The sequence below is a fragment of the Mixophyes fleayi genome, chromosome 2, assembly GCF_038048845.1.
Source record: "Mixophyes fleayi isolate aMixFle1 chromosome 2, aMixFle1.hap1, whole genome shotgun sequence".
NCBI lineage: Eukaryota > Metazoa > Chordata > Amphibia > Anura > Limnodynastidae > Mixophyes > Mixophyes fleayi.
In genome coordinates this window covers 291,712,009-292,000,366 of record NC_134403.1, presented here as the reverse complement: position 1 = coordinate 292,000,366, position 288,358 = coordinate 291,712,009, and the positions used below count along the sequence as shown (strand labels likewise).

The window sequence follows — 288,358 nt, the reverse complement described above, 5'->3', positions numbered from 1 at the left end:
TAAGCATCGGGTTAAATGTATCAAGCTGAGAGTTTTCCAGCAGGTTTGAAAAGTGGAGATGTTGCCTGTAGCAACCAATCAGATTCTAGCTGTCATTTTGTAGAATGTACTAAATAAATGACAGCTAGAATCTGACTGTTCTTTCAAACCCGCTGGAAAACTCTCAGCTTGATACATTTACCCCATATTGTGTTTTCACCATGAGGTGTATATGGAAATTTCAGTGTAACCACTACGATAAGGAGAAACGCATAATGGTTAAGCTAATCATGATCCAGAAATGTTCCTAGGTTGTTACTCCAGATATTTGTGTCCTCCCAGCTTAACTAGGTGTGAACTTACTGCCCATTACAGTGCCCTTGACCTGTTTGTAATAATGTCCATTAAACCAAAAATAATTTTGGCTAAGAACCAATCTGATGGAATCTGTGATGAAGTTTCTTTGTAATGTAGGTATATCAGACTGTTCCATAATTATTATATCTACATGCTTACATTCTGACTCATGGTCTATGACCATGTATAGGGATGACACACCGCATGTAAATAAAGTGTATGTCACGGGTAAGGATATTTTATGGATCCCTTTTGCCACTACTTGGATGATATTAGCAGTGGATGGTGGAGGTTGAATAAAACACACAAGATGATAGTAGCGTTGCAATATAGTATATTGGTAGACGGTATAACAGCAACAGTGAAAGATAAGTACAACTCAGCAAGCCGAGTACACGACAGTTCACAAAATACAATGAAATCACGAAAGAAGTTCAGTTGGTAACCAATAGCAACGGCATGAAGAATGAATGCACACAACTTGAATAACGGAACTGGCAACTAGCTTGGCAATATATTCTTAATAACAGTCCAGCAACTAATCAGCAGAGTAATAATAATAGCTGTGCCAAACATGGAATCACAGATGACAAGGTAACTTGATTGTAGTTCAGTAAAGAATACAGGAAGCCGAGCAGAGAGGTAGTTGAGCCAATCAATATGAGTGCAGGTGTAATAGGCAACTCACGAGACAGTTCAGTGTGCAGATTTAGAAGTCTAGTACACAGGTAACAGCCGTAGGAGATTCAGTTAGCAGTGTGGAACTACAAGTACCAGGTATGGAGGTTGTAGATGTAGAAGTCCAGCACACAGGTAACAGCAGTAGGAGATTCAGTAAGCAGTGTGGAACTACAAGTACCAGGCATGGTGGTTGTAGATGTAGAAGTCCAGCACACAGGTAACAGCAGTAGGAGATTCAGTAAGCAGTGTGGAACTACAAGTACCAGGTATGGTGGTTGTAGATGTAGAAGTCCAGCACACAGGAAACAGCAGCAGGAGATTTAGCCTAGACCAAGGTAGACTGAGTAACACGAAGATCAGGCAATGAGTCCATAACCTTGGGAGGTTCATATAGTGCTCCAGGACCAATGAGGTTTAGGGAGTGGTCCAGATCACAGTAGCTAGGAACACCTGTGAAAGTAATGTCTCAAAAAGAGAAGCAAGCAGAATCATGGTTCTTAAAGGGAAAGTCACAGAGCCGGGACCTGACTATAGGACCAGCGTGTGACAGTGTAGTTCTCATCCCAGGTGAAGTTTTTCGTTCTTCTTGAAGTTCCTATGTACCCTTCCCAAACGTGGGAATATGAACGTACCCAAAAGATAAAAGCGGAATGCAATCATATCGTCAATCATACATGCAGATGATGTATTATTTAGGGTTTTATATCTAATATCAATCAGACCCGATTTTAACATGGTATGCAAAGGTGACATTATTACTCACCTTTGCATACTATGTTCTTCTAGAAGAACGGAATGAATAGCTGTTGTCCGCTTGTAAGAAACAATAACGTTATTATGCTCCAAGCCTCATTATGAAAACAAAGCAGGAAATTGGAGAAGGGGATTCGTGAAGGGAGGACCAATGAGGATCGCTGAAAATTGGCACCGTCTTTGATTGTGGACTATATATAGATTTGTATTTTGTTATGATATGACCTTGATAAAGACCCTCGCTTTAAGGGTTGAAACACGTTGGTACAGTGACGGTATCTGGAAGATCATCCAAGGTGACATATGGTGTGGATTCGTTGTATTTACACTGTACAAAGAACTTGCTATGTGAATATCAAAGATGTATCTCCGGTAAGAGTTTTATCTTTAAGTACAGCTCCACCAAGGAAGATCAGTACTTTTTATTGTTGTTGCAATAAATCTTTTAATTGTATTACACAAGGTTTTTTTCTTTGGTTTTTACTCCTCAATATATGTGCTGAGAGGAATATTCATGGTGTCTGACACCCGCGGGAGGAGACGTACTGCACAAGAATTATTGTTACGAGGCGCATGATAAACGGCTTTTTCGTAAGCTCATACCCTAAGGGGGTTTTCCTTGAAGAAGTATCACAGTTGTGGATTCATATTAGGAGATTTATGTCACTACCTTTTATATACTGATATGTATTAGTGGTGGTGGAATATCTCTTTTGTGATGTTAACGAATTACCACTGCTCCGTCTCCCCATGCAGAGGATCGGAAGGAACATTCTTCCAGTTAACAACAGGATGGACTAATATCATTAACCTACGAACTGTGAGTTACCCCTTTGAGTTTATTTACACCGTTGGAATTGACGATACACCGTTTGAGATGTGTCTCTACATATTATAGACATCCTTGGTAGATACTTTTATCAAGACCAGGAGATCTCGGTTTTTCTTTCCAACTTATCGATAGTGTGAGATTGGACTCTCTGGTATATGTTTTTATTATTCATATTTTTCCGTGAGTTGCACCTAAGCTTGTGTAACATTTGTTCACTTATTGTCAATATTTACGTGTGTTATGCTGTCAGACTCTGGCCAGAGCATTATCCGTTTATTTTATCTGCCATATAAAGTTTGTTATTTCCACCATAAGAGATTTTTTCCTTCACTTTGGTGGAGCGCCAGGGAATTAATTTCATATTATCTATCTTTGAATGGAAGGGAGACCATTCACATCCCTAAAGGCAGCACCCCATTTTATCACCTCTTTACATCATTAGAGATAGACAGCAGTTGGTATTCATCCTGCATATTAAAAATATATAGTGTGCATGGTCTTTGACCATTTTTCTTCTGGGTGCAGCTGACCTTTATATATCTACTTGTCTAAAATTACCATGCTTTTAGCCAGTGCTCTGGCTCAATGTTTCATAGTGATTGTAGCATGCTTTGTACTCAAAACTGTGTCATCCTCCTCCTATTCCTTATTGTTTCAGCATAGTAGTGCTAACACACAATGCCAAGTCATTCACAGGCAAGCTACTCTTTGTATTGCTGCTTTCCCTAACATACATCCCAGTGTCAGTCTGTTGGAAAAACTCAGGAATGTCACTTTTAGCATTCAACGACTGCATGTAGACACTTTATGCACGATGCTGTGCCACTTTATTTCATAAGCATTGTATCTTTTATGTCAAAACAATGTCATCTTTTTTGTTGCTGCAATTTTAACAACAGTTAAAACCAACAGTCATGAGAGACTCATAAAACCAGAGCACAACAGATTTGCTGTTATTATTGATACATGGGGAATCGCATACTTGCATTGTGGGAGGTTAATTGCAGACCTTGTGGTTGGAAAATGCTAAAAAATAAAATAAGATATACGATAACAATTACTTTTTTTTATTTTTTTTCCGCCAGGTTGCAGAAATTGAAAAAGGATTAAAAAACAACAACAGCAATGAATTAGCCACAGAATATTCAATTCAAGCAAACCCCTGCAGAGAACTGCTGAAAAAAGAAATGTTGAAAATAAACTATGAACAGAATAGTATATGCCATGCAGTATGTGAGTCCCATATTCCTGGGAGAAATTTACGGTATTTCCGTACAAATTTTCGTGGATTTGTGGCATTCAGATTTGCAACCCTAAAGGTATTTCATGATTGATTCATATTATCTGACAGTTTTAAGCATAGCAATGTTTTATTTATTTTTGCTTAGCTTATTGTTATTATATTAGTATTTGTTTTAACACTTTGATGAGCTATGAAAATATCCCCTATACAACCTAATAATCTAAACAATTTACTTATATATTCCTAAAGTCAATTAAGGTTTGTGCACATAGATTAATTTTTTTAACAGAGTTCTGTTAGCTAAAGACAGAACCACAAACCTCACTCTACAGAGATTCTAAACTGAATACATAAATAATTGGCTGAAGAGGAATAATTAAAGAAGGCTATTTATGACAGATCAAAGAGCAAATTTGTATTTGTATTTCTTGTTTAATGGCATTGGACCTCATTTAGATACTGGTGCAGGGCAAAATCTCATTTGATGGTGCTGTGTAACTGAATTTGTGCAGCTAGGTCTAAATTTCTGCCAAGACACATGGCTTTGTGGAGTAAAATGATAGCATTTGCGGAGGAGCAGAAGTTTACACCAGCCAATGGGAGATGTCACTGGAGTGAGGAGATTCCTTGTTAAGCACGGAGTAGCGGCACCTAGTCTTGCGAGCAGTGCAAGCACAGATTATCTAAATTATATAAAGGGGTGGATAAGAGTATATTTTTGTTGTGTGGAAGGGTACACAGCCTTTTCCACTCTTAAAAACAATTTGAATATTGGACCAGCTCTGCGCTGGCAGAGGTGTCATACTTCCAGTTGCAGGAAAAAGAGCATTTCTAGGGTCCCTTTGTCCAAAGTAAATTAAATAAAACTTGGACTGCTTCATCTAGAAGCTCCACTCAGCATACTTCATGGTCTATGCCTACTCTCTGTCCATGGAAGACTCCTCTGCAAGCTAGAAGTGCAAAGTTTCAGGGGGTGTGTAAATATCACAAAAGGTGCAGATGTCAACTCAATCCTAACCTAATACCACTTTAGAACCACCTTTTACATTAAATAAATCTTTTCAAGTTTTTTTCTAATATACTGATTGGCATCCTTTAATCATGAGGTGGAGAGATTGTTTATATTACATGACCCTTGTGTGTGTTTGAAGTTTGCTTTCATGCTGGGAAAAATCCACTTAGAAATGAACTTTTCTGCCACATGCAATTGGGAGGCACAAAATGCATCTCATTAAAGTATAGTAGAAGACCTGATCCGTGCCATTGCGTCAGTTAAAGGCATACAAAGAAAAGGAAAGAATACTAGAACTCCATTGGTGCACTCTTCAATCTCACAAAATGTATTTATGTGTTTAAACTTGTAAACCATTGCCTATCATATTAAGAAATAGCTTTTATTAATTACATCAATAAAATTCTATTTAAAAGCAACAAATATATAAGTGAAAGTTAAAATAAAACATGATTTAAAATTGCTGAATGTGACTCTCAATCTCTTTATTTCAATCTCTTGATGGATTTATAATTATCTTGTGGGTTCAGTTGCAGAAGAAAGAAATAATACACTCCACTATTAGAAATAGATTCACAAAATTGTGATAATCTAGAAAGGTATACCTAAAATATGACCTCAGTGTTCGGTCTTTGAGATTTTTATAAATGAATTAGGTATTAAACCATTCCTAGTAACTAGATTAAGCTAATACCAGATTTCTAGTTCTGTTTCTTGAACGGTAAGCTTCTAACTACTTCTACCTTTGAAGCCCTATAAAAAAATATGTATAAAATTCTTTGAATAGCTACTAAATATTGTATATGAGCTGCCAAGCTAATCGAGATGGCTCACTTTGAATCTTCCATCCCAGCTGTTGCTTGGCAGCCGGAATACTGTTCTTTTGGCTTCCACTTTAGATCCCAGCTGGTTGCCTAGAAGCCGGGGTGCATATCGATGCAGAGGGGCTTATCTCTGTGAAACTCTTAGGATTGGCCAACAGTACCTTAAATAGCAGAGAGCCCTGCAAATTTGTGAAGCCTGTTGTTTACTATATCCAATACTTTATGTTGCCTGACCTGGCTTTTTCTTGTATATTCCTTGCCTGCTGCCTGTCTCGACCCTTTGCTTTGTTATTGGACTTTGGCTGCTTGCTGCCAGCCCTGACCTTCTAGCTTGACCTTTGCATTCCAGTTTGCTGTCTGTCCTCTACTATTTGCTTCAGTGCTGATTTTCCTTTATGTACAGTCAGAGGTACTATTACTACCTTCAGTTACTCCTAGTCTATACACCTCAAGGCTACCTGGCACCAGAGATTAAATATTTACTTCTATTTACATCTCAGTATCTGTAAGAATATCACTGTCTACTGAAAATGTGGCTGCTATAGGTGAAAACCTAGTTTTAAATATTGACCAGTGGGAGCCAATACAAATGTAATACTGAATGTAGTGTAGTATTATACATCTTTTAGCATACTAGTAACTCCCTCTCTTCACTCAAGTAGGATTGCAATAAGTATCATACAGACATATGTCCACTTTCCAATGGGTTTAAAACTTCTCTTTTCCTTCCTTACAGGCATCAGACATTTATCTGTGTTTGATGCCTGTAAGTTAACACAACCGCTCTGCCTTTCAATGTCTCTGTCAATGCTATTCAACAGTTATTCTTCTCAGTATAAATGTCTTACCTATTTGTATTTCCCAATCAACTGTCAGTAGTAATTTTGACACATATAACCTTGTTTCATTTGACACAGATGGATGTCTTCTATAGAGAATCAACTGGGCTATTGGCAGAATGATCTTTAGTATAGTCTCTCATACAGAATCCTCAGTCCCATCCAAAATTACCATTATTTTCCAAATGCCTACGTCTCCAAGCAGCCACTTAAATAACTCACTTCCATCTCTTCTCTTTTCACTCACTGACTTCCCCAACTGTCAACAACCATCTGTCCACTCCATTGTGAGATCCTTCTAGAAGTGCCATTATGCAGTGTATACCTATCCGTATGCACATCTGTCATATCTCACAATGTCTGCTCCACTAGCACCATCAAAGGAGAAAGCAACTGCTTTAATGACAAGATATGCCAGGCACTACATATAAAATGTGTGTTGGATGGTGCAAAAGACATTTTACAGTATAAACAGACAGCCAGTCTCTGTCATGTCAGAGGATGTGCAAAAATAATGATTAATGAATATTTGTTTTCACTAAAACTTGTATTAGTACGTGTATGAGTATGTTTCTGGTATAACTGATAATCAGCAATCCTGCATTTAGATACAGGACTCAGTATACAACTGATGCATATTTTCTGAGTAGCAATCAGGTGATTACTGAAATCACAGAGATAGGGAGCTGAACTTCCAAATAGTATATAAATGCAAAAACAAACTAAAGGGCGCTAATGACCAATCAAACACTGTAGGAATTCGGACCACAGCTCAAACCAATAGCGGGTCTGCACCTACAAAAGCTAACAAATATACACAAGAAATGGTAGAGCGCTGATAAAAACAGAAACAGATAAAAATATACAAATCCTTTATTAAAAATATCAATAAAAATTGCAAGTTGAAAGGGCTCACTATAATAATGTGATTTAACTTATGGCATCACAGACAAACTAGATATATATATGGCATAGGCTACATCCGATGTATCATATTATTGGATATAGATGATAAATTCCTAAAACAACTTCTACATAAATATAAACAGGATAAATAGGTGTCACGGCTCTCAGGTGTATTCCACAATATAATTGCACAGCAACAGTAATGATGGTTAACTTAAATATTTATTGTGAATACAGGCAGGGGTGGATCTCAGTGGCTAAAGGGCCAGGCAAGGGATGAAACAAAATGTCCAGAAATAATATGCAAAACAAAAGTCTTTTAAACTTGCCAGGCTCCAGAGATGCAGAGTGAAGTCAGAGTGAAATCAGAGTCCAAAGTCCAGGTAATTATAAATAGCAAAATCCAGAGTTGTAACATAAACAGGGTTCTAGAGCTGAAACACATACAGATATCCTGAGCTGTAACACAAACAATGAACCAGCAGGGAATGATTGCCACGGGTCAGTCTTTATGGTCTGGTGATCAAGATAACACTGAGCAGCTGAGTGAAGACACAGAATCCACATAGCGGCCACTAGTGGGTAAAACTCAGAACTGCACCTGTAGGGACTTAGGGCAGAAAAGCATCAGGCCCTAACAATAGGACTCATATGATAAAAACAATGTCAGTCTGTTTATAATATAAGCTGTGCAGAAAGAACCCTACCGAAGTATGAGAACAATTCACAGCAATAGTCTTAAAAAGATGTTGAATTTACTTATCCTTTGTGTGTTATCAAGTCCTTCAATCCTTTAGGAGATTTAGAGGGAATTAGATAACCATAAACGCTAGTGTGTTAACAAATCCCGGGTGTTCCGAGTCTTTGATGAATTAAATAGAGTCTGATGTCATGTCACCTGACGCGTTTCTCAGCCGTAATAGGCTTTTCATCAGAGGCAAGTATTCACGTCTCATATCCAGCATTGTTTATACACAAGAAGATGCAGTCATGTGACTCGAATGTGTCCAATCGAACGAATACAAAAGAGATTGCGATCATGTGATTCCGATGTGTCCAATCAGATGGGTAGAAAAAAAACAATTGTGTCGTAATGTTTAGCCCAATAGAGCGGAAATTGAGAACATCAATATCCAGAGCGCTCATGTGACCATCATATGTCCAATCGGACAGTGTTCAAACTTCTGTCAGAATCAAAGAGTCCATTAACATGGCGATAAGGAAATACATGATAATCTGAGTGATAAATATTTAACTATTTATATCTCATAAAGGGTTAGGCATATAGAAATTATTATACCAAAATAAACTTCTATCAGTAATATAAAAATCAATCAATAGCCTGTATCTAACAATATCCTCATCCATCACATACATTTCCTAGTGATCACAAGTCACAAGTCTCGCATCTAACATAGATAATAATAGGTCTCCATTGTAAAACATAACTCCCTACAAGTGGAGTTATTAAGAATATGAATCTATTCAGATTACATAAATCTCTCTGCAACACGTAAATATACCAAAAATATAAATATGAAATAAATTACGATCCCCTTCAAGGTGAACCGCAATAAAAAAAAAGTCTTATATTATTAAATACTTAATATAAATTAAAAAAATAACTGAAAATAATACTAATCTAAAGATAATAACATAGCTAAGTATAAAAACATATAACCTAGAGGTGTGGCAGACAGTAAAAATTGACACAAAAAAATGTATCCGACTTCAGAATACACATATAACTAGTTGCTCAAATATTATTAAGTTCTATCATATCATTAAGACCATTAGGCAACAGTATTTTTAATTTGAAGATCCAGCATGCTTCTCGTCTATATCTATCACTATCTTTTGGTGATTTTCATTTGTTCAATTGCTCTTATCTTTACATTCTTCAAATTACCCAACGGACATATATTAATGTGATGTGAAAGGCTATGTGTATTGACCGTTTTTAGAATATTCCTACTGTGTTCTAAGAATCAGATTTCTTATTGTGCGGCTGATATATTGAATTCACTCACAATTAAATAAATAGATTACATAATAGGACTGACAATCCATATTCACATCAATGGAGAACTACTCCCTTGTTACAAATGAGGTAAAAGATGTACATCTATGTTCCACATAGTTACATGTGATACACCTTAACCTCCCACAGCAGGAAAAAACACAAGGTTTATTACTCAGCCAACTCCCAATTTTGGATGATGGAGGGATTATGGGTCTTGAAACAACACTATTAAAGAGACTAGGTGCTAGCTTTTCCTTTAAATTGTGTGATCTCCTAAAGAAGTATTACTCCATTTCTGTATCACAGGGCACAAAAATAAATCCAACTCTAATAAGACAGAGTTTTTCTTAATAATTTTCAATATCTGAAGCATAACTGTTAAATTGTGTAACAAACACTGTAGATCTATCCATCCTATCACTCCTAGAAGATCTATCCAAAACGTGGGCTCTATCCATACGTTCAATATCATAGAGGGCCTTGTTTAAAATATAATCGGATAACTTTGATCTCGAAAATCTCTAATTAATAGTTGTCCCTTCGGGATATTGTTAGAATAGGTTTCCATACATATATTCAAATCTTCTGTTATCTTAAGCGTGCTGTTCAGATAGTTAATAGTGAACGGGTGAAAAGTGCTGGTGAAGCGTAAACCAAAATCATTGGAATTGAGGTGATCAACATAGGTGGTGATGGTGCTGGAATCCCCATCCCAAATGAAAAACAAATCATCAATTGCAAACGTTAATAGTATGAGAAACGACATCCGGGGGGATATTTTCTAAACCGCGTGTTTGAAAAAAAGGAGAAGTTGCCTATAGCAACCAATCAGATTCTAGCTGTCATTTTGTAGAATGTAAAAAATAAATGCTAACTAGAATCTGATTGGTTGCTATAGGCAACATCTCCACTTTTTCAAACCCACAGTTTAGCAAATATACCATCTGGTGTGTAATGAGTGATGAATGTCAAGTGGCAGTTCCTCTCCCAAAAACATAAATGACCATCACTGTTTCCCTCCTCAAATATGTATTACTTCCCCTATCATTTCCAGATCTTCCAAAACATTAGAAAAGTCTTGCCAAACATATCCTGAGCGCTGCTAATCGCCTCAGAGACAGCTCCTGGAAAAGCTCTCACTCCCATTCCCCCAACAATGGCTGAGCTCTGGAGAAAGATTTTATAGTGCTTTGAGATGGAACTAATGACAGGCATTTTAAGGAACTCATCTAAATCATTCTACAAAACTTGGTGTCCTTGGACCAATTTCAATAATGTTTCAGGTCCCTTATTTTAATTGCTCTACCCTAAGCTTGGCTAACCTGTGGCACTCCAGGTGTTGTGAAACTACAATTCCCAGCATAACTTTCCAGCAATAAACTGCTATATATCTGCAAAGCATGCTGGGGCTTGTAGTTTCACAACACCTGGAGTGCAACAGGTTTGCCAAGCCTGCTACCCCCTGCTGCAGGAAAACCTACAATCGCCTTTAGCCTTTCCTCATGCCCTCAACTTACTCTGCCTTCTCCCCCTATTCCTATATTAAAGCAAAAATTAAGCATCATATTGCTTACTCCTTTGCTACAGATTATATTTTTAGTTTCCTTTATACTGGTTTCAATTCCTCATGGAAGGATGTGAATTCAGCTTTGCTTATCAAGGGCCTGAATCATTGAGACATGCAAAAAGAACGCAAATTTGCGTTATTTTAAAAGCGTACATAAATCTGGCACTCGCACATCCCTTTATATTTATATTTAATTTATATTGGAATGGACCTGAAGAAACGCCTCATATTAGATACAGTTCCAGGTATGCTCTGCTATAACAGGCAATACACTACAGGAAACATCCAATACATATGTGAAATATAAAGCACCAAAAAAATGCACAGAAAAAATAAAAGTATTCTTTGATTGCCACCTGTTAATAATGGGGTCATTAATGAGAAAAATGTTCAAAAGAAGTGGGGGGTTTTCATTTTTATTTTCACTCCAAAACATTTATCGTGATGTTATTAATCTCAGGATAAATGTTTAGCATGCATACACAGCCATCATCACTAGCAATCGGCACTTACCTGTAGCTGGTGCAAGTGATACGACAGAAAAAAATATGTGTTTGAGACACTCAAAGCTTGAACTGGATGCTGCTGCGTGCGCTCGAGCTTGGCCTGCCCTTACTGTACATTGACTAAGGGCATGCACCCAGTTGCACACCACAACATTTCCATCTTGCACATGCCCAGCACTGCTCTGCTGGTTCTTGCTCACCATCTCTGACAGGCTGTTGTAGAGTACAGTTTACAGTGAAATTATTCTTTACATTAAAATCAGCAACTTTTATAACCTCAAAAAGTTTACAAATATTATAATATGTTGCTATTGTGATCAATACTTAGAAAGTGAAACCCCTTCAATGTTAATATATCAATTCTATGGTTATATAGAATATATAACAAAATACATAATTTATTCTTCTGTAAAAAAATGGTAATGCATTCTCTATAATGTGCTTGCACAAATCAAAAAGGTTAGTGTTGGTATCTTGAAGTGTATCTCAGATTAATTTCCAGCTGTTCACATATTCAGAAGAATCTCTATTTCACAGTTCATGTGTAAATGCTTTCCCATGTGGTTTACAGCAACCATTTAATGAAGCTAGCATAAAACCTCTGAAAAATCAAAGATTCACATCTAAATTTCCCTCAATAGAAAAGAACTGCTTTAGTGCAGAAAGATCCATCCAGAATGAATCAGTAATAAGATTAATTTAAACCTATGGCATACATAGAAGTAACACAGTCTCTTTGCACTTTATTATACAGGCCGAAAATGAATCAAACAATTGAATTATTTTCAGATATACACTTGTGGGAACATTAATACCACGGTGTGTTCTACTTTAACTACGTGAACTTCAGATCCTCAACTTAACCCTCCTAGAAAACCATCCTTTTTTTCACAAAAATATTTTTTGAAAAAAAATATTTTTTAAATAATAATAATACATTTCTTTGTCAAAAATAAACTACTCATATATTATAAAAGATAATTGTAAAAATTAGTTGTGAAATGTAAGGATTATAGAGTTCATCTTATAGGTCCATGACCTGTATAAAAGTACTGTACTTGGGAATGTTCTTTTATAAGGTTATGGAAATACTCGGTGACATCTAATCTTTAGATTTATATTTCTTTATATGTTTAATACTTAGGGGGAGCATTATTTTATACGTATGTTACAGACACTATTCCGGGGACCTGAAAAGAATTGGACACTTGGCAGGTATGTAAATATGTTTGCTTGTGTTATATCTGTGCTTGTTACGCTATGCGTTCCTTTGTTGGAACGCATGGTGAGAGACAATAAATCACAGTAAGTCAGTAACCGGACTTCCGCTATATATGTGTTGCAAGCTGGCAAGGCAGGGCGGTCTTTTGACCAGACATTTATAACCAGACATTCATTATAATCCACCTGTGAAACCCGAACCACAACTGAATTCCTTTGACTACCCTGTATAGCTCAAGGTTAGCACTACATTATTTTTAATGTGTTTATCTTTCTACTGGTTTCACTATGAGTCTTGACAAAATACCTGGTAGCAGACTGAAATGTCAACACTAAAGTATGTAAATATATGTCATGAAGGCTGTATAGAATTGAACAACATTAATAATAACAATCACCAACAAAATATTAGTTATTACGTGTCCCAGGAGAAGTTTTTTGGTACTTGATAAATAAGTACTGTCACGAACACCTAGCATGTCCCAGATCCACAAACTGAACAGCTGGCCATGACTGGTGTCACCTCAGTTACTTAACAATGAATACACCTTTTCTGTCACCACAAATGATTTATTATGGTGTCCTTACGTTCACCAGAACCACTTAATATTTCGCACTTAAATCACATACATATGTAGCATGAGCCTCCCTGGGCGTCGTAAGTTCACAAAGAATCATGGAGAGTAAGTTAGATAAAATATGGTTTAATCTGAAAAATGTTTCCAAGGCTTATTTACAAAAAGGGAATAAACAGACATACAATAATTTGCACAAATGAGTTTCAGAAAATAAAATAGGAAATAAACCAATACACATAGAATAATGGCACATTTCAGTCTTGACAGACTCTGCTCAAGAAATGGACACTGTCCTATTGGTACAAGGGATTTTTAAACCATTTACTTGCTGGCTCCTTAACCCCCACCTTAGGAATTTTCACTTTAAATTAGGTCAAATTGATTTCCAAAAGGGACACAGAGTGTTCGGAGTAAATTATCTATCACTAAGATATATGTTTGGACATCTCAGAGGATCTCTCATCTCTGTTCTGCTTGAGTGGACACAGGGTTTACAACTTTGGGCCTCAAACTTCCCCTGAGACCCTTATCTATCTGGCTAGTTTCAAAAGACTCTTAAGTGCACAGGTCACCTAGGTCAGTCAACAGAACATACTTTGAGAAGTTACATAAACCATACATTGTCATACATGAATTCAACAGAATATAACAATCAGTCCTTAGATATTCTACATAATCATCACAAGTAAAATTATAATTATAATCTCTTTTAGGATAATAGGTATTCTTATTAACAATAGGTATGGTTTCACGATGGATTAGTGGTTAGCACTTCTGCCTCTCAGCACTGGGGTCATGAGTTTGAGTCCCGACCATGGTCTTATCTGTGTGGAGTTTGTATGTTCTCCCTGTGCTTGTGTGGGTTTCCTCTGGATACTCCGGTTTCCTCCCACAAGCGTGTGTGTTATATGGAGGATAGACTACATGGCATAACAAGATGGTAGACAAAGACAACTTTACAAAATGGAGGCCGGACCGCATGGCCCTGGCTTTAGTGGCCATCTTTAATAAAGCCTCATGTCTTTTACAGTAATAATAACAATGACACTTAACTTCTCATTCAAGAGTCTTTTCTGTCTTAAGCTACCAAGTCAACAACACACATGTCTTTGCCTAGCAGCCATTACATTTTGTCCTTCTTAAACATGCCTCATAACCTCCCTTGGGGGCAGGGGAATGTCTACAACAAAAATCCATTTTCTAACAATTTCCAAACAATATTACTTAATATTTAACAATAATTTTCTAAAGTCATTTTCCAAAAAATCTTATTACTTTTCAATACTTTACAAACTATGTAAGAACCCTATCTCACCAGTGTTTCCCAAACCTAGTCCTCAAATACCCCTAATAGTGCTTATTTTCCATATCTATTTGCTGGAGCACAGGTGTATTCATTACTAGAGATGCTCAGGCTCGGTTCTTCAAAGTCTTCAGTGACATTCTCCTGAGTTATAGCTCAAACAGAAACAGGAGACCTCCATTGCTAATTGCTAATTGTCATTGCTGAAATAGAAATAATAGAGCTGGCAGTCTTGTTCTAAATCTGCAGTCACATTGTACAGTGTTATATAGCTAGCACACAAACAGGAGAGCTCCATTGCTCATTGTCATTGCTGAAATAGAAATAATAAGTCTGGCAGTTTTGTTCTAAATCTGCAGTCACACTGTACTGTGTTATATAGCTAACACACAAACTGGAGAGCTCCATTGCTAATTGTCATTGCTGAAATAGAAATAATAGGGCTGGCAGTATTCTTCAAAATCTGTAGTCACATTGTACTGTGCTATAGCTCACCCAGAAATAGGAGAGGTGGCAGTGTTCAGTGCTGAAACAGAAATTGTTATAATAGGGCTGTCTGTGTTCTTAAAAGTATCCAGTAACAATCTACTGTGCCATAACTCATACAGAAACAGGAAGGCTGGCAGTCTCCTTGTCACTCTCCAGCCTTCAGTCACATTGTTCTTGTCATTCTCCCATCTCAGTCATGATTATACTAATCCATCTACCTGATGCGCTAAAGCCTATGTTCAAGTACATAGCGGTTTTAAGTCAGGGAAAAAATTTTTTAAATAAAAAGCTTGTACCTTTTTAAAGAAAAAAACACCTCTCTAATAAAGATGAAAGTTTACTGTAGAAAAACATAAAATTGGCAACATGCCATTCTACCCAAAATATTACCAAGCATACCAGCATCACCTAGCTCCCTTCTCTCCGCTAATTCTCAGCACCTGCAAACTACACTGTCATCATATTCACTCTCATCGGTGTGTACATCCTCCTCAAACAATACTAATTCATCCCCGCTGTAATCCACCATCACCAGTCTGTGTACTTTGTTCTAATTGCTGGTAATGGCCTTCCTCATGGAATTTGTAGTTAATTTTACGGCACACCTGTCACGATTTTTGGTCAATGCTTTTAGACCAGACCAAATGCCAAAATGTTGTGCTCATCTGCATCACCACTGGGTTTCTTGTAAAAGCTAAGTTTTTTCCTAGAAGCAGTTGCCAGAGAACTTAAGGAGGAGACGTCGTTGTGTCATGTACCACTTGAGCTGTCAGCTTGCTGACCAGGAGCTCATTGCATCTCTTGAGATCTGGGACAGTTGGAAAGAAAGAGAAGACATAGCTCTTAAACCTAGAATCAAGCACAGTTGCTAAAATGTAGTGATTCAAATCCAATTGATAACTCTTGGATCCTGGTGAAGCAGATAAAGTACTTACTCTACAAGTCCAACATAGTTAGCGGAATTGCTTTGTTTCATTTTCTCCTTAAATTTCTCTAGCTGGTTTTCAAAAAGTCTAATTAGGGAAATCACTTGACTCAAGCTAACAGTGTCTTCAATCTCTTCTCATGTGACTACTTTGAGTGGTTTCAGGGCCTTGCAAAACACGGAAAGTATTCTCCACTGCGCTGGACTAAAGTACATTCCCATTCTTCTTGCAGTTGCTGCATTCTCCTACATACTGTTGCAGAATGCCGAAAAATGGCTCGAAATATTTTTGGACACAGACAGCCTCTCCTGTATGTCACTGTCCTTTTTTAAAAAGTTCTGTACCACCAAGTTGATTGTGTGAGCAAAACAGGGAATGTGATGGAATTCCCCATGCTATAATGCTCTAACAATATTGGTGGCATTATCTGAAATCACATATACTCAGGAGAGTCCAAGCAGGATAAGCCATGTTGCAATGACATCCCTTCATTTTTCAAACATGTTGTCAGCGGTATGCCTCTTAGTGAAACAGATGATACACAGAGTTGCCTGCCTCTGAATGATCGGGCATTGCTTGTTAGATGCTGCTGCTGTTCCTGCTGCTTAAGGTGATTTACCAACCCAGTGGGCTGTCAGTCATATAATGTTTAGTTTTTCCCAGTTTCGCTTGTCAACATATCTGTGGTTAAGTGTACAGTGGGTAGAATGGCATTTTGGTGGAATTTAGTAATGGGGACACAGGACCTCAATTAACTGTCTTATTCCTGCTGCATTAATGGTGGATATTGGACGCAGATCTAATACTTGTATAGTCACCATGGTGCCTGTCATCCGCTGTACGACTGGGTGACAGCTACCATACTTGCTTCCTCTTGCAAAGGATTGTTTAACAGTCAATTGTTGTAAACTACTAGATGTCTTCTTCTGGGTCTGCTTCTAGGTTGAAGATCCACCCCCAGCAGCAGGAGCAGCAACAGTGGGCCTAACACTCAAGAATTTTTCTGAGGAGTCCTGGATAGGGTCCTGCATACAAATTGCCTTAGCAATTTGGATGCAGGACTAACTCCGATTATTTGTGAGGATATTGATTATGATGGTGTTGGGGGTTTAGATTGCAGGTGCTGGGATCTAGCTGAGAGAAGGGAGGTAGCTGCTGCTGGACTGCTTGTTGTTATATTTTTAGCATAAGTTTCTGATTTCCATGAACTCGCTTCTAATGGTGTAACATAGATTAGATTCCTAGATGATTAAGGTCCCTACCTCTGCTGACTGTGGTTTCACAATGCTACAAATGGCTACACAACTGTTGTCAGGATTTGGGTAAAAATAATTTCACACGTAAGAGCTGGATTTTTTGGTCTTATGCCCAGGCATGACAATGGCTTTCTTCTTATCACTGGCAAGAACTGCTTCCACTGGTGCATGACTTTCCAGTAGAGTTCATTAAGAGCACTGTTTGCTTAGGTGCCTTATGCCCATTGTTAGCTTGTTTTGTGATGGCCCTAACAAACAAGCACTTCAGCCACAAAAATTGCACTGGATCACTTGCTTTTTGCTAAACTGTACATGTCTTTTTCAATATCTTACATAAAGGTGGGTAGGAGGGCCCAAGGACAATTTCATCTTGCACCACTTTTCTTTTCTGCCACTGCTGTGTGGCAGTTTCCTAGATGTGCTATGAACTTCTGTGTGTTTGTGTCGTTGCTCTTTCACTTAGCATCCAGCCAGCTCTCTGGAGTCTTTGTCTGAAAGTGGATGAAAATAATTTTGTGACCTGTGAGGTGTTCAAAATTGTCTGGAAATGACTGGAAATTAGTGTTATTGAGGTTAATAATAAGGTATGTACAAAAAAAAGAGCAAATTTATGTGATTTTAGCATATTTTAGCTACTTTTTCTAAAAAATACAGATCCAAAATCAAAACCAAAACCAAAACACGCAAGGGCAGTTTTACCAAAACCAAAACACAAACTTAGTCGAGATCCAAAACCAAAACCAAAACACGGGAGTCAGTGAACATTTCTATTCATTACTGACTGACACATTTTGAAAGATCCACAGGTGGTGTAATTATTTCACTTGTGACCGGGAAAATCTGCACTGTTAGGGGACCCTGAGGACTGGGTTTAGGAAATAAAATACTGCTATAGTACAAAGTAACAGGGAAGTATGTGTTAACTTCAAATACCTAAACTGCAATACTCTATTTAAAGTAAATAAGTAATACATTCAAAGTCAGTATATTTACCAACTAAGTGACAATTGCCACAATCTTCACTCCAGGCTTTACAAGTACCATGTAACACCACACATTCTACTAACTTCCATTACAAGAAAAATATCACAAAGAAGTAAAAAAACTATCACAATTACCTATTTAAAGAATTATATTAGCTCATACTCATGTTTTGGAGGAGGAGACGACATTACTGTGAAAGAGACTGGATGTGAGTAGTGAAGCTTAGGGTGGAGTCAAGGATGACACCAAGGCAGTTTGCATGGGTAATAGAGCTAAGAGATTTTGAGATTTTGTAACATTACATGGGTAAGCAGGGAAATTTTACAATTGATAAAATACCCGATAAGCAAGCAGGTTAAGACTGCAAGAGGTAACCTGTCACTTGGCCTGTTGACACTCTGAGAGCTGAGTCTTGTTGGTAAAGAAGGAATTGTGAATCGTCCCCTGGAGGTGATGCAGGGGAAATATTTGTCTAGGTAGCCCGGCTTAGGAGGTTTAGACATGGGAAAGGAATAGAGGGTGTGAGCTGAGATATGGGCACATTCACCTCCACCTGTTTCCAAGAGAACAAACAGAGATAACAACAGCCCACATCTGACACATTCAAAGAGGCATTTGCACTGTAGATGCAGCACATTGTGGTAGATGAATGTGACATCTATTAGTGGTGCACTTGTCTGTCGAAAATGAACTTTGACTGGGGACAGGCAATGCAGCAGACGTTCATGGGGAAAAGGGAGTTGTCTTATAATGTAAACTCAAAGCGATTAGTCAAGGTGCCTCCTGATGCTTCCATTGATATTAGCTTGAAGACTTTTGTGTGCTTAGCTCAGACACTGGGTTTGCATTTAACAACAGTAATAAAATAATGAATTTGGAGGTGAGGGTATATAGACATTGTCATGTTACTCCAATTGCACATACGAAAACTTAGAGATAAAAGCAAAGCAAAAAAGAATAAACAAACGTGCTCCTGGATAAATCATATTGCAATGCAATGGCTGCAAAGGCATTTATTTATATTTCTACTTGCATGGAATTTACTGAATGCTTTTGCATATAGCACACAAATACTGGCAAGCTTTATCTTTACACTAGAGCAAGGACATGCCCACTCCAAACTTTAAATATGTCCACATTTTTTAAACTTGTCAATCCCCCCCCCCCCAAATGGAAAATAGTTTTCCAAGTTGCAAATTTGCACCGCTTTTTGCTTTGCTCATAACTATGAATGTGTCCATTAGCAAAATCGGACAAGAGCAGTGAACATAAGGGTAGGAGGAGTGAGGGCGGAGGGGAATGGGTCAGGAATTAAGTGCCAAAATCAATTTGGAAATGGCTACATGCATTTGCAATAAAGACCAGTATTATTGGGGGGTGGGGAACAACATGAATGTAATCATTCTTATGTAAGTATATAAACACTATTTATATATATATATATATATATATATATTATTCCAGAGGCATGCAGAAATTAGGGGGGTTGGCTTGATGGTTTTATGATGAGACATTCTATCAGTGAAAGGTGGTACACTCAGTTATGGCTGTGGGGTTGCAATGCCCTAAATGTCGGAAATGCCTGCTCCCCTTATGTGCAGTAGCCAGAGGCTTTCAAGACACCAAGTCATCACTCCAGAAAAAGATTTCAGTTGGGCGATTAAGGAGGATTAGTGCAGGAGAGGAGCTGTGTGTCTGAATGAGTTGTCTACATTGAGTGCTTCTCCTCCATGCAATAGATGTTTTAAGAGAAATAGAATAGCAGTACTGGTAGAAAGGATGGTGCCATGGCTAGAACATTATATTAGTAAGCTTCTTAGAGAGGATTTGTTCAGGGTTTTATTGTCTCAGCTGGGTACCTCTAGTGGAGAGAGAATCTAGCAATCAACATTAGAACACAGAGAAGTGGTACAATAGAAATTAGCCAAATAGATGGCATTAGGAAGGTTGGCAGGACCTCTTTACGGTCCTCCAATACAGGGCTTCAGGGTTCCTTGGGATTAGTTCATAAAAAAGGGCATGGTTAGCCTATGATGCCATTTACCCTGAGTTAAATAAGGCAGCATCCATCTCTTTCAATGATGCAGTACAAAAATTAACAAAAAGGGGAAAAGGAGCATTTTATAACCAGGAATAACATAGAGGAGGCCATTAATTTGCTCCCTTTACACCCTTTTTATTTTATTTTTTTGGGATGCAAGTCGAGGGGCACTTTATCCTGCCAGTTATTTGGGGTGTTCAGTTCATAATTAGAATGGGTGGTAAAAGTTGATTGAGGTAACAAAGGAGTGTTCCTTATATTGAGAAGGAGGTTCAAGCAGGTTTAATATACAATGCGGTGCTATTAGAGCTCTTTCTGGTGGAGCTGGGGGAACAAGAGCTAAGGAATAGGCAATTGGTATTCTGGGCTGATGAATCACGAACAGAGGATTGGATTTGGCCACTTGCTGGTATTATCGCAACTGAACAAGGAGGTGTGGAGTCTAGCGCACCCCTGGTATTCACTACCATCAGCAGCATGCAGCTTGCAATCACCCTGGGTAAAGCAACAACTGCACACTACACTTAGGTGAATATTTATCAATGACTGCATATGCCCCCTGTTAAATATCATCCCTTATCGCAATAATAAAGGATAATATTTCGTAGCCATATATTAAAAAATCATCCTGGAACAGGGCACCCAATAGGAGGCTGTTCCGGTGATGACTTTACTGACCTAAATCCCTGGGTCTAGAGACATTTTGTGGTAGTTTACAGAGGGTAGAGCAGGAAGGCTGCAGTGAGGGACCCGAAGATCCCTCTTTTGCAAAGCTTTCCCTATAGAGTAGAATGGGACTGTGGTTTAATATGAAACTTAGCCTAATGCAGAAGATGTCTATGATATCCATGATATCTCCTGCGTTAGACTTTTGATAGATAGAGGTACTACTTAAAAAGACCTAAACCGTGCGGAAAATGCTGTTTTTGCATGGTTTATGGCTTATAAATAGCCCCCTTATTCAATCCAGCTAATGCTGCTTCGCTTAAGCCATCTATATTGCAAAGGTTTAACGTTTGTATGATCTCTTGGAAGACTTTGCAGACGTAAACCAGTAAATGTCCTGTAAATAGCTTATGGACTGGAGACAGATTAAACCACCACAGGTGGAAAGTGATTCTTTGATCACTATCCCACTGGGAGCTAGTAGTAACTGATAACAATTTTACCCTGTGGTGCTTAGACTGCGCTCTCCTGAGCCACTCTATGCTTTATTTCATAGAGGCATGCTCTTCTGACAGTACAACTATACAACTGTCTGAGGAAGCTGTTTAACTCTCTTTGTGTTGTGAGAAGTGAATTTAGTATCAATCTGTGGATCAATCCAAAGTATTCACTATCCTAACGTACCGTTGCCACCTAGTGGTCAGAACTTACACTTGCACCAGTAGACTATAATATACACAACACAACTGTATCATCACCAATGTCCTTAACAGAAAAATATCAGCAGTTTTACTACTGGGAAACCCTGCATTACTTACTGAACTATTCCATGTCTCCCTATTTTTTCTACTATGCAAACACTAAACTTATTATTTATATAGACCATAGTGTAACACACATCCATTGCAATACATTTCATTATTGCTGGATTGTGCATATTTACATTACCACTATAAGCAGTGCTGTTGACATGATTTTTTGGGAATATAGCTGTTTCCATACTGCAGATTGACTTGTTCATTTTGTTATGACATGTTATATACATCTTGTATAATATTTGGTTTGCTATGTCTCTGAAATAGAAAATTCATATGTTATAATTATGGTAGGATGACATATTTCAACTGTGAATTTGTAATTGTGGTGACACACAACAGACTACTTTAACAATTATTGTCATAAAGTTGGGTACAATAAATAAAGTGGTGAATATTGGTTCGTGCTCACATTCCTATCTCTATTTAAGTGCATTTTGTAGTTTGGCATCAATTTATTTTTACGTCTTAACTAGGGTATAATTCTTGCTTTTTTGTTCTTAATTATGTTTTGAGTGGAAAAATGGGTAAAACAAAAGACTCTAACACTAAAGCCCAGCCTCCTGCACAAACGCACCCCCATTACCTGATTCTCCCTCCCTATCTTTGGCTAGCTTTAGCATATTAGCTACTCTCAGTTTCAGATACTGCAAGGGAAATACTGACGGTCAAAATGCCTGTGATAGAGCAAAAGCTAGACATTGTCCAACGTGCCATTGCCGCGGCTGTGACCCAATTAGAGAGTAATGTGAAACGCATCACATCTTTGTAGTCACATGCAAGTGACATGGAGGACTCTACAGCCACAATGCAAAATACGATTGCCTCCCAAAATAAAACCACTTCATACCTGACGGAGAAACGAAGATCTCGAGATTAATCATAGGCGAAACATTTGAAGATTTGCTGGCATATTGGTCCGTTTTGGGCCCAGATTCCCTAACTTTCCTTCAAAAAGATCTTATTATTGCTTTGGGAATGTCAGGTAATGCTACACCAGTATTTATTGCAAGGGCCTACGGACTGGGACCAGTAACAATGAGAGAAGTCCTTGAGCGGTCATTGCTAAATTTTTTAATTACAGGGAAAAATAAACAATATTGTATCCCTACAAATGGGCAGGGAATCTTCAAAGCAGGAGTCACAAAATCCTTATATTCCAGGATTTTTCCTTGAATGTCTCCAGAGGACAATAGCGTATGCCCCTCTATGTAAATATCTTTTTGACAATTACATACGGTTTGCTCTACTATATCCAGCATTCTTATACATTTCTGATAACAGGCAAATTCACATTTTTATTAATCCCAAAAATGCTACAGAATTTATTCACAACATGAGAGTACCTGATGACCTGACACAGAGGTCAATATGGGTATCTTTAGATTATGCTACGGTTTGTCAGTCTCCCACCTTGGCAAAGCAGGTTCATTACCAATAATCTGTAGGAAAAAAAGAAAATTAATTTGAAGGGAAACATATATGCTTTGTCTCAATAAATGTGCATGATTCATCTTGGAATGCATTATGAGCACTACTTGTGTTTAAAAAAATAATAATAATTAAAATTAAAAAAAAAATTGACATGAAATCGGGATGTTATTAATGCATACTGTATATAAAATGCATTTTTATAGTTTCTCTTACTTGCAAACACATGTTCTGGCATGCATACGTATAGTCATTACTATCAGTCAGCACTTACTCCTTACCTGTAACTAGTGCAAGTGATACGGCTACACCCACGCACTTCAGAGTTGCCCAGAGCTCGAATCAGACAAGTGTGCATGCGCTCAACCTCGACACACCCTTACTGTACATTGCTTACATTTGTGCTGCCTTTGCCTCCACCGTTCCACCCTTCAAGTCGTAGGAATTCCAAGTGGGAGGAGACATTTGCATTTGGACATGAATTGCATGCAATTGCATTCACTGGCATAAGGTCCATTTGTGAGCATGACCAGAGCAATTTCACGCAAGATACAGCACACAACAGGACTTAATTTCAAAGATGAATCAGGCCCAATATATTTATGTTTGTTGTACAATGTACACATCTGAACTGTTTTTCCTTTTGATGGTAAATCTGGTTTCCTATGGCTAGAAAGCTTTTTTTGCCTGCTAATTAGTTATTCTAGATACAATTAACTCATTATAGTATATTTAAAATTTATAACCAGACAGGTCTATAAATCTATATATAATTTGGTTATGGTTGATTTATCATGTAAGAATGTGGCTAAGTGTTGCCGATTTATGTGTCCACAACTAAGTGAACATCATCACATTTCTTGGACATGTGTGGGTGCCTATTTTAAGATGTTTACACCCTACAAGATTCACCCTAACCCTACAGATCATAGCTAGTGCTACACAATCAGGCCACCCTGATCTAAAGGTTTCGATTTAAAATCTGAAAAAACATACATTTAATTAAAACACGACATGGTTTATCTGATGCTAAGAGACTGCATAGCCCTTCAGATAAGTCCTATCCTTTACACTCTCAAGTGCATCATACTATGTCTGTATGCATGTATGTTTGTTTTCGTACCCCTCATATGTTTCACATAAGATTTGGATTTTCCCTTCTTATCCCAGTCACTCAGAGGACTTTATCGAGCATTTCAGCATCAATTGGTTGGAATTTGTTGATGACAGCCTGGAGCACTGGGATGACTCTGTCCTATTTTGGAAAACTTCTAAAGTGGTAATGAGCGGCAATATCATAGCCTACCAGACTGAAAAGAAAAGAATTATAAAACAAAATTTAATTTATTACATAATGCTTTGAAACATGCATTCACAAAATACTCTTCTCATCCTTCAGAGCCTACTCTAGACATATATACTTAGAAAATACAACTCAATTCCTATTAGTAAATGCCCAAACGAAAGTTGATTTCACTAGAAATAAATCTTATTTTAGCATGCAAAGAGAAATGCTAAACACAAACATTAGTGAGAGGGAAATAGAAGAGGTCATTAAATTTCTAACCAATAATAAATTGCCCAGACCTGACGGATACATTTGGAAATACTACAAGATGCTAAAGTCAAATCTTGTTCCCATCCTTACAAACCTTTACCAAAAGCTGCACAAGGATCGAATTTACCTTCCCAAAATGTAATGAGGCTCACACTATTTTTTATCTCAAAACCCTGGAAGAGACCAGACCTTGTAGCCTTTTATAGGCCTATCACCTTACTGAACCAGGATGTCCAGATTCTGGTTAAAGTCATGGCAAATAAGTTACAATGCAAATTACCAGATCTGTTAACATTTCATTAACTGGGGTTCACTCATAACAAGCATTCAGTGAAAGGTGTGTGGACTGCTATTACTACCATTTTAGAAGCTACTAAACAGAAAAAAAAAGTTAACAGATATTTTGTTAAGCATTGATGTCGAAAAGTAATTCAAGATAGTCTCCTGGAGGCACCTTCAACTTATCCTAGAATGATCGCACTTTTAATGAATGGCCAATTTAGCTCCCCAGTCACCATGTCTAGAGGCACAAGGCAATGGTGCCCCCTTTCTCCACTCATATTAAAATCAAATCTTTTTTTATTAACATTTTACAAAACAAAAAGAAATACAAACAAAGTAGTATGTAACCCCATGCACTACCGTAATTACAGTCAACAGACAAGTACAGGTACAAAGGAATAGCACTCCAACACAAACAGTCATACAATGGATTGAAAGCAACCATTAATCAGTGCAAAGGTTAGTAATAAAAAACAGAGATAAATAAATGCACCGGGCAGCAAGTAATACACATTGAAGGAAATGATAAGTTGCAGAGAGAATCAAACAAACACAAGGGCTATTACAAAATAGTTCATAAAGACATAAAAAATATCCATAAGCAGGTAGGTCAAGCTAAGCCAGGAGCTGGTCTGAGAACCTATTCCAAATCATCGGACAGTGATTGCACAGCCTATCTTGACTTAGCCCATCTGGACCAAATCTTGCAATACCTCTGTGTGGCATTCTTTGAAGTATAAGTGTACCTCTCATGTCCTACAACATCATTAACCAGGGGAATCCAATCGTGAAAGCTTGGGTTAGCAGTAGCCATCCAGGCTCTGGCACTAACAACTTTAATTAAAGTCAATAGGTTAATCACATATTGTACTGAAGATTTGTTTAATAGGGAATTAAAGAGAGACATAAATGCTTGTTCTTTCTATGACTTCCACAATCGCAACCCAGGACAGGTGAACCCCAGGACATTCCCAAAGGAAATGCCTGAAGGAAACAGAATGCGTCCCACACTTGGAACAATTACAGTTGTTCTTCCGACCCGTTAAGGAAAGTCTTAGGGGGTATTGTAAAGAGGTGTCTTTAGAGCTTCCCAACAGAAAGCTAAACTCAAAGGTCATTTTACCAATTAGTTTTGAGGTTATTCAAATCATTGGGAACAAGAGAAGGAAGGACATTGGCATATAAAATGGATATTGTTTGTTTAGAACCCAATTGTCATAAAAACACCTTAATCCAGGCAGGTTGGAATGTAACAGAAATACCACAAAACTGGTGCAACAGGGAGTGTCTCAACTGTAGGAGTAAACAATTAATTTGGGATAGAGAATTCTCTCTTTAATTGATCAACAGATTTAAAGTAATTATCAATACAACTGACCAAGGGAGTGTATCCCAGAAGCATACCAAGTATTATTGCTGCCCAGTTGGTGGCGCTCCCTATTGTTAGAATTACCCCAGATAGATGAATGTGGTTCAAATCCATACTCTTTTTCCCCCCCAAGACCACAGTGGATAGATATTTATTTATATTTTAAAAAATCATCCTAGGAAGATATAAGTGAGCATGATGGAGAGGATTTTAAAATCTGGGTTGAAAGATCATCTTAATTAGATAGACCCGACCCGACAAGAACAGAGGCAATATCTTTCAGGAACAAATTGTGGTTTGAAGTGAAGGAAGCAGTAACTTGCCTGTTTATACATATTCTGGTGGTGTATGCTGAATATAACAATTACACCCATTCAATAATTTTGGGACCAACACCGAATCTTGCCATGACCTGCCAAAGCAATCTCCACTCCTTGGCTGTAACCAAAGACAGAACCTCTGACTCACTGTCAGGAGTCAATTGCATCTGCAAGTGGGTAAATAAATGCCTGTATTTGATAGAGGTAGCTTTTCACGGCATAAAAACAGCCCAGTCTGGTCTGGCTTAATTATTTGAGTTATAATTATAAGTAATCTGATAGCCAGCACTTTAGCAAGAATTTTTACGTCTGTAGTGAGCAAAGAAATGGGTTGATAAGACTCAGGAAGCAACAGGACCTTGCCCTATTTTGGAATGACCGCAATTAAAGCCTCTGACATAGAGGACGATAGTGAGGCTGATGTCAACAAATTATTAAAGGTTTCAAGTAGCGTGAGGATAAAAAATTCCCCAATGTTTTTGTAGAGCTCTACAGACAACCCATCCACACCAGGGGCCTTATTATTGGGGAAGCACAAGATTGCTGCTTCAAGTTCCTCCATGGTAATGGCATTGAGGAATTAATGCAATTCTGCATATAATTTAAAAAGGCAAACTTGACCAAGATAGTCAGTTGTTGATGTGAATATTGTGCCTGGGAGCCATACAAGCACTTATAGTAACCATAAAAACATCAGCAATTTGGTCACTGTGGAACTACTGGACACCTCGATTATCTGAAATAGCAGATAGTGGTATTTTACAATTCCGTCTTTTCCAAACAAAGCCATAAGACTATCGCTTTGTCCCTCTGAGTATACAGTGTATCTATCAAGAGATCGTTTAACACTATCATTGAGACCCCTCACATCACATTAAAGGAGAGCAGACAAGGTCCCTCATAGTCACCACAAGTCAGAGCCATCAATTACAGCACAAGAAAACAGGCCACACATATAGCACCAGCCCTGCGGAAACAGAAAAAATGGAAACAAAACAGTAAAATAAAACATATAAGCAGCACAGACCCCATATAATACATTTGTGAAACATAACAGTAAATTTCTTAGGGCTACTATTTTCCAACCCACACACAACTGCTGGAAACCACCACTCGTCCATCCAAAGTAACCATATAAAATTACTGCATTTTTCAGTATTACATATTACATACAGTTGAAAATTAAAACAAAATACGTAGATCACTGAAACCTAACAAAACAAACCGTATAACCAACAACCTGCCCTTACAAACTCAAGCTAGTTTAACCGAAAACCATCTACACAAACTACCCCAGATAAACTTTACACAGCTAATAGAGTGATACTTGGAAATAAGGGAAAAAAATGAATGGCTAAACAATTAAAAGCTATATAGTGGAAAAACTCTCCAGTACTTTGTGCTACCTTTGAACAACTTTCAAGAACTGTCAATTAACGATGGCATCAAAAAAACTGACTGATGGATAGAAATAAGAATAGTAGGCCCAATAGTAGGCCGAATAGAGGTAAAACATATCTAAAGAACAAACACTGTCACAAAAGTCGACCAAACGATCTGCCCAACCCTGGGATCTATTATCCAGGAAGCTCTCCGCAGCTCACAGAATGGGGTTCTACCATCCTCCACCACTCAAAGTTGCACTGGGAATAACAAATAATAGGAGATCTGGAAATCACAAAGCTTCCATTTCACTTGAGTGTATTGGACGCTGCTCTTTCGGACTTCTATTGCAAAGAAAAAAACAGCCACTAAATAATTTTCACATTTTAGAGGACCTTTCTGCTGCACCATGTGAAGGACAGCATCACGATTGCGGAAATGCAGAAGTTTGGATAAAAAGTGCATGAATGGACACCAGGCTGTGAAGGCTGAGGATGCAGACAGTGAGCTTTCAGCTGCACATTGTATGGTGAAAGCATACATACCAAACAGAGAGGTGAGTGAAGTTTCCAGGAAAACCTCTGGATTAGTGCCTGCTATCTTTTATGACAAGCCAAACAATGCAGATTATTTCTTATAAGCCGTCTCACCAGATCAGGCAATCTTTGCTTACAGAAATTTACTTAGGAGGTTAGGTTGGAGATTTCCCTTTTCATTGGGGCTCTGGCGTCCTCCAGGGTTGAAATTCTATGCCCAGCTTCTTCTACCATCTCATGTATTTTTTGAAGATTTTGGCAAATTAAAGATCTATTAATTCTATCCATGACTCATTTTTCAAAGTCAGCAATTGCCTGCATGACTTGCTGGAAAGTGGGTAGCCACTGTATCTGCAGTGTCAGGAGTATCAGGCAAAGAGGTCTGCCTCGAGGGTCCAGAGACATCTGTGGCTGTATTTGCGGCTTAACATGCAAGATTATTTTTCAGCCTGACTGCAGCTGCCTGACTTGTTTTTCCTATCGTGACGTGATATACACTTAGATAAAAGTGACACAGCTGGCCACGTTTCAGGTGCCACCCTAGAAAGCAACAAATTATCCCATAATAAATGCAGCAACCCCAAATCCACTGCACTTGCAACAAAACAGTTTGGACAATGCAAAATACTATATTAAATGCACTATATTAAATGCAAAATGCCCCTATATCTAGTAGGTGTAATTTCCAATGGATATCTGATATTAATCTAGAAGTACCTATATACAACCAATTTAATATGGACAAGAACTAAACAAAAAATAATGATCTCATACATTGACTGACTACAAAATATAAACTCAAAGAAATATTACATCAATACTGCCCCAATAGTAATCCTCTGCAGAATGCAGGATAATCCTTTAATAAGCCCTCACTCTTGCTGACTCAACGTGATCCCAAGATTGACTTCAAATCGAAATCCACATTAAGGCCATGTGAAGCAAGGGTTTTTAAGTTATAAATCCAATTGGCCTCCTTGTGATTAATTTTGAACAGGAAATCCCCACCTCTCCAGTTTTTCTCAACATTGTTGATCGCTAAAAATCTTAAACCCTTTGGATCGTTATTATGCACAGTTTGAAAATGTTGTGATACACTAAGTTGCAAGAAACCTTTTTTGATATTCCGCACATGTTCACTAACTCTAGTACGTTATTTTCTAACCGTGTGCCCTATATATTGTAACTGACATGAGCATTCCAGTAAATATATAACATTCATGCTATTACATGTTAAAAATCCTGTATATGGAATACTTGATGTATAGTGTTTGATTTAAAGGTTTTAATGCCTAGTGTACTTTTGCACCCTAGTGCTCTACAATTGATACAATCCCCACAATGATAAAAACCGTTCTTGGCAGCTTTTTCAAAACTTCCAAGTCAAGTGTGACTAGTTGGATTAGTGGGAATATGCTTCCGGATAAGTTTGGAATTCAGATTGGGTGCTTTCTTATGGATCACCTTCAGCCTAGATGATAAAATAGTTCATAAAACAGGATCTTTTAAAAGTATTTGCCAGTGTTTATTTAAGATGTTACTAATTTGATGTGCTTCTGTAGAGTAAGTAGCAATGAAGTATACATTATCTGTTTGTCTCTCCTCATAATCCCTATATTTGTATGTAATGAGGGTATTCCTATCCATATTTTTGATTTATTATGAAATGCTCACGCCTTTGCTCCACTGTCATAGTCCTTTTCTATAAATTGTTGTTGTAAATCTTGCCCCTGAACCGAATAATTGCTTCAGAACAATTCCTCCTCACTCGTGTGAACTGTCCAGGGGGTATATTGGCCAGCCAGCTTGGATGATGATGGCTGCTGTCCAGCATATAACTATTTACGTCAACATTCTTGCTAAAAAAAATTGTCTCAATTTTGTTGTTTTTTATATAAATATCCAAGTCTAAGAACTCAATATTTCCTTGCTGTATTGAGTAGTGAATTTCAAATTCCTATTATTGTTATTCAAATGATGCAATAAGTCAAGCACCGACGTCTGATCACTTCTCCATATAAATATCACATCATCGATATATCTTCTCCACATCACCAGGTTCGCGTTGAGCTCGCAACCATTACAGATGAAATCCTTCTCCCATTGGCTCATGAATATGTTAGCGTAGCTTGGTGCAAACCTGGTTCCCATAGCTGTTTTCTGTTGTTGTAAATAAAATCCACCCTCAAGCCACACAGAATTGTGTTCGAAGATAAATCTGATTTCTTGAAGTATAAAATCAATCTGCTCGGGCTTCAAAATCCCATTTCTGGAGAGAAAATATTCTACACTCTCAATCCCCATCTCATGCTTATTGATTGTATACAGTGAAGTGACATCACAAGAAGAGAGCCACAAATCTGGTGTCCATGTTATATCTTACAATGACTGTAATACCTGTGTGGTGTCTCTCAAATAGGAGGGTTGTTTCTGAACATAATCTTGAAAGAAATGATCCAAATATCTAGAAAGGCTAGATGTCAATGAACCTATGCCCGATATGATGGGTCTACCAAGGGGATGAATGTGCATCTTCAGGAGATAATAAAATACTGGGATAACTGGACAGTTATTATTTATTAGTATTTATCATGTTTTATTATCCATTATGGTAGTTTATATATATTTTTAATGGATTATTTACTTACCTGTTCATGTTTTATCCAACTATTGTGTATTATATATTTTAAGCATAGTTACCAACGCTACCTCAGAATCACAGGTGCAATGATTGATTGTTTAATTCAGAAAGACATCTAAACATACCCCTGCACACAGAGGGTCTCCTTGAAAAAGTCGATGAAACACGTTGCAGATATTCAATAGAATTTATGTAAGTGCATTTTTACTATCACATTAAAGGATCATTTTATAATGTCACAATGATTTCCTTTATTCCCCATTTTATGCTACGCTACCACCTGCATTGAATATATAAGTATTTACATCATTCAATTGGAGGACATTGGGTCAGTTGACTAACCAGCATGGCGAATCAGCTGATTAGCAGGGATACCAGCTGTATGTCAGAGACCGCTTGGTTTGAAATTACAACGTCTCCGTTTCAGTAACCAGATCCATGCGCATCATTCCTGAGACAAGGTAATTAGATCACCACACTGTGTATATGCTGTTGGACAATGGATTGACATTACCGCTGCTGGTAACGTTTCTATTTCACCATTTTACAGTCTTATCTCAGCATTGGGCAGTTTTTCCTTCATTTGTATTATCGCACAGTACAACATCCATTTCATTAAGTTTTCATATGTGTGTGATTCTACAATTTGTTACATATAAACTACTGTTTCTTTCTTTCTCTATGTTGTCCTATATGTTGAGCACCAACTGTTTATATTTTTTGAGCAATTGATATGAATGGTTAGAAACACCTCTTACTTTCATATGTGGGCTGAGACCATTTTTTTAAGATAATAGTGTTCCCTAAACTGCTGTATCCTGTGCAAATGTTACCCATCTTATTATTAGTTAAGGATGAACAGCTACTTAAGAAAGAATTCCGACATTGTATCTGACAATCCAAATGACCCATAATTGGGCTCTTCAAACTTCAGCAGAGCCCGTCAGAAGAGAGCATTATTTTCCTCAATCTAAAACTATATAATAATGCAGGTGTTTTATGCTATTTTAGGGACTGACTTCATTAGGGACACGCATGTCAACCGCAACAATAATTTCTGCCAGACATGTGCGTGTAGACTGGGCTTAGTATTATCTGTATTGTTACCATCTATAAGCAACATCCATACTTGCAGAGATGACACCTAAGTGTAAAGATTCCATGACAAATGCATTCTGTACCTTTGCCTTCATTTTCTTAATGACAGCTGATGTGGTGTTCAGCATATGCTCCAATAAATATTAATCAAGTTTGGGGGCTACAGCAGGTAACTTAGAGTGCTAAGACTGTGTAAAGGTCCAAGAGGATTGAGGTGTCTGTGGTGATGATTTCAAATATTTCCCTTCACAACAACTCAATTGTGTGGCACAACCTGAATACATGTAGGAAGTTGTCCACACCATTACCATGGTGCCTACATGATTTTGAAATGGACAGAAACAATTGGTGTAGTCTGGAAGGTACTAGGTATAGGCAGTGCAGTAGTTAAAATAGTGTTTTTAAATGTATGGTTTATACATATCTAGATCGAGAGTGATTAAGCAACTAAACCGCATAATTTCTCCATTGACAGTGAAGTTCTTAGTTCCTGCTTCTACCTTTTAACCGTTTGAGATTTGGCTGTTGAAATTTGGGCTATCAGGTGGACATATCATGTTGAAATTCTGCCTATAGGTTTATATAAGCAATAGACTGGATTTTGGGCAAGTTTGAGAGCCAATGCCAGATCTCTAGTTATTTGAAAAAGTATAATTTGGGGATTTTGAACTTTTGCTGTAATTAGAGAACCACCATAGAATGTTACCCTGGAGCAAGACTCTTAGCAAGGTTCCAAAGTTAATGTCCGATATCACCACCACACTAAGGCCAAAATGGTGGATGTTCTTAAAATGAAAGGGGGTTGTGGTCTTTATTAGCTTTCTCATAAATGTCAATGGATTGATCTGTGGTAGGGTATAAGGAGTGAAAGTGAGTTCTGACCACTAGAGGGAGCCAAAGTAAGTAAGGTAAGGAGAAAATCTTAGCAGCTCACTGTTACATATCCACCCATCTCTTATTGTCTGCAGGGAAAGACTATGGGCATGATGCTGAGTTGGACGTATATGCATAAAAATGTACTCTAAAAAGAGTATGTACATAAAAATGGTGTATTTATGCCTCTATGTTGAGGCAGACGCTATGCAAGATGCATCCAGCTCTGCACCAGTAGCATTTACCACGTATGCCAAGTTTATGTCAAGCATACATCTAAATTGACCCTGAATGTACAGGTGCATATAGTGTACACTCATTTGCCAATGTAGAGAGCAGAGTATGCAGTATTTCTGAATTAACATTTCTCGCATTTGAGAGAGGACCCCTTACAACATAGCATAAATTCAGTAATGTTAAATTAATACTGAATATTTCTGGTGTACTGGCCATTAGGAACAAAAAACACTTTTTCACCTTAACTATTAAACACCTTATTAGGTATATCTATACTGTACTATCGCTGCAACACTCATAGCCTACATTAATCACACTGCTTACTACTAATACATCTACTTTATTTGAATAAAACTATCCAAATTATGTTCAATGAAACAGACATATGAACATAATGAACATGATGGGAACACAAATAAAATATTTATATAAATATTTTTTTCATTTAATTTTTATATTTTTAAGAAAATATTGAAAACATTTCTAAAAATCTATATAATCAAGCATATGACCCAGGCAATCCTGCATTATTTTTATTTGGTTACATAGGCCATGTAACCATGTTAAAGGAGGGATTTCCTCATCAGTAGAATCTGTGGGCGAGAAAAAGAGAAAACATTAGTGTCACAATAATCATTTATTTTCACTAATTAAACATTACTTAACTACACAGCACATAAATATTTTTTTATGAATTGGGTTGGGTTTTTTTTTAATTAAATTATGTTCTTTTTTTTTTTAAAATTGTCTGTATCATTTGGCATTATGCAATAGTCAATTATAGGCTTAATCATCAAAGCAACAATTATACATAGCTGTACTTTGTAGAGCAGAAGGCACCAAATCTGTTCCTATGCTTAGAATATGCGGAAACCTGTATGAAATACATTATTTGCACACATGTGTTATATATATTTCTTAAAGAATGCCATCATAATGCACTTTACAAAAGCTTACATTTCTCCCAGAATTGATTTGTAAATACAGAGGGAGCAATTCAATTTATCGTAATTTTTTTATTTTACCACCATGGTGTTATTTGCCCACGTATTTAAGCTGAGATTTTTCCACCGTTAGCCTTAAAATCACGTCATTCAATTTGAAAATGATTTCCACCCATATCGGCAGGGCCGGACTGGCCATCTGGCAATTCTGGCATTTTCCAGAAGGGCCGAATGCCAGCTGGGCCGGTCCACCCGTGCGCCTGCCCTGCACTGAAGCGCTGCTCAACAAATCCTGGCAATCAAGCTGTGGGGTGTTTTTTCGGCATCGCGCTGTGCGCGATGACGTCATGAAGTGGCGCCAATGCAATGATTTCACTTACGGCCGTGTAGAGGCTCGGAGGAGCGGTTTCAGCAGTGTTCAGGTTCCACACAGTGACGCGCATTTAATAGCAGCCAGCAAGCAGGTAATTAATTCATAAAATACATTATTATTCCACGCTAAATGAAGGGACTAAAAAAGTCCAATAATCATCATATCAGAAGGAAAGAGCTCATTATAGACCCAAGGTACCCTCTTTCATCTTTCAATCAGACGTGTCAATTTGGTAGTGAAGATTGGGGTTTGCCTTTGAACAGGATATTCCGGGCATAAGACTTATCCTCTTTCCTTCTGATATGACAATTTTGGGACTCTTTTTTCCTGGTGGCAATTGTAATAAATATATAGAGGTATTTTCCTATATTTGAAGAGGACTGCTGTGTTTCATGTTCAGAAATATTTATCCAATGGCTGCTTTTTTTGAGAATGCTCAATGCTGTATGCATCCATTTGCATATATATTTTTTCTGGACTGATTTTTTTATTCTTATTTTTCATTTTCACTTTTGTCTGCAGGCAATATTAACTTTTATTATTGCGTGTGGCTATGTTTTTTACATTTTGTGTGTTAATTTTCTAACTCAGATATTCACAATTATACGTTATTTATTTGTACCCTTTCCTTTTTGGCATTTAGTCCCTTCATTACTTATTTAGAGAGGATTAGGGATCTCCTTTCTTTTTCCCCACATGTGGCAGCTCTTTTAGCACACAACGGAGAATGCTGGTATACTTTTATTTTTTTGAATTCATTAATTCGATTAATGTACCGAAATTGAGGTCGTCTGTGTGTTACATTACAGTGCAATTTTTTTTTATTCTATGTCTGAAAAATGGTTATTCAATAATATTTCCAGTATTGGATGGTATTGTAATTTGGATTTTTTTAGGTGTGGATTTATTTAGCTCTTCAACTGCCATCCATACACATACTATTTGGTGGAGATTAGAAGTGTGTTCCACAGAACTGGATTATATACACATCAATATTCATCAATTATAATTTTATTATTTTAAGAAGTTCCTTTTATGGTTTATGTGTATGTCTTTGAAATATCTAAAAATTGATTTTTTTTATGGTAGATGATTATGGTGTTTTATGTTGTCCATTAATAATTCACATTTTTTTATGTTGTCAATAAATCATTTTGTTTATAGTAAAGCCTGTATCTATAGATTTAGCAACCACTATCAGGGAACGGCAGTAAGGGTTATACAGGTTTCACTTTACCCTAAATTTTTAAATAAATATCTTTTTTTGTGTGCTCTTTTGGTTTGTGTTAGGCCATTTGGAGAGGTCCTATTTTGCAACTGCAGATATATATATATATATATATCTATATTTATTTTTTTTAAAAAAAAACATTATGGTTTTGTGCATTTTCGCGGTGCTCCAGGTGATTTGCACTACAAGAAAATTGATCAGGGTGGGCAGAAGACAGTCATACTTGCCTACTTTTGGCTGGCTCCCTCCGGGAGATCACTGAAAAGGGATGTATGGGGAGGGCGGAAGTGGGCGGGGTTTAGTGAATTGGCTATTCTGGCCCCGCCCACAGTGACATAATGCTTGTTTTCTGTCTTTTTTACACTGGTAAAAAGACCCAAAGCAGGCATTATGTCACTGGGGCGGGGCCAAAATGTGGCGATTCGAGAAGCCCCGCCACCTCCACCCATACACATCTCCATGCCGGCACTGATGCGGGAGAAATGCTAGCTCTACTCGGAATTTGGCAGTCTTATGAACACTCTGGGAAAGTTGTCATGTATGAACAAAGTGTGATACACACGTTTGTGCTGATGCTTCATGTTGGACTGCACCAGCAACGCCACTTCAGCTTGCAACAATATTGTGCACGGAGCCCACAGCAGGTGGGCCTGTGTGCTTTAAATGCCAGGGCTGATTTTTAGTCCCAGTCCGGCCCTGCATATCGGCATTGACCAAAGGAATGGGTGATAGAGGAGAGGTTCTTGAAAGAAAGCCTGACAATTAAAACTGTAATTTTGTTAGAATAACAATGCTGTAATCTATTAAAGTGAATGTGCCTGTTTCATTAAGGAAAGTAAAGCCCAAAAATGTAGTAACTTTGCTCCTGGACAAATATATTACAATGCATGGGGTGCAAATTAGTTTATTATTTGTATATGAGGAAAATACTGGTTGTTTTTTTCATGTAAAACACATATACTATATAATTTTATTTTTACACTAAAATCTAAAGTTGATCTAAGACATGCCCTACATACATCTATAAATCTGTCCTCACATTTTAAATTTCTTTCCCCTCTAATGCAACATGATTTTGCCAAGGTGCAAAGTTACTCCTTTTTAGCTTTACTTTCCTTAATGAATCAGGCCCAATATCTTCATATTTGTATCATATTTCATATTCATTTTTTTTTCATTTAAAATGTATGTAGTGTTAAATAAAGCATTATTTTCTTTATCTAGGAACATTGTCTGCTACCTCTCTGAGTGCAATATCGGCCTAGCCCAGGGACAAGATTGGAAGTAGGCAACAATCTTACATTTACACTAGGTGCATGCAGGATATCTTAGCAAGTGTAAATCATTTAACCTTACTATGGCACAGTCTGCTAAACACACACACACACAATAGCCAAGTGGGGAGCTAACAGGTCACACCAGAACCTGCAGCCATTGTGATAGAAACATATATAACTAATTATTAGAGATGTGCACAGACCATCATACTTTGGTTTTGGCTTGCGAGCAGGGCCTTCTCACCTCTTTGTCCGTTTTACCCAGTTTGTTTATTAGTTTACTATGTTTGTCCCCAATTGGAAAGCGCTACGGAATATGTTGGCGCTATATAAATAAATGATCTTCGTGTTTTTATTTGGCAAGAAAAAAAACTCATGTGTTTTGATTTTATTTTTGGATCTGGATTTCATTACAAATTGTGAAAACAGGTAAAAACATGTAATTTTGTACTGTTTTTGTTCCTACAATAGTATTTATATCAATTGCATTCATTTACAATCACTTACAGTATATTTTCTAATGAACACCTCACAACTGTCAATATTTTCACCTATTTTGGATAAAGGCAGCAAGGTGGCTAGGTAAAAATAGTGAAAGAGCAGTGGCACAAACAAATGGCAGTTTAAAAAATAAAACGGCAGAGGCAGATAGGATATCCGTTTAATAAAGTAATGATCAACTTTAAAACAGAGCACTGGCTGATAGGATGGTTATTTTTAGAAAAGAAGATAGACCAAGGTGGGCTACACCAGAAGTGAAATGGTGGGGGAATGACAATTGACTTATTTGGTATTCTCAATGTTAGGCAGCATGTTTGACACTGTTATGTAAAGGGTTAACAGGATTGAATTGTAAGGGACTCATGCAAGCACCTCAGCTCTGTAGATAACATTCATACAATCATAACTATTAGTGCAAAGACATTTCTATATCTCCAGTAAAAAAAATAGTTTTAAGTAGTCTCAAGGGGGAGAATAGAGGGGTTTGGATTTGTACCCATTCACCAATTTCAGATGAAACACTTCCACATGTTGCTATAGTGATATTCCCAGAATTTTTTTTATTTCAAAACACTGAACTAGCCTGACTGGCTAAATTGGTTAAACCCTGGTATTTGATTTTCTGGGTGGGGAAGTTTGTTTAGTGCTATTCTTTATATTGTCCCATAGATTGTAAGCTTGTCAGTATGTATTACCAAGTATTGTTTTAGTAATATTTGTTCCCAACTGTAAAGCGCTACGGAATTTGCTGGCACTATATAAATAAATGATGATGATGATGATGAAGATGATTCATTGTTTGTTATATGTAGTCATTGTATTAACTGTTATTTATATTATTTTTAAGATTGTAATCAGTTGTTTTACAAAATGTTGTGGGGAAAAAAAAGTTAAGGCTTTGTCTTTAAGGGTAAACTACCAATATTTTGCATAAGCCAGATAGTGGAATGTGATGTAAAGAGTTGACAGGATTGAATTGTATGTGACTCATGCAAGGCCCCCCTGTTCTGCAGATAACATTTATACAATGATCACTGGTAGTACAAAGACATTTCTATATCTCAAATAAAAGAAAACTTGGGGAAAAGAGGGGAGTTGGATTCAAAGTGTTATTAAGCAACACCAACACCCAGATAGCTTTAGCTTCAGTTGTAGAATGCTGTGTCCAACATATCATCCTGATTTCACTGAGTGCTGTCAAAGCAACGGTGCTCCTCAGATCAAGACATTTCTCAACAATGAAACTGTATTAAGCAGCTAAGTATTTATTGCTTTTATATGTATCTTTTATAATAAAGATTTATAGTATCCTTTTTACAATTGTTGTCTGTCAATCATTATAATCTCACACCAGAATATAAGAGTTAATGTCCATCCTCTGACAGACAAATTGTAGAGAGGTAGATCAACTGCAATAATAAAAGATAATTAGACGGATAGCAGCTGCATCAATAGACATTTTAGAAAAGAAGATAGACCAAAATGGGATGCACCCAAAAGTGAAATAGTTTGAAAAAGACAATGGACTTAAAATTTTCAAAGTTAAACAACATTTGTGACACATTGTAGAGAGGTAGATCAGCGACAGTAACAAAAGCTCATTCAACGGCTAACAATGGTATCAACAGACATTTTAGAAAAGAAGATAAACCAAGGAGGGCTGCACCCAGATGTGAAATGTTGGGTGAAAATCAAAGGACTTATTTGTTTTTCTCAATCGTTAGACAGCATATGTGACACAATGTACAGATGTAGATCAGCGGCAGTAATAAAAGCTCATTAGAAGGTTAGCACCTCCATCAATAGACATTTTAGAAAAGAAGATAGAACAAGGAGATCTGTACCTAGAAGTGAAGTAGTGGGAAAAAGTTGATGGACTTATTTGTTATTCTCAATGTTATACAGCATGTATGACATACTGTAGAGAGTTAGATTAGCAGCGGTAATAAAATCTCATTATACAGATAGCAACGGCATCAATAGACATTTTAGAAAAGAGAACTAGATCAAAGAGACCGTAGCCCATGTCAAATCTGGAGTGTTACCAGTGGATTGAAGCTGAGTCCACAAACAGAGGAATCCTTCACCCCTTTCACAGCCGGCTGCAGAGAACAGACACACAACACTCTCTTGGTGTTACAAGAAGCTGTTGTTTATTACAATGGAGAATACACATTGTTATAGCACATTTAAGCATGCAAATGGATACAACACCTGGCATCATATGTCTAAAATAATTGGGGATATAAATCTGCCATTGTATAGTAGCATAAATTCTAAGAGGCCCGTACTATTCATTGGGTGCCTCTTACCTTTCACTCCTAAGCACCGTCTACATATTTCTAGGATCATATCATATACTCCTTATTTTTCTTAAGACTTATACATTATATTTGAAGCAATCTTAAATGCACAATACACATTTTAAAATTACTTCTATAGTCTAATTTCTCACCCATACTGTAAAATAGTACAAGATGGTATAGTCCTTGAGCCCTTCCACCCACCCTTAAGTTGTATATTAAAAATATTAACAAATGCACTTGATTTGTTTGGACCCACACATAAGAAAACATTTTGGTTGTTGCTTACTGAACTGAATTTATTAATGGGGATTAGGCTAACAGCGATCATCTTCCTCAATGTTGACAATGTCATCACCCTTCACATCATCCTTGTCACTGATGTCAATACCCTCATTACACTTTATTAATTCATCCCATTAGAATTCAGCATTAGAGAATCTGTTTGCAATTGGCTGTAACAACAGTATTCCTCATACAATTTGTAGTTGATTTTGATAAACACCAGTTTTTCAACATTTTGGGAATCCTCCTATGACATACGCTCACATTATTCTAGCTGTGCTAAACACTCTCACAGTACACAATGAAGGGTGAGCAGCTTTATTACACCACAATTGCCTTTTTTTCCACTGATGTAAAATGCGGTGCACAAATAGACTTTATTCATGTATATTCTTCTGTGTTTTACATGTAACCCAATACTTTATTAAAATATAACTTTTATTTACAATCACAAATAAAATTACTTAGATTAAGGGGCATATTCAATTGTTTGTTTTCTGCGCCGCGGAAAATCTATTACCGTTAATACGGTAATAGTTAGCTGGATTTCAGCTCGTGGCTCAGGGGAGCTGCGAGCTGAAATCCAGCGAGAAAATTACCGTATTAATGGTTTATACGCGCACTATTACCGTAGTAAAGTAAAAGTCAAATATTTAAGTGATAAATTGAATAAAGTTATTCTAAAATTGCTGTGTGTGTCCCATGATTTCTTTATTAATTCTTGTTTCTCTTTAATTAGGATTAAAGGGTTATTTAATTTTAGTTGTAATTTATTTTTTAAATGTATTTCCCTTTAATCCTTATACTAATCTATATCTCCTGCTAATAGTAAATGGAATACATTATATTATTTAGTATTAACCTGCCTTTTTGATATCCCCATCAAATATAAGTCCCTTCTGATCACTATAAGGGTTATTGCTTGTATGTGAGATCGTCCCTATTTCTTTCCTTAGGTATATCTAGGTCTCCCTATGTGATACACATAATATGATGCAGCGGTTCTCTCCCTATCTTATTAGCAAGGATTGTTGCTGGTTTTGTTACCTGGCTCTCTGCATAGATTTCAGGGTTTGGGCAGGATTATTCTTGCTATTCGTTAAGTGTCTCTACAGAATCATATACACTGTATATATACACACATGCACACACACATACACACACACACACACACACACACACACACACACACACACACATACATACGTACATCTTGCCCTTTTACTTTGTTTTTAATTTCAGGGTGGTAAAAGTCCTTGACAATATAAATATTCCACACAGGTTCTTGTGACACTGAACACTAAATAGCTAGCTTTCTAGTTACCGGCCAGCTTCTCTAGCATAAGTCAAATAAACAGGTTTTTATGTTTGATTTTGCTATAATGTCATTACTTATCTTTAAAAAAATTATCTAAAAATGTTATCTATGTCAAAATGTATTAGTATATAACATAACTTATTAATTACAAACAGCAAAACCAATACATAACAAAATAAAAGTGCTTGCTCTAGTCAATTGTTTGCGCTCCTAATAATAAATATAACATATAATTAAGTTTTATTCTTTTAGAATTGCTATTTATAATTATCTTTTGATTATAATCACATACTTGCAAAATATTCAGCAAATCTGTCCATGACTACCCGGCTACCAAGCTCCAAAACTTCAATGACTGCAGGAAAAAGGTCAAGATTTAAAGAAACATCCAGATCAATCTCAACCTCCAATCAGTTTACAGTACAAATATTGTGCAATGTAGTGCATGCAATAATTATATTGCAAGCTGTTTAAGTTGAGTATAACAACAAAGCACCGGACCTGTCTAAACAGTGAAACCGGCTCTTAAGAGCCCAAAAGGTTTGTTCAAGTACTCCCATGATGGCTATGTGCACTTCTTAAAATAATATATATTATTTAAACTTCGTTATTAATTAAAAAATATTTTTTGTTATTACACAAAAACTCTGTGGGCTGGATTCATCAAGCCACATATCTGTCAATTTTTAGTAAGGGTCTGCCAAACTCAAGAGCATGCAGCCACGTCCGAATCTATCTCTAGGCATTGCAAAGTTACTTGCTTTTCTGATGTATCCCTTACTCCAGCTGCAGAGCTAGCCTAAGTCTTGAGTATTAGTGATGTCAGTCAGACAGCAGGCTAATTCCTAGTTGCACCTGCAAGGTGAAGTTTCTTCCAATTTACTCTTAGACATCTAGCTGCTGTAAGTATATGCCCTGCGAGCTTCCAAATCTGCTTTGGAACCTCCAGGGGAGGTCGTGGGAGAAGATTGAAGGAGAGGTCTGGGGGGAGCTGAATCTGAGTGATAATATTTACTAAATCTCTGACGTCTCTCCAGAAGATCTCAATCTTAGGACAGCTCCACCAAATTTGGGAGAGAGTGTCCGGAGCATCACAATTCCACCAGCAAATGGCTCTTAGTTTGCTGGGCACCAAATATCATTTGAACAGGAGTTTATATAATTTTACTTTGACTCATATACAAATTGGGGATTTGCCAGCCTCTTCTCTAGTGTGAGATCATTCCTCTGGATCGAGTGTCTCGCCCATGTCCTCTTCCCAGCAAAACTCGTGAAGCTCCTTAGTTGGCAACTCATGTGGAGAATTACACAATAAAAAGTGGAGATAAGGCCTCTGGAAGAGAACTTATGTAAACAACATGTGGTTTATTCTTGCTGTTATAAAAATAGTGGTTCTGCAAATATCGGCAGAAAGAGCCAAGAGGGAGAGTTAGGTGATCATGAAGCCCAGATAACTCCAGGAAGACACCCCATGGCACTATATTTGGGAGAAGCTTAACATTGGTTTTTGGTTCAGTTATTGAATTTTCTGGGATCAAGACCTGGAGGGAAGAATGAGTTATGCTACAAAGGTGCCTTTCTCACTGGATTAGAGCAAGGTTATATGCGCGAGTGCAATATATCCAAATTGAAAGAGATTTACCTGACTGAAGTGGGAAATGCACTTCTGAATGTGTTTAAGGATAGCAGATCAGACTCACTGGGAGCATCTGGAACAGGGAAAGTAACCTAAAAAAGTAAGTTCAATTCTACAGCTGCAAATCTGCCTATCCAGGAGATGGACTGTGAGTCACAGAAATGAATGTCTTTTTTTAAAGGTATCGACTAGAGGGGGAAATTATCTAAAATGTTTATCATAATACCTTGTTAGGTAGAACCCGAAATACCACATTTTTTATGGGTTGCCATTTGAAGGTTGTCTTTTAAACACTTCTGAATGTCAACGGGGGAAGGAGGGGAGGTGTTAAGGGCAAAAACCTCTGTCTTATCCGAGTTAATTTTGAAGTTTGAAAATAATGGCCATATTCCTTGATTTCATTCCATCATTCCATAATATTGGGAGGGATCAGTGCGGGTTTGTAAGTGTAAACAGAACATCTTCTGCGCAAAGAGCAAGCTTATGCTCCTGGGGGCCAACCTGAATGTCCCGAAATGTTCAGGTTATTACAGAGTTTCACTGACAGTGGCTCCATGATCAAGGCAATGAGGAGGGGTGAAAATTGACATCCCTATCTCCTACCTTTTTTCATATGGAAGAAAGGGGAGATGCAACCATTTGCTAAAACTGAAGTTGTAGGATTGTAGTATAATGCAGCACTGCCCTTGAGGAAAGGGCCTCTGATACTTGTAGAACTCAGTACTTGTTGCATAAAGGACCACGAAACCTGGCCAAATGCCTTTTCTGCATCAATTGCCCCCACCAGAGAGGTTTTGCAATGTAGATTAAATTGATTAAATTGATGGCTCATCTAGTTTTATTATAAACTGCCTGATGGCCGGGGATGAAACCCACTTGATCCGAATGGACTAAAGTGGATATGACAGAACATCTATTAGTGAAAAGCTTAGAAAATAAGAGATCAACGTTTAACAGGGAGATCTATAGCTTGCGCATAGATTGGAATATCTGCCATCTTTTGCAATTACAACGCTGTTCGCTTAGGTGGTGACCCCTTCAAACTTCTTGCCCAGAATAATGGAAATAAACAGATCTAACAATAGGGGATAAAGAGCTGGGAGTAGTGTCTTATAATACATTGCTGTGAAGCCATCCAGATCTGAAGCAGCAGTATTTGTGAGGGTCTTGATGGTTTGATTGAGATCTTCTGTGAAAATGTCTGCATTAAGGGACACTAGTTGGGCTTCGGAGAGAGCTTGGAGACAACAGTCATCTAGGAAGTTTTTAATTCTATTGTTGAGATCAGTAAGGGTGTGGTCTTTAGATTGAAGATTATATAACTGGGAATAAAATACGCTAAAGCATTTAGCATTTTTTTGTGTGTAATAGATCCTTCAATTAGTTGAGTTTTTTATAGAGATTATTCTGTTCCAGGTTCTTTTGAACCGCAGGTGCCGGGCTAGTAAAGAGTCTGCTTTGTCGCCCCTCTCGTAGTACCTCTGATGGAACAACTGTAGAGTGTTAGCTGACTTATTTGAAAGAATCTTATTATTTGGCCCATAAGAGTAAGAAGTTTTAGGCAAGTATTCCATTTGGGGAAACGCTGGTGCTTTGCGGAGAGCACTGAGATAGATGATTTAAGCTCCGAGATATGTTGTTTTTAGACTTTCATCTATTTTTCAGACCTCCTTATGAACAAGATGCGTATAGCGGCATTGTGAACCCCCCACATTATCAGGGATGTCTGGGGTAGCATTAAGTTCTCTGAACTCTTCAATCACCTGAGAGATTGTCTCTATGTTCCTTTTTTAAAGAGGAGTTTGATGTTGGGTCACCACTGAAAGTGGTGGAGGACAACTGCGCATAGGTCCTCATTTTAAATTACTGTAGAGTCTCTTTCCATGAGATAGGAGAAATGTCAGAAAAGTGCAGTAAATGGGTACTGGAATGGTCGGTTAATATCATAATTATGCACAAATGGGTGTTATGAGGGGCTGAAAAGTATGTGAATGCTTTTGCTGAAGAGTTTAATATTCACCAGGAGTCATAGAGATTGTTTAATTTGAGGAGAGAGGATAAGTTACAAGACTCTTTAGAGGATCTGAGGTTGAAGGGATAGGGGGAGATCTATTACGTCTCACTTCTAATACTGCATTGTAGTGATTCAGCTCTGGCCCTGCCTGGCGTCCCGGCCGTCTCCTTGACGACCGGCACATCACTTCCTGCAGCTGGTCCGACCGTTGCCAAGGCACATATAACGGAGAAGTCTAGGCCTGATTTCTCTCTTTTTGAGAACATAGCAGTTTGAAATCTTTTTTGCCTATGCAATATACTTGATTGAGGCACGATAATGTGTGCAACTGAGATTTCTGCAATTTTAGATACAAACAGAAATAGCAACTCCTTTGCTGGTTATAGCAGTGCGCTGGGGGATTTTTCTCTGTGTCTGTTCCTTTCAGGATAACCCCGCCCGTTCAAGCACCTGCTATGAACCTATAAATTGATTGAGCAACATCCATTTCTGATTTGAGGCAGGATAACTCAGAGAAAATAGAAAAGACAGAGTGGGTCTCAAAAAGAGGACTTTATAATGACAAGTGCAGTCATAAGCTAAACGTCCTTAAACGCAGATGATAGGGCTAACAAATGGTACTTACACCTTAAGGGTTAACTCCTCTCCAGTTTCCAGCCAATGGGATTTGATGGGTGTTGACTTTCTGGAGAGGATTTACTCCTAGATCAGTGTTGACTAACCTGTGACACTCCAGGTGTTGTAAAACTACAAGTCCCAGCATACCCTTCCAGCAATAAGCTACTATAAATTGGCAAAGCATGCTGGGACTTGTAGTTTCACAACACCTGGAGTGTCACAGGTTAGCCAACACTGTCCTAGACAAAGCATGCTGAATCCTTCTTTCTCTGCTGGAAATCCCACACTCCCTTAATGCTTTAATGGTTATTAACCTTTTGCTTTGCGGAACAGGTACGTGGCAGAAGGACAAATTTTGTGAGTCGGCAACTGGTCACACGGTGCTATCACTGATTGGCCAAAGGGCACTACCCTCTTCAAAGCACCTTGGCTCTTGGTACTCTCCCACCCGTTCGGAATCGAAATCGAGGCAAAACGTCATCATGACGTAGTCGGATCTCAGAGCTCGGTTCTCGCAATATTTGAAAAGCATAAAGCATTTGAAAAGCATACACAGCAATCCATCGCCATTTGACAGAGGGAGAGAGCAGGGTTAGGTCACAGGCTGTATTAGAGCAGGGACAGAGCAATAATTATACACCTTATTCTTTGTATTATTATTTCAATTCTAATCTATTCAATTCTATTATTATTACCAATTCTATTAGCAATTGTAAGAGCAGGAAGAGAGGAGGATAGAGGAGGCTTCTTTTTCAATATTTTGCACTACAACTGCTTTGGGGTGTCCCATATTCCCCAGTGTGAAACACTAATTTTTCTGGCTTTTTAAAAGTTATATTTATCAGCAGTATCTATTCAATATTTTGCACTACAAGTGCTTTGGGGTGTCCCATATTCCCCAATGTGAAACAATAATTTTTCTGGCTGCCAAAAGTCATATTTAGCAGTATCTATCTATACAATATTTTGCACTACAATTGCCTTGGGGTGTCCCATATTCCCCAGTGTGAAACATTAATTTTTCTGGCTGCCAAAAGTCATATTTAGGAGTATCTATCTATACAATATTTTGCACTACAAGTGCTTTGGGGTGTCCCATATTCCCCAGTGTGAATCAATAATATTTCTGGCTGCAAAAAGTCATATTTAGCAGCAGTATCTATAGAATATTTTGCACTACAAGTGGTTTGGGCTCATTAAAATGGATTTAAAGCAGTCCACATATGAGCAGAATCAGCAAGCAGGTGCTGGCACCAGTCCTGATGGTAATCTTCCCTGTACGTCATCTGGTAAAGCCTATGTAAAAGTACATAGTCTTTTTAAATCAGGGGAAAAAAACACACCCAATAAAAAATAAGTATACTTATAAGTATAAGTATAAGTGTACGGTGCAATCTACCCCCAAATAGGAAAGGAACTTGGGGCATTTCTATATCGCGTACAGTCTTGAAAGGCTGCTGTCTTGGCAATTTCTCAATAAGGGTAGGGTGTCATACACAGACTGACCCCAAACTGGCTTTGTCCATTTCAATTTATATTGTACAGTCTATAACGGCTGAATTTTTTAGTATTTTCTACAAGTGGAGGGGGGCCTAGAGAGACAGAAACCAAACTGCCTTTGACCATTTCTTTAGATATTTAACTATAAGTGTAGGGTGTAATATACACCCAAAGACGATGGCTGTATTGCTAATATGCATAGATGGAGAGGAAGACAATCTGGTTTGTGTGTAGAATTAATGACGACCTACCAGGAATTAAACTGTTTTTTTCATAATTTTATAGCTTTACAATTACATTACTTATCCAAGAAACAGGTGGAGCACTAAATTCGGTTATTTTATGCCCAAAAACATTGATTTTTACACAAAATTGCAAAACAAAACCAAACAAAACCAAAACACGCAAGGGCGGTTTGGCAAAAGCAAAACCAAAACACGGCGGTAATCCAGATCCAAAACCAAATCCCAGGGGTGAGTGAGCATCTCTAGTATATATAGATTGATGGGTAATGCACTCAGCGCTCCATTCCGACACATATTCAGGAAGGTGGAACGAATAACTAGAATATATAGCTATTATATACAGAAATAATATATATATATATATATATATATATATATATCATACTTACCTACTTTCTTCAGCTCCCTTCCGGGAGCCAGCCAGTGGAGGGGGGCGTGAAGGGGCGGGGTGGCCGAAATCGCGTCATTTCGGCCCCGCCCCCTGTGACGTCATGACGCAAATTGCGTCATTTGACAGCGGGGGCGGGGCCAAACGCCGCGATTCACCGGGAATCGCGGCGTTTGGGATCTAATTCTGCCCACTTCACTAGGAAGTGGGGCACTTCCTAGTGAAGTGGGCAGAATTCGGGAGATTGCCACACTCGCCCGGGAGTCCGGGAGACTCTCACAAAATGCGGGAGTCTCCCGGACATTCCGGGAGAGTTGGCAAGTATGATATATATATATATATACACACACACACACACACACACACACACACACACACACACAAATACAATATATATGCAATATAATATGTGGAATAGTTGTTCCACATTTTACAGATAACACATCTGTATAGCAGAACAGAATACACTATACAGGCAGAGAAAAGTAAGCTAATAAAGCTAACTTCCACTCAATCAGTGCAGTAACGCTGACGAGATTAGACGTCATAGAAGCATTTATTTGGTCACACTATTATGTCAGTGTAGCAAGTTGTTTCTGCTTCAACGCGCTTTTCAGTATAGCTTCAACTAAAGCAACACCGCATTTCTATGCAGGAGACCTTGAACGGTTGGTTCTGAAGTGTAGACGAACTCGCCCATAGACTGTACTTTTCAATGGACAGATCCAGCCAATCGTGGCTGAGAAAGCGGCCTCTGTACAAAGGGTGGCAGTGCTGCTGAAGCTCTGAGAGGGGTTCGACCAATTCAAGCACTGAAGCTGTAGTGTGGGGGAGTGACAGAGGAGGGGTTCTGCCGTCTTGTTTGTATTCTGTCAGTATCTGCTTGCTAGAGATCGCCGTCACGTCCTCTGAGTTGTGCCCATGAACGAAGCCTAGAGAGAGAAGAACCGCAGGCACCATGTACGACGTTATTGTCATCGGAGGAGGAATTTCAGGTTTGATATTCTGTTCTATTGTTTGCTTGATAATTGCCAGCGTTGTTAAAGCCACCGTTGCTAATAGAAAGAAATCACGTATGGTTTCATTATAATTTTGGAATATTGGTAACAGCACACCCTACTTGCTGAAGCATACTGCTGGTGTCATGCAACTATCTACAAACAGCCTGAGAAATGTGCCAGTACATCAGTGACCCTTGTTTGCCTAGCAGTCAAATTTAAGAGAGTGGAGATGTAATATAAAGTCAATACTTCCATTATCAAGCACTCTAGAATGTGACAATGCAGTTTGCAACCTTTAATTGTAGTTGTTAAAAGTAAACTAGTGTATGGCTTCAGTCAAAACAGAACTTGTTCTGTATCACCCATCTGTACTACAACAGAACTGATAGAAACATCTTTGGACAGTATTGAGTGCAATTATTATTTTGTTATTAATGTTTTTTTATATTGCACATTTTATATTATAATATTAACATATTATGCAGCACTTTAAGAAGAATGTTTAATCAAATATATTAGTAGTTTAATTGGCTGCTATCAAATTGAGCCTAGTCTCTCTGTCTGTGTGTGTATGTTAGGGAATGTAGACTGTAAGCTCCAATGGGGTAGGGTTCTCTTTACAGCGCTTCAGAATTAGTGGCGCTATAAAAATAGCTGATGATGATGGTTCACATCAGTACCTGCCACAATGGAGCTTACAGTCTGAATTCTAAAATACACACACAAACACATACTGTACAAATGTGCAATGTTTTTATTACATTTCGAAGAAAAAAATGGTTGCATTATGGGTTTTTGTTTTTGTTCTTATGATTGAAACGTTATATGGTGCTTTCAATAGAACTTATCAGCCTAAATTGTTTTTCCAAGTTATCTGTAATTATGATAATTTGGTGCATATTTAAAATATCTTTTTTTTTCTAATGGGGGAATTCAATTGGCTGCATTACTCGTGAAAGTAACACGGCCTGCGCACTATTACCAATAGTGCGGTAATTTTAATGCAGATATCTGCTCGAGGCTGTCACAGCTGCGAGCAAAAATCAGTGTTGAAATTACCGTACTAACAGTAATAATGAGCACTATTACTGTAGTAACCGTAACAGTGCGCGGGCCGCTTTACTTTCATGAGTATTGAATTCCCACCTAAATTTTAGAATGAAAACATGTGCAACTGTCTTCCTGTCCTGTCTGACACGTCTGGCAAGAAACCAATTTTACTGCCTAATTATGGTATTATGTAATCTAGCCTGTCCTACCCTCTTCAAATTTTGATTAGTTACTTGCTGTACATTTGTTGTTCTAAAACCCATCTAGATTGCTGAACTTAATCTGTTGGACTTCTGTGTATTTCAGTCATTTGTGTCCTACTTTATATTTTCATAATACCTTGCCGCCATTCACAGTTACAGATTTTTTGTACTATATAGCAGCTGATACTAGACATATCCAGGGTCGTTTATGAACATTTTAGGTTTATTTGGTTAAAATTAAGGGTTAGGGGGCAGCAGTTTTCCTTCTCACCCCAGGTGCTACAATTTTAATTTACAACTCTGGGCATATCTCTAACAGAATTGCATATTTTAAACATTATACTTAGCTGATATTGTTGTTCAGAGCTCATTTGATACATCCACCGTTTACCCCAGTAGCAGTACACAAAGAGGCTCATCCTTGCAACTAGACTGTTTCTAAGATTTTGTCCCCAATTTTTTCATTTTGTTGGCAACTGTGCCTGGAGAAGTCTATAGTGGATACATGCCATACGGTTAGATAACTTAATGTGATAGCACCATTATCATGATCCTGGGGAAGTCTATAAAACATATTTTAAATGTAATGAAGACCTAATAACAATATTTGCAATATACATATTTAGTGGCAGGGTGAGGGTGGAGGTTATTCATTTAATGGTGGGTGAGAGCTATTAATTTATTAAATGGGTGATTGTGACCGGATGGGCTTACTTCACCATCCGATCTGTAGGGGTCAAGTAGGAACAGAAGGATGTTCTTCCTGCACAGTTTATCTTAGTTTCCTTCTCACCATCAGTAACTGACTGCTACTGACCACTTCTACTAGTGTCACCTTGCCACCAGACACTCGCCGAATGCCAACTATGCAATAGTTGTAGGAGAACTTGACTGCCACCACTGGACTCCTTTGTGGCATCCAGAACCGCTTACTTCTGGGTAGCTGGTATAGCTGCTGTAATCAGAAAAATTATCCCAAAAGGGATTAGGGCGCACACTGGAGGTAGCTAGGGATAATGTCTAGTATGTGAGAGAGAAATAGGAAAATGGAGGAACCTGCTAATGAGTAGACTACTTCGCTGCTGCAGACCCTCAATGGGTAGCTCACTCCCACATAAGGTATTGAAAAACACAAAACAACAGATGGGGGTCGCGCTGCTTGGAGTCAGACGGTATAAATGAAAAACAATTTACTGTGAGGTTCTCCTGTCAAGTGAGATAAGACAATCCACAGTATATAGAATATAACACTGTATTTAATGAAATTGACAGTAGTCTATGTTCAAAGTGAGCTTAGTTGGCAATCACTAGTAATCCAAATGACCTGTATAGTAAAAATATATATAAAAAACCCCACAATAGATTAAAAACAAAACAAACAGATAACAACCGCGGCTGCAAAAAGCGGTGGTGTACACATAAAAAATAGTTCAGAGACAAATGGAACCTTAATTATGGATCCAAAACATCAAACGTAACCATGTGCACTAATCGATAATGAGGTCTTCACAGTAACTGCTATGAGTATTAGCCCGTTGTTACGACCTCCTCCGTATACAAACAGTGTGTATGGCAAGAAACAAACTCTCAGTCACCTGATTTTGTAGTGATCCACCAAAGGACCTAGTAATCCAATTTACGGACAATATTACTGTCTCCAGATATAGCCAACCTCCAAAGTGCCAGCTCCACTTGCTACCTAGATCCCAGGTATAATGCCGTCTTGTTTTCGGCTGGAAATCACTTGGCACAATCGGGTGGTTTACTTGGAGCCAATTATAATGAAAGCCTTCTATATGGACCGGCAGGAAGTACTTAGATCCCCAGAGGCACTTGATGGATAATGGGAGATATTTGCCAATTAGATATGCCACACATAAGTAATTCAATGAAAAGCACATGCAGATCCGGATATTGAGCACCAAAACCCAGCTAACGCGTTTCGTGCCCTTATAGAGCACTTTTTCAAAGCTCGAAAAAGTTACTTATGTGTGGCATATCTAATTGGCGAAATATCTCCCATTATCCATGACAGCATGTGTGTCAGAATCTGTATAAAAAGGAGCTCTGTTTTACCATCAGTTAATTTAACATCAGCATGTGATTTTTCTCTAGATGTGGAGTTAATGCAATTTAACTTACAAAATGCACATACATTTGTGATTTCCTAAAACTTGTTGTTAGCATTATTCATGCAGTTTGTCTATCTTTTTACCAAGGCAGGATGCAGGTAACTACTTCCTTCCTGTGATTTCAGGCTGAAAAAACCTGTTGGCTACTGAGATGGAAAGGTCTAATTAACATGAGATTGACATGGGGTCCTTTCTTCAGACAGTTGCAAAAAAACATTTCTTTCACACACCTATGCATCATGAATCAGTACATTAGAAATATAACAGTATCAAAAATCAGTACATTTACAATGATATACAGCGGTGCACTGCACCATTAATTAAAATAAATATCTACAGTAAGTTATTTCTATGTGATGTAGTCACACCAATGGTTTGGGCTATTTGTGGGGGCTATTTAACATAATAGTAATGTCATGGTGGTGCCTATTAATTTAAGGTGGTGTGATGCTGGAGAGCTGCCTAGCACTATTTAAAATGATAGCTGCGCCCCCTACATATTGTTCATGCCCATTCTGGTGGCATGGAAATTCTCCTCTAGAAATCCTGTGTTTGCCTTTGATTATGCTGCCAGGAGGCTTTAAGAACATGTTTCAAACACGTTTAACGGGAGGACAAAGTACAAACTACAAAGTCTACACTTTTAACACTGATTGTTTTTCAAGAAACTTGTGTTTTACGATTCTTAAGGCTTTTCTGTGGCCCTAAGCTGGTATGTCACCATTGTGCTTGTTAAATCCACCTATGACAATATATACGAATGTATTTATACTAGGGTACAGTGTTTGGTCATCCTAGTATTATTTGGAATTGTATATTTTGACAGTGTTTGACAATGTTTACATATTAAATTTTTTCCTAGAGCTTGCACTGTGGAATTGCTTATCTTAAGTTGGTTATACACATCTTGCTGAGGGAGTCAAAAATAAAAATATTTAATAGTTTGCATATATAAACACACAGCTGTAGCATGTGCACATTTACTGATGGATGCAGGCATCTTCTCCTGAGGTATCAATAAATAACTTAATAAAATATCTGATTTATAGGCAGTGTTCTCCCTAGAAAATTTTGGCAGCCGGGTGGCATTAAGAAGTAGCCGGGTGGGGGCAGTTGTAATACTTTGCAATAATATTGAAAAATGTGGATTTCATATTAAGGACAAATTTGTTTTTGCCTATCACTTGTTAGCCTGACGTGGAGGACGAGGATGTGCCACGATTATATTAGCCAGGGATGGCCTGAACCCTTACTCAGGCCCTGCCTGTATGTGTGCACCCAGTGTGTCTGTCCCTGTATGAGTGCACCCAGTGTGTCTGTCCCTGTATGAGTGCGCCCACTGTGTCTGTCCCTGTATGAGTGCGCCCAGTGTGTCTGTCCCTGTATGTGTGCGCCCAGTGTGTCTGTCCCTGTATGAGTGCGCCCAGTGTGTCTGTCCCTGTATGAGTGCGCCCAGTGTGTCTGTCCCTATATGAGTGCGCCCAGTGTATCTGTCCCTGTATGAGTGCACCCAGTGTGTCTGTCCTTGTATGAGTGCACCCAGTGTGTCGGTCCCTGTATGTGTGCGCCCAGTGTGTCTGTCCCTGTATGTGTGCGCCCAGCGTGTCTGTCCCTGTATGAGTGCGCCCAGTGTGTCTGTCCTTGTATGAGTGCACCCAGTGTGTCTGTCCCTGTATGAGTGCACCCAGTGTGTCGGTCCCTGTATGTGTGCGCCCAGCGTGTCTGTCCCTGTATGTGTGCGCCCAGCGTGTCTGTCCCTGTATGAGTGCGCCCATTGTGTCTGTCCCTGTATGAGTGCGCCCACTGTGTCTCACCCTGTATGTGTGCGCCCAGTGTGTCTGTCCCTGTATGAGTGCGCCCAGTGTGTCTGTCCCTGTATGAGTGTGCCCACTGTGTCTCACCCTGTATGTGTGCGCCCAGTGTGTCGGTCCCTGTATGTGTGCGCCCAGTGTCTCTGTCCCTGTATGTGTGCGCCCAGCGTGTCTGTCCCTGTATGAGTGCGCCCACTGTGTCTCACCCTGTATGTGTGCGCCCACTGTATCTGTCCCTGTGTGTGTGCGCGCGCCCAGTATGTCTGTCCCTGCCTATACCATACTTGCCAACTCTCCCGGAATGTCCGGGAGATTCCCGCATTTCGCGAGAGTCCCATGGACTCCTGGCAGAGTGTGGCAATCTCCCGCATCTGGAGAATTCTGCCCACTATCTAGTGAAGTGGGCAGAATTAGGTCCAAAACGCTGCAATTCACCGGGAATTGCGGCGTTTGGCCCCGCCCCCTGTTGTCAAATGACGCGGTTGCGTCATTGCGTCATGGGGTGGGGCCAAAATGACGTGAATTTTGGAGCCCCGCCCCCATCACGCCCATCTCCCCTGACAGGCTGCCGGAAGCCAACCTACGTAAGTTGGCAAGTATGGCCTATACTCATTGTACAGAAATTGTAATCATTGTCTGATTCAGTATTGTATATTGTTACATATAAAAGTATTTCTATAGCATAGTCATTACTTAGAAAATATTTTTGCGAAATAGAGGGTAGCAGTATATGATCACATTATCTTCAAAATATAAGCATTCTAAAGAAGTTATTACAAAACAGATTTTTTTATTTTTGCACAAATTTGAAATGTTTCAGTTTTTTTGTTAAAAAAAACAAAAAACATAAAAAAACAAACCTGCGCTTTGTATATCTAGCTATAACTTATAAGCACACATTTCAAATTTTATCTCCACATATGATACATTGAACTTCAAACTCAGCTTATCAACCAAACCTTTTTTGGTATAGGAGACATACTTATTTAATCAAGTCTAGTTAGATTAAAGTCCATGGAAATGAGGTCACAAAAGTTCAAAACTAACACCATGTAGTATACAATAAAAACTAGAATTAAACTATTTTACAATGGTATCTTGTGTAGTTTTATAGCATATATTTTGAAGCAGTGCAATTGCATTGGCTCAGGCAGTGATAAGCATGAAAAAGCAAGTCACATGGTTGACATTTTATTGTCCTCATTTTCAAAAAACAATAAGCAAAAAATTACCAGGAATTCAAAAGCTCCAATAAAAGCTAGAACAGTGAAGCTGGAGGAGAAGAATAGGTAGAGAGACAGGAGGAAAGAGGACCCTCTTCGTAAGAGCTTACATCCTAAAGGGAGCGCAAACAGACAGGAGGCACAATAACATAACATACCATCTGTGTTTGGCTGCTGGACCCTCTGCACCCAACTGTCCTTCTGGACCTTGTCGTGTCAGAACGGCAGAAACTGCCTACTCCATTAACCACAGCCAGGGGGCGGTAACCTCTTCCATTGCCAATTTGGATCAATTGTTCCTTTTTACTCTCTCATTACCTTCCTTAGCTAATACACATTCATTCACATCTCTCCATCATGCACCTATTCAATTTACAGTATCTCCTATTTACTGTCACCATACTTCTCTCCAAACTTCTCTTCTTTCTCCATCATCCTATTTCTCCCTCCCCTATTATGATTTCCTTTTCACTACTTCCGTCTTCGCTATTCTGAACGCATGAACTATTTTGTCTCTTGCACCCACCACACTCACCAGCCTACGTAAACAGAAATATAACTCACACCCACAAATGCTCCTTGCATGTCCTCTTTCTCACCCTGCTCCTTCTTGTGACTGCTGGTGATATCTCACCGAACCCTGGGCCCTGTACACTCCACATTATCTGCTCACGCTCCTCTCTCCTCGCCAAAACCTTTCCATCCATCCTATACTTCCAATCCCGCCAACCTTATCCACATATCTCCACTATCCTCTCTTCCCTTCTCCTGTGCACTATGGAACGCCAGGTCTCAGTAACTGAGTTAGGCTGCACCACTCAGCTAACAATATAAATGTTAAATTGATATTTCCTGAGTATTTCAAATATTAAGAATTAATTAATTTATTAAGGGATGTTCAATTACGTATATACCTAGTGCGGTTGTCATTCACCTCTTGCAGGGTAGAAAGGTGTCAGAACACAAAGTGCATCGCAGCTTGCTGCGTACCACAGACCGGTCAAAGTGCCCTTGCTGACCCCTATCCAGAACTGGACCATGGAGCAATGGAAGAAGGTGGCATTTACTGATGATTCACATTTTCTTTTATATCATGTGGACGGCCGGAAGTGTGTCCGTTGTTTATCTGGGGAAGAGATAGCACCAGGATGCACTATGGGAAGAAGGCACGCCAGCGGATGCAGTGAGATGCTTTAGGCAATTTTCTGCTGGGAAACCTTGGGTCCTGGCATTCATGTGGATGTTACTTTGCTGCATCCCACCTACCTAAACATTGTTGCAGACCAAGTGCACCCCTTCCTGGCAACGGTATTCCTAGACGGCAATGGCCTCTATCAGCAGGTTAATGCGCTTTGCCACACTGCAATAACTGTTCTTGAATGGTTTGAGGGATATGATAAAGAGTTCAAGGTGTTGACTTGGCCTCCAATTTCTCCAGATCTCATTCCAATCGAGCATCCATGGGATGCGCTAGAAAAACAAGTCCAGACCGTGGAGACTACATCTCACAACTTAAAAGATCTGCTGCTAATGTCTTGGTACCAGATACCACAGGACACCTTCAGATGTCTTGTGGAGTCCATGCCTCAATAGCTCAATTTTGGCAGCACAATAGGAACCTACACAATATTAAGAAGGTTGTTTTAATGTTGTGGCTAATCAGTATTTATATATACAAAACACTGTATATAATCACCTGATACAGCTCTCTCTGCATGTTCTACCTATTACATCCCATATCCATTTACAATCCCACTAGCTTCCATTGTGTTAGCATTGCCTTCTCCCTCTGTCACTCACCGGACTGTGAGTGCTACTTCTCGTGTGTTTAGGAACCGTGGCCGTCCACCATCCTGAGGGTCTGCGCCTGTGCATTCCTTTCAACCCTTCAGTACATGTTCCTTTTAGTTAATTGGCTGATCAGGCAACACTCCCTATTTAAAGCACCTGTGGTCAATACCTCGTTGCCTGATCTTGGAGTCTCATTCCCCGTGAGCCTCTGAAGGTGTTCCTGTGTTTTCTCGTGTATTCAGCTCCTGCTGATTCCTGTTGTTCGTTTGTGGTTTCCTAACCACTTCAACTCTCCTGTGTTTCATCGTGACTGCACCAGCTGATTCCTATCTGCTGCCTCCGTGCTTCTACAGTCTCCAAACCACTTCAACTCTCCTGTGTTTCATCGTGACTGCACCAGCTGATTCCTATCCACTGCCTCCGTGCTTCTACAGTCTCCAAACCACTTCAACTCTCCCGTGTTTCATCGTTACTGCACCAGCTTATTCATATCCGCTGCCTCCGTGCTTCTACAGTCTCCCAACCACTTAAACTCTCCTGTGTTTCATCGTGACTGCACCAGCTGATTCCTATCCGCTGCCTCCGTGCTTCTACAGTCTCCCAACCACTTCAACTCTCCTGTGTTTCATCGTGACTGCACCAGCTGATTCCTATCCGCTGCCTCCGTGCTTCTACAGTCTCCAAACCACTTCAACTCTCCTGTGTTTCATCGTGACTGCACCAGCTGATTCCTATCCGCTGCCTCCGTGCTTCTACAGTCTCCAAACCACTTCAACTCTCCCGTGTTTCATCGTTACTGCACCAGCTGATTCATATCCGCTGCTCCGTGCTTCTACAGTATCCTGCTCACCTCAACTCTCCCGTGTTTCATCGTGACTGCACCAGCTGATTCCTATCCGCTGCCTCCGTGCTTCTACAGTATCCTGCTCACCTCAACTCTCCCGTGTTTCATCGTGACTGCACCAGCTGATTCCTCTCCGCTGCCTCCGTGTATCTGCAGTGTCCTGCTCATCGCAACCCTCCAGTACTCATCGTGTCTGCAGCCAGCCTATCCGCTGTCTCCGTGCTTCTACAGCGTTGCTGCTTGTGTCAACTCACCTGTCTGCATCGGATCAACGCTCCGCTGCTTTCATCTCAGCTAGACTGCCTCAACTCTCCCGTGTTCTCCCGGTGTCCAGTTCTATATACTACTGCTTCCTGAGTATTGTTTACATCCTTGCTGGTCTACCTACCGTGCGCTGCACCTACTTGGTTACCGCTTCCACCCTCCTGGGACTTCGCATCCTGCCGGCCTCCAGCCGTACAGGTATCCCTATTGCTATCACTAGACTGTGTTATCATTTAGCCTGGATAGTTCTCATGACTTTGTATATTTGTGCAGTGCTGCTCAGTTATTATTATTGTGTGCATATCATCGTGGGATCAAGTTCAGTGTGCCCGTGTATACTCTGCATTGCATTTATCTCCCCGTGCTCCTCCTCACTTATATATTTCAGTGGTACAACTTGCTAGAGGCAGACCACTGTTCCCTGTTTTCTGACTCACTAGTTTCCAGTATCCTTTCACGTAGCAGTGGTACAACTTGCTAACGCAGACAACTGACTCCCCGGATACCTTCACCTGGATTCCATTCCTTCACCCAGACAGCGGTACAACTTGCTATACGCAGACCGCTGATTCTCATCACCTCCTCGTTACTCCTGGACATTCCTCCTCACTATAGCAGTGGTACAACTTGCTATACGCAGACCACTGACTACCCTCACGTTTCCTTGTCCATCCAGTTCCTCGTGTACAGTTATCTACCTATTACCAGTGCTGCTAGTCATAGACTTTCCTCGAGCATTCTCTTATCATCTGCTGTTTCCTGTTCCATGATCACCCTGCTACCAGAGTACCATATTACCACCTATACTGCTCTGGTAAGTCTATCATCTGGTGATACCTGGGTAAAGACTCCTAGTGCCCGTGACAGTAAGATCAGGCCATGACAGACCCAGATTCGGAACCTACAGCTAAAGAGATGCTGCAGCATCTGGTTACCCGTATGGAGCAACAGGATGCTCGCCAACAGCTGTTACAACAATGTGACCAGGCGTTAGCCTCCCAAGGAACATCTGGGCAAAATATCACAGCTAATGTTGATGCTCCTGTGCTTTGCTCCGTTTCCCCAGTGCCATCCCAGGTGTCTACGGCTACTACGCTTCACCTGCCTACTCCGTTAAAGTATGATGGAGACCCCAAAACATGTAGGGGTTTTCTCAACCAATGCTCAGTTCATTTTGAGCTCCAACCTCAAAATTTCTCTACTCATCGTTCCAGAGTGGCCTATCTTATTTCATTGTTTTCTGGACAAGCTCTCGCATGGGCTTCCCCTCTGTGGGAAAGAAACGATCCATTACTACAAGATAGTGCCAAATTTATTTCCATGTTCCGAAGTGTATTCGATGAACCAGGTCGTGTCATCTCCGCTGCATCCAGCATCCTCCGCCTATGTCAGGGTTCTCGTACAGTAGGCCAGTACGTCATTCAATTTAGGATTCTAGCCTCTGAACTTCAGTGGAACACTGAAGCGTTAATTGCCGCCTTCTGGCAGGGGCTCTCCGATTAAATTAAAGATGCACTGACTACTCAAGAACTACCTACTTCTTTAGAAGATTTGATTTCTCTTTGCCATCGTGTAGACATGAGATTTCGTGAAAGGGAGTCTGAAAAAACAACTTCAGTTAAAGCACCTCTTCGCTCAACTTCTCAATTTCGTCCAGCTTCATCTCCGGTGATACCCATGGAGATAGGACGCTCCAAATTAACCACTGAGGAGAGGAACCGAAGAGTAAAAAATAGACTTTGTATCTATTGTGCTGATTCCACACATTTGCTCAATTCATGCCCTAAAAAATCGGGAAATGCCAGGCCCTAACTAGTTCTGGAGAGGTGAAGTTAGGGTCCCTGGAGTCCTCTCCATGTTCTACGAAATTAAAAGTCTGCGCTTTTGATGTTACAATTTCCTTCGCTACCAAATCCTTTGAGTCCCAAGCACTTATTGATTCTGGAGCTGCGGGAAATTTTATTTCTAAATCCCTCGTGAATCAATGGTCCCTACCAGTGATTACCCTGAAGACACCTATTACTGTGACTGCTATTGATGGATCACGTCTTATCAATGGTCTCATCACCCAGAGTACGTCTCCAGTAACTCTTCAGATTGGTGTGCTTCACCAAGAAGAAATTTCGTTTTTAATTCTTCCTGTTACGACAAGTCCTATTGTTTTAGGCCTTCCATGGCTTCAGTGTCATTCTCCCCAGATTGACTGGCGCACTCCTCAAGTTACGTCTTGGGGAGCTGAAAGTCATCATCGTTGTCTCTCCCAAGTCGTCCCCCTTAAAATACAGCAATCCTCCATTTCACCTTCCTCACCGGGACTCCCTCCTCAGTATGCTTCATTTGCCTATGTATTTGATAAAACTCAGTCTGAGCGTCTTCCTCCTCATCGTTCATGGGATTGTCCGATTGATCTTCTACCTGGCAAGACTCCTCCTAGGGGTCGTGTGTATCCACTTTCGTTACCTGAAACTCAAGCTACATCTGAATACATCCAAGAGAATCTCCAGCGAGGATTTATTCGACCTTCTACTTCCCTCGCTGGAGCCGGGTTCTTCTTTGTAAAAAAGAAGGATGGATCACTACGCCCCTGCATAGACTTTCGTGGTCTTAACGCCATTACTATCAAAAATCGGTATCCCATTCCACTGATTACTGAGCTATTTGATCGGATTAAGGGAGCTCGGATCTTTACCAAGTTGGATCTTCGTGGTGCCTACAATTTAATTAGAATCAGGTCCGGTGACGAATGGAAGACAGCTTTCAACACCAGGGATGGGCATTATGAATACTTAGTAATGCCTTTCGGGTTGTGTAATGCCCCCGCTGTTTTCCAGGGCTTCATTAATGAGATCTTCCGGGACTTGTTATATGTATGTGTTGTCGTTTATCTGGACGACATATTGATCTTCTCACAGGACCTGCCTTCTCATCACCAACATGTGGCAGAAGTTCTTTCCAGACTCCGGAGAAATTCATTATTCTGCAAACTAGAAAAATGTTCATTCGAGTTGCCCCAGATTCCATTTTTCGGTTATATTGTCTCCGGAGTTGGTCTGCAAATGGATCCAGAAAAGGTGAATGCTGTGTTACATTGGCCTCAGCCAACTACTCTTCGTGCCATTCAGCGTTTTTTAGGTTTTGCCAATTACTATAGACGCTTCATTCAAGATTTCTCTTTGATTGCATCCCCCATTGTGGCCCTGACTCGTAATGGGGCCAATACTAAGCAATGGTCATCTGAGGCTCTTCAAGCCTTTCAGTTTCTTAAAGAGTCCTTCTCCTCTGCTCCCATTCTTCGACAGCCTGATGTGACGCTTCCCTTCTTCCTAGAGGTAGATGCCTCTAATGTTGGTTTAAGAGCCATTCTCTCTCAAAGATCGGAACAACAAAAATTCCATCCTTGTGCCTTTTACTCTCGGGGTCTTCTGCCTGCGGAGAAGAATTACACCATCGGGGACAAGGAGTTGCTGGCTATTAAAGTAGCATTAGAGGAATGGAGATACTTGTTGGAGGGAGCTCGTCATCCTGTGACAATTTTCACGGATCATAAGAATTTGTCATATCTACAGTCTGCTCAATGTTTGAATCCTCGTCAAGCAAGATGGTCTCTTTTCTTTTCCCGTTTTGAGTTAATCATAACCTTCAAACCAGCTGCGAAGAATAAAAAAGCAGACGCTCTATCTCGAGCCTTTGTGACGTCCTCAGACGTTGAAGAGGGTCCCAACCACTCTATATTAGACCCCAAATGTGTTTCTCTGGCTGCTTCTTCCACTAAGGTGCTACCAGTTGGGAAAACCCTCGTGCCTCCTGCTCTTAGGAAGAAAATCCTTTCGTGGTTTCACTCTTCTCGTTTTTCTGGACACTCTGGTGAACGTAAGACCTTCGAAATCCTCTCTCGAAGTTACTGGTGGCCTTCTATGAGGAGAGATGTCAAAGATTTTGTAGCCGCATGTGAATTGTGTTCTCAGTTCAAGACCTCCCGCAGAACTCCAGCAGGTTTGCTTCGACCACTACCCATTCCGTCCAAGCCATGGACCCATATTAGTATGGACTTTGTTACTGATCTTCCTCCTAGTAAAAACTGCAATACTATTTGGGTAGTGGTGGACAGATTTTCGAAGATGGCGCATTTCGTTCCCTTGACTGGTTTGCCTTCTTCTACTCTGGCTGACTGTTTCATCAAAGAAATATTTCGTATTCATGGATGTCCGTCCGAGATTGTTTCAGATAGAGGAGTACAATTCGTTTCCAGATTCTGGCGGGCCCTTTGTAAGACCTTGGGCATACGATTATCACTCTCATCTTCCTACCATCCTCAATCAAACGGACAAACTGAAAGGGTCAATCAAGATCTTGAGACGTTTATAAGGATGTTCTCGTCAGCCAACCAAGACAACTGGGTAGAATTGCTTCCATGGGCTGAATTCGCTCATAACAACATGTACCATGAGTCATCTGCTAAAACTCCATTCTTTGTGGTTTACGGTCACCATCCGTCTTTTCCGGAATTTCCTGCCCTCCCTCCCACCCAAGTTCCTGCTGTAGAGACTGTTTGCCAAACCTTCAAAAATATTTGGTCTCAGGTCAAAACCTGTTTAAAGAAGACATCCGCCAAATATAAGTCTTTTGCAGATAAAAAGAGGCGGGCCATTCCACCACTGAAAATTGGAGATCGTGTCTGGTTATCTACCAAAAATATTCGTTTGAAGGTCCCATCTATGAAATTCGCTCCTCGTTTTATTGGTCCGTATAGGATCATTCAAGTGATAAATCCAGTTTGTTTTCAAACTTCTACTTCCTAAGAATCTTCGTATTTCCAACGCCTTCCATGTGTCCTTGCTCAAACCTCTCATCATCAACCGTTTCTCGGTCCCTCCTTCAGCACCGCGGCCAGTTCAAATTCATCAAGAGGAGGACTTTGAGATTACTCACATATTGGATGCAAAAATTTCGCGAGGAGTTCTTCGTTTCCTCGTTCATTGTAAGGGCTTTGGTCCTGAGGAGCGCTCATGGATCAAAGCTGAAGATCTCAATGCTCCAGCTCTTCTTAGGAAGTTTTATTCCAAGTATCCGGACAAACCCGGTTCCAGGTGTTCTGTGCCCACCTTTAAAGGGGGGGTACTGTCACTCACCGGACTGTGAGTGCTACTTCTCGTGTGTTTAGGAACCGTGGCCGTCCACCATCCTGAGGGTCTGCGCCTGTGCAGCCCTTTCAACCCTTCAGTATCTGTTCCTTTTAGTTAATTGGCTGATCAGGCAACACTCCCTATTTAAAGCACCTGTGGTCAATACCTCGTTGCCTGATCTTGGAGTCTCATTCCCCGTGAGCCTCTGAAGGTGTTCCTGTGTTTCCTCCTGTATTCAGCTCCTGCTGATTCCTGTTGTTCGTTTGTGGTTTCCTAACCACTTCAACTCTCCTGTGTTTCATCGTGACTGCACCAGCTGATTCCTATCCGCTGCCTCCGTGCTTCTACAGTCTCCCAACCACTTCAACTCTCCTGTGTTTCATCGTGACTGCACCAGCTGATTCCTATCCGCTGCCTCCGTGCTTCTACAGTCTCCAAACCACTTCAACTCTCCCGTGTTTCATCGTTACTGCACCAGCTGATTCATATCCGCTGCTCCATGCTTCTACAGTATCCTGCTCACCTCAACTCTCCCGTGTTTCATCGTGACTGCACCAGCTGATTCCTATCCGCTGCCTCCGTGCTTCTACAGTATCCTGCTCACCTCAACTCTCCCGTGTTTCATCGTGACTGCACCAGCTGATTCCTCTCCGCTGCCTCCGTGTATCTGCAGTGTCCTGCTCATCGCAACCCTCCAGTACTTATCGTGTCTGCAGCCAGCCGATCCGCTGTCTCCGTGCTTCTACAGCGTTCCTGCTTGTGTCAACTCGCCTGTCTGCATCGGATCAACGCTCCGCTGCTTTCATCTCAGCTAGACTGCCTCAACTCTCCCGTGTTCTCCCGGTGTCCAGTTCTATATACTACTGCTTCCTGAGTATTGTTTACATCCTTGCTGGTCTACCTACCGTGCGCTGCACCTACTTGGTTACAGCTTCCACCCAGCCGTACAGGTATCCCTGCACCTCACCTCTGACTGCCTGCCCTCCTGAACCACGGTATGCATACTTCTCATTGACTGTGCTGGTGTATTGCATATCTAGCTGGACTGAGTTCTTCTCCTCCGGAGTTTCCTATCCACTGAGACTATTGCTATCATTAGACTGTGTTATCGTTTAGCCTGGATAGTTCTCGTGACTTTGTATATTTGTGCAGTGCTGCTCAGTTATTATTATTGTGTGCATATCATCGTGGGATCAAGTTCAGTGTGCCCGTGTATACTCTGCATTGCATTTATCTCCCCGTGCTCCTCCTCACTTATATATTTCAGTGGTACAACTTGCTAGAGGCAGACCACTGTTCCCTGTTTTCTGACTCACTAGTTTCCAGTATCCTTTCACGTAGCAGTGGTACAACTTGCTAACGCAGACCACTGACTCCCCGGATACCTTCACCTGGATTCCATTCCTTCACCCAGACAGCGGTACAACTTGCTATACGCAGACCGCTGACTCTCATCACCTCCTCGTTACTCCTGGACATTCCTCCTCACTATAGCAGTGGTACAACTTGCTATACGCAGACCACTGACTACCCTCACGTTTCCTTGTCCATCCAGTTCCTCGTGTACAGTTATCTACCTATTACCAGTGCTGCTAGTCATAGACTTTCCTCGAGCATTCTCTTATCATCTGCTGTTTCCTGTTCCGTGATCACCCCGCTACCAGAGTACCATATTACCACCTATACTGCTCTGGTAAGTCTATCATCTGGTGATACCTGGGTAAAGACTCCTAGTGCCCGTGACACCCTCTAGTCTCTAAACTCTCGCAAACAAGGGCCTCTTTACACTCTGTTTGCATCTCCTTCATCACCATCATATGTACTTGTTCTGTTTTTATCTGCAATTTTATACGATTTGTAATTCTGACTGTCGAGTTCCGATGTTGATAGCCTATCTGCAGGTAGAAAACAACACTGCATGTAAAGAAATGATTGGGAAACCTCAACAGTGCTATGTGTTTACTGAAAGCGTTATGGCCTATTATATGAATGGCTGCATACAGCACCTGCTGTCAATTTAACACTTATTAGATATTTAGATTATACAATTTGAGGGAATATTTCTGTATTGCACTAATTATAGGAATGTAACTATAGGGAGAATAATAGGACAAACATATTTATTTCCCATGTTTGCCCATTTTTCACAGTAAAATGCCCGTGAGATAAATAGATATTCTTTCCACTAAGCTACAAAACAATCTCTATCTTTCCAAGAAAAAAGCAATATAAAATAATGTTAGACCAAGAAATAAAAATGTTATTACTAGTGAAAGCAATGCAATAAAAAATATGAAAGTTTTTCTAATCGTGAAGGAGTAAAAATATTAAGAGTTAATAATTTATGGTGCAGAGTATATATTATACCTTGTAATACTACACCTGTCATATTCAGTGCTAATGTAATGGCAATCAGAATTCAGCAATTATAAACATTAACATCACAGCTCTCCATTTTACACCTTTTAACACACAGAAATGTATACACATTTTAAAATTACTTGAGTATTACATTTTCATATTTAATATTGCGTATATACAGTAGGTACATTTAACTTGTATATTTACCTCATACTCACCAACTTTAGAACGTTGGTTTCCGGGAGCCTGCCGGGGGAGGTGGGCATGATGGGGGGCGGGGCTCCAAAATGTGCGCGCGTAATTTTGGACCCGCCGCAATGACGCAACTGCGTCATTTGACAGCGGGGGACAGGGCCAAACACCGCGATTCACCGGGAATCGCAGCGTTTGGGACCTCATTCAGATCCGGGAGTTTGCCACACTCTCCCGGGAGTCCGTGAGACTCTCGCAAAGTGCGGGAGTCTCCCGGACATTCCGGGAGAGTTTGCAAGTATGATTTACCTATGAAACTGTGTCAGTGTCCCTGTATTCTGGAATCTTTATGAGATTAATATAAGGCCCATGCCAAAAGCAGATTATTTTCTATCTTTTTTCCATGCAGATTAATAGAGCAGTCGTTAAAGTAGGTTTACATTTCAAATTTTTTGAGAAATCTCAAGAACTCTATTTAGGAGATGAGTAGAAGTAAAATAATTAATTTTATTATAACATAAAAATGCAAACTGTAACATGTAGTAAAGCTTTACAGCAAGCAGAAACCAGAGAAAACAGCAAAAAGCATTATTTAACCTTATGAGGTTCTGAACAGCTTCTCTGATCTTTCAATATTACACAGCTTATTCAATAGGGGACTTCCAAACTGAAGAATTTAACAAGAAGTTTGACATTAATGAATCTGAAACCCTGTGTATTAGTGAGCTGAATAATATACATTAAAATACTGAGTGTTTATATTTTACTAAATATGTCCATCACACTTTCTATCACTCCACTGCAGCAGGTTGCTTCTCTAACTGTGCAGGTAGCGTGTGACTGACATCTTTTTCAGTCTTGCTGTGCAGAAGTGCCCTGTGTGGGTTGGTTGATTCATACAAAGGGGCAAGGCCGGTAATGTGAAAGCATCTGAAATTACTGCAGTTTTTGACTTGTATCAGATCATATTGTACACTGTCCTGAAGATACAGGGGAATATCACATATGAACATTACAATTTTGCCATTTAGTGATATTTTAATAAAACATAATACATTTTTGTCTGTATTTATATCATTTGTTTTCTGTTATATTATTGTATAAGGGATGCCCTCAGTTTTATTAGGTGAACGGTCATTCATGCAAATTTTGCACTTATAAGTTATTAATGGCGATCAACTTTCACTGTTTTTTTTTAGCAGTTTTGTAAACTGCTGCAACCTTGTCAACTCTACAAGACCTCAACACCAGTGATCATGCAGTAGTGTATTTCCACAGTTTGCAGCAGCTACCTCTAAATCTGGTCACTGTTCTTACCTGTTTCCCATGGTTCTCACTCCCTGCATTCACTTGCTGGTCTGAACTGAGCATGCGCAGACCTGGTCTTTTTAAAACTTACTGCATTCTCTTGATTGGCTACTTGGCTATCAGCTCTGTCTATTTCAAGCACCAACTTCTCTACCAAGGTGCCAGATCTTCAGGTCTCCTTACCTGTTAGGACGCTGTCCTCTCTGGTTCCTGTCTGCTCATTGGTATCCTGTGTTACCTGTTCCAGGGTCAGGACCTGTAGTATTATTGCAAGAACCTTGTGCCTCATCATCGGTCCCTTCCTCAAGGTATTCACTTTCCAGGGATCTCAGTGCATCAGTTCTCTGCAGTTCACCACCTCTCAGTTTGTATCCTGTGTTACCTGTTCCATGATCAAGACCTGCAGTATTGTTGCAGGAACCTCATGCCTTATAATCAGTCCTGTTCTCAGCTATTCGCTTTCTAAAGACCTCAGCAATTCGGTTCCCGCTGTTCACCTGAACCTATGCATTTATCATCCAGCAGTCCTGCTCCACTCCACGGTTCCATCTCACCCTGCTCTAAGCCCCTTTATTGGACCACGACCTGCAGCTATAGAGCAGCTAAGTCCATATTCCCTTGCGGAGATCCCTGGTGAATTCCTCTCTACTCTTAGACTCCGCACCTCTCTGGGGGTAAGTCTATCTAGAGCAGGGCTTCGAGGTCTACTCCAAACTTAGGCTCCGTGGCGTCTATTAATGGAGCAACTTGAATACTCTGTGAGTGCACAATAACTTCTTGGGCTTCTGAACTCTATCTATGAACTCTATCTATCCACCCCTATACCGGTCAAGACAGCTAACCATTACCTTTCAGTTGTTTTACTTTCACAACTTTGTCTATCGCATATCTCCCAACTGTCCCGATTTAGGCAGGACAGTCCTGATTTGAGGGATCTGTCATGTCACCCTGATCGGGTCGACTTTGTCTCGTAGGTCAGAATGTTGGGAGGTTTGTCCCGATCACTGTTGCTCTGGTGTGTGCTGCAGTGCATGGGGTGTTAGGAGGAGTATAAGGAGCAGCCTAATGTTTTAAAAGCTCTAGGTCACCTTCGTGCACCGGCCACTTGTCTCTTTGGGCTCCGTTTGAAGGGTAAAGTTAATAAACTGACAAAAATGTACATTTCACAGTTATTGATGTTGGCTAAGGTGTGTATAGCGAGGCTGTGGTTGGCCCCGATGAATCCCACGGTTAAAAATTGGAAGGCACTGGTTAATACCACCATAAGGCACGAGATTTGTCTATACTAGCAGACAGGCTCTAAAGAAATTTGAGAATATATGGTACAGATGGTTAGAATCTCCATTCTATCCTGTGTCATCTAGTTCAGATGCTCCGAGTACTTAAATGTATGGCTCCCGCAGCTCTTATAATAAATATCTGAGTCCATATAGTAAACCCTGCATGTGTAACATACCTATGTATGAGCATTTACGATGTATGATCCTGAATGAGTATAGCACATATACTGTTATTATGCTTTACTGAAATCTTGTAAATTGCGTCATCTAATTCTGATATGTATGCGATTGTTTTTCTTTTCTTTTTGTTGTTTGGTATGTTTGTATCTTGAAAAAATTCCAATAAAAATACTAGATTTAAAAAAAAAAAAGTTTTAGGCCACACTCTCATTGTGACGTGGTCATGCCCTATTCCGATTCCAAACGCTTCAAATTTGGGAGGTATAAAGCTGGTAAAAGTGCCTCCATTGCTTCATATAAAATTGCTACTCTTTATTCATTAAAGTGTTTACATTTTTATCTTGAGTAATTCACTTTGTGGTGTGATAGATTGGACTTTCTTTGTATTCAGCCCATTTTTATACTGAAGAGCTCCTGTCTTGAAATAACTGGCAGTGTCATGTGACCAATTAGTATGCAGTTCTTTGTGCCTCAGCATTCCAGTCTGTTAACAAAATTCTAAACAAATTCTTCCGTGAACTGATTACCATTGAGGCTCATCTTTGGAATACATTGCAAGCTATATAACAGTTTTTAACATTTGACTTATTAACCTCCATGCCAGACTAAGTAACAATGTTTTATGCCTACATGTAATCTGTAAAATGAGAAACTTGTTAATTTAACTCGCCAATATAATTGACTGTGCGTGCTGTGTATATGTATATGCAATTACCCATTATAGTTTGTTTATGCTGCATTCCTTCCAATCTACTATATACATGCCTAGTGGCGAGTGTGAAAAAAAAAACAAGCTGCAGCGCCACCTGCTGGGCAGAGTTATACACTGACCTATATATTTCTTGAAGGAGAAGTGACAGTTGGGAGTGGTTGGTGGTTGCCGGGGGTGACAGTGGGGAGTTTTTAACACCTTAAGTAGCTTGATGAAGGATGTGGCGATGAAGATGAAGGATGAGGTGATGGAGAAAAATGATGAGGTGGTGACATGTGGTCAAAACCACGTTAAAAATGTGCGCTTGCATCGGGAAGTAACGCTCTTCCCCTGAGGAGGCCTGGGCTAGGCCCAAATGCATTACAAGAACCTTTTTAACACCTTAAGTAGCTTGATTTGACTAGAATGCATGAGTATCATGCACGGGTTAACTTGTATTATACATTCAGCTAAATCACTGTTGATTGCAAGCTCCTCTACTGGAAACACTGTTCTTTACTCTTACCCTTTACTTTACCTTTATTATCTTTGAAATGTTAAAGAATATATTTAAAAAGTAAAATAAACCTGTACAAGCTAAAAAGTTGTACTAATGTCTGTCATTTATTGCAAATAGGAATTATAATGGCACATTATAAACAAAATACTACTATTCTCATTTTAGGTCTTACAGCTGCTAAATTGCTTGTGGAATCTGGACTAAATGTTGTGGTTCTGGAAGCAAGAGACAGGGTTGGAGGAAGAACTCATACTATAAGAGTAAGTGTGAGATTAAAATTACTAGTATTTTAGAATGTAATGCTGCATTGATTGGAGTTCCTGATTTATGTTGGTCAACTTTTTTTTGAAAATGGAAGCAACAGTTCTACAATGTGCTAGGTGTCTTTGGGAATTATTGTTTGTTAGCATAATGGAATACATATTTTTCTATTTTATGATCTTTATATTTTCCTCAATTAATTCATTTTCCGCAAGTTTTAGTTACTGTCCCACAATTAATGAAGACTGTGTATTTACCCTAAAATATAATCAACCAATTCTAATGAGTATAATAACACCTAACATGTGTACATTTGCTCATTACCACAGTAGTAACAGCAACCGCAAACATGTATACATTTTTAATAATTTTTACATAATTTCTTTCTCCAAGCTGTACACAATGGGCCTCAGTCATTAAGGAAAGTAAAGAAAAAGAACAGGAATACATTTGATCCTGGACGAACCATTTTACAGTGCAAATTAGTTTATTATTTCGCACGTAAGCACACAAAGAAGTGATAGCTTTATGTTTACACTGACATAAAGTTGATCTAGGTCTAGGACATGCCCTAAGCCAATTATAAATTAGTCCCCATAGTTTAAATTTACCTCCCCCTCCAATGCAACATTGTTTTGCCAAGGTGCAAAGCTTTTTCTTTTGATCTCTTTTATTACTTAGGCCAAATGTCTCCATGATGTAAATTCTCAGAATGGCAGTGAGGTGGTACACAGCCAGACGTGGTGGACAAAAAATTGTGATTTTGAGGGCACATTCATTGGCTGTGTCATTGGCAGCCATGCAGAAAGCATCAGCAAGGTTTATTTATGAACCAGACAAGTTGCTGGCCGGGACTGCCTTGGAGTGCACTTGTTTTGTGCCGAGTTTGTGGCTTTGCAGATACACATGTAATTGTGCTTGAATTAAATAGTGAAATGACAGTTCAGAGTCCAGCTTACTGTGGAACCACTGCATTCATTTCCACATTTCTGTTTTTTTCCTAAAGTTCTCTCAGAGGATGGTGGGCATGGTGGACATGAGGAGTGTATTTATTACATGTGCCACCTTTGTGTGTTTTGAAGGGTTTTAGTACATTGTTTGAAGTGTACCAAGAAATGTGCTTTTGCAAAAAAGTGTAATTGGACTTAGCAAAATGCATCCAACTAAAAGTACAAGATGAGACCTGAGGAATCAGATTCTAGCTAACATTTTGTAGCATGTACTAAATAAATTATAGCTAGAATCTGACAGGTTGCTATAGACAACATCTTTTTCTAACCCGCAGTTTAGTAAATATACCCCTTGATACCCCTTGATCTCCATCACTTCAGAGCTGGTGGAAAAATCAAGTCCTTTTGTTAAAGTGCCCTGCCGCAACAGAGGGAGCTCTTCCCTAAATTATTTCTCTCCATACCTTCTTGTTTCAATCTAAATGCTGCTTCCCGTAGACACATTTACCTTGATCCACAGGACTATGTGCTTATCTGTAAAACCAGATACATTTGCGTAAACACAAGGTTCTGATGTCACAAAAGAGCCTTCCCACTTTTGCACAGCTGTAAATGAATCTTGGGGTAAATTTTAGCAACCAGTCAGATTCTAGCTGTCACTTATTTAGAATGTACTAAATAAACGTTAAGTAGAATTTGTTTAGTTGCTATAGGCAACGTCTTGACTTTTTCAAACCCGCAGCGTAATGAATTTAAAAAACGCCAGTTTTCAGTGAACCACCTGGTTTACTAAAGCACAAATCGCCATTAAAACTGATAGAATTGACATTTTACAAAACCATCACTTTACAAATCTCCATCCCGATTTTAAAAATGAGGAACATACAAACCGCCAGATTTACTAAGCTGAGGTTTGCTAAACCGCTATCCAAATGGCCAAAATAAAAGAGGTGTTGTGAGTGGCGAGATTGCTAAAATGCATGCTGTTTGAGCCATTTTGCCATTCAGAACATAAGAGGAAGCACCATTACATTTAAGTTATTGGGGCAATCATTTTTTATTGATTAAGGGGAAAAGTTAATTTATAATTAACTAATGGGGCAAAAAAATTTCTTTTTATTTTAAGGGAATACTATTATTGTATTATATTATGGGGAATATGAATATATAATAATAATATTAACTGATTGTTAATGGTGGATAAAATTATCTATGTTGCACAATTCGGCATTAGATAATGCCTAAATAATAGAATCATTAAATAATTGTGTCCCCTTGATATAATGAAAATTAAAATTTGCTCCAGAAGTTAATTTTAAAATAATTTTGCCCCTTAATAATTAAATTAACTGCATGGGCCGTGTTGATCTCACGAACAACGTGGTCAATTGAATCCCCCCCTAAATGTCTTGCATAAATTCTTAATAAGACCAAATATTTATTATTTATGGATTTTTCCCCTGCCCATTTATATTTACAATCTAGTTTTGGTACCTGGCACTAAGGGAAATTAGGTGATTTACTCTGACCTACTCCTTCCAATATATCTGTAAATATTAAAGATTGCTCTTTTTCTTGAATGCTACTAGAACCTTATTACCTATTTATGAAAGCTAAAACATCTCTCAGAGGTATGCATTTATATTCTGTGATATGTAAGTAAACCATCCTTAGAACATTTTAAACATATGGAAATTTTTCCATGTCTGATCAGCTGTATCTATGATGGATGCTTACTGGAGCTGAACTGTGCTGTTGGTGAGTTATTATTTGGAAGAAAAACATCATTAATCATCTAAATGAAAACAGAAAAAATATTTTTTCACCAAGAATACTAAGTAGAAAACAGTTTGCATATATACAGTACTAGTTAAAAGCCTGTCAAAATGGCGCAAACAAATCAGAGTGAGATCATGTTGGACCCTTTTATGGTAATGGTTAAATTCCGTACATTATTTTTCCCACGAATGTGGAAACAAATACCGGCTCGAAAATGAAAAGAAAAAAAAAGAATTTAATGCAATTCCTATTTAACAAATATTTCTTTATATACCACATTTTTTTGTGTAAATCTTCTCAGAGTCTTTTACCAATTTCCCCTGTTCCATGCCACCAATAATTTTGATTCAACATTCACAAATACTGTTCATAGAACCACAGTTATGAGCATTAATATTTATTTCATCAAAGTTACTGACATCAAGAATGGGGTGACATCTTGTTCACTGAGTTTGTAGGCATTGGCATGATATTACCTCTGTCCTTTTCGCTCTTCAATTGCTTTCTCTGTGACGGGCAATTTGCTGAGGAGTCAGATTTGCATGGCGATGACGATCACGTTCGTGTTCTCTTTGGTCATCAGTCAGTCATTGTTTGTTGTCGAGCTTTATCGTGTTAATCGTGTTTTTGCTGATTCTTGCTGTGCAGTTATTCCCACAGCAGACATTTCCCTTTTAGGTGGCATCGCAGTTACACTTTGTTGCTTCAATTAATAATTAGTATGTAAATTAATATTTATATACTAATTAATTTAACACTAAGGGGTATATTTACTAAACTGTGGGTTTGAAAAAGTGGAGATGTTGCTTATGGCAACCAATCAGATTCTAGCTGTCATTTTGTAGACTGCAATAAATAAATAAAAGCTAGAATCCATAGGCAACATCTCCAATTTTTCAAACCCACCGTTTAGTAAATCTAGCCCTAAGTGCCAATAAAACAATAGATTGAAAATTGAGTAAATTTGGAATGCAAAGGTCGTTATAAATGGTAACTGCCACACCAAAAACCTAACTGAACCAAACAAAAAAGCCCAAGAAATGAGGAAAATCTATTCGGTAGGAATAGTCAAGTACACAAAAGAGTAATTTGCAGACATTTTACCAAATTTGTTTGTCTGTTTTGTGTGTGTATTTATAAAGGTGAGGAGCAGTGATAGCCTTTTATATATGGATGTGAACAATATTTAACAGGGTTCCTCTAAATCTATCTATTTTAAAAGTAACTTACAACTAAATTGTCTTTTTAAGTGTCTGTTTTAACTATGTGTTCACAGGCTGCATTGGTTAGACATGGACAGCCCTGCTTCATTTTGTTAATGTTCGTTGTTATAACTAATATTAAACACACACAGACCGTTGCAGTCATTGGTGAATTTCGGATATGAATTACAACCAGGTCTCTTCACAAATAATTGCTTACAAGACTGGTATTTGTTTAGGAACATTTGTGAATCTGTTTAACTTCCCTAAAAAACACTCCACACCATTGCCAAGCAAATTGATCTGTAGCAAAGTTTGCTATACACCTGTTGTGCCACAATGCATAGATCTAGTCATTGAGTGGTTGGGACAGATATCCAGATCACAGGGAATGTAATGCGGTCCTTAGATGAACATGGTAATAATTTACTGGGAAAACAGAAAGCCGCAAATCTTTGAAAGGTCATCTACACAAACACTGCCCACCATACTTCCGGGAGATCCCATTGAATTGCATTATCCAGACCCTGCCAAAAAAGAACAGAGACAAAATCTAAGAGAGGGGCCTACTCTGCTTGGGCGTACTCTCCGAAATTCCATCCAATCACCCACACCTAGTAGATGTGGGTGCAACATTTAAAACCTACCCCAGTGGTTAACACTTCTTCTTTACAGCACTGGGGTCATGAGTTCAGCTCCCGACCATGGCCTTATCTGTGTGGAGTTTGTATGTTTGTCACTCATCGGACTGTGAGTGCTACTTCTCGTGTGTTTAGGAACCGTGGCCGTCCACCATCCTGAGGGTCTGCGCATGTGCAGCCCTTTTAAACCTTCAGTATCTGTTCCTTTTAGTTAATTGGCTGATCAGGCAACACTCCCTATTTAGAGCACCTGTGGTCAATACCTCGTTGCCTGATCTTGGAGTCTCATTCCCCATGAGCCTCTGAAGGTGTTCCTGTGTTTCCTCATCTATTCAGCTCCTGCTGATTCCTGTTGTTCGTTTGTGGTTTCCAAACCACTTCAACTCTCCTGTGTTCATCGTGACTGCACCAGCTGATTCCTATCCGCTGCCTCCGTGCTTCTACAGTATCCTGTTCACTTCAACTCTCCTGTGTTCATCGTGACTGCACCAGCTGATTCCTATCCGCTGCCTCCGTGCTTCTACAGTATCCTGCTCACTTCAACTCTCCCGTGTTCATCGTGACTGCACCAGCTGATTCCTATCCGCTGCCTCCGTGCTTCTACAGTATCCTGCTCACTTCAACTCTCCCGTGTTCATCGTGACTGCACCAGCTGATTCCTATCCGCTGCCTCCGTGCTTCTACAGTATCCTGCTCACTTCAACTCTCCCGTGTTCATCGTGACTGCACCAGCTGATTCCTATCCGCTGCCTCCGTGCTTCTACAGTATCCTGCTCACTTCAACTCTCCCGTGTTCATCGTGACTGCACCAGCTGATTCCTATCCGCTGCCTCCGTGTTTCTTCAGAGTCCTGCTCATCGCAACTCTCCAGTGTTCATCGTGTCTGCAGCCAGCCGATCCGCTGTTTCCGTGCTTCCACAGTGTTCCTGCTTATGTCAACTCGCCTGTCTGCATCGGGTCAACGCTCCGCTGCTTTTATCTCAGCTATTGGCTCAGACCGCCTAAACTCTCCTGTGTTCTCCAGGTGCCCAGTTCTATATACTACTGCTTCCTGAGTATTGTTTAATCCTTGCTGGTCTACCTACTGTGCGCTGCACCTACTTGGTTACCGCTTCCACCCTCCGGTGGTTTCTCGCCCTGCCGACCTCCAGCCGTTCAGGTATCCCTGCACGTCTCTCTGACAGCCTGCTCTCCTGAACCACGGTATGCATACTTCTCATTGACTGTGCTCGTGTATTGCATACCTCGCTGGACTGAGTTTGTTCTCCTCCGGAGTTCCCTATCCACTGAGACTATTGCTATCATTTGACTGTGTTTCCTTTTAGCCTGGATAGTTCTTGTGACTTTATATATTTGTGCAGTGCTGCTCAGTTATTACTATATTGTGCATATCATCGTGGGATCAAGTTCAGTGTGCCCGTGTATACTCTGCATTGCATTCATCTCCTCGTGCTCCTCCTCACATATATATTTCAGTGGTACAACTTGCTAGAGGCAGACCACTGACCCCTGTTTCCTGTGTCACCAGTTTCCAGTATCCTTTCACATAGCAGTGGTACAACTTGCTAACGCAGACCACTGACTCCCCTGATACCTTCACCTGGATTCCATTCCTTCACCCAGACAGCGGTACAACTTGCTATACGCAGACCGCTGACTCTCATCACCTCCTCGTTACTTCTGGACATTCCTCCTCACTATAGCAGTGGTACAACTTGCTATACGCAGACCACTGACTACCCTCACGTTTCCTTGTCCATCCAGTTCCTCGTGTACAGTTATCTACCTACTACCAGTGCTGCTAGTCATAGACTTTCCTCGAGCATTCTCTTACCATCTGCTGTCTCCTGTTCCGTGATCACCCCGCTACCAGAGTACCATAATACCAACTATACTGCTCTGGTAAGTCCATCATCTGGTGATACCTGGGTAAAGACTCCTTGTGCCCGTGACAATGTTCTTTCTGTGCATGTGTGTGACTTTCCTCCTGGTGCTCTGGTTTCCTCCCACACTACCAAAAAGGTAGTGTGGGAGGAAACCACACTACGCTAGGTAGTGTGGTAGGTTAATTGTCTTCTGACAAAATTAACAATAGCGTGCGTGTCAGGGAATTTTTATATTATAAGCTCCAATGGGCCAAAGAAAGATATAAGTAACAAGTATTCTCTGTACAGCTCTGCAAAATTGGTGGCACTATATAAATAAATGGTGATTATAATAAAACCCCAACTGTCCCAATGTCATCGGAATAGTCCTAATTTGTGGACCTCAAAAGATGTGGATGTCACGACTGTTAGTGGGTGTATGACTGGTAGGAGGTACCTGCTGTTGTTGGCGCAACTCAGAGGAAGGCGCGGAGTCTAACGTGCCCCTGGTATTCACCAGGAACCCCCGCAAGGAAGTATGGACTCCGCTGCAGGGACACGCAGGTCGCGGTCCTTCCTAGAGTCCACAGCGAGATACAAGGGGGTGTCAGACAGGCCGGTTCAGCAACGTTCAGGTAGAGGAGGTACAAAAGGGAAATCCAGAAGAATGGTGAGGCAAGCCGAGTCGGTAATCTTCAGGGAGCGCAGTACAAAGGCAGAATCCAGATAGGGGTGGTCAAACGGTCCGGGTCAAAAGGGTCACAGGCAGCACGAGGAAGGTCAGGAACAATATAGCAACTGGTACACAGAAACGCTGGAGGCAGGAAGACCTGATACTCTGGCACTGACTAGAGGACAGGAAGGGGTTTAAATAATGTGAGGATCCAATCAGCTTCAGCGCTGAGCGCTGTCATGCCTGCCGCCGGGAATACATAGCGTCCCGTTGCCTAGCAACGGGGCGCGTCATACTGCGGGGGAAATGGATGGCAGGGGGAATCCGGAAATGACGCGTCTGGTTGCCTAGCAACCAGACGCGCGATCACACAGTCAGGCGGCCGTGCGGACGGCGCCTGACAGTATACCCTCCTCTTCCTCCTCCTGTTTGAAGGAACTTTTTAAGAATTCTAGGAGCGTGAAGGTCCTGCTTGTCCACCCATGATCTCTCCTCTGGGCCAAATCCTTTCCAATGGACCAGAAATTGCTGTTTGCCACGAAGAATGCGAGAGGCCAAGATCCGACTGACTTCGAATTCAGTTCCATAAGAGGTTTGTATTGGTGGGGGACGACCGGGAGGTCGATAGAATTTATTGAGTACCAGTGGTCGTAGTAATGAGACATGAAAAGTATTATGACATCTCAGAGAAGGAGGAAGTTTCAATTTGAAGCATACAGGATTAATGACTTGCATGATGGTGTACGGGCCAATAAATCGAGGAGCCATCTTCATAGAAGGAACCTTTAGTCTTAGGTCCCGGGTGGATAGCCATACCTGGTCTCCCACCTTTAAGAGAGGAGTGGCCCTCCGATGACGATCTGCAAAGATCTTGTGATGCTGAGTAGCCTTGAGTAAAGCCGTCTTAGTCTTAGCCCAAATGAGAGAAAATTCCCGATAAAGAGTATCTACGGCTGGAACCGGTGAAGAGGATACTGGAAAAGGATCCGGAAACACAGGGTGACTTCCGTATACAATAAAGAACGGAGAGAATCCGGTAGACTCATGAATGTGTTGATTATGGGAGAACTCCGCCCAAGGAAGGAATTGAGACCATTTATTCTGGTTGTCGGAGGTAAAACAGCGGAGGAATGTCTCGAGATCCTGATTGATTCGCTCCGTCTGTCCGTTGGTTTGCGGATGGTATCCCGAAGAGAATTTCAATTCTATGTTTACTCTTTTACAAAAGGTTCTCCAAAACTGGGATGTAAATTGGACTCCGCGGTCCGAAATGATCTCCTTCGGGCACCCATGTAGTCTGAATATCTCCTTGATAAAGATATCTGCCAGACGACTGGCCGTGGGCAGTCCAGTTAGAGGAATAAAATGTGCCATCTTCGAAAATCGATCAATAACCACCCAGATAGTGGTAAACCCTGCACTGAGGGGTAGGTCTGTGATAAAATCCATGGCCACACTTTCCCAAGGAGCATCGGGGATAGGAAGTGGACGAAGAAGGCCTGCCGGGACTCTTCTACAAGTTTTGTGTTGAGCACAAGTAGTGCAGGAAGCAATAAATCTCTCAATATCGGCACGTACATTAGGCCACCAGAAGCGTCGGCAAAGCAGCGATGTTGTCTTCTTTATTCCAGCATGGCCGGCAATGCGGGATGAATGAGCCCACTGCAGGGTCTTGAACCGGAGATGGGGTTCCACAAATGACCGGCCTGGAGGAGGAGAGGACGTTTTGGTCCTAGTAAGGGCTACGATATTAGAAGGATCAATAATATGCTGCGGAACCAATGGTCTTAAACGATCGGAATCGTCAAATGAGCGAGATAATGCATCGGCACGTCCATTCTTGGCTCCCGGGCAGAATGTGAGTTTCATGTCAAATCGAGCAAAGAAGGATGCCCAGCGGGCTTGCCGAGGATTAAGGCAACGAGCCTCTTGAATGAACACTAGATTCCGATGGTCGGTAAACACAGTAACAGGAAATATAGCCCCCTCCAACAGATGTCGCCACTCCTCCAGAGCCGCCTTGATGGCCAGTAATTCCTTGTCCCCTATTCCATAATTACATTCGCTGGGAAGAAATCGTCTGGAGAAAAACCCACACGGGTTGTGTGAGCCAGCCGGAGACTCTTGAAAAAGCACCGCCCCAATGCCTACTGAGGATGCATCTACCTCTAGGAAGAAAGGTCGTTCTTGATCTGGCTGGGACAGAACTGGGGCTGAAGAGAATGCTTTCTTTAACGTTATGAAGGCAGACATGGCCTCCGAAGACCAGACCCTAGGGTTGGCAGTCTTCCTGGTTAACGCTGTAATGGGGGCTATAATGGTGGAGAATCCCTGAATAAATTGGCGATAATAGTTTGCAAAACCGATGAACCTTTGAATGGCTTTAAGGCCTTGTGGCTGAGGCCAGTCCAGAATAGCTGACACCTTGGTGGGATCCATACAAAGACCTTGACTCGACACGATGAAACCAAGAAAAGATACCTGACTAATCTCAAACACACATTTCTCCAGCTTGCAATAGAGGTGGTGTTTCCGAAGTCTACGTAAGACCTCCTTTACTTGTTCCCGATGAGTCTTCAGATCTTTAGAAAATATTAATATATCGTCTAGATATACTACCACAGAAGTGTATAACAGGTCATGAAAGATATCGTTAACGAAGGTTTGGAAGATGGCTGGGGCGTTGCAGAGGCCGAAGGGCATCACCAGGTACTCGAAATGTCCATCTCTGGTGTTAAAGGCCGTTTTCCATTCGTCTCCTTCCTTGATGCGAATTAAATTATAGGCCCCACGGAGATCTAATTTGGAAAAGATTTGAGATCCACTGAGTTTATCAAAGAGGTCGGAGATGAGAGGTAGTGGATATCGATTTTTGACAGTGATGCGGTTGAGAGGACGATAATCAATACAAGGCCGGAGAGACCCATCCTTCTTCTTAACAAAAAAAAAACCTGCACCCGCTGGGGAAGTAGATTTGCGGATAAATCCCCGTTTCAGGTTTTCTGAAATATATTGAGACATGGCTGACGTCTCTGGACGAGATAAAGGGTAGGTCCGCCCTTTGGGGATGGGTTGGTCAGGAGATAAAACAATAGCGCAATCCCAGGGACGATGAGGAGGCAAGATCTCCGCTTCCACTTTACTGAATACATCCTGGAATTCCATATAGGCCTCAGGAAGGTGGGTTAGCTCGGACTGAGCCATTACTTGACATTTAGGAGGCAAGACTCTAGACAGACATTCAAAGCGACATCCTTCACCCCATGACATAACTTGAGCGTGGTCCCAATCCATCTGAGGAGAATGTCTTCTCAGCCATGGTAGCCCCAAGATGAGGGGATTAATGGACCTCGGCAACACCAAAAGTTGGATCATTTCGCTGTGAAGTACTCCTACCCTCAACCGAACAGGAGAAGTCACGGAGGAGATGGAGCCGTGAGTGACACGACTTCCGTCGACTGCCGTCAGAGATAACGGTTGGGGCAATGGGTTCAGAGGTATTTGGAGCTGCGAAGCTAGATCCGCCGAAATGAAGTTCCCGGAGGAGCCGGAGTCCACAAAGGCCGTGGTGGAAAAGGTACCCTTGGGGGTGCTCAGGATGACAGCCATCTGAAATTCTGGAGAATTTTCTTTAGCATAGGGAGCAACTGTGGATTCTCCTAAAACGGCCTCCCCGCCACCGTTTAGGAGGAAGAGTTTCCCAGTTTCTTGGGACAAACTCTTAGCAGGTGTCCCGGATCTCCACAATACAGACACAGGCGTTGTTTGAAGCGTCTCTCCCTCTCTTCAAGGGATAATTTAGAGCGTCCTACTTGCATTGGTTCATCCACTGGCAGGATGGGATTTTGGAACTGGGGTGCTAGCCGTGGTATGAACCGTTTGCCAGGAGAGCGTTCCTGCGTGCGCTCTTGGTAACGCAAATCCACCTTGATGCACATGGAGATGAGAGAATCTAACTCAGCCGGGAGTTCTCTGGAAATTAACTCATCCTTATTCCGGTCCACCAGACCTTGCCAAAAGGTTGCCACCAGTGCTTCGTTATTCCATTTTAACTCGGAAGCCAGGGTTCGGAATTGAACTGCGTATTGCCCCACGGACAGGTCACCTTGGCGGAGGTTTAACAAGCTGGTAGCTGCAGAAGCAACTCTTCCGGGATCATCGAAGACTTTCCTGAAAGCTTCAATGAAAGAGTTGGAGTTATGAAGAAGTGGACCCCCTTGTTCCCATAAAGGTGAGGCCCAGGCAAGGGCTTGACCACTGAGGAGGGAGATGAGAAAAGCTACTTTGGTGCGTTCTGAAGAAAAGGCCCCTGGGTTGCACTCAAATTGGATGGCACATTGGTTCAGAAAGCCCCTGCACTTCTTGGGATCACCGTCAAACTTTTCGGGTGTCGGGATGCGTACACCGGAGGCCGCTGTAGAGACCGTAACCACACTGGATGCTGTGGATGCCGCAGAGGTTATGGCTGGTGTAGCGGGTGCAGCATTCTGAAATGTATCGAAGCGGGTAGCAATCCCTTGGACACATTGTAGAAGATGCGCTTGGGCTGCTTCTTGTTGCTCCACTCGTTGGGCCAAATGCAGAAGTAGGTCACGAGCAGACGGTTCACCAGACCCCTCCGTTGTCATGGCCAGAGTATACTGTCACGACTGTTAGTGGGTGTATGACTGGTAGGAGGTACCTGCTGTTGTTGGCGCAACTCAGAGGAAGGCGCGGAGTCTAACGTGCCCCTGGTATTCACCAGGAACCCCCGCAAGGAAGTATGGACTCCGCTGCAGGGACACGCAGGTCGCGGTCCTTCCTAGAGTCCACAGCGAGATACAAGGGGGTGTCAGACAGGCCGGTTCAGCAACGTTCAGGTAGAGGAGGTACAAAAGGGAAATCCAGAAGAATGGTGAGGCAAGCCGAGTCGGTAATCTTCAGGGAGCGCAGTACAAAGGCAGAATCCAGATAGGGGTGGTCAAACGGTCCGGGTCAAAAGGGTCACAGGCAGCACGAGGAAGGTCAGGAACAATATAGCAACTGGTACACAGAAACGCTGGAGGCAGGAAGACCTGATACTCTGGCACTGACTAGAGGACAGGAAGGGGTTTAAATAATGTGAGGATCCAATCAGCTTCAGCGCTGAGCGCTGTCATGCCTGCCGCCGGGAATACATAGCGTCCCGTTGCCTAGCAACGGGGCGCGTCATACTGCGGGGGAAATGGATGGCAGGGGGAATCCGGAAATGACGCGTCTGGTTGCCTAGCAACCAGACGCGCGATCACACAGTCAGGCGGCCGTGCGGACGGCGCCTGACAGTGGAGATTGCACTGAAGTGGGTGGATGTTTGCCCCAGAGGCAGGCCTGATTTGTTAGAAAGTGGGTGTGTTTAGTTGGATGAACAGATAGGATTTGGGAGGAACAGGGGTGGGGCTTTTTTTTAACCAAGTTTGCCTTATTGTTTAAAATACAATCTAAATATTAACACTGATTTCAATGAGTAAACTGTCAGATTTAATTGAGAAGCATATACAGTATCTGACAATAAAATTTTAGTCATTTATTGTTTATCCGATGAAGGTGAATGGGTAGGGTGCTGAGAAAATTACTAGATCATTGGACAGGTTGGCTAGTACTGCACTATATATGGAGCTGGTCTTGTTGAAACCTATATCTTATCTCTCTGATTTTTATCAAGTGAAGACAGTTACCAAAATTATGGTACTGTATGTTTAAGGCTTGTTGTTTTGTTCCTCTAATGTCTCTTGATCTGCTTCCTAAATGTGATGGACAGAGAGATGTTGTCACTTCCTGCCTCCATGTTAGTGATGTTACTTTCTTAGTAAAGTTCCAAGCTAAGTAATGAATGTCTGCGTATTCAGTGTCCATATACAGCATGCTTGCCAAGTTTGCCTCCGGGAGATGCAGGTGGGCGTGTGAGGGCGGAGATCACGTTGTTTGGGGCCACATTGACTCCTGATTTGTGTCATAACCCCCGCCCCTGCCATTTAATTAATTAAGTGTGTCCAGGAGGTTGCCCTGCTCTCCCAGAATTTCGGGAGTCTCCCGGACATTGCGGGAGAGTAGGCAACTATGGTATACAAAGTGCACTAGAAAGTCCACTGTGCAGAAAACACTTTCAACAGGTCTCGATGTTCCAGCCCTTAAAACTAGATTGCAAATGCTACTTGAAACCAGGCGCAGCTAATTGTGACAGGTGTTTTTGCTTAGAACATATAACTGACAACAGCTATGTTTTTTACATGTAAATTATAATAATTATTTATATCTATTTTTGCACAGAACAAAGAAGTTCAGTATGTGGATGTTGGTGGCGCATATGTTGGACCAACTCAAAATCGAATATTACGGGTTTCAAAAGAATTGGGTATACAAACATACAAAGTGAATGTGGCAGAACGACTTATCCATCATGTCAGGGTAAGCTTTTAATAAATAAGATGTATTTTGTTTCAGACATTTGGAAAGTAATTTAATTAGAGCATTACAAAGAAGTGAAAAATAATCTACCTTCCGTTCACAGACCTTATTCCATATGCGATAATCGGGCTTCGAAAAACTGTGACACTTAGGTGTTTATTGAATTGTTAGGAAGCTTGGCTAGCCAACACCTAACCCAACACTAAACCATATTTTACTTTTCTTAGATTCTTTACTTATTTAATAGATATTTGACTTTATTTGTTATTAAAATTTCAAAATAGAAAGGTTGTTTTTCAGGATGCAAGCTTGTAAGTGCTTTATGGAAAATTGGAAAGTTAAAATATATTCTTATAATAACTTCTCTCCTTATCTGTTACTCCATGAATTGTATACAGTAATTTTTTTTGCTTGTAGCTGATTTAAATACAAAAGGTGGAAGTGTTAATTTCCTTTGGTGTGTTGACACTGATAATGGATTAAGTTTTTTGTTTTGTTTTTAAACAGAATGTCTAGTTATCTTTGTTTTAAACCAACACATTTTGATTGTATAAACATCTACATATTAAGTGAGAGAAAGCATTCTGGTAAAGTGGATTCTTAACAAAATATACATTTAATACATTAAAGTTTTTTTTTTTACTTATATTACATTTAGGTTAAAATTTATATTAAACCATAGCAGACAGGTCTATTTATTAATACTGTGGGTGAGAATCATTATTCATCGCTGCAAATCGCAGCGATGAATAATAAAGCACCACTGTAATATATCATGCTGGGTCTGCTCTGGGAGCCCCAGCAAACTTCCCCCTAAAGCACAAAGATTTTTTGCTATTGTCAACAGCCTATGTGCATAGCACTTTCACGGATGAGGGATCCAGTGAAGCCAGAAAGGCTTTAGCTGGGTCCCATTCTAAAAAAACGATAATGTCCCCCTGAGATGGCGTTACATTGCTGTGAAAAGCTTGATAAATTGACTAGTGCTTCGGTCCCCATAGAGGTCTATGGGGACAGTGGTAAGCTCCATTAATGGGTTTAAGAAATCAGAGCTTTCACTGTTGACCCTAACCTCAGCTTGAATAGTGACCGTGACCACCACTCTTTGACATTTGTCCTGACATTTCTCTTTTAATTCAGAAACAAACTAAGAGCTCTGCGTCTATGTATTCCCATGGATCTGAAAGATCTAATTTGCATGAACTCTACTGTAGTTGAGAAAAAAATCAGGAAGACCAGTGCCAGATATTCCTGGGCTTTTGTGTCAAAATATGTAGAATCAGTCTTTTGCTGTCAGGATGAAATAAAGAGTCTCCCAATGTAGCTCCAAAAGCAAACAAACTAAACAGTAAATCCATACCTTGAATAAAAGAGAAAAAACAATATGGTGTCTCCAGTCTGATACTCTGAGAAAGAAAATTTTCATTTACCAAACTCTACTACCACCGGTGTTTTCATGACGTGTTAATTTGGATTGCTCAATCCCAATAAATGGTATATTTTCTCAGAAAATAAAAATACAAAAATAGTGCACTCTGTGTGGTTAATCAATATAATAAATAATAGTGATATTTTGCCCACCTTATTCAGGTGAGAGGCAAACTTCTCTTAATAGGTGATGAATCCTTTATTGATCTGAAGTTATTGCTATACGAAAAAGTGCTTGAAAAAGATTAAACCAAAAAAGCTTAGTGTGTAGTATAGCAACATTTGTGAGTGATGTGCATTTTACACTCACTTACAGAGATCTCTTGAGAGCACTTTTGAGACGTTCAATTGGCCGTGTTACTATCGAAAGTAACACGGCCTGCGCACTATTACAGATATTACGGTAATAGTGGACGTAATTACCGTTAATACGATAATCTCAACACCGACTTTTCCCTCGCAGCTCCCAGAGCTGCGAGCAGAAAGCAGGGTTAAAATTACCGTAATAATGGCAGTACCTTTAACGCGGCTCTATTCTGGGGGGAATTGAATTCCCCCTTAATGTATAATTTTTTTTTTAATTCTACAATAGTCAAACAAAAAACACAATAGTGCAGTATGGTCCTATACACAGTCATATGGGTGGGCAATACACTTACATTTAAGTAGAAGCCAGATCACTTTTGAAATTGTATAATGATAATTGTAAAGTCCCAGTGACAACATATACAGAATTTGCTGAGGAAGCAGGCCATTGGCCTGATATTTGACCTTGATTCTATTGACCTCTGCCTAGACCTTCACCACCGTAGTTAGTCATTTATCCTGCCCTCTGCTTTGACTTTGTTGCTGCCAACAGTCCTGACCTTTGCTTGAGTATGGACCACTGTTGTTTCTCTATATATCTATATGGCCTTAGAGCTTCTGTGTCAGATCTTCTCTGCTATGGAAAGAGCTGAACACCGGCAAAGGTTCCCAGCAATGTGTAATTGTCAGGACCATTCTAAATACAGCGAATGTATGAGGCTCCAATAGACTCTCCTGCAATTGGTGTTTCCAATGGAAAACAGCAGGACAATAGCGGGAGGCTGAGAACCTATCACATATGCTTAAAACATGTATTTTGTAAACATATTTCCATGTTATGTTTTACTGCGTCTCTCAAAGCAATACAAGACACATCACTGTAAAGATAGTATTCTGGCACTTAATATTCCTGGTTTAAAAATTGTGCATCAATCCATTCACACCTACTTCATACTTATCTATAAATGTTTTTGTGTGAAAAGGCCTCAGTGTTACAGATAAAAATTGTTTCTAAGTTTTTTGTTTTGTTCCTTTAATTTGTTGGTTAACTTTAAAAGCAAAATATGAAGATGTTTCTATCTTCTAGTTGTGTTATTGAAGTCCAATCTATTTTATAGAAAGGTTGAAAGCGTTCATTTTTTATATTGTCTTCCTTTTATAACCTTTCCTCTAGAGTTCTTTCTGTGAAAGATAAGAAAAATGATTGCTATTTGAAGTATTATAGCAAGCTTTCCAAGATACAGTGATTAATGGATCCAATACACAGCCAACACAACTGGCTAAGGCAGATTATTATGTATGCACTGTTGTATGTCTGCTCCCTCACGTAGACAGTGGATTTATCCAGGCTATAGTCCAATTTTTTTGTCTCCTGCTTTGTTAGTTTTCAATATTCTGTAATAATTGACACTTTCAGATATTCAGAAACAAAATCATGTACTTCTGTTTATATTTTTTAATGGTTAACTTAAAAGGAAAAAGTAATCAACTAACATTCTAGACTAAGTGGTCTCTGTGTCAGTTTGAGGTACTAAAAACACACGATTATACAAGATATTTGCCTACTCTCCTGGAGTGTTTGGGAGACTCCCGAATCTTCGGTACGTCTGCCAGACTCCCGGGAAAGCAGGCCTTTCTCCTGATCAAGTGGGCCGGACGGGGGCATCAATGACACAATTCTTTATGAATCGTATAATTATGGCCACGCCCCTACCGCACAATGTTGCTATTGTGGGAAAGGGGCCAAAATAACGCTATTTTCGGCGCTACACTTTTCACTTGACCTTGACCTTTCACTTGACCTTGAAGATTTTCAAGTAGGCAAATATGCTCATGACCATTATATATCTGGCATATTTCTTGTGCTATGTATTTATTCTGCTATACATTTTTACATTTGAAATCACCACTCAGAAATCCAGCACTTCCATTAGACATCTTTCCAGGCTGCAGACAAGGAATTACAGCGAGACCACTGGAAATTGATAATTGAAAAACTAAATAAGGTGATTCTCATATGTGCCATTTGTTGTTTGATATGTTCAGCTCCATCAGCACTTTTATGCCCGGTGTGTGATTTACAACAGCTATATCATATAATCTGCCCCCTGGAACACGGTTTTATCCACACTAAAAGTCATAATAGGTTAATATAATTACACAGAAGGCGTTGAAATATGAATCTTCTGTATGCTCACCCTCTAGTGTTCCATTATATAATAGAAAGTACCTCGGCGCTAAAACATAAATTGTATAGTGTGTTTATTGGTACACAACAGAAAAACGTGGTCTAGCCAGACCCATAAAACAAATGACAATCAGAGAAAATACATATGATCACATAGTGAACGGAGTCAAAATAATCGCCATAGCAATAAATGGCATAAGTGTCAGTAATGTCAATGACCAGTGTAAACAGCCGGATAGTGCTGTAGGATTTCCAGTTCTGGAAGGAAATCCTCCCTTTGGTGCAGATAAATCCTATAATAGATGCAGGTGTAGTAAGCAGTTTGTGTTTCCACAATCAGTAGATAATGTCCGTTTTGGCAACTAGCTCAATCGGCTGGATTCACGTGTGTAAGGCGACTTGGACTTACTTTTGCGATGAAGCGATCAGCTCCTGATGTTTCCTGTTGATGCAGAGGAGTCCTCTCCGGTATGTAGTTGAACAGTGAAGTGCTGGTAGGCTGGATTACTTCAGTGCGTGCATACGCAGAGCATCACTGGCGTCCCAGCTGTTTGTTGTGGATGTACACTCAGACAGTGTAGTGCAGTGCTGCAAATCCACGAAAGTGCTCAGTGTGGTATTTAGCGGGCAGGGATCTCAGTTCTGGTGTGAGACCAATAATTGCCCAATTATGGCCCAGATTTATGGGTCTGACTAGACCACGTTTTTCTGTTGTGTACCAATAAACACACTATACAATTTATGTTTTAGCGCCAAGGTACTTTCTATTATATCCTATTTTGTCTAGGGATAGGGGTTCCCTATTTCCCTCTGGCTGCTCACATTCCACATCTGTGTTGCCCTATACTTTCTATCTATACAGTGTTCCATTATAGCTTATGTGTGCTGCCATCTGCGCTCAGACTTCCCGCGCAAGGCAACTTAGGGCATGGTTATCATCAGCTCAGAGGTGATTGACATGCAGAATCTTCCTCTCAGCAGGCAGCATGCATCATCACCATTTATTTATATAGCGCCACTGATTCCGCAGCTCTGTACAGAGAACTCATTCACATCTGTCCCTGCCCTATTGGAGCTTACAGTCTAAATTCCCTAATATAGACACACACTCACACACAGACTCATACAGACAGACAGAGAGGGAGACAGACAGGTAGAGACTAGGGTCAATTTTGATAGCAGCCAACTAGTATGTTTTTGGAGTGTGGGAGGAAACCGGAGCACCCGGAGGAAACCCACGCAAACACAGGGAGAACATACAAACTCCACACAGATAAGGCCATGACCCCAGTGCTGTGAGGCAGAAGTGCTACCACTACGCCACCGTGCTGCACATGCATGGACTTCATCATAAATAGGTGATAAGACATAGAGCATACAATACTTATGTACAATATAATATGATACACTGGACTGATAAGTTAAAACAGTACATCATTGTCACATTGTTTAACTTGTCTACTGTGCTAATTTTGAAAACAATATTTCAATTTTTTTAAATCACTGTTACTTAATTACTGTATTCCGTATTGTTAAATGTAATGTGCTAACATTTTCCATAAAAGTATACATAAACATATATATGCATTCAACAATGACTCCTCTAATATGTCACATCAAGTTTGTTTTAACACAAAGTAATTTCAATTATATGAGTTTCATAGTAAATTATTTTAATTTTCATTTTTGTTCTACTCAATCTTTCTTTTCAAGGGAAAAACTTATGGATTTCGTGGGATGTTACCTCCAACATGGAACCCTTTGGTTATTTTGGATTATAACAATCTATGGCGGACGATTGATGAATGGGGTAAAGAGGTATGTTTTCTTGCAACAGTATCTCTTTTTATCTATTTATATGAATATATGTGCAGTGTAACAATTTAGCACAGTAACTATAACATTATTATGCTTGTCCTTAGCGTGCGCACCTATAAAGGCTCTACCAAATCGTGTAATATCTCATAACGTGAAAGCATTTCAGGATGGATTGTATGGCAGTTGTTGAAGTTATAGAACACTAAACATATGCCAGGCACAGTGAAAACATATATACATTATTATTTATTATTATCATTTGTTTATATAGTGCCAGCATAAACCAGAGCTCTTGACAAGGGTGAACAAACACATTAATAAAACAAGACATTTGTTTAGTAAAATACAAAGAGGTTGCTCCCAAGCTTGCAATCTATGGGAAATCTAAAGTATAGGAGTTTGACACATGAGTATAAGTGCCACTTATTCAAAAATAGGGGAGTGGAATTATGGAGCTTCCTATAGGAATAAAAGACTCTCTAATAAAATAAGTGGAACAAATATATCAAATGATAAATACAGTCCTTAAAAACAATTATTTTACTCTGATTACTAGATCATACAATTGGCAATCCTGAATGCTGATCACAGCTGGGCTTCAGAATATATCCCAACAGCCGGAAATCAGAGCTCAGAAGAACACTGAAACATGTATATCCGTAAACAGCGTTGATAGTCTATGCAACGCTGTTTACGGGTATGTAGGCTGTCCATATTCTGAAGCCCAGCGGTGATCAGCATTCAGGATTGCAAATTGAATCATCTAGTATTGAGACACTACATCATTTTTCTACCTGTGAGTATTATCACAGGAATCAGCAAGAAATGTATTTTTGGGATCATTTGAAATAGTTTTTTAAATAATTGTTTTTAAGGACTGTTTTTAAAGACTGTATTTATCATTTGATATATTTGTTCCACTTATTTTATTAAAGAGTCTTTTTTTCTTATAGGAAGCATCATAATTCCACTCCCTTATTTTGGTATATTTATATGGGTTTTTTTGAGGATTTGGTTTACCTCTTGGGTAAGGATAGGGCAGCATCCTTTTGAGGCGCCTGTTTTGATTCTGTTATTATTGTACAGCAAGTGCCACAATTGGTATGTTTGTTCAGTCAGACTGCAATGTAAAAAAGTGCTTAGTGGGGTTATATGATCCAGTCACACAACAGTGTTGGTTTGGGGACAGAGGGTTATTTGAGTAATGGAGAATAAATATATTCATGTAGAATAGTCTAGGAAGGTTAAGAAGATGGCAAGATGGTTCAGGAATTTGATAAACTTGCCTAGAGGTCAGTATTCAGGTAATGCTTGAAGGTTGAGACTAGGGAAAAGTCTTTCTGTAGGAGGGAGTGATTTCCACAGAGTGGGAGCAGGTAATAGGAGTGTGGGTAAGAGGCACAGATTTTGGGCAAAGCGAAGGGGTTGAGTTGAGAGATATTTTGAGACAAGGAAAGAGGTGTATATGTATGTTGGTGCAGTTTTATTAATGGCTTTGTATGTTAATAGAAGTATTGTATTCAGTATAATACATGAAAGCAATGTAGAGACTTAAAGTGGGGCAGCAGTAGAAGAACACTCTGCAAGGAAAATTAATATGGTTGCTGCATTCAAATTAGATTGTAAGAATGTAAGTTTGGTTTACGAGAAGACCAGGAAGAGGAAATTGCTAAATTCAATGAGATTATGGGCCTAATTCATCTTCGAGCACAAGGTGAAAGGGAAAAAAAACTTGCGCGCATGTACGCCCCAATTCAAATACAAGCGGATCTCAAGATCTGTTTCCATTTAAATCTGGGTATAAGTACACCCAGGCTATGCATTACTTGGTGCATGTAGACAGACAGAACAGACTACCGACATTGGTGTAAGCCCTGCTCTGGTGCATGCGCAAAGTTTTTTGATGCAAGATACGGCCTGCAAATGGGCAAAGATAAATCAGGCCCTATGAGTACATGAATGCAAGATTTTGCAGTGTCTTGTGCGTGATATGTGCCTACACAGGAAGTCTTTCTTAGCTGTATATAACCAGATTTGGATACAGGTTGGATGTGGGAAACAAAGGACAGTTCTGCGCCAAGAATGATATCTAGGCAGCAAGTGTTTATTTTAAAGTTGTCAAAAGAAATAGAGATGTCGGTTAAGTAACTTTTGTTCAATGGTGGGAATATTATTAGCGCCATTTTTGAAAGATTGATTTTGAGGTGTAGTGTTCACCCCCAGAAAATTTGCAGCATTAAGAAGTAGCCAGGTGGGGGCAGTGTAATGCTTTGCAATAATAATGAAAAATGTTGGAGGTTATTGCCCACACCGCACTTAGTTTTCCAGGATAAGTTGTTTAGGTAGAGAAGAAAAGTTGACCTAGAAACGAGCCTTGTGGTATGATAACTGATAGAGGAAAGGTAGAGGAGATGGATCCAGAGAAAGAGTGGTTTATTGGATAGGTTATGTACAAGGATAGTACAGGATCCTGAAGGTCTAGGGAATATAGCATTGGTGTGAGTGAGTGGTCAACCATGTAAAAGGCAGCAGAGAGGTCTAAGTGAATTAGAAGGGCACTGACTATACGTGGACAATGATTTTAACTGATTTTATGAGGTCCATGTTTAAACAAATTTTTTAAAACTTTAAATAAAAACCTAAATAATAAATTGATATTGGACAAGACATTTCCATTGGGTCTTTCATAGCAAGTTTGAACAGGGTAATCCCTCATGCTTGCTTATATTACTTTTCCCTGTAATGAGTCTGTCAGTTAGAATAGGATTCCATTGCTTAGACTAGACAAAGCAGACGCTCGCATTTTTAGGAGGATGACAATTCTTTTAACAGTATCAGCCTTTTGTCTTACAATTCTATCTACAAGTCCCCCTTGCTCAACTAAACTAAACCGTACTCTCCTGCTACCAGCCAATACACTAAAGGGGACTGTGCCTAATTTTTTACTTTACTAGAATGTACCCTTTTATCAATGTCCTGAAAATGAGGCTTTGGCTGTACGTACATTTCTGTGCAAAATAGCTTTATATTCTGAGATAATTTACTCCCTGCTGTAACATTGTAATATATAAGGATATTAAAAAGTTACTGAGAAGTTCCATAACCTGCTGTACAGTGCTTTTATACAGTTGTGGCTCTCTGAGATAACTTCTGTAATGCAGTATGACCAATATATTTATTTGTCTTATTACTTACCTAAGTATTGAAAAAACACAATCTTGGTATTATGGGCTCATTCAGATGAACATGCTGCAGAAATTACTTATGCTATTTTCACAACCACTGGAAAATGGTGTAGAATTCTTATAGAGCTTTGCACCCATTATGTTCCAAACAGCTCTAAAGATACTGTAGGCACTATTGTCATGCCTTTGGCTCTGGCTTGCTTGTTACATTGCCGCCAGTGTGTATTGCAGAGGTTTGCAGACCTTGTGGTTAATGATCCTGGAGTCTGTATTATTGAGTTTGCACACTGCACACGGCATGAGTAAATTCTATGGAAACGCTCATCTGAATGAATGGTATAATGGTTAATATTTAAAGTATTGTTTACATTATAAGGCATCCCAAATTTTATGTATTTCTCTTGAACCCCTGGGAGAGTAGGACTTTTTCCCGGATTCCGCCCACTTCACTAGAAAGGCCTTTTTAATGGCTGTTTTTTTCCGCAGGGGGCCAAAATGGCACAATTTGCCCCCCTCCTGCGCTTGATACTTGACCTCCTTTTAATAGTTGGCAAGTATGTTATAAGGATAACTGAAAGTCACCTTGGTTATGATCTGTAGAAAGAAATACATTCATCCTGCGGTTTTGTGTTTTATATATGGTCATGTAACTCCCTAGTGACTACTAATATCCTTATTACACATACACATTAGACCCTATATATTTCTGTATGTTGCATGTTTAGAAATGCCATGTAAGATGATGCTACATGATTACATTACATTATATTATTATCTGTGTTTATATGTGTAGTGAGTTTCCAGTTATGAAAACTCATGAAAACATTGTGTACTCATGAAAACATTTGTTTTAGAGTACACAATATCTTTGCTATTTTGTGTGAGAGTAAGAAAATCATTACAGCTAAAAGGAGTCTGTTACTTATCAGGGGCCTGGAATGGGGCGTCCCACTCATGCAATCTGTACATGGACAGAATTCCATGCTGCACACTGGCAATTCTCATGTAGCAAATACCTTACTCTAACTTAACAGTATAACAATTGAGTAGACTAGAATTAGTTTCTCATGTTTTCTTTTATCTGTTATGTTGAATAAATAGAAAAAAAAAACACATTTTTACTTTTTTTTTTACTTGAGGAAAACACATTTTTATTTAGAAGGTAGAAAAAAATTCTGGATTAGTAAACTGTAATGTAATAATAAATCTTTGTTATTGCTTGTTATTTCTATAATAAATGTTTAGTAGCCCCAGTGCTATTTGTACTGTTTATTCTGACCTGATATTAACAAAATGTGCATTTGATATGCTCAGACCACTCTAGCAAACATCCTCTGGGGGACAAATAGGCTACATGGTATATATGATTTATAGAGCCCTATATATAAACAGCTTACATGATTTTATAAGAGTTTTGAACCCTCAACAGTACAAACAAGGAATCCAATCAGTGGGATTTAGAAATGAGCAGGCAATCTAGGTGTATTCCTTTATTGTAAAATTGTGTAGGTTAGAGCAAGTAAGGTGTGAATAGGATACTAATCTTCACTGAAAAGTAAGACTGTTGGTCCATGGAGGGAGAGCCTATAATTTAGTTGTATAAATAAAGTTATGTATTCAGTCTAGACTAAATATAACTGTAAAAAAATCTAGATTTGTTTTTGTTTGTTATCAAAAGTATACTTTGTTTAAATAAAAAATGTAAAATTAAAACAGCAAGTCCCAGAATTTCTTTTTCACACTAGAGATACTCCAGTATCTTTAAATAAGAAAGTAGTTATAATTACAATATTTCATGCAGGCAACAAGTGAGAAGGTACAACAGCTTATGAAATGGCTCCCAAATTACAATAATGCAGTACCACACCATAATTACAAATCTATGTAGAATGTAGCATTTTATGAATGTCCTATCGGTTTCAAACATTTAAAATCTTACTTTTTTTGGAACATGCTAAACATTCCGTTTTACCTAAATAATCTATACATCAACATGCCTAAACCAAACAACCGCCATCAAGTGTTATCAAAATAGTTTGCAACTTTACACAAGATGTATTCGCTCTAACAACTACCATGGTGCAATAATATGAAAAGGTGCTTGATAAGACAAAATTATTTAGCTCATTAGTCATTTCTGATTGTCTCTTTTGATTTTCAGATTCCGGCTGATGCACCATGGAAAGCTCCTCATGCAGCAGAATGGGACAAAATGACAATGAAGGAGTTTATAGACAAAGTTTGCTGGACAGAGTAAATGTCTTAAAAGTGTTCAATATTCTGTGATAGTTTGGCTGTGTTATATATGTTCATACACCAGTAATGTAAATTATACGGATATTAAAAGTCACCATGGAGTTCCATGATCATATAAAAATAAGGCCGCAGGGTAAACTCTTTTATACAAATCACTGAAATCCAAAGTAACTACTAATATCCATAATAATTTACAATATTGCATTATGCATATTACACGAGGTTTCCAAGTAAACACTGGCGTAAGTACATCAGAAATCGCTTTTTATGTGATGATATCAGAGCCCACAAGTTATACATACAGATATTCTTCCCAGAAGTTTATAAATAACTTTACGTGACCTGTGTATAGCATTATTATATTTGGAGATGAGTGAAATTATTATTATCAACCTAATAATAATAATAATAATAATTATTATTATTATTATTATTATTATTATTATTAATCAGCAGCAAACACTGATCAAACAGAAATATTACAAAGAATGAAATATCTCATACTGTAAAATAGTTTTATATTATAGTAATCTATGAGCCAAGAAATCTTCCATTCAAAGGACCCTAGGGGAGGTATTCAATTGTTGGTTTTAACGCACTAAAACAAAAAAAAACGAGCGTTTGAAAAATATTACCGTTAATACGGTAATTACTCGCAGAAGCTGCGAGCTGAAATTCCGCGAGTAAACTACCGTATTAACTGTTTTCGCGCACAATATTACCGTATAAACTGTAATATTTTTCGAGCGCTCGTTTTTTTTTGTTTTAGCGCATTAAAAGCAACAATTGAATACCCCCCTAGGAGTCTTTTAACTATAGTTACAACCAGTAAACTTGCGAGCAGGGCCCTCTTACCCAGTATTGTTTTATTATTGTTTGTTCCCAATTGTAAAGCATTATGGAATTTATGTATATATATATCTATATATATATATATATTGAAAAATAAGCATCAGCTATTTTATTTTTGCAATTAGAGAGTATCCCAGGGTCAAAATTGTGTAGCGCCCTGCAAAGCCATTATTACAAATACTGGCAATGTAACAATGCAGTTTACCGAAATTTCGTTTAATAAAAGAATAAGGCTTGATTAATACTTGATCTGAAAGTAAAATATGTATTTTTATGTTTTCAACAGAGCTGCTAAAAGGTTCGCCCAACTGTTTGTGAATGTGAATATCACAGCTGAAACTCAGCATGTCTCTACTCTGTGGTTCCTCTGGTACACAAAGCTTTGTGGGGGGACACAGCGTATGTTTTCAGTAGAAAATGGAGGTCAGGTAATACATCTTTTAACTCCTTATTGCACTAAAAGTTTTCATTTGTTTTTTTTATTACATAAAAGTAATCCAGCTAGAAGGTATTTACTGCAGTGGTGCAAATTTAAAATGTGCAGACAAACTTACAATTATCAAATTTGTGGTTTAGAAGGGGACATCACCAAGTGTTTTTCCAAGTATTTGTGTTCTACTTGCAAATGCAGCCAGTATTTTCTCTGTATGGAAAGTCAAAGTAAAATGCATTTGCATCCCGTGCATCACAATATGGTTTCTTTAGTTGTTTTTCTTCCAAACTCTAAATAAGGCTCTTAGGGGTCTATGCATCTGTGGAATCCAAAATTCTGACCCAAGTCAGCCTGTGGTGTCAAGTATATCTGGAAGCGCTTCAATCAGCTGGAGAGAATTGACACAGACCAAGTTCTGTATACAAGGAATATTCTCTAGTTTATTGATACAAAGATACAGGTTTTTATAGGCTACTGAATAAATGAATCCTACGTCATATGCATACAATAGTTTATACCACTAGTTTATGAGAAGCGCTACTGATTAACTTTCTCACGTATTCTTGAGGTGTTTACTTTTCTCCCCCTTCTAAGGACAGATGAGCCTATTATTTCTTATCTCAAGGGGAGTTGGAGATATGCTATGTGCAACACCATGGATACAGCTCCCATACTACCAGCTGGATATGAAGCTCATTATTGTTTTCATAACTGGTTACATTCTTCAGGTGTTCTCTATTAGTTCAACTTCAAGGCCATAGGCTCACATATTGCAAAACTGCAAGTTAACAGAAAAATGAATAATCTCTTCTAGCAAATAATATTTCTATACAAGTTACAATAAAATGGCTGAACAAAGGCCTTATGAGGCCTTAACAAAAAATCATATTTAACATTTCCCATCTTTTATTCAATTTTCGACCCTTTCTCCTCCTACCTACCTAATCCTATCTATAGAACCACATTCTTAATAAGCAGGTACTTATACACATGTAGGAGGCCACATGCATAGAGTTGGTCCCCTTAGGAATCTGTCAACTCATCCCCCACTAATAAGCCTGTGATCCTCCCTGTCCTAACTTGATTTATGAGGAGATGCATTTTGGCAAATGTCCATGTCTAGAAAAGATGGTTTCTTAGAAGATGGTTTCTTAAAAGATGGTTTCTTAGTAGGTAGTTAATGAGTCTATAGTAGTTCTGCAGGCCTTGCATGTCCTTTGTTCAATCTTTAGTAGTTTCTTGTTGCAAACTCTGCAGTTCTTTGGCTTTGCTAGTCCAAATAATTCATGACACTCATAGTCTGGTCAGGTTTCAGAAGTAATTTCTGTGATCATCAGAGGTTCGGGATTTTCAGTGGTTCCCTTTTTGGAGAGACAACAATCAAGTGTCAGTAACTTCTTAATCAGCCATATATTTAGTTTCATTATCACCTATACGATCAACAGGATTGCAAAACCATTTGCTACTAATGCCAATATTTCCAATATCCAACATGAATCATTACTGACAACTTTACCAATGAGGTTATGCATCTGCACAAAGACATTTTCAGAGTTTACTCTACTATGAGTGCAAATTGTTGAGCACTCCTTCCCATATGTTTCTCACAGTGGCATAGGCAATATGTCACTTAACTGTCTGTTTCATACTGGGTTAGGGAGGCCTTAATCCCTACTTCAGTCACAATTATTCTGGCAAGACATATCAATACAATGAGACAGTCATTTCTATTTATCAGAACAAGACTCCCCTGATTTGAAGACTTTGCAGTGTTATGCGTGAATCCAGGTGTCTCTTTCCTGTACTTTCACTGCCATGGGAGTCGTCAACAGGACTTGATAAGGACCCTTGTATCTGGGTTCAAGACTTCTCCTGATGTGCTTTCTCACGACCACCCAGCCCCCCAGGGTGCAGTTTATGGGTACCTGTATCAAAATTAGGGTTTGCAATGGAGGAGAATATTTGACCATGTATTTCAGTTAGTTGTTTCTATAATAAGGCAACATAATTCAACAAATCACTATATACATGGTGTAGTTGCTATGGAAAATAACAGCCTGTTCTGTTTGCTGTGCCAAACAATATCTCATATGGTGTTAAACCTGTGTCTTTCCTAGCAGTATTTTTTACTGAGTGCAGGTAAACATGAGATCCATGGCAGACCTGTTTCAGCCATTATTTTCTGCATTTTCAATTTCAGTGTACCATTAAGGCGCTCCATACATCCTGAACTTTGGGATCTGTAGGGGGTGTGATAGTTTCTGGAATCCTTGCCCCGTAAAGTGTATCCCTCTGTCACTTACAATGACCTCTGGTACACCATATCATCAGATTACCTCATTCGCAATTTTCTTGGCTAATGCTTTAGCATTTGCTTTTCTATACAGCCATGTCTCCAGCCAGTGACTAAAGAAGTTGACACAGACAAGCACATTCTCAAAGCCCGAGCATTTGGGAAGTTATAAAGTCTATCTGTATCCTCTTATAGGGATATTATGTCTGGGGTGTGCTTTTCCATAGGACAGACTTACTCGGGTTACTTTGTGCACAGACTAGGCATTCTGCCACTAACGACTGTGCTGCTTGGGCGAACCCTGGTACTATCCATAAGCTGCTAGTGAGTACAACCATAGCATCTTTTCCCAGATGCACTTTCTCGTGTGCTATATTGGCCATAATGGGATAAACTACTTTTGGCAGACACAAACGCTGACCTTTACACCACTCCTTGCACTTCTAGTGCTCCATGTATTGCCCAAGTCTTTTTCTTATTTTCTGTTGCTTGTCTTTCCATAAGTTGGAGTGTGCTCTGGTCAAACAGGGGTCAGGGGGTCACCATGTAAATAGACTCCCCTTGGGGTACTGGGGCTATGGCGGCTTCTCGTGCGGCCTGGTCTATTTCACTTAGCTTCGGGGGTAGTATCTCTGTGTGTGTCTTCATCTTCATCACTGTTTGGAGGACAGCTGGAATGCAGTGAACAATGCCCTGGTATGTTCATCATATTGACTGGTTTGCTTGCTGAACCCATAAGGTCCCTACTTTTCCATACAGGGCCATAATCATGCGCAATTACAAATGCATAACTTGAATCAGTGTAAATATTTACTCTTTGTCCTTTTGCATATATGCATGCAAGTGTCAGGGCCTTTAGTTCAGCTTCTTGTGCTGACATGTGACTCGGTAGAGTCTGTTCAATCACTATTTCTGTGTGTGTGGTTACAGCACACCCTGTATACGGGACAGGATCTATGTGATAGTGTGAACCATCTACAAAAAGAGTGATGTCTGCATCTGGTAATGGTTTATCTTTAATGTGAGATAAAACCAGAGATTCTTGTTTCATTAGTTCTATGCAATCATGTTCAGAAAAATTTTGTTTGCATTTTTTTTTTTCCTTTCTTTCTGTTCAAGCTGGAATGGAATTCCCCCAAATCCCTAGGGTAACCCCAATATATACAGGTACTTCTCCCATCTTTTGAAACTTGCTGCAATAAGGCAGCAGGATTCAACATTGTGCACTGCTTAAGTGTAACGTTACTGGGAGTAAGCAGTGCTACTTCATTAGGATAGGCTTCAGTAAGGAGCATGTGGAATCCAAGGAAAAGGTTCTTGGTTTCTGAGTTCCACAAAGTTTACACTCATTAGATGGAGTGTACAGTACAACGGTTAAGACAGATGTGGTAACTTTAATTCTTCTGGAAGAGAAACACTTAGCTTAAATAACCTGTTAATAAGCCACATCATCAGTTCTATTAGTGTATATAATAATGTGTTGGGCCACAATACTCACAAACACATTCCTGCATTGGGTGTAAACCCCTGTAGTCATGGGTTGCTCTTTTCTTTATTTGGTTGGGTTAAACTTTCATATTAGAATTTTCTAATTATGTATAATGATCTATACATTACTATGGGCCTGAGTCTGGTTCTTCCAAACTTGGCTTTCCTTTCTAGTCTAGTACACATCTACAGCGCACAGCAAAGGAAAATAACGTGCAATCTATATTCCTCCTGCTAATATCAATGAACTCCCCTCTCTGGTCTCCCTTGGACCTTTAAAAAACTTAAAATACAGTTTACTCAGATTCCCCTTGTCTGAAGGTCTTAACATATATCTGTGAACATGAGAGGCTCTGGGGCCTCTTGTGCTTCCTTTTTTTTTTTTTTTTTTTTTCTTCTAATAAAAAAGGAAAGGGAGGAAGAAAATACACAGTGCGCTCGGCAAGTGTTATATGTCACTCATTTCACAATAGGAGGGAATGTCCTTTGTGCTGTATATCTTCATACTTAGTAAATCTGGCCGGTAACAAATGTTTTGCTTGTGCTTGGTTTCTGTCACAACGTACGATACCGTTAAGGTAACTGGGTGTCCTAGCACAATATCTATACTCTTTTCAAGCACTAAAGCAGAGTAGTATGCAAGTGACCTTAGCTTGCGACCATGTATTTGTGTCAGTACTCCTTGTACATGTGCACTGACTTCATAACAAAATAATGTGAAAGGCTTGTCATAATCTGGCAAAGCCAGTGCTGGCGCTGAAGTTATTTCAGCTTAAAATTGGTTAAACATTTGGTTCTGCTCAGAGGAGAGTATAAATGGCTTGCTATGATCCAGAAGTGCTAATGCAGGAGCACATACAATTGCTCTTAAAGTCTTAAATCTTTTTCATTTCTGTAAAAATATAGAATTCCCATCAATGCATTACCATACCCACAATAAAAAGAATTATTTACAGTATATGACAATTATAGCACAGTAAATAAGGGCAGTAAATGTCTTTACAAACACTGATTTACTCAAAACTGTAATGAGGATACAAATAAAAACCTTTTGCTTTCTGCACATACAGAAAAACCACCTAGTTCATGCATTTGCTATGTGAATAGCACATAAACTCTAATATCTCTTCCAAAACAAGGTAATCATTACTCAGAAGAGTTTACATTATTTAAATCCTTCATTAGTTTATACTTATGTTTGTTGTGGTGCAAAGATGGTGCATTGGAAGTTAAATCAATGCAATCTGGATTGCCTAATGGGTCTTTGCAGCTGGAGACCTGTGAATAAAAAAACTTTTGCATAGAGATTAACATTTATTTACTAGGAATTACTGTAACTGTAACATGCGTGTATACTGTTATCAGGTAACCAGTGAACAGCTGCTAAAAGCTTAACTGTGACGCTATGCGTTCCATGCCTTGATTTCCTCAAAGGGGCAGTCCCTAATTTCACAAATAGAGAATGTCAAAGTGACGAGACCTGGGCGAGTGTTCAAAGCCACTCCTTTCTTATCATCTCTTAGTACAGCCCTTTTAAATGACACTAATTAAATTTCCGGGTTTAGAAACATTCAATCTGGAATCTTGGTTCCAAGTATTCAACCATTTTAAAAGCAGCACTGTCTCATAAATCAGAGTACTCTCGTTAGACACAATACATTGTGTCTGTAAATCATTCAACATTTTCTCAACAAAATCTCTCTCCCGTGACCAAATATTCACACATATTTCTAGATTCTGTGATTTTCGTGTTCAAAGTAAAAATATATTCACTTAAGTCTCGCTCACAGACGACATTTTATCTCGTAACATTTCTTTAAAGGCATAACAAACCCTCCTGATTTCTGAGAACATTCATCAGCGCCATTTTAACACAGATAAAAACAGCATGTAAGCTCACTCCCACAATTCTCAACTTCATTAAAGAGAAAGCTATATTTCTGAACTTCAGAAACAAAATTATTTTGTTCAAATACAGAAACGGCTTGTTGGATCCCAGCCAGCTTTGTTCTGACACTAGTACTTATAGTGATAATGTACATTATTTACAATCTTGTCCGTGCAATCGGACCAAACATTTTAAAACTTCTTTTGTATCTTTTTAAAAGCTTATCATTAAGCAATGAATGTACAACTTTTTCAACCTTGAAACATGTCTCTTGTAAAAAACGGACAAGACAGACAAACATTGTGATTTAAAGTAAATCAAACATCTCCCTTATAGAGCACCAAGACAGAGAACAAACAATGTGAATTATCACGGATCTCTCTCACACGCAGTAAGACGGAGACAAAACTCACATACAGAGAAAGAAAACTTAACTGACATCTTCCAGCCTACTGCTGTGGAACTACAAGTCCCAGCATTACACTAAATACAAGTTAGCTTCAACATGTTATCATCAATCAGCACTCCGGACACATTTTTTCAATTTTACATACATTGTCAAAAAACAAAAAACAGTGTGCTTCTTATCTCAACACACTGAAATCATTTACACAGAATAAGGGAGGGGCACATTTCACTTATTCAGCTGCACAGGATCAAACATACATTTATAATATACAACCTACTTGATTCATTATTCAGCTTCCGATGCATTTAGCATATCCACATATATTTCGACTTTTCAGATCTCTTAACTTTCCTGTGCCACCTCAAACAATCTCTTGGGGTTTGATCTCAATACCCCTTTGTTCTTGTCACATTACCACTTGCAACACCTTTGTTTCTCCATCCACACATATCTTTGGCTATCCCCGCTTTCTTGAAAAATTCCCTGCAGACCTTCTACTCCCCCATTTCCTTAAGTCTTTGTGCATCATATCTATGAGGGAGCTGCTGTCATTTGTTTACTATCTATATTACTCGTATTGACAGTATTCTGTTGAGTCCAAATCGGGACTCTTATCTAGTTTCTGTGGGTTGTCCTTGCACTGGACGTCCCGTTCTGTGGACTCCTTGTACTGGATGTCCGTGCTAAATAGCTTCTTTGACAGTATCTGGGACGAAGGTCTTTTGGAAATCTCTCTTACACAATTTGGGCAGATTACAGAATCTCCCTTCTTTGATATACCTCTGGGGATGGTGTCTAAAATGTTCACTCAATGTTCAAAACAATAACTCTCTAAATCCCTCTATTCCATTACATGCTTCTTTGTTCAATGTCTTATGTGACTTTTATGCTTTATACATCATACATAGGTACAAACACATGCACTCAAAATTCAATCATCTTTCAAAAATCTAATCAACAATACAATTACAGTAAACAAATTGGGTTAATACTGTATTATATTAATCAGATGATACTTGAGACTCACAAATTCGCGTGTCAGGTGCCTCAGACAGACATGAGGTGACCCAGACTAGGAAGACCAACGAGTAGAAATCTACTGACCGCGGATGTTGGGGTTCAATGTGCTGGGAAACCTCCGTTGTCTGTCTTGTAGCCTGCTGGACAGCGAATCTCTGTGGCGACCTCCAAGTTGTGGAATCCAAAATTCTGACCCAAGTCAGCCTGTGGTGTCAAGTATATCTGGAAGCGCTTCAATCAGCTGGAGAGAATTGACACAGACCAAGTTCTGTATACAAGGAATATTCTCTAGTTTATTGATACAAAGATACAGGTTTTTATAGGCTACTGAATAAATGAATCCTACGTCATATGCATACAATAGTTTATACCACTAGTTTATGAGAAGCGCTACTGATTAACTTTCTCACGTATTCTTGAGGTGTTTACTTTTCTCCCCCTTCTAAGGACAGATGAGCCTATTATTTCTTATCTCAAGGGGAGTTGGAGATATGCTATGTGCAACACCATGGATACAGCTCCCATACTACCAGCTGGATATGAAGCTCATTATTGTTTTCATAACTGGTTACATTCTTCAGGTGTTCTCTATTAGTTCAACTTCAAGGCCATAGGCTCACATATTGCAAAACTGCAAGTTAACAGAAAAATGAATAATCTCTTCTAGCAAATAATATTTCTATACAAGTTACAATAAAATGGCTGAACAAAGGCCTTATGAGGCCTTAACAAAAAATCATATTTAACACATCATAAGATGCAACACTGCTAAATATGCATCGCTGCAAATCGCAGTGATGTATATTTATGCACCACTAAGATGCACTATGCCGGGACTACTTGGGGAGCCCCGGCGAAGTGACCCCTTTCCTGCGATCCTATCACCAGCAGCTTAGCGCTGCCGATGACAGGAGGAAGTGTGCATAGCACCTCTACTATATCGGATTCTGCAAAGCCAGAGAGGCTTCAGCAGAATCCCTGTGCAATGCAAAGCGTATCAATGCTTGATGCATTGCAGAACATTGCAGTCCCCATATTAATCTATGGGAACTGCGATGCTGCACGGTGTAAGCCTAAGCAGAATAGATGTCTGGGAAATCTCCGTTAGGCATGTAATAGCAAACATACTTTCCGCATCTTTTAAGTGGAAAATTAGCTTGATGCATAGTCCCCTTAGTGAGAGACAGTTTCACTGGGACTACAAAATACTGCATATGCCGAAGTATCATTGAAACATAAACTAATATAGTACACAAATAACACTTACAGGTAATAGTGCTTTCGAACTGTGTCCTACTTCATTCATGAAAAGGGACCAGAGTGTCCTTTTCAGATAACTCTGAAACTAACTGGTTATGGTGTGAGAGGTATAAGTGGTTATAGTGCAGTAGTGAAAGAAGTAGAAGAGAATAATGCAAAGTCAGGGGAAATAAAAATAAGAGTTATTAAGAGAAAGAAGGCCCAAAGGAGCCAACCCTCTCAGGTCATATTGTAGTAAAATTACTTAGTCATTCGATTATAAGGAGCTGTTAAAATTACTCAGTATGCTATTGTATATCCAGGGATGCCAAGTCTGCAGGAGTTCATCATGAGCATCTGTTTATATGCTTGATAGTTTTTAATTCACCATTAATCAGTACATTCTTATTTTTATTATCATTAGTGAGGTCTATGGTGGTGGATTTTTAAGCAATAGTATTTTTCTGCTTTGCTGTGAAGACATTTATGGCTAGATTTACTAAGCTGCGGGTTTGAAAAAGTGAGGATGTTGCCTATGGCAACCAATCAGATTCTAGCTTTCATTTATTTAGTACCTTCTACAAAATGACAGCTAGAATCTGATTGGTTGCTATAGGCAACATCCCCACTTTTTCAAACCCGCAGCTTAGTAAATCTAGCCCTTAGTCTTAATGTTCCAGGAACATTTATTCATTTTAGGAATAGTTTTGTTTAATAAGCAATCCCATGGGTTCTTCCTGAAGTTAATATTCAAAAATGGAGAAAATAGATCATTGACCAAACCCAATTGGTCATTCTATATCCCCAAATCTGCATCTATCTGAATTTAAAGATTTATATAAAGATGATTCAAGGACAGCTTCCAAGTTGGAGATTTCACTTAAGGAAGACTTAGCTGACCTCAAATTAATTTTCCTGGGGTTTTGCCGACGGGTGCAACCCAGCATTTAACATTGTGTTGGCAGTAATGCAGGTGAAGGGGAGGTGTGGAGAAAGGGGATTATGTGCATATTTAATGAAGTCCCAGTTTGAGATGGAGTGTCTCATGAGGGGTTAGTGGAGTGAGCAGAGGGCATTGTATTGATAACCACAGGTTGATAGTTTGGTGTTTCAAGGAATACCCACAGTGGTGTTTCTACTGTTACGTGCAGTTATTTGCTTTGAGATTTTAGCTGCTCGGCATCATCTTAATAAATTAGGTACACCTAAACCACAGCATCAAACTTTGGTATTTATAGTGGATTTATTGATTCTGAGGTAAATAGGTCCCTAAATAATGGTCAATGTTTGATATGCATTACTGTGAGTTTATGCCTAGGTATAATAATAATAAATAGGGCTCTAAAAGTGAATTATGACTTGGGCAAAAAGTTCATTTTCATATGATGAAGGAATATGCCCTTCACAAGGTTTGGTTCCCACTGAGGATTTTAACAGAATTTTCAATCTAAAAAATAAGGAGATAATATGCTTTCAAGTGTTACAGTTCATTAGGGGTTTTCCCCAATAGCTTAGACACATTTTTCTCCATTGAAAATCAAACTTAACGTGTCCAAAAAAATGGAGGTATTAGGGCTCATTTACAAACATTGCATTTGAGTAAAAAATTTGTACTTGTCCAGAGCAACCAATCAGACACATGCGTTTATTGTCTAACTTGTGCTAGACAGATAAAAGCTAATTGCTGATTGATTGCTGTGGTTCAGTACAAATTTTGCACCTAAAGACAATGTTAGTAACTGAGTACTACTGAGTGTAATTGATTTAGAGTTATTGTCCTGTAACCCTGGTTTTGTAATGTTGTGAGTGAACTAGTGATGTTGTGGATGATCAGTGAAAATGCACTGTTGTGCTGGACCATAGCAACTTCCGGACCTTGCATACTCCAGTAGTCCCTTATTAACATGCCTTTGGCTCAAGAATAGAGAAAGATGACACCCCTTTCTTGTACTGTTGCTGGCTGGAAATTCTGTTGAGAAGAACCGCAATATTTGAGTTTGGCTTTAGGTTTCCCTAGTTCACAAAATATCTAATGGAGAAATGCTTCCCTAAAAGCACATCTTAGCAAAATGAAGAAAAGGTGATCACAAGATATGCAGGTCAAATATCATATGCGGGTCAAAAGATCGCAGCATTACTCTCTTGTTCTTTAGTTAATTGGATCAAGTGGATGTTATGTACATATGGGGACTGTTATGAAAACTAGGGCCCCAGAAAAACTAGCATTTTCCATAGCAACTAATCTGATTCTAGCTATAATTTTTTTTAGTGTTTTAGAAAATAAAAACAAGCTTATTAATATTATTATTATTATTATTATTATTATTATTATTAATTTTTTTATTATTATTATTATTATTATTGCTATTATTTATTTTTTGGCGTCAGATTCCATAGCACCGGACAATCGTGCAAATACAGATAGGACATGATTAATGCAGTAAGCAAAATCACAAATACATGAGGTACTTACATATAAGTAGTGAGTGTGAGTAAAACCGTGGAGACTCACACAGACAGTAGCAAATGACACGCAAAGGACATACGAGGGAGACAGACAGTAGATAGACATGAGCCAGTAGGTAGAGAGGACCCTGCTCATGAGAGCTTACATTCTAGAAGATATTATTGCTTACTATGGGAAAAACCACAGTTTTTTATGTGCACTAGTTTTCACAAATGTCCCCCAGTGTTCCCTGGCTGTCTTTTCAGATCAACCGAATTTGAATCAACCATTTGATACCTGAGTTTGGTCTTTGTGCTTAGTTGCTAGTTTAATATAATATTATATATGTTCAATATAGACATTGGCCTGTGGTTCTCCTATTCCAAGGGTGTATGTGTATGTACACTTACAATGGCTCCCGTCATGTGGTGGGATATATTAGGCAGCAACTGAACAGTCAGTTCTTGAAGTTGATGTGTTGTAAGCAGGAAAAATAGGCAAACTTAAGGATGTGAACAAATTTAAAAAGGGCCAAATTGTGATGGCTAAACAACTGGGTCAGAGCATCTCCAAAATAGCAGGTCTTGTGGAGTGTTCCCAGTATGCAGTGGTTAGTACCTACCAAAAGTGGTCCAAAGAAGGACAACCAGTGAACTGGCGACAGGCTCATGGGAGCCCAAGGCTCATTGATGCATGTGGGGAGCAAAGGCCAGCCCATCTGGGCCAATCCTAGTAAAGAGCTGCTGTAGCACAAATTAAACTAGTCACAGTGCCCATGCTGACCCCTGTCCACCGTGGAAAGCGGCTATAATAAGCATGTGAGCCACAGAACTGGACCATGAAGAAATAGAAGAAGGTGGCCTGGTCTGATGAGTAACATTTTATTTTACGTCATGTGGCTGTTGGTGTGTGCTTCGATTTCTTGACAGGTCAGCAAGCTCTAAAACTAAACATTGCAAAGCACCTCCAAATAGTTTTTAAAGAAACGTTAGCTCCTGCTTCTTTCCACATCATCATCACAAGTTTTCCTGGCAATTTTTGATTCTCTGTTGCAATTTTCTTGAGCAGTCCGTTCTATCTGTGCGTAGTCTTACGACTGCTGTTGCATCGAGAAGGTGATTTAGCCAGGTTGTGCTGCTGTCTGGCGGAACAATATGGCAACAAACTGCCTAAAGGAAACTATTATGTTGTATTATTACATCATAGACTATAAATCAGAACATATTTACTATATATTCATTATTTTGAGATACAAACCTTAAAAAAGAAACTAAAATGTAAAAAAATCCTAATTCATTGTCCAACCACTTTGTATATATACTGTATATTCTCCTGCATTACAATAATTTATATTAAAAATGATCATGTTTTTATGTAATTATTCATTTTATTTTTTATATTGTGTTTATTGTTCTGCTTTCATACAGCAAAGCATAGTACCGTGTTAGCGTTTGACAAAAGCAGGGAAAAGGGGGAATTAAATGAATGCTTTGTTTGTTTGTTTTGTTTCAAGGAGAGAAAGTTTGTTGGAGGTGCTGGCCAGATTAGCGAGAAGCTAATGGAACATCTTCAGGATCGAGTGATATTGCAGCAACCGGTTTTCAGACTTGATCAGTCAGGGGAAAATGTAGTCGTGGAGACTTTAAACCATGAAGTCTATCATGTAAGTAAATTAGTTTAATGAATGAATTGCTATATAAGCAAAGGTGCCTACACACAGACAGATTTTGTAATTAGGTCTGATTGTCAGATGACTGGATCTATGGATAATTTTATTTTAACTGCGGAAGACTAATATAGATATTCAGGCATCAACCAAACTAACTGCATGGTAAAGTACATTTCCTGACAAGGTCTGTCAGTGTGTGCAGCTTCGGGTGCAATATGTGAGATTGTCTTTTTTTTTTTTTTTATATTTTCTATACTTCTATAGTTAATTTTGTTTATTTGTATAGTGCCACCATATTACTTCACCACTTCCCAGAGAATATTAAATCCTTCACATTCACAGACACTGCCCCATTATAGTTTTCAGTCTAAGGGGTAAATGTATCAAGCTGAGAGTTTTCCGGTGGGTTTGAAAAGTGGAGATGTTGCCTATAGCAACCAATCAGATTCTAGCTATCATTTTGTAGAATGTACCAAGTAAATGATAGCTAGAATCTGATTGGCTTCTCAAACCCGCCGGAAAACTCTCAGCTTCATACATTTACCCCTAAATGTGTCACAGCACACACACAGACACACATGGATCAATTTTTATTGTCCAAAGCCAATTAACTTATCATTATATTTTTGGCTTATAAAATGTAAAAATTTATTCCGGTAAAAAAATATTTTCTGGTTTATTGTAGTATAGAGTGTATTATATGTTTTACACTTTCTTGGTTGTCAGTTTTGAATACTTGGTTAACAAATTATTACAATTGATACATTCTTATGCTCATTGGGCTTGATTCATTAAGGAAAGGAAAGCAAAAAAAAAATACTAACTTTGCACTTGTGTAAAACCATGTTACATTGGAGGGGGAGGTAAATTTAAAGTGTGGGGACAGATTTATGGTTGGGGTAAGGCATGTCCTAGATCAACTTTAAATTTCAGTGTATAAATAAAGCTATCAAAGTATTTGTGTGCTACATGAAAAAACAGCCAGTATTTATCTTATGTCTAAAATAATAAACTAATTTGCACCCCTTGCATTGTAACATGACTTTGTCCAGGAGATAACTTACTCATTTTTTTGCTTTACTTTTCTTAATGAATTAGGCACATTGTGTTTTGATATACTTACGAGGAGCATATGTTGTGAGGTTAATTAACATACAGAATAGGTTTTTATATTCAATTAGTTCTAACTTCATAATACATCAATGTATTAAGTTATTGCGCTCAGAAATGTGTGCATATATAATAATAGTAAAATATTATAACACATATCATTCTAATTATGATATTATAATCAAATATATTTTTTTTAGGGAAAGTATGTTATAAGTGCCATTCCACCATGCCTAACTACAAAGATCCATTATAATCCAGAGCTGCCTCCAATTAGAAATCAGTTAATACAACGACTACCAATGGGATCTGTTATAAAGTGCATGATGTATTACAAGGAAGCTTTTTGGAGAAAAATGGGTAAATATATGTTTGTGGTTTACATTATTTTTCTGGTTTTTTTACATTAAACTTAAAACATCTGTTACATAAAACAAATATTGCTGCAAGAAGGGACATGTTGTTAGTTATTTTACATAATTAAAATGTCACTTTCATTTAGTAATGCTAATGTAATAAACGGTTTAATTCCAGTTTTGCACATTTCCATTATGCAGCAATAGAAAAAGATAAAACATCCGTAAATACAATTTATTTTTGTTTTCTATGAATTGAAAATGAAAATTCTAAATGTTTTTTGCTTTACTAGTGACACTTTTCATACTTAATTTTCTCGAAAGATTATTGCGGAGCTATGTTCATTGATGATGAAAATGCCCCAGTTGAGATTACCTTAGATGATACAAAACCTGATGGTTCATCTCCAGCCATCATGGGGTAAGAAAATGCTAATAATATAATAAGAGCTGGTCTATATCATCACTGCATATTTATTTCAATAAGAATGTTTCCAAACTAGTTTAAAAGGAACCCTTTATTTTCTTTTTTATCTCTCTCATTAATGGCACCACGCATATGGCTTCTTGATCAGCTTGTTTATGTTGAACTTAATTGAACACAATAAAAAAAATGCATATTTACATAAAATGTAGAATCTTCTGTGTTAAATGTGAACATATATTTCATGATGACCTGCATTTCACTTTATTTCAGTTTTATTTTATCCAGAAGAGCAACTGCTCTTACAAATCTCTCAAAGGAAGAAAGGTAGGATTATTTAAATATTACCAATTACTGTAGTGGTACTGTACATGTATGTTAGTATTCTCCTGTTATATTGTAGCTCTATTAACTGTCTGAATGGATAGTCCAAGAAAAATGTAGTATTGTTTCTCAGGGCTCCCAGTATTCAGTATGTGGATAGGTGATTGTCTGTATTTGTTTTTATCTTTCACATGCATGGATAGGATTCAAATGGGCAGAGTTAGGGCCATCCCGCAGCCAATTCTATTCTGTTCTGTAAAATGTACTTGTACCTGGTCCCCCGCTTCAAATTAAATTACCATCACTGGCCAAATTAAATTATAATTCCAGCTCTAAATAATTTCTGAAACAACAGCAATATTTGCCCAATAAATGTTTCTCTGTTTTTATTATTGCAAACCAGAAAAAAAAAAACTTTTGTAGGACCTTCTGTAAATCACAGAAGTAGTAGGGGAAGTGCACGTAATACATGCAGTGATTGTGGCAATAAACTACCACTCCCATCAACCATTACATGCATGCATTATATAGCACAATTAAACACTATCTATCCCTCCCTCGTGACATCATAACCAAGCTGCTAGCAATCTGGTTGCATCAGCTAATGTTTGAATCCTGCACCGATCTAAAACAGTTGCAGAGAAGGTAACACAAAATGGAATAAAAAGTGGATAGGGGATAAGGCAGACAGCCCCAAGGCAAAGGCAGCCATTGCTGTGTCTTCTAAACCAGGCCTGTCCAACCTGCGGCCCTCAAGATGTTGTGAAACTACAAGTCCCAGCATGCCCTTCCAGCTATCAACATATTGTCTACTGGCAAAGCATGCTGGGGCTTGTAGTTTCACAACACCTGGAGGGCCGCAGGTTGGACAGGCCTGTTCTAAACTAAAGTGTACAGTGCAATGTTGTGTTTCGTAATATGTAAGTTTGGACCTAATACATTTAATTGTAAACTTCTTTAGAAGACCTATTCTTTAACTAAAGTAATCAAAATATCGCTGTTAAATAATCACACAACTTGTATTTCTGTTCATTGATAGTTACTATATATAACAATAGTTCTGAAACACTTGAAATCGCTAATTCATCTATGTTCAGCACTTAATGAAAATCAATTCCAATACACACAAGAGTAGAATTAAGTATTTCTAATTAATGATATGTTTTTCAATTAAACCAGTTACACATGGCTGTAAATGGCTTAGCACTCTATTGATCTATTCCTAACATACATTTATTGGTGTTGAGCCAATTGGACAAACAATGAATCATAAAGTTGAAATTAGTGTACATAATAGTTATCTCATTTGGCTGAAGGACTTGGCAGCAGCAATCAACTGACCCTCATCAGTCAGGTATGCCAGGTTGCTGCCAACTCCCCTGGCCAATTGCTCTGCTCAGTGGCATTTTTTGCAAAGGGACTTTGTTCTGCTTGAATGGCAGATTGTTGCACATAGTGTTGTTCTTTATTCCCTATAAACTGACAAAATGTCATTTTGTTATGCATAAGATATTTAAATGAGTCCAGGGAGCTAAACAGGGCAATCTTGAAGGGCATTTCGTGGGAGTTCCCTTTGCTCAACACAAGGTGTATTGAGGCGCCACATATATTTGATATGGAGAATGTAGAATTGGGTTCCATGCTCAGGAACAATGTTGGAATCTGAAAACAGATTAATTAATTTTTAATTAAACATAAAAATAATATATCTTAGAATGATGGATAATTTTTAAGTATTAGAATTTTTGATTATTTTTTATTACTGTACATAGGAAAAGAAGAATATGTGAATACTATGCCAAAGCCATGGGCACAGAAAAAGCGCTGCATGTAAGATTTTAATGTTTTTTCTGCTATGTTAAAGCTGTAGGTGATTCTGCTGCCTTCCATCCTTAAAATCATGTGTGTTTGAATAGCAGAGAGCGGACTTAAATTTATCTCCACTGACATCACAGATGCTGCACAGTGTAATTAAAGAAATTAAATAAATTATTTAAAAACAGAAAGCATTCCCATTTCCCACATACCCATCCAAACCAAGCACTAGACAGCCTGGGCAGGTTTCCTCGATATTTATCAAGAGGGGGGGAGGGGGGAACGGTGTGATGCATCTAGTCGTGTCATTTTGGATCTGCTCCCTGCACAATTCTAAGGTCACCATCCCACCCAGTAGGGAGAGGGTGGGATCCAGGAGAAATACCTGCTACTCCAAGGGTCTGGGAGAGTTACCCGAAATTTGGGAGTCTCCAGGACATTCTGGTAGGGTAGACAAGAACATGGAGATCATTAGCGTGGAGACTGCAAAAAGAAAACAAAAAAACGCTTCCTCTCCATTCCCAGAGGCTGCCAACAAGTAGTAATTAACAAGATTGGAACTCCAAATATGCTAAAAATAAATACCAGCAATTTTAAAAATAAACTGTAAGTGAAAATGTAATTAAGTCTTCATCCGATCTAGAAGGAATCTAGTTTTCAAAACAAACAAACTGAAAAATACCCATCAGTGTTGTTTAACTGTGATTTTTCTGTGAGTAAATCACTTGTGGAATCATTCTGAGTTGGACACATAAAATAAGATTTAAAAAGCCACAAGTAAAAATAGTGCTTTTAATTTTAAATGCTGAGTCAGAATCATCTATAGATGCACCCTGCTTTGCACCAGTTGCATATGCACCAAATTTACGTCAGATACTTACACCAGGATACACTTACACCCAACTAGATCATAAGAAAGGTTTTTAACATTTGTATTGAAAAACTGCAATGCAAAAGACACAATTGCTATTAGGTTTGTTTTAAAAAGAACTCAGGAGGAATAATTTTCCTTCTCATGTATGAATGAGAGTAGCAAAAATGTACTGAAAAATATGCTCACAAAATCATATAATATTTGCACGATCAATAAACTAAACACATATCTGCTTTAGAGGTGAATTCGCAATCAGCCAATCTGTAGTAGCCAGCTAATGCGGTCACCATCATCAGCGTGTTTTTGTACAGCTATTGACAGTCTCCGTGCAGGTCTGCCTCAATACACAAATGCCCCAACCTGTCTCTCTAAGCGTAAGCTGGTTAAAGTACCAAACCTACATAGGGTTTAGGCATACACTGTTTTTTGGGGTTTTTTTGTGAGCATATGACCCAAGCATATGACTAAGCAAACAGACCCAACTCAGCATAAGTCTTTTAGTGATGAAACACTTCTGCCCCTCTGCTGACTGTTAAGTCTAAGATATAACAAGGCTCATTTAAAAACATAATTGGTCAGCTTGCCATAGTGTTACAAATTTTCATCACTGATCAACAGTTTAACACTGGTATTAACAGTTGCTGACAAATTGCAGATATGTACATTGAAAAATGAGGTTCAGCTATAGGAGAAGATAATAGTGGTTGTAGGTACGTACATTGAAAAAAATGCACAACGTGGAGTGAGATGGGGCTCAGATATAGGAATATATCTTGTGGTTGTAATATTTTAGTTCTAATTTTCCATGATGTCCTGTTTAATCATTTAATAGCCAGTACACTATGAGGAGAAGAATTGGTGTGAAGAACAGTACTCAGGTGGCTGCTACACTGCCTACTTCCCACCAGGAATCATGACTCAATATGGAAGGTAATGTGAGAATTCATAATACAGAAATCAGTGTTTTGTTTTTGTTTTTTGCTCAGACAATTATGTTATTTGTATATCATTAGAATATGTAAATTGTGATGTTAACAAATGTGTGAGGTTGCCAGTTTTTAGTTATGTGTGTACTAGTGGCAGATTATTATAGGGATAGGTGGGGCCACAATCGTTGCACAGACCTTTACCCAGTGATTCAAGTCAGGGGCGGGCTGGGCAGGGGGGCTCAGTTTGATCCCTATTTGGCCCCCCGCGGATGCAATATTACCTCAATATTGCATCCACGGACACACGATGTGGCCACGTCAGCGCACAGGCGGCTGCATTACATGACACACATCATGTGATGCGGCCACCTGTGCGCCCCCCGGGCTGACATTTGCCAGCCCACGCCTGATTCAAGTATGTTCTTAAATTAATGTTAGGGGTTAACCTGAGATCATCAATTTGTCCAATAACTAGTTCACAACCAATATAGCAAGAACAGAGTCTTATTGGTATTTCTGAAGCAGGTATGAACTTTGTATGTCAAGTAAGAAGGGATTAAAGTAGATTTTAATATTCATGTCACATACACATAGCTGATTCACTAGTGACAGGCTAGAATAATAAAACCCTTCTACAAAGAATGTTCTTCTTTGCGTACTCTAAAAGTTACATGTTACAGACAAGCAAAATTGGCACACTGCCTAGAATAATCTAAGCAAATGATAATAAACATTTGTCCAAGGCCTTTTCTAAGAATCATAAAACGCACACTGACAAATAACTTGGTTAGCACATAAGATGGAGGACACATTAGAAAATGGAGGCACGAGCTTACTGCTTTTTTCCTCGTAACAGCTTATTCAGTCAGCATGACCTGTAAACATGGGTTGCATTCTGAGGTCTGTATTCTATGTCAGCCACAATTCACAGACCCCACTGCAATTTTATAATTATTTATTTTGTTGTTGTTTATTCTGCACCTCTCCTCTACCTGGCACATAGCCTAATGCAGCAGAATACACATTTTTGCATTTCTTATTGTCAACTGGGGAATACCAGTTTATTTCTGGCAAGAATCTTAATCCACCTCTGCACAGTCTCAATGCTGCATTTGAACAAAGCCAAATTTGAACCTCCATTTCTTTATATTGAATAATTAATCCATCTTCATTTCTGTTACATATTACTCAGCTTATTACAAAGCACACTGCATTACCTTTTAATAGACTCAACCATATGTACAGAATACTACACTAGAGTATACTACTATATATGTTTATGGATTTGTAATTATATTCAAACAATGCTTTTAGCAGGAAGACTAGAACATTTTGGGATAAGGCAATGATCTGTATAAATGTTACCTTAAAATTAAATTTACCCAACAGCCAAATACCAATAATATTTTATCATTTTGGTATATGGAAGCAAGAATTACCACTGAGGGACATTACACTGATACTTACAGTGACATTGACCATAACCAGACTGTTAATACTATGTAAATGGACATCTCCAAAATCCACCTTTCTATATGAACTAAAAGCAGAATTACTTGATATATTATATTTCTATAGGAGACCAACGTTGTTGGACATGGAAAGGGGAGTGTCAACATGACAAATGGGGGCTCTACCTTGTTAGTCAGAGACCCAGATTAGTATTATGAAAATATTCGAGTCCACAAATTGGTACCAAGTACAGACAATTGGAATAATTTTGTAGGCAAAAGAAGTTCAGTTCGTAAGGGTAAAACTCTGCCTGCTTTGTCCCTAGACCAAAGCAATTCTGAATACCGTATTTCCCCATGTATGAGACGCACCTTTTTCCCTAAAATATTGGGTCTAAAAACTGCGTGCGTCTTATACAGGGGTAGAAGCACTTAACCTGTCCGATGATTCCTCTGTCCAGTAAAGTCTTCTTTCTTCTGTCCGTCTGATCCTGATGCTGGAAAGCCACTTAAGATCCTCTTCGCGATGACCGGATTTCCTTTCAGGACCTTGACAAGGTCCTGAAAGGACATCCGGTCATCGCGAAGAGGACCTTAAGCGGCTTTCCAGCATCAGGATCAGACGGACAGAAGAAAGAAGACTTTACCGGACAGAGGAATCATCTGACAGGGTAAGGCAGAATTTACTATAGCGTTGTCTCACCTCTGTATATGCTGCACAATTACTCTGTGGAAAAATTGAGGATAGTGTTTATCCTCAATTTTTTCACATGATTTATATAGGTGCGTCTTATACAGTGGAGCGTCGTATACATGGGGAAATACGGTATATATATATATATATATATATATATATATATATATATATACATATATTCTATACATATGCACATGTGTGTGTTAAACAGATTCGGTGTACTTGGATGATTTTGGTTGTACCAGTTTATTGTTTTGTTTTTTGCTTTTTTAAAGTAAAATTAAAAAAATAAATAATAAAAAATGTTTTTATGTGCCATGTATTAAAGACTATTATTTAAAGCTTATGTTGTTGTTTAAAGTGTCATTCGGCAGCCTATTGGGAAGCTTTACTTTGCTGGCACTGAAACGGCAACACAGTGGAGTGGATACATGGAAGGTGCTGTGCAGGCTGGTGAGAGAGCAGCCAGAGAGGTACAAATATTTTCCCTGCTATAATAGTGCATGTGTGTACATGGCTTGTGCCATTGGCCTACCTCCCAACTATCCTGATTTTGGCGGGACATCCAGATTTGTGGGCTACAAAATGGGGTGGGGTTTGAACAGAAGTTTACCCAAATTTTAGCATTTGTGGAAAGAATTTGGATGGGCTTAGTTTGTCCCGATTTTGTGATTCTAAATGTTAGGAGGTATGTATTGGTGGTGTGAAAAGAAAATCCTTCAGATCCATTAAGAATGATGATTAGATTTAAAAATGAATTTGCAGATATGTATTTCTAGTTTTCTAAATCATTTTATATGAGAATATGTATAAAATTAGACTACGTATTTATTTTTCAGTTTAACATCTTAGATGATAATTATTCGCAGTACCTTGAAGCCAACTAGAGGTGGATGTAGCCATAGGACCATTGCCTATTAATTTCCATCAGAAGTTCATTGTGCTGACTTCAGTCAGACATTCAGGGGGAGATTCACTTACAAGCGGTTTTGTGTGCGGTTTGCAAACACCCTTACCTCGGTTATGGTTTTCAGAGCCGAGATTTACTATCCCGCAGTTTGAAGTCTGAAAACTCAAACCGCATCCAATGTGAGGCAGGGCAAACCATATGAGAAACATCCGTTTCTACCCCTTATATTTGTAAGAGCCCTGTGCTACTCAGCCAGTCCTCTAGGGGGGATTATGGGACCCCAAAATTAGAGATTACTGACCCAATGTTGAGCAAACTCTGGATCCCTTCCGATACCCCTGGTCTGGTGGGTACCAGGGGAAAAATGTTAAAATATGTTGCAAGCAATACAGGTAGGTAAAGGTCAAGAAGTCCTGACCGATGTGAAATCCAGCCAGTCACAAACTGCTCATTCCATACCCTGAGCCTGCCTGTTTTAATTATATAAGCCCATACTTGCCCACTCTCCCAGAATGTCTGGGAGACTCCGAATTCCGGGTAGGTCTTCCGGACTCCTGGGAGAGCAGACAATTCACCCGCATCTGCCCACTTTACTAGGAAGTTGTCAGAATGTAAGCCTGCATGATGCATTTTGTGGGGAAATCGCATAATTTTGGACCTGCCCTGAGCAACAAAATGACAATTTTGTTGATGGGTGGGGCCAAAATGACGCGATTGAGGCACTGCCAATCCCCCTTCTGCCACCCCCGCCTCAAGGATAAATGGACTGTTTTGCTCTGTCCCATATTTTAGATGAATGAAGTACATTGTTAACAGTAATTTACGCTGCAAAAAACTTGTATGTTATTTACCTGTTTATATCCTGATTATACTTTTTTGTGTTTTTAAATAGATGAATAGGCAGAAAATGGCAGATAATTTTCAATACCATATGCATTCCAGTTCTCAATAAAGTAGCTCTCAGTCATCAAAGAAAGATCTATAACTTAAGGTTTTATTTTAAGATGATTGTAAAATGTACTGATAAAAGATAGGGTTTACAGCTCAGCCATTTAAAATCAGACACACATGTAATATGCATGCTCCATTGCTGCCTTGCGATTAGTTTACACACAAGTTGCATACATGTATAATAACAAGTTTGTCCAGTTTGCAATACAATGGTTGTTATGGTAACCCTAGATGTGAGCCAGGAGTAATACTCTATTTGTCATCTTCAAAGGCCTAAATAGAAGCCTCCTACATACAGTTTTATGTTTAATATTTTTTTAGATTCTTTGGTTCCACTTATGCTAATTCTTTTAAATACTTCTAATTTAAATCCTTAACCCTAATCAACATTTTGTTGAAGCTCTTTGTTTCAAACTAGTGTGTGCTTTCATACTGTGAAATTATTATACCATAAAATGTGATTCTAATGCTTACAGATAATGTGCAAAATGGGACACATTTCGGAGAATGAAATATGGTTGCCTGAGCCAGAATCTGTGGTAAGTTCCATATTACTGTCGATTCAAATAACTAATGACTGTGCTTAATACGAGAAAAACACAACTGTTTTTTCCTAATACCATTCTGCAGTTCATTATCTACAAGATCCCCTCTAGCTGAACAAAACTAAGCTCTGCAGGGACAACTGCAAATGAAAGCTGTGGGATACAGCTGTAGGAAGATTGTGCTAATGATTTTCATTTGTAAATAACATATGACTTCATCATAAGCACACAAGCCTATTACACACATCTCAGTGATCTGTTTTCTGCTCTATTTTCATACCTACCAATGAGACCCATGTTACCCAGAATGTACTGATTGTTCTTTCCGCTTATGTATTATATTATTCTTACCTGTGCTGAATTGCTTAATTTATGTACTAAAAACACAATTAACAATGATGAATTGAGTCCACATTTGTAAAAAGGAAAAGGATTCACACTGCAAGGTAAATATCCCAGTAATACAGCTGAGTTTGAGCTCCAAATAAATATATATATATATATATATATATATATATATATATATATATATATATATATATATATATATATATATATATATACAGACCACTAATAATGTACAAACATTAGACATTAGCATTTACTGCAACCACAAAACAGGACGATAATATTAATATTATTGTTGAATTCATATTGAATCCTGCATTCACAGTCAACAGTCAGGTGTACTTTATGGTGATTTTTCATAGGGCTCAAAGGTTACCCTTTTAGCTCAGTATATGATCTATACACATAGCGTCATATATGGATGCCATATGTAATTCAAGCTGTAGATCCTGGGGTATGGATCATATTGAGAACACATTCAGAATACATCTTATTTCACATTGTCAAAGGATATTTGTTTAAGTTTGGATTATTGAATTACTAATATTCTTATCATCAATATTTATTATTACATCTTGTTTATATAGTGCATTCATATTGTGCACCGCTTTACAGAGAATATTTAATTATTCACATCAGCCCCTGCACTAGTATTACGTACTATCTATGTTCCCTACCACACATAAACACTAGGGTTCATTTTGTCAGTACCCAATTAACCAAACAGTATGTCTTTGAAGTGTAGAAGGAAACCACAGCACCTGGAGGAATCCCATGCAAACACGGGGAGCACATACAAACACCACAGATTGAAATCCAACCCATGACCCCAGTGCTGCTAACCACTGTTCAGCTGTACTGCCAGGGCCGGTGCTAGGGTCCACGGCGCCCTAGGCATTTTTAAAAAAGCGGTGCCCCCCCCTCTCGCAAAAATCGGCGCCCCCCCGCAAAAATCGCCGCCCTTCTCCCTCCTCCCTCCTTTCCTTACCTTGTCTCACCACCGCCGCCTCTCTGCTCTGTCTCCTCCCCTCCACTCACTGACACTAGTAAGTGGGGGGGAGGAGACGGAGCAGAGAGGCGGCGGTGGTGACAAAATAGCCTCTTCCCCCCTCCCCGTGCATCTGAATGCTGTGCGGCGGCCGTGACAGGTATGGTCAGCGGTCGCCGCACAGTTTTAAAGTCATTTAGTATTCTGTGGCACCCTCCAGAGCCCGGCGCCCTAGGCATGTGCCTAACCTTGCCTAATGGGAGCGCCGGGCCTGTGTACTGCCTATACAATATGTGTAACCATAATCACATACTTATAGCACAGTGGTTAATATATAACATAACATAAAATGAATTGAGCTTACTAAGATATTTGTGCCCAGGTTGCTTCATACAACTTTCAAGTAAAAAAGGTTCCTACTGACACAGCAGAAAGAATGTCTGAGTTAAGCATTTTAAATATAATGTGTTATGAAAGCAGTGTTATTGTGTAATTTTTTTAAAAAGACATGATACTGTCATACAATCTGCTGTTACGCCAAATACAATAGTCAGATATTTTTGTAATGTTAATAAGCTTAACATCTTGATTGAATCATGCATGCAAAGTGCGCCTGTCACCTACATACAGTAGAGGCAACTGATTGGTGGACTGAACCAATATTCAAGTGAATGTAGTCTATTTATTCTGCAGGAACCAGTACTTTGTGAATATTTGTCCAGGAAAGGAATATACTGCCTAGTAAATCTGCATTCTCATAAGTATTGGATATACAACAACTGCCCACACTATGTGTAGATGACATGTGAACAAAAACAAAATTACACCACTTATGTCACATGGCTATTTTATGTGTATTTTCAAACTCATGACCTACACGAGCCATTCATGTCGTATTAAGGAAATTATGATCATATGTCAGACAATTATTCTTACAGGAGTTGTCCATTTTTGGAAACCCCTCCTTAATATTACACTTCACCTGCCACCTGGCAACCCTCATCCTGTGTTACTGAAATATAGAGCTGGCATAAAAGCACTGAAGAGCTAAGGTTTTCCTATAGTTCTCTGTAGAATCTAAAAGTGTACAGCCCCTTTAAGATATAAAAATATTCTCCTCCATATTTAGTACATGTATTTCCCAGACAACAGTTAAGTAAATTCTCAAAAATATTAATTTCCCTTCTAGGATGTTCCAGCACTGCCATTTAATACATCATTTTTGGAAAGAAATCTGCCATCGGCTAAAGGATTCGTTAAGTTCGTTGGCTACTCTACGTTCTTGATCTCGGCAGCTGCTCTTGGGTTTGCTGCATACAAAAAAGGCTTCATCGGTCGAGTTTAATCCATGTTTTGGAGTCCTGTCATGAATCGACTGATTTTACTATGCCGTTTGGAAAAATAAAATGTTCTGCAATTTTAAAAACATAACATCATTTCCATTTTTTTTTCATTGATACCGATAAGAATGAGAGAGAAATATATTGGAGGAAGTTCAATTATAAAACAAAATGTTCCTAAAGCAGATAATAATTTTAAGATTTTAAAACTAATGTAAAGCGTGTCCATAAGTATTCAAGTTAACTTTACACCTGCTAGTCCCGTTGGGAGCTGTGTGGTATTCCTCAGGTTACTAGAATCAGAAATACTGTAAGCGATCCAGGTTTTTAAATAAATTCAGAACTGACCAGGGAACAAGTTCTGATACATCATCAGATCTATAAATTATAAACTGGATTTTTATATTGCTTTACGTTATTAGAGTTAATCCAAGAGGCTATGGAAGCAAATATATAAAGAGCTGATGAGGTTTTGCACACTTGCACCTTGTTAGTAAATAACAACCAGTTTGTTTCCATTATTTCTGAATAATACAGTTTAATTTTATTATAAAACAAATGATATTATTTTACAGTAGGAATTATTTAATTAGTTCTGACCAGGCGCGGGCTGGGAGAGGGAAGCCCGGGGGGGCACACAGGCGGCCGCATCCCATGAAAAGGCCGGCAGGGAAAATGTTGTATATTGCATCCGGGGAGCGGACGGCAGGCCTACCCCCCGGCCCTAATAGCGGTCTGACTGATCGGCCCGGGGGGCCAGCCCGCCCCTGGTTCTGACAGCCATCTAAAGCACTTTTGGAAGGGAATTAATGTAGGGTATAATCCTTTGCTAAAATGTGAAAACTAGTTTGAGAATCATTTGCACTAGCATTGTAAGTTTGATTAATATGTCTTTATACAGTTTAAAACACTTTGGTTTACAAATTATTATTTTTTCAAAATATCAGTCTACAGATATGTAATGTATCAAAATAGAATATTTAGTAACAGAAAAGACAATCTATGCTTCCACTAGGAAGTCACCTGAGACTTGACAATACACAAATTTATGATCATGATTTAATGTTCTTTGGGGGGTATTCAATTGTTCGGCTTGACGGCCGAAAAACTCGCACTCTAAAACTATTACCGTTAATACCAGGGAGCTGCGAGCTGAAATTCAGCGAGTAATTACCGCATTAACGGTAATAGTTTTAGAGCACGAGTATTTCGGCCGTCAAGCCGAACAATTGAATACCCCCCTTTGTGTCAGTAATTGCTATTAGTTGTTATTCTTATGTTTTATTACAGTATGTGTTTTAATAAGATATATAAAGATCACATTTTGTACTATTATATACCACATTGTGTAATCTTACATTTACAATAAAAATAAGCTTCACAGTGTTATCTAATAAAGAAGTATACTTCAAATCAATAAAAAAAATTATTATAACAATGACTTACTTTGATTTCTTCTGAATAATATACAGAAAACAGTCATAGTGGTTCCAGACTGATAAGTATAACGTCACCTAAAGCAATTTGGTGAACAGCAGCATTCACCAAAATAAGTTATTACCCTAGTGCAGTTAATCAATCTAAAGTGGAGTACACACTACAGAAAATGACTGCAGATGCAATTTATGTAGCGATTTTACCAATGACTATGAGTCCCGATAATCATGCAGATTTATGTGTACACATTTTGCCTTCAGATCTGTGCTCTTCATATCTTATAACTAAAAATATTGTGACTCTGCACACTCTCTAGAGATCTGCCTACACTGCTGCTCGTGAGTGTATACACACTTCCACATTTGCCCGACATCGTTCCATCTTTGATCGTGATTTTTAGGAAGTTTAAACCAAATCGAACATTACAATGTACTTTGGTGCAATAAAACATGATCATGGTACTAAGTTATTTTCCAAATTTATCTGGCATTCTAAGAAACCACGTATAGCAAGAAGCAAATTGATTCTAGGGAAAGCACAAGGGGGAATTGGCCTACCAGACATAAATTTATTCACACGTGCGGTTTTGTTTCGCTATATCACAGATTGGCTTTATCAACGCAGCTGTTACACTGACAGAAACCTGGAAAATGCCATGTTCTATCCATACTCCCTGGCTGCACTACTACATCTGCCTAAGTCTGAGCTACCACCATAATTAGCTGAAAATATTATGTTCAGAGATACAAATAGGGCATGGATCCATATTAATAAAAAGTATAATAGAGATTCAAAGCTACCGAGTTCCTTCCGATTTGGGGTAATCCAGCATTTCAGCCTAGTCTGGAAAATATCAACTTTCTGATATGGAGAGACAGAGGAATAATGGCGATAAAAGACATATTCGACCCAGGCGGCACAATTTACACATTCAGTCAACTAAGGGAAAAACTAGGAATACCAAATTCTCAATTTTTTTATGTACCTTCAACTCAGGCATTATGCAAACTCGATATTAGACCCAAGAAAATCTACAGGGGACCCAGATGGTCTAGAAAGTTTACTTGCTTTCTTAAAAACTGCTAAATTTAAAATTAGATATATATATATATATGCAGATCTGACATTCACACAGCTTACAACTCCCTGGAAACGAACGGTGGATGCATGGCAAAAAGATATCCCCAGCATAAGTGATCCAGTTGCTTTAACCAGTCACTTTGAATACATTTGGAAGTCAATATCTACCGCTCGCCTGCAGGAAATACATTTAAAAGTAGTTCACAGGGCGTATATCCCACAAACAAGACGCTACTTTATGGTTGAAGGGGAGTCGGGTCTGTGTCCAAAATGTAAGTCGCCAAGAGCGGATTGGCTACACAACTTCTGGGGCTGCAGGAAGATCAGGAGATTCTGGCATAAGACAGTGAATTATATTAATTACACTTTCAAGACACAGGTAACATTGGCCGCAGAACCTCTTCTGCTGGCTGACTTTGCCAACTGTAAAGACTTCTTACCGTCATCTGATGTCCTAGCAGCTCTGATTGTAATTGTTACGGTAGCAAAAAAATTGATTTTAAGATACTGGACGTCACCAGCGTCTCCGACTCTGGGTATGCTTAAAATGGAGATTCTAGACATTATATATTTGGACAGGAGAGCCACTCTTCCAGATATAGATAAAGGTGGGCTAAGGTTTCAGAAAAAATGGGGCCTATATATCGATTCATTGGATCCCACGATCCAGCAGAATATCTTTAAACTGTTTGCATATACTACCTGGTATTTACTAAGACAATTAAGTTAAGGAAAAATTTAGTTTGAAAAAAAGATGTCAGCTCCAACTGGATTAGATTCCGAAACCCAAAACTCTGGAACCAAAAATCTAAATTTACTTTGACTCTGGGAAAGCCAAGCGAATAAACCCTTGGGCGGACAGCTTGACCCTTCTAACACTCATAAGGACACAGAAAAACGTTAGTTGATTAAAGATCAGACTAATACCCTTTAACTTGAATTTTATTAAAAGACAACTACCCCCCCAACCCTTGTCTTTTTCCCCCATTTCAGTTGTGTTCATCTGTTGATAATAATTCATACTAAGCTGTTACATTCATGAGTGTATGTGCATAAGAATAAGTACAATGTTTTCGTGAATTTTAGGCAACGCAATTTTTCAGTCAATACTTATATTTGATGTTGAACATAAATGCCTAACAGTCATGAATATCTCAATTGTATTTGAAAACATCAGAATGTATAACAGATGTGTCGTGTTTGATTTAATGTATTTGTCACCTGAACCACTTTTTTTTTTTTGTTCAAAATAAAAAAAAAAAAGATTTATAAAAAAAAAACATGATCATGGGAGAGTACCCACTAATGCAGTATCCGACCAAACTGGTCGTTTATCGTGTGATCTTCACGATAATTGCTTGAAATTACTTTGGTGTGTACCAAGCTTATATACCCCTACCACAGTTGTACAGACAGACACAAACCAGGGCCAGTTTATTCAGAACTTAATAATGTGATTGTAAATCATATATTTATAGGCCTTTACCACTGTGGTCGCCCAGCTTGGAAAAGGCATCATATTTGTCACATACTAGCAGGAATATAATATTCCATCATCCAGCCTCATAAAATAATTTGTGGGGGAATGTGAAAGGGCATAGCAATGCCGGTCTATCCTCCAGAGGCATTGGAGGGGACCATAGCATACACAATGAGGACCAATGTGGCCATTTTTTCGGGCAATAGCAAAAGAACACGGCTGTGTGTCTTGGCAGCATCACCTTCTGGGTCCTATAATGGCGGTAGTTCTGCCACTGTACAGCAGATTGTGGTCCAGTACAGGATGGAAATGAGAATATGGGCAAAACTTGCCTTTAAACACATTGCCATTTTAAATTTTGCTGACAAAGTCACTGAATATCATTGAGTTGCTGAAACCAGAGCATCATATATTTATTCCCCGAAGTCTGTTTTTACGGGGTTTTAAATTGCTTTCTCTTTCATTACTTGTTTGTCATTAATGAGCACAAATTCCACATGTCCTTATATTCAAAATCGGCAAACAATCGGAGATTATTGCTTCAACAGATTGTCACAAACCTCTCACTCCCTCCTTGACCCTCTACAACTTCGGCCTCAGCATACCACCGAAACTGTTGACAATTGATTTTCTCACTGTAAAGTCCAGAGGTAAAATTCTGCTTACTCATGCTTCCTGGATCCCTTTTAGAAATTTTTCAGTACTCTCTTCTCTTGCACACCCTTCACTTCATTGGCCTTTGTGACATTGCTCTTTCCTGTCTCACACTACATATTTGACCACTGCTTCAGCGTCTCCAACCCTGGGCAGATCCTCTCTACTCCCATCTCTTGGGTTCCCACAAGGCTTTATTCTTGGATTTTTTTCTCTTCTCACATTATATATCTGCGCTTGGTCAACTCATTTGGTCTCCAGTATCATCGCTACACAGATTACACATAAATCCACATCTTCTCTCTACCTGCTATCGTGTGTTGACCAACTGTATCTCCACATGGATGTTACAATGGTACCTGAAGATCAACATTTCCAAAATGAAACTCATCTTCCCTCCTCTAAGAGTCCCTCTTGCCCCAATTCTTTATCCAACCTTGCTCCTCAGCTACCCCCATCCTTACTAAGTTGTAAGTGAGGTGCACGGACCAGTACACTCCTATTTCACATCGTAACGCTTCTCGTTGCTCTCTTGCATGTCACTATTTTATGTATGCTGTTATCTCACTGACAACAAACCAAACCACTACAGCATGCACTTGATGAAAATTGGCATTAGCTCAAACGCTCATACCAAGTGAGAAAGTGGGATGCTTAAATTAATTCCTTCAGTGTTAAGGACAAGTGGGATTGTGCACACTAGCAAAAAATAATCAAATAAAAAATGCATTATCATTTTCAAGTGCAGATTTTTTTAAATGAAAAACTATGTGAATCCCTGTTTTTTTTTTTTTTTTTTGAAAGGTGGGTTTATGCCAAAGCAAGAACCACAAAGTATTCCTTACTTTTTAGAGAAAAAAAAATATATGCATATTTGCTTTTGGTTAATTTTTTTTGCAATTTCAATAAAAAAAATAAAAAAAAAACATTTGGGGGGCTATTTTGGGTAAAAAAAAATTGCGGTGCAAGGAAGTATAAACAAACTAATGATATTTTCTGATAAATGAAAAATAATGATTTGTGGCTACTGCGCAACAAAATTACTGATATTGATGATGGAATGTGACCAACCCAAAAAGTGCCAAAATAGGCTCAGGGACATAGGGGTTAAAAATAAATAAATAAAGTATCAAGGTATGTACCAACCCATATTGTGCCTCCTTTTCCCACACGAGCAATGTGGGATATTTCTAAACACGATAGTGTTAAATGTCAGCTTTTAAAATAAATCCTGCAACAGAAAGCTTAGTTAGGATTATTACATGGATTTCAACACCTGTTTTACTTTACATACACAGTGTATACTTCCTTAAAACCTTACAAAGACTTCTTTCATGAGTTGTTTTAAAATGCAGCTTTACATTTTCAGGGCTTCTGGTCATGCATTACAAAATTAAAGCGGTGGTGGTATTGTGGTTCAGATGTAATGAACAATATTATAAGAACACAGTCGTGTCCTTATATTAAGGTTACATCTAAAAAACAACATTCTGCCTGGAAATTTGTGAGACGTGGGGGGGGCATGGTGTTTGAGGGTCTACATTTTAGAAAGTATTAAAGCTATTAAGCTATAATTTGGCATGTGAGTGGAGAACTGTCCACAGGTGCCGCATGTCAAATTTCAGAAAAAAAGACAAATTAGGAATAATCTAAAGTTCAATATCTTGCAGTTTTTTTCCACTTCCTGTTTTGCAAAAGTCACTGTTTTTCTGGGGTTTTTTGGGGAGAGCGCAACTCAGTGTACAGGAGGTCTAAAGACTTGGGGTTTGTTTTATAAGAAAGCTATTAGGGCTGAGGAGTGCCTTTAAGGGTTTAAAATTTTGAGAAAGTTTTAGTTTTTTTTACAATTTGGTAAAATATGCCCCATTTTACAGATAGGGGATTTCAAAACATTGCATATGTCAGTTAGAGGTTTGTGCTGGGTGTACTCAGACTGGCTTCACTTGAGAGCACAAAAATGGCTAAGTCTCTGGCTAAGGGATTTTCATCTCTGAGCTGAAGAAATTACCCACATTTTCTAGCAACATGGGGCTGGTTAGTGTTTGGGGGTATGGGAGGGGCACCCTGTAGTACTATTAGCCCAGGCACTGCTCTCAATTGAGAGTTTAATCTCTCCTTGAGACAGTTGTTAGTGAATCCATTGTAAACCTCCCGCCCCTCAGTGACATCAGTTAATTTATTCAAAAGTGCTTTGTGGTGTGCATGAGGTTACAAAGCTGGTGGGCAGTTGGGGATTTGTAAAAAAAAAAAAGACATGCACTGGAAATGGAGGGTACTAGGTTTAGAAAAATTACTTTATCAAAACAGTAGGGGACAGGTGGGATAGGCTCCAACATTTTGTGAGTGACAGCAATCTCACTCCATCATAGTGCTGAATCTGCAGCTAACCACAGGATGTGATGGCAAACCATGTCTGTTTTGCGCAAGGAACACGTCCATTAAGGTTTCTGCCTTAATTATCGTAATTTCATTGCTTTTTGGAGTTTGAGTTGAAGAGTTTCAATCATTTTCTTACATTGTAGATTGTGTATAAGGAACCTTAATTGGACATGTTAAACCGTAAGGTATTTTGTCGATGGAATTTATATTAATCATGGTTATACAAACAATTTACAATTATTCTCCATGTTATGCTGCAGTGCCTTGTTTCCATGACAACTCGTAAGCTAAACCATTTGACATCTTTCATATACTCACTTTTGTTTATCTGCCCATTCACCGCTGCTGGCTCTGCAACTAACCTGATATAAAATTAATAGTATTTACATTTAATAAATAGATCTATTCCCCCCAACTTGCCTTGACATTAAGTGAATTGTATTCACATTTAAAAAATACACATATTTCCACCTACAAATAGCCCCGACATGAAATGATTAGCATTTACATTAAATAAACAACATTACATATTTAGAATTCACATTTGACAAATAACACTCCTTCTGCTAAATAGCAGTTTATTGAGGGGCATTATGGGAAAAGACATGGGACATAATTAAAAATAATCTAGTATATTTTAGGCATGGTGCTCCCAGCTAAAGAAAAAACCCTTATCCAGACAACAGTCAAGCGTTCTGTTAATAGATCCCATACCTCCCGTTCTGAGGAAGTTGATTTATGACAAATATGCAAATCATTTTAGGTGGCTGAGATAGAATGGTCTTTACTTACCAGAGTTGGGGATCTGGCAACATGGGACCTCTTACATTAATAATGACATGCCTGACTGATTTACTGCCCTTGGCTTTTGCAATGCGAATCCTGTTAACAACAATTACAACTACTATCACGATCCTGAACATAGAGCTTTAGGCAATTTACCCAAGACAAGTTACAACTTTGCGTAAAACTGAACACACTGGAATCAGAATTGTCTGTGAACAGCATTTGGATCACATAACTACTGACTTATATTTAGTACCTATTCAGTGAATGAATCACTTGAATCCACATATAAAGAAATTTAAATTTAAATCACACCAATCTGATTATGGATAGGAAAAAAATAAAAAACTGACTGATCGTATTTCTAAATGATTTACTTAGATACACCCACATAAGTAACCATATCCCAATACATTAGGCTACATACACGAAAGCATTTACTGCCCACTTGAGCGTCTCTTATTTGACCTGAGTAGGCTATAATGTAGTGCTGTTACTGTGCTGGAGAGGCAGTCTCCTTTGTCTGCCTGACTCCTAGATCCTGTAAAGAGCAAGAACCTCAAAGCCTACCTTCAATGGGGGCTAACGATCAAGAGCAAGGGCACAATGAAGAAGTTCTTAATGGTCTATCAGAGACAACCACATTGGGGTCAGTCTGGGCATAGTCTCACAGTCACAGGGCTACCTCCTACTAGTACCGGGTCTAGTGCCAAGATTATCTCCAGAAGCCTAGTGCCTGAATTAATTATGTCTACAGGCTAATTCTACATTAACTGTGCCTGCAGGCCAAGCCTGCATACTGCTGGCGCAGGTTTTTCAGCCTGAAACTACTAAATGACTAAGGGCCCTAGCAAAATACACTTAAGCGCTCTGGGACTTGTGTCCAATAATGCTGCATGGGCTTAGTGCCCGAATTTGTGACACGGTTTTGTGCCTGACACAGGTGGCAGTATGGGAACCATACTTACCTGTTACCTTTTTCTTTTTTTCTTCTCTTTTTGATCACACCGCTTCTCATGTCCTCTTTTCCTGGCGTCCTGTACTGGTCTAATCAGACCAGTGCTGGGGGTGGGGCTTAACATCAGAGCGAGTAGCGAATGTCTCTCCGCTGCGCCAAATTCAAACGGCTCACCGTCCACTGATTAGCTGAAAGTGTATCTGTACAGACTCACTGTCGCCAATGATGGGAAGCGCAGATGGAAGGGAGCACTTACCTGTACTGGATTGCTGGTCACGTGAGTGACATCCTCTTCTTCTCTTCACTGGCTCCACATTAGTGGGGCACTATGCTACAGTAACATACCAGCAGCATCTGGTATCCTGTTCCACAGGCACAGATCACACAGGCTCTTCATAATATTTAATCTCACGCAGTGAACATGCAGACGGAAAATGACAGATCCTCTGGACCTCCATGCCACTCTGCAGGGAATCCTCTGCCATGCAGTTTCCACACCAGCTACACTTCCCACTCAGCCATGCTGCACTGTGCAGCGATCCCCCTCACAGTATGGGAGTCTTTCCAAGGGGGCTATCCATGGGGTAACTGGTAAAAGGAGCTCTCAGATTCTCAATGCCTTTCTCCCTCTAGTGCCAATCTGCGTCTGTGACTGTGAGACCATGCCCAGTCTGACCCCAATGTGGTTGTCTCTGATAGACCATTAAGAACTCCTTAATTGTGCCATCTTATGGGGTACCCCTTAAGATGGAGATCCCCTAATTGTTCCTTGCTGTGACTCTTTAACTGCAAGAAGCCAGCGAGCAGTGGAATTCTTGCTTTCTGGTTTAAATTAATAATAAGAGTAACAGAAGTTCAGCACTGTCTTTAACACATGTGCCTACTTTTTGTTTGAAACTTTTTGTCAGGTGTGGATCATGGGCAGTGCAACCGAAGAAAAAGCTCCGGGGCCTCCACACAACAGTGGCTCCCCACAAGCTACCAGTGGTGCAGTGCACATAGGGAGCGGCAGTGGAGAAGCGGCCTGCGCTGCTCTGTAATATTGAGTGAGGAGTTTCCTGCTCAGTTAGGAACCCCTCAGCATTCTCTGCTGTGCTCTATTGGCTAAGTGACATAACATAGTCATAACTCATAACTCATCTGAGCATAGACACACTCTCTACAGGGGCTGGCTGGGCCGGGGGCATCTGCCCACGGGCTGGTCCCATAGTGGGCTACCTTGGGCTGGGTCACTGGGCCGCCTGCCTTTTTTTTACCTTTAAAATAGGCTGCAGAGTTGTGTCTTGCCCCCTGTGTTTGCGTGGGTTTCCTCCGGGTGCTCCGGTTTCCCCCCCACACTCCAAAAACATACTGGTAGGTTAATTGGCTGCTAATAAATTGGTGTGTGTGTGTGTGTTTGTGTGTGTGTGTGTTAGGGAATTTAGACTGTAAGCCCCAACGGGGCAGGGACTCATGTGAGTGAGTTCTCTGTGCAGTACTGTGGAATTAGTGGTGCTATACAAATAAATGGTGATGATGAGTATATATATATAATATATATATATATATATATATACACACACACACACACACATGCAGATGCCTGAGTTACAAGAGAGTGCACTCACAATTTTTTTAGACAACCCTGCTTTTTTGTTCAAAGTGCACCTGAATTTGGTCTTCTCTGTTCATGTGCAAAACCGAGGTGCATAATAGGCCCCACTGAAAGTGTAGCACCAGAAACTGATTGCCAGCTCTAAGCTGATGCACACTTCACGTCTTTTTTTTGGAGGGCAAAAAGTGCCCTGGAAGAGCTGGGGGGGGGGGGGGGGGGGGGGGGTGTCATCTTGATGTCCAGATTGGGAAAACTTGGGAGACACTGACTTAAAATTCAAACCAAGAACTGTACATAGTGAAATTGATGATTCACTCTGCTGCCCTTTATTGTACAGTCAAACATGCTTTCTCTTGTTCCAACTAAAAAATAGCAGTAAAAGCAAGTTTGCAGGTTGAAATACATTTGTCATCCTGATCTGTTATACATGTTTTGGACTTTACTCGAACCCATGTTTAGATGGGCAGTATGCCAAACTGAAGTTCAAAAGGCAACTTGCTGTGCTTTCTGCCATACAGAGAGATTCCAGTGAGAACACAATATCTGGAGTAAAGAGACATCCAGGCATTTACTTGCCCACTGGCAGTAGTTCATTTTTAAATTTAGGTGGACAACACTTTTAAAATAAAGCAAATCTATTTATGCATATTTGGCTTTTCTGGATATTGCTTTAGTATAAGAAAATAAAATCTAATAAAACAATTTAAAGCTGAAGAGAAGGGTAAGTAAAACAAATAGCGCTACATTTTACTTGGAATGCACAGTAGGGGTTAATGGTTATAATGTTACATAACATATATCCACTTTAAAAAAAACGGAGCATTTACATAAAACAAGATGTTGCACCAGATCATATGAATGATATTGTGCAATATTTGCACAGCTTCCAATTCAAGGCTTCCTCCACCCACGCCAGCTGCAGCCAATCTCTGCGCACTCGGGCTTTAAACTGGAAGTTAACAGCGTAGAAAGAACAATAGCGGTAATCACTGGCAGAAGGAGAAGTCACAGGTACATACAGGCTCCTGGGAAGAGGAAGGCAGAACAATGAGAGACACATATGATGTGATTGTCATTGGTGGAGGCATATCAGGTATCAGCTTTTTGTTCTTTGTCAATATAAAATGCACTTCAATCATTGCAATTGATAAAACTAGTAAAAACGAATTTAATTTGTAAAGAAAAAAAACCCCACTACGTTTGCAAAATTTAAGCAAATATGGGTAGTCGTTACGTTTGACAAGTAAGAGGAAACAGATGTTTTAGTTGATCTTGATTTTGTAGGGAAGGTGGGTGTGTCCACTCCAGCTGTTGCAAGAGACATATCACGTATCTAAATAATGTATTTTTTGTTTTGCTTGCGCTTGCAAGTGGTAAGCAGCATTGTTTTTAAATGTACAGATTTGAGATTTGTTTTTTTCCTAGATTTTATATCGTTTCGTGCATACTTGACATGTTCATGTTCACAAGCAAGTGCTGTATTCAGTGGCAGTCTGCTACTGCAATATTTATTGCTTACGTTTTAATCTTTGTACATTGTTGGTATAACGCTGGTAAAGTTTTTACCATACATATATAATATTGAGCACCGACCATATGTAAACAGTTATTGGCAAGTATGTATAACACCATGAATACCGTACAGTTTTATACCATGCATATATAATATTGAGAACATTCCGTATTGTAAACAAGTTTCTTGGCAAGTATCTACAGCACCATGATGACTGTGGAGTATTATCCATATTTGGATAGGATATTGTTGTCTATTTTATTAATAGTAATTCTGAATAAAATACTACTTTTCCAAGTGAGAGTATGCTACATGTCAAAGTAAATAACATTAATAAGTGCACATAGTTTGCTGTTTTGTAAGTGGAAATAATATGAAACTATGAATTAAAATGATAAAGAAATTGAGCACAGCACTGCGTTTAAAAATACAAAAAAAAAAAAAAAAGAAAAGAAAATTTCAGCATACTTTTGTCTGTATTTTTCTTTTACACACCCTCTATGGCAGGGGTGGACAAACCAGTCCTCAAGGGCCATCAACAGTTCATGTTTTTAGGATTTCTTTAATTATGCACAGCTGAGTTAATCTATTTGGCTGGGTCAGTAATTATCCCAACTGTTTCTACAGACAGAAATCCTAAAAACATGAACTGTTGTTGGCCCTTGAGGACTGGTTTGCCCACCCCTACTCTATGGCGTGGGCTATTTTGAACAAGAGGGAGGTCTGTGTGTCATGTGGTGTCATTATGGAGCAAGTTAGGGGGCATTTTGCGATAATCTATGTAGGGGTGCCGAGGTTTTTTTTTGTTTTTTTAAAAACATTCTTGAAATTAATGGTAACGTTTCAACACTATTGAAGATTAGAGGATTGCAAATGTTGCCTGTCACCAGGGCCTGATTAAGGGTTTTGGCCGCCTGGGCTAATACGGCCGCAGCGCCCCCCCCCCCCTCCCCTCCTCCGAATATATAGGTGTATAGGAACACTCCTGAATATGAATGTTCAGGTGTATTCTCCAGCATTCAAATTTAGACAGATTGTGCCATTGTCTCTTACATGTCCTTGCTCTTCTCTCTTGCAACTTTGTTATCCTCTCGCTGGCTTCTGGAAAGTTGGCGTCCTTTTTTGAAAATGCAAAAAATGTATTATAATGCAAACCCTGAATGATTAGGCCCTTTAGTTAAAACAAAACACTCCATTATGGCCAGCTAAAAGTATCCCATTGGACAGGCATATATAAGCAATATCTGAATATTTGTTGTCAATCAAATACAAACCTCTACCAGCCCCATCTCACTATTTAGTATTCTAGTGATTGCTGAGACCACCCATGTGACCACCACACAATCATGAGATTCTGCCCCCCAAAGCTGCTCTATTTTTTAAATACCCCCTGCAGCCATTTTCCTTAACCACAACCCCCCCCCCACAGCCATTTTCCTTAACCCCTGCTGCAGCCATTTTCTTTACCTCCCACCCTGCATCCATCCCCCTTGCAGCTATCTTCCTTACCTCCACTCTGCTAGCTAGCTATCCCCCCCCCCCGTCACATCAAAACTCCCCCAGTCACATATATCAGCCCCCCTCCTCTGCCCTCCTTCATACATATCAACCTCTCTACCTCATATAGATTTTCATGGCAGCCCCTCCTCCCACCCTATAGATTTGTATGACAGTCCCCCTCTCCCTCCCTATAGATATGCAGGGTAGTCCCCCCCTCCCTATAGATATGCAGGGTAGTTACCCCCCCCTCTCTATAGATATGCAGGGTAGTCCCCCCCCCCTCCCTATAGATATGAAGGGTAGTTACCCCCCCCCTCCCTATAGATATGCAGGGTTGTTCCCCCCCTCCCTATAGATATGCAGGGTTGTTCCCCCCCTCCCTATAGATATGCAGGGTAGTTTCCCCCCCCCTTCCTATAGATATGCAGGGTAGTTCCCGCTCCCTATAGATATGCAGGGCAGTTCCCCCCCCCCCTCCCTATATATATGCAGGGCAGTTCCCCCCCCCCTCCCTATATATATGCAGGGCAGTTCCCCCCCTCCCTATAGATATGCAGGGCAGTTCCCCCCCCCTCCCTATAGATATGCAGGGCAGTCCCCCCCCCCCTCCCTATAGATATGCAGGGCAGTTCCCCCCCCCCTCCCTATAGATATGCAGGGCAGTTCCTCCCCTCCCTATAGATATGCAGGGCAGTTCCCCCCCTCCCTATAGATATGCAGGGCAGTTCCCCCCCCCTCCCTATAGATATGCAGGGCAGTTCCCCCCCCTCCCTATAGATATGCAGGGCAGTTCCCCCCCCCTCCCTATAGATATGCAGGGCAGTTCCCCCCCCCCCTCCCTATAGATATGCAGGGCAGTCCCCCCCCTCCCTATAGATATGCAGGGCAGTCCCCCCCCCTCCCTATAGATATGCAGGGCAGTCCCCCCCCCCTCCCTATAGATATGCAGGGCAGTCCCCCCCCCCCCTCCCTATAGATATGCAGGGCAGTCCCCCCCCCTCCCTATAGATATGCAGGGCAGTTCCCCCCCTCCCTATAGATATGCAGGGCAGTTCCCCCCCCCCTCCCTATAGATATGCAGGGCAGTTCCCCCCTTCAATTACCTGTAGTTGTGCCAGCGTCGCTCCTCTCCTCAGATCAGCAGATAGGAAGTGAAGACGTCCTGCTTCCTGTCTGCTGCACAACAACAGGCAGCCTGGCGATTGGCTGTGTGTTGCTAACTACTGACCACCAATGCTTTTGATCGTCGAGCCCTCCACCCCCCCCCCCGCGGTGACCCCCAGCGGTGACCCCCCTCCCCTCCCCCACCCCGAAAAAAAATATGAATGAAGAAAAAAAAAAAAGTTAAAAAAAAAATAAAAAAAAATACCCACAGTGTCGCGCCCCCCGGGACCCAGCGCCCCAGGCTGCAGCCTGGTCAGCCTAGTGGTTGATCAGGCTCTGCCTGTCACTGCTCTATATGAATTAATCCAGCAATGAGTCTGTGCTTCCTCTCCAAGGTGATGATGTTCTGGGAATTGGGTTAGCAAATCAGAGACCGTTTAAGAATTGTTTTAAGCTAAATTGTGTTTCCAATTGTCACGTATTGAGGAAGTGGTCTATGTGCTGCTGTAAAACCGTTGAGTTTTGGTGCTATTGTTGTTGAAGACTGCTTTCAATATCGTCTGGACTTCATTCTGCCAATCTGCTATGGACTTCTTCTGCTTACCTACTTGTACTCATTGCTGCAATATACACTGTTAAGTGTGATAATAGAATTGTCAGTATGTAGTTTTACTATATTTTAATTGAGTTTCTCCTGTCTGTTCTATTTATAATATAAGCAATATCAAGTGCTATCTATTTCTGTCTGTGGACAGCAGTTCTACAAAGTTGTAGCAAAACATTATGGGCCTCATTTAGAGTCGGACGCAAAGTCCATTTCAGGCGCATCCTGCACATTTCCACTGATGGGGCATGCGCAGGAAGCAACAGTTCCCTGCAGTTCCGTCTGCTTTTTAGACAAAAGTGTACACTGCGACAGCTTGCGCCTCAGTACGAGGGAAAGGGTGGAACAAAGAGTTATGTAGGCATGACCGTGAATAATTCAGATACTATGGGCGTCTAACCACAAAAAGTGCCCTAGTTGGATCAAGACGCAGGCGGAACACACATAAAACCAGACTGAAAAAGTGCTGCAGGAATAAGGTGGCGCAAGTAGTTAGCTAGCTGCAGGAACTGCTTGCAGCTTGGTAAGGCATTATGAGTGTGATGGACTGGGGTTTCATGCCACTCGTAATACCCTACCCAGCTGCGGCACACTCCCACTCCTACTCTTTCATATAAGTCTTAGACACATATTGCGTCTGACTCTAAATGAAGCCCTATATTGCTGGGAGAGCTGATACACAGTGGAACTTTTGCTTTCTCCAATGGCTTAAATTAAGTGCTCGTGCAAACATCTGCTCCTCCTTGGAAAACACACTCACACGCAGCTCCAAAGCTGGTTTTGCACTGCACATCAGTTGTTTGGCACTTCCTAGAAGGTTTACTATATCATAACTTGATATGTTTTATATTTGTTTTGACAAAAATGAACAATAAATGTGCAATATGTACTAAATATTGTTGAAGGTGTTGTTCACCTAAAAAAGTGGTTTCCAATTTCAGTCATCAGGCTCTCTCTAACAGTCCAGGTTTTAAGGGTGCCTGAGCACAGTTGGCTGAATAAAAATGAGCACTTCCAAGAAATGGTTAAAGTCATACTACGGAAGAGGGGACATGCATCATTCAAGGGTATAAATGCAACACTATATCCGTGTTCTATAGGCCACCATGGGGTATCCAATATTGGCTTGTATCAGCTCCGTGGCAGCTTCTCCCCTTGCAAAGCCGTGTAGAAGGCTGACACTCCACTTTTGCGGACACTCAGATCCACAAGATCCACAGGATCCACAGGGGTTCCAGAAGATGAAGAGGACTCTCCAATCCTTGCAGACTTTCTGTAGTCCTCCAATATTCTGTCCAGCTGGAGTCATAACCTAATGCCTGCCCTGACACTCAGTTTTTTCAAGATACCGAGTGTGTGTTTGATTCAGCAGCATTTGCTCTTTATATAGTCCCCAATCCAGTCTTCCTTGTCCAGCAGCAGCTCGACACTCTCTGAGTATATTATGTTCACACAATTGGTCTTTCAAGAGGAGCTGAATCATCATCAAAATTAGCAAGGCAATTTTATGAATCTCAGACAAAGGAGGGTAATCATTGTGGATGTGATTAACTCTGGCATTCTCCCTGGATTAAACCTGAAGGCTGGTACATGGCTCAGCTGCTGCCCATCTTTGTGTCAGACCCTGTGCCAGTGGCGGCTCCACATTGTCTACAGATTCCAGGTTCACACAAATCATCACCTGAAAGGAACCTAATCAATAGTGATTTATTTTGTAGGAACATTGTCCTGGATCTCCAACACAGGAGTGTAATCAATGTTGATTTATTTTTTAGGGGTATTGTTCCAGGGTTCACCCCTTCCTTGCTGGTCTGCAGATGTTTACTCTTACCCAGGATGGTTACAGCTCCTTAACAGACATCTTATTGTATTTAATATGAAGACACAGTATATGCACATATTGGTATATAATAATTGTAAGATCTTAAAAATTACATGGGGAGGGGACTACAACAGGACCAAAAAGTACAGTATACTGATCACAGTCCACATTTTGGTCATAAGTGAGATGCAGCAATTGTGGTGTCGAATTAAGCCCTTATTCCCTAAAACCCTAGTTGGACAACATTGACTCAAACCTTAAACTATGTACTATATTATTTGATAGCAGTACATGGTGAAATTGCATGATTTACCTCTACTGCTCTCCAATGTACAGCCACATGGGGGTGCTACTGTTGTGACAACACTTTACTATGCACAGAAGCAATAAAAGTGAGTTGCAGTTTGTAATACAATTTGCCATACCAAGCAGGGGAGGACTGGAAAATTTTAGCCCGGGGGCAAGACTCTACTATAGCAGCCTTTTAAGAACATTTTCAAGGGAAAATAATGCAGGTGGCCCAGTGACCCAGCCCAAGGTAGCACACTTAGGGACCAGCCAGGGGGGGGGGGGAAATGCCCCCATGCCCCCCAGCCCAGATTGCCCCTTATACCAAGTGAAAATGTCCATCAATTACATTATTTCCACTAGTGTTACACCGTTTATTACCTATAGTGTGGTTTCCGTACTGTAGAGAAAACCTTCCCAAGGTGCACCTTCCTTATGCTGAAAAGCTTTGGAGCTCTTTCCACCTCCTTTGTTCTCAGAAACCACCTTAGTTTACAAGATTGGGACTCGTTGTGTAGCAATTTTGCATGTCAGATGAATGAAAAGTATGTAGCACATGAGTACTGTACTTTGTAAACCAAATTACTATGTTCACATCTTGGCTTAAATGATTGGATTGGCAGCACCCGTGGTCTGAGTGGCTGAATAGCTGCAAGTGACAGTCTGCTCAGTTTGACAGCCCAAATTGTATTTGGTCATCTTAAGGTGGCCAATGAAAATCCAGCTGTAATTAAATTTGTAACGCCCCTTTGGTTAAGAAGTGAGTTCACTTCAGCCTTTTCAGGTTCTGCCAGTAACCAAACATTTCTCACAGCCTTGGTACTCACTTGATGTGGTCACGAAGAATGTGTAATGATCAAGGCTGGAACCAACACTTTGGAAGGCTCTTCTTTCACAGCTACTGGGATTTCCATCTTTACCTGTACCCACCCAGAATATGGGTACTTTCTGTCACTTATCCACCCTCCACTTCAAGTCTTCAAGGGATACAGAAGCAGATCAGTCAAATATGTCTTATAAATACTTTTACAGATTAGAGTGACTTCTTATCAATCAACAGTTTGAAATTACCACATTGTACTTTAATAATCACACATGAAGAGGGTCCTGTTAACTGTTCTGGCCACCCAGTGGAGTTTCAGAAGACCTGGGTGCTTCTCTTTTATTTTTTTCCCCTTGTTGTCTGCCAGTTGCCATTGGCTGTCATAAAACCCCAGTTTATTCTCTATTGGACAATATCTTATCTTTCCCTTAAACTTCCAAACACTCGCTGCCATTTCTCTCTGTCACTACAAACTACTAAAAACTGGTGTTCTTTTTAGTAGTCAATTTTCCTAGTATTATAGTTCATTTAAATGCTTGTAGATTATTTTCTACATTTTTAATGTATTGTAATCATACTTTAATAATATGTGATTTGTGTTGCACTTGAACAAATAATTTACTTAAATTGTCATAATAGTCTGACATGTTTGGGGAATTCTACATTCGCTACCCTTGTAATATGTTGTTGGAACCATATATCACTTGATGTTTTTTTACAGCAAGTGTTGATTGACTCCCTTGGTTGCACTTTTGATAGATTAATAGTGATTAGTGTTACAATATATATGGGTGATAGTTGTGAAACAACTCTGACAGGAACCAAACATTGACAGCAACTTCATGTTTACATGTTTTGTCACTTGCTTTTTGTTATCTTTTTGTAGTTATTTGTCTGTATAACTACTTGGAATACAATACAAAGTCTTTAGTTTGCCTGAAATGACAAAATGAGCAGAGAAATTTTTTTGATAACATGATAGTTGGCTCAGCTAACACTATTGCCCATCAGTCATCAATAAGAGGGTCAGGGCAGTCAGTTGAATCACAGTGTTGCAGTGTTCTGCTGTGTAATAATAGCTGCATTTTAATTTAGTTTTTATGTTAAAAAGCATTTGACTTTTACACTGCTGTAAAGCTTCCTTCAAAGAGTCTTGCAGTTCTCTGCATCCGCCCTTGCTCTGGTTTAGGGAACAAAAGGCATTCCATACTGTCAGCTACGTGGCATGGCTGTACAATAATTCATTTAGCTATAATTAGTGTGGGAAAGCTGATTTCCTAGCAGTGGATTTTATTAAAGCCCTTTAATGAAGGGTTTTTTGTTTTAGCACATAGGGGTTAAAAAATATAGCTGTATCAGAAGAAACCGTAATTTGCTTCCCCTGCTCTTCTGCCAGCTCTTCACAAACCTATTCATCAATCTATGAGAATCCTTATGTATTTAACAGTTTGTTTATCTATGTGCCAAGATCTTAGGCATTTGCCATGCACTTTATGTATGTGTGTCTACAGCACATGGCATCCGCGATGCCATCATATAGTCCTATCATTCCACGACATAGCCACTTACTCATATTTGCCATCCGTGGCAAATCCTTTTCCGGGAGGTCTAGGGAGCAGGAGAGTGTGTGGGGGTGGGGCTTGGATAATTGTGTCATTGGTCCCGCCCCCGAACCTGCCATTGCCATTTTCTATGATGGCGTGTGAATCACGTCATTAAGCCCCGCCCCTACATTTAATTTACCGAACGGCCGGCATCCGGGAGATTGTCCTGCTCTCCTGGGAGTCCGGGAGGACTCCCAGAACTTTGGGAGTCTCCCGGAAGTAGACAACTATGCACCTACTGTTACCATATAGCCTTAGGACACTACGGGCCTGAGTCATTAAGGCAAAAAAGGAGTAAATGTTCTCTGGGACAAACCATGTTACAATTTAAGGGGTGCAAATTAGTTTATGATTTTGCACATAAGTTAAATACTGGCTGTTTTTTCAGCTAGCACACAAATACTTAATAGCTTTATTATTACACTGAAATTTAAATTTGATCTAGGACATGTCCTACCCCAAGTATAAATCTGTCCCAACATTTTAAATTTACCTCCCCCTCCAATGCAACATGGTTTTGACCAGGTGCAAATGTTACTCCTTTTTTATGCTTTGCTCTCCTTAATGACTCAGGCCCTACATGTATATTTCCGTATATACTGGTAAGTTAATGTTAGTGTGTGCGAGATTTAGAGTATAAGCTCCACCGGGACAGGGATTGACATGAATGACTACATTCTTTGTAAGGAACTGTGTAATATGTTGGTGCCATTAAAATTAAAAACACGTTGCAATGTGGCCCCATAATGCTACAATGTTGTCTGTAGTGGGTAGTGCCAAGCTGACCGTATTGAATACCACTATTTTTGACACCTAAATCATATTGCATAAGGCGTATTAAAGCATGATAAATCTTTCCTCTTTTTCTCATACGGTATCAGTTGTCCTGTGTTTAACAAAACTGTTGCTGTATAGATGCATGTCTAAGGAAATATTGTTTTAAAGGAATTCTAAGCCATAAATAAAGGCTGTATTTATAATAAAAAAATGAAGCATAATAAATCTTCAGACATAAAAGATCAGTAAATGAACCAGTGATAAAGTCCCAAGGACCCAAAGACAGTCATCATGCAAATATAAGTACTGGTATCTCTCCTTGCTCTCCTCACCAAGTGTTACTAACTGTTTCAGCTTTGGTGACATCTGAGGCTTGAAGACCTAGAGTAACATTTGTTAATAAGAACGTCCGCTCCAGGAAAATTGCTACAAGCTATTGCTCACAAACCTTTTCTATATTGGCAGCTAGCTTGAGTCTAAAACACAGGAAGAGTTAATCTGATGTGTGTCTGATGAACATAATGCTGTGCTCGCCAGATGATTGAGTCTCTCAGTCCAGTATCCAGCAGTCCTGTTACCTGTATCGTGGTCCTGCTTTGTATTGACCACTGCTGCCATTTTGATCCTCTATTGTTGGATTATGATGTATTTATTTTCCTGAAATCTATGTGAATCTGGACATCTTGCTACTACATGCCGCTGTGCTGGTATAGTACCTCTGTATAGCGTTTAAGACTAATTCCTATATTTGTTGAACTGTGCTCTCTTCCGACATTGGCTGTGTCCAGTATCACCTGCTGCTGTCAAGCACTGAACTATTGCTGTTCTGTGTGCCTACATTAGCGGTGTCTGGTTTCACTGGCTGCTATATACCACTATATTATTAAGTGTACTAGGTTCCTGCATTTGCTTAGGAGGGTTATCTACACCTGCTGAACTTTGGGCATTGATGGTATTAAGGAGACATGAGTGCCTTACCTGTCTTCTCTTCATGGTTTTCACAGTGCATCCTATTGCGTTGTCAGTGTCAGAGTTCCCAGTGTGCGAATAACAGAGTTGTTGAAAATGAAAAATGTGATTTTTGCTTTAAAGACAGAACTTCAAGATAAATAACTTGATGCAGATAATGATTAATATAGATGGCATAAGTCCATAGGCCAGGGTTTCCCAAACCCAGTCCTCAGGACTCCCTAACAGTGCAGGTTTACCGGATCACATGTGACATAATTATACCACCTGTGGATCTGTTACAATGTGTCAGTCAGTAATGAATACACCTGTGCTCCAGCAAGGAGATATGGAAAACCTGCAATGTTAGGGAGCCCTGAGGACTGGGTTTGGGAAACCCTGCCATAGGCATCACAGGTAACAGATGCAGAGTTCAATAAAATCAATAATATAATGTCAGTAGTAGCTCACACAATAGGCAGCAGATATTGGCAGAAGAAGTAGTTGCAACAATAAGAAACGGATACTTCACTGAATAAATAGCAGGAACATGGTGCTGGACAAGTAGCAGCTATAGCAGACACTGAATATAGGAAAATATTCAGAGGCACAGTCTATAAGTGAGGAGCTGGAGACTTACACCCAGAAGCTGGATGCTGAAATATCCTCAGGAGATAGCAGGAACTTAATGGTGCACCAATAACAGCAACAGCAGACGCTGGATAATCAGAAACCGGAAGATCCACAATGATACCAAGGAGCAAACAGAAGCAAAGTCAACAACACTGAAGTTGGGGTCTCATTAAAAAGTACGAATTGATAAGCCAAGGACAAGTCTTTTATGAGGAGATCAATCAGGTAGAGATCACAGGAGTACTAAAAGTGAGACCAGGGAAAGCAAACAATTAATTAACTGGCACCAGACTGCTGGAAAAGTCAGACTGTAAAGGCCAGGCACAGCTGGATCCAGGACAAATGATGCAGACGCAACCCTTTGCAGGCAGCATCTGGTACAGTCAAAGCATCCAGAGAGGAGATTATGTACTGCAGACAGAGATATATTGTGATTGTGTCAGGGCTGGACAGCATTTCAGCTCATCAGTTTCTTCCTTGTGTTTGCTGTTCTGGTGCTATGAGACCAGTTATCTATGGGTGTCAGTGCTGAACTTCTCCTAGCCAGTCCACATCGTTGCTGGTAATTGCTGATCTGATTGTGAGCACATCTTTCTGCAAGCCATGGTGCTGGGTTTCAATGCAGCTATCTATTTCATGGCTAATGATTTATATTTTGGGTGACAAAATGGACAAATTCTATTGCAAGTAACAGTTCTGTGCCTTTATGAAACCTTTCAGCTTCCATAGGTATTGGGACTTATGATTAGGGATGTGCACCGGCCACTTTTGGTGTCTCGTGTTTTGGATTCGGATTTCCTTGAGGTTTTGGGTTTGGATTTGTTTCGCAAAACACCTGACGAAAGGTTTTGGTTCGGATTTAAAGGTTTTGGATTCGGATTTATTTTGAAAAAAACATAAAAAGTGTTAAAATCAAGTTTTTTGGTTTATTTTCACTCCTACGCTATTATTAACCTCAATAACATTCAATAACAATCATTTCCACTAATTCCCAGTCTATTCTGAACACCTCACACCTCACAATATTGTTTTTAGTCCAAAACAGGCTCTACTGAGGCAAGATGTCGTCCTCATCCTCAACCTCTGATTCCTCTCCCCCTACAGTGTGTACTTCCTCCTCCTCACACATTATCAATTCGTCCCCGCTGAACTCCACAACCACAGGTCCCTCTGTACTATCTGGAGGGCAGTGCTGTACTTGATTGAGGAATTGATAATTCATTTTTATGAACATCTTTTTTTTTTAAACGTTCTGAGGAAGCAACCTCCTTCGCCGCTCACTGACCAGGTTCCCCGCTGCACTAAAAACTCTTTCCGAGTACACACTGGAGGGGGGACAACTCGGGTAAAATAGAGCCAGTTTGTACAGGGGCTTCCAAACTGCCTTTTTTTTCCTGCCAGTAACAATATGGACTGTCTGACATGTCTATTTGGATGGTGTCAGCAAAATAATCCTCCACCATTTTTTCTATTGTGACAGCATCCAATGCAGCAACAGTAGACATGTCTGCAATGATTGGCAGGTCCTTCAGTCCGGACCAGATGTTATCAGCATGCCCACCAGCGGGTCTTTTAGAAAAACTGAGCTTTTTCCTCGCAGCTTTATCCTCCAAATTTTTGTTTTCCATTATATGTAGCACAAGAGAGCGTACCCCTAAGCCACACACACTCAGCAAAGCCTTTAAAAATTATATGCGGCACAGGAGAGTACCACTGGACTTATACTGCAGAATCAGTGAACTTTGTAATATTGCAGTACCAATGGACTTATACTGCAGGATTGTTTTTGGATATTTTTTTTTAATTTCTTTTTTTTATAATTTTTATAACTTGGGAATAATGGGGAAATAACAATGCCCTTAGAAGGACAGAGCACAGGACACAGCACCACTGGACTGAACAGGACACAGCACAGGACCCAGCAGCACCACTGAACTCAGAAGGACAGAGCACAGGACACAGCACCACTGGACTGAACAGGACACAGCACAGGACCCAGCAGCACCACTGAACTCAGAAGGACAGAGCACAGGACACAGCACCACTGGACACAGCACAGCACAGCACAGGATATAGCAGGGCAGAGGACCACCTAACACAACCTCCCTCTGCCCTGATCAATGCCTGAGTGAAGATGGCGGCGGCCAGCGGGGAATTTATAGAATCCGAGTATCGCGAGATCCGACAACGGGATTATGACTCGGAGCCTCGCTTTCAGTTTTGCAATTGGCGGGAATACCCGGATCTGTCTCGGATCCGGCTCGGATCGGCAAGGTTCGGGTGGGCTCGGATTTCAGATATCCGAGCCCGCTCATCCCTACTTATGATCACCGCTCCATCTGATTCAGTACTGACATAAACTTGTGCCGTGACCTGCATGAACTTGTTTTACTTATGTGCTGCTAGTCACATGAAATCCAAAAACTGATGTTCTTTGAATTATCTGAATTATCAAGAATATGAACTGTGCAAATCTTTATCATTATCTGTATTTCTACCTCTTGGGAATTGTCAAGTTGTTATCTATACATTGGGATTCAAGTTATCTATAAATAGTTGCAGTCCTGTTCTCTATTGTGAAAGGACTTCTGGAGAGGAACTGCATACAGTATGGTGCACCAAAAAACAAGTGTGTCCACAAGCTCCAATCAAGACCAATTGGTTGGAAGTAGGTGTGTGTGTAAAGGAACCAATAAAGAAACTGCAATCTGTTACAACTCTGCCTGTTATTTGTATCTAGCAGCAGTACCTTATACCACCAGAGGTGCTGCTGTTTTGTTCCTGAACTTTTCTACATGCCTAAAGGAGTTAATCACCTTGCATTATGCCTAATTAGAACTGCACATGTCGCACTGCTTTAAATACCTGCCTCAAGCTGTGCTCTGTAAAGTTCATCCTTGTATACCTGGCTGCTGCTTGTGTTCCCCCTGTTCCAGTTTGATTCTGGTGATATTTGATCTCCCGTTGTGACCTTGGCCTGTTTACCGTTTATGCTTGTCTGCTCGTGACCCCGAACCTTGCCTGAATACTGGATACTGCTTGACCTCTAGTTACCTTAGACCTTGGCCTGATTACCGGACTATGCAAGTTTGCTTGTGACATTTACTTTGCCTGGACTCTGTTTGCTTCTTGGACAAGACTTTTGCATCCTGGAATTTGGTAACTCACCCTTCTTATCCCTGCATTCAAACTATATTAGCATTCTGTGGAACCTGTTATTTCTGTGTACCTTCCTGCCACACCTGTTCATGTTTATGTTGGGAGTTATACCTGTTTATGAAAACCTGCATGTTCCTGGAACTGAATCCTTGCTTATATATTTTGCTTATACCTGTTTATGAAAACCTGCATGTTCCTGGAACTGAATCCTTGCTTATATATTTTGCTGGAATAAAGACATTTGTATTATACTTCCTTGGCTGCTTGCTGAGTTTACTAGGAATCGTAACACAATCAAGGTTGTTATAATAGTGCTTTATATAAAGAGAGGTAAGATATAGCCTGCATCTTGCAGTAACACAAACTATATAGACTTCAGGTGAAAAGGATCACAATAACATACTTGCCAACTCCCGAAAATCGTGTCGGACTCCCGGGAGAGCTGGCAAATCTCCCACATCCTGCAATTGCGGGGCTAAAATGACGGGATTTGCGGTGAATCGCGTCATTTTGGCCCTGCGACAAAACGGCATATTTGTCGCGGACGAGGCCAAAATGATGCGTTTTGCAGTGCCCCGCCCCCTCCTGCCCTCTAGACATGCCCATCTCCCGGATACAGCTTGCCAAATGTAGACAAGTATGCACAATAATAGTGTTGTGACCGTGATACAGTTATGAATCTCTAATACTTGCAGAACATACTTGCAGAGGTATTCACCTCTACAAGGTAGTGTAGGTTTGGGTATCATGGAGGTAAGACGTGCCACAGGGAAGCCCACAGAGGACAAGCACCAGTGTCCAGTTAAAGCCCAGAAAGGAGGTCAAAATCCAAATGGAGAACTATAGAGAGAAGTACACACTAGCCCTGAACTACAACAAGCAGAGAAGGCAGGAAAGGAAACTATTAACAACCCCCCCCCCCCCCCCCCCTCTTCCCCCCTGATATCCAGCAGCCTAAAGGAATGGTCGCAAGTTTAAGGATAAACTGTAGAACACTGGAAATGTAAACAATCCAAGATCTATGTGAACCGTTTTAGGGAACAAGGGTATCCATCACAGGTTATATAAATAAAGAACAGTGAGTTATTACAATACTCATGATGATGGAAATTTTGGTCCATTTATCACAATATAACTTGCATCAAATATTAAAAAATGCTTAATAATCATTGGCATCTATTTAAGATGGATCCAGTTCTTTCAGATCATCTTCCTAAAAAAAAAAATGTATATTTTTGTTTATAGGAAAGCTAAAAGTTTAAAAACAAGCCAAGCTGTTTAGAGATAAGTCGGCCATCCATACTAAATTCCTGAATGAAACTAAGGGGCATATTCAATTGACTGCGGGATCGTTGAAAATCCCGCGCTCGAAAAATATTACTGTTAATACAGTAATCCTGCGCGTAAAAACCGTTAATACGGTAATTTACTCGCTGGATTTCAGCTTGCAGCTCAAGGAGCTGCGAGCTGAAATCCAGCAAGATATTACCGTATTAACGGTAAAATTTTTCGAGCGCAGGATTTTCGGCGATCCCACCGTCAATTGAATACGCCCCTAAGTGTGTTTTGTTTTTTTATCCAATGCTTGCAAAGTCTGTAAACATGCTGATAAGGGAGCATAGTCTTTTGTGATATTATTGTTGTAAGAAATATGAGATTCATAACTCGTGTTGCTTCCTTTGCAGCATATATAGCAGAATTCAGTTACAGTGTAAAATATATTGGCAAGTCCAAGTGACCATTAAAGCTACGCATTCTGGAACATATTCTGAACATTAAAAATGTTGTTGATAACCATAGAGACAGTATTAATAAAAAGGACTACATGGTTCATATCTGAGTTTGAAATTTAAAGCTCTTGAATTCATTCAACAAGATTAAAAAAAAGCAGATTAAAGAAGTTATTTAAGTGAGAGACCTTTTGGACATGCTGGGACTTGTAGTTTCGCAACACCTGGAGAGCCACAGGGTGGCAAGGCCTGACCTAGTAAACTTTTTTCCTACTGGGGCTAATACAGCTGTTTGTCCCTTGGCTGTCCTTATAAGAAATGGTATCTGTAGCTAATAGTAGTAATAATTAATAATAATAATAATAATAATATGTTAAGGCCTTTATGGTGGTGATTTATCCAATTGTTATTTATGGCATCAGAAATCAACTTTTTGCCCCTCCTTGCTAAATATTAAAGATACAAAGCAATATTTTATAACTAGACGGTTTTATGTTTAAATTCGAGCAGATGGGGCCAGAGCCATAGGGTAGGGATTGAGTGGTCTCCTCATCAACCCTCACCCCACCATATTTTGCCATAACCTTTCATAGAATATTGAAATCTTAGCAACCTAAAAACATTATATGTACCTTTTCCCATGCAGACTGTATTAATGTTGTTTGCTTCATTTGTCTGCAAAGATAGTGAAAAATTGCAGATAGCAATGACCGATCTTTTCAGTTAAGGGTTGTTTTTTTTTTGTTTTTTTTTAAATATACAGAAACAAATTTTCACATAGATAAGTGTTGCGGTCAGCATTGTTGAGCCCAAGAAGTGCTGTGCTCCTTAACCTGATAACTTACTAATTAGTGGTGTGTACCTGTATCAACTAACATGTACTTATTTAAGTTATTTTTTTCTTATATGTTAGGCCTTTCTGCTGCTAAACTGCTCACTGAGTCAGGACTTAATGTTGTGGTCTTGGAGGCTCAGAACAGAGTTGGTGGACGAACACACACTATACGAGTGAGTACTATTGTTATAAGGCTGTAAACTTTGACTATTTTTTGCCTACTGTAACAACAAGACCTCTGTTTGGTTTTATTGATCTACTAACTCACTGAAAGTGCAAGGGCAGGAATAATACTTTTATGTTTAGTACACCTAACATAGCGACACACCTTACTGCTTGCCATATTATAGTAGCATTACAAATGATTTACTGTGTAATAGTGATTACAATCAAACTGAATCAAACAGTGGCCACCTTAATGGTAAAAAAAAAGAACACCGTATGAAATATTCTAATTTATGGAACACACTTTTTCCCTGAAATTACATCCAGGTGTCTATATTATATTTAGAGAAGCCCTCCTATTTGGGTTATGAAATGCATCGTACAAACACATCAGGGTATATTTACTAAACTGCAGGTTTGAAAAAGTGGAGCTGTTGCCTATAGCAACCAATCAGATTCTAGCTGTCATTTTGTAGAATCTGATTGGTTGCTATAGGCAATATCTCCACTTTTTCAAACTTGCCGTTTAGTAAATATACCCCATTGTATTAGCCATAAGTATAGTCTCTTTGTGAACACTTGTGGAGTTCTCGGCATTGTAGTGTAGAGTAAAGTGGAATAGAGTGCCAGCCACATTTAAATGTTTTTAAAAATTTACTGAAACTTAATGTGGGCAGCATTCTCCAATTTTCCTGCTCCCAGGGTCTTTAGTGGAAGTCTTGCTGGGGTAAGTGCGTAGGCCTGTCAGACTACCCCTTTAAGGACTTCTAACATCTATAGCACCAATGGAGAAGACTTGTCTCTGGGGGGAAACTCTGACTCAGGACACTGTAAAAGCCTGAGTATTGGCCCAAAAAATGTTGCTTTCTGTGCTCTGTATATACCAGCTATAAGAACCCAGTCTTTATTTGCTCCTTACACTGTACATGACAAGTAATACAAAAGCTCGGATCCTGTCACACTACAGAGCATACTCTGCATATGCTGTGGGCAGCGTTCTTTATCTGTAATGCACAGAAAGACCCGTAAAATCTCCCAGTTGCTCCAAAGCCCTGACTCTCTAGCCTTCTGGAAAATTCCTGGGATGAAATTGACATAGCAATGTAAATGTAAATCTAAAAATTGCTAGTATTTTTTTCACATGTATAACAAGCTAAAAGCATAGATGGTCTGTCTCCTTTTTTGTTTAGCCTTATGTTTGTGTCAGTCTGTAGGAATGCCTGTTTACTGATGGGCAACATGTATTAAACATTTGTCTTGACTTTTCCCTCTTTTTCGAAAAGAACAAAGAAGTTCAATATGTCGACGTTGGAGGTGCATATGTGGGACCAACTCAAAATCGCTTATTACGGATGGCAAAAGAATTAGGTGTGCAGACTTATAAGGTGTATTTAGATGGTCATCTTATCCAACGTGCAAAGGTAAGAAAGTTATTGGCGAAGACACACAAGAGTAAAAGTGAGACTTTCTTATTTATAGAGCCAAGTTCAAGCCAGGAATATATCAGACTTCCCCAAGTGGAGTTCATCTATACAGAAAATCTGTGCATATCTTAATGGTGATCTTGGTTCTAGGTATTAATGATTGCATATATCAGTGATATAGTTTAGTGTAGTGGACAGATTCACAAAAATGTCACTCTTTTTGTACTAGCTTCTTACTAACAGGCGACTTTAGAAATATCACATCTAATCAGTGTAAGGTAATACTGGCTAATGGTCAGGTTGGCTACTTGCCAAGTTGTAACATTATTATAGCATGTAAACCTCCACCTACTTGCTCCACAGATCTGCCAACTTCACCAGTAACAGTGGTCAAGTTGCACATTTGAAATGTTCTCCATAGGTTATTGGTATTGATAGGTTTGCAAATACTGTAGGTAAAATACATAATACGGGTTAATTATGAAGTGTTACTGGGGCAGTAATTTCTACTGTGTGTACAAGACTGTTATTATTCGGCCACTGATTAATAATTTCTAGCTCGATTGTATAGTCCCACTGCACTGTGCCTGTCCGTCATCGAAGACCTTCAGTGTATTGTCAAAATTGTATTAATAGTGCTATTGATTTTCTGAAGATAAAAGTAGGCAGACATAATCTATATTTTAATACTGTGTTATAAAAGTCTATGGGGCGTATTCAATCGTCAGCGTTAACGCTGCAAAACGAGCGCTCGAAAAATATTACCGTTTATACGGTAATATTGCACGTGAAAACCGTTAATACGGTAGTTTACTCGCGGAAATTCTGCGAGTAATTGCCGTATTAACGGTAAGATTTTTCGAGCGCTCGTTTTGCAGCATTAACGCTGACAATTGAATACGCCCCTATATGTTATTACATTTTACTGCTATTGGAATAAATGCATGGAAAAAACCTGCAGCTATTGTTTCTAAATTGTATCTACTATCACAGTGCGCTTTTCATGCCACAAAAGCACAACATCCCGAATCTCCAGTAGTGTCTTACAGGAGTGACGGTGAAACTCTTTCTTTACATAAACACTGCTCCCATGTGACTGGGGTACTGATTTTTCCTTCACTCTGGTGTGTCAATATGAGTTTCAGAATGTTGTGATTTACTGACTATCTATGGGGTGATTCAGTTATGTGGGAGTTACCTCGCACATCATAATTTTGTATGTGATAAACCAAATTGAACTACAAGACCCGCAGCATTGATCACCACTGAAAATAGGGCTTGAGTACGTCCATTTTTGCTCACACACAAAATTTAATCTTTGTACCTTTGGTACCAGAGAGCCCACATAGAGTATGTATCCAGTAACCAAGTCCAAGTCAAAAGGTAAACCAGGGAGTAATGAGTTAGTGGAGTCATCCAGAGCCAAAGTTAAACACTTGTCAAAAGAAAGCCACTCAACGGAGTGTCACCAAGATTGATGTAGGTATGAAACTTATATGTTTTATATATGTTTTATATATATATAAAGTAAAAATAGCCTAATGTGAGTAGAGAAAAGCTCTGATGGAAAAAGGGGCTCGTGGATTGGCAAGCAAATTTTTCGTTCTTGAGATTATCAAGGGCACTGACACTATACTTGCTAATAGTTGTGATCTCCCAGAGGGTTAATCCTATTGCTGCGTGCGGGGGCGAGGGTCTTGGCCATGAGAAATAAGTTGCTGTGGCCTCACCCTTAATTACTCAATTTTGCAATTTGCGGCATAATACAGGTAGGGAAGGGTATTTACTTTGAAGTGCATCATTAAGCCCTGCCAAGACCCACTTCACTAGGGAAATGGACAGGATGCGGGAGTGTGCACTGTTCTCCCGGATGCTCAGGAGACCTCTTCAAAATTCGTGAGTCTCCCGGACATTCCGGAAGGAAAGGCAACTATGACACACATACTAAAAAATGTTCATAGCTTAGGAGGAATCGTGTATATTGTGTAGTCTCATGTCCCACTGTACAAAAGTAGCAATGTGTTAGCATTCATCAATAAATAAAAAATAAGAGCCAGGGACTGTTCAATAAAATGTGTATTTCTCTTTCTTACTTTAATGATTCGCCTTGGATGTGCTCTGGCGAGAACAGGTCTGAGGCTTTGCCCTGACTTGTGTACACCACTGATTATTTTAGTACTAAATGAGTAGTTTAATTAGCTGCTGCATGTGCTGTAGAACACTTTTAATGAATATGTTGAACCACATCTTTTATTTTGCAGGGTAAATCAAACAAATTTTATGGAGCATTCCCACCCGCATATAACCCACTTGTTATCCTGGATTATAATAACTTCATGAGAACTATGGACCAGTGGGGTAGTCAGGTATAATATCTTTAATTTTTGTATCTGTTTTGGAATGTCTGAGATTCTAAATAGAAGCAATAGTTTAATGAACATGAACTATTCATGAATCTGTATAATACCTGAATTAATTATACTTACATTTAGTTACTTGAAATATGTCCAGCAAAATTGATTAGAGATTGTTGTATAATGGTAATTCCAAGAGTTCTATTCCATACATGTGATTTCTAGTTAAGAAGTTACAATATAGGTAGAAGTGTTTCTCTACCACCCATGGGAGTCATGTGTGTTCTAGTGCACCAACATATTGTACAGTTGGGGAAAGGGGGTGAAAAACAATAAATGGACATTAAAATAACATGAAACATAAGATAACAATAGCCCTGCACAAAGGAGCGTTCATCTAAGGTACGAGGTACAATTGATACACAAGGTAGTAGAATAACAATAGTAGCTGCTCCCGAGGAAAGTGTGTGTGGCTACTGCAAAGAACATTATCAGCTATCGATAGTAAAGCAGTCATTGGTGAATGGCTTTTTTGTGTGGCTACAGGTGTTGTAGTACTTTTGAAATGAGGAGAGACAGTGGAAGGTGAAGACCTGAATGATGAACTAGTCATTGTGGAAATCTTAAGACAGTCAGCTGCTGGTGCGCATGAAGAAGGATTGCAGTGTACTTGTACCATCACAATCCGTGGCAAATATTATGCTTGGGAAAGCCGGTGGTGACCCTTTGATGTAAAGGGCAAACAGGTGTTTTCGTATATTGGGCTTTTCAACCTTTAATAAATAGACCAGTCCAATCCAGATGATTATGAATTTTAAGAAAAGAATCATTCCAAATTAAAGCAATACAATAGTGCAAACTCTTTTGCCCTGGTGAAAACTGGGGTATAGGAGTTCCAGTCAAGGTTTCTAGGTTCCTGGTGGCATAAGTTCTACACATGATCGAAGAAAAATGTTCTTCCAGTATGACTGATGCATCTTAGAATCACAAACAACAGAGAGCTGGTTACATTCAAATTGACATTCTATTCAATTAACAATGTGCCAACCATGCCATCAGTTGCCAGTTTTTTTTAAAAAAAACAAAGGACTAAAGGAGAGCACATGATGATTACTTCTCCAGTTGTATAATATCTTTAATGGTAATTTTAAGAATCATACTTGCTCTAGTATTAAAGTGTAAACCTATTTTCTTTGGTATTATGGTCAAATTTTCAAAGTGATTTTATTTTCTGAAAAGTATCATAGTAACTGTACATGGAAATGACGTAAATGTTGCTGTTGACAGATTCCGGCAGATGCTCCATGGAAAGCTCCTCGTGCTGTAGACTGGGACAAAATGTCAATGAAAGAATTCATAGACAAAGTGTGCTGGACAAGGTAAGCAGCTATTTTACAAGTACTAACTATAAAGATACATATAATTATAATATAGCTATACAGTAACTGTGCATTAGAACATATTAAGAGACAGTAACATATGTCACAGCAAGACAAAACAAGTATTTTTGTATTAGTGAAAGCAAGATGCGCTTCTATGAATTAATGAAATCTAAATGCAATCATTTGAAAAGTACAGACAGGACCTTTGAGGCCACTGTGTATGTGACAGCAAAAGAAAAGAAAGTCCAGTGCTCTAAAACAAACAATATATAAACGTTATTTGTCAGCATATATATAGGGATGCTAGGGACTCGCCTATAGGAGATGCCTTGACATTAGCAGATGAGCTTATCCAAATATAGCTAAATTATCTAAATCTGTCTGTATGGTACACGTGCATTAGTTTTCTTGTAGAAGCTGGAAGTGCTTAACTATATTCGAACCAAATGATGCTTACCAATGTCCCATTTCCTCCAACTTCTTATTAAACACCCTTTACCTTGGTACCAAAATGAAGCTGCTCATCCAACTTGTGTTTAAAAAAAAAATATTTACTTAATTTACTAGTTATGTGAATATCAAACAATGATTTACTTTTCTCTGTGTGCACGTATGGGAATAATATGATCTGCAATAGCAGTGAGCACAAACAGATGTTCAATAGGAAAATAAGACACAAACTTGGAACTCTTCCATAACCCTGTGGTATTTGGTAACGTATATATTTTATTGTGTCTAAATGTATGTTTTTCAGTGCTGCAAGGAGGTTTGCAGAGCTGTTTGTGAATTTGGTTGTAACTGCGGAGACACAACAGGTTTCTACACTATGGTTTCTCTGGTATGTAAGGATTTGTGGTGGGACAACCAGGATTTTTTCAACCGACAATGGAGGACAGGTGAATAATATATGTATGTTTCTTCTTGAAAGTGCTGTATTTTAAAATCATTGGTAATTAAAGAACTTAAAGAATCAATAACAGGACACCAACTGTGCTACAATTTGGGGCAGTAAAGATACTTCTCTATAAAACAGTGAATAAAATCACAAGACTACTAAATGCATGGATGCAAGTGCAGAATTAGAAATCATCGGGCTCCTTCGTAACTACAGAAGGCCCTTCCACTCCGCACTTCATTATTTTGTACTGGCACATTTGTTTTTGGGGGTCCCTGGTCCACTCTGCAGCCTTGTCCCATGCTATGGCCAGCATAACATAGTAATATGATATTTATTATATATTTTAAATATTGCTAGAAGTGCAAATAAAATGAATAATGTCAGAGCCAAAAACTCCTGCTCCAAAAGAGGTAATAACAAAAAAGTGTAATTGTTACCCAATGAATCCTTACAGACGCTCATTGTTTAACATGCACTTTGGCCTTACAGATTGCGTCCCCTAAATTTATATAATTTATATATGTAAGAAACTGAGATTGATATACAATTCTCTTAAATAATGTAAACCTCTCCAATTTAGTCTAAGCAAAGCAAAATAAGCCATGAAGTTGGCACTGGATGCATACTGCGCTGGTGCTCCTGGATGAACTTCCTAGCGCACATAAAGGTTCACACCTGTTCTCTGCTGCTGGAGGGTGCCCCCTCAATCTAGAAGCACAGCTAGGCATGCGGGGAGAGAAAAAATCTTAAGGTGCACACTGTGCCAAGGTTTAAAGGTCACACAAAAACCTAACTTACTATTTTAGAACCATCCCTTTCATCAAATAAAACTTTTCAGTTTTGCTTCTTAAATGTTGCTCAGGTTAACCTCATTCATGGTTTAAATTAACGATTAGAGTGAGGGGACTTTGGGGCGTTTTTTATTACGCGTCGAACTCTTGTGTATGTGAAGCTTTCTGTTACATTGTCCTGAGTGCGACAAGAAAAGTGTAACATGAAGGTGTAAAATGGGTCTCATTAAAAGTATAGGATGAGACCCAAAACCCTCATTTCAGTAATCTCAATCTGCAAAAGCAAATTTAATTTTTTCTCAACAAAACTGCTCTGTACTTTGCAAAGTATCCAACTCCTCCCCTCTGCCTTTGTATTCATTGACTCCTCTATAAACACCTCCGCTAAATGTACTCTTCAAAATTATTGCCATAGTATTGTAGCAGTGGAATAATCTATTTCTGATCAGACCTGGCAGCCAATGGCTTGCAGTGCTTATCTGTCTTGTGGGCTGTAGAGCATGTTGCAACAAAGGGCATTTTGAAATATATCTGTGTTGTATAAACGTAAAATTATCATAGTAGGCATTAAAGAGAAGCTATTCATTTACCTGTCTTATCTCTGAGACGGCAATAATTGCTGACATTTTTTACATAGTTCTTTTGAATTTGTTCTCATTAAGAAGTATTCTAGAGATATCTAGAAAAGGAACAGTGTGTACAGTATTAAAGTTCAAACTATTAATGGTTGTAGCATGGTCATGGTAGTAATATAAGTGGTGTAACTAGCATTTTATCATAAAAACATACATACAGAATAAATTAATACACTAAGGTGGAGATTCACTAGATGGTGATGTGCCGCGTGGACATCATTGTGATGTCCGGTTGCACACATAGCCAGCTATTATGGTAGGAATTTCCACCCATTTTTCTGCGCACCTCTAAGGGGTACGAGAGGAAAAATTAGCAGAAATTCCTGCCATAACGTCAGTGCGATGTGTCCCCATAGACGTTCCGGGAGCAAATTGCGCTGTATTGAATATCCCCACTAAGAGTAGAAATAAAAATGAAGGTGTCTCTAGACCAGTTGTGGGCAACAGGTGGCCCGCTGAGCTTTCTCGATCTTATTAGAACGGGAGTAGCCGACTTCCGCGCCATGCATCCTCATCTGCAGAGTGTAGGGACATCCTGCGGCATACCTTCTACCGCTTTGCGGACCTTTTGAAGGCGGGAGGGCCGCTCCTCCACTAAATCATGTTGGCCAAAGGCAGCCCCACATTTTAAATATTTGCCCCTTTAGGCCATGTTTGTTGTGCTGAATAAACCCTAGCCACCATTAATGCAGTAGCACCAATCTCCACAAAGTTCTAAATCTATTTGCATAGAAAACATAACTGTTATTAACATTTGTGATAAGTAAAACTATTTATGCAGGTAAACCTTATTAAAGTAATTCTATTGTTTTAAAATAAGCATTGCCCAATCAATTGTATGTGTTTCCAAAGCACATGGTGGTTTATTTTAGCAGATGTAAATAATCAACAATTCAATACATTATTATATTGTGATAAAGTACAGTACAGCACAGCCAATACCAAAAGTTACATACATACATACCGCTGCAATCGCTGCGCTTCCATGGGTCCCAATGGAACAGTGTATCTGTTAGATAACTGTGGTCAGAGTTGACTGACCCTGGTGGGGGATGCAGCTAATATATACAGTCAGTGTTTCATTGTGAACAATAGAGATGACGTAGCTTGCTTCCATAGGTCCAGGCACAGGGTGGCTTCAGGGTAAACAGATCATAGGCTGATATAATCTAAGGAATCCAAAGGAGGGGGTCGTCTCTCCAGGGGGTCTACTCCTTTCATAGCCAGCATCATACAAAGGTTTTACTCTCTAATATCAATAACTAAAGTATGCAATGTGCGATCTCTTCGCCGACTGCACCGGACAGCTGCTGATGATTAGGGCTTCAATATGATATCAGGCATGACACCTTTCCTATAACCTAAACCTTTAATAACACTAAAATGTACATATAATCATATTATATAAACTAATAATAAACCAAATGCTATCTGCTCATAAATTACAGTGTAACGGAACCAATATAAATTGTATAAATAACTAAATGTTGTAATGCTAGTGTGTGCGTGCGTATTTTACTGTGCGATCGCATCATGTTACGTGGCGTACGCTTCGCAATACGCACGGCAAACCAATATTAAACCAATATACTTTCGTTCATCCAATTATACGACTTCAACAGTCCACCCTTTGATAGTATAATAAACTATCACCTTAAAGATGTTATATGCAGGATCTCAGTACCACGTTTCATTGTTATGTAATACAAATCCCCCTTGGTGTATGACCACGCTGTTTGTAGATCTAAACAAGTTCTCATAAGAGAGAGTCTTAATCCTCTAAACAATTTCTTCTTTTACTATAAACCGTACACTTCTGGAGCTTGGAGATAACCTTTTGTATGACCTTCAAGGGTGCAATAAAATACTTAATACATTATTTGGAAAGGTACAAGGTACAGTAGAACATGTATCAGCTATACAGAATTCTCTACTACAGTTCTTCAGGTTTAACAGGTTCTTCTGTCCAACGCATGTCTTTAAGTTCAGAATACATTTAAACACTTCATGTTCATCAATAGCATCATCCTATGTCTATCGATAATGTCATATACAATCTCCTTCAGCTTGCGTTAATATACACTTCTAATAATGTCATCAGTTCTTTTCATCAACACTTGTGGGCGGGCTATTGTCTGTTCGTTCTTCCCAGTCTCCCAATACTCAGATTTAACAGTGATCGGCTTGCAAAGCATTGGGAGACTTCAGACTAAGGGATCTAGGTGTCCTACTTTTTCCCTTAGTGACCTCCTGCCTATAGTTCGGGTACCTCAAGAATATTTAGTGGAAAGAGAACTAATCCTACTTGATATAATCACTGAGGCACATTTGAGCACGCCCAGCACTTTGTTTGGTCTAAAACCTTACCCTCCCAAGAATGATGATCATTCTCAAGGATGTCTGCTCAAGTCCGAATATTACGGGACTGGCATCGCTGGGTGTATCTCTTTTCTAACCATGGGGTCGCCGTACTTACGGACGTAATGCTACTCAGACAATAGCCCCTCGCACTTGCTCCAAGGTTTCTAAATTTTCCTTTACCCCTGAATTGAATAGAGTAATTGGCTGGACTGATTATGCTACTAACTTCTTCCTCCACAATACCTCCTTATCATTACCTGAACCAGTCTCTGTCACCTGCTAATAATCAAAAGAATTAACCGCCCTGAGAAGAGAATAAAATGAGAGAACACAAAACAGGAAAAACTACAACTTCATACTGGATAACTGTCTTAGCCTTTGGCTCAGGTGCTACTAACTGCATTCGAGGCCTTCCAGAACAGACTCATGAGTGCCCTTGGACCCTTCTCTGAGTGTTGGCCCCTCTGCAGTGGGTGGAATAGGCACCAGTGTGTCTCTGCTACCCTTGAAGCCGTGATGCTGGTAGCCTACACCTGGTACCTGTCTGTCAAATAACCTGAGCCTAAGAAATTTCTGCTCCACAACTTACTTTCCCGATCCAACATCCTGACAGTTAGTGTGACCTTTCAGGAAACAGTGTTTTGGACGTTCTTGGTTGCTGTCTCACTATTTACCTTCTCTCAAGGTCTAACCTAGCCTCCCAGTTACAATCTCATCTCACGAGGGGTCAAGAACATTTCAAAAACTGACAGGTTAGGAGTCTGCCCAGGAGTGATCTTTTGTTAGCGGGAAAGGACTAGTGCCCGAAGCTATCAGTCACTTCAATCAAGTTCCAACTCTTAATCTATTCAATTCGTTACTAGCAGCTACTTCAGTTGGTAACTGTGTCACTGTATAAAGTCCTCTATGTAGTGTCCTAATCATGTGCTAGTATTGCTATAAAACGATTTCTCAGTCACCTCAACATCGCCCCCTAGACTAGAAAAATGCTGAAGACCAATGTATATCAATCGATTTTCCCTCTGCCAACTCACATGTCATTCTCAGTACCTCACATTCAGCTACTTGACTAAGTGGGAAAGGCAAAGGGGTCTATTTCTATAACACTTTCTTCAAATATAACAGTATCCAGTACATGCCTGTCTAACAGTGAAAAGAATATAAAACATGAAAATTCTACATTTTCTAGGGTTTCACATTATGTTGTATCTTGTGGTAAAAATCCTACTCCAATGTTCTATACAGAGATGCATATCTGTATGCCTAACCTCCAGCAATCTCCTATCCACCCTTTGTGCCTCCATATAAAGGCACATTTTTGAACAGGAGGCAAAAATCATAAAACAAAAAAAACAACACAGATATGCAATCTATAAAACCTGAATCGTATTTCCACAACAGAACCTCTCTGCTTAAAATCAGCAGTTTCTATACCCATGAAAACAAAACCAGAGAGAGAGAGAGAGCGAGAGAGAGAGACACTAGCGTTTGTGTAAAGAATGAGAAATAGGAAAGCAATGAATGATGGGAATATAAAGATTTGAATGCAAACATACATGCAGAAAGGGAGATTTTTACAACAAAATGACAGCTGGATTGGACTCTGACTCTATGGGGAAATGGCTGTATTCATTCCACTGCTCCCCTTAGCTATTTGCTAACTATGACCCCTCCCCATACTTGACTAGGGGGTCTTAACAGTGCAATCCAGTGTCGTCCGTCATTTGTTCATTAAGAACTCGGTATCTCATTGAATACATACCTTTTCAACGGACTTTCCTAACTTATAATAGAGAAATGTAAAAATTAACTGTTGATGACTCATCTGAGATACATAAATGATATTTTGGAGCAAAGTATGTATATACTTCATTGTTGGATAATGATTCTCAGCTAAACAAATTATCATGAGACACTGCAGCCTAAAACAAAGAGTGTTCCATTTATTGTTAATTAGTCTTTCAAGAGTAATTCTTCTATTTCTCTATCTCACCCCTTTTAAACACTAGTCTATACTTCTTTTGTCTGCCTTTATCTGTGAAGAAAAGACAAGATAGTTATCTTTAAACAACAAACAAACCAAGCATTCTCATTCTTTACCATCGGCCAGCGATTAGAAAAGCAAGCATTTGACAACATAAAACAAACAAACAAAATCAACAAAGATTACTTTTTAAACTCAGTTTCTTCCTAAAAGTACACACTAATACTTACCATAGATTAAACCCCACCTGGTTGTAGGACTGCAATGTCTGACCTGAACTCTAGAGTTGGTTATAGTTCTCCCCCAAAGTATTAATGGCTATGGGGTGTGCAATCAATTGTTGGGGAACCTCTGAAACTTGTGTACGCCTCCTTTGTGGGTGTCTATGTGGTTCCCAACCCAGGTATCCCTTTTTTTTCCTACACAGTTCCTACTCCTGTGTTCCTTCTTAAGGCAGTAAAAACATGTCCTTGTCTTGTCTGCACAATCTTTTGCTAGGTGTCCTATTTTATTGCATTGAAAACACTTCCTCAACTCATGTTGTTTCTCTTCCTTTTTACAATCTCTTGCGAAATGGCCTTCTTCGTTACACTTAAAACACCTGATTTTTCTATGTTTCTTATTATGTGGGTTGTATGCTGGTGGTCGGGTGTGCAGACCCTCTAATGCTGGGATACTTACCATCATTACCCTATCACTTCGTGTCTCTTTCTCTTTATTCATACTTCTATCATGTTCTATAGCTGACTCCCTGAGAGCACTTACAGTGATTCCTTTCCAGTATGGTAATGAAGTTTGCACCCTTCTTTTCAAGTTTTCCCTGAGGCTATCCATTAGAACTTTAACAGCAACCTCTCTGTAGCGTACATTATCTTTTATGTCTGGTACCACAGTATATTTGCCCATTGCTATCAGAGCTCTGCAAAAATAGTCTGTTGTATTTTCACTATCTTTTTGCTGGATAGTAAAAATTTTACTCCAGTCCACTATCACTGGGAAATATATGGCCAACCGTGTGATTATTTGTCTTATATTGTCCTGGTTATCATCCTCGGTTAAGGATTCATCCTCTTCCAACATACAATCCTTAATGAACTTTTGTATATCAGTATTGAGAGGAAGACAGGTTTTCAATAATACTCGCCAATCGTTATTAGTTGGCTCATACATATTACCATAATATCTAATAAACTGCTGACATTTGGTCAAATCTTTCCTAGGATCAGGGAAATCAGACAAAATTGAAAATGTTTCAGACCTAGTGCATGTATCATGCTTTGCTACATGTTTTAAGGGAACGTCACCATCTCTGTCCGCTTTCTGATTGGGAACTGTTGTAGTGCAGACAGGATGTAAGTCTACCAAATGACTATGTTCTGAACTAGTTGCTGAAATTGCTGCTGCAGTACAATGGAGGTCTCCCCCTGTGTTAACCTTTTCATTATTCTCACCACTTTCAGCCGCTGCCCCTGCTGGTGGGACCGTCCCTCTTCTTTGTCCTGAAACATTACTTTTAACATTACTTAAAACAACATACAAGTTACTAGTTACAGTTTTTACATTTTTGGTATTTGCTGTACTTCCCGCCCCGACCGAATTTGTCGGGGGCGTGTTTGCGCTCAGTTCGCCACGCTTTGCAACGCACACTTCCGGAACGCTCATTTCCGGTACTCTGATTTCCGCTGTGCATACGCTGCTCTGCCACGTGCTACCTTCCATTTGCCACCATTTTAAACAATCATCATGTCTAGTTCTCGTTTTCGTTGATTTGATCAACCGCACTTTATCTCTAACATTATTTAACACCTCTGCTTCAAAACTACCTATGTTTGGGAAAGGTTTCACACACTCCCGGGTCATCTTGACCCATTTGTCGCAGTATGCCGTTGCATACGCACCGTGTTACGTGGCGTACGCTTCGCAATACGCACGGCAATCCAATATTAAACCAATATACTTTTGTTCATCCAATTATACGACTTCAACAACCTAGACAAAAACAATATAAAGCTACTGCCTTGGCAATTTTGCTGTTTTTTTCCCAGGGTTCTTAAAGGCATTTCCGCAAATCTAAACATGATCATTGGAGGCACTTGATCAGACCCACTATTAGGCTTCTTAACAATGTGTCTGTATAGGGGGGCTGTAAAAGCCACTATTTCAGGTACACCACACACCACAAATTCATAATTTTCTGTGGTAGAAGCACAGAGTTCAGTTACACAGGAGGTCTTATAATTCCATTTAGTTTGACAAGTGTGAGTGGAAAGGATACAGCCCTAATTATTTTACTGGCGAGCAGCCCTTCTGGTATTAATTATAACTTTATATATACAAAATCTATTTCTGCATAGGACCGCATGTTGCCCATCACTTACCAGTGGTGATTTCTGTATTCTTAAGCAAAGGGTAGAAACATGGACCAGGATTTATTCAGAGCCGATGGTTAGAAATACAATTGGTAAAATTAAAAGTGCTAAAAATAGACTTTGCAACTAGGGCGTTTAAAAATAAGAACTGAAAATATTGTAATGAAAACCACAAGTTATATAAACATTATTTACAAACAGGATACAAGGACTGTGGATATTTAGCAAATTTAAGATGTTCATAAGCTAAGTTAGCTGCTAAGTTAAGCTAAAGTGAATGTGTTTGCATTTCGCCTTTCTGTTTCTTATTAAACAAGCCTGTGTGTCTGTGGACTAGCATAGTCAAGTGGAACAAATATATAAAAACATTTTGTGTTGTAGAAGGTGAACTGTACTTATCGTTATTTGTATGTCAAAATTTAACAAGTCATTGACCTTTATCATTGATGTTCTTTTGGGAGCAATTTACAAAATTACATAATTGTTCAGGTAAAAAAGAGTCACAAGTCCATTAAACTCAGTCTGTACAGTTAACTCATCATTGGCTGATTACTGATCCAGGGGAAACAAAAATATTTTATTGAACCCAATTTTATTTATCCACTCAAATCAGATTTCTTTGGGATCAACATTACTTTGTACATAGATTAAGTGGTCCCAACTTTTTATAGTTCTATAGTACCTGAAAAACAAGTATATTGATGTTTGTTATAATAGTCGTTTTATTCCTCAAGGCCTTGTTATCATATGTCTTTGTCTGTTAATATCTGTATAAACAGCCCCTATATTAAGTACAATGTGTCGGTTATACACACTTATCAATTCCTGAAGTGAAGGGTCACTCAAAGCCCTTCCCTCAGTTTATAGTGACTTTCTGTAGGTCGCATTCCCTGTCTCAATTAGTGTACAGCTTTAAATGTCCCTTTTTATAGTAGTACAGTCATGGCCAAAAGTTTGGAGAATGACACAACTATTGGTTTTCACAAAGTTTGCTGCTTCAGTGTTTTTAGACCTTTTTGTCAGATGTTGCTATGGTATACTGAAGTAAAATTACAAGTATTTCAGTGTCAAAGGCTTTTATTGACCATTACATTAAGTTTATGCAAAGAGTCAATATTTGCAGTGTTGACCCTTCTTTTTGAAGACCTCTGCAATTCGCCCTGGTATGCTGTCAATCAACTTCTGGGCCACATACTGACTGATGGCTGCCCATTCTTGCCTAATTAATGCTTGAATTTTGTCAGAATTTGTGGGTTTTTATTTGTCCACCCACATCTTGAGGATTGACCACAAGTTCTCAATGAGATTAAGGTCTGGGGAGTTTAATGGCCGTGGACCCAAATTTTTGATGTTTTGACCCCTGAGCAACTTTGTTATCACTTTTGCCTTATGGCAAGGTGCTCCATCATGTTGGAAAAGGCATTGTTTGTCACCAAACTGTTTTTTGATGGTTGGGAGAAATTGCTCTTGATGGATGTTTTGGTACCATTCTTTATTCATGGCTGTGTTCTTAGGCAAAATTGTCAGTGAGCCCACTCACTTGGCTGAGAAGCAACCCCACACATGAATGGTCTCAGGATGCTTTACTTTTGGCATGACACCAAAACTGATGGTAGTGCTCACCTTTTCTTCTCCGGACAAGCCTTTTTCCAGATGCCCCAAAACAATCTGAAAGGGGATTCATCAGAAAAAATGTCCTCAGCAGTCCAATCCCTGTACCTTTTGCAGAATATCAGTCTGTACCTGATATTTTTCCTGGAGAGAAGTGACTTCTCTGCTGGCCTTCTTGACACCAGGCCATCCTCCAAAAGTCTTTGTCTCATTGTGCGTGCAGAAGCACTCGCACCTGCCTGCTGTCATTCCTGAGGATGCTCTGCGATGGTGGTGCCCCGATCCCACAGCTGAATCAACTTTAGGAGATGGTCCTGGTGCTTGCTGGACATTCTTGGACGCCCTGAAGCCTTCTTCACAACTATTGAACCTCTCTCCTTGAAATTCTTGGTGATCCGATAAATGGTTCTGCCTCCCCTCTCTGCCTTGCCCTACACTGGCTCCCCTTCCCCTACAGAATTCTTTTCAAACTCCTCACCACCACTTACAAGGCTCTCTCCCACTTTACTGCCCCTTATATCTCTAACCTCCTCTCCATTCACACTCCCACCTGCTCCCTGCGCTCGGCAAATGACCGCCGCCTCTCCTCCACTCTGATCACCTCTTCCCATTCCAGATTTCAGGACTTTTCCCGTGCAGCCCCCCTTCACTGGAATGACCTCCCTCGCTCCATCCGCCTCTCTCCTACTCTGTGCTCCTTCAAACGTGCACTCAAAACTCACCTCTTTCTCAAAGCCTACCAACCATCCACTTAACCCCCATCTCCTCCACTCATTCTCCCCTCTCTCCCATTCCCTCAACTGGCTCCTCTTGTGCCTGGTCTGTTTAACCCTCCCTTAGGATGTAAGCTCGCTTGAGCAGGGCCCTCTTCCCTCCTGTCTCCTTACCCGTTCTTCTGCTTCGTGTCTATTGCATCTGCCTGCCTGGAGTTTCTGAAGTATTGGTATTTTGTTTATTGTTCTGTACTGTTATACCCTGTATAGTCTACTGTTTGTACTATGTGCGGCGCTGCGGAAACCTTGTGGCGCCTAACAAATAAATGATGATAATAATAATAATGGTTGATTTAGGTGCAGTCTTACTAGCAGTAATATCTTTGCCTGTGAAGCCCTTTTTGTGCAAAGAAATGATGAATGCACATGTTTTCTTGCATAACCATGGTTAACAGAGGAAGAACAATGATTTCTAGCACCACTCTCCTTTTTAAAACTTCCAGTCTGTTATTCTAACTCAATCAGCATAACAGAGTGATCTCCAGCCTTGTCCTCGTCAACACTCTCACCTGTGTTAACGAGAGAATCCCTGACCTGGTGCCAGCTGGTCCTTTTGTGGCAGGGCTGAAATGCAGTGGAAATGTTGTTTTTGGGATAAAGTTCATTGTCATGGCAAAAAAGGACTTTGAAATTAATTGCAATTCATCTGATCCCTCTTCATGACATTCTGGAGTATATGCAAATTGTCATCACAAAAACTGAGGCAGCAGACTTTCTGAAAAATATTTGTGTCATTCTCAAAACTTTTGCCCATGACTATACATTCAACCATACATAAAATACCCATGTATTGCTTATCAGATATCTGAGAAGGCATATTTAGCATAAAAGGTTTACAGAGCATTTGCTGTGTGTGCTATAATAAAATAATGTAATAAAAGATGAAGGCAGCCACATTTGCACATTCAAGTTAAGTCAACTGGTTTATTAACCTTTGTACTAAAATTAATGAGTGTTTTATGCTGACATGAAGTAGGTCATAAGCTGCTCTGTAGTAAGATATTTCAGGTTACAACAGTCCATATTTAATTTAAGAATGGTAATCCTGTGAAAACGCAGTTTCTGTCTGTGGAGAACTAGCAGTATATTGCCAGTCTTTATTCTGAGTGTTTCACACATGAACCACTCACTTAACTACCAGGACTCCCTTTTAATATAGCTGTTGTTGTTGAAATATTAAAGCTTCTTTGCCAAACCTGCTACTGTCACAATAGAGTAGTGGTTTAGTGACTGTGCATTTGGGATCAGAGCCGTAACTTAGAATTCTAGCGCCTGGGGCGAGAAAGAGAAACGCCGCCCCCCAGCCCTCAATTTTAACCAAACTAATCTAAAATATTCCTATATTGCGCCCCCCTTCAGGGGGGCGGTCGCCCCTGTCGCACAGCCCTAGTTATGGCCCTGTTTGGGATCTTTCTCGCAAGCCAACAAACAAGCAACCCGGCCAGGGAGCTTTCTCACAGAAGTGGTTAAGTTCTAATTTGTATCCTGACATTTTGAAGAGCTAGATTTTACATTTCAAAGTACTTTATGACTTATTAGTATTCATAAGTTGCTCTTTACTTATTGCCATATTTATCTGAATATTAATCCAGTAACTCTGACAAGGCCACATTAATTACTGATAAAAATTTGTTATGTAACACCCTTGCAGGAGAGGTGCTGGTGTATGTGTCTCTTGCTCACTGTTCTCTAATATAACTGCTTTGCCCAAGTCTTCTCCAATTCTGCGAGACTGTGGAGGGTGACCACCAGGAGCGTCTTGGCTGACCCCTGCTACCTACGCAGACCTGTATACAGAATGCAACACACACAAATATGCTGCAAATATTACCACTGAGTTTTATTATTTGACAGGAGAATATGATCAAAAGTAGTAGCGGCAATTTAAAGTTGATAATACATTAGAAGCAAGATGACTACAACAATTAATTAATATTAAATGCAATATTTGCCACAGGGAAATAGGTAAAATCTCAGAGGCTGCAGATGGGGTTAAACTCCCACTGAGTTTTTCACACAGGTGCACGATATGAGGGTGATTGCTGTGTTGTGTTTGTTGTGAATAAAAGGATTGTGGGATCTGGTGGGCGGGCTTCTGACGCTGAATAGTAGCCAGACGATTGCTACAATTAGCTTAGCTAGTTGTTAAGACTGAATAAGGAATCACTTATTTGAAAACTTCATACACTATATATATATATATATATATATATATATATATATATATATTGCAACAAGAAACAGACAGGGCGCCTCATAGTGTAATATATATAAAATGTATATGGTGACGTAGTAATCTCCATCAATGTGCATCATAACACTCAATCATTACCTAGACGTTATTAGTCTACTTCTACTCAGCATTTATAAGGCCTAGCTGGTGCATATTTGATTTAGGTGTTAATTAAACTATACGCTGATACTTTATAAGAAGAGTCTCTGAAGAAACATATTAAGTGGTTATATTTAATACTTGGTGCCCACTTGTATATAAATAGTTTCCCCTCTTTTTGAGACAATGTTGACAAAGTCTATTTTACACCCAATTGTAATGATACTGGTGGTATTATCTGAAGCCCAATAGCTGAGTAGATATTCAGCAAGTAGGCAGACGTGTGCCGGGATGGTGCACAAGAGGGTAGTCATTCGTTTGCCAGGTCGGTTCATAAGCAGGGTAGTCACGAATGCAAGGAAGTACAGCAAGTGACGAGAGCTGAGCAAGCAGAATACTCATGCACATGTCTGATCCAAAAAGTGCCTATTATAGGCCCAAACATGATTCAAGATGGTTTCTCCTTGATGCCATTCTGGTCATCTTGGATAAGGGCAAATCTGAGGGCAAGTTTACAAATGCAGAGACCTCTAGTGGTCGGAGGTGCAAATAATAATTCCTTACACCCATAGTTTGTCTGTAAGTGTATGCTGTTGGAAAGCCCACTCCAATCGCTCCTTATCACTAGTAAACTTTGAAGGGCAAGTTTTGCCCTTAAAGACATTGCCGTTTTAAATGTAGCTAGCAAACTCGCCGAATATCGGCAAGTTACAGAAATCTGAGCATAATACATTTACCCCCTGGTCTGAGCAGCATTCAACAAGCAGATGAACACCATTCAAAGTTAGTCTACTAGAGGTGCTGCCATGTACTGTGTGTATACAGCCTTATGGGCAAGAGTTTATAAGTCCCATCTGGCAATCTGGTGGGGAATTTATACTGTTTTGAATTTGGAGTTTAACTGAATATTACATTAACAAAAGGTTTTTGCAAGCTGCAGTACATATGGCTCAAATCTTCTTCTTTTTTTTTTTTTGTTTTTGTTTTATGTTTTCAGGAGCGAAAGTTTGTTGGAGGTTCTGGTCAGATAAGTGAAAAGATAATGGAACGTCTGCAGGATCGAGTGAAATTACAAAGACCAGTCATCAGACTTGATCAGTCAGGTGAAAATGTCATTGTGGAGACCTTAAACCGTGAAACCTATCAGGTACACTAATTAAGTGTGTTCATATTTAAACAAATGACCAATGTTCCCATCAACTTAAAAAAAAACCGCTAAAAACATAATCTAGAATCAGTTTCAGTTTGTAATCCCCTCTATAGGTAACATTTAATGCATTAGTATTTTTAGATAATTAAAATCCTATAAATGTAGTCTCTTGACAAATATGGATAGTCTTAGAAACCACAGTTTTGATGGAATATTGAAGTTTAAGTACAGTAGCCACTGCCCTTTTATGTCCCAGAATCCCAAATAATGTCTCCCAGTACAATAATGAAAGAAACATTTTGAAGCCCTCCTACAATAGATGGCATATTCATTTGATGTAGCATCCCTAGGATGATCAATTACTCTAATAAGTGGGCCAATCTAACTACAATAGATGTAATCAGGTCAGTGGGAGCCACAGCAAAGACCTAGTACATTTCTGGCTGCCTGGGCAAAACCCAAGAGGACTGGCAACATTGAGTCTGGTGGTCAAACACAAGTAAGTGGCCCAGACTTTTTGAGTAAAGGCAATTTTAAATCTTTAATTATAACAATACTAACGTATTTTTACCCACAGACATTTATGGCCATTAAAGAAAGTAAGTCAAAAAAAGAAGTAAATGCTATAATGCAAGGGTGCAAATTAGTTTATTTTTTGCACATAGATAAAATACTGGCTGTTTTTTCATGTAGCGCACAAATACTTGTTAGCTTTATTTTTACACTGAAATTTAAAGTTGATCTAGGACATGCCCTATCCCAACTATAAATCTGTTCCCACATTTTAAATTTACCTCCCTCTCCAGTGCAACATGGTTTTGCCCAGGTGCAAAGTTATTCATTTTTTTATGCTTTGCTCTCCTTGGGCCCTAAAAGTACATGTACTGATATACTTATACAACATACCTTACACATTTTGACAAGTTACGTATCACTCACTATCAAAAAAGGAAAATAATTATTGCCACCACATACAGTTAGACATGCTCACCATATACAGGACATACTTCCATATACAGTTCCATGAACAAAGTAACAGCCCCCCGTATACAGACCATACACACCATACTGGTGTTGCTGCTTAAGAACAGAATGTTGTTTTGCGCTGTTATTGTTTCTAGGGGTAAGGTTGCATTCTCTCCCTCATGAGCAGGACTCTTCTTACCCTTTTCTTTAATTAACATGCAATACAATTTTGATTCTTTTCATCTTACTCTTTTAAAATAAAATGAAACGGATGTATTAAAAAATGTCTTTCAGAAGCAAGTTCATTTGCTCAGGTATGATAGTATCCACAAGCTCTGTTTTATATAAGAGCCAATATAATTCTTTAATAAAAAAAAGAAAGCTAGAAATACCTCTTTTAGAGGATCCCAAAATGATCTTGAATTGTTTCAAATGTTTAAATTGTATGAGTAATTTTTCTACTAATGCACATCATATTAAACCATGTATTTATTTGTATCTATTTCAACAAGAGAAAATACAGAGTTTAATTTCAGTTACCTCTGATTTAATATGCTCTTATAGTGGACAATGATGCCAACACAGTTTGGGGTATACTTACTAAACTGCGGGTTTGAAAAAGTGGAGATGTTGCCTATAGCAACCAATCAGATTCTAGTTATCATTTATTTATTACATTCTACAAAATGACAACTAGAATCTAGTTGCTGTAGGCAACGTTTCCACTTTTTCAAACCCGCAGTTTAGTAAATGTACCCCTTTGTGTAATCTATCAATATAAGGCTCCAGGGGGGGTGTGGTTTGGATGCCATTCTGTGTAGACAGAGATTTTGCAAGCTCTCCCTTCTTAGCTCCAAAATCCACCTACATCTGGAGCTACCTGCCCTAAATGAGACCCTGTCACTCGGTTTAAGTGGGGACAACACACCTGCGGACCCATTGGAGCGTTTTCCAGCACAGTGTTCCTGAGTTGGGCCTCATCTGCATCAGCTCCTATCATGAGATGGTTCAGGTGGCATGAATACATCACAGATGGCCCCGGGGCTCTTCAAGATACTCCCGATTTCCCAGCAGCTCATTCTCCAGCGACCCTTATAGAATCTCCCCAGCCCACTGATCAGCTCTTATCCCCTGGTACCCCTCCCATGGTGGAGACATCTCCGGATGGTCAAAATGAAGGCTGATATGTCTTGCTGTATCTTTTTATCTTTAAATGTGCTGATATTGTGTGCCTTATTTTAATTGAGTGACTCCTTTCCCCCTGCGTGGGGATTCCCTATGTGTTTCCCTTTGTTTGTATTTTCTCTTCCCCTTTCTTTTTTTTCTGTACCCCATATACCTTTGAAAAAGTTGAATAAAAATATTGATGCAAAAAAAAAAAATATAAGGCTCCAGGTTAATTAATGATAAAATATTTTTAGGTATGAAAAATAAGACCAACCCTTTTGATATGAGTGTGTGTGCGCTTTCAGATTTGTGTTAAGTAGTTCACAATCACATGTGTTTGATGTGATATACTGTTTTACAACAAGAGCTAAATGGATAGGTGTGCTGTTTTTACTTAAGGATCTTTTTGATGAGTCTGAATGGGTTTGTGTTAAATAAATGAACTTTGTACTTTCAGAGCAAGTATGTGATCAGTGCTATACCACCAGTACTGTCTACAAAGATCCACTTTAATCCAGACCTGCCACCAATCAGAAACCAGCTAATACATCGTCTTCCAATGGGATCTGTTATCAAGTGCATGATGTATTACAAGGAAGCCTTTTGGAGGAAAATGGGTAAGTGATATACTGTAATCATTACTAATTGATTACATCATTATGTCAGAAGCACCCTAAAGGCTCATACATGAGCAATGAAATTAGGGTTTGAAAGTGTGTTTGATGTCCACTTTCAATATGTAGTAAAAAAAAAAATAATCAGAAAAATTAACCAAGGCTTACTGTCAAGTATTAACTTTCAATTACCTGCAGCATTCATAATCATTCAAATTTTGTAAAGTATACTGTTCTGTTAAAGCACTATGTAGAGTACATGGTATACTATGCTGCTGCACAACTTTGAGACGTGTTGTATAAAATCATCTCAAAGCTTACCTGAAGCAAGATCAAATTAACTCTGCTTTAATGGACTTTGTTTTCTGAATGCCCATGTATGCAATATAGTACAGGAAACTCACTGCAAGGAATTAAGCTACAAATATACTCATGCCTCATTCTTCTGAACATTCTACAGTGTTATGTTTTCACCAAAATCTGTTGTCCCATGCAGCTAGTACATACAGTTAGTATTTAGTCTCATTTCTGGCTCTCTCAAATTTAAACCGTAGTAGGCAGGTATCAATCAAGTTTGGAGCTCTCCCTGAATTATACTGAGTCTTCTTTTACTCCTTTCAATTACTGTAGCTCTCTTTCTATTTAAACTTTCCTGTTTAATGCAGTTATTGCTTACTTGCATTTGTTTGTAACTTCCTATAAGAACACCAGTTCCTACATTCTATATGTAGTTCCATGTAATGTACAACTAGCCCTTCTTGCCTTTATTTATATCTGATCACTACTTAGCAAGTGCTGAAAGGGAATTAGAAAAATGGAACCACGGACGCTGCAGCAGTTCTGTGTGTATACAGCGGTACAGTGCCAACAGTACAATCAAGCATTTCTCATCTATGAAATCACTGTTTACATGGTAATATTTTGTAGGTCATTAAAAGTTGGATGTAGTTTAATTTTCATAAGATACAAATTTTCGGACTGCATATGTACTCATACGTCCTTATATAGTTTTTTTTTGTGTACATTTGACTTGCATCTACTTACACTTGGAGAGACATAATTTTAGAGGTGGGCAAGCATAGGTCGAGTACAGTAAGGGCGCGTCCAGATAACTGTGACTCAATTACACATTGACACATATGCAGATACATCTATCAATAGGTTTAACTCTTGCAAATATATAAGATAATGCTACTGAGAGTCATAATAATCTTCTCAATATTGGCTGATCCTGTATTGACCCCTTCAGCTGCACTTAAATCATTAGCAACGTGGCTATATTATATGTTGCAGCCGTCTATTTGCATTAATAATTGCTTACTTAATTTGGCCTATGGCAGAAAAGAAGATTGACGTTGGCTTTTTAAAAGATAAAGTAACTAATGTTTATATTTTTATTTGTATTTTAATTTCATTTGTAGTTAATTATTTTTAATATTGAAATGTGGCTTTTAATAATAACTGTCAAGACACCTCTCTTGTATGTATGTATGTATGTATGTATGTATGTATGTATGTATATATGTATGACACTTGTGTACAAATAGGATATTGTGACGCTAACATTTACTACTGATACTATAGAGACACATCTCTATGCTACCCAGTAATCAACCAAACCACAACTTTGAAACAGCTATTTTACCCAACCTCTCTTTTGCGTTTCATAGATACCGTCACTAAGAAAGTAAATAAGGCTAGAGAAACTGTGACCAGATGGGCTTATTTCGCCACCCGTGTTTTGGGGACAAGAAGAACGAATGAATGTTCTTTCTGCATAGTTTATCAGGGTTTCTCTCAGCGTCGGTAACCGATTATTACTGACCACTCCTACTGGTGTCACCTTGCCACCAGGCACTCGCCGACAACGATTGCCAAAGGTGCAATAATTGCAGGAGGATTCGGCTGCCACCACTAGTCGCCTTCAATGGTATCTAGAACCACTTTCTTCTGAGTAGCTGGTAAAGCTGCTACAGTTCCTCTTTGCTGTGGACTGGCTAGTACATCCTGACCGCTTACTATGGATCAGGACTGCTGGGTAGTGGGCAGGGCATTAACATAGACACTGGGTTGTATGCAGGAGAGCCGGGGAATGGATTAGAGTGTAAGCTTTTATCAGTTGGTCACAGGATACAGCAGTTAATAGGCCTCAGGCAAAATCTTCAAGCAATGATGTTTAGAGTTTTATTCTGGAAGGCACCAAAATTAATGGAGACAGTATTTTACATGAGTGTTCAGTTAAATTATTCTGAGACATTAATTTTATTGTCCAGATATTAATTTCCATACTGTTTTGAGGCATTAGCCAGGGTCTAATAACAGTGATTCTACTATCTGTTATCTCTGTGGTATGATTGTTTGTTTATGGCCTGTCTGTTTTCCTTTTAAATCACACATAAATTTTACTTGACAGATACAAGTACTGTTATACACATATAGTTGTTAAAACCTGAGGCGGAGCATGTCATGTTCATATAAGACGGCTCTCCCTACACAGATTGGTGCTTCATTGGAGCCAGTGCAGGAAAAGTGACAGTTGGAGACAGTTGAAGAACCTCCTGAGCAGTTTTACCTCAGACACTGCTTTAAAAAAAAACCAAAAAAAACCTCTGCCCTTGACCAGGTTCCGGAGGGATGAGACCTTACATCAGTTTTATCTTACACATATCTGTACAAATAGATATTTGTAGAATATTTACATACTTTTAGTAGTTCCTTCACATAGATAGTCTTACTGTTGAGATTCTTTCTATTGTGAAGATTTTTCCATTATGTATATTAACACAAATTGTGTTGGGGAGTACAACTATTGGGTTCATCCCTGTAGAATTAGGAGATATGTATGTGTGTTTATGTAAACACATAGCTATATATATATATATATATATATATATATATATATATATATATATTTAGCTGCATTTATATTTATACTGGAGCTTCTTCTTTATTGTGAAGGGGAAGTCTGTCCTAAAAGGAACAAACACAGATAGATCCCCCAGCACACTGCTATAGCCAGCAACAGATCTGCTATTTCTACTGTAGATAAAAATGCAAAAGTCTTTGTTGCACACATTTGCAAATGTATGTTGAAGCCACCCACCACTCCACGGTGCTTTTGCTAATAGGGTGGTCCGAACTCTAAACAATGAGAGTCCCATATATTTGGGCCATACATATGTGTTTTTAAATTGAGAGCTAACTTACCAAAGAGGCATCCCAGAAGCCTCCAAATAGCAATCCAATGTCAGCACTCCACCTCAGCTACTGACACCAACATGCCTCTCAGACAAATAAAGAAATGGAAGTTGCTCAAATCAATTTATAGGCTATAGCATGTGCATGAAAGGGTGGGGTTATCCTAAAAGGAACAAGCAAACACATATATATGGCCCAAACATACATTTGCAAATGTGGCTTTATACTGGACACCAGACTGTAGAGGGTGTTTCTACCAATCAACAAGGTGCATTTTCTTCAGGTCTACATCCTACTATGTATGAAACTAATAGGTGAGATGGTCTCCACCTTCTAAATGTTTCCGTACGGTTCCACTCTCGCATAGTTCAGTGGGACCTCTTGTTCAACTAGTTGGGATCCCATCTTTGGCTGGCCTCTCAGATGCTCCAGTTGTCTCCCAGAATGCGCCCTTCCCTTGGTTGGAGGTGGGACACTTGATGGTGGGCAGGTCCTTTGTCCTATTTGTCCTGGATAATAGTCACAGGAATGTTGGAGCCGGATAAAGGAGACTCCCCAAATATTGTTCTGGGTGGAAATGTATGTCCCGGCAAATTCTGCAATATATATTTATCCTGGGTGTAGATAATTGGGAGGCCGATTACCCAAGCAGACGCACCGTTGTTGCGGTTCTTTACCTATATTGGCAGAATAACCACCTGTAATTGAATAAGTCAGTCAGCAGTTTGTCAAATATCTATAGGAACGATCGATCGGAGCACAGAATAAGAGACCACACAAGTGTCTGGTTTCCAAACTGAAACTACTTTACTCCAGAAATAAATCATATAATTATACATAACATTTTTTAGGGGTATAGAAGCGTAACAACCAATTAGAAAACAGTAAAATATGAAAACAACAAGCTAATGATACATTATGCGTATTGTGCAATTTGTAAGTTTTAAACAAATCTTTCTTATGTTTTTATCTTCTCAGGCATTCTGCCACCAGTTTTAATGTTACTTTTCATAGAACATTCAGCTGTCCATCCTTGGCTTGTCCATGTTCTCTGAGAACATCTTATTGTAACATTTTTTCAAGGCTTCAATATTTTTCTTTTCTCATTCTGAGTACAATATCTACTAATTTCTTTTAAAGCTATAACATAATGAATACTTATATGGATATGTCATTTTTATTTTGCAAACTCTCACACAGTGTTGCTAGGGGAGTGGTCTCTACTCACGGAGGTGTTTCAACGGTTGGTCCAGAAGTGGGAACCTTCTGATGTGGCCCTCATGGCATCTCTATGAAAGCGCTAGCTGCCCAGGTTCTGCTCAGGACCAGAGACCCTTTGGCGTGCATGGTGGATGTCATGAACATGACATGACATCAGACACTGCGGAGTTTCAGTGATCCTGATTGCACCCGATTGGCCATGTCGAACCTGTTATGCGGACTTAATGCGCATGACAGTTGGTAAAGGGTGACGACTTCTACATCTCATCTGCAGTGAGAGTTTATGGACTTTGGGCTCTCTTGTTGTTCAACTTATTTGGTATTCCATACTGACAGGGCTGTATTTTGCAAGATACCTTCCTTCCAACCAAAAGTGGTTTGGTTTTCATCTTAATCAAGCGATTGTGTTCCCAGTCTTCTGGAGGTGATTGCCTCTTCAGATAAAGGATCCTTAACGTCATTGGATGTGGTCCATGCTCTAAGAATGTTTGTGGACAGGATGTCCACTATGTGGAGGTCGGATTCCCTTTTCTTGTATGATCCTCACAACAGTGACTGGCTGCCTACAAAACAAACTGCTGCTAGGTGGATAATGTTCCCCATCAGGCAGGCTTATATCAGTTCTGATCAGCCTGTACTTTATCGTGTTGCCATGTATTTCCTCAGTTCTATGGAGAACCTCTTGGCCTGCACACAACGATGCATTGGCAGATTAACTCTGCCTTGCGCCAATCAGGTTCTCTGTCCACACTTTACCTGTTTTTACCGTTTTCATGTTTTTGTGTCTCATGACGCAAGTTTTGGCCACAAAGTTTTGCAGGACAGATTGACAGAGCTTTCCCTCCCTCAAAGGGCTACTTTAGAATGTACCCATAGTAGCAGTGTCCCCCCGATTGGATGAAAGAAAAGAGGATTTTTGTACTTACGCTAAATCCTTTTCTCTGATTCCATCTGGGGGACACTGCATTCCCGCCCTTCACTCTTCTGTTGCTTTTGTTGGTTGCATGCTATTCTGTTTCCCTTCTTTGGGGCTTTTTAATTACACTGAGGAGCTTCAAGGGTTGCAGAGGGGAGGAGCTTTTGTCAACAGTTACATTAACAGTTTAACTATTTAAGTGCCAACTCCATGTGCCCTCATACAACCCCATGGTAGCAGTGTCCCCCAGATGGAATCCGAGAAAGGGGTATAACGTAAGTACAAAAATCCTCTTTTCTTCGACCATGGCATATGGCTCCATCTCTAATACAAAAATACAATACACTATTAAAAATAAGTACATTTTGCAATGAAATACAGCACCACACTGTGCCATTACTTGAAATATATTTCTACGACAAGCTATTTCTATGTGATCCAGCTACAGAAACTTTTAAAGCCCCTCAACAATTTCCATATGCAAATACAAATCTTCCTTGCTAGAGTTTTACAACTCTCCCCAACCCTATGTTTTCAGTGAAGGTAGATGTGGTTCTGATCCCTTACTATTTGTTTATGGTTTTCTGCTTGCCCTGTGTTTAGCCTGTGGATATTATTATTATTATTATTATTATTATTATTATTATTATTATTATTATTATTATATTTATTTTGTTTCTAGTCCAGGTTTCCTGTCAACCCTGTGGTGCCGAGTCCTTAACAAATATGACCATATTTGTTGATTCAATTCCTAGAGAAGGCTTATTACATTTGGCGTTTGCATCACTCTTATTCTTTCAAGATTCCTATTAAAGGGCATCTGCCATACTGCAATTTCTTATTTATTCATTTTAGCCATCTAAAACCTTATGTCAACTAACTACCAAAAATGTTTCTGTTAGTGGAAAGTGTATTATTCTAAGCAGAACAGACACATCTGCTTTATAAGTCATACAGGCATATGTTTCATTTGTTAATATATACTCTCCTATATTGCTACATCTATTAAGGTTTCTGTGGATGTATGATGATTGAAGAAGCTGAAACACCAATTGGATTCACTTTGGATGACACTAAACCTGATGGGTCTGCACCTTGCATCATAGGGTAATGCATAATAATAATAAAATAAATTAAATAATGAATATACAAATTCTCACCTTTTCACATTTTATTAAAGTAAGCCTATATATACACACGTGCCTAAAATCCTACATCCTCTGTCTCACATTTGCACCTCCTTTTGTCAACCTTGTAGTTGTTGTTGTTCTGTTTTATGTGTGATTTTGTATTTTTTTTTTATGATGTATAACACTTTGGATTTTTGTGGCACTTTATAAAAATGATGATGTGTCAGTGGGGAAGAACACTCTGCAGTGTATAAGGCAGTTTGGTTGCATTTGAGGCAATGTGATGGAAGGTTAAGCATTATGGTGGTTTTTGTAGCTATATTGTGGCATTAGGCAACTATATTTTAACATTTACGAAGCATATAATGGCATTGACAGTCTGTATGGTTTTCCATGGTGACTTACTGTCACTGTACACCCATCTGAAAGGATAGTAATTTAATTGTTAATTTCCATAATGCTTGTTAATAGAATTCTGCTGCGCTAGTATTAAATCGCACAAATCCTGGCTTTAGTAGATTAATAGAGCTACAGAAATAATGGTATGCAAATTGCTCGATCAATATATAGATAGGAACATGTGCTTGAAAAGGATACATTAAATCCATTTGCATAATAAAACTTTTGTGTTTTTTGCCATTCTAAACAATGAAAGTAACCATAGTGGGTCACATATATAAATGTATTTTAAAATTGAGAGCAAAACCTACCAAGTTATACCCCAAAATATCTAGCAGGAATTGGAAGGACCTGCTCTCAGTTGAAAAATCTTCTATATTTGACTCATGTATGTACTATTATTTGTAACGGTAGCAAGATTCTATTGGGGAACACCTTGAAAGTGGCAAATGGCCAAAGATTTCTGCATTTATTAATACTTTATAAACACTTTTGATTAGTTGTTGTCGCTGGTAGCACCTAATTACTGAGAGATTCTGTTTGTTTCCATTTAGATTAATATGGCTGTTCTAAATGTGACTCTCTTTGTAATATAGGAGCCATAGAAAATTATTACCTTAATTATTGGTCTTCAGAATATACTCTAAATCCGTTCTCTAGATCTCTGTGAATTGTTGCCTATATGTGTCTGGTTATTTGCACTGTTTTGTGTTTATTTTGTAGTTTTGTTGTTACTGTACTCTGTGTCCCATACATTCGATTTTTTTTTTGGACTATTTTATTTTCATGAATTTATGCCTGTAAAACTGCTGCTTTAGGTTTCATGCAGTGGTAAATATTTTGTTGAATGCATTCTGTTTTTCCTATAGATTCATTTTGTCCAGGAAAGCATCTTTAATGGCAAATTTGAGCAAGGAAGAAAGGTATTTTGGTCTTATTATATATCCTTAGACTTATCTCTATATGTCAATAATTTAGTCCTATCTGTAGCTCTAGTCCTATTCAGGGCCTTATAAATAAGGGTCTAAGACTAGTATATCCCCTATTATGGAATCTTTGAGCATAGACAGATAGTTGGTCCTCGCAAGTCTTTATATTTGAACAGTTTCTCTTCACACTGTAAACATAGTGGAATGGGATGTTTGTATTCCACTTGTGCAAATGTCCACCTTTTACAGCTTGTTTAACTGTGTCTACCTATTTAATGTAAGGTACATCCTCATTATACGAGATCAGTTCCAAGTAGGGGACAGCGGCACGCTCCTTGAAACACACTTTGCAGACTTATGGGCACATAAGCTCAAGTAAGCAATGTGGGTCCATAATTGCAGTTTATAAATGAGCCCTACATTGTTGCTTTTTTCAACATACCGAATAATTTGAGTGGAAGAATCAATGAGGAGATGAACAACTCTGTTTATCTCTGTTAGCTAATGTTTTATGCAATAGAAATGTGAAACAACTTACTTTAGACCACACAATAATCACTAAAAGCTCAACTAGTATATACATTTCAGGAAGGCAATGCCGTTTGCTTGTAATTTAATCTGGAAAACTACATTAATTAGACATTTCTCTTTAATGAATAAGAATGGTATATTTATAACCTTTCTTGTAAAGTCTGTATATAGGTTTTTTATGAATTGCTGCTGCAAGTGGCCTCTTTTATTTTTAATAACATTTTTGTATGTTTGTGTCATTTTATCATATTTATTTTAATATATTCTTTGATATAATATTTTACCAATGTGTGGATTTGGTAATGTTTAGTTGTTATTGAAGAAGTATTTTTTTATGGCAGCAAGGCATTTATTTTTCACTTCTCATACTGAATAATTTGTGAAACGCTCTGGACTTGATTCATTAAGGAAAAAAAAAAGAATAAGTTTTCTGCTGCACAAAACCACATCACGATGCAAGGGGTGCAAATTAGTTTATTTTACACATAAGATAAAATACTAGCTGTTTTTTCATGTAGCACACAAACACTTGCTAGCTTTATTTTTACCCTGAAATGTAAAGTTGATCTACCCAAACAAAAAAATCTACCATCATATTTTAAATTTATCTCCCCCTCCAATGCAACAAGGTGCAAAGTTACACATTTTTTTTGCTTTACTTTCCTTAATGAATCAGGGCCTCTATGTGCTGTACAGTTGTACAGCTATTTACATGCAAGTATACATCATTTCTTAAATTATTTCATACTAAGTGTTAATGTTTGATTTCCATTCCCACAACATTAAATGTTTTAAATATACATTGAAGTAGGTTATGTGCAAATAAATTTAATTGATGTTATATACTGTCCAATGTTTACTCTCCAGAAAAAGAGCAATATGCGAATACTATGCCAAAGTCATGGGAAGTGAAAAAGCATTACATGTAAGTAATTGGGTAATATTTAGCAACTTTAAATTACAGTTTAGTAAAGTGTCAGTTATCAAAGCAAAAAACAAAACCGCTATATCAACACTTTTGTAATCAGATCATAGCAAGTCTACCATTTGTGCTCTGTATATGGCCATTGCTAGCTTATATTATTGTAGCATTAAAATGCTTAGTCATGATTATTATTATTATTTATTTATTTATTTATTTATAAGGCGCCACAGATTCCGTAGCGCCAGATACAGAAGCAAGTAACAAATAGATGAGGTAATACATGACAGTAGCTCAGATGAGTGTGAGTAGTGCTATGGGGACTCACACAGAGTGCAGCAAAAGACGTGACAGGACGTACGAAGGACAGGAGTCAGACAAGGAACTATAGGTAGAGAGAACCCTGTCTGATTAAAAAGTGACTCATCAATAAACCAGCTTGCACTAGTCAAGTAATATTTTTTTACTGTCTGTGAACGTTGGCTCAGATTGTTCTTTATACATTAAGTAGAAGAACGTATTTCCTTTAAAACCAGATTGTACAGAATTACCAGTTACCCTCCTTAATGAATCAAGCCCCCTGTGTGTAACATTATAACCATTCTGATCCATCTGTCATTCCATAGGTATTAATTAAATGGCAACATAATAACGTAGGTGATTATTGCTCATTTTAGAGTGGCTTAGTGGTAAGCACTTCTGCCTCACAGCACTGGGGTCATGAGTTCAATTCCCGACCATGGCCTTATCTGTGAGGAGTTTATATGTTCTCCCCGTGTTTGCGTGAGTTTCCTTTGGGTGCTCTCACACTCCAAAAACATACTAGTAGGTTAATTGGGACTGATGTGAGTGAATTCTTTGTAAATAACTCACGCAATTAGTTGCGCTATATAAATAAATAGATGATGATTTTAAATGTTTTTTTCTTGTGTTTTTCCTTATTGGTGAAACACACGATGTTAAACAACTTGTGTTAAAGAGAACTAAATCCTAAAATAAATGTTACCTCTGCCCAACCTCTCATTCTTTAAGTGTTATTTAAATCAAAAACTGTATCCTTGCCATATAATTTGCAATTTCTTTACCACAATTGAAACTGATCCCTTGCTAATTTCTTTATTGTCCTTCTTCTGTATTGTAAATGTTTACCTGTAAATATTGTATTATTCTGCCAATATTGAGAAAAGAAAGTCCAAAATACTTTAGTTGCTTTTATTTTAACACTTATGAATCGTTGTTTAATAGCCGGTGCATTATGAAGAGAAGGACTGGTGTAAAGAACAGTACTCTGGTGGCTGTTACACAGCATATTTTCCTCCAGGAATTATGACTCAATTTGGAAGGTATGTATATACAGAGAGACTGATAATGTAAACAATCTACAGTGAACATACATTCAACATTTTGTAACGTGTCATCTGATAAACGATAATCTCACTCTGCAGTGAATGATATGTGTGGGTTTCAATTTCCACCCAGTCTTCCTAACAGAGTTACTGAAATAAAAAATTAGTCTGTGATACTGTTATTACTGAATGTATATTATACATATGTTATCTTTATTATCTTTACATATGTTAAGATATTTTAATGTGCCTGTGCGCATACCATCTGTCTGTGTAGACAGACCCACTCATCATTTTAAAATATCCATCTGGGCATTGCCATCTGTTAATAGACTTACATAAAGTATAGCACCTGTTGTCTTATATGTCTTATTTTCACCACCTTCTTTGCTAGTTACACAACACAACTAAAGTTATTTTATCTTTCAACAAGCATACAGGAACAATTTGCCTGCTTGGATTCAGTACGTTTCTTTGGGTGCTTTGATTTGATAAAGCTAATCATAATGGAAGTGTATATTTCATCTTATAATTATATATGCAAGCCCTGGCAAAGAATCTTGCCCACACTCCAGTGATTGACGGTCCAAATGCAATCACCTCCAATAGCAAAGGGATATTAATATGACACGATAGGCTGGGCGAGAAATGGTAGTCCATAGCTGTCTGGTCAGTAAGGAGCTATTGCTTCTATAAGCAGTTTTAAATCTATGCTGGTCAGACAAAGTCGTATATTGTCTAATAAAGAGAAACACTAAAAAAACACTTCACAATCACAAAGCATAATTGCACAGCATTTGGAACAAATGTTACTGATTTTAAGCTTTAATAGAACAGTGTACATGTTTTGATTGAATATCTGGATGAGTGCAGATCAAGCATGCACAACAAAGCATATTTTAAATAATTGCCCTAATTCAATTTCAGATGTCTTCACTGTCCATGTAATTTGTTCTTATTGAAATATAACAGTGTGGTCTTCCATTGTCTGACATTGATGTGAATGTCAGTCTTCATGAGAATTCTCTGTAGGGTACATCAAAAAAGGCTTCCATTTATTTATTTTTTTGCAAATAATGCATGCAGCCCAACAAAAAAGAGCACTGCTGACCTATTGCGTGCCTATGCTATTCACTTTTATCTTTGATGGGCCCAATGTTTAATGTACAAAAATCCTGGGTAGATTAGTATTAAAGGGACACTAAACCTAAATGTTATTATTTCATATAAGCTAATAACACTCACAAATAAGCATAGAAAATAATTAATATAGTCACAATATTAAACATTACAATACCAATTTCTTATTTCTTTCTCCAGTTGTTATTAGAGATGTTCAGGCTCGGTTCCCCGAGAACCGAACACAGCCGAACTTAGCAGATCCGAGTACCGAGCACTTTCACACACCCTCGGAATTGAAAACAAGGCAAAACATCATTGTTGCGTCATCTGATCTTGGTTCTCGGATCTTGCGAGTTTTGGATTCTATAAGTACCGCACTTCACGGCGAAGGAGTAGCACAGTTCTTGGCAGTCTCTAGTACAGTTGGGCAGCATCATAGGTAGAAAATAAAGAGGAGGGATAGCAGTGTTCAAAGTTTCCAGTGACTTTCAATATAGCTCCATTGCTAATTGTCATTGCTGAAATAGAAATAATAGGGCTGGCAGGCTTTTCTTAATCTGCAGTCACATTGTACTGTGTTATCAAATTGGATTCACAGCAGTACACAGAAGACCAGGAGCACCAAGCACCTACTGGCACCAGTCATGATGATAATAATCCCTCTACGTCATCTCCTAAAGGCTATGTTAAAGTGCATAGTGTTTTAAGTCAGACAAACAAAAATGTAAAAAAAACTACCTTTTAACTTGGTCAAGAAAAAAAGACCTGTAATCCAGGTAAAGTTATATGCAGAAAAAAATAAAATTGCCAACATGCCATTTTACACAGGCAGTGGCAAGGAAAGAATGAGGCCTTAGCCTTTCTCTGAGTGCTAGTTCAGCAACTGCCACTGAGGCATCTTCTTGTAAAGTCAGTCATGACCAAGCAAGACCTTGTCATTTGGACTCCAAAAGTGGTGTACAAATACTTTAACATGCAATAGCCGAGCTGGAAGAAAACAGTAAGTCATTAGAGGAAAATGTATGTTCAGATTCAGAAATGACACAAATCCCTGAGGAGAGTCGATCCACGATTGCTATGTGCAATACTGACCATTCTGATGGTGTACCCATAAAGAAGGCTCCTTCAGCATTTCTGCAGATGTGTGCATGAACTGCCCAAGTGTAGCCGGTGATACACAAATTGAGGATGCCACTTTGGAGCGCTTGTCGCCATGTATTAGCTGTAGAATTACCACAGTTATCCAAGGAATGGGTGGAGCGATCAAATGAACAATAACTGATTTCATGATCCAAGGACAATTCTACCTTGCACCACTTTTCTTTTCTGCCACTGTATGGCAATGTTTACTAGATGTGCTATGAACTGCCGTGTGTTTGTGTCATTGCTCTGTCGCTTAGCATCAAACTTGGTCGCTGCAGTCTTTGTTTAAAAGTGTATGAAAATTAATATTGAGGTGAGGTGGTCAAAATTGATTGCAAATGACTTGAAATTAGTGTTATTCAGGTTAATAAAAATGTAGGGAGAAAAAAAGCAAAAATATGTGATTTTAGCAAAAAAATAGGGATTTTAGAAAAAGATTGGGATCTAAAACCACAACCAGAACAAGGGGGTCTGTGGACATCTCTAGTTGCTATAGGTATCATAGAGGTTGACAACAAAACAGAAGACCTTCTAGCCTTATTTAGCCCAGTGGCTACCTATTTAAAGTCCCACATTGCAAAACCACTGCAGTAATTATTCACAAGGACAGAACAATGAATCCATAGACCGGTACATAGATTTGAAATTGCTTTCTTTATGTCACCTGGCTTCATTGACATTTTTGCAGTTCAGCTATACATTATGATTGGGGAGAATGATTAGGACTTGTAAGTGAATTTATATTTGTTGCTATATTGTGCCAAGAAAACGGTAACATCTTGATTCAACTCTCCTGAGTTGCGGTTAATGTCACATCTGGAAGAGCCAAAAATGTCAAAATAAGTTTTTATTCTTACAGTGTGATTCGGCAGCCTGTAGGAAAACTTTACTTTGCTGGTACAGAGACAGCTACAGTATGGAGTGGATATATGGAAGGTGCTATAGAAGCTGGAGAAAGAGCAGCCAGAGAGGTAAAGAGAACAACTTGTTATGTGTATTGTATGGATATTGGAATATGTATATTTTTAATTTTTTTGTGTACTGTCAGTAGCATACATATAGGCTTGCTATTGTAAAAACGAATAGACCCTAAAATAGTGCTGGACTCCTGGCAAGGTGCTAAAGGCACCAGCCTAGGACTCTAGTTGCAGAAGCTCACTGCGTGACAAATGGAGGCAACAGACATGTAGGTCAGGATTCAAACCCACTCCTTGATTTACAGGCTGTGAAGTTAGTGCTCAATAAGCAGTGTGCCACCACCAGCGGTGGGGTGTACTTCCCTCTGTAGCCTTCATGTAATGTGTGTGCTACTTGGAGTTTCCAGGTACTATGAGTGGCTCTCTGATTTAAATTATATATTAGAATAAAGTGCATAGCACAGAATTAATTTGGGAATTTCAAGTAGCGTAAATGTTTCTTGGAGATTCTAGGGGAAGTGCAGGATGTTTGTTTAGTGGACTGTGCTCTGTAGTTAATGGGATTGGGAGTACCACCCCTAGAGTTGGATTGACAGTGAGTGTTCGCATCAAAGGATTTATAATGCATCTTAATTTGTTGTGTGTGTGTGTGAGGAGGGGGTGGGATGGTGCGGGTTTGCAGGTACACCTAAAATTATTTATATGTAAATTATTTATCTTAAATTATACCTTTTGCCACAAAGAGATGAATTTTAATAAATGTGCTCAATGCTGCTATAGTTTGCACTCTGTAGTTGTGTCTAGTACACTGAAAACATTGTTACATTGCTAATTATATTGGCACACTACTTTATTTCACTTTAATATTTTATTCTATTATGTAATTACAGATAATGTGTAAGATGGGACTAATCTCGGAGGATCAGATATGGGTACCTGAGCCTGAATCTACGGTATGTTTAATGACTTTAAAGAATCTGTCATATTGTTTATGATATAAAATTGACAAACAAAATTACAAAGTAATCAAATAAAATCAGGACAATGAAGTGTATTTGGAAAATGCATTATATAGGACTTTTTATGGCACTTGTACGTAAAAGGTGTTCCAAGATTACATTTCCCATATGTAATATAGGCAGAGTTGTTTACTTTCATGTCCCTTCTCTGCAGATATTTTCATCTGTGTCCTCCTGCTTGAAGGAAATTAAAATTCCATAATCCCTACATAGCAAATGAAACTAGTAAATACACGATTACTATTACATAATTAATTATTACATTAAGTTCTGTCTACTGAACTACATTTTTTGCATGTCTATGCTGGTTTTATTTCATGTTCATGTGTTGAACACTAATATAGCACAGTGTGTACAACCCAGTTTTGAACATTTAGTAAAATATGTTGCGTGGGAAGTTAAGGTGGAAGGAAGCAATAAATAGAACAGTATTAAGATAACGAATTACAGAAGAAGTCATTCACTAAGTCATTATAACATTATGAATAAAATATGGAACTGCACTGATCAGTACTTTTCCATGGCTGTACATACCATTCATACTTGTACAAAACCTGTACAATTTAGAAAACATAGGCCTATGTGTGACTGTAATTTTAATTGTGCTAGTTCTCACTAGACCATCCACAACTTATATGAAGCTGGAATTTGTCTTCAACATCCATAATGAATTAAGTTTTACGTTTTTCTGGCCTGGAAGAACGATGTCTGGTTAAAACAATGAGCATACTGTTCCATTAAAGCTACAGATATTATACAAGATTGTACACATTGTGAAACCAACATTCTCAAAATCTTGTCTTGGTATTCAGTAAATGAACAATGAACTAATTTGTTTCCATCTAGGATGTTCCAGCTCTTCCGATCACAACCACTTTTTTGGAGAGAAATCTGCCCTCTACTCAAGGCTTATTGAGATTCTTTGGCTACACTGCTTTCTTTACAACAGCTGCTGTTGGAATTCTTGCCTTCAAAAAGGGTTGTTTAACTTTTAAATGCAAATATTTTAGTAATTAGAACCCATAACTTATCAGGTAGAAAATGTGTAGTGTCAATTCTGATTGAGGTACACTAAGAAATCTGTTAATGTTTTCATTCTTAAACTCCTCGATAATTTTGTTCAACTTCGGTCAGTAGTATATTTGCCCACTTCTGTGTCAGAAGCACTAATAATTGTAATTCTAAAATATGGCTAGGACATTCTGTATCCTAAATCTTACTGTTCTGTTTCCCTTTTTAGCAACTGAATTTAAAATACTGGCAAAAATATTGGCCATTAGTTAAATAACATTTTAATCCAGAGATTCCACCCAAACCTGATCCCTGGAAAATCCACATTCATTAATGCGGGACATTTGTTCACACACTTTCAGATGTCACATGACATGGATGATGAGGCAATGGTGGTATCTTTTGATGCTGCCATGACCTTTGTGTCTGTTGAATAGATATATTTGTGTGCGTTCGGCATAGGTCCCATATTAATGCAATGAACAAAAATATTATGTCCAGCTCTTGATGCTAGAGTAGACATTAAAGGTTAAATATCCAGTCCTTTTCTCTTGGGCAGAGGCACTCAACAAGGTTGCCCAATATCCCCTGCGTTATTTTCCTTTGCTGGAGAACTTCTCACTTGTTTAATTAGATTATATATAAGCATACGAGGGCTTTCAACAGGCAACAGTAAAGACAAAATCATGCTTTATGCCAATGATATCTTACTTTTAATGGTGGACCAGATGTCTTCTTGAATAACCTGTTACAAGTTAATGACTTCAGGCAGTTTTCGGGTATTATAATAAACTGGTCTAAATCAAATATATTTCCAACTTGACACGATCTATCAATGATGCAAAGATTTCAACATCCGTAAAATGGACCAAACAGTTTAAATACCTAGGAAGCTGGATTACAAATAACAAGTCAAACTCTGTCTCATTTAACATTGACCCAGTTGTCAAATACCTCAAATCAAAAATTCATACAGATAGGTGAAAAACAAAAATCCCCCTCACTATGTCAAGTAGAGTCAACTTCATTAAGATGATCATTTCGCCTACATTTCTATATGCTTTACAACACTTCACAATATATATTTTGAAAAAATATTTCAGAAGATCAATAAAATATCTCCTCTTTAGTTGCAGGGGAAAGAAGATCAGGGATTAAAATCAGTATTTTGTGTAGAGCTAAAGCACTTCATAAATTGAAACCACATTATTTAGCTGCACAAATTACATATATGAAATAATGGGCCAGTGTCTCACACTTTGAGCAGACTGAATCAACACATACCCATTTACTGACTTTAATAGTCGGTAAAATGCCAAGGCCTACTGCCCTGATTGTTAAACAAACAATAGAAGTTTGAAACAGAGCACTTAAACTCTTGGGCTGAACAGGTTCACCATTATTGAACAGTAGATGTCTTTTTAAATTGGCTGAATTAAGGAAGGACAAAAATTGGTTAAGTTTTGGAGATATCTCAATTCATTTATATGATAACTAAAAATTGTTTGAACAGTTAAAAGCAGAATTTGAGTTACCAAATTGCCTATTCTATAAATACCTACGACTTAAATGAGCCAATGACTCACAACGGCTGAAATTTGACCTCGACCCATTAACAGATGAGAACTGGGACTTTATGTTGGCGGGCACTGTTAGTGCCATATCCTCTGAAGGATGTACAAATGAATTTGCTGAAACTTTACAGAGTATATATTATATCCCTCAGATACTTAAAATGGGGGAAAGAAATAGATCTGATTGTCCCAAATATAATGATAAGGGTTAATTTTGTCATTTGCTCTGGACATGTTCTAAAGTTCATAAATTCTGGTTGTCAGTAGTGGAACCGTATACACAGCACAGTAGTAGAGATTACACTGAAAAAAACATTAATAGATATGTAGTCCAATATGTATTCAACTTATTGATCCTTGCCAAGATTATCATATCAAGGACATGGATAGCAAAGAAAATCTGTCTTTTCGTAAATGGATGACATTGGTTAATGACACTGAGGACCATGAACAGTTGGTAGACATGAGTAGAAATTCAACCCAGGAATGTTATACAATTTGGATAGGTTGCAGGAAGTTTTGATACACTTGGTAGTCATATAAGAGAATATATGAATGAGGATCTCTCAGGGCACCTGGACCATGACCAATAATAATTATCTGTCTTCGTATTTTAAATGACTTATTGTTGATAGTTGTATTTCACATACATTTTTCTAACCAGTTTCAATATATCACTATAACTGAAAAGTAATATCATTTTGCAAAATTTGTAACACTTTAAATTCCTTATAGTTTTAGTTACTTTTAACAAAATATAAACACAATGTAATTGTTAATCTTAATTTTATAACCTATTATTGTACCTCAGAAAGTTCTATTTTGGGAGGTATTTGTTTGTGTAAAATGTTTTAAAAAATCTTAGTCCACAATAAATGCTTTTTTTTTTTAAAATCAAGTTGTTTTTTTTATTAATGAGGCCACCTACTTCATCTGGGTTAATTATAAAAAGTTGACAGTCATAATGTCGACATGTAAATTGTGGACAGGGTTGTAACGTTGACATTCAAAATGGCAAGAAATGTAAAAACAAAAAGAACTGCATACCACACCCCCAAACAACTTAACCAACCCTAGTGCTGCCAGCATGGGCTGATACTAGCAAAATCGGGGGTACAAAAGTATCTGGTCCCTCTGATTTTATTATTACAAGCACTAGGATTTGCCAGCCTAGCACTTACAAAACCACAAGTGCCACATTACCTTCTTTCACCCTCTTTATTGCTCTTCTAGATCCAAGGTCTTCATCTGTAATGAAATCAAGGATTCTTAGCTTTGCAAAATAAAAAACCCTTATTCATGGTGCAATACTAGCTCCTAAGAGGACTTGAGTACAAGTCATGGGAAATCCCCATGTGTTATATATATATATATATATATATATATATAACTGAACCACTGTAAGATCTCATTTGCTCTGGGAGCTCTAAGGAGCTAGTCAGGGTTTTTATTTTTCCAAGCCAAGGATCCCTGGATTTATTACAGATAAGGAGCCAATAGGTGAGCAATAAAGAAGGTAAATGAGGGTAATGTATGTTTGTGGTGGGGGTGGAGTATTTCAATTTAAATAAAACAGACACAAGTGTAAAAATTATTTTAATTTTTCCTTGGTGCACTATAGGTCCCAGCAGGCCCTGGGTGCCAGGACATGTTGGCACTTGTGGTTCCCCAAGTGCCAGCATGCCCAGGCAGCCATGGGTATGCTGGTGCTTGCACCAGCTTGCCCAAACACTTAATAGCAGCTTAGACATGTAGTGCACCAGGGACAAAATGGATTTTATCATTGAAATTATCATTATTACCTCACACCCACCACCCCAGGGGCTCAAGAAAATCTAGGGGGGGGATCCAACTTTTTATTTCTTTTGTGGACCCGATCTCCAGCCCCTTCTGGCCAGGGGGTGGATTGGCATTATGACTGTGGATTGCCACCAGCCCAGGTTGGCAAAGCCTATTGCTGGTAATAGCAAAATTGGGTGGACTCCACACTTTTTAACCACTGGATTTCGCTGGTACCAGCCTAGTCTTTTTTTATATTTCTTGCCCTTGTTCCTTTTTTTTTTTTTCCATGTATTACTGTTTTAACTTGTTGATGTTTGTTTATGTCGACATTTGAATGTCTGCTTAAAGTTAGGTACACACTACAGAGTTTTCAGACCAATCTGTTATCTACAACTATTGTATGGATAGGAAGGGATTAGTACCAAGGTGATGTTTTGTAGAATGTAGCATGTAGTGTCATAGGTGGGCTTTGAGCATCTGTTTGGTAAGGCACAATGTCCTATAGGTAGATGTGTATGGCAGTAATTGAAGGGACCCCTATGTACCACTGACCTGCAGTGCACTCCATGACTGTCAGGTCACTTTGCGCCCCACATTTCCAGCCTGTCATCATGACCTCTTACTGGTTCACAACAGTAAGTGGTCATGATGACCACCTAAAATAACATGTTATTGCTGTTTAGTAGACATGCTGAAAATAACTGACACTCCTTAACAACCATGGAAAGAAACTGTAGACTGCAATGTTTGTTTCCATGGTTACAAATGTTCCTAAGGAGTTCCAGATATGCACAAAATGTTGCCAAATGACAGCAACAGACATGTGTTAGTCTTCCAATTGCCAACGAGCCAGAAGTGCTATTTCAAGTATCATCGCCTGCACATGCCAAAAGATGGCCTGGTTATAGAGGCATGCTGTCATGGTAATAAGATATTAAACTGTTGTCTGAGTCTCTGATGATTGGATCCCTGCGGCTGGGAACAGAGTGGAGCTTGTAGCAAGCAGTCGGAATGTTTATGTGTGGTGCAGAGCTGAATCGGATGTGGATCTTTAGGATATCCAGTGGCATTGTCCTTAATCAAGCTGGGTCGATACACAAGGAAACAAGGCAATAAGTTCCAGAGGTTAGAAAGTCACTTAATACAAATGGTCCAGCTGAGTCAATGCACACAAAAATTATTGCAAATAATGTTCCAAAGGGTTAATCAGAGACAGAAACCAAACATCAAGTCAGGTGAGTACACAGTTAAGACACAAGCAGGGTACCAAGGAAGAAGAGTAATCTCGAAGTCCAGAAGTCAAACCGGGTCAATACCCAAAGGTCAGTAGTTATACAAGAAGCTAGTAAGTGAAAACACAATCAACTGTCAATCTTCATAAGAAGAGGGGTACCTTTTATAGTGCTAGGCAGGTGTAGCTTGATGGCATCACTGGAATCAATAAAAGATAATCTGGACATTCTGCTCATGTGCAGAACTTGTTGCTAGGCAACAAAAACGCAATGTTTCTGTTGGAGTGAGCGGGCCAGGAGGAAGAAGCTACAGGACCCCTACAAGCGGGCAAGCTGAGTGTAGAGGCTTTCCCTGAAAGGTAAGGTGCGACATGTTCCAGGTGAGGATGGAAATGCCGAAATAGGTAGTCTAGCGGGCTGTGACACATGGTTTATTCATGAAGATATGCATATTTATAGACAAATGTAATCATTTTATTCTCATTACTTTTCAAAAAGTGGAACTTGTAATGCATTTTATATCTCAATTATGCTGTCTAACAGTGTTTTCGTCTCATTATGTTTATGCAAGTCCAAGCAGTCTAACACACGTCCATCAGATAGAAGTTTAGAGAAATGCATCAATTTATGCAAAAAAGTATACCTGGCTTTTCAAGGTCAATTGTACTGTAGAGAACACTACTGAACATATTGGACACAAAGATTATTTATATATATATATATATATATATATATATATATGTATATATATTAGTGTCTTTCTCTTGAAGTCATGTACTCTTTAATTAAAATATTGCATTCATAAAAAGTGCCTCACAGCACTTGGGTCATGAGTTCGATTCCCGACCATGGCCTTATCGGTGTGGAATTTGTATGTTCTCCCTGTGTTTGCGTGGGTTTCCTCCGGGTGCTCCGTTTTCCTCTCACACTCCAAAAACATACTAGTATGTTCATTGGCTGCTATCAAATTGACCCTAGTCTGTGTGTGTTTGTGTGTGTTTGTGTGTGTGTGTGTGTGTGTGTGTGTATGTTAGTGATTTTAAAGTTTCATTGGGGCAGGGACTGATGTGAGTTCTCTGTACAGCACTGTGGAAATGATAATGATAAAGAATGGATGCTCTTTGTCTCATATTGTGTAAAAACATTGTTAAGAACTGACATGAATGAGAGTTGTCATATCGAAATATTGCCAATAGCAAAACAAGCAGCCATTGTGTCTTGAGTGAGCACATGCCCACTTCTACAGTACTAAAACCCTGGTGGAGGGGGTGTGACTAGCATGGAGGTCGAACCGGTGGATTTCAGGAGGGAGGCCCACGTCTTCCTGGTGATATATCCTCCCTAAAAGTGGGAGATTGCTTCTCTTGTTTGCCAGTGAACCCCCCCCCATCACTGCTTCACCTGCTCCAACATTGCTATGCTGAATATTGCACCACTTGCCTGGGGACACAGTATGGACCTTAAATCTTCATTCCGTCTATATGAAAGTTTAATGAAATTAGCTGTCAAAATTCATTTCTCTGAATCCATTTGGGGGACATAGCTCAACCATCGGATACAGAAGGGGCACTGGAGTAGGCACTATACTCAACTGCAAACTTATTTGTTCTGTAGCTTTACCTTGCTATACCCATGCAACCAAATTTACTCATTTGTTTTTAATAACAAAGCCCTTAGTATAGGACTGAAATAACCAAATGAAGAACCACAACACTCAATATTAACTGAACAAAGAAAAGGGGTGGAATCGCAGTGTCCCCAAGTGCATTCAGAAAATGGATTTTACAGTAAGTACAAAAATTCTTTTCACCTTCATCACATTTTGGGTAAACTGCTCATTATTAGGACATTCCAAAGATGCCTCTAGGGCAGGGTACACTCAGACACAGCTGTGCGCAAGATGTTTTGTCCAAAACTGACCTGCTTGGATACAATGACACTGAATCTGTAGAACCTGACAAGGTATGGATGTTGGAGCATGGTTCTGGTTAGCCAAAACTCTGCTAGACAGGAGGCGCTCACCCATCTGGTCAAGTGGGCTATATTGTACTTAGTAACCAAAGTTCCCTCTGAGATATAAGTCTGTTGAATATAGCTCTGAGCAATCTTGCCACTGCTTGTTTAGTTGCTGGCCATTCTCTGTTGGGGTATGGAATAATAGCTGCCATTATTCCGACAATACTTACACCGTTGCAGTGACCCCGAGCGGCTATTTCACAACCTGGCTCCAGGACGACTGCTGTGACTGCCGACTACCATGGATCGCGACCAATGAAGAATCCAGCCACTCTGCTTGACGTCACTCCCGACCGCGACGCTCTTCTCCTTGCTGTTAAGGTGAAAATGTAAGTATGCGGCCATAGACAATGAAACAGGAAACATGTCATGTTTAGAATCATTTTAATCCCCTATTCATCCGCAGTTGTCCGTTTCATTTGCCGAAGGGATCGCACATTGCATACTCTAATTAGCGATGTTAGGGAATAAATGTTTAAAATGTTACTGACTGTGTATTGTAAATAGACTAGCTTAAACTGGTTTCTGGGCGGGAGAATCATCTGGAATGTTGACCCCCCACCCTTGGAGGGGGTTGTATGAATTGGCCTATGACCTGCATTACACTGGACCCTCCTGAAGCCTGGACCTATAGAAGCAAGCCACATCATCTGTATTGTTTTCTCTGTAACACTGAGTGTATATAATACAGCTTTGTTGGGACCAGCTGCAGTCATCTCTGACCACAGTTTTCTGGGCTGAAGTACTGTAGCTGGTACCAGCGGAATGCAGCGGGCGCGGCGGTATGTATGTATGTATCTTTGGTATCGGCTGTACTGTATTTATTATAATTATGTATTGAACTGCTAAAACTTTTTTGCTTCTGCTAAATAAATTGTTTGTGCTTTGGAAACACAAGAAATCGCTTAGACAATGATTATTGGAAAACAATATAATTACTTTTAATAATCACCAAAGAGCTCAGTCAAAAGGGAGGGTGGAAAGGGCTCTCTGTCTCAAAGTGAGAAAAAACATACTGGACCACACGCAGCTCCTGAATATTGAGGTCTTATCAAACAAAACCATTGCTTTTCAGCAGCCTGACTACCAGAGGAGTCATCCTTCCATCTAGTTAGGTACTCATAACAGAGCATTACAGAATGTCTCAGCTTCCTTCTGCGAGGATGGTAATGATTCAGAATGTCACAGGAAGTAGACCTGGGTGGATGCTTGGTGCTTCCAAGATTTGATGGAAAACAGTCCCTCCAACCCTGCCTCGAGAAGACACTCGAGCTAAACTGGGTTTTGAAGGTTTTGGATCCAAGGAGGCTCCTGGATCATTGCTATAATTTCTGGAACCCATGGAGGCAGAACTACCTGGGAAAGGAGATCCACTGCTAGAGTCTTTCTAGGTGAAGATTAGAAAGAGTGTGTTCACTTTCCTCCCCAACATGCACTGTATGCCTTGTCAAATCCTCAACAAATTCAGCATCTGTGCCCAGGCACTGCCATCTCGGTTGCTTCTAATGCAGACCCGTGTGGACCCTGGATCCACGGATATCCTTCCCTTCCACAAACCGCATATCTGGCTCTGGTTACAAATTTGCACCCATTTGATACCTTAGCCTGGCATTTGGAATTTGTAGAAAACATAGCAATTTTTCCTCCAGCAGTCTTGGGTCTGGAATTAATCATGTTTTCTGACATGAATAAGAGGGAAGCTAACTGTAGAACAGGCAGGTAAAGGATATACATTATATTCAATATCGCATAATAGCACAATACAATTTTAAGGCACTAATACAGACTATGGACTCAATCATAACTGGGTTAGTGTCAAAAGACTGGCAGAATACAAATGTGGCACCAATCTTTTTTTTTAAAAAAAGGAAATGCCATAGGACTCAGAAAATGATAGACCGATTATTATGAGACTTCTGACATGGGTACTGTCACGAACGCACAGCCTGTTCCAGATACAGCAATCTGAACAGCTGGCCGTGACTAGCATCACCTTAGTCACTTAGCAATGAATACACCTTTTCTGCCACCGCAAAGGATTTATTATGGTGTCCTTACGTTCACCAGAAGCACTTATTAATGTTTCACACTTAAATCATATACACGTGTAGCATGAGCCTCCCTGGGTTCGTAAGTTTGCAAAGAATCACGGAGAACACACTAGATTAAATGTATTTAATTTGAAAAATGTTTCCTGGGCTTAATTACAAAAATTAATAACAAGACATTGAGAATTGACAATTGAAAAAGATAGAACATTTTAGTCTTGATAGACCCCCTCATGAAAATGCACATGTTATTGTCTAAGGCAGAAGATTTTAAACCCTTTTTCTACATAGCTCTCACCCCCCAACTTTGGAGTTTAGCTGTCAATAATCACAGATTGATCTCCCAAATGTCACTAGGCTTTCGAAGTGAGCTAGGGATGTCCTGAGATCGGGAATGTTCACAGGACCTTGAATTCTCACCTCTGCCCGTTCTGCTTAAGTGGGTAGATGGTTTACAACTTTGGGGCTTCAAACTCCTCCAAGATCCTATCTCTCCCTGGTCTGGCTATTTTCAACAGAATAATGACACTTGCATAAGTTTAAACTCATGTCATCTAGCAAAGCACACGTTGAGATTACATTACAAGATTATGTAAAATATTCACATTTTCCTTTATGAATTCAAAAGAAAATATCAATCAGTCATTAGATATTCTACATAATCGTCACAGGTACATTTTTATAAATGGATTCTAAAGAATTAAATTCTGAAGATATTGTGTAGCATAACTTTCCTAGCACCATGTCAACATGGTTTCAAGAAGGGCTGTTCGTGCCTAATAAATATAATATTTATGAGAAGGTAAGTTTCAAACTTAGTGCCATTGATACTTGGATTTTGCTAAAGCATTCAATGTTGTTCCATATAACAATCTGGTACATAAAATGAGAATAGTAGTAGGTTTGGGGGAAAAAGTATGTACATAGAATAGTGATTGAAGGATAAAAAATAAAAATTCGGGCTTACTATATCAATTCATCTGTTGTTTCGCTGCTTACCAGCAACTAGTCTACTAAAGCTGCTAAGCCAAGCCAACCACTCACCAACTATGAGCAAAATGGTGTCCCGATGGTAGGATGATAATTATCATCATAATACTGAGCTTAACATAGGACAGCTAGAGTGTGAACTTTAATCTGTTATTCACATGAACAAGAAGGATTTTTATAGTAATGATATTTGTTTTCTCGAATAGCTCTTATAAGTGTAGTGCCTACACCTACCACATAAATGCAGTCCTCTTATACAGCTCTCAAGCCCGTCTTTTATATTATAAACAACCTGGTCTGGGGGTGGGTGAATAATTGGAGTCAAGCTGGATATCTTTCCATTTATGTTGGTGGCCTATGTTGTGGCATTAGGGCCAATTACTATGTGCTGGAAGAACTAATCTTTAGCTCCCACAGCTTATTATATGAAAGTACATAAAGTCAGGGATGTATCAGTCTGTACAATAAAGTATTTGGTGTTCCGAATACTGAATTACTCACCAGGGTCCTTTTCCATGTTTTGAATGCCAGCTTGCATGGTTAGGTAATTATTTCCTAGTGTGTATTTTCAGGAACTTGGCTACAGTGCTAAAGTAAGGGGCAAACTGAGTAGTACTTTGCAGTCCCTAAGAATGCTAGTGTCTGTGTCATGGACTTGGCAGGGGCGCACGCAGGATTGTCAGGGGGTTCCCCCCTGACCCAAAAAAAAACACAAAAAAAAACACGCAAGAGAGCTGCTGCGCATGCGCGGCAGGTCCGTTTCGGCAGCGCTGTCCTATACAGCAGCCGTGGTGCTGTCAAAGAAGCGTCCACAGCGGTGCTGTATACAATACAGCACTGCCACAGACGCTTCTTTGACATTCATATGTAACACAGATCTGATTTAGGAGACACAGAAGCATACTTTCATATACATGGAACTGCACCACGATCAGAGATGAAAATTGACAGCTTACAGCCTTGTGTAAGAGCACTGTGAGTATGATTGTAAGCTACCGCAGGCAGCTCAAAGTGCATACTATTTATTGAATGAAGTTTAAAAATATTCCTTTATTGGTTTCTACACCTGCAAGTGCCTTTTTCAAAAAGTAATTTTAAACACATATGGCCTTAAAAGCAATGTTACACACCTAGTGCCTCATTTAGAGTTTAATGAATTTTATGCTCTGAACAAATGCGTAAAGATTTTGTAGCAAAAGCACACTTACTTGTGTATGTTTAGTAGCATGTAATTCAGATACATCCAACTCTGCTTCAGGCATAGTTTGGGCATAATTAACCTCTTTGTGCACAGCTAAAGTTATGAAGGGTCAAATACAAAGAAGAGAGTTGTGTCTTGACAGAGTTATTAATAAATAAGAAAGTCACATTTTCCATATAAAATGAAATGAAATATAAACACTCCTACATCCATTGTTTACTGCTTAAAATATGTTTCAAAATCTCTTTATTGGTTTTAAAGAAGAGAAAACAACAATAATAAGGACATTGATCATATAAACGATTTCATAAATTAAGACATCACAGTACAAATGATATCAGCTTAACTTATCTGAATAAAAATAGGTATATCTGTCAATACAGGCATTGCATGTGCATAAGAATGAACAATAACGGTGTTATAATGGAGTACATAATAATCATAAGCATCCATAAATGAGATTAAAGAGTCTAATGGGGTAATAGGGGATAAGGGGATATAAACAGAGGATAGTGAAGGAATGGTAGTTGTTCACGTCAGGGTATGGCCATGTTATATCAATGAGTGGGAGTCCTCCAGGTAGGAGATAAATACATGTACAGGGAAGGGGGAGTGGAGGACCACCACAACAGGGAAAGCAAGCATGTCTGCCAAAGATCAGAGATCACCAGTGGTCAGCAATTGGAAGGACAGGACTCATGTAATCTCATCTCAACTGTCTAAAAAGATACTATGTGGTAAATTCAAACAGTTTGAAAATATTCTGTTGAACAGGAGCTGTCAATGATTCAATGTACAATCCCCACTTTTTATTGAACTGCATCCCCCCTTTTCAATATCAGGGAGCATAGCTTTCCTGTCTAAATAAATAATATTTTAAATCATCATTATCACCATTTATTTATATAGCGCCACTAATTACGCAGTGTTGTAGAGAGAACTCACTCACATCAGTCCCTGCCCCAGTGGGGCTTACAATCTAAATTCCTTAACACACACAGACATACAGAGACAGATACACAGACTAGGGTCAATTTGTTTGCAGCCAATTAACCTACCAGTATGTTTTTGGAGTGTGGGAGGAAAGCGGAGCACCAAGAGGAAACCCACGCAAACACGGGGAGAACATACAAACTCCTCACAGATAAGGCCATAATCGGGAATTGAACTCATGACCCCAGTGCTGTAAGGCAGAAGTGCTAACCAACTTAGCCATCGTGCTGCCCCCAAATTGCTGTGTGAAGTGCGCCTAAGATTAGATAACATTATATATATAAATTGCATATAATGTAATTAGTACTATTTACAGTTACATCTAATATAATATAGCATCCTTCTTTGTCAGTTATCTTATGATGAATGTCAACATGGAGAGCCTTCCATATTAGAACTGCCACACTTGGTATACGATGCAATTACGTTTTTCTTTTAGCAGTTTGTCATGTTCCATATCGGTTAAATATGTTTCCTCGAGTAGAGTAACATTTACTTTTGTTTTATTTAAGTGAGTAAGGATTTTTTTCCATCTAATAAATGAGTAAACCGCTCTAATGTTCCAAGAACAATTTTTTTAAACCATATCAGTTATAAATAACATGATGATGATGATATTTTATCTATTGAATTATAAGGTAGATACATACATACATAACTAATGAAAACATTTTTGTATAGAATTCCATATAATAATATTCAAATATATTGTGCATATTATGTCATCCCTCCTCCCCATCTACTCCATTTATTTAAGGACAATAAGTGACATCTGGTTTCAAGGGTTTTAAGGAATAGTGAGAGCAACTACCAAAGAAAATGACAAACATTAGGGAAATACAAGACATACGGACTAGGGGTAGATTATTATAGTGATTAGGGTTCCCGAGTTTACCCGGGTGGATCAAAACTTTGTGTATATTGGTATAAAACATCGAACAAGGATGAAGAGATAATCCGCTCTCTCTACCTAAGGAAAATTTTAAGTTAATATCCAGTACCCAAAAAAGCAAAATTTAAGAAATTAAAACATTGTCAGATTGGTATAACTACGTGCATTAGGGTCCAGGTGGGACATCATATCAACGGAGGATCAAACAAAGACACAGCCATGAGATATCGGGAACAAATTTAGTTTTGTTGACCCACAGTTTCTGACTCCATATTAATTTCTGAGAGACAGGCTTAGTCATCAGCTGCCGTCATAAAGTCTTTTGATTCTCTGCCATCGAAGATCCTCAGGCGATCTGGGTATAAAAGGGCGAATTTCTTTCCTCCTTTTATCAAAGCAGTGCAGATTTGTGACAATTCTTTTCTTGCTCTATAAAATGATAGAGCCTAGGTTTTTAGATGCAGTCCACAGGGCTGTTTGTCTGGGGTCGGTCTTTCAAATTTTCCCTCTGTGGACCCAAAATGTGCGCTTGTTCAATATCAATTGTGGGCATCTCTTTGGGGACTCCTAGAATTTAAGGAAGATCTTTAGAAAGAAAGGATAACAAGCCTGACCCTTTAACAGTTTTGGTTAGGCCTACCAGGCAGAAGTTATTCCTCTTGGATCTATTTTCCAGGTTGTCTAGTTTGCTTAACATTTGTTTCTGGTTTTTAACTATAGAGGCACTGAGAGTCTTTTGACATTCAATTTCATGCATATTTTCTGCAATATGGAGTGCATTTATCTGGACTTACCCAGTAGTTTGTGAGATCTATTCTTTAAGTTCTTGTATTGCCAAAGTGAATTTGTTCATCTGTGGCTGCATCAATACTTCCATTGTTTTCTTTGATTGTGTCACACCTGAGTATCTGTCTGTAGCCAGACTGGGTTGTGTCTCTGGAGCTGCACTGGTGACTACATGGACAAAGTTGGGTGGCCTGATAATGGTCCTCTGCATGTAGTGAAAGGACTGGTGCAGATGGTGATTACACTAGCAGAGGAGAGCAAACAGGAACTGGATTGCAGGACAGGACTGTAACCGAAATGCTGGATCGGACTGTAACCGGAATGCTGAAAGAGGATTGCTGTAACCGGACCGGAACCGGAATGCTGTAACCAGAATGCTGGAGGAGGATTGCCATAACAGGACTATAAGAGGAATGCTGTAACCGGAATGCAGTAACTAGAATGCTGGAAGTGGATCGCTGTAACCGAAATGCAAAAATAGAATTGCTGTAACTGGAATGCTGGAAGTGGATCACTGTAACTGGACTGAAACCAGAATGCTGTAACCGGAATGCTGGAAGAGGATTGCTGGAATCGGACTGGAGCCGGAATGCACTGTCTGAGCTGAATTAATAGCAAGACTGTTAGCAAGATAGATAGATAGCAAGACTGCAGACTGTTAGGAACTAAGTTGGTGTCTGCAATACAACATTGCACTGGCAACAGGTAAGGGCTCCAGGAAGTCCTCTTATAGTAGTTGTTGTTTTCTTATTGGAGACTACAGTCAGCTGGACTAAAGCAGCACTCTGAGTTGCTGGGATGGATTAGGTGACTAAGTCCAAGATGGCAGCTCCCATGAACTGGTTTTGGAGGGAAACTTGAAATTGGGATTGTTATCACCCAATTGGCTGAGAGAAAACATGTGACCGAATTCAAGATGGCCACGCCCATACACTGAGTCTGGAAGGATCTCTGGAATGAAGACAGACTGGGCAGCATCTTAAAGAGAGGTCTGAAACCAGCAGAGCCTGAGGACCACAGGGACAAGACAACGAAGAGGTAAGTGACAGGACCTGAGGGCCTGGGGTATGACAGTACCCCCCTTTTGAGGGTGGATTCTGGACACCTCTTTGGCTTCAAAGGGAATTTTGCATGGAAGATACGGATCAAGCGTTGAGCATATACATCAGTGGCTTTAATCCAGGCTCGTTCTTCTGGGACGTAACCCCTCCAATCAATAAGATACTGAAGATGACCATGACGAATCCGTGAATCGAGTATCCTTTTCACTTCATACTCGACCCCTCGTTGAGTTTGGATTTTAGGAGTCTTAGGGAGTGCAGAATGAAACCTATTCAAGACCAAAGACTTTAACAAGGACATGTGTAAGGAGCTTGGGATTCGTAGATATGGAGGAAGTTTGAGTTTGTAAGCTACTAAGTTGATAACTCGCTCTATGGGAAATGGAGCAATCTAGCGAGGGGAAAATTTCTTGGAAGGTACCTTAAGCGTCAGGTTGCGAGTGGAGAGCCAGACTTGATCCTTTGATTTGAGACTGGGTATTTCTCGAAATTTGCTCTCAGCAAATTTTTTGTTATTGAAAGAAGCCTTTAACAGAGAAGAACGGACTTCCTTCCATATTTACAGAACTGACATAAGGTGTTATCAGCAGCAGGTACAAGGCAGAAGGAAGAGGCTGGAACTCAGGTATTCTGGGATGAAGACCATAGACTGCAAAAAAGGTGTAGACCCAGAGGTGGAGTGGTACTGATTATTGTGGGAGAATTCTGCCCAGGGTAAGAGTTCTTTCCAGTTGTCTTGTGAAGATAAGATAAATATGCAAAGTTTCTAAGCCCTGATTCACCCTTTCAGTTTGGCCATTTGTTTCGGGGTGATAGACTAAAACTTGAGCTTCACTTGAAGAGCTGAACACGAAGACCACCAGAACTTGGCCACGAACTGGGCCCCATGATCGGAGATTATTTCTGAAGGCAAGCCATAAAGTCTGAAAATCTCCTAAATAAATAATTGAGCGAGTTTGGAGGGAAGGGTAGTCAATTGAAAGAGACAAAATGAGCCATCTTTGAGAACCTGTCAACTCGAGAGACTTGTCTGCAACCGTCTCTCCACCTACCTCTCTGAACACTCCCTCCTTGACCCTCTCCAATCAGGCTTCCGCCCCCTCCATTCCACTGAAACTGCCCTGGCTCAAGTTACGAACGATCTCCTCTCGGCTAAAGCCATGGGCCACTACTCCCTCCTGATTCTCCTCGACCTCTCAGCGGCCTTTGACACCGTTGACCACCCCCTCCTGCTTCACACCCTTCAGTCCATTGGCCTCTCCGGTACCGTCCTCTCCTGGTTCACCTCTTACCTTGCCGACCGTTCCTTCTCTGTTTCCACCTCTGATTCTCTCTCCCCTTCTTCCTCCCTTCCAGTCGGGGTCCCTCAGGGCTCTGTCCTTGGACCCTTACTATTCTCACTATACACCTCTTCTCTGGGTGCACTCATCAGCTCCTTCGGCCTCAAGTACCACCTTTATGCTGATGACACTCAACTCTACCTTTCCTCTCCTGATCTCTCTCCCTCCCTTCTTTACAGGGTATCCGCATGCCTCTCTGCCATCTCCTCCTGGATGTCCTCTAGATTTCTTAAACTCAATCTTGCTAAAACTGAACTCATTGTCTTTCCTCCCTCTTGTACCTCCTTCCCCTCTGACCTCTCCATCACTGTTGACAACTCATCTATCTCCCCTGTTCCCCAACTCCGCTGCCTAGGTGTCATCCTCGACTCCTCTCTCTCCTTTGCCCCTCACATTCACTCTCTCGCCAAATCCTGCCGTTTCCAGCTTCGCAACATTGCCCGCATTCGGCCCTTCCTCTCCCAGGATGCCACCAAATCTCTCGTCCACTCTCTGATTATCTCCTGCTTGGACTACTGCAACCTTCTCCTTATCGGCCTCCCCCTCTCTCATCTCGCTCCCCTTAGATCTGTACTTAACGCCGCTGCTAGGCTTATTTTCCTCTCTCGCCGTTCCACCTCTGTATCCCCACTCTACCATGCCCTTCACTAGCTCCCCTTCCCCTACAGAATCCTTTTCAAGCTCCTCACTCTGACTTACAAGGCCCTCGCCAACTCCACTGCTCCCTACATCTCTAACCTTATCTCTATTCACACTCCCTCCCGCTCACTGCGATCGTCCAACGATCGTCGCCTCTCTTCCCCTCTGATTACCTCCTCTCACGCACGTATCCAAGACTTCTCCCGTGCCGCTCCCCTCCATTGGAACAAGCTCCCCCGCTCCATCAGAACTTCCCCTAATCTGTCCTCTTTCAAACGATCATTAAAAACCCACCTTTTCCTTAAAGCCTTCCAGTCTCATGCCTAAACTCCCACCGGTCGGCTACCTCTCTTTCTCATCCCTTCTTCCCTTCTCCCCCTTCCTCCCATCTCTCCGTCTCATCCATGTGTCTGTCTGTCTTCCCCTCCCTTTAGATTGTTCGCTCCTTTGAGCAGGGCTCTCCTACCTTCTGTTTCCATCACTTTTAACTGCGCTCTCCAGCTACTCAGCTCACCTCCTCTCAGTCCCTCTGCCCTCTGTCTCCTCTCGCTTCTCTCCGCTCCCCTCAGTGACTCTCAACCTGTCATCCGTGCCCACCCTCTTGGGCCATAGTTACCTGCCTGTACTCACTTTTCCCCTCCCTCCCTCTCTTTCATGCTGTGCCTGAGCCCCCAGAGTTTTAGTGCTTACTGTTACTTGTACTGTGCTGTTTCACCTTGTACTGTGCCATTGTTTGTCCTTGTACGGCGCTACGGATACTTTGTGGCGCCCTATAAATAAAAATTAATAATAATAATAATAATAATAATAAAAAACTACAACCCATATGGTGTTGAACCCATTAGAAACTGGCAGATCAGTATGAAGTCCATAGACAGGTTTGGTGAGGAATTGACAATGGTTGAAGTGTCTGGCGAGATATTTTATGCTGGGCATACCTGGAACAGGAAGCTATGAATCTTGGATGTCCTGCTTGAGAGTAGGCCACCAAAACGATCTTTGAAGAAATTTGAGAGTCTTTTGAACTCCAGAATGGCCATAGAATCTGAAGGCATGAGCCCATTGAAGCCATTTCTTGCAAGGTGCTGGAGCCACAAAATTTTTCCCAGGAACAATATTGGTGGTAGAAAATGACATAGGATTGATGATGGGACTTTTTTGGGTTAGGCAAAGATCCTCATCTTGAGCCATTGAACGTGAAAGATCCTGGCCGGTAGATTACCTTGAACTCAAACCTGCAAAATGAACAAGGCCCATCTAGTTTGTCTATGATTGAGACACTGAGCTGTCTTTAGGCACAGAAGGTGTTTATGATCTGCTACGACAGAGATGGGAAATTTGGCACCTTCCAACAAATATCTCTATTCCTCCAAATCCAACTTAATGGCTAATAATTCTTGATCTCCCATAGAGTAATTTTTCTCTGCCGGCAGAAATTTGCTAGAAAAATAGACACAGAGATGAAGATATCCATCTGCAAAATGATAGATAAAACAGCACCTACACCTACTGCAGAGGCATCCACTTCCAGGATAAAAGGTTGGGATAAATCAGGCTCGTGAAGAACTGAAGCAGAAATGAAGTGTTGTTTAATGTAATGGAATGCTGCTTTAGCTTCTTCAGAACAATTGGAGGGATCGGACCCCTTTTTGGTAAGGGCTGTGATAGGAGTATTAAAGTAATTTTATCGTTTTCAAATAAGCATTGGATAGGCGATTGTATTGTGTTTCCAATGCACAAAGTGATTTATTTTAGCAGATGTAAATAGTTAACAATTCAATACATTATTATATTAAGATACAGTACAGTACAGCCAATACCAAAAGATACATACATACCGCTGCGCTTTGCATGCGCTTCGCTGCGCTCCCACGGGTCCCAGTGGACAGTATATCTGTTTAGAATACTGTGGTCAGAGTAGACTGCCGACTGGGAGCACAGCTATGGATAAATATACATTCAGTGTTACAGAGAGAACAATAGAGATGACGTGGCTTGCTTCTATAGGTCCAGACTTTGGGTGGTTCCAGGGTAAACAGGTCATAGGCTAGTTCAAACTAAAGAATCCAAAGGTGGGGGTCATCTCTCCAGGGGATGTGCTCCTTTCTTCCCGCCTGACTCTCCAGTTACAATTAGTCTATTAGCATTTTATGGTCAGTATCATATTAAAGGTTTATTCCCTAACATCAATAACTAGAGTATGCAATGTGCAATCTCTTCGCTGAATGCACCAGACAGCTGCTGATGTAAAGGGGATTAATATGATATCAGACATGACATTTTTCCTTTAACCTGAACCTTAAATAACACTGAGGTGTACATATAATCATAGCATATAAACTAATATTAAACTAAATACTATCTGCTCATAAATTACTGTGTAACGGAACCAATATGAATATGAATTATATATATAACTAAATGTTGTAATGCGAATGTGTACGTGCGTATTTTACCGTGCGATCGCAATACTGAGTGCAATCGACCAATAAAACAATTTCAACCAATATACTTTCGTTCATCCAATTATACGACTTCGACAGGAGCCACATGAGTGGAGAAATTTTTAATGAATTTTCTGTAATAGTTTGCGAAACCCAGAAACCGTTTGCCCGCCTTGAGAGTTGTTGGAAGAGGCCAATTGAGAATCGCCTTGAGCTTCTCTGGTTCCATCTATAAGTCCGTACCAGAAATAATATAACCCAAGAAGGAGATGAATGGGACTTCAAAGGTGCATTTCTCCAATTTACAAAAGAGTTGGTTGGTACAGAGTCGTGAAAGAACCTCCTTGACATGGGTACGATGTGATTCCAGATTAAAATATTATTGTATACGACAACTGTTTTGTAGAGAAGGTCACGGAAAATTACGTTGGCATAATGCTGGAATACCGCTGGGGCATTACTCAATCTGAATGGCATGACTAGGCACTCGTAGTGTCCATCATGAGTGCTAAAAGCAGTATTACATTCGTCCCCCTCACAAGTTCGAATTAAATTGAAAGCCACTCTCAAATCTAATTTGGAAAAGATGGTGGTTCCTCTGACATGATCAAACAATTCCGTGATTAGGGGCAAAGGATAACGATTTTTGATGGTAACATTGTTCAAACCTCTACAGTCAATGCAGGGGCAGAGACCGCAATCTTTTTTCTTCACAAAAAAGAAACCTGTTCCGGCAGTTGCGGAAGATGGACGAAAAAAAAACACTCAAGGTTTTCCTGGATGTATTCAGATAGTGACTTAGTATCAGGAAGAGAGAGCGGGTAGGCGCGCCTCCTAGGGGTGTCTTCCCTGGCATCAAATCGATAGGACAATCCCACTCTCTATGTGATGTAAGGAGTCAGCACCAGCTTTACTGAATACATCGGAGAAGTCCCTGGAAGGTAAGGGTGGAAGCTCTTGACCAGAGGAGACTGTGGCTCGAAGTGGTATGACACTTTGGAGGCAAGAGTCCTTACAAGATACAACCCAGGATGTAATCTGAGACATAGTCCAATCAATCTGGGGGTTATGTAACCGGAGCCAAGGTAAACCTAGAACTAAGGAATGTGAAGCTTTGGGAATGATAAGAAGCTTAAGCAATTCTGAGTGTAGAATCCCAACTCTAATCTTGAGAGGATGAGTCTGGTGGGTGATTATACTATTTGAGATGCGACTTCCATCCACTGCCATGATGTAGAATGATCGTGGTAATGGCTCTGTGGGTAACTGCAATTCTTTGGCAGTAATGAAGTTTCCAGAGGCACAAGAATCAAGAAGAGATGAGAGGTTCTTGGTTGGCTGATCATGTTCAAGAGTGATTGTTAGTACATAATCAGATTTTTGTGGAGAAGAATTGTGGAGAAGAATTGACTACTCCTAATCTAGCTTCTCCATCAACGGTTAGGAGCGGGAGTTTCCCGGACGCTTGGGGCAGAAGTCAAGTGAATGTCCCAGAGCTGCACAGTAAAGGCATAAGTTCGCCAGTCGGCATCTCTGACGCTCCTCTTTGCTTAAATGAGAATGGTTCACCTGCATGGGCTTATCGCTTGGCGGGGATCACTGCCAGGACCAAAGTTGGTGATGCGGCTTAAAACTTTCACCCCTTCCTTTCTCCAGAGCACATTTCAGATAGTTAAATCAACTTTAGTACACAGGGAAATTAGTTCATCAAGTGTACAAGGCAGATCACAAGTAGATAGTTCATTCTTAATCCTCACCTCATCCTTCCACTTCAACTCTGAAGCTAAAATTTGGAACTGAACCAGTTATTGGCCCACAGGATATTTCATCCCTTGTTGAAGGCATGGAATATCTAAGGATGCTGAAGTTTTTCTGCCTGGCTCGTCAAAGATCCAACGAAAAGCTGCTGTGAATCCAGAACATGAGGAAAGCAAGGGATCTGCTCTTTCCCATAATGGAGATTCCAAGCTAATGCCTGTCCCGATAGGAAGCAGATAATGTACACCACTTTTGCTTTCTCTTTGGGGAAATTGCTGGACAGTAGCTCAAACTGGATCTCCCATTGATTCAGGAAACCCCTGCACAGGTTTGGATTGCCATCAAACTTGGCAGGAGTTGGCATATGAAGACAAGAAGCTGTTGCAGGAACTTGAACTGGTGGAGCTTGTACAGAAACAGAAGAGTCACCTGAACTGAGAGTAGTTTGAATGCTATCCAGGCAGGACGACAATTCTTGAAGGAACTGCATGATTTGTCCTTGTGCAGTTTCCTGGATCACAATCCGATTCACCAGGCTTTACATTGGACCCGCTTCTAGGAGCAAATCACCAGTGAGATTCATTAGGAAACTGAAAACTGTCACGCCTGAAGATCTGTCTGTACCCAAACTTTGTTTTGTCTCTGGAGCTCGATTGGTGACTACGTGGACAAAGCTGTGTGGCCTGATAATCTACAAGGCTTTTTACTACGCCTTCTACATTGTAGAGCCTGAGCCTGCTTGTATTGCCCCTTTAACAGCATAATTAGTAGTGCTGCTGTTAAAATTGCCGGGATGTTAAACCGCCGCAATAGTTCCATGTCAGTTTTGTAAACAGTCGCAATCAGGAGTTTATCAGGAAATGATGTTGTCACTCACCAGACTGTGAGTGCCTCTTCCCGTGTATTTAGGAACCGTGGCCGTCCACCATCCTGAGGGTCTGCGCATGCGCAGCCCTTTCAAACCTTCAGTATCTGTTCCTTTTAGTTAATTGGCTGATCAGGCAACACTCCCTATTTAAAACACCTGAGTTCCATACCTCGTGGCCTGATCTTGGAGTCTCATTCCCCATGAGCCTCTGAAGGTGTTCCTGTGTTTCCTCGTGTATTCAGCGCTGCTGATTCCTGTGGTTTCCAGACCACTTCAACTCTCCTGTGGTTTCCAGACCACTCCAACTCTCCTGTGGTTTCAAGACCACTTCAACTCTCCTGTGTTTCATCGTGACTGTATTAGCTGATTCCTATCCGCTGCCTCCGTGCACTACAGTCTTCAGCTCACTTCAACTCTCCTGTGTTTCATCGTGACTGTATTAGCTGATTCCTATCCGCTGCCTCCGTGCACTACAGTCTTCAGCTCACCTCAACTCTCCTGTGTTTCATCGAGACTGCACCAGCTGATTCCTATCTGCTGCTCTCCGTGCTCAACAGTTCCAGTTCAGCTCTACTCTCCCGTGTTTCATCGTTACTGCACCTGCTGATTTCTATACGCTACCTCCGTGTACCTGCAGAGTCCTGCTGGCTGCTTCTCCTCAGTTCTACTCGTGTCTGCAGCAGCTGATCCGCTCTCCGTGCTTCTCATTGTTCCTGCCGGTGTCAACTCGCCAGTCTGCATCGGATCTACGCCTCGCTGCTTTCATCTCGTCTAGACCATCTCTACTCTTCAGGGTCCTCCAGGAGTCCAGTTCTACATACTACTGCTTCCTGAGTATTTGTTGCTATCCCTGCTGGTCTACCTACCTGTGCGCTGCACCTACTTGATTACCGCTTCACCCTCCTGGGACTTCGCATCCTGCCGGCCTCCAGCCGTTCAGGTATCTCTGCACTCCTGTCTGACAGCCTGCTCCTGAACCACGGTATGCATACTTCTCATTGACTGTGCTGGTGTATTGCATATCTTGCTGGACTGAGTTGTTCTCCTCTGGAGCTTACTATCCGCTGAGACTATTGCCATCATTGACTGTGTTATCTTTTGCCCGGATAGTTCCTGTGACTTTGTATTATTGTGCAGTGCTGTTCAGTCATTACTATATTGTGCATGTCATCGTGGATCAAGTTTAGGGTGCCAGTGTATCCTCTGTATTGCAGTCTCTCCCCGTGCTCCTCCTCACATATATATTCAGTGGTACAACTTGCTAGAGGCAGACCACTGATCCCTGTTTCCTGAGTCACCTGTTCCAGTATCCTTTCACATAGCAGTGGTACAACTTGCTAACGCAGACCACTGACTCCCCGGATACCTCCACCTGGATTCCATTCCTTCACCTAGACAGCGGTACAACTTGCTAAACGCAGACCGCTGACTCTCATCATCTCCTCGTTGCTGCTGGACATTCCTCCTCACTATAGCAGTGGTACAACTTGCTACCGCAGACCACTGACTACCCTCACATTTCCTTGTCCATTCAGTTCCTCGTGTACTACTACATATATATTGCCAGTGCTGCGAGTCATAGACTTTCACGAGCATCTCTATCATCTGCTGTCTCCTGTTCCGTGATCACCCCGCTACCAGAGTACCATATTACCATCTATACTGCTCTGGTAAGCCCATCACCTGGTGATCCCTGGGTAAAGACTCCTAGTGCCCGTGACAGTAAGATCAGGCCATGACAGACCCAGATTTGGAACCTACAGCCAAAGAGATGCTGCAGCATCTGGTCACCCGTGTGGAGCAACAGGATGCTCGCCAACAGCTGTTACTTCAATGTTACCAGGCGTTAGCCTCCCAAGGAACATCTGGACAGACCATTACAGCTAATGTTGAAGCTCCTGTGCTTTCCTCCGTTTCCCCAGTGCCATCCCAGGTGTCTACGGCTTCCACGCTTCACCTGCCTACTCCGTCAAAATATGATGGAGACCCCAAAACTTGTAGGGGTTTTCTCAACCAATGCTCAGTTCATTTTGAGCTCCAACCTCAAAATTTTTCTACCCATCGTTCCAGAGTGGCCTATCTTATTTCATTGTTTTCCGGACAAGCTCTGGCTTGGGCTTCCCCTCTGTGGGAAAGGAACGATCCTGTATTACAAGATTGTGCCAAATTTATTTCTATGTTCCGAAGTGTATTCGATGAACCAGGTCGTGTGACCTCCGCTGCTTCCAGCATTCTCCGTTTACGTCAGGGTTCTCGTACAGTAGGCCAGTACGTCATTCAATTTAGGATATTAGCCTCTGAACTTCAGTGGAACACTGAAGCATTAATTGCCGCCTTCTGGCAGGGGCTCTCCGATAAAATTAAAGATGCACTGACTACCCAAGAGCTTCCTACGTCATTAGAAGATTTGATTTCTCTCTGCCATCGTGTAGACATGAGGTTTCGTGAAAGGGAATCTGAAAAGACAACTTCAGTTAAAGCACCTCTTCGCTCAACCCCTCAACTTCGTCCAGCTTCATCTCCTGTGGTCCCCATGGAGATAGGACATTCCAAATTAACTTCTGAGGAGAGGAACCGAAGAGTAAAGAATAGACTTTGTATCTATTGTGCTGATACAACACATATGTTCAATTCTTGCCCTAAGAAATCGGGAAATGCCAGGCCCTAACTAGTTCTGGAGAGGTGAAGTTAGGGTCCCTGGAGTCCTCTCCATCTTCTACGAAATTAAAAGTCTGCGCTTTTGATGTTACGATTTCCTTTGCTACCAAATCCTTTGAGTCTCAAGCACTGATAGATTCTGGAGCAGCAGGAAATTTCATTTCTAAATCCCTAGTGAATCAATGGTCCCTACCAGTGATTACTTTGAAAACACCGATTACTGTGACTGCTATAGATGGATCACGTCTCATCAATGGTCTCATCACCCAGAGTATGTCTCCAGTAACGCTTCAGATTGGTGTGCTACACCATGAAGAGATTTCGTTTTTAATTCTTCCTGTTACGACAAGTCCGATTGTTTTAGGCCTTCCATGGCTTCAATGTCATTCTCCCCAGATTGACTGGCGCACTCCTCAAGTTACGTCTTGGGGAGCTGAATGTCATCATCGTTGTCTTTCTCAAGTCATTCCTCTCAAAATACAGCAATCTTCCATCTCATCTTCCTCACCGGGACTTCCTCCTCAGTATGCTTCATTTGCCGATGTTTTTGATAAAGCTCAGTCTGAACGTCTTCCTCCTCATCGTTCATGGGATTGTCCGATCGATCTTCTACCTGGCAAGACTCCTCCTAGGGGTCGGGTGTATCCACTTTCGTTACCTGAAACTCAAGCTACATCTGATTACATCCAAGAGAATCTCCAGCGAGGGTTTATTCGACCTTCCACCTCTCCCGCTGGAGCCGGGTTCTTCTTCGTAAAAAAGAAGGATGGATCACTACGCCCCTGCATAGATTTTCGTGGACTCAATGCCATTACTATTAAAAATCGGTATCCCATTCCGTTGATCACTGAGTTATTTGATCGCATCAAGGGAGCTCGGATCTTTACCAAGTTGGATCTTCGTGGTGCCTATAATTTAATTAGAATCCGGTCCGGTGACGAATGGAAGACAGCGTTCAACACCAGAGATGGGCATTATGAATATTTAGTAATGCCTTTCGGGTTGTGTAATGCCCCCGCTGTTTTCCAGGGCTTCATTAATGAGATCTTTCGGGACTTGTTATATGTATGTGTCGTTGTCTACCTGGACGACATATTGATCTTTTCACAGGACCTGCCTTCTCATCACCAACATGTGGCAGAGGTCCTTTCCAGACTCCGGAAAAATTCCTTATTCTGCAAACTAGAAAAATGTTCATTCGAGTTGCCCCAGATTCCATTTTTGGGGTATATTGTTTCCGGAGTTGGCCTACAAATGGATCCAGAAAAGGTGAATGCTGTATTACATTGGCCCCAGCCAACTACTCTTCGTGCCATCCAGCGTTTTTTAGGTTTTGCCAATTACTATAGACGCTTCATTCAAGACTTCTCGTCCATTGCATCTCCTATTGTGGCCCTGACTCGTAAAGGGGCCAATACTAAGCAATGGTCATCCGAGGCTCTCCAAGCCTTTCAAATTCTTAAAGAGTCCTTCTCCTCTGCTCCCATTCTTCGACAGCCTGATGTGACACTTCCCTTCTTCCTAGAAGTAGATGCCTCTAATGTTGGCTTAGGAGCCATTCTCTCCCAACGATCGGAGCAACAAAAATTCCATCCTTGTGCCTTTTACTCTCGGGGTCTCCTGCCTGCGGAGAAAAATTACACTATCGGGGACAAGGAGTTGCTGGCTATCAAAGTAACATTAGAGGAGTGGAGATACTTGTTGGAAGGAGCCCGTCACCCTGTGACGATTTTCACGGATCATAAGAACTTGTCATACCTACAGTCTGCCCAATGCTTGAATCCTCGTCAAGCAAGATGGTCTCTTTTCTTTTCTCGTTTCGAATTAATCATAACCTTCAAACCAGCTGCCAAGAACAAGAAAGCTGACGCTCTATCCCGAGCTTTTGTGACGTCCTCTGACGTTGAAGAGGTTCCCAACCACTCTATACTAGACCCCAAATGTATCTCGCTGGCTGCTTCTTCCACTAAAGTGCTACCATTTGGGAAGACCCTCGTGCCTCCTACTCTTAGGAGGAAAATCCTTTCGTGGTTCCATTCTTCTCGTTTTTCTGGACATGCTGGTGAACGCAAGACCTTTGAGATTCTCTCTCGAAGTTACTGGTGGCCCTCGATGAGGAGAGACGTCAAAGAGTTTGTAGCTGCTTGTGAATTGTGTTCTCAGTTTAAATCCTCCCGCAGAACTCCAGCGGGGTTGCTTCAACCACTACCCATTCCGTCCAAGCCCTGGACCCATATTAGTATGGACTTTGTTACTGATCTTCCGCCTAGTAAAAATTGTAATACTATTTGGGTAGTGGTAGACAGATTTTCGAAGATGGCTCATTTTGTCCCTTTGTCTGGTTTGCCTTCCTCGTCTACTCTGGCTGAACATTTCGTTAAGGAAATCTTTCGTATTCATGGATGTCCGTCTGAGATTGTGTCAGATAGAGGAGTACAATTCGTTTCCAGATTCTGGCGGGCCCTTTGTAAAACCTTGGGCATACGATTAGCAATCTCATCTTCCTACCATCCTCAATCAAACGGACAAACTGAAAGGGTCAATCAAGATCTTGAGACCTTTATAAGGATGTTCTCATCAGCCAATCAAGACAACTGGGTAGAATTGCTTCCTTGGGCTGAATTCGCTCATAACAACATGTACCATGAGTCATCTTCCAAAACTCCATTCTTTGTGGTTTACGGTCACCATCCGTCTTTTCCGGAATTTCCTGCCCTCCTTCCCACCCAAGTTCCTGCTGTAGAGACTGTTTGTCAGACCTTCAAAAATATTTGGTCTCAGGTCAAAACCTGTTTAAAGAAGACATCTGCCAAATATAAGTCCTTCGCAGATAAGAAGAGGCGGGCTATTCCACCACTGAAAATTGGAGATCGTGTCTGGTTATCTACCAAAAATATTCGTTTGAAGGTCCCATCTATGAAATTCGCTCCCCGTTTTATTGGTCCATATAGGATCATTGAAGTGATAAATCCAGTTTGTTTCAAACTTCTACTTCCTAAGAACCTTCGTATTTCCAACGCCTTCCATGTGTCCTTGCTCAAACCTCTCATCATCAACCGTTTCTCGGCTCCTCCTTCAGCACCTCAGCCAGTTCAAGTTCAGCAGGAGGAAGATTTCGAGATTACTCATGTATTGGACGCAAAAATTTCGCGAGGAGTTCTTCGTTTCCTCGTTCATTGGAAGGGCTTTGGTCCTGAGGAGCGTTCATGGATCAAAGCTGAAGATCTCAATGCTCCAGCTCTTCTTAAGAAGTTTTATTCCAAAAATCCGGACAAGCCCGGTTCCAGGTGTTCTGTGCCCACCTTTAAAAGGGGGGGTACTGTCACTCACCAGACTGTGAGTGCCTCTTCCCGTGTATTTAGGAACCGTGGCCGTCCACCATCCTGAGGGTCTGCGCATGCGCAGCCCTTTCAAACCTTCAGTACCTGTTCCTTTTAGTTAATTGGCTGATCAGGCAACACTCCCTATTTAAAGCACCTGAGTTCCATACCTCGTGGCCTGATCTTGGAGTCTCATTCCCCATGAGCCTCTGAAGGTGTTCCTGTGTTTCCTCGTGTATTCAGCGCTGCTGATTCCTGTGGTTTCCAGACCACTTCAACTCTCCTGTGGTTTCCAGACCACTCCAACTCTCCTGTGGTTTCCAGACCACTTCAACTCTCCTGTGTTTCATCGTAACTGTATTAGCTGATTCCTATCCGCTGCCTCCGTGCACTACAGTCTTCAGCTCACTTCAACTCTCCTGTGTTTCATCGTGACTGTATTAGCTGATTCCTATCCGCTGCCTCCGTGCACTACAGTCTTCAGCTCACCTCAACTCTCCTGTGTTTCATCGAGACTGCACCAGCTGATTTCTATCCGCTACCTCCGTGTACCTGCAGAGTCCTGCTGGCTGCTTCTCCTCAGTTCTACTCGTGTCTGCAGCAGCTGATCCGCTCTCCGTGCTTCTCAGTGTTCCTGCCGGTGTCAACTCGCCAGTCTGCATCGGATCTACGCCTCGCTGCTTTCATCTCGTCTAGACCATCTCTACTCTTCAGGGTCCTCCAGGAGTCCAGTTCTACATACTACTGCTTCCTGAGTATTTGTTGCTATCCCTGCTGGTCTACCTACCTGTGCGCTGCACCTACTTGATTACCGCTTCATCCTCCTGGGACTTCGCATCCTGCCGGCCTCCAGCCGTTCAGGTATCTCTGCACTCCTGTCTGACAGCCTGCTCCTGAACCACGGTATGCATACTTCTCAATGCATACTTGTGCTGGTGTATTGCATATCTTGCTGGACTGAGTTGTTCTCCTCTGGAGCTTACTATCCGCTGAGACTATTGCCATCATTGACTGTTTTATCTTTTGCCTGGATAGTTCCTGTGACTTTGTATTATTGTGCAGTGCTGTTCAGTCATTACTATATTGTGCATGTCATCGTGGATCAAGTTTAGGGTGCCCGTGTATCCTCTGTATTGCTGTCTCTCCCCGTGCTCCTCCTCACATATATATTCAGTGGTACAACTTGCTAGAGGCAGACCACTGATCCCTGTTTCCTGAGTCACCTGTTCCAGTATCCTTTCACATAGCAGTGGTACAACTTGCTAACGCAGACCACTGACTCCCCGGATACCTCCACCTGGATTCCATTCCTTCACCTAGACAGCGGTACAACTTGCTTAACGCAGACCGCTGACTCTCATCACCTCCTCGTTGCTGCTGGACATTCCTCCTCACTATAGCAGTGGTACAACTTGCTACCGCAGACCACTGACTACCCTCACGTTTCCTTGTCCATTCAGTTCCTCGTGTACTACTACATATATATTGCCAGTGCTGCGAGTCATAGACTTTCACGAGCATCTCTATCATCTGCTGTCTCCTGTTCCGTGATCACCCCGCTACCAGAGTACCATATTACCATCTATACTGCTCTGGTAAGCCCATCACCTGGTGATCCCTGGGTAAAGACTCCTAGTGCCCGTGACAGACGTCTTCAGAATTAAAAGTAAGTAAAAAATGTCAGTTTCGCTATTCCACTGCTGGTGTAAGTAGTGATGAAGTTTAGTTCAACGGGATTACATAACCAATCCACCTGAGGGCCTGATGATGGAACGATTGCTCGTATGAGAAAAGAGGAGGAGGTATTACCGACAGCCCAAAGGTGGATTGGGAAGGGTGGTGAGAGTTAGCGTCTGTAGACATTGAAGAATCAATTAGGTCTTTATCATACTCCCTGCTGGACGGGACAGTAGCGCGTCTACCTTTTAGTCTTTCATTTTCATTACATTGTGGTTTGCAGATGTAGAAGCAATAACAAATGTATCCATTATAGATGAAAGAAGAGGTAAGTTAATGTTTCAAACAAAGCTGGTGAATCTCATCAAGTTCCAGACGAAGATAGTGTTAATCATCAAAAATTCTATTATAGATATTGTCACACCAAGATGAATACATTTTCAGTTGTAATATAACAAATAGGTGTTGTTCTTGATATAAGCAGATAACAAATGAGAGATGAAAAAGAGATTGTTGAGCAGTAAAAATATAATGTCCCATATAAATTCTTTAACCTGTATTAAAAGTTTTTTTTATAGTACTGGTAATTAAATGGTACAGCAATGTAAATATAATTATGATGTAAAAGGCAGAATAGATGTAGAGACTTGAAATGATGTAGTGTAGTGTAATTTAAAGAGTCACGTTAGTGAAATGACTGCAGATGAATACAAGCAATATGCAGTCTTGCATTAATCAAAATACCAGTTTAAGTAGATGGGAATAGATGGTTTGTTGTTGTGTCCGATTGTCTCCCAGATTGTTGTGGTTTTATGGTAATGGGAGTTATTAATATATTATGTGGTCATATATGGAAATGCGATTTCAGGTAATACCTGTATGGGTGTTGAGGGGTAGCATGTTTGACTTGATGATTAGGAATAGGCAGTTTATAATATACCTCCTCACATACCCAGGATCCACTGATGCTGCGGCGTTTATGTTGACACTTCCAGTACCGTATGATACGGGTAGTTGGTGATGCAAACGTCTCAGTGGTGTCAAAGGGGGCTCTAAGGGGAGAGCAGGCTCTAGGAATCAGGGAGTCAATTTAGGGTCCTGTGTATTTCACTCATTGGAGTTTTCAAGTTTTCCAAGGTTTAAACCTGTTCAGCCAAGACTTTAAGGACATTTGTAAAAATTGTGTAAAAGGACTCCTAGAAGATAGATACGGGAGCCAACTGAAGAAACATCCAGACATTTTGGCTTCCAAGTGACTCTCCTATTGCTTAAAAATTAGATGGCAATCTTCTTTCCTGCAGTAGTTCAAATGGAGATGATATATAAGTGACCAGAATACATGGCCTTGACTTGACATAATATAGCTGCAATGTACCTAAACCGAAATATCAAGGATCCCAGCTATTTATAACTAAAGAATCACAGCAGATATCTACAATATCGTATCCCTCACCGCATCTTACCTGCTCTCCCCCGGTCTCCCTTCCGGTTATTATCGCAAAGGTGGCTACTATGCCATATTGACCAGAGAGGAGATAGGTGTTTGCCAGGACAGCAGTTTATTGTGACTGCTGTTCCGGCAGAACACTTTTCATAAATGGTCACGATCTTTCATTCCTTATCAGTGCGATAAAGAATGAAAATGATTGTGTCAAAAATGCAGTTATTGTTAAATATGCCCCATAATATGTTTAAGTATTTTTTTTAACCAAAACATAACAATAGCCATTTACTGCTCCCTATCTGTGTAAAGCGTTCTTCCAGGTGAAATGGGATGCAAACGTATCAATGTATCGTTCTCTGCAGTAGGATTGTGAGATAAGTGTTTTGCAGGTATAGCCAACGCTTTTCATCACTACACAGTTCACACGAGATTAGTTTAAAATAGTTTGTGTTGTAAGGAATATCGTGTGATAATGTTTCACACAGGTGTTGTGCTAATAGTTACAATCATTGTCTTTACCAGTAAATTAATGTACAAATATGAGAAAATCAGTGTGGTGATCTCAATGTTGAAGCAGAAGAAAAGGAGTAGAACTGTTAATGTTTCATTGGAAGAAAATCTTTCAATGAAGGTTTTAATCATAATCAAGTTGATACATATTAGCTTATTTGACTATTAATAGGGAATTGACATCTATAAGTCTAAATAGAGGTTAAGATTAGGTGTCGCAAATGAGTGTCACAAAAATGCACTTACAATATAATTTTAAAGGAATAAGTATAAGCAGTAAAGAAAAGCAGAATGAGTGTCCCTCGCTGGTGATATTAGGACACAGGTTGCTGGTTTGTAGCTGTATAGCGTAAGGGGATTAGATATATGGCTAAAAATGTGAATATGCAGTTCCTTAAATGGAATTTAGTGATGGATCTTTACTATTTAGAAATATAACCAAGTAGGCTGAATGTCAGCACACTAATAAATTGTGGTGGTGGAATTATCACACTCGTGCCATAGGTGGATTGCGGCTGGGTAATGAAAGTTAGGTGGTTATAATTAGTGGTTGAAGTTAGATCATGCTGGTAATAATTCTAACTAGTTCTATCTGGTATCAAGAAAGTATGTTCCATAGATTACAAAGACATACCAATAGTAGGAATTACAGTATGTTTTATTGCTTTGAAAAAAGTAATGATGTAAATAAAAAAGAAAAATTGATAAAAATAAAGAAATGAAATAAAAAATAAAATAAGTTCACATTATACATACCCTATAGTCTAAAGATGGGGCCAAACATCCCATGGACAGCACAGCCCGTTACCCTGTCACATATCAGCTCAGCACAACTGGCCTAAAGTAAATGACTAATAGGTCAATGTGTCACATTCGCCCTATGATTTATGGAGACCAACAGATCTCTAAGCTATACAAAAATCAGTTATCCTCAATCTGATTCTTATCTTAATTTTAATTTAATGGGCCTGATTCAGTAAGGAAAGTTAAGTAAAATTAAGTAAGTAGTCTCCTGGACAAAACCATGCTACAATGCAAAGGGTGCAAATTAGTTTCTATTTTGCACATAAGTTACATACTGTCTGTTTTTCATGTAGCACACAAATATCAACTTTAAATTTTAGTGTACAAATAAGCTAGCATGTATTTGTGTGCTACATGAAAAAACAGACAGTATTTAACTTGTGTGTCGAAGTCGTATAATTGGATGAACGAAAGTATATTGGTTAATATTGTTTTGCCATGCGATTGCGATCAGTATGCCACGTAACACGTTGCATAGCGCGGTAAAATGCGCACGCACGCTAACATTTCGTTATTTATATATTTCATATTTATATTGATTCCATTCCACAGTGATTTATGAGCAGATAGTATTTAGTTTATTATTAGTTTATATATTATGATTATATGTACACTTTAGTGTTATTTGAGGTTCAGGTTGCAGGAATTGTGTCATGTTTGGTTTCATTTTAATCCCCTATTCATCAGCAGTTGTCCGGTTCATTCGCCGAATAGATCGCACATTGCATACTCTAGTTAGCAATGTTAGGGAAAAAAATGTTTAAAGTGATACTGACTGTAATGTGTAAATAGGCTAGCTTAAACTAGTTTCTGGGCGGGAGAGATGTTGACCCTCACTCTTGGAGAAGGTTTTATGAACTAGCCTATGACCTGTTTACACTGGACCCACCTGAAGCCTTGACCTATAGAAGCAAGCCACGTCATCTGCATTGTTTTCTCTGTAACACTGAGTGTATATAATATAGCTGTGCTGCATTCTCTAAACACAGTATTCTGGAGTGAAGTACTGTACGCTGGTACCAGTGGGAGCGCAGCTAGCGCAAGTGAGCGCAGCGGTATGTATGTATCTTTTGGTATTGGCTGTACTGTAATATAATTATGTATTGAACTGCTAAATTTTGCATCTGCTAAAATAAATTACTTTGTGCTTTGGAAACACAAATCGCTTATGTAATGCTTATTTGAAAACGATAGAATTACTTTAAAATGTGCAAAATAGAAAACTAATTTGCACTCCTTGCATTGTAACATGGTTTTGTCCAGGAGACTATTTACTCAATTTTTTTCACTTAACTTTCCTTCAGGCCCAATGTCATTATTTTTATTTTTATAAAATGGCTGAATTAGATAAATTATATGCAAAACAACAAATGTCCTGTTGTAATTTGTCTTTTGAACAACAAAAGATTTGGAATAAATTAAGCTTAACACATTTCTTGTAATCAAATGTGCAGACAAGGTGGACACTATTGTAACACAAGATTCATCTAGTTATGAAACTATTTGTTATTCACAACTATCTAATTAGCAATATATTACATATTGATCCTAGTTCAGAAAAAATATCTCCATTTCTTGCATAACAGGATGGCTCCCAAAAATATTTAAATGGTCTTATTTTCCTATAATGAATTTTTTTCGTATATAAAGGTATACACCCTTCGCCCCCAAAACTTCTTCAGTATTTGACCTATACATCAGCCATGACAGTGTTTATGTCAAATGAGTATTGACAATTTTGCTCTTTTTAGATTCATATTTAAGTGCATGTGTATTCTGGATTGTGTGCTAAATTGCCACCTAGAAATGTGAGAAAACACCTTAAGAATGGTAGGCAATGTTTTGAGTATGAGTACAGAGCAAGCACTATTATACCATCAGGGCTTATACTATATATTATATTCTACTATATACTATTATATGTATGCATTTTCCCAAAAATGTAACATTTGTAGTGTATAATATGTAGTATATTTCCTTAAATCATTATGTACAGTATATTAATTATTCAAATATTTAAGCTACCACACTATCTACAATGTACAACCTAATAAGAAGATTTTAGTTACCCTTTGGAGCAAGTTCAACAAAATCTACAAAATGTGGCTCAAAATTGAAGTCGCACATAAAAATTACATTGAACATTAAAAAAAATCCACAAGTATTAAATTGAATTTTTTATTTCTAAATGAAAATTTGTTCACTTCTCAAAACTATAAATGACTATTTCAACAATACATTACAAATCAGTTTATAACACTGCCATAGAGGCACTTGAAGAAAACACAATCCATTTAAGGCACAAGCTACTGTATTACAAAACAATAACATATAAAGGGTACATGTATTAGGACAAACATACAGAGTTGATCACATTTTGCAAAACATTTATTTTGTTTCTGTTCCAGCTACATGATCCAAAGGTGAATGTATGTATTTTAGAACTGATACAGAATCATTTATATAAAGTTTATCTTAAGGAGGTCCTGTAACATAGCACTTTTATTTATTTCTATAGGCTGAAACAAATGTGTAACAAAAAACATCCCTTTCCACAACCATTCACCTGAGGCAAGGCCTGCCAAGGCATAAAAATACTACTTTACACCTGGGCTGCTGAGATTTCCATTTCATCACCATCACCCCAGCCAGAGGCAGAACTAGCGAGCTGTGGGCCCTTGTGCGGGTAGGCCGGGAGGAGGGAACTGGATCCCCTGATCCTCTGTATCCGCAATGCAGAAGGCCCCATCATCTCCATTGGACCCAGATACACCGCAACTGCTGCACCAATGAAAGCTCTGCAACTGATCCCAGCCCTTACCTCCATCTCATCACCTCCCAGCCTTCATTACTGATTTGAAGATCTGGGTGTTTTAACACAGAGTAGAGGGAAGACGGACAGAGCATAGTCTAGCTCAGGTGCTAGTCATACCCACTAATGTGAGATGTTTCCTCAGAGCAAACCAAGCACTATTACTTTAATGTCATTGTTTCACTAGTTGAGTAATTGTCTTTCCCTCTATAATCCCCTTCTTGTTATCAAATAGAAATATAAAGCTCAATCCTCCCAAGAAAATTATGTTTGTGTTGCAAGATGGGGTATACATATTACATCGTCCTATGATCATTAATAATAAATGAATATTGGTGTGGTATTATATATTATGTTATCTTATCTATTTATCAATAATAAAGGTATGGTGAGTTGGAGGAGGGTACATTTATATCAGCCTAAAGAAATAAAAATCCCACATCCCCCTAGTAACAAATGCTATATAACAGTAAAAGAATTTTGATTTTAAAAAGAGCATGTATTTAGAATGTTTTCCAATTAATAAAAAAGTATAACACATAGCAATAATTTGTGCTGAACAATTATTCAGGTATGATTATTTTTCCATTTCTATGGCATTATAAAAACAGAATAAAAAAACTCTGAAACCAGCATCCAATATTCACACAAGTTGACAATCGTCTTGGCTAATGCAGTCAGTGGAAATAGGAAAATTAAATGTTGAATTAAATATAAATCAGTGAATGCAAACAAATGCTAAGATGTCTAAAGTACTGTAACTCATAGACTTCTTGCTTACTGAGCTTGCGGACATTTTTTGGTATTGGTCTTTTGTGTATAAATTAAATGAAAACATTATGACACATGTTGATATGTTGTATAATTCAAATATAATTAAACTTTGGAAAATACTTCCTCAAACAAATAATTATTTTGATTATTTTTTTCTTATGATTTGCCTGCACTTTTACATTTTTACACCACACATAAAAAGTCACATCCCCAAAATATTTCATATGTTAAAACTTAAATCAAAAATAACTTTAAAAAAAAACACACACACACAAAAAGGCAGACTAGATAGACATGTATAGTCAAATTCTAAATGTCTATGTTCCTATGAGTTAAATTAACCATTTTTTAAAAAAAAATAACTACAGCTTATTTATTAACCATATGCTTATATGATCATTTTAGTAGGCGATATTTAAAGTTTTAAATGCTCTGCAGAAAGTATTTAGCATACAGTAATTTAGCTGTTTTTGTTTACACAAATAAATAAAAAGACCCATGTAATTTTATTAATATTGTGTACTTGTAAAATATTGTTTTTAATACACCTAAGATAAACAGTTGTGCAACCTTTGTTGTATTTCAGTCACAGCAATCAGAAATATGGACATATGTTACACTAACATCCAATACTCTCTCCATCCACATAATATTTTATTTTTTAAAGACTTTGCCACACAATTATATAATACATTTTCTTATTTGCAACACCAGAACATTGTACAATGAATAAACATTACCTATCCAACAATCCATCATTAACAGATTCACCAATATGTCATACAGTTTTCCAAAGCATATTACATTTCTTTATAATGTTCTACATTTCAAGTGTCTAAGCACCATTATGAAAGTCCAGACAAGAAGTACTTTAGTAAAGAATTTGTGAAGATAATTATATTGAGTTACTCTTTTGAATTTTAGTTTGTTGCCATATTTTGTTAGCTTCTTTAGATATTAGATTTTATAAACTCACTTAAAATTCCAACAAGCTATATCGACCACAATCACAATTACTTGTTTAAATGACCACTAACACATTGACCAAAAGATCAATTACATTTTAAAAGTTGAATAAAGATGGAAATAATTTATAATAATATTCAAACACAGCCCTGTTGTTACATTTCTAATATCATGACCCACTGAAGGCAAGCAGCAGTATAATTGTAACTATTGTTACACTAATTAATTAGCTTTCTCTATATTATTAATTTTCTTTTCACTCCTCCCACGAAAATTCAAATTGTGGGGCGAGGTGGTGTTTAATACAATATATTTACAGTTTAATTATATTTACTTATTTCAATTTTGGCCTGTATTTTTAAAGAATAATAAAGTAGTTTAGTACAAAGTATATGTTTAAAAGAAAGAAATTTGCAATGCCATCAGGAACACGCTAATTAATATAATTATTGTCTCATTAGCATACTTCTTTGTCACATAAGCAAAAACTATCTCTGTTGCATCAATTGAGGTAATATAACTGATGGATATTTCAACTTCACAAGGAATCAGCCCAAGTCATATTTTTAGGGGTATGATAAAACACTAAGGGCTAGATTTACTAAACTGTGGGTTTGCAAAAGTGGAAATGTTACCTATAGCAATCAGATTCTAGCTATCATTTATTTAGTGCATTCTACAAAATGATAGCTAGAATGTGATTGGTTGCTATAGGAAACATCTCCACTTTTTCAAACCCGCAGTTTAGTAAATATACCCCTAAAAGCTGGAATGATGATACTACTACAATTTCAATTCAAGTGTGTTCTCAGCTTTTTGAAATCTGCATTGTGTCCACTAAATAAATTAACAACATATGGAATTTGAATTTTCATATCAAAAGTTATCTTATTATGATCTGTTCTTTGTCCTGAGGTAATATGTATAATAATAATATATATAGATATATTATAAATACATATTTGTTTATGGTTTGGTTGTTCAAACTTTCCTAAATACTTTGATGTTGTCATATTACCAAATTTGTCACCAAGTTTACCTTACAAAGTCGGTAATAAAAAAGCAAAAGAAACAGTCTATTATAAAAAAGAAGATTCAAAAGTTCCAAATACAATAAATTTAGAATTCAGTCAATTGTACTTTTTTAATTATTAAAATCAAAATTACATTTTAACTACATGGGAGGTGTTCCAAATTTTAAATTGCACTGTACATTATGCTATTAAATATTATTTGGAGATATTTCACAAACTTTAATTTTTAAATTAGATTGAAATGAAAGGCAAAAAGCAACTTTTACTTCCTATTGAGCAATCCCTTTCTATAAATCATTACACCTAATGCAGCTGTTGATGTGAGCAATGCTGAAAATCCAAGAAGTTTAAGCAAGCCCTCCACTGATGGAAGGTTTCTTTCCCAAAATGTAGTGGTAATTGGCAGTGCTGGAATATCCTAAAATAACATCACAAGCACACAATTAATCTTCAAAAAACTCATGTTTTGATACATAAAAATACATTCTGGCACCTACAGATGAAAGTCTATTCTCATTATGAAGGGGCTTAAGTACAGAAATGATAAGTGCGTTATATCATTTATAATGAATGATTAATAATGCAATTCTAATACAAACTTTTTACCTAATTGACAATGTAGATGACATATTCTAGCACTATTTGTTCTTTGGGAACCTGGTTTTCCAGAAAATGTTCTAAATTTAAATTAATGTATATCTGTATTAAGTTCCATTAATAATGTTTTCTTTCTTATCCATTAATACAATTTCTAATTATACTACCTCCTGCAGTCAAAACATGAATCTCTATTACATTGCTTTATCTATAACTAAAAGAAGGTCATGGAATTGAGAAATATACTGCAAATCTTACCCATGACTGTGGTTCCGGCATCCATATATCACTCTCCGGAATTGTGCCCAAATCGAATAAAATCTTAAAATACAATATACAGACAATATTATAACTTTTGCAAACAAATCAAAATGATTAATCAGTGGTAGATTATGTACATTAAAGCACAATACATACTGTTTCCGTTCAACTTGAGATAAAAAGTTATAGCAATACATCTTACATGTTTACATAATAAACCAGTGGTCAAAGTGGAAATTTTGAAGTGGCGGTATAATAAATGTAATGGGAATGGAATTGATAGTTATACAATGAAGGCAGTATGAGAAGTGGCAGTATAGCACATCACTGTATACACCCCCACTTCGACCACTGATAATAATTATATAGTATCTAATCTCATATAATAAATGTGTGATTATTTTGACTAAATAATAATAATGACTGTTTCATTACATTTAAAAAAACAAACTTTTTTTTATGCAATTATATGTGTGAGCATTGAGCCTTATTTGTGTTTATTTGCATTAAGATGGAAGAAGAAAATTGGAATAGTACGATTATCTGCACCTCAACGTGGAGCAAATGTCTGCTAAAAAAATGTATGGTGCCCCACAAAAACAGATAACCTCAATTACATTCACCTTGCACCCATTCATGATTTCCATAACTTCTCCTGCAAAGAAAAGTTTAGTTGTGGACACATAATCCAGTACATGATGGTGCCTAACCAACAGTATTGGGGGACACCACTCAGCCGCCCATCATCTAGAGTAAAATTTGCTCTCGGCACTTTTGCCATGCAAATTCATATGCATAAGTGTATACTTGGCGATTCTTGCCAGAAGTTTGTAAGTGGCCTCCACTGATACATTGTAACTGAGGAAAACTTTATAAACTTGAAAAATACTGGAACAGTTTAATATACAACCTTGCAACTTAAATTTATTTACATTTATTTTCGCTATAACTTTTTATTGTCAAGGAACATAAAGGGTATAGTGGCATAAAAAGGAAAAGGGAAATTGAGAAAAAGAAAACCTGGGGGAAAAAAAAGCATTCTAAAATGGTTTAGTTACACAAGCACAAATGTATTTATATTGCTACATGTAAATAAGTACATTTAGTGTTGAAATTAAGCATACGAAAGGGATGTTGATACCTCTCTGACAGCTCTTTCTCCTGCCTGGATTGCTCCTTCAAGATATCCACTCCATTCAGTGGCTGTCTCTGTGCCAGCAAAGAAGATCCGACCAAAAGGTTGGCGAAGAACTCTTTAAAACAGCATGAAGACTGATTAATAGGCATAGTTCTAGAATTAACCACACATTAAATACCACTAATTTACGCATTTGTGTAAACACAAATGTAATTTTCCTAATTAATTCCTTTTATTTTGATGCCTTAGACAGCTGCCTTGGGTTGCCTCCTAATAGACATACCATTCTCCTGCAGTTTTACCCTCACTTACTGCAAGGAAAGCAAATAAAATAGTGCACAATACAATAACCTTAATTTCTTTTTAAATAGAATAACACGATAATCATAATATTGTTAACAGTAATTGTGGGCACATGCTACTAAGAACAAGATACAATAGTGAAGACTTCAAAATTGTTAAAAGTATTTGAAGGGGGTTTTTGGAACATTTTTTCTTGCATATCGTAATAACTAGTTATTAATATATTATATCTTACCTTATATCTTATATCTTACCTTCCATATTGAGTCAAGATTCCTGGTGGAAAATAAGCTGTGTAACACCCCCCAGAATACTGCTCATCACACCAGTTCTTTTCTTCATAATGCACTGGCTGTTGAAATCTTTACAGTTATCATCTGAACGATAATCTTACATAAAATCTAATACAACTACTCAATGATATTAATAATATATGAATGTGATTTTTTTTGCTGGAATGATTGGGTCTTATGCTTTAGACACAGATAAAAAAAATGTACAAAATTTTGAGTCAAAAATTACAAAATTATGTTTAAAAATGATTACTGTCCTTGCCCACAGTGCCCCGTTGTATTCCCCTCTTTATTAAATGGTTTAGCAGTGTTACTCACAGTGCATGTAGGAGGAAACTGAGTGGCAATCTCTATGGCTATGGAGGCATATCATATATATGACTTCATTACCATTATATTTATTCTATATGGTTTCAGAAGCTATATGAATAAATGCTTTCTAAGTTACATATCCCAACATCAGTGTATGCGCATATCTATATATATTAATATATATATATACACAATTAAAGTGCTCCTATCATGACCTTTATTCATTTTAAATAAAGACAATTCATGTATTAGGCACTGTAAAGGACTGTTTTTTTTATTTTACCTGGCATTAGCTCTGCGTTTAAATAGATGAGGTCCTACAAATTAATGAGCTAATAATGGGATTGGATGGTTATGCATTGCTCCGTCTCTCCTTTGCCATACCTTGTCATCTGCTCCAGACTAAGTCCTAAGCTTTGGTAGTAGATAAGAAAGGTCAGTTGTAGAGAGACTAAGCCCTGTCCCACTCAAAAAGTCAAATTAAGTTGAACTGTTCAGAGCACCACCGCAAGCTGCCATCCTTTATCAGTGCTCACAGAGCCTCATTCTGAACATTATTAATATTGGAGAGGGAGCTGCAGAAAATAGCCAGTCATTTTTGCTAGTTAGTTATATATTAATGCAATATATTGTGCTTCTCCTCTCAAAGTGCAGAATCACTGTACAAAAAAAATATTTAAGAATTTACTTTATTTTAAATAAAAAATCTGTTAGGGCAGGATCTTAAAAATAAAAATGAAAAGCAATAAATGAATATATCATTACATAGTAAAAATTAACAAATTTATTTTAATATTAGTATGGTATGGTATTAATATATATACATATATAGATTTAATAAAATTATCTTACATGCAGAGCATCCTCTGAGTCCAATACTTTTGCATAAAGCTCACAGATTTTTCGCTTTCTAGGAGCAAAATCCAGGAAATTTGTTAATATGGATTTACCAGTAACAGTAGTCTTAAAAACAAGTGCAAATATCTTTGTAATGATAGAGAAAGTTTTAAATACACTAACACTTCATTTTAGTAGAATAACTGCAATTGTTACTCATGTGTTTCAGTACAATACTTTCTTCAATATATACCAAAATAATTGCTGCTGAAATTAATTCTACATGGTATGTGTCCTATATACATGCAAAGACCTTATACCTGAACCAGCAAAAATGTTATTGAATATAGATTACATTGCAGACCATGGGATAGTTATGAAACATTCTAAAAAGGAATAGTGGTGATGTTGCCTATTGCAACCATATGCTAACCATCAAATATCTGATACATTCTAGAAAGTATAGTTAGAATCTGATTGGTTGCTATGGGTACTTTTACCTGTAAGATTGTTTGACAAACCTTTCTCATAGTCTTCAATGATGTACAATTAGGAAGAATAATATTAACAAATAATGAATAATAACAAAGAAACAAACAATGGAACAGAATGAGTGAGGACCTTTCCTAATAAAGATGAAAACTTAAAGTAGACGCTGGGAATTAAATACATGGCATAAGTACGGTGGTTCAGCCACATATGTAACATACAGGTGGAGTTTGTCAAGTGTTAAATAGAGCTGTATAAACATGCTAGTAATCTCGTTTCTGTGTAAGAATAGAAATACAGTGCACTGAGGAGTATTTAGTTGTTTAGGATATATCAAGGGCAGGAGCAACTAGTGTTAAGTGTTGTTAACAAAAAATAATGATTTTATAAGTTGTGAGTCTCTAAGTAATGGATGCCTGATTTATTTACTATATAATGGTCACTAATACCATGACACTTAAGGAATTTGATAAACTTCCCTTAATAAATGTGTTTTCAAGGAACTATGAAAATGTTGAAGTATAGGGGTTAGTGTAATTGAGTAAGGTAATGCTTTCTATAGTATAGATACAGCTCAGTAGAAGACTTGGAGGTTGGCAGTATGTATGATGGTGCAGAAAATAAAAGGTTGCTTGAATAATTTCACTGGAGGGACTGCAGGTAACGCTGTTTCTAGTGTGTTACTCTTTACATTGCTATGACATGTAGCAAAAACAAAGAAAGTTTTAGTTTGTTCTCTTATTGGTTTTACATGCAAGATGTGTTATGTCTGTATGCTGAGATAACTGCACTGTTTAATGCAAACGTTATTCCACAAAGAACTTCCTAGTGTGTGCCTATTGAATGAATGAATGACGCATAATCTGCAAGTGTCTATACACTATATTTTGAAGATAACAGTGCCCATTCTAGAGAACATGCCTACGCTTACCCTGTAAAAAAAAAAGTTGCTGAAATCATCAGCAAGAATCTTTTGAGATAGAAGTACATATGCAATGGAACATGCAAATGGCATGTATTAAAATGTCAGGCATATTTGGCAGATCCAGCGGATGGAATTTATGACTAGTATTATCCGCTATTCCTCGAGAGCCTTCACCAAGGTCTGGGGCCCGTGGCTATCCTTTTTTCAGGTACCTCCACCCTTTACTTAACTCAGTACCATTACAAAGTTCAGTCTATTGTCCTATTTTCTCCTTTTTTTTTTTTTTCTTCAGAGCTTCTTCCACTCAATGGATCTAGTCACTCTCCTCCCTCTCTCCTCTTTCTCTCTTCCTTTTTCTCTTTCCTTACCCTGGTCCCCCTTTCTCTCTCTTCTCCTTATCTCTTCTCCTACCACAAAAACTTTGGGTTACTCTTTATCATTCTTGTTTAAAGCCCGGGTTGACAGGTAGAATTTTTTTTTCTGATCTTGCTGGACGCAGTTATCGTGTGATTTGCTCGTTATTATCTACTTGTGTTTTCACGTTGTCTACTGTTCTCTTTGCATATGTGACTTTGCTAAATAATACTTTAAAAAAAAAAATGTCAGGCATATATAATTTATATGCAAAACACTGCATTTTAAGTGAATACAACCATTTAAATTAGTAAAAATCCATGAGAATTCTATTTCCCATCTTTTAAACATGAAGTAGCAATGTTTACCATTGTTCTCGACTTACAAAAGGTGACTTCACCAACAAAGTTTAAAAATCTAAATAGAATGTGCCCCTAAATTTACTCTTCTTTTTGTATCCTTCAATTTTGAAACCGTTTCAATAAAAACAATTAGGGCCTGATTTTGAGTTAGGAGCTAAGCAAAGAAAAGGAGCAAATGTGCACCTTGGCAAACCATGTTACATGAGAGGGGGAGGTAAATTTAAAATGTAGGGACAGATTTATAGTTGGGTTACGGCATGTCATAGATCAACTTTAATTTCAGTGTAAAAATAAAGCTATCAAGTATTTGTGTGCTACTTGAAAAAACAGACAGTATTTTCCTTGCGTGCATAAAATAAGTCAATTTGCACCCCTTGCATTGTTACATGGTTTGTCCAGGTGCAAATTTGCTCATTTTCCTTGCTTTGCTCCTAACTCAAAATCAGGCCCTAAATGTAAAAAAAATAAAATACATCTAAATAGATAAAGACTTTTCAATGTATTTTATTGTGCACATTTCAATTAATTAATTCAATACACTATATGTACAAGCTCTTTTGAAATGAATGGGAAAACTGGATCTATATAGTATTACTACCAAAATGTGCTAGCTATAGAACAGGCTCACATTTGAACACTCTGCAAGCATTGTTTTGTGTTTCCCTGTGTTCCCAATTATCTTAATTGGCCTTTTAAGCATCAGTAATGACTTTAAAGTATTTATTTTATTTGTTGACACAGAGTAATTTCAAAAAATTAAATGATCTTACTGTATTTACATTAATGAAATAGTAGTAAGCGGCGTGGATGATGGTAGGTCTGTATGTGTCATAGGTATGCCTCCCCTCTGACCTACTTTCTACCTTAGCAAGCGGAATAGGGTTGGGGCATCATCATCTGCTGTTGTCAGACTAGGATGGTGATGCTGGGCTGTGACATCATAGCCCAGCACATTACTACCAGCCCTGTGGGGCACTGTGGGGGTATTAAAAACACTGAGTGAGTGACATTATTGTAAGCTTGCGAGCAGGGATCTCTTACCTCTCTGTATGTATGTATGTATGTATTACCCAGTATTGTTTTATCACTGTTTGTAAGGTGCTGGGCTATGATGTCACAGCCCAGCATCACCATCCTAGTCTGACAACAGCAGATGATGATGCCCCAACCCCATTCCGCTTGCTAAGATAGGAAGTTGGTGGGAGCGGAGCCTGTAGGTGGCATACCTACCACAGATACAGACTTTCCGTCATCCACATAGCTTACTACTATTTCATTAATGTATATACAGTAAGAGCATTCCATTTTTTGCAATTACTCTGTGTCAACAAATAAAATAAATACTCTAAAATCATTATTGATGTTTAAAAAGCCAATTAAGACCGCTGGGGACACAGGGAAACACAAAACAATAATTGCAGAGTGTTCAAATGTGAGCCTTTTCTATAATCTTGTATGCAGAGACTTGGTTATTAGAGAGGAGGTGAGGAGCAGATGTGGTTTGTAGGAGTAGTCTTGTTTAGGGCTTTGTAGTTAAGGGTCAGTAATATGAAATCGATTCTGGTACAGAGAGTCAGTATAGGATTTGCAGAGTAAAGTGGCTGATTTGCAGTAATGACAGCTGAAGGTCAGCCTTGACATGCTATTTAGAAGTGATTGAAAAGGTGAAAGAAAGAAACAAGGGTGAGGGAATGCTAAATAGGAGAGGATTACAAAAGCCAGGATGAGAGACGATGATAACAGATAAGAGTTTTGATTACATTTTGGCTAAGAAAAGGGCATATTCTAGCAATATTAGGAAATAATAGGTGAAGGCTCCAGGACTGTGAGGCAGATTATATGTGAAGAGGAAAGAAGAGGGCAGAGTCAAGGGTGACACCAAGGCAGTGGGCTTGGGAGAGTGAGAAAATTGTAGTGTTGTTGATGGTAAGAGAGATTTGAGCGGATGGGGTGACCCTGAGAGGAGGAAAGATCATTTCTGTTTTGGACATGCTAAGATTTAGGATTATGTGCCACTGATGTGGAAAAGTACAGAGACATTTGGTCACACAAGATAGTAGATAAGGGGAGAGACCATGGGATAGAAGAGTGAATGGGCAATCAAACCACAGTGCATGTACTGTAAGGGCATGGTCGTGTAATAGCGAATGAGGCAGAACCGCAAAGAGATGCAGATATGGCTACCAGTAGCTGTATCACTCGGGGGTGCCTGGCGGGTGGTGCAAATGCAGGCTGATAATAAAGACGTTTGCCACTTCTGATTGGCTGATTCAGATGCACCTAGTGCTTTCTTCATCGACAGTGCTGACATTATCTAAATTTGTGGGAATATTTTAGAGTTCATCATTTGATACTTTCATTTGTACATGAAAAAGATTATACTGTTGTACTATATAGAATGAGTATTTCGCTATTAAAGCAAATGTTATAAAAAAATAATTATGCTTATGGTGTAAGTGTATCTGACGTACATCTACAGTGGCATAGGCTACTGGTGCAGAAATGGACACATCTTGAGATATGTCTGACTCAGCACGTAGGCGTATATACACTATTAAGATGTGCTTTTTTAATCGTTTATTTTGGGGGCAGAAGAGTGGAAGTGAGAAAAAAATTCACAAAGGCAGTAATAAAGCGTTGAAAGGTCAGATTTCAGTGATTTCAGTGATTTAATAATACATTTTTGAGGAAGATTTGAAAAACTGGTGATTTACAGATTGATTTGCTTTTAATTGATTGAGGGCTTAGCTACATATTTGGTTTAGCTGATACCAACAAAAATTATTTTAAAAATCCCAACAAAACAGAAACTTTTACCTTTCATCTTTTGTGAGATGGACAAGTCTCCTTGATTTACGAGCAAGAATGAATCTGAAAAAAGCAAAGGAAACATTGTACTTAATATTTTACATTTTTCCTTTCTTGAATAAGTCATTTTCCAATCAATCCCTCTTTAAACCAGATAACGACTAATAATCTGAATATTTTTGTTTATCAATTTATTTACATGTGTCACTGAGTGCTAATAAATATTTGCCTTTTTATTTAAAGATACATGCTAAACCTATTGATATTCTGATAAGAAAGTTATTGAATTTCAGATGCTATTTATAATGAAAAATGTAAATATGTGAAGGATAATTTAAGACAAATATGAGAATTTGAATAACAATATAAATGATTAAAGGCATCATAAAATATTGACACAATGTGTCACGGCAGGTCCCAGAAAAGAATCACTTGGCTGGGGTATCTATCAAAGACACACCATAACAGGCCAAGCTGCTTAGTCCTGAGAGGTCTGGTTGTAGAGTACAAGCTGAAATCACAGGACTGTAGAAGGTAGAATAGTGATGGACGAAGCCAAAGTCAAGGGATTGGGTAAAGTACAATATTAGGGATGCAGCGAAGGTCAAAGTATTGGGGACGGTAGAATTGTGATGTACAGTCAAAGAAGTCTTCTTTAAAGCACAAACAGAGAAATCCAAAACAAAACTTTGGTCCTGCAAAGGTTTGGTAGAGCTGAGGGACTTTATAAAGACTACAAACAAGTGAGATACATTGTTTTGATTGACTTGTCCTCTTCACTGAAGTGCTGATTGCAGAGTAGTAGCCCAGGTGAGGTGACTAGGTAGATTGCTGTTCTTAGCAGAGTGCTGGTTACAGGAATTGAGCGAAGGTGTTTGTAGCTGTCATTGTATATAGTCTCTTGACAGCTGTCATCTGGAGTTGGTGTTGTGAGTCTGCACAGTAATTGTTTTCTGACAGCTGTCGTCTGGAGCTAGTGTTGTGAATCCTCACACAAAGAACCAATGGGTTCAGTAAACAATCTCTCTATAACAGCTTTACATATCGACATATGTAAGTTAGCAGCTAAGAACAAAGAGGCCTATCACTAGAAGAAAAAAATATTTATATAGATACATGCATACATATGACATAACACAGCTAAAACTGATGCTGAAAATATATAAAATTAATGTACATTTATCGAAAGGTGGAAAGCATTATACCCCATTATTGCAGGCACTGTGCCATCAGGTTTGGTGTCATCAAGGGTCAGACCAATTGGCGCTTCTTCATCTTCAATAATCATGCTTCCACAATAATCTATTTAAAACAAAGACATTCCAGAAATGCAGCCATAGGTAGTTTATGAACAATGGTTGTTAACAGTTTACTACAATTTTGTAATACATACTAATCATGAGTAAATGGATAAAATTAATTTTATATGTGTACATATTTTAGTAAACTAGTCAATGTTAATTTAATACATTTCAGAATAAGTTTTTTATTGACGAAAAATCATGTAAATAAGAAAATATTCATAATGATTTGATATAAACTAAAAAGTGAAAAACATAATTGCTGAAAAAGATTTTATAACTAAATGTACAATAATTTGACAAAGTATCTAATAAATTATAATAAATTTGACCATATTTTTAATGAAGCATAAGAAAATTCAAATCCTTATGAGGAAATTATGTTTCCATCCAATGAGGCAGTTATGTTAACATCCAATCACTAATATGAATAGTTAACAATATCGGGATCAGCTCAAATTAAAAAACACGTGTCTCAATGTGTCCTTGTGAAATCACTAAAGCATATGCTCTATGGAACTTCATGGATGCGCATGACCAAATGCTGAGCGGCTAAATTTTGCAAACAGGGATTGGTGAGTCTGGGGAAATCATGCATGTTTTTGAAAAAAACAAGTATATTGCTTTTTAAAGGGGTGATATTTTTTTAAACACATTAGCAGGGTAGAATATGTGTAAGTATGCGGGTGTTCCTGAGTTTATCTGTCGCCAAATTGACCAGAAACTTGCAGCACCTTGAAATTTTAATTAAGTCTTAAGTATGACACAATGCATATCGATAGGCACACATTAACCCATTGTACATTTAAACATTCATATATAAACCAAAAGGAAAAAAAGTACAGACTATATACACCGATCAGCTACAACATTAAAACCATCCACATGAATGCTGGAACCCAAGGTTTCCCATCAGAACATTGCCCAGAACATCACACTGCCTCTGCCGGCTTGCCTTCTTCCCATAGTGCATACAGGTGCCATCTCTTCACCAGGTAAACGACTCACACACTGTCCACATAATGTAAAAGAAAACATGCTTCATCAAACCAGTCCACCTCCTTCCACTGCTCCATGGTCCAGTTCTGGCAATCACATGTCCATTGTAGGCACTGTTGGCGGTAGAGTGGGGTCAACATGGGCAATCTGACCGGTCTGCGGCTACACAGCCTCATACACAGCAAGCTGTGATGCACACTGTGTTCTGACACCTTTCTGTCATAGCCAGCATTAACTTTTCAGCAATTTGTGCTACAGTAGCTCTTCTGTGGGATATGGTCAGATGGGCTAGCCCTCACTTGCTACGCGCATCAATAAGCCTTGTGTGCCCATGACCCAGTCGCAGGTTCACTGGTTTTCCTTCTTTGGACCACTTTTGGTAAGCACTAACCCCTGTAAAATGGTAACAACCCACAAGACCTGCTGTATTGGAGATGTTATGACCGAGTCATATAGCCATCACAATTTGGTCCTTGTCAATGTTGCTCAGATCTTTAAGCTCATTGCCCATTTATTCTGCTTCTAACACATCAACTTCAAGAACTGATCATTCACTTGCTGCCTAATATATCCCACCCCTTGACAGGTGCCATTGTAACGAGTTAATCAATGTTATTTACTTCCCTTGTCAAAGGTTTTAATGTTGTGGCTAATCGATGTATAATATATGAAAAATTGGAAAATTTCAGCAATTAGAATATCCCAAAACACAGCTAAAAATGTAAAGAAAACAACTTTTGTTATTACATGTTTTTAAAATATTACTACATATTTCCATCTTAAACTTGCAATATAACATGTGTGTTCCTTGAGTGACCGCAACAGCCCAAGAAACAGCATGAGCTCATTGTGCACCACAAAATTAATTTCTGTCAGGTTTTGTTTTAGCTAACAAAGAATTTGCACAGTTCCAATTATCCAATGAGTGCATTATGGGGAAGTAGCTGTATTAGCAGGAGATCTTTTCTATAACTTGAATGGAACCCTTGATGACTTCAGGGATACAGAAAAATATTAGTGGAGCAGAGACACAGGGCTTCTTAGAGATTTGTCAGCCTTTGAAATATTATTGTGCAAATTGGACCTGATAAAATATTTTTTATTTTTAGCTATATTATTGGATATCCTGCTGACTGGTTGGTAGTTGCTTCCATATCACTGCATGTCCTCCAGAATTCACTTTAAATTACTTCCTATCAATTACAGTGTCCAGAACAATACCACCTCTTCATACATCTCAAAATGATCTTTAAATAATTTCAGTCACCCTTTTAAATCTGCCTCTCATCCTCTCTGACTACCACCCACCCTACCCTTTGTTTTCAAATCTGTATTTATTTTGTCTACCTTGTACGTCCCTGTTTTATTTTTGCCCTGTTTTTCCATCATTATGGGGCACTGTGGTGCCTTTCAAATCAATAATAATGTTAATAATATTAATAATTATAATACTGAGAATGTCACTATTTGCATCAGGTCTATAAGTAGCCTATACTGACAGATTATTTCACTACTGCTAATTTTAATAGTAACAGATGTAAGTATTTCAATACATATATATGAATATTTTTTTTCCGTTCTAACTTGAGCTTTATTAAGATTTAACATTATGACCATTAAATTGCAAGGAATTACAACACACTTCTGGCAAATAAGGAAATATTTTCTGCACTGAAGTTCTTCGGTGGCTTTTGCATGATTTGTGAAACTATGCACAGATTTATAATTTACTATTTTGAAACTCTTAGCCTTTGAGTTTCATGATATAGGAATAGGTAACTTTTGGCTCTTGCTGACCATAATGTCCTTGGGGTATATTTACTAAACTACGGGTTTGAAAAAGTGTAGATGTTTCCTACAGCAACCAATCAAATTATAGCTATCATTTTGTAGAATGTACTAAATAAATGATAGCTAGAATGTGATTGGTTGCTACAGGCAACATCTCCACTTTTTCAAACCCGCAGTTTAGTAAATATACCCCCCTTGTCCGTTTCCAGATATTTGCTTTTTTATGGTCTCTTTGTACATACCTTTTTTTATCCAGAAGGCTTCCTTGTAATAGACCATACATTTTATTACTGATCCCATAGGAACACGACTAATCAGCTGATTTCTTAGTGGAGGCAATTCAGGATTAAAATGAATCTTCATACAAAGAGCTGGTGGAATGGCACTGATAACATATTTGGCCTAAAATAGAGAAAACATTGCATTTTTTGTTGCATAAAATGTCATAAAATAAACCTTCTAGTCAATGTGTAATTTTAACAAGATTGGAACTGTTCAAATCCTCTAATTTTTGTTTGTTCCTCCCAGCATCCTAGAAAGCTAATTAGGCTCTGTTGAGTGACATCATTTTTTAATTATAGTTGGCTCGCAAATACATAGTTATTACAGAGATGCAGTCCTCTTCATGTAAATACTTGGAAATTACTGAATAACGAAATTGCAATATTTCTATTAACGGTTTAAACATATAGAATGCTAAAGCAAATCATTTTAAAACTATAAAAAAAGTTGATAATGTAATTTTTTTTGATTTTTTAATAGAATTTCTTGTACAAATGTAAAAGATTTTGAACTCTGAAACTCTTTTAAGTGCAGTTTGTAAACTGACTTCAGCCAGTTCAGCTTGAAATGAGCCAAAACATTTTCTGAAGTGCAAAACACTCATTGATGTTCAGAAACAAACTGAATAGAAAATCTTACCTCGTACACTTCGTGACCCATTGTTTCCACTTTAATAATATCTACTGACTGATCAATGCGCACTACAGGCCTCTGCAATTTCACTCGACCTTGTAAATGTTCTGCCATCTTTTCACTTATCTGCATAGCTCCGCCATCAAATTTTCTTTCCTTAGGAAATAACATGAAATTTTGTTACATAAATAAAGAAATTCACATACTAATGTAAATTAAAGGAAAAGGGCATCATCTATATTTTATTGGCATTTATAGTTATGGCAAAATTGGCATTTTCTATGCATTTTGGAAAATATATTTACATTTAGAGAAATAAAATGGAACTATAAACTTTACAAGTGAGGGGGACTGTTTGTTGGTTCTACAGCAGGGAACATCACCTCCAACACACAATGATGTAAAGAAAAAAAAATTAAATATATTTTTCTTTAACCTTTCCTCTAATCTGAGTGTAGGAAGAGAGCACAGATTCTCCAACATGGGCTGAAACGTTAATACATCCCTTCTTTAGTGTATTCTGAAATATTTGTAAAGACTATGTTCCAGCCTCATCAATGTGTAAAATGTTTAGGTCAATTTATTTTATGTCAAAATGCAAATTATTCCTCCATCAAACAACAGGCAAAATGTATGATCTAATAGAAGAATAGAAATTAGCACCCAACTGGACCAATGATACGAGTACTGAAATCTGCCAGTCATGTCCACATTGGGCTTTATAATTTTGTAAATAGCACTTAAGTCCTAAGTGAAAGACTGAATTTACTGGCAAACATATCGACAGGGAATTGTTTACAAGTTTAAGCCACGTTTTGAGTTATGCCCACTTAGAAAGTTTTCAGTGCAGTAAAATTTTCCTTTTAGCACAGTACAACCATAAAGTTGCAAACCTATTTATTTGAACTGCAGGGATAACTTAATTAACCAATGATGAGAGACAATATATGGGTCTACTAGATATCAGCAACTGAGCTATGACTTGTAGCTATGGCTTGTATGTACTCATATGACTATATGAGCCCTAAAATTGAAAGCACTATAGGGGGACTCTACAGGCCCAGCTGACAGAACCTCCTTGAGAGCAGTATATTCAACTGATACATTTAACCTGTACTAGTCAGGTACATGCATATATAACTATGTGAGCAATAAGTACATTACCATATGTGCATCCTCAAGACCTGGGGGTAAATATATCAAATTGCGGGTTTGAAAAGTGGAGATGTTCCCTATAGCAACCAATCAAATTCTAGTTAGCAATTATTTAGTACATTCTACAAAATGACAGCTAGAATATGATTGGTTCCCAATATTATGGTAATTATGTGGACTCTAATGCCCAATCCATGCCTAGCAAATTGAGAGCCTATTATTGTATTTATTTAAAATCAATGGCTTAAAAAATCTATGTTGTACACAGTGATATATTAAATTTATTTATATATTTTTGCAGATTAAAGTTAAACTGTTGTGGGCTATGACTTGAGGCCAATAGAAAATTGCAACTAGAACTGAGATCACCGTCCACACAGCATCGTTAATGTTCTTTCAATGAGTCAAGTCATTCCCAAAATGGTAAACAAAAAAATTATCTTAATTCCCTATCAGGCCAAGCACAAAACTGCGACACTTATTGGTGATTTAAGCTATTTACTTGCTAATTGTCAATTGGCAAGTGCTGAGAAAATCAAAGATTGTCAACCATGCAGTCTGAAACATCAACCGCTGAGAAGACCTCTGGAGGAGAGGAACAAGAGGACATGGTGAGTATCCCTGAGTTAGACTCCTGCACTATGGCTTATTTGAAGCTACTAGGGAGGGTTTTGTTGTACTAAAGATACAAATTAAAGATGTGATTAAAGCAGAAACCACTGAAACGAGAGCTGAATTGGTACGGTTTGCTAAATTCCTTTCTAATCTGGAGGAGGCTTTGCAGAATAAATATGCACATAAGATTAAATAAATTAATTTACAGATAAATGATCTGTAGAATCAGAAGTGATGCAACAGTTTAAAAATAAAAGGTATTATGCATGCAGAAACAAATGAAGACACACATACACAGCTATATTCTGATCTATACTAGAAAATCATCAGGCCTGCAGTTCTATTGAAAAAAGTACATACAACCTTACGTCCCCAGGGACCATGGCGAGGCTCTCCCAGAGATATCTGAAATCTCATTTTAAACTAAAGGACGAGAAAACTGGTCTATGCCTGGGCTGAAAATACCATCAAAGTCCATTCTTAAATTTACTGATACTGAGATCTGTCCAGATTCACATTGCACCAACACTGAGCACTGAAAACTTAACAACAGAGCTCAGAAATAGTAAAAGTGCATACAGATGGGGCTATCCACTGTGGGACTGATGCTGAGCTGGTCATACTCCCATTTGTTTAGCATAAAATATGCAAATTTGTACCACACATGCCCATACATCTCCGACCATATGCAGATCAGACACTTGGACCACCCTATACTTGGAGAGGCAGGATGGGGACGAAGGGGTCAGTCAAACATAGCCTGAGTTCAGTAAGGGTGGGTTCACGTAATTGCGACAGGTAGAACAGCACGGAGGTGCAGGTGCCATATCACTTGTGGGTGCCTGAGGGCAGGTGGAAATACACATTTATGATGATGATGGTTGCCAGCACTAGCTAGTCGCTCCTAAGTGCAGATTACCACTGAAGCTGATAGTGCTTTTGAATGTGTTTATCGATATCAAAACAAATGTTAAATAAATACTGTTGTGCTTATGACCTGGTTGGGTGTAAGTGAATCTGATGTATGCCTGACATTGGAGACTGACCAGACAGACCCCTGACTCTCTTAACTGGTAAAGTCACTTGAAGGTATTGAAACATGAGAACTTGCTGTATATAGACCCTAATCCACGTTACTTTGGAGCAATGCACTCAGTGATTTTCGGCAAAAGAGAATAGAATTCTTTATATACTTTGCATAATGGTTAGCGCCTCTATATTAGCATAATGTTCTAAATGTGTGTTCATTGTTTGTTCAGTGTGTATATCCTAATTTTCCCTAACGTTTCTTTTCTTCCATTCTCTTTAGGTTATAGATAAAACCTAGGCCAAGACTGGATGTTTACTTCATATGCATAATGATAAAGCAACTGAATATTTCTCAATCACATACAGATTTAGATGTGGCACTGAGGTAAATTAGATAAAAACATAATTACATTTAATAACCTTTAATGTCTGAGAACTTAATTTTCCTGAGAAGAGGTCACAGCTGTTTTGATTTCTTCAGAAGGCAGATGTGGAAATTATCCAGGAATCTGATTTTGGAAAGGATAAATCCTCTCACATGATTCACCCTCATTATATCTATATAGTAGTGATAACGGACATGGGAAAACCAGAGGAGTATCTATTTTTACTTGATAAAACAATCATTTTATTCTTTGCAAGTTGCAACAGGATTAAAAAGATCATTTTGTTTATGTTTCAGGTAACATTCATTTAATTGTTAATACTTTCGCCAATGTTTAATGGTCCAATCAAATATTCCACCCAATAGTAAGAAAATTATAGTCCCACCTAACAGAATTCAAAGTGTGCAGAATGATACTGGTCGGTGACTTGGATGCTCCTCTTAAGTCTTCTTCTTTGGGACAAATGGACATTCCCATAGGCCATAATATATCCTACGGTCTTATAATGGATGCTTCATCAGCTCCAGATTGTTGATAACTGAAGAGTTCTATAAGCATGAGTAAGGATTTTTCTTATTCGTCCTACCTCTATCAGGATGTGAGCTGTTACTTTTGCATCCCACATTATATAGTATCATGTCTTCAAAGCACAAATATTGGCTCCATTATTGGTCTGATTATGCTCCTATTTATATAACTTTGTTTTTGTCAGTGAGCATTCCACATATGTGATCATCTAGGCCAGTGGTTCCCAAACTGTGCGCATAGGCTCCCTGGGGTGCCTCAGCGGTCTCACAGGGGTGTCTCGGCCAGGACCAGTGGCAAGCAAGGTGGGGGACTACTTGGTAATTATTTTGGCTTAGGGGTGCCTTGAAAAAATTATGGAAACCCTAAGGGTGCCTTGAACTGAAAAAGTTTGGGATCCACTTATCTAGGCTAAATAATGAATTAATCATCACCAATAGAAGGTTCTCAACTACTTCACCTTCTATATACATCCACCTAAAGAGCTCACAAATGTGTATTAAGGACAAATTTTGAGCATTAAGAACAGACACTGACTTGGGACTGAAAGAGCATTTTTGTACACAAGAATAACACACCCAGGGTAATAAATGTGGACGATTATTGGCAAGGGCAGTAAAATAGACAACTTCTGACATATGTTCCCTGATTAGAGATGGCAGAGGAACTCAACTTACACTTGATAGCTTTATAAAAGTTTATTTTAAAACTTTAATGTTTAATCTGATAAACGTTTGTCTCACACCGCTCACTAGCAAAGTACTCAGCAATATCTTTCCAAATTGGATACTGGAATCCATGACTGAGAAATTAGAAGTCACATATATTGTTGAAGAGCTTGTTTAAGCTCTTAGACACACGCCAGATGACATTCTGTTGTCTATTAGAAAACTTTTTTCTTTTAAGAACTTGCACAACTCTTCATTGACCTTGTCAATGCAATTTCACATGACAATCCATTTCAGAGACAAACAACAGAAGCACAAATTGTCATAATACTTAAACAGGATAAATGCTCATTGATATGTTCCAGCTACCATTTTAATTTACTATTAAATCCAAAATGATAGTAAAAAGACTTGCTCCACTCATTTCAGAGATCATCAATTCAGGATAAGTGGGTTTTATCAGAGGAAGAGAGGGGAAAGACAGCAATGATTATAGCTTTAATACATAATTTTCTATCCACTTCTGTTCGACTGGGTGGATTGATTCTTTATGCAACTGATACTGCAGAGATATGGCTTTGGAGTCTTATATGGTGGCTCCTTATGTGAACTTGATGTATGGGTAAATGGGGTATTATCTAATATGTTTTAAATACGGGTTTGCACCCTATTCCCTTTGATATTTGTGTTATACTTTGACACCTTAGCAGCAGCTATCACAATGAATATTATATTAAGGGCATCACAGTGCGAGAATAACATAAATGGGTATTTTAATTGCATTACCCCATATTTCACTCTTGCTTCACTCCTTGGAGAGTTTGATAGATTTTGAATAAAGTAACTTATAGTAACTTCGGAAATTCGGATCTCTCCTGTTGCAGGGCTAATTTGGGAATCCCTAGGAAAATGATTATAGTAAATAACAGCTTTCTGGGTGTTTAACTATACTATAGGGGTTTGTTAATATCTCATTTAGTGTAAAGTCATCGGTCCACTAAAAAAAATGTGCACAGATTCAGGTAAACATCAATGGGAGTTTATTGAGTAACCCTTTCCTGGCTATGAATATCTCTCTCTCTGTCTCATCACAGAGCAGAGCATTAAAGGCCAAGTGCTGGGGCCATGACAACATGAAGCTAGTCCTCGTTACTTGCCCAGAGAGGCATGGTGGTGCAAACTGCGTCATCAAGGGCCCACCCTCTTTACGAGAGAATGAAGAGCCTGGATTCAGCATCTAGTTAACTCTTTTGGGAGTCTGTGAGGATTTCCCAAAATTTTGGAGTCTCAGGATTTTTTAGGAGAGTAAGCAAGTACGATAAACCCACAAGTTATTGTATTGTGAGAGTATTATCACACATAAATAAGACTGACAGGAGGGCTCCTCACTCACTTGACTGTGGGGCGTGATGTCATCATCACATCCCAACTGTGTCAGTGAGGAGTTGCAGTGAGAGGAGCTGGCTGCTTGCGGAAGAGAAGAAAACAGGAAAGTAGATTTGTTTTAAGCAGGGGACAGCGTGTGTGTGTGTGTGTGTGTGTGTGTGTGTGTGTTTATGCAGGGGGACAGTGTGTGTGTGTTTATGCAGGGGGATAGTGTGTGTGTGTATGTTTATGCAGGGGGACAGTGTGTGTGTGTGTTTATGCAGGGGGACAGTGTGTGTGTTTATACAGTGAGACTGAGCGTGTGTGTTTATGCAGGGGGACAGAGTGTGTGTGTTTATGCAGAGGGACAGTGTGGGTGCTTATGCAGGGGGACAGTGTGTGTGTGTGTGTTTATGCAGGGGGACAGTGTGTGTGTGTTTATGCAGGGGGACAGTGTGTGTGTGTGTGTTTATGCAGGGGGACAGTGTGTGTGTGTGTTTATGCAGGGGGACAGTGTGTGTGTTTATGAAGGGGGACAGTGTGTGTGTGTGTGTGTTTATGCAGGGGGACAGTGTGTGTGTTTATGCAGGGGGACAGTGTGTGTGCTTATGCAGGGGGATAGTGTGTGGGCTTATCCAGGGGGACAGTGTGTGTGTGTGTGTGTGTGTGTGTGTGTGTGTGTTTATGTTTATGCAGGGGGACAGTGTGTGTGTGTTTATGCAGGAGGACAGTGTGTGTGTGTTTATACAGTGGGACAGTGTGTGTGTCTGTTTACACATGGGGACAGAGTGTGTGTGTGTGTGTGTGTGTGTGTGTGTGTGTGTGTGTGTGTTTTGAAGGTGAATAGTGTGTTCTGGGAGGACAGCATGCAGAGAGAGGGACAGAGTGCAGAAAGGGGGACAGTGTGTGTTCTAGGGGGACAACGTGCAGAAATGGGGAGAGTGTGTTCTGTGGGGGACAGAGTGTGTTTTGTGGGGGACAGCGTGCAGTAGGGGGGACAGTGTGCAGAAGGGGGGACAGTGTGTTCTAGGGGGACAGCGTGCAGAAAGGGGGATAGAGTGTGTGTTTTGAAGTGGGACAGAGTGTGTTCTGGGGGGACAGTGTGCAGAAAGAGGGACAGTTTGTGTTCTGAGGGGGACAGAGTGTGTTCTGGGGGGACAGAGTGTGTTCTGAAGGGGACAGCGTGCAGAAAGGGGGACAGAGTGTGTTCTGAGAGGTACAGAGTGCAGAAAGGGGGACAGAGTGTGTTCGGGGGAGTGGGGGGGCGTATGGGTGTATTAGCCTAGGGTGTCCAGAACCCTTAATCAGGCTGTGCCATAACCCCAGCACTGTGAGCCAGCAATGCTAAACACTGTGCCACTATATAAGATCAGCATGAGATTCTCATTGCTACTCTTTAAGGCGAAGAACTTGCTATTGATCAATGTTAACAGCAGTGTAATTAAATAACTGCTTACAGCACGTGTTCTTTAAATTATGTTCATTTACTATCTGCAATAAAACATATGCTTGTAAAAAGTTCTTAAATTTACCTGCCCTCCATTAGATGTTGAGAAAATTCTTGTTGTACCTCCGCACTGCTTCACATACCACAAAAACCAAAGAGCTGACACTTCATGAGGCTCTGCTGTTACATTTACATTCACAAAAAGTGTTGCAAACTTCTTAGCCGTGCTATAAGATCATAGAAAGAAGGAAAGTCACACATGGAAGCCTCCCAAGGCAGCCTTACAAAGGTTGGCAAATTACTAAATGTACTGTACTGGCATTTAGTAAAATAAAAATTGCTGCAATTAAAAAACTTAGAAATAGAGGTCAGTATAAAATTGCAGTAGTCAACAGTTTGTGCATTGTTCAGGGCTGTGAACTTTCTGCTTACAACTCCTGAAGCCCTTCTCCTCCATATACAGCTTTCAATTTAATTTTAAAGAAATTTTGTAAGCACATAATTAAACATCAGAAAATAACCCAGAGTCACTAAATTTGATAAAACTATCAGTAATAAAATGTATAGCATAAAATAAAAGCTACATTGATATGCTGCAACTATGCAATTATGTCATTGTCATTTGCGTTGGTTTCATCCCTACTAAAATATCACTTGCGGTGTGTGTGTGTGTGTTTGTGTATTCGTCATAAACACAGCATTTAATAGCTCCTATACTGAGCCTCAGTGCCTGATTTACAGAGGAACATAGATGTCTCATTGGGATATGAGCAAAGGTACATCTGCATACTTGCATTCCTACATTAGTATTTTAAATTGCACACATCCCAGCTCGCAAGCAGAAATCGTTACCCAGGAGCATCGCACTCTGCTATCTCCCTCTAGGCAAAATAATTAGGGCCTCTTGTCTCTGTTTTTCTACATTAGTGTGCACCTCTAACCCCAAAACTTTTAACCTAACTTAAATCCTTTAATGATTCAGGTGTAGGTCAGTGCTTAAATCTTCTTTCCACATCAATATTTTCACTTTGTATGCTTATGCCTATGCTTAGGCCAACCATTTAGCAGCCGCAACACTTACAATGTGGTAAGCTTAGGAAAACCATACTGTGCTTCTTAAACAATTGTATTAACAAATATCTTACTGGGCAGGGTGTAAAAACATACTAGCATGCTTTTAGATGAGTTACATATTATTTATTTAAGAACATGTATGGTTTAGACTAGTTATAGGGATATACATTGATGTATATTTATATTTAGGATTTGGACTAATGTTATTTAGTTGAATTAGGTAGAATCAAACGCTCATATTAGATTTTGCAGGGGACCAGGACATGGTGTAAAATATAGGAAAATCAGGGGGTGGCTGGGTCACACAACAATGGTAATAAATGATACAATGATACATACACACACAAAAGCCTATTGCACTATCAACGGTGTAATTAGACATTTGTGGTTCTCATGGTAGTAAGTACCTCCTTGCACCATCCAATGGTGAAAAACTCACACATATATATATATGGGGCATTGACAAGAAGGTGAGCCTATATCAGCTGTGGGCCTCATAGCAGCGGCACCCCCTACACCTCTGGTAGGTGACTTTGTGTACAATACTACATTTTGGGATAAAATGTGTAAAATCTGAGAAATTAGGTCCTTCAAAACAGTGTACATTCCAGGAAGTGCAAAATCAGGGAATAAAGAATAGGGGTGTGACTGTTTTTTGGTATTCACAGTACTCTTTGACAAGTTTCATATCTTAATAGGACATCAGTGGGCTGAGATACATTCCTCTTTAAAGCAGTTTCCATTAATAGAATGTCCAACAGACGGCCCTGTCTGGAGAACCCAGGCCATATGTCACTTTGGCCCCTCTGGGAGCCTGATTTAGAGTGCAGCATAAAAATATGTCTTGTGCAAACCTTGCATCCGTGTTTAGTGTTCTACATATCATGCCCTTGCGGCCCCATGTGCCTGTATAGGCGGATCAGGTATTTGGCATGCAAGTGGAATACAGTAAGGGTATACAGATGCAAGTCAAGCATGCCTCTTTGAAATGTGTATTATTTTTAGATACACTGATGAAATATGTTAGCTATGAAACATATGTTTTGTATTTACATAAACTGAGTGCAAATTTTGGACATGATTATGATTATTATGGCATTTTTGCTCCAGACACATATATAGGCAATCTTCAGTGGCGGACTGTTTTTATTACAAAAAGGTAATGTGGATGATGTGTATAACCCAATACCACTATTATGTCAGCATAACATGTAATTCTAAAGCTTTTTGTGTACAAATGATAAAAGGAGGAGATGTAACAGCCACTAATTCCAACTTTGTGATTCATCTCTATAACCATGTTTACGAGGTGCTCTTTGCCCACATGATGCCTTACATTAATGTGGGAGGCCTCTATAGTCTTACTTGGTCCAGCACAGCTTGTCAATCAGTTCTTTCATTGTGATTTTGTCCCATTCCTCGGCATGTGGTGCCATCCATGGGGCTTCATTAGGAATCTGTAACACATACACAAACATAGATTTGAAAAAGAACATGTGAGTCTGCTTTTTGTGTATATCTGAGAACCCAGTTTAGTAATAATACAAATCGGTTTCGTTAGGGAAGTTCATCATATGTTCCTATAGGATGTGATAAATGAGTTCTTTCTAATTACCACTGGAAACATAAGGTACAATTATGGTATCACATGAGGGATCAATCTTTACACAGGGCCACATTATTTTATCTATACAGGAACTCACACATCACAATTCCAGATATATTGTAAATACAAGAGAACTTTTGGAGGGAGGAGATGTCATGTAGATTTAAAAAATGATAGGTTTAATAAAACTGCTCAACTGGAGAGTCAAAGTCAAGTTTCATTCAGTAGGTAATTATTTAATTAGTACCAGAAAATCATCCATGGGTAGGTGATTAAAAATGTGCGTTATTGTAAGATTGTGTTATTGTACTGTAGTGTGTGACATCAGATGTCAGTGCTTGTACAGTGTGCAGTTAACAACATGTGTATGGGTTTACTAATCTGTAAGGCAGCTGCACAGCAATAAGGAAACAAAATGTTTTACTAATACAATTACAAATAATTAGAACTCCCAATGAGAAACTTATATAAGCAGCAAATATAAAGTGTGTAGGTGTTGATCCCACTTTAAATAGTCTTAAAGATATAATTTACATTTGTTACTTTTACTCAGGATGAAAATAATATCATATTGTGTATTCAACCTACAAATCAATTTTGACATACTAACATATTTTACAATAATACTCATTTATCATTCTTTGGTTGTAATTCCGATCATATTTTCCTAATTTGAAATTATTTTCTGATGGCTGAAAATATGTTTATTTTTAAGTATTTCTTCTCAAAGTATTATTTCAGAGTATCTCTTCTCATATGTTTACTTATTTATGTTTACAACATATTTAGAGCCCTAGTTCTCTGTTTTTTGGGCCAAATGTAATATTTACATGTAACATATAATGCAGCTCTGGGCAAATTGCTGCAGATGTGGCGGAGGATTACTATGTGTGCACCCCCTCTCTCCTTCCTGATTCCTCCTCAGCACGTCTCTGACCGGCAGCCACACACAATGTCCCTCCAAAGGCAAATATAAAATAATTTGCAGCTCTTTCCTTCATATTTACAGTGATATATAGACCACATTGTTAGCACTTATTTGACTTTTATTAAATGTTACCTCCTTTCCCAATTCATCGAGGGTTCTCCATAGATTGTTATAGTCCAAGTAGACAATCGGGTTCCACATTGGAGGGAATGGCCCTTTAAAGGCATATGATTTACCCTAAAAGATAATAAAATAAATGAACTATTAGTTATTAGAATGGCACAGATAGCATGTACTTATCTGAAAAGTATTATATACAGAGATCTTGCATGTGTTTTAATTTGCTTTAAATTAGGTTTATTACCTTGGATTATTCAATGGAAAAAAACAAACCTAGAAACTTCATTTACTAGTAAGGCAATTAGGAATTGACAAATCCAAGGCATAGCCTATGCATTAATTCAATCAATATCTACCCATAGGGCCTCATTTAGAGTTGAAGGTAAGGTATTTATGGAGGGTAAAAGTAAGCATTTCCATACTGTGCATGCATGACAAAATGTGTCTTGGATTTGAGGGTATCTTAGACTTACGACCTCTTACATCTGTAGCGAGGCTGAAAGAGATGTGCATAATTTGAGTATAGTAAGGGCATGTACACGTAAGGGTAGCACATCCCCTGGAGATGCGACCTAATTAGACTTGCCCCCATCTCCAGAAATGGTTCATGGGAGGCGTAAATTTTGTAGGTCTGGTGTAAATATGCAATCTGCCTGCTGCAGATGATAGAAAGTTCAAAAGGAAATGATGATATATTATGTCAAGTTGTCACCATGTATTTGGACTTTTTCCACTCTGCAGGAAAGAAAATTCATATTGGTGTTTGTATTAAATTGGAGTGCGCATATGCCGGAGGCATCTGTATGTCTGACGTAGAAATAATACACTATTGTGTATTGGTTGTATTTTCAGATAAAAATACACATGTAAAACTGCAAGTTCGCAACAAAATTTTTATGAGTACATTAGGGAAAATACTATGCGACCAACTCTAAATGAGACCCATAATGTTCATTTTGCAAATTTTAATACCTAAATAAACTTGTAGACACACAAACAAGGAGTTTGCTGACAGGCGCCAATCAAGAGATAGAATGACAAACAAAAACAGTGAAGATCAAATACCAAAACACAAATAATGGTGACAAAAAACACACAAAATGAAAAATAATATGAAATTTCATATTATTTATGTGTGACCTATTTTTTGCTACAAGCTGCCTTCCAGTTTGAACATTTGTTGCGCCTTTTGGACTTAGTCACCCTTTTTGTTTGATCTAAATAAACTTGTGTATTTTACAATCTGTTACAAATGTAACAGCCAACAAGATGCAAAACTTTAAAAACACCTACTTTATGTAAATGGTTAAAAGTCTACATTTTAATTAAAATAGAAATGCTATGGGAAAATGGCCATAGGAAATCATTCCTGGTTAATAAGCAATGATTACATTATATTGCCTTCAATCCTTTCATTACTTATGGATTTCCACACCTTTTTTCTTTGTTAATTTATCCTTGTGATATTTTTTTTAAAAAGAACAGTTAGAGGTTTCTATTAGTGTATACTGATCTGACAGAAGATTCATCTTTGTATTTTGGGCACATTATATAATAAAAAAATGGGCAAAATATAGAAACTATAGAAAGGGAGTAAAGAAAAAGGCAAGGGATAGGCTGACATAATTAGGAGATGGGGTTAATTAATACAAGGTTGGAGCCATGTTCTATTTGCACAGTCTGTGATATGTGTAAAATTAATTAGGATGACACTGGTTTTGGACAGGCAAAGAAATTGGGACCATTTCTGAAGTCCATTTACTGTTTATATATTTTTTTTATATTACTTTATTAACTCTTTTGACTAAAGATCAGGCCACAAGTATAGTTTTACACAATAATCATACCAAACTATATTGTATCTGGAGATGCTCACAATCACATTTCCGAATGGCCTGCCATATAGGCCAACTGCACAAATCAAATTGTCCAGTCAGCTGGTCCAGTGTATCAGTTGGTACTGTATTTATCATTATCCCTGAATTGGCTTTAACTGTATTTGAATTGTCTTGAACAGTGTTTCCTCATAACTGAGATCTTCCCTATCCCTAATTAATTTATTTATACTTCTTATATCACAACTTATTTTCCAATTGTGTTAGCAATTTGACAGAACTACACAAGTTCAATCAAACATTTTAGTGGTATAATTGGCTATGCACCCCGATTCAAACTTTTATGTTATATGTTCTCTAATTGTGTTCAAGATTTGCTTTAATAATGTTTAGAACATGTAAGAACTGTCTTGCACACTGTCAAACAGGCTTGAACATTTTTGAACATGTTCAATCATTTCGATTTATATCATCCTGCTCTAAAATTCAAAATATTCTAATGAATTTTTGAATTTTAGAACAGATTTGTCAAACTATTTAGAGAATCAAATAACAACCACTTCCAGCAACTGTAGTTGCCAGTTGCATCTAATGAAAATTACGCCTCATTAGCTGCTGGTTACACCAGCATCTACTCATTACACTTCCAATTTGTTTGCAACAACCACCATCAATGTTTCCAAATACACATAGGGCTAGACTTACTAAGCTGCGGGATTGAAAAAGTGGGGATATTGCATATAGCAACCAATCAGATTCTAGCTATCATTTATTTAGTACCTTCTACAAAATGATAGCTAGAATCTGATTGGTTACTATAGGCAACATCCCCACTTTTTCAAACCTGCAGCTTAGTAAATCTAGCACAGTTTATTCAGATTTCTCACATTTATGTATATGCTGTGTGTTTCAGAATTTATCCTGATACTTGTCTTGGTGACCAGTTGTAACCCCCTGTCACTATGTGTAGGGTGGGGTGCAAATGTTACACAGTGCACCTCTTTCTCAAGTCCTGGATAACTGAGGGGCATGGGTGGAAATGACCAGGGGGTCCCTGAACATGTAGGTGTTTCTTTGTAGTTAGTGGGACACAGGTGATTTCACTTTGTGGTGCAGTGCAATAAGAGTCACAATTATTTGGGCGCCAGACAATCTCTATGACAAACTGAACTCTTTATTTACACTCCTCTTCCTCCAGCACGATAATCTTAATGGTTGCAGCAATACAGAAATATATACAGCTCCTTACTCCTCCAGCACAGTTCTTAATGAGCAATATGGTTACAAATACATCTTCTTACTCCTCCTGCACACATCTTACACTGCTGCAGTTGTCACAGTACATACCAGGTTCTCCTGGTAACAGTAGTTCCACAACTACTCACAATTCAGCCTCTGTTTCCAGTACACACATGCAGGAATCACAGGATTGCTTACCTCCAGCAAACACTTATAGCTCTGACCCTTTATCTGTGTAGCTCACAGCTCTGCAAGCTTGGGTAAACTTCCTTCGACTATAACATTCTTCACTAGTGTTCTCTCTGCCCCTCTTTGGGTTTCCCACTACTCCACAACTACCTCTCTTTGCTACAACACTCTCTCCAGGAGTGTCTGCTCTCTCCCTATTCAGGGCACACATTCCTTGCCCTGGCGCAGTCACCACGCTTGCGCTCCCAGGCAATGCCAGGGGAGCCTGGGAGGTCCCCAGTTTCTCACATCATCTCTTTCCTCTCTCTTTTTCCCCCCTTTTTATAGCCCCTCCTTTTTCCCAGTCACCATAGCAACTCATCTGAGTCACTGGGTGCATGGTTCCCTAAAAACGCCACTAGGGGGCGTTACACAGATTTCTCACATTTATCTATATGCTGTGTGTTTCAGAAATTATCCTGATACTTGCCTTGGTGACCAGTATTTGCCCCCAAATATATATTTAAATATCTGAGGGCTCACTTTGAATAGGGTACAAGGCCTGCTTTTAAATGTAAAATATGCATTTTTGAAGTGCACATGCTCAATTAAAATATGTATATGGTATATGTTTATGTACAAATTACACTATTTGCGTATCCCTCTGTTGCACCTGTTTACATCAGTAGAGGTGAAACAGGGGAAAGCCAGGGGATAGGCCAAGTACAGTAAAAGCGCATTTACGAACTTGCTCTTTATTTAGCTATGGAGATAGACACAGGTACACCTGTCTGAGGGAGTACCTGGATCAAAAATGATGATCAATAGCATGCAGTAAGAAAAGAGTGTTTTAAATATTTTTTTTAAAATGTGTCCTGCCCCAAACCAAGAGCTCTAGGTGGTAGCAGCAATTGCAGTGGGATGAGCAGTGTAGGGCACTAGACTACGACAGGCTGGGGTGGTGACACTAGAACATGGAAACCCAAAGCGTGGGGTCTCCTTGTTATAGCATCACATAGCCCTAGCCTGGGCCACACTGAGCTGATTTCCCTAGGGGCCTGCATAGAAAATATGGGCCAACCAGCATAAAACACAGCCCCTTAAAGCACAGGGCCTCCTCTCAACACCCCTGACAGTATGTGTAGGGGTCATAAATAGTTTAAATGTAAACATTTTTCCGCGGTGCATTCCTATTTGCACAAGTCATGGCAGCCCTAAACTACAATGATTTCATTGATTTACATTGTAGCAAAGTAATTAATTGAGGTTATGCTTTTGAAAAATATATATATATATTCCACTAGATGGAGCTATGAGATCTTATATATAATGTTTCTGAAAACATGTTTTATTCCTTTTTTCTATTTATAATAGACCTTTATTGCCTTTAGCACTTGTTAGTTTCTTTTCACTGCGATCTTCTCTAGTTTTCTCTTTATCCTTATTTGCCTGTTACATTCACCCCTTTGCCTATTCCTCTTGGGAAACCCTCTTAACAGCTTTTTAGTGTATGCACCAGAATAATAGTTTGATGTGCATAAAGCATTGATGAAACATATAACACTAACTTCATATTAACATAAGCATCATTTGAATGTCAACATATTTGGAGCATGCAGAATCTTTTAATATTAGATGAATCTTATTTCTCCCAAAAGAAAAAAAAATGGGCAGGGATCAGTTATAAAGTAATTTTAAGGGTATATCATACTTGCCAACTCTCCCGGAATGTCTGGGAGACTCCCGCATTTCGCGAGAGTCTCACGGACTCCCGGGAGAGTGTGGCAATCTTCACAAGGAAGTAGGTCCAAAACGCCACGATTCACCGGGAATCGCAAATTTTGGAGCCCTGCACCCCATCACGCCCACCTCCTCGGCTGGCTCCCGGAATCCAACTTTCAAAAGCTCGTAAGTATGGGGTACATCCAGCTGTCTGTATAGCGTGTTGTTGAGCTATGTTGTCATACCTAAACTGGCATTCCAGAGAAACAGTAATATTTTTTAGAACTTGACCACACATAAGAACAGGTAAGACCATGTTGTTTGCCTTACAATGCCTGCAGGCAATCAGTTGGACAGGCTTGGTTTAGAAACTAAAGTTTAAGACATAAAATACAGTTGCTTTTCATTACATAATATCAAAATGCAGCCAATATATAAATCAAATTAATATTAATACTACTACTGATAGTACTACTACTAATAAAGATAATAACAAATAGTTTAGTAGCCAGTAAGTCTGCACATGCTAATTGGCCTGTCAATCAGTAATTTCCAGTGATAGAAAGGGGAGTGACAACCAGCAAAAGCATGTGATCTTATAGAAGAAAGGGTATGGTTAGGAGGAATATGGGTTCGACCTACTTTGGGAGTAGAGTTATCAAACATTTTCAGAAGTAAAAGAGGAGGTGTCTCCCATAACAACCGATCAGATTCTAGATCACACTTTCTAAAATGTCCTTGATAAATGCTAGCAAGACTCTGATTAGTTACTGTGGGCAACACCTGCCCTTTTTCATTTTAGAAATATTGATGAATCTACCCATTATGCAAAATATCAGCATGAGAATACTGGGAGGTAGGAGTAAATTCCTTGTTTGGCATGACATCTTACCTTAACATAATGAATGAGACGCTGCACTTCATTTACTTTGTAGGTTTCTACTCCAAATTCTTTGGCAATTCTTATGATTCTGTTCTGAGTTGGTCCCACATACGCACCACCGAGATCAACATATTTTGCTTTGCTATTCTGGTATGAAAATATAAAATTCTAGTTTAATTTCAAACACAAATAAAAATGAATGCATCATAATGCCATAAAGAACATTTGGAACATATTTGAACTAGTATATAAAATACAGCAGTCACAAACAATTGAAATTGAGACAATTATGAAAACTGCTCCTCACTTAGCTGTATGACAGAGACAGTGTTGTCTGTAACAACCATTCAGTCGTTTGCTTTCATTTTTTAATTGCACTAAAAATATAACAGTTAGAGTCTGAACCAGACTACCCCTTAAAGTATCTGGACTCACATATCCATTTTAGATTTACATGGGTTTATGTTGCTTTATGAGTATATATATATATATATATATATATATATATATATATATATATATATATATATATATATATATATACACACCAGTTTCATGGTCATAAACTGAATCTTAAATTTATAGTATTTGAAGCTACCTGTCATTTACCATTCAGATATCTATGAATATATGCATTGTTTTGATTTAATTTAAGTGTTACTTTGGGCCTTAGTTAGAGTTGAGCATAAGTCAGTCTGGACAGGAATATTGGTGGTGTGCAAGTGCAACTGATTTGCAGTAAGGGCATGTATATGTAAGTGTGGCATGTCCCCTGGAGTAGGCCTTATCTCCAGATACAATAAATTGAGAAAAATGTCACTCCCCAAGACAGTTTAAAAAGTACAAGTGCAAGTGTTTATAATCTGGGTTGATCAACGCTAATGACAGGGGACTAATAGAATGGAGTCCAAATGCAAAAGCCACAACCAGCACAACACTGTGCTAGGGTTGGCTGGTTACACTATAACAGGGAGACTCAAAGCATGGGATCTTCCTGTCATAATGTGAGCCTGCCACAGCTTAATCAGCATGGGACTGAATTTCATAGGGCAATCAGGTCTGCACAAAAAATGTGGGCTCCTCTCCCACAGGTTAAACCAGCCCCGAGATGAGTAGCACTGAGCGTGTTCCCAATCCTGCTGGGAGGTGGTGCCTGTACTTCTAGAAACAGTTAATGGCTTCCAGGGTTTGCTGGAAATTGTAGTTCCACAAATGTAACTATTGATATTCTGACTTTTATACATTACCCAGACACCCACAGTCCAGTGGCATTGTGAAAACTTTTTTTGTGGGCCCAATTCACCTAAGGAATTCTTTCCCAGGCTGGGGCTTGGCTACATTTCAACAGTGCAGGTCTCCCTGTTATAGTATGATGTGCCTCCCAACTGTCCAGTTGGTACATTCCCGATTAGAGGAGACCATCCTGTCATACGCAAAGCGGACTTGGGAGGTATGTTCCCCTATCAGCATTTACTGATAGGGGAAAAGTGCTGAACACATCCCTGGGTTGGACATGGTGTGCCTCAAATTGACTTGGTCATACTCCTTTTGTAATTCATGTAGGGGACACCAAACTGTTCGCCCCTCCCCTCTGCATCAGCGTTACCTAGCAAAGTCTGTAAGCACTGGTGCTAGTTACACTTTAAGGGGGATGGGAACATATTTGATATTTAATTATTATTCTTAATTAATCCCAAGTCATCATCATCATCATCATCAGTAACACTTAAAGACATGCAACTCAAAATACACATTAGACCAACATTTTGCATACATATTACTATATTTATGTCACCTTGCACTGGTCTCTAAAGGAACAGTGCAGTGCAGTTCTGATTCACATGCAGGAAACCCACCTTCACTGTGAAAGTTCTTCCTCCAACTCGATCTCGAGCCTCTAGCACGACCACACTCAGTCCTGACTCTACTAGTAATTTAGCTGCTGAGAGACCTAAAAGAGACATAGGGCTTTGATTCATCGATTTAACATCTTGAAGTTGTTCAGATAAAGCTTATTTAACAATGCACATAACTATAAAGCCACGATCCTTTAATAGAAACTGGACTATAAAATCAATAATCATTATTTTCACCAAATTCTATCAACTACAATAGATTGTGCTTAATTATTAGAGATGGTCACTGACCCCTGTGTTTTGGTTTTGTATTCGGTTTTGGATCTGGATTACCTTCGTGTTTTGGTTTTGGTTTTGGAAAACCGCCCTTGAGTGTTTTGGTTTTGGTTTTGGTTTTGTTTGGTTTTGTTTTGCTATTTTTGAAAAAAATGCAATTTTTTTGGTCTAAAATAACCTAATTTAGTGCTCCACCAGTTTCTTAGATAAGTGAGGTAATTCTAAAGCTAATAAATTATGAAAAAAACAGTTTAATCCCTGGTAGGCCGTCCTTAATTTGAACACTTGTCTGCAAATTATACAGACAAACCTGGTTGTCTACCTCCTCCATCTTTGATTATTGGCATCGTCTTTGGGTGTATATTACACCCTCCACTTGTAGTTGAATATTAAAAAAAGCAGCCTGCACATACTGTGGAACTAGAAAGTAAAATTAAATTGACCACGGTAGTTTGGTGGCTATCTATGCCCCCCCCGCCCTCCACTTGTAGTTGAATATGAAAAAAGCAGCCTGCACATACTGTGGAACTAGAAAGTAAAATTAAAAGGACCACGGTAGTTTGGTGGCTATCTATGCCCCCCCCGCCCTCCACTTGTAGTTGAATATAAAAAAAGCAGCCTGCACATACTGTGGAACTAGAAAGTAAAATTAAATGGACCACGGTAGTTTGGTGGCTATCTATGCCCCCCCGCCCTCCACTTGTAGTTGAATATAAAAAAAGCAGCCTGCACAGACTGTGGAACTAGAGATTTGAATATACAAAGAAATGGACAAAGGCAGTTTGGTATCTGTCTGCATCAGACCCCCTTCCCCATCGACTTGTAGTGAAATAGAAAAAAAGCAGCCTGCATAGACTGTAGAACTAGAAATTCGAATATACAAAGAAATGGACAAAGGCAGTTTAGTATCTGTCTGCATCAGATCCCCTCTCCACTAGGAGTAAAATAGAAAACTATTCAGCCATTATATAATCTAGAATATAAATAGAAATTGAGAAAGGAAATTTGGTATCTGTCTGCATCATAATCATCAACATCCTCATTAGCGCCCTCGTCACCTCCACAAATCTCCCCCTCATCCTCTTCTATTTCCAAAGTGGCATCCTCAATTTGTGTATCACCGGCTACACTCGGGCTGTTCAGGTACGCTGAAAGGGCCCTTCTTTATGGGTACACTAACAGAATGCTCACGATTAGACATACCACTGTTGGATGGACTCTCCACAGGGATTGGTGTCATTTGTGAATCAGAGCAAACATTATCCTCTAATGCCTTATTGCCTTATTGTTATCTTTCAGCTCGGCTTTGACGCGTAACAGTAGTTGTGCACTAGGTGAAGGCCTCATTCTCTCTTTGCCACTGCGTGTGTAGAATGGCATGTTGGCAAAAAAAAAATTATCGGCACTTAACTTTTGCTCAGTAACACTCCTTTTTCGCTTCAACACAGTAAAAAAAAATATTTTTTTTTGTTTTTTGGACTGATTTCGAAACACTGTGTAGTTTGACATTGCCTTGCCCAGATGATGTACTGGGAACACTAACATCAGGACTGGTGACAGAACCTGGTTGCTCATTCTGATCATATGTTGACTGCTTTGAATCCATTCTGAGCCCAAAGCACTGGGGAGTGCTAAAAATTAGTTGGTAGATACTGCTGACAGATAGTAATTTTGACAGCCTGAAATATTTATGCACAATTATGGGGGACACCCCAAAAGCACTTGGGAGTGCTAAAAATGAGTTGGTAGATACTGCTGACAGATAGTAATTTTGACAGCCAGAAATATTTATGCACAATTATGGGGGACACCCCAAAAGCACTGGGGAGTGCCAAATATTGAAAAGAAAAAAACCCTCTATCCTCCTCTCTTCTCTAGCGATTTTTGTTACAACAATTGGAATCAGAATATTGGATTCTCTGTCCCTGCTCTAATCAGCCTGTGACTACACCCTGCTCTCTCCCTCTGTCAAATGGCGATGGATTGCTGTGGAGGCGGGTATTTATAATCTTGAAGTATCGCGAGAACCGAGCCCCGAGATCCGATGACGTCACAATGACGTTCGGCCTCGATTTGGATTCGGAGCGGGCGGGAGAGTACCGAGCTACTCAGCTCGGTACTCGGATACCCAAAGTTCGGGTGGGTTCGGTTCTCGGGGAACCGGACCCGCCCATCTCTATTAATTATACCACATAAATAGATATAACTTTTGACCTGATTAATGTATTTTATGCAGATTCACTACTGACAAACTTAGGAACATAAGCTCTCATTTACAATCGGGGTCTTAAACATGGCTAGTGTCATTCAGCAAAATCAAAATCACACCCTAGTCTACCCAGCTCCTTTTATTAGAAAATATATACCACAGCTGCCATCATCTTGACTTGCTAACCGTAAGGTGCATACACAAAGCATTAGGAGCATGACATTTTAAATGAGGAAGAAACCACATTTTCACTGACACATACCAAAACAGTACAGAGTATCACATGTTTGGCAATATGGTTTTGGTCAATTTTTGTCTAGCTGTCTTTTCATTGAATGTTGTAAGTTATGCTCTGTGCTCTACATTTTTCCACGTCTGTAAACAGCCATTTGTGCTCAGAAGTGAAGAACTGCAGGTACATTCCCTGATTTAAATAGCAGATAGAGTGGCAGTGCCCATAGTGGACTCATTTAGTATTTATAAAGGTTACCAAACACATGGTGATTTTATTGGGCAATTTGCACTGTGTTTCTGTATTTTTTTTCAAGCCAAGGCACTGGATCCCATGATACCTGGTTTGTCCTGTTTGCTGATGACCATCTGCCAGTTACTGCTAATTTTCCCTCACACACCTATATCTCACAAAGTCTACTACATGTATGTGCAAACTTACAATGTTGAAGTGTGGACAGTAGAGCAGATGGCTGACTGATGATCTGACTGCAGCAGAGGTGAGGCTCTCAGTCACCCTCTGACCAACACCCACTATGACTGGCTGGCAGGTCACGGTAGGTGTCTCTGACATGACTTGATCTTAAATTGTATTGACATTGGGCCCTGCAAGTTAGTTGCCCTGTGCATTAGAGCAGTGGTTCCCAAACTTTTGCAGTTTGTGGCCCCCGTAGAGTCTCCATAATTTTTTCAAGGCCACCTCCAAAATAATTACTGAGCAGTCCTGTTTTAGTTGGGTCAAAAAATTGTAATAAGTATTGAAACAAAAGGAGGCATTTAGCTGGCAATATGCAGAGAAAGCAGGGAAGTAGAGTAAAACATTTGTGCAGTAATGCACCTAGATTGAATGTAAAGACCTATGTATAAAAGCAATAGTTTTAATTTGGTTTAACTTACATGACTTGAAATCCTTCCTCTCAGCAAACAGACAGGGTGTGTCTGTTTGAATTACAGAGCCAGTGATGGGCATTTCCTTTTAAAGAGAAGGTAGGTGTGTGACCTGTCCATCAAGCTAAGGCTGGGGGAGGAGTATCAGGTATAAAAGCTTGTTTATATCATTTGTGCACAGAGACCAATGCTGGGTGAGCTGGCTGGTCCTGAGAGAGAGCTGGACTATGTATAGCTAGTGTTTAGGGTCTCCATGATTGCTGTGCAAGTATACGGTGTCAAAACATTTACCATCCTGACAATAAAGCACCATAAAAAGGAAGAAGTTGTTCGCGTGTGCTTCTGCAGTAGCGGGCTTTTGCCACAGTATTTAGGTAAGGACAGAAATACTTATTTAGTTGTATGCAAAAATGCCCCCTCTGCATCCAGACACTCTACCCCTCACATTCTGACCCCTCTGCCCCCAGACACTCTGCCCCCAGACACTCTGCCCCCTCTGCATCCAGACACTCTGCCCCCTCTGCATCCAGACACTCTGCCCTCTCTGCCCCCAGACACTGCCCTCTCTGCCCCCAGACACTCTGCCCTCTCTGCCCCAGACACTCTGCCCCCTCCGCATCCAGACATTCTGCCCTCTGCATCCAGACACTCTGCCCTCTTTCATGCTGCCCCCTCTGCCGTCTCTCACGCTGTCCCCTCTGCCCTCTCTCACGCTTTCCCTCCTCCTCTGCCCTCTCTCACGCTGTCCGCTCTGCCCTCTCTCACGCTGTCCCCTCTGCTCTCTCTCACGCTGTCCCCTCTGCCCTCTCTCACGCTTTCCCCCCTCCTCTGCCTCGCTCTCCTCCCTCCTCTGCCCCGCTCTCCCCCCTCCTCTACCCTCTGCCACGCTGTCCCCCCTCCTCTGCCCTTTGTCACACTGTACCCTCTGCCCGCTCTCACGCTGTCCCCCTCCTCTGCCCCCGCTGTCCCCCCTCCTCTGTCACTCTGTCACCCTCCTCTGTCACACTGTCCCCCTCCCCTCTCACGCTGTCCCCCTCCTCTTTCACGCTGTCTCCCCCTCCACTGCCCCTCTCACGCTGTGTCCCCCTCCACTGCCCCTCTCACGCTGTGTCTCCCTCCACTGCCCCTCTCACGCTGTGTCTCCCTCCACTGCCCCTCTCACGCTGTGTCCCCCATTTACTGCCCCTCTCACGCTGTGTCCCCCTCCACTGCCCCTCTCACTTGTCCTCCGCCACTGCCCCTCTCACGCTGTGTCCCCCTCCACTGCCCCCTCACGCTGTGTCCCCCTCCTCTGTCCCTCTCACGCTGTCCTCCTCCTCAGTCCCTCTCACGCTGTTCTCCTCCTCTGTCATGCTGTCCTCCTCTGCCGCGCACCAGCCATAGAAAAAACAACACAAAAACTTACCAATCCGCGCGGCGCGGGAACCAGCATCTTCCTCTCACAGCTGCATGAGAGAGGAAGATGCTGGGTCCCGGCGCCACGCGGATTGGTAAGTTTCTGTGTTGTTTGTTTTTTCTATGGCTCTCCCGCGGCACCCCTGTGACAGCGCCGCGGCACCCCTGGGAGACACGGCGCACACTTTGGGAACCGCCGCACTAGAGGAAAGAGACGCAGGATACTTTTACATGCTAACCTGCCACTGCATCATTCATGCTATCAGTAGCTGTGCTCTTATAACAATGATTGCAGGAGAAAGTGGGTGTGTCACATATATACTTCTTTTTTAAATCAATTATTGCAGAGTGCAGTGAGTGGAGGCACTTGGAAGTGAGAAGAAGCAGGTTTGGGTCAGGAGAAGAAGAAAAAACATTTTCTCTGCCATTACTAGGATTGTGCTGTCTACGAAAACCTTATTTCACAGGAAGAACAGTGTCATGGACTTGATGTATAATATGCATATTTCTCTTATGATTTCAACAATGTTTGATATGATTCCTATACAATTCAGTAAACTCTGCAACATTTGATATTTCTTTAGATTTATTGATTGATTGATATTGCCCAAACATGATCTAGAGTTCCTGAAATAGGTATATATAATCAATAATAGTGATGTACCATGTTTAACAAAAAAATTAAATTTTAGTTACACAATACACATACAGTGGCGCACGCAGGGGGGGTTTCTGAGTCTCCAGAAACCCCCCCCCCCTGCGCTAACTAAGTGGCCACCATAGCGGCACTGTCCTATACAACAGCCGCGGTGCTGTCAAAGAAGCAATACACAATACAGCACCGCCGCGGACGCTTCTTCGACAGCGCCGCGGCTGCTGTATAGGACAGCGCTGCTGAAATGGAGCTGCTGCGCATGCGCAACTCGCTCTCGTGGGGTTTTTTTTTTTTTGGGTCAGGGGGGAAAACCTTCCCTGACAATCCTGCGTGCGCCCCTGACATAGGTCAGTACCCTTACCTTAGGGTCCTTTGTGCAGTCCTATTTGTTCAATAGATGAACCTCTAACCCTTTTCAGTATAATAACCTCACCCCATTTCTTGAGGATTTTCTTTTATTATTTCATCAGTCTTACAATAAAAAAATGTAATGCGTCATATATGAGGTGAATGGGGTCAGCCAGCTATTGCCACATTCACGGTAAGGGGATACTCAGACTCACATTTTAAAGCATGAGTAAGACCATTTCTATTTCAATGGAAATTGTAATTCTGACCAAACATGCAAACGAAATGTGAGTCATAAACTAGCTACATACATTGAAGCTGTTAGTAAGACAAGAATCTATTATAGCTAGCTATACCTGCATTCATATTTCATCTCTGAAAAACTGAAAAAACGATTTGACCTCTGAATGACCAGACAGGTTAGTAATTTGAATGATACAAATTTTAAGACTATTGCTATAGCTCTATCCATGCTACCGACCAGACCAAGCCCTGATCAGAATAAGTCCTTCAGTGCAGAGGTCAAACATGGGTGGAACATGTCTGTCTATTGGTGGATGGTATGTGCATATCTCTCGAAATGTCACTCCTTGGCAGGAGGTGTGGGCACATCATGATGGAGGTGTGTCTATGATAATGATAGTTGCACCCCCAGAGGGCTGCCTAACGATATAAAGTGCAAGGCATCCTCCCTTGTTCCCAACGTTCCCACCCACGGGGCAAAAATGTCCTGGGGTGCGATAGAACTCTAAAATCAGTAGTCTTCTTGAAATTAAGATAGTTGGGAGGTATGGGTATGTGTCTAAAAACACAGTGGGTTAGGTGTTAACTTAAAGGGCTGTAATGTGAATGGAATTACCCAGGAGTCCCTTCTCCTTTTGGAAAGTACTTTTAATGATTTTGTCAGTCAGATCCAATCGTTTTTAATCACTTTTCTAATTTATATATTTTTTAATGTTTTTACCTGTTTGAAAATGATCGGTTAGGAAAATCAGAGCTTATTAGTGTCAGCTTTCTTTAAATGACAGTAAAATGCAAACAGGAACATAAGACAGGTTTGCTGCTGCTTTGTAATAGTTTTTATGACTGTGCCTAAATCAAATATTGCCCTTATCTGTCGAAGAAATGTTTAATGCTGGCTGTCCATATCAATTTCCTGCTTTGCTGAATGTACCATTGACCTTTACAGCAAACAGCTGACATGTAATAATGTCTCTGTGTATTTCCTATGTAAGGGCAGATTCATCATAATTACGTTATAATATCTGAGTAAACTGTGATGATAATTAGCGTACCTTTTGTTAAATATAATCTAAAGGAAATTGTTAAATATGCAAAAGAAATGTTAATAGTTCAGTGTTTCAGAAAGATGAAATAAGGCATAATATTATTCAATGAATTGTATATTATTTAGCCCTCATCACCTACAGGGAATTCTGGGAAAGTCACTGGTAAATCTGAGAGAAAACTACAGGGCATATTCTGGATGGTAAGTGGGGCTAAACTAAATACTTGTGCTTGGAATAGATCCATTCAACCACTGCACCCCAGTGTTGATGCAAAAACACCCACCCATGTTATATGGCAACAGTGACACTCAAAGAGAGTAATTCTAATTTACATGAATTTGGCCTTTTAAAGGCTTTTTGCACAGTGAGCTTCAGAGTTATTTCTGCCTCCCTGCAAGCTTAGATGTAGTTTTAGCTTTTTAGTGTCTTAAGAAGAGAGTGTCTTAAGTGTCTTCAGAGAGAAAAGAGTAATCATGCACCTACAAATAAGCTAGGGAGAGGGGGGCAATCCGGGCACATTGGTGAAAAACCAGAGAGTTTTGAGGTGTGCATCCAGTGCGCTTTGTAAAGGAGGTCCATTATGTACAACTTATCAAGCAATATAAATGTTAGTGCATGTAAATAAAAATAGAACATATGTCTATTTTGAAACCATGAGCTTTTGATTCCCAGCAACAAATGTGCAGTGATTATGTAAAGAGTTTCGGTATATGAGCAATAATACTGCTACATGGGGAGTGAATCTATTTATGTATTATTCGTATATGAGAATAGGTGCAACTCTACTAAAAAAAATATGTTCTACAAAACCCATTCAGTCATACAATAGGTATGTCACAAAGAAAAAATCTGACAACCACTTCCGTTGATTGCTTTTGTCCACTTAGTTGTAAATTCTGCGTTTATTACTAATTTTTTTCAGAAAAATTGTTTTGAATGCATGTGCCCATATTTATCACTTCACTTGGCACACAAGTCTTTTTCTCAGCTTTTCAGCTGTCTGTACATCTTCTCCGATAGTTAATAAATAATACTTTATTTGTTCCCATATTTTTTTTAAAGAATTGTTATTATGTAGCATCTTGCGTAACATTTAGCAATGAGTATATTACAACAGATAGATAATTGAATAGCTGCACCTTTATTTGATTTTATATGTATTAAATTACATTTACTTGCATTTCCTTTATTGGCACTTGGGGGAATGCTTTATTTTTATATTAGTCTAATGGCAAACATAGCAGTTCATGCCAGGGGCGACTAGTGGCTTAGCTTTAATTGAATAATTCTTTAAGACAACCCTATTACATCTGTCCTTTGGTATCATCAAATACTATTACTTTGACTAAGAAAAATGGGCACTGCTAAATTAGAGACTAGAAAGTAAGAAACTATGAGCTCTATGAACGAGTTCTATGTTATCTTACCAATAATGAACCAGGAATAAATTCCTACAACAAAATTAAATAGACAATGGTTTAAAAAAATCACCTACTAACAACTTTCACCAATATTTCTTATAACCCTTTTGGACTTGTTTAAAAAACAGATATGTATTCCTTTTTGCCAGCAATTTGTTGACTAGATAAATATTATTATGTTATAATTAAAATGTATAATTATTGTAGGCTATATCATATATTTCATTAAAAAAAAACCCTAAATAGAAACAATGTTAAAAAGGATATTAACAATTGTCAGGAAACGGGGTGCTACTGGACTGAGAACTTTTTATTCATCATCAGTTTCTCACAGTTTAATGTACTTTTTAATCCTTGGCTCAGTCTAAGTAAATAGACCATAGCATCGGTGTATTATGTATATTATTATTTCATGTTGTTAGGTACATTTTGCCATTGCTATTACCTGCAATATTGTATGTAGTATAAATATAAATAATATTGCCGTATTGTGTGAAAGTAACAGGAAAGCAGAAGCCATTTTGCTTGTGTTAGCTCAGGTAATTACCATTTGTCTCAAATGTCCATTGTTATGAGGTGTGGCTTAAATCTTGTTTGTAATCAAAACAATGGATGAGTGACTTGACATAGCTAGCTGCCAGTCACGTTAATTAGCTAGGTCAACAGGTAATCTGAGAGGTAATTAGGTTAGAACTTCTAGATGATATGAAATGTGCCTCCACAGTAATATACTGGATGAAATAGCATTGGGAAATGTATTGACATGTATCAATATAAATGTTATCCTATCAAAATGTATCACAGACTCAGATTGTGTAATGTGGCAGATACAATGTGTCTTGTTGTTTCCGCAAACATGAAGTACCATTCCTTGATGTTATATTGTACCACTTTGTTTAATGTATTCAGCCAAATAGCTAATTGAGTCAAGCCATCCCATTGTATAATCAAGGTAGCAGAGACAGTATGTCTAACAGTTAAAGTATCCACTGATAGACCCCTGCTGTAATGTGGGGGGGGGGGGGGGGGTTGAGACATTTGACCCTACCCCCTGTGTATACGGCCAAAAATATAGGGAGAGCAGAATGCCAAGAGAGCTATTCTAGCTTGGAGGATCCTGGACATCAGCAAAAAGGACTCTGGGCCAAGCAATGTGGTGCCGCTGGAGGAAACCCTACCAGGACATGGTCTGTGTGAGCCAGTAACCCAGGCTGGGCGACACTGTTACTGTTTAGCTAATCGATAGTGGTAATATTGCTGGAGGATAAGACTCTGAAAGAGAGTGAAATTATTATTTTGGAGTTCTGACTGCAAGAGGCTGCTGGAGGATACACGCTACCATTTACCCTATACCTTGTGAACGTCTTGTGGTGTTGAATCCCACAGAGGTAACTGCCATCTCAGCTAAGGGTGGTATCCTCATAATTGGTGGCAAGCGGTGGGGTCACTTAGCCTGGTGTCGCAAGAACCGGGAAGGCTGCAGAGGATGCAAACAGTTGCGGTCCAAGAGCCTTGTAGGTACAGCACAGCACGGGCTACACAGCACCCACAGGAAGCCTATCAGAGGAGTTACAAGAAACATGAGCCATGAACAACTATAGCTTCCTAAAACTGGATGAACTCCGAGGATTATGCCAGGCAAGGGAAATTGCCACTACCCAGGATGATTTCAGGCCACAGCTGATGATGCAGGCAGTATGGAAATAGCGAAGGACCCAGCAGTGGAGGCCGCCCAAGTTGGGACTTATGTTTCTGAAATCCTGGAAGCCAAGGAGTCGGGTGAGGACGAGGAGCAACTTCGTATATTGGTGCTGAGGGATGGGAGATTCATATGTGCAAAACTGTCTGAGGTGGACTTTATTAAGGAAAGTCAGGAGAACTTCCCAGATGTGATGGGGGAATGGTCCAAAGAGACTGGGGTAAGCTACTATACCACCTCACTGTCCGAGGAGCAGGCGCTACTGGAACCCTAAGATCTTGCCCTACTCTTTCAGAAGCAGCCAATAAGGCTTATGGAGTTCACAGCTACCATACAGACTACCCCCATCCTAGGCCAGTCAGTAGTGCACAGTGAAAGCTATGACTATGGTCAGCTTTGCCAAGAGCTGCTACATGTCCTCGGTCAGTGGATCTGGAGAAAAGGAGCTGGTAAAAGCATGGCTGACTGAGATATTACACAGCCATCAGGATTGTGTGGCAAAGTGTAACTCACAGTACTGGGAAAAAAACAGAAAAGGGGCAGAGTGAAGGCCCAAGGTGACCCATGAACCGAGGACCAGCGATACCACTCAAGAAAAGTCTGGAAGCGGTTCAATTGATGTGGATACCAGGGGCATCTCTGACAGGAGTGTCCCAGGAAGGGAGGGCAGTCAGACCATTCCCCACCCACGGGGGTTGTAAGCAGGAGCCACCCCCAGGAAAACACACACTACCACCCTGATGCACCAGAGGCAAGGGGGGGTAAGTGCCACTTGCAATGCTGTGGCTGGCATGAGGCAAACAGCAGGACACCTTTATCGGTGCTTGCAACCTGTATGGGTAGATGGCAGAAAAGCCCAAGGACTTAGGGACTCTGGGGCATCCATCACCCTGGTACGGCCCGAGTTGGTGGATTCCAGAAGAATTATCCCCAACAAGTACTTTAAAGTTAGGATGGCAGATGGGCGATGGGCAGAGATTCCAACAGCCCAAGTCCAGTTGCACTGGCGTCATTGTAACAATCTAGTGGAAGTGGGAGTTATGGTGGGAATGTCCAATGAGGTGATTTTGGGCAATGATTTGGGGCAAGACATCAGCAATCATTTTGTTGGAAAAGATGCCTGTGGAAAGGCGAGCCCCAGGCAGAGGAAGAATATCCACCCCTACACGCCAGTGACAACCGGGTGTCAACAACCTATCTTTTCCATCTCCGGGTCTCTGAGGGTGAGTAGTAAAGACCATTCTGAGAGGGGGGGTTAGTCCTGGGGGAGGAGGATAAATTTAGACTGCAAGAAGACAAGTTACTAGATCCAGATCTAGAAGGGATGCCGGCACTTGCAGATATGTCATATAAGACTGGGGTGGTAGAAGAATGTGCTTGGTTGGACGGGTTACTGTATATGGTGTCCAGCCCAAATCATAAGTACAGGTTGGTAGGCCCATCCGAGTATCGGGATTGGTTCATAGCTAAGGCCCATTGGGAAGGAGGTACCAATCACAGGCGAAAAAGGAGAATACGATCCAGGCTCAGGTATCAGTTCATGTGGTTAGGTTTAGTCAAGGATGTAGACCGCTACATAGCCAACTGTCTAGACTGCCAGAATATGTTAGGGCAGGGCTGCAATAGTGACAGACAGACACAGGAGGGAAGAAGGCAACATAGAAAGCAGGACTTTGATGACTGTGTGATGTTACTCTCATTAGTCCCTGTAGGAGATTTGCAGCAGGATTCCTGCAAAAAGCCAGTCCATAACTGGATACAGACTGGGAAAATAAGTAACCCAAGGGCAGAAAGAGACTGGGGGAGGTGAAGGCGTAGTCAGGCAGGACTCCAGACAACTAGGGAAAGGCATTCAGTAGAGCTCTCAGGCAGTAGGGCTCAGAGTAGCTACTGGAGCAGGAGACCGAGACTTCACGCAGAGGCTCTGGGAATTGACCGGTGCTGGTGGCTGCAAGAAAATAGCAAGGTGCAACAAGTGAATGCTGGAGGCTGCGCACAGCTCACCAGGAAATTGGTTCACCTTGCGAGGGACCACTTAAAACCTGCAGTAGTGTCTGCAGAAGAGACTGGGGCTCAAGTTTAAAAAGTGGGGAAGGAATGTCAGGAAATGGGGTGCTACTGGACTGAGAACATTTTATTTATCACACGCTTCTCACAGTTTAATGTACTTTAGTCTAAGTATATACATCACAGCATCGGTGTATTATAATTTCATGTTATTAGGTACATTTTGCCATTGCTATTACCTGCAATATTGTATGTATTAGAAATATACAGAATATTGCCATATTGTGTAAAAGTAACAGGACAGCAGAAGTCATTTTGCTTGTGTTAGCTCAGATAATTACCATTTGTCTCAAATGACCATTGTTATGAGGTGTGGCTTATATCTGGTTTGTAATAAAAACAATGGCTGAGTGACTTGACATAGCTAGCTGCCAGTCACGTTAATTAGCTAGGTCAACAGGTAATCTGAGAGGTAATTAGGTTAGAACTTCTAGATGATATGCAATGTGCCTCCACAGTAATATACTGGCTGAAATAGCATTGGGAATGTATTAACATGTATCAAAATAAATGTTATTGTATCAAAATGTATCACAGACTCAAATTGTGTAATGTGGCAGATACAATGTGTCAAATGTCTTGTTGTTTTCACGTGAGTGTGAAGTGTCATTCCTTGATGTTATATTGTAACCCTTTGTTTAGTGTATTGAGCCAAATAACTAATTGAGTTAAGCCATTTCATTGTATAATCAAGGTAACAGAGACAGTATGTCTAACAGTTAAAGTATTCACTGATAGAACCCTGCTGTAAGGGGGATGATTGAGACATTTGACCCTACCCCCTGTGTATACAGCCAAGAATATAGGGAGAGCAGAATGCCAAGAGAGCTATTCTAGCTTGGAGGATCCGGGCGTACAAGACATCAGCGAAAAGGACTCTGGGCCAAGCATCATGGTGCCGCTGGAGGAAATCCTACCAGGACAGGGTCTGTGTGAGCCAGTAACAAAGGCTGGGCGACACCGTAACTGTCTAGCTAATCAGTAGTGGTAATATTGCTGGAGGATAAGACTCTGAAAGAGAGTGAGATTATTATTTTGGAGTGCTGACTGCAAGAGGCTGCTGGAGGATACATGCTACCATTTACCCTGTACCTTGTGAACGTCTTGTAGTGTTGTGCTGTCATAAAAAAGCCTTATTTTGGATATATTCTGGTCTGCCCGAGTGAGTTGAATCCCACAGAGGGTAACTGCCATCCCAACTAAGGGTGGTATCCTCACAACAATTAAAAAAAGAGAAGATTTATTGTATATAACTTACAAATATTGTGGGGAAGCATTTTGTTATATTCAAGATTTTCTATTTGTAAGCCTATTGCAACTAGCAAGCAGAGTATGCTCCTTGGCCGTTTACATTTTCTTTTATTATAAACACAACTGGAACAGCCAGGAAGCGTCCTCTGCCTCTTGGCCACCAGGGTCAGACATGAACAGTGCGGCTGCACAGTTATTGAGTATGATGGCTTTTGTTATACCAACTACGCGGCTCCTAGCACAGTGATTGGTGGATGGCAGGGACTATCCACAAATCAGAGTGCTGGGCACTGTCTATTGGATAGGAAGGCATCAAGAGACAGTGTGGGTCCACAGGACTAATAAGTAAATCATTGGCGTCACCAGAGACCTTTGCTCGCATTTTGTCAGCAACAGAAATCTGATGTCAGTATATTAAGGCCACCACATATTTGGGTTAGTCTGCAGTATAAAGCCACCAGAGATTTTAGAACTTTGCACTCTAACACCACCAGAGATTTAGGGGGCCTGTATTGTAAAGGTACAAGAACAGGGTTGACATTGAATAGTAGTCACTAATATGCATTGTGTTTTCACTACTTTCTGTATTGTAGAGATCACTAAAATGCTATCTGTATTGTAAACCAGTTACTAGAATTTCCTCTTTATTGAATATAGGTCACTAGAACGCTCTCTGCATTGAATAGCAGTCAGCTGGGTATGTGTTGTGCATGTGTGTTAAAGCAACTGTGATAGAGCTTAGTGTATGTTACTAATGATGGTTATTGTGTTTAGAGAGATATTACAAGACAGTCATTAGAAGGGATAGAGGTACCTCTTAGTGGCATAAAACTAGTGAGGCCTGTGTAAATTGTGGATATTAGTTGGTATTGTTGTCAAGTTATCCATAACCGTTGTTGGAGCAAAGAGATATTTTTTTTGATATACGATCTGCAAATTTTTTTTTAGGAGTCCATGCCTCACTAATAAACAAGCAGGTGTGGCTTTAGGGGCCAAGATGGAGGCACTGCTTGACACTGAATACACGATAAAGAGTCCATTCTCAGACAGGACACACAAAGATTGGTACACACCCCCTAGCAGAGGAAAGGGGGTGTTACATTTAATTATAGCTCTTTTGCATCGTGTTTAATGTATGTCACTGGCTATATAAATCCACACCCACATTAAACAAACCATATCTGCATACCTCCCAACATTTGGATAGTTGGCAGATGGACAGGGGGCTTATCTGCACCAGGATGGAGGTGTGATTGGAGCATGGCCACACTCTGGAGGCATGCCTAGCACTAATGATATAAACATAAAATACTTCCCAACTATGTCACTTATTAGGACATAGCTGTCCCGTCTAAATCAGGACATTTAGGTTGTATGTGACTGCACTGGTACAAGCACCCAGGTCACTTGCTTGTGTTTCTCCACTGGCCAAAACTTGGCAATCCTCTGCTGGGAGAATGCAGAATGAAGTGATTGTAACATCTTATGAACAGTAGCCATGGCCATCCAACCAAGTGATGCATCCTCTCCACAACTCGCATGCCAGCAGAGAGCCAGTGCTAACAGATCTGTCTGCTGTTAAACACCACAGTCCAGTGACTCTAAGGTAATGGTGCCTATATGCTGTTTTCCTTTTGGTTAACCAGGACAGTCATTTAAAACCATATACAAATTTAAGGCACATGCTGCATGGTTACACTGAACTATTTTTGACGCAGGTTGCAAGTCTGCTTAGTATGCAGTGCAGATATGAAAACACATTTGAACTGATTGAAATGAAAACCATGCAGCCTTGTTATTCCATATGGGTGTGATTTTATATGAATATTAGAACATCATTTATGGGGAAGGGGGTGGGCTGTGGGACTAAATTTAATGCATCTGTGAAAATGCCATCATGCATATGCTAAGTTTCTTGGATATTAAAGCACCTGTATCTGAGTACATTCAGATAAAGGATAACAATTAGTTTTGTGTGCAATTATGTCAGACATATAAAAAATGGGAAGCTCACAGGGGAGGGACCATAAGAACGTTGCCACGATTTTCAAAAAAAGTCCACCTCAAGCTGAAAAGAGGATCTCCTGTTTAGACTATTAATGGCATCATTTGGGATCCACTGGCCTGGACTATCCGGGGAGTATAAGCAGGTGAGATTTCCATCTTTCATTCATCTCACATAATTGCACAAAAAAATACAAATGAAAATAGAAAATCACCACCATTTTGCCCCTGGTTATCTTTTATTTAGATGACCCATACACTCCTATAAATGTACAGAAATTATATCAAATTAACATATTGTTGAATAAATATTATTGTATACTGAGATTAAAGATACAAATTATATGCTTGTCTAGACTTGGTACTTTCGGAAGCAGATTTATTTGACTTATGGCAGCAATTTATGATCAGTGGATTCTATGATGTGATTTAAATTGTTGTAAATTTATATGGATTGCTGCTCTAAATGACCCTCATATGATTAGTTCAAAGAGTAAAGTGGTACATATCTCTTGTTGGAAGCCTAAGGCTCATTGTAGGCATATGCTTAGATCATCTTTGCAATGCCATTGTTGCTTCAGGTTATCATAAGTTTCCATGGCAACATTAAACCAAGATATATCCACTTGTAGATGCAGTAAAAGGGTTCTATCTCTAGCTGCATCTTTCATTCTGCTTCACATGGTATAATCAGGCTGCAAGCACAGTTTCAAGAGCATAAAACAAATATTTATTAGTATGTGAAAATCAAAGCATCACTTTTTATTTAAAATCAAATCATGGTCTAACTGGATACAAGAAGAAATTTGTAAGCAAATTAAAGAAGGCTTTTTAGTCAATTTGTACTATAATTTAAATAAGAATATGAAAGGTAGTGGCTTTAATGTAGTTTTTAAGTGCTACAAACTCACATGAATACTTTCAGTTGTATATACTATATCCATCAATCTTGTATCAAATTGCACGCAGGACATAAACAATGGACCCACTTACCAACGAGATACCTTTAATGAGGCAAACTAAAGCAGCTGAAGCAGGTTTAAGGCGGTACCAAAATGTAAGAAACAATTTAAAATCTTTGTTTAATAAACTTGAATCCATCCAATAGCTATTTACTTCCAAATCCTCCTTGCTCTAACAGAAACCTAGTTTACATCCTCAGATGCTACATCCACGGCACTTTCCAATGAGGGACTTTCCGTCATTCACAATAATAGACCTTGACAAACCAGGTGAGGAAGCCTTCCGAGTTATACCTCAGAACATTATGATAGGGGGTCCACACCCTGTAGGTTTCCCTGTTATAGTGTTACTAGCCCAGACTGTCCTAGCCTAGTGCTAGTAGTAGCTTTATTTGGAGGGGAATCACACTCTGTCTGTCACTCCAAAATTGCCACTAGCAGTCTAGATTATAAGCGGTAGGGCTGGTAGACCTGTTTTAGGGGAGTGGAGGGGGCATGGTCTTTTATTTTTTATACACTAGTAAGGTCCATGCTGATGATAATCATGTGCATCAGCATGTATCTTGCACCAGGGAGCAATGACCCACAACAGACTCCTGTCAGATGTATCTGCACGTGATCTCAGAGGCGGAACTAGCAAGCTGTGTGCCCCAGTTCAGGGAGGCGAGGAAGAGGGAACCAAAGCCCCTGACCCTATGCATCTGCCATGCAGCGAGCTCCATTATCTCCATGGGCCCAAGTGCACAGCACTTGCAGCACCAATGGTAGTTCCGCCACTGGGTGATCTCACCTCTGAATCTGCCATAACACACCCTTACTGTGCTTGCCTTTCCTCTCCCATTCCACCTCCCTAAGCGTACACAGTAGTAATCCTAAGATATGGCTGAGTCTCCATAATGATTTACGCTTATGCATTCCTCATATGCATGTGTATTACGGAAATGCATATTCTATGCAAAAAACATGGACTTGTACCCAACTCTATATGAGGCCCTATATTTATTAAAGTAATTTACACATGCCCTGCCTTGGCTTTCATCCTTTAGAAGAGGATTAAGACAACCTGATATACAGATTACTGATCTTCCTATAGAAGTTTTCGAAGAACTATAATTGGCTGATCTTATATAGAACTAGGCTCAATTGTCAGCCCTTGTGCTGCAACAGAATAATCATGTACATATGCAAAAATGATGCTTTTGTTAACATTTAGATGCCTTGAAGTTAAATTACAGTTTTTCCATTGATCAATGTAAGGTGGAAACTGACTCGACTGCAAGAACGCAAATTCAGGTTGTGTTCTGTTTGTATAGTAATGAGACTTTTAGTAAATAAATACACAAAAGTCACTGACAAAATAATAATAAAAAAAAAACAATGTTCTCCAAAGTAGCTGTTTCACCCACACACAGTGGAGGCATTCATTTTGTGGGCTGAGCCCCATTCGACCATATTATTTACAAAATGTTACTCAAATTCATGAGGTACTGGTTGTTAGTAACTTCATGGACTGCATTCTCACTAATGAATGTTAGTTAAGCTCACAAAGGGCCTGATTCATTAAGGAACATAATTGCCAATATGTGCTGTATTTTGCATAAAATCGCTCTGCGCGTGTCCAGAAGCGTACAATATGCCAGAGAACGTAGCACCATCCAATTCATCTTAGGACCCTAATGGATAGCATACGATTTCAGTGGCAGAACAGGGAGGGGCTGGGCGTGCCAAGCAGAAGTGCAGCATCGTCCGATTCAAGCTTTGGGCTTCTCAAAGGTATGTGTTTTCTGTTGTATCACTTGCACTAGCTTACAGGTCTGGTGGTAGTGCCGATTTGCAGTTCCGCAAATAATTTGATCTGCATTACTATGTTACCTGTATTTTTAGTCATTTACTCTGTGTGGTCTTTGTATTTTGATCTTCATGTATCATATTATTTGTTATGGATCACTGCTTTCTGTATATGCCATGTACGGCGCTGCAGACCCTTTGTGGCGCCTTATAAATAAAAGATAATAAGAATAAAAATAATGATGGTCATGTATGCTAGAACATGTCCAAACAGGAGGAAGTGTAAAAATATATTTTACGTACTGTAGACATTAATAACACCTTGATTCTGTATTTTCCAGGGAAGGAAATTAGATTTTTTTTTAATGTTTTGTCATTAATGCCTGTATTATTAACAGGCGACATTAATAGAATATTTTTTTTTCTGTGTACTCTTTTGGTACTTTATATTCTACATATATACTGGACACACCCTGCAGTGTATTGCCTGTTAGAGCATAGCGGACCTAGACCTGTATTCTTCAACAGATGCACCTTTACAATCGCTTCCTGTTGAATACGGACGTATGTATGTCCGATTTACATGCATTTAAAAAAAAAATGTAATTTACGTTTGTTTTGCGTGCCTTAACGAATCAAGCCCAAAATGGCAGCCTCCACTGTATGCAGGTGACAAGTCCACTTTAACCTGCGTGCAATATGCATCAAGTGGAATATCAGTTCATGGCATAAAAAGTAAGTTATTCCAAATCTAGTATATAAGTCAGTTTGAACAAGCACAACAGAGGTTTATTTGACCAACATATCTATACAAAAATGAATAGACTCAGCATTTCCTATGTATTAAAAGGGTTACTATTGCTTCACAGATGCACTTGTGAACTTGTGAAAGAAGATATGAAAGTACTGTAACTTCCCATTTTCTACAATATTTTTTTGTGACTTGTGCTTTGGACGTAGTTAAAAAATAATTAACAAATACACATCTCTGTAAAAGCAGGAGAAATCTTTGTAGGCCCTGAAATAAAGAGATGTTATCTAATAGTAGATATTTGGTTTGGTCTTGTTTGCTGCCCATATGTTCACGTATGTTAAATTGCTTTTCAAAACCTCTTCCAGTGTTTGAATGTTTGCATTTCTAAAGCAGGAGGAGAGACCGTGTAAAGCTGTGACAGCTATCCCTACTCACAGGGCCGCCATCAGAAATCATGGAGCCCAGTACAAATAACGCAGGCAGGGCCCCCTCTCCCCCCCCGATGAAACCCTCACCCCACCCCACCCCCAAAAAAATGCCTGGCCCCGTCGATTCACATTAATTACAATTTCCTTTGCTTTTCATATTTATTAATGCAGACCCTTGAAAGCAAACAGTAAAGCCTGAAAAAAAATCTTTAAAATATACTTACAGTTAGAGATGTTGCAGCTGCTGCTTGCTGCTCCTTCTTCTTCTGCGGCGGCGGGACAAGGGAAAGTGGTGTGACGTCAGGTCACTTCACACCATCAGTGAGAAGGGAGGATCACATGATCGCAGGGGTGGAGCAATGATTCCCCTGCGATCATGATTGACAGCTGCCTGGCTGTCACAGGCAGTTCACATGATCGCAGGGGAATGATTCCTCCACCCCTGCGATCGCATTCTGTCATGGTGACAGCCAGGTTGAAGACAGCAGCGGAGACCAGCGGAGATGCCCTGGAGACCAGCGGAGACGCAGTGGACTGGAAGACAGCCGGCCCCCTGGTAAGTTTGTGTTGCACCGCCGACGGGCCCCCTGGTGAGCCCGGGCCCAGTACAACAGTACCCCCTGTACCCCCCTGATGGCGGCCCTGCCTACTTACACAGCGTTAGCTGCAAAAGTTGTACCGCCAAATACAATATTGGGTACTGTAGCAGCAAAAGGGAGATTGTGTTGTCAACAGGTAAATAAGGAAAGGCAAAAGTGCATTGCTATACAAAGTCCATGTAATGCACATCTTTGGATTTCATAGCAACTGTAATGTGTATTTCCTAAGGTTAATAAGATAACCTAATTAAATAATAAGTGGAAATGTAGCTAAAAAGTTGAATGTATGATCTTTGTTTTCAAATAGTTTTCACTATTCTCACAGCGGAGAGAAACCGAACTACCAAAGTTACAGTAGGTTCATGGGACGGACCCTAGGGTAAGGAGGTCCCTGCTTCTGTGAGACTAAATAGGCAATAGAGAGAGCCTCGCACTGGCTGAATATCAAATCGAACCATCCCAAGAAACAGGGAATACCTGCCTAAATGAGCTTTCTACACTCCTTAAATCACAATGAAATAATACAAAGCAAAATATTATTTTTATATGTGGGCATAAAATGAGGCACACAAGAGTACCAAGACTGATATTAACAAGAAATACATTGGTCCACCCACTTCTTCAAAGCTTTTGTACCACCCATAGAAGCCGCTATCTTGATGTCATCAGTGCACTTTTCTAGAAAATTGATGCCTCAGGGCAAGATGTGACAAAATATCTTGATCTACCAGACTTGCATTTTTTTTTTGCAGTTTCGTAAATGGCCTTCAGTCTTTTGATTTTATTTATTACCAAAGACCATCAAGCACATGTCCTCTCTGATTATAAAAAATATTAGAAAATAATTTACTTAAAGGAAATTGCAAAGAATTTATGGTATTTTATGTGTAGTGTTATACATAAAAACTAGTAGAGTTCAAGTGCCAGAGTGTATGACTGCTTAAATAGTTCACATTCTAAGTTTTAACTGATTAGCTGCACCTTAATTAGATTTTTTTTTTTCAACTTTTGTGTTATAGTAATATTTTGTTACATAAACATATACAACATCACATTTATATATCCTGGTGATCTCTGGAAGCAGTAACATTTTGTTCCTCTTGTTTCTTTTAGTTCTGGGACTAGCCTGCCTTCTATAATTGTCAGAGGATGACTGGCTGTTACATATGCCCTCACCCACAGGACATATGTTGGCATCAGTTGCAGCAGACCAGGACAGGTCCCCCTTAGCAGTGCATGCAATGTGGCTGTGATCACCCCCTCCTCCTAGCAGTAATCCGCACACTACTAAAATGATTACTGTGCCTGGTGGTTGAGAGCTTTGATTTTTCATTACGGTTGTTCCATTGAGGCTCCCATAACAGCATACTTGCCAACTAATGGCAAGTATGATCCGGGAGCCTGCCGGGGAAGGTGGGCGTGCAGGGGGCGGGGCTCCGAAAATCACTTCAAACGCCGCGATTCCCGGTGAATCGTGGCGTTTTGGACCTAATTCAGCCCACTTCACTAGGAAGTGGGCAGAACAGGGAGATTGCCACACTTTCCCGGGAGTCCGGGAGGCCCACGCAAAATGCGGGAGTCTCCCGGACATTCCGGGAGAGTTGGCATGTATGCATAACAGGCAGTAGAAATGCCTCTGAGCATGCACCACAGTGACCAAACTTGGTGCGAAGCTCTGGAGTACGTTGTGTATGCAGGTCCTTAAATGAGGGCAGTGCAGGCTTCCAGTGCGCAAGGCCAAGGGGGTGCAATGTCTGTCCACCATATACAGCCCCCAGATAGCCCCATGACAATCACTGCAGGGCTGTCATTTCTTAGTGACAGGGAGCCAGCACAATGAGAAAGGTGCCTGTCTATCTACTCCCTGCTCCTTGCAGTGTATCTAATGTGCAAATGTGACCTCGGGACACTGCACAGAATATGACAGAGTAAGGAAGAGTAAGGAAGCCGATGCAGAGATAAGAGAAGCTGAGGAGCCCTAAGGTAATATAATTGCTATAAGGATAGAGTGAACAGGGAGGAAGGGTTTATGTAAAATACAGGGGGTGAATGAGGGGGCTGTAAAGACATCAGGGGGGAGAGGAGGGGCTGGAGAGACTAGGTGGAGAGAGAGGGCTGGGGATTGGAGAGAAGTGGGAAGTTTCTTTGGAGTACATAAATATATACTACATTAATACAATAAAAACATAATAAGTAATTAAGTATAAAAAAAAAAAAAATACTATATTCAAAAAGGTGGTGATGTGTTTATCAATAATAATAATCTCACCACTTATTAAATGTGGTGGAAATTTGTAAGCCATTAATCTGATTGTTCGGCTGGTGGGGGAAATAGGCTTTTGTATTAAATGGGAATGCTATTAATGCTGAGGCTGGTGAGGGGTGTAAATGGTTGGTCTATTAAATGTGAATGTTATTAATTTAATGTCAGGGAGGGTGAGGGGTAAAATACATCTGTTAATTAGATGGGAATGCAACTAATTTAATATCATGGTTGATGTGGTTGGGGTATGTCTGTTTAATAAAGGGGAATGCTATTAATTTAATATTGGGGCTGATGAGGGGTGAACTAGTTCTGTTAATTAAATTGGACTACTGTTTAATGTTGGGGCTAATCGGGCTTATTTATTAAATGCAAATCCTAGTGTCGGGCTGGTTGGGAGAAGGAGGCCTAGTTTTTAAATGTGGGTGTTATTTAATTTAATTTGGGGGCTATATGGGGAGTAATACGTATGTTTATTAAATGTGAATGCTATTAATTAATTTCTGTGGTTGATTGGGTGCAAGAAGTCCTGTTTACTGAACAACAAAAGCTAATGATTTAATGCCGGGCTGGTTGGGGTTAGGTTGACCTAGTGTTTAGTCATTGCTCGATTTTCCAGGAGGTGAATAGTAACTATCTCTTTTTCAAACGTGGCTCCAGCGTTCCAGGATCCGGCCAAGCAGCAACTGAGTTTAAGACACCGGCAGCAGCATCAGGTAAGAATATACCCTCTGGCTGTGCTTTCCTGCGATTATGCAGGAAGGGGGGCACTAAAATGTTTAATTGCATATGTCAATGAGCATAGCTGTATGTGTGTGTATGCATTTCTGTTACCTATATCGGCATCCAAAATTATGTATAACTGTGTATCTGTATGTAGTGTGTTTGTGTGCCGTAAGGAACACATGCATTTTTTTCTACATGTTGGTTTTTATGCTTATTTTGATGTGTGTGTATGTCTGTGTATTAAGATAATTATGTGTTTTTTATCTTAATAAACTTTGAAAAATAAGTATTATATATTAAGATATATAAATTGAAATGCATTAGATTGAAAGTATACATGGAGTATGTCCTGCATTGAAAATTCCCATAATAGTGATTAAAAATTCTAAATACAGACTTTCCTTCGATATTGTATTATTTTTATACAATAATTGACTGATCCTGTTAAACATTGATAGTCATAGTCAGTCCTGGCTCTGAATCAACAAAACTATGATTGTAGTAAATAAAGCTCCCTAAATGTTTGTCTTGTTCATTGACTGCATCTCGTCTAGTTCCAAATAACCTGTGTAATACATATACTGTACCTCATTAATGGAATGGTTTAGCAGCCCTTATCTGTGGAAACAAAATCCCCCATGTTCTCTGCTCAGTTATATTGTGGTCAATGTGAGTTGCATCGCTAATTGAATAAGGAAAACTGGGGATTATTTAGGGTGTGAGAACGCTGTAATATCATGTGCGGATTTTTGTTAATTGTAGTTAATTTTATAGAATCTCACAGAGAATAGTATGGAGGATGGAGTTTTTTTGCACAAATTTGCTATGGAGTGCAATAATTAATTCAATAAAACAGCAATCTGCACAAACTACATTTTGCAGGATTAGATATTATGAGCTGCAACTAGTGGAGATTTTGCACATTTGAAGGCGATCACCATTCTGCAGGAGAGATGCAAAGAGATTTTTGGGAAACCAAATTAAGCAATCTTGAAACAAGCAATACATTTTGAAAAGGAAGAGCATTTAAAATTATTGAAAGGAAGGTGCAGAAAGAATTAAGATCCCTTGAGGAGCTAAGCCCTCCTCCTCCAATCCATCCATACCACTATTTTACCATCAGAATCCTTGTTCAATTTTAAGCTGTTGAAAACAGTGTTTTCTTACACATTCTTGCCCCTAAGCATGTCTCTTTTAGATGTCCTTATATGATTATTGTTCTTCCATTAGTGCCTGTGGTCCGCTCCAGGTCCTTCAAAAGTGAACCACACTTCACTGTAATGTCAATTCAAAGATGGCCTTTGCTTGCTGGCTGTTATATGCTTTCAGCCTCCAGCATGTGAGGCTGAGCACCAGGCGCCAAAGGAAAATGTGTTGAACTCCTCCAATCAGAGCTCAACCTTTGAAATACATAGTAGAAAATAATTGGATAACACAGTGTCAGCATGGTCACATGAAGCACTGGCTATAACAAATATGATTTAGTTTTGGGAGGAGGTAAACTTCAAGCAGTACAATTGATTTGATAGATTTGGATTTTACAAAACACTATTTCATATAATAGCATATAATATAAGAAAATGTATGTGCATTTGTAGAGAGCTGGTTAAAGGATAGACGACAAAGGGGTATATTTACTAAACTACAGGTTTGAAAAAGTGGAGATGTTGCCTATAGCCACCAATCAGCTTCTAGCTGTCATTTTGTAGAATGTACTAAATAAATGATAACTAAAATCTGATTGGTTGCTATTGGCAACATCTCCACTTTTTCAAATGTGTAGTTTAGTAAATCTAGCCCAAAGGGTTTTTAGAAATATATCATAAACAGATTGGGCTAAAATGATTAGGGGTGTACCACAGGAATCAGTATTGGATGCTGTCCTTTTAAATCTTAGCATTACACATTAAATGGAATAAAACATTGGATTTAGGAATATTAATTTACATAAAGCTGGACAGGTAAATAAAATCCTGGGACAGGTTAAAAAGAGGGATACTTGCACATGATCCACTCTCATCACTTCCTCCCATTCTTGTTTGCAGGACTTTTTTCGGGCTGCACCCACGTTATGGAATTCCCTCCCTCGCATCACAAGACTCTCCTCTAGTCTTCAAACCTTCAAGCGTTCTCTGCAAACCCACCTCTTCAGACAAGCTTATAATATTCATCTACCACCCTCTTAATCACCCTAGGTTACCCTATTACCACCCTCTACACAGCTAACACAAGACAACAACCCTCTGACCAACATAGTTGTGTGACTAAGCATACAGCCCACTAAATACTTTGTATCTTTTGCATTCTAGCTGGACAAATATTCAATATGATGTAGCACTTACCCTTGTGTATCAAACCGTTGTCCCATAGATTGTAAGCTTGCAAGCAGGGCCCTCTTACCTCTCTGTATGTATGTATTACCCAGTATTGTTTTATTACTGGTTGTTCCCAATTGTAAATTGCTACGGAATCTGCTGGCGCTATATAAATAAATGTTGATAATGATACAAATAGCATTACCATGATATGCGTCTTGAAAATGGGCTATGGTATGGGCATCTCACTGTAAGACGGACGTAGGGGAACTTGAGAGGGTTCAGAAGACAACCTCATTAATAAGGGAAATGGGAAGGTTATGTATGCATATATATATTCAAGATCAATAAAAATATTTATCCCATGAACTGAGGACAAGTTGTCATCAATTGTGAGTTGAAGAAAGACAGTTTCACCATAAGAGCATAGGAAAGTGTTTGCTATAAAGGTGTTTAAGTTGTGGAATTTCTGAACATATAGGACCTTATGTCTAGTTGGATGCAAGTCCAAAGCAGACTTTTCTGTATGCACACTGATACGTATCTGCCACTGCACCTCTCTACATGTAGAGATGCGGAATGGGGAGGGGTGGGATAGTGTACCCTAAGTACAGTAAGGGCGTTGATGCCCCTTACGTACCATGTAGCATCTTTGGCCGTGTATCTGTTTCAGCTGCCTTCCCCCTGGTGCAAGATCTGTGCTGCTGCTGATGATGACAATCAGCGCAGACTTTGCCATACAACTAAAGAAAATATTAAAAAGTAGATAAAGATGAACAGCTTTTAGCAAATTTTAATGAAATACATGCATTTTGCATACTATGCAGAGCCACATCTTAAATAAATTACGTCGTTTTCACAGATGTATTTTATGCATACTTATTTAATGTAAATTACGTCCAACACTATATAAGGACCCTGATATGGTCATGGAAAATTCACTAACAGAATTATTAATAATGTACTGGATGAATTTCTTATGAAAAATGGCGTATGTACTTGCAATTAGTACAGGATATTGGTGGGAAATTAATGCAGAAAATAAATCTGATTGCCATTTTTGGTGTCATGATTTTTTTTCTTTGTGAGACTAAATTGTCAACTTTCACACTATGGGTTTTGCTTTGCCTTCCACTGCATCAACACAATTAGAAGTAATGGGAGGTCAAAACTCCATGGACTTAAGCATTTTTTCTCAACCTTGCTAAACATTAAACCTTGCTAATCATGTAAATAGCAATCAATGGTTAGATCCATTCATCTTTGATCGTGATGTACACTTACCAACACTTCAAAATAAAAAATTGGGGACAAAATAGGCCATACCTCTAAAACATCTGGACACTTGCTCTGGTAAGCATTCTCAACACCCCAACTTTGTAGGCCATAATATTTTTGTCCATCGAACATCGGTAAATTTATGATGTAAAAATGTACAGGTCCCAGTTACCTTTTAAATCTGGCCATAAATGATCTTGTAGATATTTTGAAAAAACTGGTAACAGGTTGCCAAATAAATTTGAACCCTCTGAAAATCACCTCTGCTTATTTCAATAGATTGGCCAAAGGTGCTAGTAGAGTATTTTGACAAATCTTTCTCCCTCAGATACAGAATTTAATCTTGTGTGTAGAATAACACTAGTATTGATGAGTAAAATGTGTCCATAAGAAACAGTAACCCTCTACCCCAGTGTTTCCCAACTCCAGTCCTCAAGATACGCTATGCTTGTTATGTTTTAATGGGAACAGGGAGAATAAGTTTCACCCAGTCAAACAGAAATAAGTTGAATGCATAATTAAATCAATTCTCAAAACAAAATCTTAAGGACCGGAGTTGGGAAAAATGGTCTAACACATTCCTTATTAAGGCAATGAGTTAGACCCACATACCAACTGCTACATTTTTAACTTGTGTTGACAAATGACAGCCCAGATAGTGGAATAAAATTAATATTATATGCCCAATTGTAAAGCACTATGGAGTAAAGCGCTGCAGATTATACTGGTGCTACATACATAAATGTTAATAATGATAATATGTATTACCAGCTGCCACCACATAAGAGTTCTTCAAGAAAAATGATGGGATTGGTAATATAACCAGTGTTAGGTCATGTAGGGTTACACATTTCTTTTCCTTTAATATCAAAGCCATTTTCATCATGTCCTGAAAATGCTCCTCTATAGCATATCAAACATGAGATAAGCTTTCACAAGCTGTGCCTAAAGGAGTGTGAGCCCTCCAGGACTAAATGACAATATTTAAGCAGTGGATTTTCTGGCACAGAATGGATAACCCTGTGCTCCACCCTTTTACACAGCCACTCATGCATTTTAAATGCTGCAGACAACTTGTTGCTTTTTATGTTATTTTGCTTCTGTCATTAGTCATCAACCCAATTCTACAGCAGTCATCTCTCTCATGTGCATGTAAATTAAGTATTTAAATCATTACATGATCCTGTTTAAACTGTTTAGCACAAGACTCTAGGGCTCCACGCCATACTGTGTACTTAGCTGCATGTAAAATGTATACATATTGATGTACCATACCCTGTTGCATCTTTACATAATACAAAATTATCCTAATAAAAAGAACATCTGGGTATACAATTACATTTACAAACATCTACATTTAGATGATAGAACTAAAATCCTGCATAATTCACATTGGCACCTGCTTTAAAATCCTATATACTGCAAATGAACAATAATCTCACTACACTGATGTTCTTTGTCAGGTTGAGCCTTGCAGCCTAGTCGGATTATAAAGATAGTTCCTACAGGATCACAATGGATTAGGCAATGTGTCAAGAAAAAGACAGCTCCTTATTTTTACTGGCAACAGGAGAAAATTTATAATGCATCTATATGTTTAGTGCTTGCATCTTTATGGAGAATGTATTAAATGAATAGTAGTAAAGTTAGCAGAACAAGTTAACATAATAGTATCATTAGCATATATTTTTAATAAAAAATTTTTTTTATTTATTACGTACCTGAGATTCCGGCTCCTATCACAACCACGTCGTATTTGTTGCTCATGATGCAAGTTGTATTATTTCTACTGGATTTTCTTCTTTATCCCTTTGCAGCTAGTTAAACTGATGCTAGAGAGCTGAGTGAAGCTGGCAAAGGATCTCCCCTTATCAGCTGTCAGCAGTTCTATCTTCCAGGAGGTGGTTTTAGTCTTCACAGTCTTCCTCCTCCACACCCCTCCTCCTCTCACACTCATGTGAGAACTGAAATGATCCTCTTAGTACAGAAACCTAGAAGCTCAAACCTCTTGTGCTGAACAAACATCAGCCTGCTTTGTGCACAATCTATAGCTGAATAGATTCAATCAATTTGCCTGTAGCAAACTCCCTCAAGTGGTGAAAGCAGAATATATCAGACACAAGAAAATGACAACAGAAATTGTTAAATGTACTTGCAATCTGACAACCATAGAATATTAGTTTTTCAAATCCTTGTGGAGCAGAAGTGCTTTACCTATATGTTGTAAAATATGTCAAGTTATTTCGGCTGTGTCCCTATGCCCTTCTCATTCTGCACATCATAAGAATTGCCTACAAAAGAGAAACAATACGCTTTCAAAGCGCTAATGCCATCTTGTGATGTCATGTTTCGTGCAAATTAAGGGTCAGGATTCTGCATCTACTGATAGCTAAGCTGGGTGGACTGGAGTATTTCCTACTGAATGCTGACTAATTGCTGGATTGAATATTTAAGATTGAAGGGGTGGAGAGGGCACACTTTGCAGTCATGGTTTAGTAGCTGGCTGGGATTACTCCATCAAATTAGAACTGGATTTTTACATGTACTCTGAGGGCCATAATATCGGGAGTCATTCTATACTTGCATTGATAGTTCTCCAGAGAGATAGTCGGTAAGTTCTCCAGATCTTAGTTTAAAGGAGAGAAGGACTTACTTTATATATATATATATATATATATATATATATATATATATATATATATATATATATAATATAGTTTAATAGGATCATGTACATAACTGGTATCCTCATTTAAGTCATTGTGCAATATAAGCCATGATGATGCTACTCGACAAAAATCCCTTGATCATAGCCTGCCCACTTCACAAGAAAATTGAGCGTGATCTGGGGGGGTTGGCCTACTCTTACGGGAATCTGGAGTTTTCCAGACATTCTGGCAAAGTAGGCAAGTATGCTTGGATCTGTAAAAGCAGATGCAGAGTGATTTTGCAGAGGCGGTCCCCAACATATAACTAGAAAACATTGTAAGTACAGCGTCAGTGGGTGAGTTCTCCAGAGAATAGTTTGCAAAATAAATTGTTGTGAACATAGAGAACTTAGTTATTCCAAACAATCATGTGATGGGTTAACCCTTATAAATAAGGCCTAATTCATAACTGCAGTGTAAATATAGTATATCAAATGAATCCATTGATAAGTTGAGCTACTAAAGTGTTAAATGTGA

At 39.3% G+C, this 288,358-nt stretch overlaps 3 protein-coding genes and 1 long non-coding RNA gene across 4 annotated transcripts; 2 read left to right on the top strand and 2 right to left on the bottom strand.

The window, feature by feature from the left end:
• The first annotated feature begins 49,003 nt into the window (after positions 1-49,003).
• Positions 49,004-123,348, top strand: LOC142139096 (amine oxidase [flavin-containing] A-like). Its single transcript, XM_075196388.1, has 15 exons — positions 49,004-49,157; positions 70,302-70,396; positions 83,793-83,930; positions 89,566-89,670; positions 95,017-95,108; positions 96,250-96,391; positions 108,693-108,842; positions 110,159-110,318; positions 110,639-110,735; positions 111,012-111,065; positions 112,835-112,892; positions 114,584-114,681; positions 117,190-117,301; positions 119,166-119,228; positions 121,760-123,348. The coding sequence occupies exons 1-15, from the start codon at positions 49,121-49,123 to the stop codon at positions 121,913-121,915; spliced, it is 1,557 nt and encodes a 518-aa protein (XP_075052489.1). The 5' UTR covers positions 49,004-49,120; the 3' UTR covers positions 121,916-123,348.
• Positions 96,810-104,239, bottom strand: LOC142139095 (uncharacterized). Its single transcript, XR_012688163.1, has 2 exons — positions 101,370-104,239; positions 96,810-98,321 (listed from the first exon to the last, which is right to left on the bottom strand). It is a non-coding gene; the product is annotated as an uncharacterized LOC142139095 (long non-coding RNA).
• Positions 123,349-133,225: 9,877 nt separating the features above from the next.
• Positions 133,226-190,802, top strand: LOC142139094 (amine oxidase [flavin-containing] B-like). Its single transcript, XM_075196387.1, has 15 exons — positions 133,226-133,371; positions 149,697-149,791; positions 151,067-151,204; positions 153,469-153,573; positions 154,849-154,940; positions 155,698-155,839; positions 169,695-169,844; positions 172,438-172,597; positions 178,940-179,036; positions 180,328-180,381; positions 181,786-181,843; positions 183,086-183,183; positions 186,311-186,422; positions 187,259-187,321; positions 188,234-190,802. Exons 1-15 carry the CDS (start codon positions 133,326-133,328, stop codon positions 188,402-188,404), a joined length of 1,581 nt encoding a protein of 526 aa, XP_075052488.1. The 5' UTR covers positions 133,226-133,325; the 3' UTR covers positions 188,405-190,802.
• Positions 190,803-224,336: 33,534 nt separating this feature from the next.
• On the bottom strand, positions 224,337-287,161 carry LOC142139093 (amine oxidase [flavin-containing]-like). The gene is made up of 15 exons (XM_075196386.1): positions 286,895-287,161; positions 258,328-258,422; positions 256,481-256,618; positions 250,637-250,741; positions 249,336-249,427; positions 246,982-247,123; positions 239,713-239,862; positions 239,034-239,193; positions 235,906-236,002; positions 234,710-234,763; positions 229,778-229,835; positions 228,575-228,672; positions 228,021-228,132; positions 226,877-226,939; positions 224,337-226,439 (listed from the first exon to the last, which is right to left on the bottom strand). The coding sequence occupies exons 1-15, from the start codon at positions 286,938-286,940 to the stop codon at positions 226,284-226,286; spliced, it is 1,566 nt and encodes a 521-aa protein (XP_075052487.1). The 5' UTR covers positions 286,941-287,161; the 3' UTR covers positions 224,337-226,283.
• Between the last annotated feature and the right edge of the window lie 1,197 nt (positions 287,162-288,358).

Bases quoted from the DNA above. Each gene is read 5' to 3' on its own strand.
- LOC142139093 (XM_075196386.1), bottom strand. From the start codon at position 286,940: ATGAGCAACAAATACGACGTGGTTGTGATAGGAGCCGGAATCTCAG. The intron at 234,764-235,905 runs GTATAATGCTTT...TGCTTTTTTCAG, and splicing joins ACAGTGCCTGCAATAATGGG to ATTCATTCTTGCTCGTAAAT. The intron at 228,133-228,574 runs GTAAGATATAAG...GCTGTTTTAAAG, and splicing joins ATCTTGACTCAATATGGAAG to AGTTCTTCGCCAACCTTTTG.
- LOC142139094 (XM_075196387.1), top strand. From the start codon at position 133,326: ATGAGAGACACATATGATGTGATTGTCATTGGTGGAGGCATATCAG. The intron at 133,372-149,696 runs GTATCAGCTTTT...CTTATATGTTAG, and splicing joins CATTGGTGGAGGCATATCAG to GCCTTTCTGCTGCTAAACTG. The intron at 172,598-178,939 runs GTAAGTGATATA...ACATCTATTAAG, and splicing joins AGCCTTTTGGAGGAAAATGG to GTTTCTGTGGATGTATGATG.
- LOC142139096 (XM_075196388.1), top strand. From the start codon at position 49,121: ATGTACGACGTTATTGTCATCGGAGGAGGAATTTCAG. The intron at 114,682-117,189 runs GTAATGTGAGAA...TGTTGTTTAAAG, and splicing joins ATCATGACTCAATATGGAAG to TGTCATTCGGCAGCCTATTG. The intron at 117,302-119,165 runs GTACAAATATTT...TAATGCTTACAG, and splicing joins GTGAGAGAGCAGCCAGAGAG to ATAATGTGCAAAATGGGACA.